The sequence below is a fragment of the Panicum hallii genome, chromosome 9 (genome assembly GCF_002211085.1).
Source record: "Panicum hallii strain FIL2 chromosome 9, PHallii_v3.1, whole genome shotgun sequence".
In the NCBI taxonomy this organism is placed as follows: Eukaryota; Viridiplantae; Streptophyta; class Magnoliopsida; order Poales; family Poaceae; genus Panicum; species Panicum hallii.
The window spans coordinates 56,509,637-56,713,447 of record NC_038050.1 but is presented as its reverse complement, the minus strand read 5'-3'; the positions used below and the strand labels follow the sequence as shown (position 1 = coordinate 56,713,447).

The 203,811-nt window shown below is 48.7% G+C and overlaps 30 protein-coding genes and 1 long non-coding RNA gene across 55 annotated transcripts; 13 read left to right on the top strand and 18 right to left on the bottom strand.

The window, feature by feature from the left end:
• Positions 1 to 1,163: 1,163 nt before the first annotated feature.
• LOC112876501 (cyclin-dependent protein kinase inhibitor SMR1-like) lies at positions 1,164 to 2,124 on the bottom strand. The gene has a single exon (XM_025940624.1). The coding sequence runs from the start codon at positions 1,904 to 1,906 to the stop codon at positions 1,505 to 1,507; it is 402 nt and encodes a 133-aa protein (XP_025796409.1). The 5' UTR covers positions 1,907 to 2,124; the 3' UTR covers positions 1,164 to 1,504.
• A 7,594-nt stretch (positions 2,125 to 9,718) lies between these two features.
• On the top strand, positions 9,719 to 21,345 carry LOC112876006 (carotene epsilon-monooxygenase, chloroplastic). The gene is made up of 10 exons (XM_025940028.1): positions 9,719 to 10,325; positions 11,364 to 11,660; positions 11,782 to 11,979; positions 12,708 to 12,809; positions 12,930 to 13,070; positions 13,142 to 13,249; positions 19,442 to 19,524; positions 19,657 to 19,819; positions 20,250 to 20,308; positions 20,529 to 21,345. The coding sequence occupies exons 1-10, from the start codon at positions 9,831 to 9,833 to the stop codon at positions 20,539 to 20,541; spliced, it is 1,659 nt and encodes a 552-aa protein (XP_025795813.1). The 5' UTR covers positions 9,719 to 9,830; the 3' UTR covers positions 20,542 to 21,345.
• Positions 17,117 to 19,181, top strand: LOC112876007 (uncharacterized mitochondrial protein AtMg00810-like). Its single transcript, XM_025940029.1, has one exon. It carries the CDS (start codon positions 17,761 to 17,763, stop codon positions 18,868 to 18,870), a length of 1,110 nt encoding a protein of 369 aa, XP_025795814.1. The 5' UTR covers positions 17,117 to 17,760; the 3' UTR covers positions 18,871 to 19,181.
• Positions 21,346 to 21,617: 272 nt separating the features above from the next.
• Positions 21,618 to 32,713, top strand: LOC112876548 (probable E3 ubiquitin-protein ligase ATL44). Of its 3 annotated transcripts, XM_025940677.1 has the most exons (3): positions 21,618 to 23,561; positions 24,581 to 24,736; positions 24,855 to 24,994. In XM_025940677.1, the coding sequence occupies exon 1, from the start codon at positions 22,853 to 22,855 to the stop codon at positions 23,507 to 23,509; it is 657 nt and encodes a 218-aa protein (XP_025796462.1). In that variant the 5' UTR covers positions 21,618 to 22,852; the 3' UTR covers positions 23,510 to 23,561; positions 24,581 to 24,736; positions 24,855 to 24,994. The 3 variants fall into 3 exon arrangements, with proteins under 3 accessions (XP_025796462.1, XP_025796464.1, XP_025796461.1); XM_025940679.1 differs by lacking the exons at positions 24,581 to 24,736; positions 24,855 to 24,994 and adding an exon at positions 32,647 to 32,713; XM_025940676.1 differs by lacking the exons at positions 24,581 to 24,736; positions 24,855 to 24,994 and adding an exon at positions 23,667 to 23,860.
• On the bottom strand, positions 24,751 to 38,591 carry LOC112876547 (myosin-3-like). 2 transcript variants are annotated; one of them, XM_025940674.1, is made up of 11 exons: positions 38,287 to 38,591; positions 37,110 to 37,307; positions 36,881 to 37,003; positions 36,003 to 36,040; positions 35,709 to 35,829; positions 35,570 to 35,628; positions 32,893 to 35,485; positions 32,564 to 32,706; positions 31,382 to 31,654; positions 31,188 to 31,284; positions 24,751 to 25,158 (listed from the first exon to the last, which is right to left on the bottom strand). In XM_025940674.1, exons 1-9 carry the CDS (start codon positions 38,368 to 38,370, stop codon positions 31,453 to 31,455), a joined length of 3,561 nt encoding a protein of 1,186 aa, XP_025796459.1. In that variant the 5' UTR covers positions 38,371 to 38,591; the 3' UTR covers positions 24,751 to 25,158; positions 31,188 to 31,284; positions 31,382 to 31,452. The 2 variants fall into 2 exon arrangements, with proteins under 2 accessions (XP_025796459.1, XP_025796460.1); XM_025940675.1 differs by lacking the exons at positions 37,110 to 37,307; positions 38,287 to 38,591 and having other exon boundaries at positions 35,975 to 36,040; positions 36,881 to 37,056.
• On the bottom strand, positions 25,633 to 26,730 carry LOC112873175 (uncharacterized mitochondrial protein AtMg00810-like). The gene has a single exon (XM_025936196.1). The coding sequence runs from the start codon at positions 26,728 to 26,730 to the stop codon at positions 25,633 to 25,635; it is 1,098 nt and encodes a 365-aa protein (XP_025791981.1).
• Positions 38,592 to 43,248: 4,657 nt separating the features above from the next.
• LOC112873174 (NDR1/HIN1-like protein 3) lies at positions 43,249 to 44,099 on the bottom strand. Its single transcript, XM_025936195.1, has one exon. The coding sequence runs from the start codon at positions 44,097 to 44,099 to the stop codon at positions 43,464 to 43,466; it is 636 nt and encodes a 211-aa protein (XP_025791980.1). The 3' UTR covers positions 43,249 to 43,463.
• A 5,061-nt stretch (positions 44,100 to 49,160) lies between these two features.
• Positions 49,161 to 51,568, top strand: LOC112875843 (silicon efflux transporter LSI3). The gene is made up of 3 exons (XM_025939838.1): positions 49,161 to 50,273; positions 50,405 to 50,594; positions 50,833 to 51,568. Exons 1-3 carry the CDS (start codon positions 49,269 to 49,271, stop codon positions 51,105 to 51,107), a joined length of 1,470 nt encoding a protein of 489 aa, XP_025795623.1. The 5' UTR covers positions 49,161 to 49,268; the 3' UTR covers positions 51,108 to 51,568.
• Positions 51,569 to 57,920: 6,352 nt separating this feature from the next.
• On the bottom strand, positions 57,921 to 61,079 carry LOC112875760 (short-chain dehydrogenase TIC 32, chloroplastic-like). Of its 3 annotated transcripts, none has more exons than XM_025939728.1 (8): positions 60,941 to 61,079; positions 59,655 to 59,932; positions 59,468 to 59,547; positions 58,960 to 59,113; positions 58,783 to 58,861; positions 58,611 to 58,695; positions 58,409 to 58,455; positions 57,921 to 58,317 (listed from the first exon to the last, which is right to left on the bottom strand). In XM_025939728.1, exons 2-8 carry the CDS (start codon positions 59,819 to 59,821, stop codon positions 58,156 to 58,158), a joined length of 774 nt encoding a protein of 257 aa, XP_025795513.1. In that variant the 5' UTR covers positions 59,822 to 59,932; positions 60,941 to 61,079; the 3' UTR covers positions 57,921 to 58,155. The 3 variants fall into 3 exon arrangements, with proteins under 3 accessions (XP_025795513.1, XP_025795512.1, XP_025795514.1); XM_025939727.1 differs by having other exon boundaries at positions 59,655 to 59,886; positions 60,941 to 61,077; XM_025939729.1 differs by lacking the exon at positions 58,611 to 58,695 and having other exon boundaries at positions 58,216 to 58,317; positions 59,655 to 59,886; positions 60,941 to 61,077.
• A 6,960-nt stretch (positions 61,080 to 68,039) lies between these two features.
• Positions 68,040 to 70,198, bottom strand: LOC112876125 (short-chain dehydrogenase TIC 32, chloroplastic-like). The gene is made up of 8 exons (XM_025940175.1): positions 70,036 to 70,198; positions 69,550 to 69,781; positions 69,346 to 69,425; positions 69,012 to 69,165; positions 68,831 to 68,909; positions 68,654 to 68,738; positions 68,457 to 68,503; positions 68,040 to 68,353 (listed from the first exon to the last, which is right to left on the bottom strand). Exons 1-8 carry the CDS (start codon positions 70,139 to 70,141, stop codon positions 68,195 to 68,197), a joined length of 942 nt encoding a protein of 313 aa, XP_025795960.1. The 5' UTR covers positions 70,142 to 70,198; the 3' UTR covers positions 68,040 to 68,194.
• Positions 70,199 to 70,604: 406 nt separating this feature from the next.
• Positions 70,605 to 71,675, bottom strand: LOC112875054. The gene has a single exon (XM_025938739.1). The coding sequence runs from the start codon at positions 71,559 to 71,561 to the stop codon at positions 70,722 to 70,724; it is 840 nt and encodes a 279-aa protein (XP_025794524.1). The 5' UTR covers positions 71,562 to 71,675; the 3' UTR covers positions 70,605 to 70,721.
• A 1,184-nt stretch (positions 71,676 to 72,859) lies between these two features.
• On the bottom strand, positions 72,860 to 80,238 carry LOC112875053 (tetratricopeptide repeat protein SKI3). Of its 3 annotated transcripts, none has more exons than XM_025938737.1 (22): positions 80,094 to 80,238; positions 79,927 to 80,007; positions 79,598 to 79,831; positions 79,361 to 79,483; positions 78,500 to 78,583; positions 78,330 to 78,380; positions 78,163 to 78,255; positions 77,882 to 78,022; positions 77,710 to 77,790; positions 77,363 to 77,610; positions 77,093 to 77,264; positions 76,901 to 77,022; positions 76,746 to 76,797; positions 76,570 to 76,635; positions 76,076 to 76,294; positions 75,876 to 75,927; positions 75,357 to 75,730; positions 75,161 to 75,255; positions 74,838 to 75,077; positions 74,111 to 74,757; positions 73,468 to 73,671; positions 72,860 to 73,352 (listed from the first exon to the last, which is right to left on the bottom strand). In XM_025938737.1, exons 1-22 carry the CDS (start codon positions 80,103 to 80,105, stop codon positions 73,165 to 73,167), a joined length of 3,579 nt encoding a protein of 1,192 aa, XP_025794522.1. In that variant the 5' UTR covers positions 80,106 to 80,238; the 3' UTR covers positions 72,860 to 73,164. The 3 variants fall into 3 exon arrangements, with proteins under 3 accessions (XP_025794522.1, XP_025794520.1, XP_025794523.1); XM_025938735.1 differs by having other exon boundaries at positions 76,746 to 76,803; positions 80,094 to 80,236; XM_025938738.1 differs by lacking the exons at positions 78,500 to 78,583; positions 79,361 to 79,483; positions 79,598 to 79,831; positions 79,927 to 80,007; positions 80,094 to 80,238 and having other exon boundaries at positions 76,746 to 76,803; positions 78,163 to 78,268; positions 78,330 to 78,358.
• A 1,766-nt stretch (positions 80,239 to 82,004) lies between these two features.
• Positions 82,005 to 86,216, bottom strand: LOC112875415 (protein trichome birefringence-like 12). 2 transcript variants are annotated; one of them, XM_025939260.1, is made up of 4 exons: positions 85,520 to 86,216; positions 84,124 to 84,257; positions 82,761 to 83,010; positions 82,005 to 82,671 (listed from the first exon to the last, which is right to left on the bottom strand). In XM_025939260.1, exons 1-4 carry the CDS (start codon positions 86,048 to 86,050, stop codon positions 82,384 to 82,386), a joined length of 1,203 nt encoding a protein of 400 aa, XP_025795045.1. In that variant the 5' UTR covers positions 86,051 to 86,216; the 3' UTR covers positions 82,005 to 82,383. The 2 variants fall into 2 exon arrangements, with proteins under 2 accessions (XP_025795045.1, XP_025795044.1); XM_025939259.1 differs by having other exon boundaries at positions 84,124 to 84,264; positions 85,524 to 86,203.
• Positions 86,217 to 86,590: 374 nt separating this feature from the next.
• Positions 86,591 to 89,311, bottom strand: LOC112875414 (pentatricopeptide repeat-containing protein At2g01860). Of its 4 annotated transcripts, none has more exons than XM_025939256.1 (2): positions 89,015 to 89,311; positions 86,591 to 88,417 (listed from the first exon to the last, which is right to left on the bottom strand). In XM_025939256.1, the coding sequence occupies exon 2, from the start codon at positions 88,334 to 88,336 to the stop codon at positions 86,885 to 86,887; it is 1,452 nt and encodes a 483-aa protein (XP_025795041.1). In that variant the 5' UTR covers positions 88,337 to 88,417; positions 89,015 to 89,311; the 3' UTR covers positions 86,591 to 86,884. The 4 variants fall into 4 exon arrangements, with proteins under 4 accessions (XP_025795041.1, XP_025795043.1, XP_025795040.1 ...); XM_025939258.1 differs by having other exon boundaries at positions 86,591 to 88,395; XM_025939255.1 differs by having other exon boundaries at positions 89,025 to 89,311.
• Positions 89,312 to 102,233: 12,922 nt separating this feature from the next.
• LOC112872595 (expansin-B9-like) lies at positions 102,234 to 103,269 on the top strand. The gene is made up of 3 exons (XM_025935651.1): positions 102,234 to 102,554; positions 102,626 to 102,810; positions 102,945 to 103,269. The coding sequence occupies exons 1-3, from the start codon at positions 102,234 to 102,236 to the stop codon at positions 103,267 to 103,269; spliced, it is 831 nt and encodes a 276-aa protein (XP_025791436.1).
• Positions 103,270 to 104,594: 1,325 nt separating this feature from the next.
• LOC112872596 (expansin-B9-like) lies at positions 104,595 to 105,646 on the top strand. The gene is made up of 3 exons (XM_025935652.1): positions 104,595 to 104,891; positions 105,010 to 105,194; positions 105,322 to 105,646. The coding sequence occupies exons 1-3, from the start codon at positions 104,595 to 104,597 to the stop codon at positions 105,644 to 105,646; spliced, it is 807 nt and encodes a 268-aa protein (XP_025791437.1).
• A 381-nt stretch (positions 105,647 to 106,027) lies between these two features.
• LOC112872588 (U-box domain-containing protein 33-like) lies at positions 106,028 to 111,329 on the bottom strand. 3 transcript variants are annotated; one of them, XM_025935638.1, is made up of 9 exons: positions 110,856 to 111,329; positions 110,013 to 110,134; positions 109,793 to 109,914; positions 109,582 to 109,686; positions 108,834 to 109,260; positions 108,618 to 108,758; positions 108,006 to 108,554; positions 107,166 to 107,930; positions 106,028 to 106,549 (listed from the first exon to the last, which is right to left on the bottom strand). In XM_025935638.1, exons 1-9 carry the CDS (start codon positions 111,220 to 111,222, stop codon positions 106,358 to 106,360), a joined length of 2,790 nt encoding a protein of 929 aa, XP_025791423.1. In that variant the 5' UTR covers positions 111,223 to 111,329; the 3' UTR covers positions 106,028 to 106,357. The 3 variants fall into 3 exon arrangements, with proteins under 3 accessions (XP_025791423.1, XP_025791424.1, XP_025791425.1); XM_025935639.1 differs by having other exon boundaries at positions 108,618 to 108,701; XM_025935640.1 differs by having other exon boundaries at positions 110,940 to 111,329.
• Positions 111,330 to 111,512: 183 nt separating this feature from the next.
• On the bottom strand, positions 111,513 to 114,841 carry LOC112872591 (U-box domain-containing protein 70-like). 3 transcript variants are annotated; one of them, XM_025935643.1, is made up of 6 exons: positions 114,690 to 114,841; positions 113,913 to 114,106; positions 113,645 to 113,785; positions 112,862 to 113,488; positions 112,007 to 112,771; positions 111,513 to 111,894 (listed from the first exon to the last, which is right to left on the bottom strand). In XM_025935643.1, exons 1-6 carry the CDS (start codon positions 114,703 to 114,705, stop codon positions 111,712 to 111,714), a joined length of 1,926 nt encoding a protein of 641 aa, XP_025791428.1. In that variant the 5' UTR covers positions 114,706 to 114,841; the 3' UTR covers positions 111,513 to 111,711. The 3 variants fall into 3 exon arrangements, with proteins under 3 accessions (XP_025791428.1, XP_025791429.1, XP_025791430.1); XM_025935644.1 differs by lacking the exon at positions 114,690 to 114,841 and adding an exon at positions 114,396 to 114,506; XM_025935645.1 differs by lacking the exons at positions 113,913 to 114,106; positions 114,690 to 114,841 and having other exon boundaries at positions 112,862 to 113,520; positions 113,645 to 113,777.
• Positions 114,842 to 116,001: 1,160 nt separating this feature from the next.
• Positions 116,002 to 119,415, bottom strand: LOC112872589 (translocase of chloroplast 120, chloroplastic). The gene is made up of 2 exons (XM_025935641.1): positions 119,170 to 119,415; positions 116,002 to 119,027 (listed from the first exon to the last, which is right to left on the bottom strand). Exon 2 carries the CDS (start codon positions 118,994 to 118,996, stop codon positions 116,207 to 116,209), a length of 2,790 nt encoding a protein of 929 aa, XP_025791426.1. The 5' UTR covers positions 118,997 to 119,027; positions 119,170 to 119,415; the 3' UTR covers positions 116,002 to 116,206.
• LOC112873173 (vegetative cell wall protein gp1-like) lies at positions 119,155 to 120,236 on the top strand. The gene is made up of 2 exons (XM_025936194.1): positions 119,155 to 119,278; positions 119,698 to 120,236. Exons 1-2 carry the CDS (start codon positions 119,155 to 119,157, stop codon positions 120,234 to 120,236), a joined length of 663 nt encoding a protein of 220 aa, XP_025791979.1.
• A 1,323-nt stretch (positions 120,237 to 121,559) lies between these two features.
• LOC112872593 (U-box domain-containing protein 33-like) lies at positions 121,560 to 125,607 on the bottom strand. Of its 2 annotated transcripts, none has more exons than XM_025935646.1 (9): positions 125,488 to 125,607; positions 124,112 to 124,311; positions 123,517 to 123,638; positions 123,224 to 123,345; positions 123,005 to 123,121; positions 122,830 to 122,920; positions 122,602 to 122,742; positions 122,083 to 122,490; positions 121,560 to 121,975 (listed from the first exon to the last, which is right to left on the bottom strand). In XM_025935646.1, the coding sequence occupies exons 2-9, from the start codon at positions 124,263 to 124,265 to the stop codon at positions 121,775 to 121,777; spliced, it is 1,356 nt and encodes a 451-aa protein (XP_025791431.1). In that variant the 5' UTR covers positions 124,266 to 124,311; positions 125,488 to 125,607; the 3' UTR covers positions 121,560 to 121,774. The 2 variants fall into 2 exon arrangements, with proteins under 2 accessions (XP_025791431.1, XP_025791432.1); XM_025935647.1 differs by having other exon boundaries at positions 123,005 to 123,109.
• On the bottom strand, positions 125,393 to 131,382 carry LOC112872590 (UDP-N-acetylmuramoyl-L-alanyl-D-glutamate--2,6-diaminopimelate ligase MurE homolog, chloroplastic). The gene is made up of 5 exons (XM_025935642.1): positions 129,523 to 131,382; positions 129,251 to 129,367; positions 128,979 to 129,154; positions 126,039 to 126,184; positions 125,393 to 125,786 (listed from the first exon to the last, which is right to left on the bottom strand). Exons 1-5 carry the CDS (start codon positions 131,339 to 131,341, stop codon positions 125,768 to 125,770), a joined length of 2,277 nt encoding a protein of 758 aa, XP_025791427.1. The 5' UTR covers positions 131,342 to 131,382; the 3' UTR covers positions 125,393 to 125,767.
• A 2,767-nt stretch (positions 131,383 to 134,149) lies between these two features.
• On the top strand, positions 134,150 to 138,708 carry LOC112872594 (branched-chain amino acid aminotransferase 2, chloroplastic-like). 2 transcript variants are annotated; one of them, XM_025935648.1, is made up of 10 exons: positions 134,150 to 134,420; positions 134,622 to 134,710; positions 134,845 to 135,019; positions 135,159 to 135,335; positions 135,428 to 135,559; positions 135,826 to 135,924; positions 136,396 to 136,512; positions 137,184 to 137,279; positions 137,833 to 137,945; positions 138,294 to 138,708. In XM_025935648.1, the coding sequence occupies exons 1-10, from the start codon at positions 134,313 to 134,315 to the stop codon at positions 138,409 to 138,411; spliced, it is 1,224 nt and encodes a 407-aa protein (XP_025791433.1). In that variant the 5' UTR covers positions 134,150 to 134,312; the 3' UTR covers positions 138,412 to 138,708. The 2 variants fall into 2 exon arrangements, with proteins under 2 accessions (XP_025791433.1, XP_025791435.1); XM_025935650.1 differs by having other exon boundaries at positions 134,260 to 134,420; positions 134,622 to 134,700.
• Positions 138,709 to 142,377: 3,669 nt separating this feature from the next.
• Positions 142,378 to 147,641, top strand: LOC112874675. 4 transcript variants are annotated; one of them, XM_025938143.1, is made up of 7 exons: positions 142,378 to 142,801; positions 143,313 to 143,578; positions 143,989 to 144,044; positions 144,408 to 145,971; positions 146,060 to 146,199; positions 146,272 to 146,518; positions 146,625 to 147,641. In XM_025938143.1, the coding sequence occupies exons 2-7, from the start codon at positions 143,422 to 143,424 to the stop codon at positions 147,173 to 147,175; spliced, it is 2,715 nt and encodes a 904-aa protein (XP_025793928.1). In that variant the 5' UTR covers positions 142,378 to 142,801; positions 143,313 to 143,421; the 3' UTR covers positions 147,176 to 147,641. The 4 variants fall into 4 exon arrangements, with proteins under 4 accessions (XP_025793928.1, XP_025793927.1, XP_025793929.1 ...); XM_025938142.1 differs by having other exon boundaries at positions 142,380 to 142,801; positions 143,318 to 143,578; XM_025938144.1 differs by having other exon boundaries at positions 142,385 to 142,801; positions 143,318 to 143,578; positions 146,072 to 146,199.
• Positions 147,642 to 150,806: 3,165 nt separating this feature from the next.
• LOC112875868 (rop guanine nucleotide exchange factor 3-like) lies at positions 150,807 to 154,033 on the bottom strand. Of its 2 annotated transcripts, XM_025939870.1 has the most exons (8): positions 153,865 to 154,032; positions 152,854 to 153,238; positions 152,639 to 152,755; positions 152,382 to 152,536; positions 152,181 to 152,255; positions 151,791 to 152,099; positions 151,357 to 151,695; positions 150,807 to 151,184 (listed from the first exon to the last, which is right to left on the bottom strand). In XM_025939870.1, the coding sequence occupies exons 2-8, from the start codon at positions 153,173 to 153,175 to the stop codon at positions 151,050 to 151,052; spliced, it is 1,452 nt and encodes a 483-aa protein (XP_025795655.1). In that variant the 5' UTR covers positions 153,176 to 153,238; positions 153,865 to 154,032; the 3' UTR covers positions 150,807 to 151,049. The 2 variants fall into 2 exon arrangements, with proteins under 2 accessions (XP_025795655.1, XP_025795654.1); XM_025939869.1 differs by having other exon boundaries at positions 151,791 to 152,255; positions 153,865 to 154,033.
• A 5,603-nt stretch (positions 154,034 to 159,636) lies between these two features.
• LOC112873172 lies at positions 159,637 to 160,809 on the top strand. The gene has a single exon (XM_025936193.1). It carries the CDS (start codon positions 159,637 to 159,639, stop codon positions 160,807 to 160,809), a length of 1,173 nt encoding a protein of 390 aa, XP_025791978.1.
• Positions 160,810 to 161,735: 926 nt separating this feature from the next.
• Positions 161,736 to 165,504, bottom strand: LOC112875595 (pectin acetylesterase 9-like). 3 transcript variants are annotated; one of them, XM_025939489.1, is made up of 13 exons: positions 165,173 to 165,497; positions 164,826 to 165,038; positions 163,966 to 164,045; positions 163,776 to 163,862; positions 163,558 to 163,682; positions 163,403 to 163,463; positions 163,264 to 163,320; positions 163,094 to 163,171; positions 162,893 to 162,998; positions 162,593 to 162,738; positions 162,380 to 162,490; positions 162,206 to 162,275; positions 161,736 to 161,973 (listed from the first exon to the last, which is right to left on the bottom strand). In XM_025939489.1, the coding sequence occupies exons 1-12, from the start codon at positions 165,324 to 165,326 to the stop codon at positions 162,258 to 162,260; spliced, it is 1,236 nt and encodes a 411-aa protein (XP_025795274.1). In that variant the 5' UTR covers positions 165,327 to 165,497; the 3' UTR covers positions 161,736 to 161,973; positions 162,206 to 162,257. The 3 variants fall into 3 exon arrangements, with proteins under 3 accessions (XP_025795274.1, XP_025795273.1, XP_025795275.1); XM_025939488.1 differs by lacking the exon at positions 162,206 to 162,275 and having other exon boundaries at positions 165,173 to 165,502; XM_025939490.1 differs by lacking the exon at positions 161,736 to 161,973 and having other exon boundaries at positions 162,235 to 162,275; positions 162,380 to 162,480; positions 165,173 to 165,504.
• A 10,166-nt stretch (positions 165,505 to 175,670) lies between these two features.
• Positions 175,671 to 176,448, bottom strand: LOC112878111 (probable calcium-binding protein CML31). Its single transcript, XM_025942514.1, has one exon. It carries the CDS (start codon positions 176,290 to 176,292, stop codon positions 175,834 to 175,836), a length of 459 nt encoding a protein of 152 aa, XP_025798299.1. The 5' UTR covers positions 176,293 to 176,448; the 3' UTR covers positions 175,671 to 175,833.
• Positions 176,449 to 179,459: 3,011 nt separating this feature from the next.
• Positions 179,460 to 183,277, top strand: LOC112873889. Its single transcript, XM_025936981.1, has 3 exons — positions 179,460 to 179,657; positions 180,418 to 182,250; positions 182,622 to 183,277. Exons 2-3 carry the CDS (start codon positions 180,427 to 180,429, stop codon positions 182,937 to 182,939), a joined length of 2,142 nt encoding a protein of 713 aa, XP_025792766.1. The 5' UTR covers positions 179,460 to 179,657; positions 180,418 to 180,426; the 3' UTR covers positions 182,940 to 183,277.
• A 4,346-nt stretch (positions 183,278 to 187,623) lies between these two features.
• Positions 187,624 to 190,299, top strand: LOC112876860 (proline dehydrogenase 2, mitochondrial-like). The gene is made up of 4 exons (XM_025941040.1): positions 187,624 to 188,454; positions 188,939 to 189,599; positions 189,703 to 189,943; positions 190,050 to 190,299. The coding sequence occupies exons 1-4, from the start codon at positions 187,930 to 187,932 to the stop codon at positions 190,096 to 190,098; spliced, it is 1,476 nt and encodes a 491-aa protein (XP_025796825.1). The 5' UTR covers positions 187,624 to 187,929; the 3' UTR covers positions 190,099 to 190,299.
• Positions 190,300 to 197,092: 6,793 nt separating this feature from the next.
• On the top strand, positions 197,093 to 202,255 carry LOC112873912. Of its 2 annotated transcripts, XR_003224850.1 has the most exons (8): positions 197,093 to 197,340; positions 197,437 to 197,513; positions 198,507 to 198,586; positions 198,915 to 198,978; positions 199,167 to 199,308; positions 199,721 to 199,776; positions 200,911 to 200,961; positions 201,162 to 202,255. It is a non-coding gene; the product is annotated as an uncharacterized LOC112873912 (long non-coding RNA). The 2 variants fall into 2 exon arrangements; XR_003224851.1 differs by lacking the exon at positions 199,721 to 199,776 and having other exon boundaries at positions 198,507 to 198,978.
• The last annotated feature ends 1,556 nt before the right edge of the window (positions 202,256 to 203,811 follow it).

Genomic DNA, 203,811 nt, shown 5'->3' with positions numbered 1-203,811 from the left:
TCCTTCCCCGTAGGCGTGGATTGAAGGGAACATAAACTAAATTTCCACTTCAATCTCTCTTAATACCGATGGATTAGGGAAATTATTATGCATCCAAACAAGTCCTGGGCGGGATGGGATTAGTTTCGTTGGCGCCGCTGCCCCGCTGCAGCCGGGAGTCGTCGTGGCAGCGGGACTCCCGGCCTCGGTGCCCCTTCCCCCTGGCGTCCCTCGTGCGCCCGCCGCCGCCTGCGACGATCCGACCCGGCCGTCGCAGGCCGCGGGACAGCCGCAACTGCTTTGCGATGCTCCTCAGACCTGAGCTAACCCCACACACCACACGCAGCAACAGTTCCCGGAATCATTCCACCACGCAGCCGCACCTGCGCGCACAGCTCGCACCTCCCCCTGCCGCAGGCTCGCAGGCAGCGGGCAAAGCTGCGGCGCCGGTCGTGGCGGGTTCCGCTGCCGCATGATGACCCCGGCTTGGATCGCTCCGCTTGTCCCCTCAGATTCCTCTCCTCTGCTGGCAGCTGAGGCAGGTCGGGTGAGCGGCAGGGGAGGCCGGCCGGGCGATTGGAAGGGAGGGGCCTCCATTTCGCGCAGCAGTTGGACGCGCCAGCGTGCTTCAGCTGCGCCATAGGTGAAAAGGAGAGGTCCTGGTCCATGTTTAGATGCAGGAACTAGGATCATATCGAACATTCGATATGAATTAAAGAAATTAAATATGAGCTAACTGTAAAATCAATTGTATAATGGAAACTAATTCACAAGATGAATCTATTAAGCCTGATTGATTCATCGTTAACACATATTAACTGCAGCACAACATTATCAAATCATGGACTAATTAGGTTTAATGGATTCGTCTCGCGAATTAGCTTTCATTTATATGATTGGTTTTATAATTAGCCTATATTTAATATTTATAATTTATGTTCAAATATTCGATATGACGGGATTAAAATTTAGCCCCCGAGCATTCCTCGGTTCGTAGCATGAAAACTTTAAGTTGTGCATGGCTGAGCACAAAGTAGCCTCCTACCTGCAGAATCTCCGGTGGTCTGCCTTCTACACAAGCAAGAGTAGGTCGAAAACAGAATGCCAGCTTAGCTTAGACATCTTGTCAGAGCAAAATAGGCAATGGAATGCTATTTTGCTAATGCGTGCAAGAGAGGAAACCATTGAGAACTGGGAAGGGAGATACTGTATGATTCTAGTGGTACAACTGAGCTTCACATTACACAGGCTACATGTGGAAGCGGATTCAGGCATGGAGCTGCCTGCCTATCACACTAAACCTTAGCTTGACGCCACAACAATACTATCATCATCACATACACTAAACCCAGTACAAGTATGTAGGACTAGCTATAGAGATGTAGTAGTACAAGTACAGCAGTAAAAACGCAGTACTCCTAACAAACCTACCATAGCCAAAACCACTTGGCCTTGCACCTAGCTACCGCTGCTACCCTCTACTACTGGTCTACTGCTGCCATCTAGTGGTACCTAGCTAATTGGGCTAGCTCCTCTTCTTCGGCTGCGGGCAGGCCACCCTCCGGCGCTTCTTCTGTGCGGGCGGCGGCGGCGGCGACGGGTGCGGGCGCCAGAAGAGCCGCTCCAGCTCCTCCAGCCGCAGGCTGAACACCTCCACCTCGAACAGCCGCTTCCGGCACGGCGCGGGGGCCGCGGGCGCGCGCGGCTTCCGCGGCGCCGGCGGGCACGTCCCGGGCGGCTTCACCTGGCTCTCCCCGCTCGTCGGCGTCCGGCACCGGTAGTCCTCCTCCTGCTGCTGCCACATGGCCGCGGCGGCGCTCTCTTCCGCTGCTCCCGCCCCGCCTCCCGCCCCGTGCAGGAGGAGCGGCGAGCTGCACGGCGAGAACGCCGGCGGCGCGGGCTTGTAGAACTCCGGCGACGCGGACATGGCGGCGGATATCGATTCCCCCGGGCTGCGCGCCTGCTTTCTCGAGAGGAAGAGGAGAGACTGGCGTGGCGCGCGGGGAGGGTGGGGGGGGGGGGGGGGGTGTTTGAAACGGAGGAAACGAGGAAAAAGGGCCGGCGGGAAGGGGGAGTCGAGTTGCTTGGGACACTTGCCTACTCCTTCCTTCCTGGTTGCTCTCTCTGCTCTTGCTTGGGGATATGTTCTGCTTTTGGAGAAAGGGCCCTTTGTATCGGCCCTTTTGTATTGGGCGGGTGTCCTTTTGTATCTAGCACGTTTGAATGTTTTGGTTATTACGTTTAGGTCCCTTGATGATAGCCCCCACCAAGAATCGTGCACACACGCACGGCCCGTGCCCCACCCGCTTCAATTATTATGTTCATTGCAGAAAAGACTTCAAGGTGAATCTAAACTTAGTAGGAGTGTAACACGACCGCACCATCAGCCTCTCTTCACATCTTAGATCAAGGACGAGATCAATACGCCTAAAGCGTGTGATCCTGATCATCATGTCTTTGTTACCTTGCTCATTCGAGATAATTCACTTAGTATACTTCAAAAAATAGACTAAAGTGTTGCTCCAAACAACTTTTCGCACGGTATAATTATTTTAGCTTATTGGTAGTAGTATTACCTCACTAGTTTCCACCCAAACACCAATGACCATGCTTATAGACCTAATAAAGTCGCAGCATTATTTAAAAAGTTCACCATGTCTTGAATTATTCCTATATCATAGCTCGGATTAGATTCAAAAAGAAAACAGAAACCTAGTTTTGTGGTTATAAGAAAATATGACACTGCTCCCTGAATAGACTTGAAGAGAACATGCTTAATCTTCCTTGCATCTTTAAGTAAAAGCTCAGTGAGTTTGACCACGAAGAAGTATATTCTATAGCCACACTTTCTTTTCTGTAAGTACGAAGGTCATTCTGCCGCTAGAAGTGCAGGTACCATGTATCCGTTGGGCGGCCATCCATTTGACCTAATGACGTCCTATACTACTAGGAGCAGTATTCAGCCACTGACTTTTGTGCAAATACAGGAACGTCAGGGACCTGTATGCAAGAAGTAGAGCGGCCACGCCAAAAATGGCCGGAGGTAGCCGACAGGCCGATCATAGGATACCGCATCGTTGGCCGCGTAAAATAATCGCCGCTCCGCGCCTGGGATTCCATGAGCCGCCGCGAATTTCCGGATAGGCGCAGCGACCCCGCCCCCTGTCCCTGTCACCCCACCCCCCCGGCTCGGCTGGCTAGCTCAGCCCTCCTGACGGGCGCGCGTGCCTCACGTACTTGGCTGCCGCCGCAGCCCCCAGCGGCGGCCCGGGGGGCGGGCGGGGCATCGGATGCCGCCGCCCGTGCGCGTTGATTTATTCGCCCGGCCACGTTCCGCCTGTCGCGGCCTCGCCGCTAGCCGGCCGCGCCGGGGCGTCGACGTGTCCCCCTGCCGTCGACGCGCGCCGCGGACGGCGCCCAAGAGAATCCGCCGCGCGCTCTGATCTTCTCTTTTTCTTTTTCTTTTTTCTTTTTCTTTCTGACGAGAAATTCGTGACAGGTACTCGTCGTTATGGACTAGTATGTCACTATGAAGAGTAGTAAAATTTTTGAATACTGACGCCGACCATGCAAGAAAGAGAGAGAGAGAGAGAGGGGGGGGTGTGCATTTGGTCAATCCGAAAGGTTGTCGTATATGACCTGAGCTCGAGCTAAGCATACCGAATCCAAGACCGAGCGGTTCAATTAGGCTTAAACTTACTCCAGCCGAATTTTACCAGCTTGAGTTTACTGATGAGATAGTAGTGGTACCTATAAAATATTAAACTATAATGCACGTACGACTTGGTAAAGTTTTAATGATCCACTTTCACATTGAGCGGGGTTTAGGCTTTTAGCTTTACACTGTACTGCCTCAAACCCTGCGCTCGATTCGGTATCAAGCTCGAGGCCGGTTGACGACCCTAGCTGCGCGTGCGGCTCGATGTCGCTCGTGCAGCCGTGCTCCAGCCACCTTGATGCTCCTGTCCGAGAACTGCTCTGATCCTAGCAACTTTACGCCCTACCACTAGCGTTATTATCATGTCGGGATCTGTAAACAGTAACTTCGTCCGAGCGTGGGGGGTAACTTCCAGGTCGGCAGTTTTAACCGCCACTACTGGTGTGGCCGCGCTGCACGTGGGGATGGAAAGGGTCAAGCAAAGCAGCGCCCGCATCGGATGCGGCTCCCGGCGCATGGGTTCCGGCGCCCGAATCCGCAGCGGCCGTCGCGCGGGCTGCTCAGTGCTCACTGGTCAGGTCGCCGCAGCCAGAAGAGCGACCGGTGGGCAGCGGCTTCAGCTCGGACTCCAACCTCGTGCCGCGTCTCCCTCGTCTCCAGGCCCGCGGAAGCGCGGGCCACGGCGCCACCACGCGCGGCCAGCCGGGCACCGCCGCGTCGCCAGGTCTCGCTCTCGATCGCCCATATGCGCGCGCGTTGCCCGCGCGGCGCGGCACCGGCAGTCTTTGAAAACGACGCGTCCGCAGCTCTGTTTTCTTCTCTGCCGCGAGCTCCAACCGGCGCGCCCATACTCGGCTGCGTCCCCGGCCCCGCCGCCGCCGCCGCCGCCGCGGCTGCGCGCCCGCGAGCTAGCAGCAGCCCGGCTAGCCTCGGATACCGCCGCCCGCTCGCTCACTTCCCCGGCCTGTCGTGGCCCCCGCAGCTAGCTAGCGGCCGCGCCGGATGGCGCCGTGACGACGTGTCCCGACCTCAGCGCGCCGCCGACGCCGACGGCGAGAGAATCACCCGCACCTTACCATATTTTTCTTTATTTATTTATTGTGACGTTCTCGTCGTTATGGGACTGTTTGGTGAGTCAGAGCTCAGAAAGTACTTTCCTTAAAAAAAGAGCTCAGAAGTACCACGTCCACGAGTAACTTTTTTGAATTACCAGCCTCTTGCTAAGCTTGTCGTATATGAGAGCTTGCTAAATGCAAGAAGGCCGCCAGGAAATTATTAAGCTCCAACTCGTTTGAGTTTCAAGCCAGCACCGAAACTTAGCCTAACAAGTTAGCATTGAGTATCACTGCATCAGGCTATTGACTTCACCAGAGCCGAGTTTTACGCAGCTCTCGAGTATATACTTTGGACGTCTCCAACACTTGATTTTCCTTTCCTCCAATGTAATCAGTGATTTGCTTCTCCAATGGTTTTCTTCAACTTCAGCAAGACTCCATGGTAGTTTTGTTCAAGTTTAGGTTTTGTGGACGAAAGGTGTTCTCCATGTAATTGGTTCGGTTTATAGAACTATTTAAATTTTAGTGTCCACACAACTAAAACCATCCGCGATGATACAATAAAAAACGGTTACTAGCTAAAGCTTACACGTACGACTCGAACAAGTTAAATCTACTTTCAAACTGACCGGGGTTTAGGCTTTATACGTAGCTTCATGGAGTACTGCTTCGTACCTCAAACGGTCAAACCCTACACTCACTGACTGTGACTGGAGCTCGGCCCGCTCCGGTATCAAGCTCGAGGCTGGTGGTTGATGACGCCCCTAGCTGCGCGTGCGGCTCGATGTCACTCGTGCTCGCTCCAGCCACCTTGAATCCTTGATGCTCCGATCCTGTCTGTGAGCTGCTTTCACCTCGTGAAATTCCTTGCCCTCTCAATGAGTGCTCCATCCTAGCACCCGGATCCTGCCAGTGCTAATGCTCCCTACTGCAACCAAAAGGATAATTATGCCGGGATCTGTAAACAGTAGAGGAGTAACTTTGCTCCAGCGTGTGTTGGGGGGGGGGGGGGGGGGGGTTAACTTGCAGTTAACCGTCACTAGCTAGGTAGGTGGTGGTGGCGCACTCCACCGTGCATGCATCCGGCCGGCCGGACCAAGAGTGCACGTGGGGATGGGACGCAGTCAGGAAAGCCGGCCGCAATGGATGCACGGCGGAGCTCCTGACGCGTGGGATTCGGCGCCCGAATCCGCAGCTGGCGTGCCATGGGCTGCGCGGGTCAGCTTCCATGCACACCACTGCCACTTGCACCTCAGAGTTCAGACTCTTTGCTGCGTCTCGTCTAGTCCCCTGTGGAATAGCCATGCGTCGTCGCGTCACCGGACTCGCACCATGCGTGCGTGACGCCTGCGCTCCACCGGCCGTCTCTGAGAACGACGCGTCTGCAGCTCTGTTTTCCCCTGCGTGGGCTCACGCCGCGCGTGCCCATACTCGGCTGCACCCCATGCCCGCCTGCCCGTCCGCCTGTGCCGCCGCTGTGGCCGCGCGAGCTAGCCTCGGATGCCGCCGCCCGGCGCGCTTCCTCACGTCCCCCTGTCGCGGCTTCGCAGCGCTATAGCTAGCGGCTGGGGCGGATGTTGACGTGACTACGTGGTGTGGCGTGTCCCAAGCTCGCGCGCTGCCGGTGTGACGACATCCACTTGCAATTTATTAATCTTTTCTACTAGAAAAAAAAATGTTGTGGCAGTCCTCGACTTCTTGTCGCTATGGGCACGTACTATTGTTGAGAATTTTTTCCATTTAAACCAAAGGAAGTAATATTTGGTCCCTTAATAAGGGTTTGTCATGAATCAATGCAATACGCCAAATCACAACCACAACACACACATGGCGGAGCTCGGTATGAGTTGTTGTTCCCGAGCTTATTGCAACGACGACGAATAGCTCTGACTTCATAGTTCATACAGCGGACATCATGCAACATCTCCAAATATCACTACATGTACAACTACCCCTTACTCCCCCTCCCCCAACCCTAGGAAGAACCTACTATGTGGAACCAAATCTCGTTGTACCCTAGAAGCAGCCCCTACTTTGCCATCGTAAGCCATCCAAGAGAGTTGGTGAGATACAACACAACAAAGTTTTAGGCCCAATGGTGCATGACCTCATTGAAGAACTCAGTCTTGCAACGTGCAACGGACGTCCCAAGCTAACAGACACATCCGTGAAAGTGGTGCGAGATTTCCTGGGAAATGCCTCGAAGGAACATACAACATTGAGCACCGTCTTAGCTAACCTAAGGGCCTTCTGCAGAGTTTCCTCGAGTTCTCAAGTTGAGGGGAAATGCCATAATGAAACTTCCGAAAAGGATGTACTACCTGAGAGCCTTGCTATCATCGGCTCCATCTTAAGCCATCTAAGGCTTTCACCTCGTTATGTCTCACCTCATGCCACTGTATAAAGAGGAATGACACTCCTCACAACATCGCCGGTCCTGCAAGCCAATATGGCCAACACATGTGGCTACCGTTGTATCTCCCACAAAGGCCACCAACATCGTGAGCCCCTAGCCTGAATTTACCACTTCATGAAGCCACTTGAGGTGATTCCCTAAGCCACGGCGGTAAGATGACCGACCAACCTCCACTGCTGTTGTAATATGGCTCTAGGTGTTGTTGATGCTAGAAAGCCACTGGAAATTAACATATGTAGCACAAGGGGCGGAGTCTAGTGGAGGCCATATTGGGCTCTGACCCCCTTGATTTAGCAGAGTTAATGAAGATTTAAGAGTATATATATAGCCATGAGCCAATGAAACTTCTTTTAACCTAGTTGTTCATTATCAGTGGACAATTTGCCCCCCAACACGACAGCTCTTGTTGTAACCATGAGCCATGCTGCAACCACCATATATACACACACGTGGGCTCATCGCCACCACAAACGTAAATACCATGCGCACACCACCTTCCCACTCCTGTGTCGTCTTGTCAATGCCACGGCTATGTGGGAGGGTAAGAGTGTAGCCCTGGAGGAACATGGCGATGTGGTGGCGTGATCTGCCTGGGTAGGCGATGCGGGAGCACGAGAAGATCTTTGTCGTATATAAGTGCTCACCCGCTACTTGCAAGTAGGACTAAGAAATTAAGGTCGAGCTCTGCTGAGCTTCAAACCCGGACCGAAACTTATGCAAGCCTACTGAACTGGTATTGAGCATTAGATATGAATGACTTCACTCGAGCCGACTTTTACCAAGCTTGTTTAACTTGAGGTCCAGCTCCAAAGTTACTCGACCTGTCCGCCTCTATTTTGGCGCACATTTCAGATATATGCAACTCCATATTATTAGTACTACCAGGCATGAAACTATTAAGTTTTGCCATTGGGTCCGCCGACCCCGACGAATTTTAAAAAAAATAGTGATAAATTACCGTATCTAGTTGTTAATAGTTTATTATGAACGCATGCCCTCCTCTATATAAGACCTTGGTGCTCTCGTGGTCTGGCTTCGCCCTAAGTACTACTATACTACTTAGAAAGGTACTGGTGTTTGTTCTGCCACAGTACAACAAAGCAAAGACCAGGCAGATAAGGTGCATGCGCAGCTTCCAATCTCAATGGTGCTCACTCATACAATAACAACACACGTCGTCAGGCTTAGCTTAACTCGAGCCAAGGAATATCTCGGACCTTAGCCCTCGGAATGGTCCGCCTGGAGCCTGCAGTACTCATGGAGCTCGAGGCTGTAGGCTGGTTGGGAACCCCAAGCTGCGCGTGCGGCTCGATGCTACCCATGCTCCCGAGCCGCAATGATTCTCCTGTCCGTGAGCTGCTCCCGTGAGAACCCTCGCCACGTCACTCCTGCGCAAGCAGCCTCTCCCCCAGGTCCTGCAACTGCCTTTCATCTTGTTGGGATCGGTAAAACAGTAGCTAGGGCAGGGCGTGCGTGCGTGCAGACGTGCAGTGTAGATGCCTCTCCTGGCTTTGATAGGCCGGCCGGCCGGTAATTTCAGCGGGTCGGCAGTAACTGTCACCCCGGTGGTGGTGGCGGTCAGTTCCTGCGCTGCGTGCGTGCTTCCGTGTCCCATTCAGAAGGTGCACGTGGGGGGACGGGAGGGATCGGCATAGGATGCGGCTCCCGCCGCGCGTGGGTTTCAGCGCCCCGACGGCTGGCTGCTGGCTGCCGCGCGCGGCGCATGGGTTTCGGCGCCCGAATCCGCAGCTGGCTGCCTGCCGCGCGGGTCAGCTTCCATTTACTACTACTACTACTACGTGCTGCCCCTTCGCCGCTGCCCAAAGCCCAGTCGCCCCATCATCCGAGTTCGGTTCAGACTTCAGCCTTGATTGGGGCTTGCTAGTTGCCACGCCTCTTTGTTTGGTCTCTCCGTGTGGAAGTGGAACTGTGGACCACGCCGGCGCCGACGGGACCAGCGCCATGCTCGCGCCCGGCGCTACCGACACGGCCGAACACTCCCTCCGTCCGTCCCAGAAATGAAAGCGACGCGTCTCCGGCCTTTTTCCTTTTCCCTCTCCCGTGGCAATGGCATGGCCGTTGCGTTAGAATGTCGGCCTTGCTCGGTTTGCGGCTGTTTACTCGTGGATCCTTTTGTTCAAACGCCGCCCAACCCTCGGCGGCTTTAGGCGAAAATGACGGGCAGGGCATCCTATGTGCTCTCTGCTCCCTAATTTTGGTGTGCAGAAAATTGCTGCCAGCGGCAGAGAAGTTGGCTTTGCGCTGTCCAGCATGACAATGACGTTTTTTTTTCGAGGATACACGACAAGACAACATGCTGGGCATCTAGCATATACGATTTTACACTTTTTATATGTCCCTGAATTTTTGCTGGCTGTGCCTATGTGCATTGGGCCGTATGGCACTGTGGGCTGCACCGCAATAGACATTACGGCCCGAGTGTGAGATGGTCGCTTAGGAAGCCCACGCTGTTACATTGAGCCCAGGCAACCCGCAAACGGATTCAAAAACTCACGCGCTCCGCGTGACCTGACAGTAGCTCCGGCCGCCCACTTCCTCGCGGGCCCCACCACATCCCCTTCCATTCCACGGCTGCTCCTGCTCCAGTGCTCCCCACACCCCAAAAGTCCCCCGGTACCCTCCTCCTCCCGCCTCTCCCCACCTCGGCAATCCCAATCCGGCGATTCCACACCCTAGCCGGAGGCATCGGCCGACACGCGCGATGCCCACCACCGCCTTCGCCCCCGCCTCCGCGTCGCCGCCTCCGTGGTCTACTCGTCCGCCTCCTCACCGCGCCCGCGCCCGCGTCCGTCTTCCCCCGCCGAGGAGTCGGAGCAGCAGCGATGGGGGCGGGGACGACAAGCCCACGACGGCCACCCCGTGGGCGAGTCCGGACTGGCTCACGTCGCTCTCGCGCGCGGTCGGCCGGGGCGGCGCCGACGACTCGGGGATCCCCGTCGCGTCCGCCAAGCTCGACGACGTGCAGGACCTCCTCGGCGGCGCGCTCTTCCTGCCGCTCTTCAAGTGGTTCCGAGAGGAAGGGCCCGTGTACCGCCTCGCCGCAGGGCCACGGGACTTCGTCATCGTCAGCGACCCCGCCATCGCCAAGCACGTGCTTCGCGGGTACGGGTCGCGCTACGAGAAGGGGCTCGTCGCTGAGGTCTCCGAGTTTCTCTTCGGGTCCGGGTTCGCCACCGCGGAGGGCGCGTTATGGACGGTAAGCGCTCTCAATCTCTCTCGCTCGCTCTATGCTTCACCTTGCAATATATAGTTGGAATTCCTTTAATTTTTAACTACTTCTTAGCGAATGGAATGGTCAATCTCAGTTGCAGGGCTCTGTAACAGGTCGGAATAATTGCATACTAGTATTGTATTCTTGGTCTTGGCTGTTTGTTCTTTTTTTTTTGTTTAGTTATGATGTTGGCCTTTAAGGCTTTCTGAAGGGACCAGACTCCACAGCACACGAGAATTTCAACATTGGGCTATGTTTGCAACCTTAATTTAGTGCCTGCTACGTCTGAGGCTCTGAGCCACCCTGACCAGGCCTAAACCTGGAAGGGATGATCCTCTACTGCCATCAAAAGGCAACAACCGAATCATCCTGGTTGTCAATCACCCTTTGGCCCCAAGGTCCTGGCTCATCAACCAGACTGATGGGCTTGTCTCCTTTGTGGCAAAGGATGCAGTGGTACAATCCTAAAGAACAAATCGTAGTGTCTGATAGATCACTACATGAATTTTGTGATTCTGGTATTTTTTGGATGTGCTATTTATATAAATATGTAGTGGATTTTTATTGGATGCAGTTTACTTGCATCCCTAAAACTGGTTTTGTTCTTGATTTTGGTTTCTTGTAGACAAAGAAGAGAGCTCCTAGTTTGGTGTCTTGCATTGTTTTTCTCTTTCATTATTTGGGCTATGAGATTTAAGCTGTTTGGATTAGCTTTTAAGTTTGCATGGTGTGGTGATGCAATGCCTCTGTCTTTTGAACTGTGTAGAACTGCATGGACTGATCTCATTGTTTTGACATGATTTGCCTGTAAACGTGTTTAGATGATGTTTTAATACATAGAAAGGGAGTATACTTCCTGTTGTATGGCTACCTCCAAATTAGTCAGTACATTAGTATGGTTGTATCTCTTCTCTTGCTGCAGCTATATCTTGCATATTTTTTGTACTATTGTATTTGGGAGCTAAGATCAATTGGACTGTAAATTAATCCTTCATCTTACTCCAAATATGGTATCTATTTTAGGTGAGACGCAGAGCTGTTGTGCCATCCCTGCACAAAAGATTTCTGTCCATTATGGTGGAAAAGGTATTTTGTAAATGTGCCGAAAGATTAATAGAGAAACTTGAGCCATATGCTTCGAGTGGGGAACCTGTCAATATGGAAGCAAGGTTTTCTCAGTTGACATTGGACGTGATTGGTTTGTCATTGTTCAACTACAATTTTGATTCCCTCACAACAGATAGTCCTGTCATTGATGCTGTTTATACTGCACTCAAAGAAGCAGAACTTCGTTCTACGGATCTTTTGCCATACTGGAAGGTCGGTTAATCTTTCACTTCATTCTTCTAATTTGCACCTCACTTATGTTTTCCTAGTTAACTGTAAGAAAGGAAAAATTGCCTGACTGATGATTCATATAATCCTTGTTTATTTGTCGCAGATTGACTTTCTGTGCAAAATAATTCCAAGACAGATAAAAGCAGAAAATGCAGTTAAGATCATAAGGAACACTGTTGAAGAGCTAATTGTGAAATGTAAAGAAATAGTTGAGGCTGAAAATGAACAGATTGAGGGCGAGGAATATGTAAATGAGGGGGATCCTAGCATTCTACGCTTCCTACTTGCCAGCCGAGATGAGGTGATTAACCTATTTCAATTTTTTAGAACATTTTGCTTCTTTTAACTTTGATGTCCACAATTTCTACATGTGTGAAGCTACTCACTCATCATGACAATAGTTTGACATGATACTGCTGTTGACGTTCCATAACTTTTGCCTAATGATGGCTTTAACTATCTATTTGTCCTTCTGCTGGTCCATAAAATTTTGAGCTACCTGGCTTTTAAAACCATGGATTTGATTGTCCAGCTCATAAATGTTGCTGTTCTTAGCTCTGTTGCCTTTGCATGAGGGGGCGATGATTTGTTGTTCATGCAATTTGTGACATGGTGTCATTCAGCTTAAAATATCTTTAGGAAACAAATGGATGTGTTTAGCATAGAACATAATACTGTATGCATTTAGGATTATGAGGTTTTACCTATTACTATTAGAAATGTAGTATATCATTCCTTTTGTACAAAGGTGATTGCTAGGAACATTCAATCCTTTCTTTTCCATTGATTTATGAAGAGTTATGATAAAGAGTGAAAGCTTCCATATAGAGTTATTTTGTTCTTGTGAGTTATGATCAAATCAAATGATTTGTTTTTATTTTTCTGAAATTCGACAATGCAAGTTCGATATATGCTTTTGTTGCCAAACTGCTCATGATCAATTACGCAGATATATAGTACTCTATTTCACCATTTTACATAACATGCATTCTGTTATATTGTAAGTTTGACTGCTTTAGGTTTGTCCAGGTTAGCAGTGTACAGTTACGTGATGATCTCTTATCAATGTTAGTTGCTGGTCATGAAACAACAGGCTCTGTACTGACATGGACAATCTATCTTCTCAGTAAGGTACTCCAGTAGTGCTATATTGCTTGCAGTAACCATCTATCCATCAACCAAAGTAACAAATAACGCATCACTTAAATTGTCACTTTAATATGTTGACTGCTCAGTGTTACACTACTGAAGGATCCGACTGCACTAAGGAGAGCTCAAGATGAGGTAGATTGTGTTCTGCAAGGTCGACTCCCCAGATATGAGGATGTAAAGGAGCTGAAGTATTTGATGCGCTGTATAAATGAGTCGATGCGGCTATATCCACACCCTCCTGTACATTTCTTGTGCTTAAGACAACCAACTTTGTAATTTGTTTTGGCGACTCAAGGACTAATTATTGGTAGGTGCTGATACGGCGTGCAATAGTTGATGACGTGCTTCCTGGAAACTATAAGGTTAAGGCTGGTCAAGATATTATGATATCTGTGTACAATATACACAGGTCCCCTGAGGTACTTCTCCATCTGAATATTGTATACGATTACAACTGCTTTGCATATGATTGCATACTGGAATATTGCATAACTGTGTATAGCTTGGTGAGTTACACGGAGGTGTTGGAGTGTATTGGGCCCATGGGCATTGTGGCCCATAGAGGCCCATGTATGTTACCTCTTCTATACCCTTTCTAGGGTTTTGAATACAGATACTTTTCTCTTCTACATAGTATCAGCTTAGCTAGTCTGCTCCTCCTCCCCTCCTGCCCGCCGCCGCCACCGCCGGCCACCATGGACGGCCGCCGGCCGCCGGCCCCTCCTCCTCCTCCTCCCCTCTCCTCCTTCCCTCCCCTCTCCTCTTCCTCTCCCTCCTCTGCTCCCGCTCGCGCCGCTGTGGGCGCCTGGGCCGCCGGCGCCGGGCCGCCGCCGCCCGGCTTCCCCGCCGCCGCGCTGGTCCTCGAGGGGGGGCCAGCAGCGGGCGTCGCCGCGGCTCCAGGAGCCGCTGGGGCCGCCGCCGGGCGCCGCTGCGGGCGCCGCCGTGGGCGCCGGAGCTCCTCTGCTCCAGGCCGCTGCTCCTCTGCTCCAGGCTGCTGGCGCCCTGGCCCTCCTGCAGCCCGACACCACTGCTGCCGCAGCTACTGCTGGCGCGGGCGCCGGGGCTGCGGGACCCCAGCCGCGCGCCGCCGTCGATCCGGCCGGTCCTGCGGGCCGCTGCGCAGCTGCTGCAGGCCGCGGGCGCCGATCCGGCCGCTGTGCGGCTGCTGCCAGCCGCGGGCGCCGATCCCGCCGCCGCCGCTGTGGCCCACCGTGCCGCTGTCGTTGCGGGCACGCAGCCCGTCGTCGATTCTGCGCCCGGTGCCGCATGGTTTGGCCTCGGGATGGCACCCGAGGATGCGCCGTTCTCCGCCAGCTTCCGAGGACAGCAGGCCAACGCCGTTCTCGCCGCGGCCCTCCTCACCGCCAAGTCGGAGGCTTCGCCCGCCCAGGAGCGGGTCCGTGTGGCTGCCCTCGCCTGGGAGCGCGAGCGCGCCACCGCCGACGCCCTCGCTCTCCGGGTCGTCGAGGCGGAGCGCTACCTCCACATCTCCTCCGGCCAGCCCGTCGACCCTGAGCACGGCACCTCCTCCTCCTTCCAGGCCCAGTCCGCTGGATCTGGAGCCCGGTACGACCCGACCGACCCCATGGTCGCCCAGCTTCACCTCCAGGCAGCCGGCGTCCAGAACATCACGGCCCTGGTCTCCGTCCTCCTCGACCCTGCGTCCTCCTCCTACAGCCGCTGGCGGGACCAGGTCCTCCTCACCCTCCGCCGCTACGCCCTCGACGACCACGTCCTCGTCGACTCACCGATCGAGGCGCGGGACGTGGCGTGGCTGCGTCTCGACAGTGTCGCCATGTCCTGGATCTTCGGGACCATCTCCCTAGATCTTCAGGACCTCGTCAGGACCCATGGCGGCACTGCGCGACAGGCTTGGGTGGCGCTCGAGGGGCAGTTCCTCGGCAACGCCGAGTACCGCGCCCTCCAGCTCGATGCCACCTTCCGCACCTTCGTCCAGGGGGACCTCTCCGTCGGTGAGTACTGCCGGCGGATGAAGAGCATGGCTGATGCTCTTCACGACCTCGGGGATCCGGTGTCCGATCGGGTCTTGGTGCTTAATGTCCTACGGGGCCTGAGCAGCACCTATGACCACCTGAAGTGTTGGATCACCCGCCAGAGGCCCTTTCCTACCTTCCTGCAGGTCCGGGACGACCTCGCCCTTGAGGAGATCACCAAGGGTCTCGCGCCCGGATCCTCCTCACCCAGCCCCGCCGCGCTTGTTGCTCCTCCACCGGCCTCCTCCGCTGCTCCTGCCACCTCCCTCCTTGGGGCTGCTCCCGCCGGGCAGACCGGAGGAGGGGGAGGCGTGGACGTCGCCGGCGACGAGGTGGTGGTGGTGGCACTGATGGCCCTGCTCCTGGGGATACCGGTGCCGGTGGGGGCCGTCGGAGCGCGTCGACCTCGGCTCCCGCTCCTGCCCCTGCCCCTGGAGGTACACCCTGGCCATCCTTCAGCAACCCATGGTCAGGGCGCATCTCGATGTGGCCGCTCCAGGGTCCGGCAGGGGGGCTTCGTCCTCAGCTCCAGCCAGCGGCCATGTTCACTGGTGCTGCTCCCTTCTTCGCGCCGTCCTGCACCCCGCCCGCTCAGCCTAGCCAGTAGCCGACCTGGCCTGGGGGCTGGGACCAGGCCGCTCTGGCGCAGTCCTTTAGCACCATGGGACTGACCCTGCCGGTCAGCACCGAGTGGATCGCCGACTCGGGTGCCTCGTTCCACACCACTCCTGATGCCGGTATCCTATCTTCGGTCCGACCCCCACACCCCTCTTGTCCTTCTTCTATCATGGTTGGTGATGGGTCTTGCCTTCCTGTCACCGCCGTGGGTTCTGCTCCTCGTCTTCCTAATGTTCTTGGTGCTCCTCGAATGGTTCACAACCTTCTTTCCATTCGCCAGTTTACTGCTGACAATTCCTGTTCTATCGAATTTGACTCCTCTGGTCTTACTGTGAAAGATTCGGCTTCCCGGCGTCCACTTCTCCGATGTGACAGCCCGGGGCCCCTTTACACCCTTCGGCTTCCTGCTTCCGCTGCCTCGCCTTCGGCTTCTTCGTCTGCTGCTTTTGCCGTGACACCTTCTTCCACCACCTAGCACCGCCGGCTTGGTCACCCCGGCCGCGACGTTTTGGCTCAGCTCAGCCGTAGTACCGATGCTCCTTGTACTAAGGCTTCTGCTGAGCACCTCTATCATGCGTGCCAGTTAGGTCGTCATGTTAGACTTCCGTTTTCGTCTTCTTCTTCGCATGCTGTGCATGCTTTTGATCTGATTCACTGTGACCTGTGGACATCTCCTGTACTCAGCATGTCTGGTTATAAATATTATCTGGTCATTGTTGATGATTTTTCTCATTACTCTTGGACTTTTCCTTTGCGCGCCAAGTCTAAGACCTTCCCCACCCTCCTCCACTTCTTTGCCTGGGTGTCCACTCAGTTCGGCCTCACAGTTAAGGCCGTCCAGTGTGACAACGGGCGGGAGTTTGATAACTCCACCTCCCGGTCCTTCTTCCTGTCTCGGGGTGTTCAGCTGTGTATGTCTTGTCCGTATATCTCTCCTCAGAACGGCAAGGCTGAGCGGATGATTCGCACGACGAACGACGTCGCGCGCACCCTTCTGATCCAGGCCTCTCTGCCCCCGTGCTTCTGGGCTGAGAGCCTCCACACCGCCACCTACCTGCTTAACCGTCTCCCGTCCACCGCTTCTCCTGCTCCCACTCCACACCACGCTCTCTTCGGTACCCCTCCTCGCTACGACCACCTTCGGGTCTTCGGGTGTGCGTGTTACCCTAACACCTCCGCCACTGCTTCTCACAAGCTGGCGCCCCGATCGACTCGTTGTGTGTTCCTCGGGTACTCCCCTGACCACAAGGGGTACCGATGCCTTGACCTCACCTCTCGCCGCATTCTGATCTCCCGACACGTCGTCTTTGACGAGTCGGATTTCCCCTACTCTACCTCCTCTACACCTTCTCCTGACCCCGAGCTGGAGACTCTGTTTCCGACTGACTCGGTGGTTCAGCCACCGTTACCTGTTTGTCCTTTTCCTGCAGGTTTCCCCGGCATGCCGGCACCGTCTCCGGTGATCCCTGCTGCGTCGAGCGCGGCCCCGGTGCCCGCGGTCGCGCAACGCGCGGTTCCCGGACCTTCGGTCGTGCCGCGCGCGGCCCCGGTGCCTTCACGTGCACCTGCACGGTACGCCCAGCCGGTGCAGGTGTACCGGCGTCGCTCGGCGCCGACCCCGACACCACCGCGGTACACTGAGCCGGTGCAGGTGTACCGGCGTCGTTCGGCGCCGACACTGGCGCCGCCTCCTGCTCCGGAGGCTCCTGCGACGCCGACGCCGGCGCCGTCGCCGCCGCCGCCTCCTCCGGTTCCCTCTCGTGCCGAGCCGGAGGTATACCACCCGCCAGCGGCCAGTCATCCATCGGGATCCTCGGCATATCCATCCCATGGTGACTCGGCGGATGGCCTCTCAGGCCGCGACTCTCTCCGCGGCAGAGGGAGAGCCGCGGGTCTCTCCGGTACCCTCCTCTATCCGCGACACCTTGGCGGATCCTCACTGGCGTCGCGCGATGGAAGAGGAGTACGCGGCTCTTCTTGCCAACCAGACGTGGGACCTTGTGCCGCGTCCGTCTGGTTGCAATGTGGTGACTGGCAAGTGGATCTGGACGCATAAGCGTCGGGCTGATGGCACACTGGAGCGCTACAAGGCTCGCTGGGTTCTCCAGGGGTTCACCCAGCGGCCTGGTGTGGACTATGATGAGACTTTCAGCCTAGTCGTGAAGCCTGCTACGGTGCGCACTGTCCTGTCGCTTGCGCTCTCGCGCTCTTAGCCTGTGCACCAACTGGACGTGAAGAATGCGTTTCTTCACGACACTCTGTTAGAGACTGTCTACTGCTCTCAGCCAGCGGGATTTGTGGATTCGAGTCGTCCGGATATGGTCTGCCGGCTCAACAAATCTCTCTATGGGCTGAAGCAGGCTCCTCGGGCTTGGTACTCTCGGTTCACCACGTTCTTGCTGACATTGGGATTCACCGAGGCCAAGTCTTACACGTCTCTCTTCGTCTACCGCCGAGGGGATGAGACCTCCTATCTGCTGCTCTACGTTGATGACATTGTGCTCACAGCCTCTAGTCAGCAGTTGCTTCAGAGTGTCATCTCCTCTCTGCAGCAGGAGTTTGCTATGAAGGATCTCGGTCAGCTCCACCACTTCTTGGGCATCACTGTTGAGCCTCGCCCGTCTGGTCTTCTCATGCACCAGCGGCAGTACGCACTCGATATCCTGGAGCGGGCTGGGATGACTGATTGCAAGCCTTGCTCCACTCCTGTCGACACTCAGGCGAAGCTGTCAGCCGATCTAGGTGATCCGGTGGCTGATCCTACTGCCTATCGGAGCCTGGCTGGTGCTTTGCAGTACCTCACCTTCACCTGGCCGGATCTCACCTACGCTGTCCAGCAGGTCTGTCTCCGTATGCATGATCCCCGGGAGTCACACCTTGCTGCGCTGAAGCGTCTCCTCCGCTACGTCCGTGGCACTGTGGACCTCGGCCTGGTACTTCACCGCTCGTCTTCTGCTGAGCTGGTGGTCTACACCGACGCTGACTGGGCTGGCTGCCCGGACACTCGTCGCTCCACTTCCGGCTACGCCGTCTTCCTGGGTGGCAACCTGGTCTCCTGGTCGTCCAAGCGGCAACCGGTTGTCTCTCGCTCCAGTGCCGAGGCGGAGTACCGGGCTGTCGCTAACGGCGGAGCGGAGGCGTCCTGGCTCCGACAGCTCTTGGCGGAGCTCCACAGCCTGCTCGCCAAGAGCACGCTCGTCTACGGCGACAACGTCAGCGCCGTGTATCTCTCCACCAACCCCGTCCAGCATCAGCGGACAAAGCACGTGGAGATCGACCTACACTTCGTGCGCGACAGAGTCGCAATCGGCGATGTTCGGGTCCTCCATGTCCCGACTACCTCCCAGTTTGCTGACATCTTCACCAAGGGGCTGCCCTCCTCGACCTTCTCGGAGTTTCGATCCAGCCTCAACGTAGCCGGTGGCTAGTTGTGGCTGCGGGGGGGTATTTGCCCTCTGTACTCTCTTCTTATCCAGTCTTGAACACCGCTGCGCCGGTTGTTCAGACTGCGGGGGGGTGTTGGAGTGTATTGGGCCCATGGGCATTGTGGCCCATAGAGGCCCATGTATGTTACCTCTTCTATACCCTTTCTAGGGTTTTGAATACAGATACTCTTCTCTTCTACAAGAGGATCTTTTTCCAATTTGTTGGAGGGTTACTCAGAAAATTACAAATTATCGCTCATTGCAGAAGTTCTGTGTCCTGCCTACATTGTTCTACCAGTTTCCACGATAGAATGGTAACATGGTTTCAGGAATATTACTTTTATTGCACTGAGTATTCTAGTTTACTGCCAAATAGGCCCTAAAATACTGAACTTCGAAATATTATTATATTACATTGTTATCATTTTTTGCTATAGTTTGAAGTATGCTTTGCTATGCGTATTGTCATATCTGGATCTCTGTTCATATATGTTGTTGTCATCCATTGTTACACTGCTTAAGCAAGCTTTTACAATCTTGGATTTTATAATAATTGTTTGCTTCTTCTACCAAGGTATGGGATAGAGCAGATGAGTTTGTTCCAGAGAGATTTGATCTAGAGGGACCCATTCCAAATGAGTCGAATACTGATTTCAGGTCCGAATACAACCTTGTAATATGTTGTTTTTATCCTGTTACTTCATATTTCCGTTTATCATCTGATTGGTTTTATGTCATCTGGCAAATCTGATTGAACTGCACCACGCCCCTGCTACGTCTCTTTCCCAGGTTTGTCCCATTCAGTGGAGGTCCTCGGAAATGTGTTGGAGATCAATTTGCTCTCCTAGAAGCAATAGTGGCACTTGCAATTGTGTTGCAGAAGATGGATATTCAGCTTGTGCCAGATCAAAAGATAAACATGACCACTGGAGCTACAATTCATACAACCAATGTAAGGAACATGCTATGTATATTTTTATCTCAATACCCTCACTTTGTTCATAACCTAGTTGATATCATTTGCAGTTAAATATAGAACTGTAGCAAAAACCATACTACTTAATGGCACATTAGAGATTAGACAGAAAGTGAAAGGGAGGTAGCCAAAGTTCCTGATGTTTTCTCTACACTACCATCAACACATGACAAAAACTAATTTTTTAATACTTCTTATGAATTGACTCAGTTATGAAAGCCCAAAAGCTTAGCGAGTTATACCCTAAAGTTTCAACCATCTTTCCCAAGAAAGTAAAAAGAACCAATGACATAAAGTTTGAATCAAGAAGCCCCTTGTTTCATTTTGGTTCTGTTCTAGTTTAAATTTCTTGTTCAAATCTGATAGCACGTCGGAGTGGTTTCTTAAGATGAGCTTATTGCTGCAGGGACTGTACATGAATGTAAGCATGCGTAAAGTTCAGCAAGAAGCTGAGTTAGCACTGAGGTAAATTCATATTGCTCTATTGTCTTCTTTTTACAGAACCGATACACTCCGCGTCACAAAGATTTTTTAGCATAAATTCACTGTTAATTTTTTGATGAGGTTCTAAGAGAGCAAATCGTTTGTTCCCTTCATCGTATTACTTACCCAGAATGCTGGATGCTTATGCTATATTTCTTCACTTAAATTTCAGCCGAAATTTTGATTGTTCTTTCTCTTTCAGTGAATCAAAATAGATGGAATCGACTTCAACACTCTCTTGGCTGACGGACTTAAACTTCTTGAAAGAAGGGATTCTTGCCTTTCCGATCCTTTCGGCTATTTGAACAGAAAACTTAGGGTGCAACAAAAAAAAACTTACTCTTAGCCGACCCATTTTCAAACAGTAAGGTCCCAAAGGCGCTTAAGGCCCGATGGAGGCCCACCGTATGCCCCCGGTATTGTCGCCAACTGTAGCCCATAGCTCACACACGACCCAAATAGGGGCTCCTATAAGAAGAGACTAATATCAATATTTTTACGTGACTATAACTTCAAACTCCATTATGTCCATTTAGCTCAACTATTGCAGCCCATCAATCATTCACCTATGCTAAAAAATTTAAAATCAATCATTCACCTCGTATGCGCGTCAATATTTTCTTAAACTTGATTCAATAATTTATTGAACTTATGCTAACATTTTGACTAGTCAAATTCAATACTTTACGTGAAATTAAAACCCAGGACCATCACACTTGGCCATCTTTGACCTTGGTTCTTCCCACTGGATACACATTTCATTAATTTGTTGAATTTGATTAAAAAATCTGCAAATCGCGACTCAACATTTCGAATAGACTAATTTAACATGTGTACGTGGTCTGATTCATCACTTAATGGTCACTATGATGCAGATTGCTTGGTTTTCTCCCGCACCTCATCAATCATTCATTTACTATAGCATGAATCTCAGATATGAAAGTGTTATGAAGGAAAAATAAACTTGCAAAAGTTGCATTGGATTTCTCTAACCCAAATACATATGTCGGTCTGTGTAACCTTCTTGGGCCATGCCTGTGGAAAGCGATTAATTAGGTGTTGTTTGGTTCGTTAGGATTAAATTTTAGTCCCATCACATCGGATGTTTAAATACCAATTATAAATAATTAAATATAGTCTAATTACAAAACCAATTGCATAAATGGAGGCTAATTCACGAATGAATCCATTAAATCTAATTAGTCCATGATATGACCATGTTGTGCTACAGTAAACATGTGCTAATGATGGATTAATTAGGCTTAATAGATTTATCTCATGAATTAGCACCAGCTTATGCAATTAGTTTTATAGTGAGCTCACGTTTAATTCATTTATTTGGCATTCAAACATCTGATGTGACTCGGACTAAAAATTAATCCTTAGATCTAAACACGCCCTTAGCCAGCGCTGCCAGAGCGCCAGCGCCACACTAGAAAAAGTTCCCTTTTTCCCTTATATTTTTCATGGTTCACGCAGCTGAGACGAGAGAATGAATCACCATGGGACAATTGCAATGACGAGGACAAGAGGCTCACGAACCTGTACCGCATCTGTGGTGCTGCAAACATGTTCTTTGTTGTGAAGGCCGTGGAAGGCTGCTGGGAGAGCATCTTAGCATCCAAAAACTGTTGTAGGAGTACCCAGCATGCGACGTTCCTATCTCCACTGGACGTATAGTATAACTAACGATATGGCGGCGATGGAGACATAGCAATTGGTCACGTAGACTTAATTCAGGCATCACCTTATAAACCTAGTGGAATCCGCTCGCCACGGCACCAAAACGGGCTGTGCGTGCGGCCGTGTAACGTCACTACTCGCTTGTCCCGGTCGTGAGACGGCGTGGTCGATAGACGTAGAAGCTGACAATTTCCTCGCGTGGGCCAGGCCGGGCCAAGACGCGCCGCTGTCTGACTCCGTTGCCCGTCCCCCCCACCGCGACAGCGACTGAATCCGAAGGTTACGTCGCCGGATAACCACGGCTGTGTCACGACTCCTTGTGGCGCGCTGCAAAGCCGTACACTAGATTAGTTGTGGGATTGTAAAAAACAAGCGGCACTGAGACTACCACTAGAGCCGGAGGTATACCACCGCAAGCATGATCAAGCAAAGCCCGAAGAAAGCCATCTTTTTTTAAGGGGGAAATAATTCTCCAGCCTTTTCTACATCCAAACTCGAGAAAGTCATGCTCATGCATCCGCTACCACATCCGTTTAATAACGCCTTTCTAGCATCGTTAACCACTTCGAAAGCGTGTCACTTGCGAGCCCAAAAGTACGTCGCCACTGGTTCAATATATTTGTTTCCTTTACATGCAATAAAAAAAACATCCAGTACAACGACTTGCCTTGGTTGCACACCAGCACAGCTACAGCATGAGCCAGCATTCAGCTGCACAAGCAAACATGCCACGCATGAACCGGGCAGAACTCTCCCTATCCCCCGACACCTGCCACGCCCACGAGCCCACAATACAGAGCAGCCCTGTCTGCCCGCCGCGACGCGCCTCGCGCACGCAGTGGCATGGCCGCGCCGCGCGGGAGCAGGCGCCTAGCCGCGGGCGACGGGCCCCGGGCCACGCCGGCGGTCGGCCCGGCGTCCGGCGGCCGGGCGCAGTTCAACCTCTCCTCGGGGGCCGCCACGGCCGTGGTGTTCGCCTCCATCGTGCTCTGCTTCATCCTGCTCTGCACCTACTGCCGCTGCGCCCGGCAGCGGGCCATCGCGGGTGCGCGCCGCCGCGTCATGCGCGACCTCGTCCCTGGCGCCGCGCTCTTCCTCCGCCCGGCCGCCGCCGCGCTGCCGCCCGTGGTGCCCTACGCGGGGGCCGCCCGGAAGGGCCTCCCCGAGGACTGCCCCATCTGCCTCGAGCCCTTCGGCGACGACGACGGCGTCCGGGTCGTCCCCGTGTGCGGCCACCTCTACCACGCGCCCTGCATCGACCGCTGGCTCGACATGCGCAACTCCTGCCCCGTCTGCCGCTGCGCCGTCGCCAGCCTCTACGACGCCGACCGCGCCAGGGACGCCGCCGCGGTGGCCGTTGGCCGCGACGGTGCCTACGGCGGCGACGACGACCAAGAGGCCGTCCTGGAGCGCGTCGTCGCGATGATCGAGGCCATAAGAGACGAACAGAGAGGAGAGGAGGCGGCGGCGCGCGCTGCCGGCGGAGACGGAGGGTCATGACATGATGATGACGCGTCTTCCATTGCGGCGCAGGTGCAGCTAACTTGGCCGGGTAAATTTGTTTGTAGTTTCGGTGTGGCAGCATATAGGGCTAGCTGATGTGATCACTCACCATTTTCTGACAGCAAAATTTTTCTTGAATTGTGTATAATCAAAGTTCTGGCATGGGATGAATGGTTCTTTTTTACTGGTTTCATTTCAAGAAATGGTGGTCACCACTTTAAATGCTCCGAAATTAGTGTTGCTGCGTACCTACTTTGGCAGTTCATTCCACCAAGGCAAGGTTCACAAGAGGCAATATTTAGATGCAAGCATCATCTGGAAACAAATATATGACCCTTTGGTATCTCACCACTCACCTTCTACTAATCGTGTAGTGGTTGATCATATTGTTGGGTTGGGAATATAGCCAACAACCGCTTTAGTTGGAGAAATCATAAGCCCAGCGAAGCTTTATTCCCAGGTGTATCGAATCATACAAATTTGCCTGCGTAATCTTAATATTCTGCCGTCGGACACCCGTCCGGAAATTGAGAAAGAGGCCTCCTCCTTGGTGGCAAAAGAGAGCTGGAGAATCATCGGCGACCCTCACCTGCCGGCCTTCCATGTTAGGTGGTGTCTTGTGCTGCATTTTTTTTGTTTGACAAAAAAAAGAGATTTATTTCAAAAAAAGAGAGACAGTTATAGGATGTGCCAATTTCACATTGGCAAAAAAAAAGCCAATTATTAGACGTGCCGATTTGTCACTTGCGCGGGTGCAAGCTGACAGACTGTGATAGGTGTGAGTGATAGAGTATCTTGTTTTTCTTATTATTTTCTTTTTATTTTTTCGTAAGCCTTGCAGACAAGCACAAGCGCTGAAGCATGCTAGGTTCAGTTTTCTGAATCTGTCTCGGTCGGGCAATAGTTTGCACCTTTCTATGAGCCATGAATTCACGATTATTGGTACTTGACATTGTCAACGTCTTTTAATCGATATAAGATTTTAGGGATTATATACGGATCGTTGAATGTAGCATTCATGTTCAATGCTTATACGAGTGTAATGACAAAAGGCCTGCATCCGTCCAGGCTGGGCATCAGACTGAATGCAACAGCACCCTTCCGTCTGCGGCTCAGTCTCGCACATAGGTGGTGATGGTTGAATCATCGAACAAGAAGCTACCACACCAAAGAGTTCTGCTCAGGTCATGCTGCAGCCCACAAAGGAACTTGAACTCTGGGCAGGTGAAGGGATTACATAAGCAAAGACAAATCATATGTATACGTCAACGAACAGTCCCAAACAAGTTCTTTGAAGAGTGAGATGAACTAGTATTTACCATCTAACTAATCCCTTTTCCAGGCACAGTTCACAGGACAGGAGGAACTACATCTACAACAGCTATGTTGCCTGGTGTCTAGAAGGCAGGGTGATCTCTGTGTGGTCAAATGAACTTGAGTTGTCACTAACCCGCATAGTCACATAGTACTGAAAGTTTAAAACATGACCGCTGTCGATGTGTATCAGGGCATCCCAGGTTCTGCGAATTGTTGTACGATTTGTGTCTCGGACTGGAGAGCCCGTGACCTTGGTGCACTTGCTCAGTTCTCCCGATGGCAGCCCCGAGGATCTGGACACCTCTGCCATTTTTTTGACAACATGCTTCCTGACAATTAGGCAAACAACTCGTTACATGTACAGTAGAAGGATTGATACTATACAGTTGAAACAGAAGAATTTGAAATGTTCCTTGAGCATAAACAGGTTTTCTTTTTTGCCAAAAAAAGAATTGAATTGTGCTGATAGCTGGTGTTCATCAAGTAAAGCAGAAGAATTAGCCTGGGTCTCCGAAATGGGGGTTCTGTGTTTTGGAAATAGAATCTCATTATCTCATGAACTTTGAAACCAATCAATAGAAAACCAATCAATAAAAAATGAAGAAGATTATTTTTCCATACCAAAACCCTAAACTGGGTAGAGAGGTTATATGTACATGGGCCTCTATGGGCCCTATACCCATGGGCTCAATATACTCCAACACCCCCCCGCAGTCTGAACAACAGGCGCAGCGGTGTTCAAGACTGGACAAGAAGAGAGTACAAAGGGCAAATACCCCCCCGCAGCCACAACTAGCCACCGGCTAAGTTGAGGCTGGACGAAACTCCGAGAAGGTCGAGGAGGGCAGCCCCTTGGTGAAGATGTCAGCAAATTGGGAGGTAGTCGGGACATGGAGGACCCGAACATCGCCGATTGCGACTCTGTCGCGCACGAAGTGTAGGTCGATCTCCACGTGCTTTGTCCGCTGATGCTGGACGGGGTTGGTGGAGAGATACACGGCGCTGACGTTGTCGCAGTAGACGAGCGTGCTCTTGGCGAGCGGGCTGTGGAGCTCTGCCAAGAGCTGTCGTAGCCAGGACGCCTCCGCTACGCCGTTAGCGACAGCCCGGTACTCCGCCTCGACACTGGAGCGAGAGACAACCGGCTGCCGCTTGGACGACCAGGAGACCAGGTTGCCGCCCAGGAAGACGGCGTAGCCGGAAGTGGAGCGACGAGTGTCCGGGCAGCCAGCCCAGTCAGCGTCGGTGTAGACCACCAGCTCAACAGAGGACGAGCGGTGAAGTACCAGGCCGAGGTCCACAGTGCCACGGACGCAGCGGAGGAGACGCTTCAGCGCAGCAAGGTGCGACTCCTGGGGATCATGCATATGGAGACAGACCTGCTGGACAGCGTAGGTGAGGTCCGGCCTGGTGAAGGTGAGGTACTGCAAAGCACCAGCCAGACTTCGGTAGGCAGTAGGATCAGCCACCGGATCATCTAGATCAGCGGATAGCTTCGCCTGAGTGTCGACAGGAGTGGAGCAGGGCTTGCAATCAGTCATCCCAGCCCGCTCCAGGATATCGAGTGCGTACTGCCACTGGTGCATGAGAATACCAGACGGGCGAGGCTCAACAGTGATGCCCAAGAAGTGGTGGAGCTGACCGAGATCCTTCATAGCAAACTCCTGCTGCAGAGAGGAGATGACACTCTGAAGCAACTGCTGACTAGGGGCTGTGAGCACAATGTCATCAACGTAGAGCAGCAGATAGGACGTCTCATCCCCACGGCGGTAGACGAAGAGAGACGTGTTAGACTTGGCCTCGGTGAACCCCAATGTCAGCAAGAACGTGGCGAACCGAGAGTACCAAGCCCGAGGAGCCTGCTTCAGCCCATAGAGAGACTTGTTGAGCCGGCAAACCATATCCGGACGTCTCGAATCCACAAATCCCGCTGGTTGAGAGCAGTAGACAGTCTCTAACAGAGTGCCGTGAAGAAACGCATTCTTCACGTCCAGTTGGTGCACAGGCCAAGAGCGCGAGAGCGCAAGCGAGAGGACTGTGCGCACCGTAGCAGGCTTCACGACTGGGCTGAAGGTCTCATCATAGTCCACACAGGCCGCTGAGTGAACCCCCGGAGAACCCAGCGAGCCTTGTAGCGCTCCAGTGTGCCATCAGCCCGACGCTTATGCGTCCAGATCCACTTGCGAGTCACCACATTGCAACCAGACGGACGCGGCACGAGGTCCCACGTCTGGTTGGCAAGAAGAGCCGCGTACTCCTCTTCCATCGCGCGACGCCAGTGAGGATCCGCCAAGGCGTCGCGGACAGAGGAGGGTACCAGAGAGACCCGCGGCTCTCCCTCGGCGGCGGAGAGAGTCGCGGCCTGAGACGCCATCCGCCGAGTCACCATGGGATGGATATGCCGAGGATCCCGATGGATGACAGGCGGGTGGTATACCTCCGGCTCGGCTCGAGAGGGAGCCGGAGGAGGCGGCGGCGGCGGCGGCGGCTCCGGCGGCGGCATCGGAGCCGCCGGAGCAGGAGGCGGCGCCAGTGTCGGCGCTGAACGACGCCGGTACACCTGCACCGGCTCAGCGTACCGCTGTGGTGCCGGGGTCGGCGCCGAGCGACGCCGGTACACCTGCAGCGGCTGGGCGTACCGCGCAGGTGCACGTGAAGGCATCGGGGCCGCGCGTGGCGCAGCGGGAGACACCGGGTCCGCGCGCGGCACGACCGGAGGTCCGGGGACCGGCGTGGTGTGACCGCGGGCACCGGGGCCGCGCTCGGCGCAGCAGGGATCACCGGAAACGGTGCCGGCGTGCCGGGGAAACCTAAAGGAAAAGGACAGACAGGTAACGGTGGCTGAACCACCGGGTCAGTCGGAAACAGAGTCTCCAGCTCGGGGTCGGGAGAAGGTGTAGAAGAGGTAGAGTAGGGGAAATCCGACTCGTCAAAGACGACGTGTCGGGAGATCAAAACGCGGCGAGAGGTGTGGTCAAGGCATCGGTACCCCTTGTGGTCAGGGGAGTACCCGAGGAACACACAACGAGTCGAGCGGGGCGCCAGCTTGTGAGAAGCGGTGGCGGAGGTGTTAGGGTAACACGCGCACCCGAAGACCCGAAGGTGGTCGTAGCGAGGAGGGGTACCGAAGAGAGCGTGGTGTGGAGTGGGAGCAGGAGAAGCAGTGGACGGGAGACGGTTGAGCAGGTAGGTGGCGGTGTGGAGGCTCTCAGCCCAGAAGCGCGGGGGTAGAGAGGCCTGGATCAGAAGGGTGCGCACGACGTCGTTCGTCGTGCGAATCATCCGCTCAGCCTTGCCGTTCTGAGGAGAGGTATCCGGACAAGACATACGCAGCTGAACAACCCGAGACAGGAAGAAGGACCGGGAGGTGGAGTTATCGAACTCCCGCCCGTTGTCACACTGGACGGCCTTAACTGTGAGGCCGAACTGAGTGGACACCTAGGCAAAGAAGTGGATGAGGGTGGGGAAGGTCTCAGACTTGGCGCGCAGAGGAAAAGTCCAAGAGTAATGAGAAAAATCATCAACAATGACCAGATAATATGTATAACCAGACATGCTGAGTACAGGAGATGTCCACAGGTCACAGTGAATCAGATCAAAAACATGCGCAGCATGCGAAGAAGAAGAAGAAAATGGAAGTCTAACATGACGACCTAACTGGCACGCATGACAGAGGTGCTCAGCAGGAGCCTTAGTACAAGGAGCATCGGTACTACGGCTGAGCTGAGCCAAAACGTCGCGGCCGGGGTGACCAAGCCGGCGGTGCCAGGTGGTGGAAGAAGGTGTCACGGCAAAAGCAGCAGACAAAGAAGCCGAAGGCGAGGCAGCGGAAGCAGGAAGCCGAAGGGTGTAAAGGGGCCCCGAGCTGTCACATCGGAGAAGTGGACACCGGGAAGCCGAATCCTTCACAGTAAGACCAGAGGAGTCAAATTCGATAGAACAGGAGTTGTCAGCAGTAAACTGGCGAATGGAAAGAAGGTTGTGAACCATTCGAGGAGCAACAAGAATATTAGGAAGACGAGGGGCAGAACCCACGGCGGTGACAGGAAGGCAAGACACATCACCAACTATGATAGAAGAAGGACAAGAGGGGTGTGGGGGTCGGACAGAAGAGAGGATACCGGCATCAGGAGTGGTGTGGAACGAGGCACCCGAGTCGGCGATCCACTCGGTGCTGGCCGGCGGTGTCAGTCCCATGGCGCTAAAGGACTGCGCCAGAGCGGCCTGGTTCCACCCCCAGGCCAGGTCAGCTGCTGGCTAGGCTGAGCGAGCGGGGTCCAGGACGGCGCGAAGAGTGGAGCAGCACCCGTGAACATGGCCGCCGGCTGGAGTTGAGGACGAAGCCCCCCTGCCGGACCCTGGAACGGCCACATCGAGATGCGCCCTGCCATGGGTTGCTGAAGGATGGCCAGGGCATACCTCCAGGGGCAGGGGCAGGAGCGGGAGTCGGGGTCGGCGCGCCCCGACGGCCCCCACCGGTACCAGTACCCCCAGGAGCAGGGCCACCAGTGCCACCACCACCACCCCGGCCCCGGCCACGCCCCCCCCCCCTCCCCCCGCCTCCGGTCTGCCCGGCGGGAGCAGCACCAAGGAGGGAGGTGGCAGGAGCAGCGGAGGAGGCCGGTGGAGTAGCAACGAGCGCGGCGGGGTTGGGCGAGGAGGATCCGGGCGCGAGACCCCTAGTGATCTCCTCAAGGGCGAGGTCGTCCCGGACCTGCAGGAAGGTGGGAAAGGGCCTCTGGCGGGCGATCCAGCACTTCAGGTGGTCGTAGGTGCTGCTCAGGCCCCGTAGGACATTGAGCACCAAGACCCGATCGGACACCGTATCCCCGAGGTCGTGAAGAGCATCAGCCATGCTCTTCATCCGCCGGCAGTACTCACCGACGGAGAGGTCCCCCTGGACGAAGGTGCGGAAAGTGGCGTCGAGCAGGAGGGCGTGGTACTCGGCGTTGCCGAGGAACTGCCCCTCGAGCGCCACCCAAGCCTGCTGCACAGCACCGCCGTGGGTCCTGACGAGGTCCTGAAGATCTAGGGAGATGGTCTCGAAGATCCAGGACATGGCGACGCTGTCGAGACGCAGCCACGCCACGTCCCGCGCCTCGATCGGCGAGTCGACGAGGACGTGGTCGTCGAGGGCGTAGCGGCGGAGGGTGAGGAGGACCTGGTCCCGCCAGCGGCTGTAGGAGGAGGACGCGGGGTCGAGGAGGACGAAGACCAGGGCCTAATGTTCTGGACGCCGGCTGCCTAGAGGTGGAGCTGGGCGACCATGGGGTCGGTCGGGTCGTACCGGGCTCCAGTTCCAGCGGGCGGGGCCTGGAAGGAGGAGGAGGTGCCGTGCTCAGGGTCGACGGGCTGCCGGAGGAGATGCGGAGGAAGCACTCCGCCTCGGCGACCCGGAGAGCGAGGGCGTCGGCCGTGGCGCGCTCGCGTTCCCAGGCGAGGGCAGCCACACGGACCCGCTCCTGGGCCGCTGAAGCCTCCGACTTGGCGGCGAGGAGGGCCGCGGCGAAAGCGGCGTCGGCCTGCTGTCCACGGAAGGCGGCGGCGGAGAGCGGCGCATCCTCGGGCACCATCCCGAGGCCAGACCGTGCGACACCGGGCGCAGCATCGACGACGCCCGGCTGCGTGCCCGCAGCGACAGCGGCGCGGTGGGCCACAGCGGCGGCGGTGGGATCGGCGCCTGCGGCCGGCAGCAGCTGCACTACGGCCTGCAGGGCGGCCGAATCGGCGCCCGCGGCCTGCAGCAGCTGCGCCGCGGCCCGCAGGACGGCCGGATCGACGGCGGCGCGCGGCTGGGGTCCCGCAGCCCCGGCGCCCGCGCCAGCAGCGGCGGCGGCAGCGGCGGCGTCGAGCTGCAGGGGGCCCAGGGCGGCAGGAGGCAGCTGCCGCGGCCCCTGCGGCGCCTGGAGCAGGGGGGCCGCGGCGCCCGCGGCGGCGTCCGGCGGCGGCCCCTACGGCGCCTGGAGCAGAGGTGCCACGGCGGCGCTCGCGGCCGGCGCCTCCTCGAGGACCAGCGCGGCGGCGGGAAAACCGGGCGGCGGCGGCCCGGCGGCGGCGGCCAGGCGCCCAGATCGGCGCGAGCGGGAGCAGAGGAGGGAGAGGAAGAGGAGAGGGGAGGGAAGGAGGAGAGGGGAGGAGGAAGAGGGGCCGGCGGCCGGCCATGGTGGCCGGCGGCGGCGGGCAGGAGAGAGAGGCCTAGGCTGATACCATGAAGAAGATTATTTTTCCATACCAAAACCCTAAACTGGGTAGAGAGGTTATATGTACATGGGCCTCTATGGGCCCTATACCCATGGGCTCAATATACTCCAACAAAAAAAATAATTGAAATGGTGACCGTTCCATCAGTATGCCTTACCAGGATATGTCTTTTTTCTTCCTTTTGCGAGCGGTGTGTTTTCTTCTTGATATGAATGACAGAGCTCCTATCCTTGGTCCCCAAAACAAAAGGCTTCCTTCAGTTCAACCAAGTAAGAAACAAGATGGTGTCATTTTCGTCAGGTAATCAAATGCAATCGGTATTCAAAGCATGAGAATACATGGAGCAGGTACCATCACTGTGCTGTGTTCTGTAGGCCTAACAACTATGGCACCCAGTAGGTTTTGAGCTCTGTCACTAATTGCTAGAACCACCGTCCCTTCTTTGCGTTTACGTTTTTAAGCTCCATCACTAATTCCTCCCGCTGAGCCTCTACTTCCGCATACTGCATGCTCACGTTGAGCAACCGATCCTGCATGTCTTTTAGTTCTGACTCCAATTGTGCTATTTTGTCATCATTTTTCTCTTCGCCATCCCTGCTCTCAGATTGCCCCTCTGGCATGGGACTGTACAGGGTAAAAAAGAATAATATGATCCACCGGAAGGTAGCTGCAATCAGTTCAGGAAAACATTTTTGCATATTTTGTTAAAAGGAGAAACATTTTTCATGATGCGAGCATTATGTTGAATTATTCAGGGACGGTAATACATGCTTAACAGGGAATTGTGGACAGTCAAGTGAAGCAATAGTCCACAGAATTATGTAAAAGAGACTTGGGGCGATTTTATACTGTTTTCTGCAAACCACACGGGGACTGTAAAATAGAAGAATTCGCATATCTAATTGGGTACATATTTCAAATGAGAGTTGGTCAAAGTGATTTCTTAGTGGTTAGGTTGTCTGTTTCTTGAAGTTTCTCTTTCATGTCTGAATTGTCTAAAATGGTCTCAGGCAAGCAGCCAAGGTATTTTTCTCTTAGCCAGACTATGTGCCATGTCCAACTCACCCTTGATGCAAATATACACCTCTCTCGTGTGTTCTAGTAAATAAAAGTATGGGTTCACATATTAAATATCTGTTTCTGAAGAATGGTTCTCTTACTTTTGGTAGTTGGTCAATCCAGTTTGGCAATACTGATTAATTGCTCTAGCAAAAACAATTATTTGGATTTCTAATAGTAATTGTTGATAGACTATAGTCCTATACCAATTTAAAGAACAACAACAAAAAACAAAATATTTCGTCCAGACTCTACAACAGTCTTTACTCTCTTGTTAGTAATTAGTAAGGCAATGAATATTTCAGGTTAATAATGCTTAACAGGATAACCCACATGCTTTTTTGTTCATAGAATGTATGAGCTAAACCAAGACTTCGATATGCATACATAGAAAATTAAATCTTAGGTGGTAGTGTATATTTCTAGTATGAAGTTGGTAAAGAGACTAGGTATGTATGTGTTGAATTGCATTACCTTTTCAGCTGTGCCCTATACATGCTATTTTCCGCCAGAGCCTCGGCAAGTCTACTTTCCAGTGATTTGATCTTTGTTTGCAGGTCTGGTTCCTCATTAACTGGAGAACAACCTCCGTTGTCAGTAGCTAGATCATTGTTCCCCTAAAAAAAGTAAGGAAATGGCCGAGAAAAAGTAGTCAAGTTTGTTTTCACTTTTCACATTTAAATCTAATTGAGCATAACACAAGTTCCATATGTTTCACAAGAGATGCACAAAAAAGCTCTCTATGGAACAAAGTACCTGAAAGCATAAGAACCACTGTTGAATAAGAAATCTAAAAGATTCACCTGTTTTGTGCTTCTCTCATGCTTTGCTTGCATGGATGTTTTACTTTGTTTTTCTTCATCAATATTGTTGGAAGTATCCTGCATGTGTGAGACTTTGTCTGTTAACACGGCCTTTTGTACCTTTAGTTCATCACATTCTTCAGACAACAACCGAAGTAGCTCTTCAAGTTTTCCCTTTTCAAACTTAGCCTCATCAAGGGTACTTTGCAGTTTCAAAAGTTCATCTTGCAGGCCTGCTATTTTCTGGACTTGATTTTTTAGTCCAGAATTTTCTTCCATTATTTGTTGTTTCTCAAAATTGCTAGTTTTAAACTTCAGTTCTAGTTCATTTGAAGTTGTTCTTAATTTTTCTTCATTAGATTTAGTAGCTTCCATCAACCTTCTCATATCCTCAGCATCTGTTTTCAGCGTTTCTTCATTCTGTTTCGATGCATTGAGTGAATCAACAAGGGATTTAATCTTGCTTTTAGACTCCTTACGTATATCTTCCAACTGACACTCGTAATGTCTCAATTGTTCACTGACATCATTAAGATTAGCCTCAAGTTTTGTCTTGTCTGCTCGAAGGATGGAGGCCTCACGAATAGTATCCAAAGTGGAACTTTCTCGCTCCTCATGTGTTGAAGACAACTGTGCAGTAAGGCTCAAGACCTCCCTCTCAAGATTCTCTACCTCGATTATTTTTTCTTTCTCGATCTTATTTAAAAGGAAATGAGCACGACTTATCCTTTCTTCCTGCTCCTTGTGCTCCTGAAATACATTCTCCAGTTCCAAGAGAAAAGATTGCTCTTTTGAAGATATATCTTTCTGAATTGAAGAAAGTTTTGCCTCTAGGAACTCCACAGTTTTGCAAAATTCTGTTGTCTTTCTTTTAGAGTGCTCCAGTTCCTGCTCTAGTTGTGTAGCAGAGCTATGCAATTCCAACTTTTGCTTCTTTAGATCATCCGTCAATGCTTGAAGAGAACTGCACTCCTCAACAAGATTATCAACTTTAGCCTGTAGTTTAGCATTTGATCTTCTTAGAGCCTCTGAATCCTCATGGACTTCTGAAAATCTTTTCTGAAACTCTAGTTGTTTTTGCTTTAGCTCCACCTTTTGAGCTTCCAACTCTGCTTGCTGCCATTCTACTTTATCCTTGAGATCTATTATAAGTGTTCTAGAATCATCCATTTGCACTATACATGATTCATACTCACTTGTCAGATTATTCAACTCAGCCTCCACTCCAGAAATGGACTCCAATAATTCAAACTTTTCATCTTCCAGCCTCGATATATGCAATTCTAGTTCTATTTTGCAGCTTTCAAGCTCATGTATCTTCCGTTCAAGAACATTATGTATGAAGGTTTCCATTTCTAGTTTAGAATGATGCAAGCCTTCGATCTCTTTTTCTTTGAGCTGAATTGTATCCTTTAGCAAATTCAACTCAGATTCAGTATCTCCAAGTTCTTCACTTCCTGATCGGTGACCGCTTGCAACATCGATTTCCCTTCCCTCTAGTTCCATAACACGTGAATTGCTAAGGTTATCTCTTAGTTCAGATAATTCAAGAGTTCTCTCTTTTATCTCCTCTTGGCTTTTTTGGAACTTCTCTTCTAGTTCTCGGTACTCCGATTGAAATTTCAGTATCCTCATATCAAGGTCAGCACATTTTCTTTCTAGGTATTTTACTCTAGATTTTGATGTCCCAGAAAGATCCTCTGCATTTAACATTTCCTGAATATCAGAAATGCAGGAATCCTGTCCTTCCACCCCAGTTACTTCTTTCAACTTGTGTATAAGATCCAGGTTTTCCTCTGTTAATTCAGAACAATCATTCTCAAGTTCTTCCATTTTTATCTTCAGAAATTCATTCTCTTTTTCCAGTTCAAGATATATAGCATCAGTACCAGCACCACTTACATTTTCTACATTGAGTACACGATCCAATTTCTCCTTCAATGCTACAATCTCATTTTCTTTAAGCGACAACTTCCTTGCCCACTCTGCATCTTCTTGAACTGATAATGCATGTACGGGAATCTCATGATCAACTGTATTGCTCATTTGAGAAATAGTGGAGATTTCTGCTCTCTGTGCTTCTACTGTTTCTTCCAGTTCTTGAAGAATAGAAACAAGCTCTATATTTGCATCTTGAGTCTTCTTCAGTTGTATTGTCAAGTTTTCATTTGATTCCCGCAGAAACTGTACTTCATCTTTTAGTTCATGCTCGAAGTCTATCACATCACCAGACTTGGTAGTTCCTGCAACAGTTTGTTGTGCTGTAGGCACTTCAAGAGACGATTTTAATTCTTCAATTTCCTTTCTTAATGACTCCTGTTCTGCTTGTGAAACAGAAAGTTCCAGGAGTAGCTCAGACTGTGTCACAGATTTTTCATCACATTCCTTCTGCAATGTCTCTAGGTCATTTTTCAATTGGCGAGAATGGGTCTCCCACATTTGTGCCTCAGCAAGGAGTTCCTCAATTGTTTCTTCAGCAGTGTCAAGGAGAGCTTTGGATGAACCAGATGCCCTTAATGATAAATGAGCAACACCACTTAAGGATGGCTCAGCTATACTCTCTTGCAGCATGTTTTGACTTGGAGTTCGAGAACTGAAAGATAAATCATTAGATTTACAAACCAGGTCACCACGATCCGCACGAATATTGTAGATAAAAGAACTAGCAGTATCTTGCCTCCCTATATATAATCCCCCGTCGGAATCATCCCTAGGAGATGATGAGAAGCTTGCATCCTGAAATACATCCCGCAGTCTGTATTGGGTTTGCGCATAGTAATAATAATAAAAAAAAGTTTTGAGCAGGGGAATCATACCCTAATTCTAACTTCATCTTGATGAACACCATCTAAAGGATTTCTTGATGAAAAATGCGCATTCCTGGGAACCATGATATCAGAATCGTCTGTTTTGCTGTCCATAACATCATTGGTTGGACTGTGGCCACCGAAATGAGTAGTTCATTCAATAATTTCATACCACCGCATAGTAGAGAAAGGAAAAAAAATCAATCAGCAGCCAAGAAAAAATTGTTACAGTTAACACTATCAAGTAAATGATCATCTAAGACCTAAGATATAACCTGAGAAACAATAGGAATAACCAAGTACCTTGACTTAGACTTTGTGCCAAGACACTGAATCTTAAGCTGCACATAAGAAACATTTACATCATCATAAGTGAATATATAGGAAAATAACTTCATTCCTTTCAGTTGAGAGTTTCTCAAACTTGACAACCCAAGCTAGCTCCCTTTAGAAAGCCACTTAGACCCAACGCGCCCCAAGGAGACAAAGGTTATGTCACACAAATGGTATAGACTGCCCAGATACTACTTGGATCAAAACCTATGATATTTTTGACGGGATAAATTTTTTTGATGGGAAAAACCTATAATATTTAGCACTTTTGTTCACTAGATGGAAAATTGCAAACTTTTTGCAAATTATAAGACACACAAACATCTCAGAATCCAAAAGATTTAGTATAGCATTTATTGCTTACATTCTGCAATCTTCACAAAGACAAATAAAAGGGGCAGAAAGTTGATTTATGAGCTCATTTGCAATACTTAAATGTCAAATAAAAAGGAATACAGACTATATCTGGTATGCATAAAGTGCACACTTTTTTTAACACTAGGTTGTATTGTATGCACAGAGTGACAAATTATAAGCTATAGATATATCATTCGTAGCACCAGCGGGGTTTAGGGTTTAGGCACTGGACTAACAAATTCACCCATCAATGAACATCAATAACCAACTAATTTTGATGCCAGGTCACGAGAACAGAAAGTAACATAATTTTGATGCAGGTGAGCAGGTCAAGAGAACAGCAGAGTACTTCAACTTATTAGAATAGCAGGTAACTCCATGTTTCAAGTTGCAGCCTAACTACACAGACTAAAAGAGTGGTGAAATGAGTGAATCATATGTGGGCTTTCTCGAATTCTCTAGGAAAAGAAAACATAGCTATCAAAACTAACCTGTAAAACTGTTCCAGAATTGCATTTCTTCAACGGCAATGAGATTGCAATTGAGTCTACTGAACTAAGATAGTTAGTCAAGTTCAGGAAAACTTCCCCGAGAATACCAGATTTTGTTGATCCCTGTAATGGGAGATGTTTTGCAAGTAACACAGCAGTATATTATATAGACAGAAACCCAATAGATAACTGATAGAGAAACACACATTTACTAGCAACAGCAATGTACCATGGAAACAGTAATCCTGCACTGACAATCCTCAAATTCTTTTGATGCTTCATCTTGAGAAAACCATATTGATTCCAGTATGGAGTCGGGCCATTGACATATTCCATTTCGAGCAGCAGCTTTACTGGACCTGGCAATTGTTTTGCCTGTGTCCACTGAGATTATAGAAATTAACAGCCTGTCAGATACTACTGGCACCTGTTCAGAAAAAAAACTAGTTAGAAACAACATCAACAATGGTACCTGTTGAGCACCAACAAAAATCACATCAGTAAACTCGAGTACTTTAGGACATCACCCAATAGTCCAACACTACCAATATAATGAACTGAGATACAATTTTGCAGGGAACATAAGAACCATGCCTACTTCTGAGAAAAATGTTGTTTCATTGTCAATGTCATGGAACAAATGAAATTGCACATGTACTGTATGCTGCGATGTATGCTATGATGCGTGCCACCATGCCTACTTACGAGAAAAATGAGTACAACCACTGAGCAAAAAATGACAGAGCCCCTTCTACAACCAAAGTTTGAGAGGACCTTCAAATTACTGCTAATTTTTTGTTAGCAGTTTAGAGCTTCTCTTTCAAACTACTCAAAACCTCATGATCATTACAATTAGGAATGGAATGGAAGCACATTCCTCTCCCCTAGAATCCAGAAGAGAGGTTAGCTATCTCGAGCTAGTGAAGAGTGAACATTTAAACAGCCTCCTGATTCATAATCTGTTGTTCTGAATTTCCACGACTAGAGTGTCCTCTCTTACTGAATTGAACCACGCTCAACAAATCCAAGGAAACTTTTTCCCGCTGCAGGAAGCGCATATTCATTTCCTACTGCCGAGCAATGCATATTAAGTTTACATTCAATGCATTAACAATCAATTTTCTGATCCATCCCACGGCACCAATCGCCACACACAATTTTTTTAGTAAATTTGTTCCAAAAAATTATTGAAAACATGAACCGCGGTTTGACCGATTATCAATGACGAGGTTTTCCTAACCGAGAATCAGAATCGCTGAAACTCGCGTTGCGATCCCTGGCCCCACTAATCCCCAATGTGGCCGCTCTAGCGACCGGAACCACCGTATGCACGACCTCACACGAATGGCTGAAAAAAAAAACGCAATGTGCAATGAGGGGGGGAAGCCACAAAATCTCCGCGTCACCTGGACGGCGCGGAGGTTGGAGAACCTGAACTCCACCCGCTCGCCGAGACGGTCCGGGGAGCGACGCCGGTTCGCCCTCGACATCCCGCCCTCGCCGCCTCCGCCGGTCGAACGCGCGTGCTCGCGCCCTGATGGCCGCCCTCAATCCGGGCCCTGGTCACTGGACCCTCCTCCGCGGCGCGGCGCTGCAGCTGCATGGATCATTGCGAAATGCGGGGAAGAGAGGGACCGGGGTGGGGAACCGAGGCGGGGGATCGTCGGACGCGGTGAAGAGGTCGCACTTTTTTTAGCAAACGGGCCGGGAGCTTACCGCGGGGCCGGGGCGCCCTTCCCTCTTTCCCTTCTCGGGAAAATCTCATCCTCGTTTGCGATTTTTGGCCAGTTTTTGTGACCGTACTGCTGTTAGTCCTCCATCTGTTTCACTAATTCACTTTCACATAGTTCTATAATTTCATTTTTTTTATCAAAGTAATTGTAATTCTCATATTCCAAAGCATCAGTAATGCCATACCCTTCATCAATATAGCCACAACACCTAGTTATAGTGATATACTTGACGGGGGAATACTTAGTCTTTTAAATAGTCCTTAATTCTTGTGCTGAAAGTTAAAAATACAACTATACGAAGTGAAGGGAGTACTACGTTTCAAACTTGCAAGTTGCAACAGAGCCTTTTGTTTTGTTTGCTCCCGTCAACTAAAATGCAAGGGCCTTGTTAAGATACTCCATTTACCTCTTAGGAGGTAAGAGCTGGTCTTCTTTCTTTTTTTGATTACGTTCCTCGCGTATGTATAAAACTGAATCAATTCTTTTTCGAAATGGATAAAACTGAACACTTAATTTTTGAAAACTAATTAATTGAAATAAATAAATAACCTGCTATTCAGTTTACCATGCATGAGGCCATGCAGATAAAATCTGCCGGTTTACCATGCATGCCGGCGATGCAGGTGGAATCTGGCGTGAGCGCGCCTCCCCTTCCTCCTCCAAAATTGTTCAATCTAAGCGATGACAGGTGACAATAGCTATTTGTCCAGAGTTATGACTGGTTGCAATTTTGAAATGCTCCTAGGCTCATGTCCAGAGTTAATTAAGGGCATGCTTAATTAGTAGCGCTCCGGCAGCTCTGCTGCGCGCGAGAATCGGCGGAGCGCTACCGGAAGGCAATTTCGTCGTCCGATTCCCATCTGAGTCGAGCGGGGGTGATGTGTTCGATTCCACAGGAAGTTAGGAGCGGAAAAAAAACATGCTTCCCCCGGCGGATTCTCTCTCTCTCGCTTCTGCATGGCTCATCCCCTCCCACCCGCTCACCTACCGGCGCACGTCCCTGTCAGCACCCCTGCTGACGATGCCACTACTGACCAGCCAGCGACGACGGCTGTTGATGAGCCGAGACGGGGAGAACGAACTTGTATGAACTCGAATTCCTTAATCTGACCTCGTCCTCTCCACTATCCTCTCGGCTCCCTTCCAATCTGCTACCCGTCTTCCCCAATTACCTTCCCAGATCGCTATACCTAACAGTCCCCGCCCGGCCGCTGGCCGCACGTCCCCGCTCGTGTGCCGGCGCTCGTCCCAAACTGCCCGCCCGCCGGCCGCACGTCCTCACCTGCCAACATGCGCTCTTCCCCAACCGCTCACCGAAGGTCAACTCACGAGATTCGCGAGTGCCAGAGCTTGGGCGGAGGATGATTCGCAACCATGGAGATTGATCGGTGAACTTGTCGCAGCTGCTGGAGATTTGGCGGAGGTTGATTCGCGGTTGTCGAGATTGATTCGCGGACGCTGCTCATGCTGCAAAGCTGCTGGAGATCGATTCGCGCATCAGAGATCAATCCGTGGCCGGTGGAGGTCGATTCACGTTGCCAAAGTTTGATTTGCGGCGCTGAAGCTTGATTCGCGGCCGCTGACGCTCCGCCATGGATGAGCGCTCGGCGCTGTCGTTGCCTGGAGGGTGGAGCCTCCGTGGAGCGCCATCAAACGGTTTTTTTGGAGCAAGAGTGGCCGGGAGCAGGAGCAGCCGAGAGCGACGAGCGGAGCCGAGCAGAGCATGTTTGGATCGGTGCCAAATGCACCCTAACTAATTTGTTGTTCGAATGGGATTGGCAAAAAAAAACCGCCTCGAAGATAACGTACTCAATAGGCCATTGCTACGTACACAAATGCGAGCAGCTAACATTGTATGTCACTCACTCATTTGTCATCTACTGTGCATAACTATAGATACTGTGGCGCCAAGAGCTTCGAAGTTTGGTAGAGCTCCAACCGATCCTGATTCTCTGTGGGAGCTGATTCTCTGATAGAAGTGATTCTGTGGCCGAAGGTGATTCTCTTTGATTCTCTAGCATAAACTTTTAAAATCAGGATGGAGAATCACTTCACAGAATCAGGAGAAGCTACTTTTTTCAGCTCCCAGCCTCTTAGTTCATTTCAGAGAATCACTCCACAGAATCAGCAGAGAATCACTTCTCTCTGAAAAACTGTTTGGCAGAGCTCTTGCTGGATTCAGCAGAGAATCAGCTCTGGGAGCTCTGCCAAACTGGCCCTTTGTTGGCTCCGCTATGGACCGGCTCCTTTTAGCACAGCTTCATCGATACCTTCACGAAGAACTTTGTTTGAAACTGTGCCAAATGGGTATTTTGCTAGTAGCATCATGTACGAAATAATTGGTGAAACTGTTTTCGGAATTCGCCAAATAATTTTAAGAACAGTTTCAGCTTCATCAGAGAAGCCGGTGAAAAGCTGTTTTAGGAGTTGTTTTCGGAGAAGCTAAACCTATACCTAGCAGGGTCATAATCGCTGGAGTTTGGAGCCTAGAATGATGACGCAGCAGCCTATCCGCTGAAGAATGCGTATCCGATCGAGCCCGATTAGCTAGCCGCTTTTGCTCGCCATTAGGCAGGCCGCTCTCGGTGGCATGTACCAGCTGGCAGCTGGTGGCTGGTGCGTGGTGCCTGGTGCGGCCTCGACGGCGTACGGCTGGAGCTGGAGCGACCGAGCGAATCCGTTCCGTGTTGACGTCGCATGCCGCTTTATATCTAACCGCAGGTGACACGCTAGCCATAGACGACGCTAGCCGGGCCGGTCAGGTGCAGTGCAGCTGCAAAAACCCCAGAAGCAGCCGCACCTGCAGCCACTCGTCGGCGGTTACGGATCATCCGGACTTGAAGCTCCGCATTACCGTATCGACGAAGCAGTACATAGGGGCACCGCGATCGCAATGCATCGCTCCAATAGGATAATCGGATCAGGGGGCGCGAGGACGCACGGGTGGTGCGCCGTCGGCGGCGTGCCGGGGCGGTGGGGCGTACCCGCGGCGGTGTTTGGCGGAACAGAACGAACGGAGCCAACCTGCAACATCGACAGGGAGCTGAGGTGGCGTGCTCGCCGTCGACGTCCATCGGTCTATCTGCTGCTGCTGCCTGTCCGCGGCGAGCATCACGTTGGCGATGTGACTTGCGCGTTTATCCACTTGGCCTCCGCCCTTTCCGGCTCCTGAGAATTCTGATGCAGGGCAAAGAGGCCCTGTTTCATTCGAGCGGGCCAGATACGGCCTACTCTCACATAGCCGTCCCATGTTGGCCCAATCTGAGTGAGTTAACGGGTGTCCTCCTGGAGAAGTATCCATCTATATGGTGCATCATCCTGCTGGCATCGGCATGGGACGAAGAAAAGAAAATAGAAGAGAAACGACGAAGGTTTTGGGGCTCTTAGCACTCGATTTTATAGAGATGGAAAAAAAATTGAGACGGATTGCTGCAGAACCCAGGCATCATATCTCTCGCTTCATCAAAGATGATTTCAGAGACTCGAGAGCGAGTCGCCACAAGTCCACAACATACGTGGATACGCCCACTCGGCATGGCACTACTGTGATCGCAGCAAAGGTACCATCGGTCGCCATCACCGTACCCCGATTCTAAAAAATCTCCGGGCTTTTCATCACCCGCTTTCTGAAAGTCCGGGTACTAGAATACGCTTACTAACTAGTTCATGTTCGCTGCATCATGATCCCATGAACATCCCGTACTGCATGTCTGCATTCCAGGACAAACTGTCGATCGATCGCCCTTTCATTTCATTTCAGGTTCCGTCCTGACGAAAATTTTCAATCCGGGGGCATGATGGAGGCCATGGAAAAACAAGAGAGAATTCGTTCACATGGCCACTGACTGATGACGGCAACCGTGTCGAGGAAAAGAAGATGAAGAAACACGCATGTACAGGACAGGGAGCTAATTACCCAAGAGGGAAACGTTAGTGCTGGCACACGCCCCGGCAACAAGGAGCTATAGCCGTCTGCTTCTTCTGTTAACTCGATCTCCCAGCAAGTGCTGCGTGCGCCGGAACGCATTAGCGTCAAGCGAGTCGATCGGATCGACCGAGGCGATCGATAGTGTCGCGGATCACGCACGCGATCGAGCTTCCTGGCCCGGTTGTCGCAGAGGCCAGATGCGTCGAGCACGTTTTCTGAGCACTGAGCATGCAGTAGAAGGCATCCGTTCAGGTATTCAGCAGCTATAGATCTGTCCTAGCTAGTACTAGTAGCAAGGCTACCGGGCATTCTGGATGAAGAGGCAACAGGTTTCTGCCACCACCGAGGAGCATGTAGCAAGTGGTGACTGCTCTCTTTTCTGGTAGCTCCGATCCCTGCTTTACCACAGAAAACTCCAAAGGGGCAGATTAAAGCAATAAAGCTAAAGGGAGCCTATTCTAGTATTTTTTTTTCACTTTAGGAATTATTAGGGCATGAAAGCCACACTTGACGAATGCAGCTGCAGGGCTGCAGGGGCAGGGACGGTGGCCAGACCAAAGTGACAAAAGGCACCAGGTTTTCATTCTAGTATATCAAGGAGTGCCAAGTTCAACAATTTCACATGAATAAACAAACAGAAAGTGTGAATTGTTTGGGATAAGGCATTGAACAAGAGGGTCTAGCAACTCTCCCAAATGGGGATGGCACTCACATCAAGCCATGATAATATATCAAACGTGGCAAAAAGCTCAGCAAGCACACCGATTTGGAAAACGAAAAGGGAAAGAAGGCAGCATTGGCACATCTCAGGAGTCAAAACATCTAATAAGCCTAACAAACCATTGATCCAACATCCAAGCAGCCAAGCTTTTTTACAGCACACCACGCTCAGCTAGTGATCCTGCAAAGCATGTCGCCTCCCTCACGAGATGGCGACGTCGCACGGCACGCTCTGGAACGACCGCGCCGCCGACGGCGACAGGCCGACGACCACGGGCGAGCAGAAGGCCTCCAGGCTGTAGTGCCTGGACCTGACGCCGGCGACCTTGAACTGGGCGCGCGCGCGCATCCGGACGTCGACGCCCACCTCGCCCGCCGCGAGGTCGTGCCGCAGCTCCCGCGCGGCCTGCTCCCCGACGGGCGCCGACCGCGCCACGGCGCGCACGTCCAGCCGCGTCTCGTTGCGCCGCGGCTGCCGGAACGCCGGCGCGTCCTGCAGCGCGAGCTGCGCGGACTCGCCGTAGAGCACGCGGAACTCCACCCATTCGTACAGGATGGACACGCGCCGGTTCGGGTTGCGCGCCGCGAAGGTGAGGTAGAACGTCGCGTTGACCGTGGCGCCGGGCGGCGGCGTGACGTTGAAGTGGCGCACGACGGCGCGGGTGACGGCGTAGTCGATGGGCTTCGGCCGGACCACCAGCCAGAAGATGAGCACGGCGAGCCCCGCGAGGAGGACGGTGACCACCAGCGACGCGACCAGGCAGCGGAGCACGGCCACCCGCCGGGCGTGCCCGCTGTGCGCAATGTCCCGCCGCGTCGTCGCAGCCGCCGCCGGCATTGTTGCGTTCGCTGCTGCCGCTAGCTAGCTTTACCTGGCGATGTGGCGGTTGCTGCTGCTGCGCGTGCATCGGTCACGTCTGCGGCGGCCTTGTATAGAGGAGAAATCATCCGAGGAGGCGTGTGTACAGTCCATGTGCAGGAGGCTTTCTTGGCGGGAAAAGAATCAAAGATGAAAAGAGATGGCCACAGGCCACAGCTAGATGGCATGGCTGAGGACCTAAGGTGGGTGCTTCGAAAGCCGTGCCCGTGCTCCGACGCGAGGCTTTTGCTTTCGGTTTGCCCTTTGACTCCCAACGGAAGGATTCGCATTCGAGTTCTCTCTGCGCACTGCAGGAATTTCGTTCAGCGATTACGTGACAGCCTGCTGACAGCCGTGCTGGGCTCTCCTCCTGTGCTAAGAAATCTACCGCTACTACCCGTCGTTTAAAGATGAAGTTTTGGATAAGAGAAAGAACTTGTTCTTCCATACTTCTATATCTGTTTTATTTGTCTGACATGTCATGTTTTAATGACTAGAGGTACTAGTAGAAATGCAGAAAATAATGCTCTTAGGCCCCACGCATGCTCATTATTGAATTCTAACATCACGGACGACAGGCAGTTCTGATCTGATCCAATCACAACAAAGTCTGAGAACAGTATCATTTTTTGGGCTTTTTTTTCCTTTAAGCTTTGAACACGAGCTCTTCTAAATGGAACACGTGCAATTCAGAGAAGAAACTATAGAAATGACAGAATTCGATTCGACAACCTTTTCAATTAGAAAGCCCCATTTCGCCACGACACCCACTAGGACATCTGATGGAAATTAAAGATCTCTGTTAGCAAATGAATTGAAAACCGTACACTCAGAGTTACTCCGTCGAGAGTTTCAGTGGGTATTAAACTTGGTACAGTAATTCATTTGGATAAATGTTAGAGAAAATCCTGGTTACATATGCCAAAAATGTACAGCCAAGCGCGATCAAGCATTCACGCGGGTAGTTGAAAATTTGCTGGCGGTTCTCCACGGGCACGTTTGGATCTGAGCTAATAATAAAAAACTGTCGGCTGTTTGGATCCCTCAGTTTGGATAGTTGGCTGTGGGTGTAGTGTACAACTATTTTGCTGAAAATAGCTTGCTGAGGCCGGTTTATGAGATTATAGAAAAAACTACTAGGTGGTTGACTGGACTATAAACTGTCCGATTTGGGTCAGCTAGTCGAGTTACCAGCCTTTTTACAATCTTTAGCTGATCCAAGTGGGGCCTCTTGTACGATGGATTCTGTCCAGCTACTACTAAAACAATTATTTGGAGCATGTCTGAAGGTTCTTCTAACATGAAAAAAAGAAGAAGAGCACTGGGCACACACAAAACTGCATGCATGCTTTCCACTTTCACAATGGCATGTACTGAAAATCCAAACCCTACCCTGGGAAATGTAGCGTCGTATACACCTAAAATAAGGTCCAACCATACAGGGTTCACCATTCATGCTTCATATTTTTCGTTGCCTAGCTAATGATACTAGCGTAGTACCTAGAGATGAGAGAAGCACAAGACGCAAACGAAAGAAGTGGCACGCGCACTTAGCCAACATATTGGCCGGATACTAGCCACATCACTCATAGCCTCAGATAGAGCTATTGCTAGCCTACTGGCAAGAGTAGCAGAAACTTCAGGTTCTCCCATCCCGAACGGGCCGGGGCAAAACAAAGCGTGGTAGAATTAGTCAGGTAATAACAACACGCACGCTGCACTGTAAAGCCCGTGCTAACCAAGTAGACTGTCAGTCGAGATAAAAAGTTTTTGCAACGACCCCAGCAGGGATTGGGCTTCAGTCCGTGTCAGCTGTTTCATTTGTTTCAAATCGATCACGATTCGATCAGTCAATCTGCGGCCTTGCAGGTAATTGGCTGCTAGAGCTCTCTCACCTAATCTCTGCACTACGAGAGCAATTAGGACTTACGTTGCTAAACGTTCTTGCTCGGTTAGTACTAATCTAATACGATTGATTGGATCTGTCTTTTGCTCCTAGAAGGACAAGTACGGTTGCCTGGGACAGTCAACTTACTAGTTTAAAACTTTATACTATTGAACATTGCATGCGTCAATAAAACTGAATGTTCCAACTTGAAAAAAAGGAAAACACCTTTGAGATTAAGTAACACGTTTATTATGTTTGAATATCAGATAAGATTTGGTTTATTTTAGTTTAATACATTAACTTTAAGGCTTGTTACTATATATGATTGGGAGGTACCGTGTGGTACCTTCCGGTACCTGTTAGTGCAGAACTTTTTTAGCCGCTGATCTGATTGTGAAAATTAAAAAATTAAATTAATGTCGGTATCAGTCCAACTGATCCCACAAATTTGTTATCTTCTTTAGGTACCTCTTATATATTTAACCATTAATTTTAGCGCGATCAACGACCCTTATTTATTCCAATCATAGCAAAATTTCTCTAACTTTAAATAATACTATAAGATTAGTAAAACTTTTCTAAATAAAATAAAAGAGATAAACATTTCCATACACTTATGCATTGCCGTTGTGATTAGGATGCAAAGTGCCTCGGGTGTCACTGGGCTGACCCAAAATTCATTTAGTTGACCAAATTAATCCCGGATTTCAAAGCAGTTGAAATTGAATCAAAATGAACTAGCTGACAGACTCACTGCATGCTACTCTCTTTGGCGTCGTCACTTGCACCCCTAGTACAAGCCATCAATGGAATAGGTCAAGCATGCATGGGACTAGATCTTGATCACCAAGATTTGACGGATACACCGGGCCAAGCACGATTACTCAGTTGATAGCAAAGTGGAGCATATAATTTGATGAAAAGATCGTTGACACCCATTACCGGCGACACCGCACGTCGAAGCAACACAAATAAAGTCACGCTAGTGTAGAGCCCATTTCTTTTCGCGAGTACACGTCGCTGTTCCGGCCGTCAGCAACGGCTGTCTTGCCTGTTTTCTCCTTGTAGATCGATGAGCCCGGGAAGAGACGCCCTGCATATTGCGGTGCTTGCTCAGTGGCGAGCAACGTGTCAGTGTGACCCTGCCCTGGATCAGATTGCATGTCGTTGAGATCCAGTGGCACATTGCTAGAACAGCAGGCCCTGTCGCTTTGCCTGATCAATTGTAACTGACCGTACCTTTTACACCCTCCCCTTACGTCCACAAATTTGCTGTTAATGTTGGCGGAACATGTGGTCAGAAATTTACCTTTTCCAGCATGCAGTACATCTAAACAAATTTCTGAACAACGGAAACGGAAGAGGATAGATAACCAGGAAGTGACTGGAGTTTTCTTTTGGCTGCTGTGTTTGCTGTCTAATGCCAGTGGTGCGAGACAACGCCTGCGGCTAATTTGGACATTACTTTAATCTTCTTCGCTTGGGATGTAATCATGCACTAATCTCCTTTCCATGTATGTGCTGACGGCTGGGCATTGGCCATTGCTCTGTTCCTGATGTGATGGCTGGGCATTTGGCCATTGCTCTGTACAATTCAAAAATCAAATTATATGATCTTTAGGCTATAGATAATAAACTGAGTACTCTAATAAAATTATACTTGAACTAACAACTCTATAAAAAGATATGACAGTTTAAATAAAGGTAACTGAATTTACGGAAGTATTTTTCATGATAAATTTAGAAGCGTATCAACATTTACCGTACATTGTCAACGAAACAATTCTTTATATGATAATAATAGCCGTCAAAGTACAAAAAGTTCAACATGCCAGAATCCTAAAGCCACATGTATTCTAAAGTAGCACTGTACCATGGTGCCGAGTTGTGCGCCAGTACTAGCCGGCGAGCTAGTGCTTGTAGCACCCAACTCTGTCCCTGAAATATATAGCGCTAGTGCCTCGGATGTTAAGGCACAAAGGAAAGAATGAGCAGCGTATAGGTGTACACTATGCTCCCTTTCCATTTTAGTTCCTACATATGTTTACATGAAAAGGGTGAATGGACATATGCTTCCTAAGTCGTCGTAACATGTTTGTGTCGGATTAGCACCCAAAGTTTAGTTAGTACTACAAGCAGCAGCAACACAAATGGCCAGTTTGCCCTCTCAAAGAAGGGGGACAATTGCTCAAATTAGTTACTGGTCCAAACATGAAAGTTGGGGAGGACATCGTCACCATTCACCACCTTTTATTCTAAATATATGAAGAAGTCGTGGAACTGGGCAGTGCCTCTGCACTCTTTTCTGTACTTGCCTTTTCTTGAGCCAATTGCCTTTTTCTTGTAAAATCAAAATATCTAGCGACTCCTTTTGTTTTCTCTCCAACAATCCACAGGGTGAAAGGCCACCGGGTCCCCTTTTAACTTAACATGAAATGGCCACCTTAGCCTGAACTCCGAAGTCTGAACGTTCAAAATGTTCAGACAATGAGCATGCACGTTCTTATTCTGACGGCCTTCAGCTCCGGGGCAATGGATAACTGCACCCCAAAGCATCGGGCACTACACATGCGTATCACAGAATCGTTGGCTGCTGTATAGCTTGGGCAACCAAAAGCACGCAATTGATATGAATCAGGCTTGAATCTTAATCATATCCTGAAGCCGACGATGCTGATGCTTACCTAAAGCAAGAGGGCACCACCACACCAAGTTGATCAGCACACTAATGACACTAGTGTTACTAAGGCCTGACCTGAAATTAGCACTAAGGTTCAGAGTATTTTATATTGACAGTGCGATGGCACACTAGCTGATCCACTGACACAGACCCGTTGTCCTACGTGTACGTATATGGTAGAAGATTGCAGGTCGAGCTAGTAGTAGTAACGTAGCACGCGCGATGTGAAGTTAGGCAGTTAGCTAGTAGCTTATGTAGCAAGTGCGTGCTTACATATATGCAGTTTAGATCATTTGGTCTCGTTGAATTTGACATGGCATTGTGCCGTGTAAACAGCTTGCTGTAGCTACCACCCTAGCTCCTCCAAGATATTTGACGTCAGCTGCCTGGAAAGCGTGCGGGTTGCTGCTCTCACTCTGCCACTACTTAAACCTCAGGTGAGCCACCCCTCTGCTTCGTCAGAGCAAAGAGCTCCAGTAGTGAGAGAGCAAGAAGAGGCACTAGCTAGCCAATTAGAAGGACTGCCTCAGGGTCAGGGGGAGAGTGGTCAGCGAGAGACCGAGATCGAGATCGAGCAGCCATGACTCAGCTGGCGCCTCTGCCCAAGGTGGTGCTGGGCTCGCTGGCGTTCGGGGTGTTCTGGATGCTGGCGGTGTTCCCGTCGGTGCCGTTCCTGCCGATCGGGCGCACGGCAGGGGCGCTGCTGGGCGCGGTGCTCATGATCGTGTTCCACGTGATCAGCCCCGACGACGCGTACGCCTCCATCGACCTCCCCATCCTGGGCCTGCTCTTCGCCACCATGGTGGTGGGCGGGTACCTCAAGGGCGCCGGCATGTTCAAGCACCTGGGCGCGCTGCTGGCGTGGCGGAGCCAGGGCGGCCGCGATCTGCTCTGCCGCGTCTGCGTCGTCACCGCGCTCGCCAGCGCGCTCTTCACCAACGACACCTGCTGCGTCGTGCTCACCGAGTTCGTGCTCGAGCTCGCCGCCGAGCGCAACCTCCCCGCCAAGCCCTTCCTGCTCGCGCTCGCCACGAGCGCCAACATCGGGTCCAGCGCCACCCCCATCGGCAACCCGCAGAACCTGGTCATCGCCTTCAACAGCAAGATCACCTTCCTCCAGTTCTTCTTCGGCATCCTGCCAGCCATGCTCGCCGGGATAGGCGTCAACACGGTCATGCTTCTCTGCATGTACTGGAAGGACCTCGAGGGCGCCAGCCCCGACGAGGTGGCCGCCGGGAAGGAGATGGAGGCCGCCGAGGAGGGGCGGTCGCCGGCCTCGGTGCTCTCGCTCAAGTGCGGCACCAGCCCCGCCTCCGCTAACGGCGCCGGCCTGCGCCATCGCCAGAACGGCAACGGCCACGACGCGGACTCGGTGATGTCGGAGAACATCTCGACCAAGCACCGGTGGTTCATGCAGTGCTCGGAGCAGCGGCGGAAGCTGTTCCTCAAGAGCTTCGCGTACGTGGTCACCGTCGGCATGCTCGTCGCCTACATGCTCGGGCTCAACATGTCGTGGACCGCCATCACCACCGCCATCGCGCTCGTCGTCGTCGACTTCCGCGACGCCGAGCCGTGCCTCGACAAGGTAACGCCGCCACGCAAAAGCTCGCGACTCGATCGCTCCTTTATCCCATCCTGCTAGCTACTAGCTAGGGGAATGGGAGAGCGACACGCGGTGGGCATGCACGTCTCATGTAGATTGTCTGATCTCTGCAGGTGTCCTACTCGCTGCTAGTCTTCTTCTCCGGGATGTTCGTGACGGTGAGCGGGTTCAACAAGACGGGTCTCCCGGGGGCCATCTGGAACTTCATGGCGCCCTATGCCAAGATCAACCACGTCAGCGGCGTCAGCGTGCTCTCCCTCATCATCCTGCTCCTCTCCAACCTCGCCTCCAACGTGCCAACTGGTAAATATATAATTCTGCACATACATGCGCACTGAACTAGTAGTACAAATTAATTAAGCTACAATTTTTTAGTTAATTACACACTGTCTGCAGATATTTATTTTTTGATCTACTATCCTTTTGTCTGATAAAGTGATAAGTGTGTCGAGACCAGCTCGTTAAGCACTAGTGTTAGTTCGTTGTTTCCTTTGACACGATTGATATGTAATAACCAATATGCTATATATATATTACTCAGTGCTGCTGATGGGGGACGAGGTGGCGGCGTCCGCGGCGACGATCTCGGCGGCGGCGGTGACGCGGTCGTGGCTGCTGCTGGCGTGGGTGAGCACGGTGGCGGGCAACCTGTCGCTGCTGGGGTCGGCGGCGAACCTGATCGTGTGCGAGCAGGCGCGCCGCGCGCAGCGCAACGCCCACGACCTCACCTTCTGGAGCCACGTCGTGTTCGGCGTCCCGTCCACGCTCGTCGTCACCGCCATCGGCATACCGCTCATCGGCAAGATCAGCATCTAGTAGTAATAGCAGCTTAATTGGTTAGCATCTATCGATCCGTGGAAGGAAAAGCTTCGAGACTTCGACAAACAAAAACGTCGTGCCATGGCGACCGGTCGACAAGCTGAGCAAAAACTAAAGGCAATCAAGCCGTGCACCCTCATGAGATATATGCATGCATCAAGTGTGCGATTATTAGTTATTGCATCTTTCTAATTTCAAGTCTCAATTATTATAGATTTGCTGTATAGTTTTATTGTCCCTGCTCTGAGACCACTGGCCAGACTAGTAGAGCAGTAACATAAGATGTTAAGAAAGATGCATCAATGTGCTAATAGGCAGCGCGTGCATGCAAGATCTCTAACCTAGTTTGCCGCTTTGTTGGTTCAGTTGAATCAAGCTACTAGATAGTGAGTATTAAAAACTAGCCTTATGGTTTTCAAGTCTTATAAAGTTGGCAACTGTATTCACTGTTTTTGCTTCGTCTCTTTCATAGTAAAACAAAAAAAAAAGCATGTGTCATTTCATTCGGAAAAGACGAATACAGAAGATTATTAATCATGTTTGATTGGTGCATAGTTTTCTAGTCCCAGTTACATATTACTAGTCCATCAACCTACCGCACGGTCTAGTAATTTTAAGAGACATAAGTATTAGAAACTTATAAAAATAACTTATTTTTGGATAAATTTTGAATTCTAAATAACATTTTTTTTAGGATGGAGGGAGTACGTGCTTAACATAAAAATCGGTATTCTCACCGCTTCTTCCATACATGTATACATACATGGTCTGTATGGTAATATAAATAATATACATGTAAACCTTAAGTTACTTTTTTATATTAACAATGGAAGAAATAGGTAACTTAGAATTGTACATTGTTGTATTTTAGGATAACTTTTTTATAATGATAAACATAGCCACATAGGTAATTTCGATGCAGATTTATAGGTTCCTTTAAATTATTTTCCGTACATGCTAGTATTTTGGGAGGCAAGAATATTAGAAATTCATAAAAAAATTCAAAACCCTAAGCTGATAATCAAAATTGCTTACCTTTCTCTCTCATTTGCTAAATATTATAACACAATACTCATGTAGATATATACTTCTCATCATCCCCTTGTGATAGATTTTAGTCTATACACTTTTTCATCCATCTTGGTATTTTTTTACTTCGCATCACACTTTCATATGTGTTTGATAAGTGTTTAATTGAACCTTTAGTTTGAGCTATATGTTTAGTATGGAAATTTCTTTCATACGTGTGTACATAATCTATATGATGACCCGCATATCATGCATGTACAACTTAAATTAGTATTTTCTATGTTAACAATGGCATAAATAGGTAAATTAGGATCACATATTGATGCACGTTTGAGATATTTTCTTTTATAATGATAGATGTAGGTCATTTCAATGCAGACTTAGTGGTTACTTTAGGTTAGTTTTAATAATTGCAGATTTAGATAACTTAAATGCAAATTTAGAGTGTTTTTCTAGATTATTTTTTATAATGATATAGGTGCATAATTTAAATGAAGAACAGAGGTTACTTTAGGTCATTTTCATAATGACAGCTATGGGTAATTTAGATATAAATTTAGAAAGTTAGTTTAGGGTATTTTGCTAGTGACATAGGTGGGTAATCTAGATGAAGATTAGGGGATGCTTTAGGCTATTTTCATAATGGTATAGGTGGATATTTTTTAGAAAATATAAAGAGTGTTGGTTGTGCTGCCAGTCAACTCGTGAACGTGAGAAAATCTTTTGAGAAGCTCGGAACTGTTCAGCTGCAGCAAAAGTTGAAGTGAGCAGGCCAATAATAGATCCAATGGCTATGGTGATTAGATTCTACCATATTGATGGTGAGATGTTTCTTATGTTGTGAGAATTTTTTGAATTTACCTATTTTTCTAGTGCATCTCGTGAGAATTAACGTGGAGGCATAAAAAAGATCCTAAGTTAGTAGTGGTAAGATAGAATAATATGGTTCTGTGTCTTAAATAATTGTTTAAACATGCAGAAAGCACATACGATTTTGTCAGACAATCTCTAACAGGCCAGGAACGATTCTATATGGCCATTGGATGATTTCATTAGGCCCTGGCCATCACGCGCTGGTCCAAAGGTCAGACCGCATTAAGAAGACAGATGTGTTTGCCTCCTTGTATTGGTAGGATCATAAAGAAGGGACCATGTTCAACCCAGGTTTTAATCCTAAAATTAAAGTTGGCGTATGTTTACTCTTTGCATTGCTTCATGCTAAGGAGATAAAAAAAATGCTTGTGTTCAGTGCCGGAGCGTGAAGCAAAATTTAGGGTGGGGGGTGGCAATTTTAAAGATTTGAGCCAGTATGTACAAGAGTGGCATAGAATTAAGGTCACGATTTACAAAATACAAATGATCCCACTGGTTGAGGCTATAGGTCAGGTCAGAAATTTTTGGAAGGCAAGGGGGGCCGGAGCCCAGTATGGCCCATACAGAGCTCCGTCAGTGCATGTATTATCCCATTTGGGGAAAAAATTCAGGTGTCGTCGTGTCTTTGGAACAAATGCATGTCGTCTATTTTGAAACAAAAAACACTAGTGAAGATTATTGAACTCACGGTGGTATAGTGTTTTCTATATTCTAATATCGTCTATCAAGATGTGCTCATTCACGAGCTAGTAATTTTTAAGACATCACAGTTGATAGAAATTTATATGTAAATGTCGGACAACAGCTAATCAAAATTGCTTACTTTTATGCTCTCTCTCATTTATTCACATTCTAACACAAATTCAAATAGATCTATTCTTATATTTATTTGGTTGTGGTATGCTTTAGTCTTTTGAGTCATTACTGTCGAAAATAATCCTAGCAAGATGCTGGCGGTAAAAAATTGGAAGGCTGATTTTGCAGCATGCATGCAAATAAATTTGGACATTCTAACCATGCATGTAGCCGGACAGTGACTACTACAAGGAACTATTTAGTTACGAAAACAGACCAAAGCTAGAGCTAGGAGAAAACTTCATTTCCCAAGTGGATAAGTTGTGTGAAGCATAAAGTAAAGGTCTAGAGGAACCTTTCTCTGAAATGAAATCAAAGATGCCACTTTTGGGTCCTACTCTGATGGAGCCTCTGGGCCTGATGGCTTGTCTTTCATGTTCTACCAAAAGTACTGGGAGGAGATGATTAAGAATGATCTAATTCTAATGTTTGAGTCCTTCCACAAGGGTGATCTAGGCATCCATAAAATTAATTTTGCTGATATCACCCTGATACAAAAAGAGAACGAGGCTTGCACAATGAAAAGTTCAGGCCTATTAGCCTGTTGAACTGCAGCTATAAGATTTTTACCAAAGTTCTTACAAATATGATAAATAGAGTGCTTGACAGACTTAATTGTAGTAATCAAACAACCTTCATTAGGGGGAGGTATATACGGGAGAGTATTGTCTCTGCCCATGAAATAATTCATAGTGTCTATCAAAAAGGTGATGCTGGGGTAGGGCTGAAGTTAGACTATGAAAAATCTTATGACAAGGTCAACTGGGACTTCCTTCTCGAGGTGCTTGAGAAGAGGGGTTTTGGTGCCAAGTGGCACTCTTGGATTAGGAAAATTGTGCACAATGGCTCTGTTGGGGTCACTGTGTATAACTCTGAGGGTGATCACTTTTGCACAGGAAAAGGGCTGAGGCAGGAGGATCCACTCTTCCCCATCCTTTTTAACATGGTGTTAGATGTCCTTACTAGGATGTTGCAGAAGGCAGGGAGCCAGAATCTCATTAGGGGCCTAGGGTGTAACATTGTTTCATAGAGTGTCATAAGTCTGCAATATGTAGATGACACTATCTTGCTGCTTGACAAGAACCTAGACAAGGCTAAAAATCTAAAAGGGGTCCTTTCCTGTTTTGAGCTGATGTCTGGAATTTAGGATTAACTGTAATAATAGTGCAATGGTAGCTATAAACCTAGAGGATCATGAGGTAGAAACCTTTGTGGATACTTTCCATTGCCCTGTGGGGGCTTTCCCCATTAACTACTTAGGAATCCCTTTACATCACCTGAAGCTAAGGAGGGAGGATATGCAACCTCTGATTGACAAAATTCTGAAAAGAATAGCTGGTTTGAGAGGCAAATTATTGTCCTATGCTGGTAGGTTAGTTTTGATTAAGACTTGTCTTGCTAGTGTGCCTATCTACTTAATGTCATTCTTTAAGTTTCCAAAATAGGCTTTGGACCTGATCAATACTCATATGGCTAACTGCTTATGGAATGACTATGAAGGCCATAGAAAAATTTATTTAGCTAATTGGAAACTAGTGAACATGCAGAAAAAGCATGCGTTTAGGTGTGCCTGACATGAGGGATCTCAATATGGTGTTGCTGGGTTCTTGGGTGAAAAGGTTTCTAAAAGATGAGGGGAAGTTGTGGAAGAATATTATAACTTAGAAATATGCAAGAAATGCGGTCAACATTTTTGTCTACCTCATTCCCACTTCTCTGTTTTGTTCTCTGGGCAGCCAAAGCCCTGAAATTTGGCTAGAGATGGGTAATAGGGGATGGGTCAAAAGTAAGACTGTGGGAAGATATTTGGTTTGGAACGACCCCCCTTGCAACTCAGTTGTGGTACCTTTTATGCATCTGTGTGATCAGACTGGTATGTCCGTGGCTAATGTTTGGGATGGTGTTGAAGTAAAGCTCACTTTTAGGAGGACTTTTAGTGAAGAAATGATGGAAAGGTGGAATGAACTAACTGAGATCATTAGCTCAGTAAGGTTCAATGAGGATAGCGATACCTTAGTATGGCAGTATGAGAGTAAGGGTGAGTACTCTACTCAATCTCTATATGCAGTCATAAATTTCAAAGGGGTGGTTCCTATCTATATCCCGGCTGTGTGGAAACTTAAAGTCCCTCCTAAAGTCCAAGTTTTCCTCTAGCTCCTATCTAATAACAAACTGATGACGATAGATAATTTGAGTCGTAGAGGTGTTGTCAAACCACTAGAATGTCAGTTCTATCTGGAACACGAGTCTATCCACCACCTTTTTTTATTGCATTGTGGCAAAATATATGTGGAAAATATACCATACTTTCTTAAAAATTGTGATTGATAATCATCTTGACATGGCTGGCAATTGGCCGTGTGATAAAAATTTTTCACTGACCAACAGTATCTCTGCTGGAATAGAATACTATGAGGCTTGTGGCTAACTCGCAATGATTGTGTTTTTAACCGTCTGGCATGGAAAGATATGAAAACTGTTATAAGGAAGATTTGGTTATGCATGGTGGACTGGAAACCTATGTATCGGAAGGAAATGACGCAAGGCATGGAAGCGTGGCATTCCTTCTTGGAGGAGGCCCTCAAGACTCCGCTAGCAATCGACTGCTAGCTAAGAAGCTAAAGAAAGGCGTCTGGACGGAGGGAGCAGCTTGGTCGACAACCTTCTCTGCCTAGTCGCGTCGTTTTCTGTTTCGTTTTTCTCAGTTTCAGTTCCTTAGGAGGCTGTTAGCTGTGTCTTTGACGCTGTAGGTGTCGTTTGGCTGTTGAGCCAGTCCCTGTACTGAACTAAAATACTGTAAACTGTTTTAATTCGTCTTAATTGAAGATGGGGCAGGGTGTTTTGCCTGTTCCTAAAAAAAATGAAGGGATGACAATTTATACATTTAATTGCTCCCTTTAATCTATCGGAGAAAGCCTAAACTAAGACTCTGGGTTAGAGGGAGAGTAGCTTTTTGCCCTCTCAAGAACAACCTTTTTACCATATGAGCATATGCAACATGGTAATTCGAGAGCTAAGAATGAAAAACTAGTATTTCCGCATGGGCACGGAGGATGGTTCCGGACGGTATAAGATCTCAACAGCCAACCCTTTTGTATATACTACCTCCATCCTAATTACAATTGTTTTGACTTTTCTAGATACATGTATTTTTCTATGCATCTAGTACACAATGTATAGATACATAGCAAAAATTATGTATCTAAAAAGCTAAAATAAATTATAATTTAGGACGGAGGGAGTATATATTTTACAAGTATCAAACCCTTTGATTATCCAAAACTGAATAAAGAGCTCGTAGTGCAAAGACCGGACTATCACGCTGGCCTCCTTACATTGAACGATCCTATGGAACAGATCATGTTCACTTAAGGTCCTAGTCTTAAATTAAAGTTGGCATCTGTGTTCATGGTCTTTGCTCTTTTCTTCTGGCTAAGGAGATTTTTTTTAAAAAAAAGTACGTGTGGTTTCTATCGAAGTTTTATTGGCATTAGTGCTTAGTGGAGTTTACACCAACGTGGTAAAGGGGAGATTACACCATCGTCTTAATCTTAAAAGATGCTAAAGAATTTGCATATGTGTGGACGTTTGGTATTGATGCATACTCAAAATCACGGTCACACGAACGGAACGTTGTAACAGCTCCAGCTCCTGAAGGCCACTTGCATAAAAGGGAGATCGCTGGTCTGTCCAGCTGTTCCTTTCTAACCAGCTAGCATTCCACTCGTTTCTCATGTCCTTCTAAGTACTTAATAAGGTAGATATATAATATATTACTACACATCAGCATTTTTATAGGTGGTCTCATAGATCATCTTATGCAATGCCACGTAAGATTTTTGCTAACATGAAGAGAGAGCGAAGAAGAGAATAGTGCAGTACAAGCCTGAAAGAGGGGGGGGGGGGGTATGAAATTACAGACAAAACCTCTATAGGACTTAAAATGGCAAATTTCTTTAATTGTCTTGTGTTCATCGTCTAACTGGATGTCATTACCTATTACACTATTATGTTGCCGTTGTGTTATTCTGTATGAACATAGGAAAATGATAATTTTTCACAAAAAGGCATGATGTTTAGCCACAATAACTGTTCATTCCAGTCCTTCAAATGTCCTGAATTATAAGATAGTATGGTGGTTTGCATTTCAAATTATTTTGAATCAAAATTTAGACATTTTGATTCATAGCAGTAAATACACCGATAACAAACATCATGAAGAGCTATATATGTAAGCATTAAGTACAACAATATGTGCCTCACTCGTTCAGGCAAGCACTTAGCTTGATCAAGCAGACACTGTCTGCAAGCTGAACTGCCATAGCTTCTTGGCCAACTCAGCATCTGAAGCTTGCACGCTCGGGCTGGATATGTTACAATCGGCGAAGTATTTTCCACTTATCCCCTTCACTTGAGGATGCATCGCCACATAGCATGTCGTTGCGGCACCCTTTACCAAAGATAAATAATGAGTTAGTTAGGGTTAATCCATGTTTGGGCAACAAGGGCGGCAGTAAAATATATAAGAGGTGAAGGCCTACCTGTTCAACACTTCTACACATGATTCTTCCAATGGAGTTCAAAAACGCTGTAAGAATATTGGGAACAGTCACAAATTAAACATCGTTACAACCGGAGCTCCATGCTACAAGCCAGAAACTATCTGAGATATTATTTGAATGTATTGGAAGCCCTTTGCAGTTTTCAAACAATAACATCGACCGTTAGGATTGAGAAAACTACCAGCGACAATAGTCCTGCCCCTAAAAAGGTTAGTCGCGATGACACCAGGATGAACGGCATTGGCTGAAATATTCACTCCTTCCTCCTGTTCCATGGAGACAACTCCTTATGTTATTAGCCAGCTCATGCATCCATGTAATAACTTCTATTCAGTGTCAAAGAGCTGAGGTACCTTGAAAATTCGTGACAATTCATTGGAGTGAAGAATATTGGCAAGCTTGGATTGGCCGTAAGCAATAAAGTCATTCAAACTGGGTCAAAACAGATAACAGACCTGTTAGTTGGTGTTACTTATGCAGCAACATTCCCAATTTGGGGAGAGAATTCACATCGATGTCGACTGGATTACCCGGAAGGATCACGAATTTTGTCGAAGCATATGCCTTCAGGATAAGTCATGGCATGCCCTGCTGACGTCACATTAACAATCCGTCCCTCGGTGCCGCTGTCCCTACATGTGCTCTTCATGTTCTCCAGTAGGAGGTTCGTTAGAAGAAAGTGACCTGCATTCAAGCCAAACGCTACAACAGTGTCAGGAATCATTCTCAGGGGCGGCAAAGAGTCTTAAATTTTAAATTTTAGTCTAAATAATCTAAGAGCCAGGCTTAAAAAGAGTTGGGTTCTAATCTTATATAATTTTGAGCTAAAAATATAAGAACCAAGTTGGATCATAAAGAGAGCACTAGGGCTATGATGTGTTACAAACTATATATATAGAGAGAGAGAGAGATCATAATTCAAAGGAGCAAGTATAAATATGAACAGTCAGCAAGGGACACCTTCTACAGGCAGGTAAACAACTAACAAGAGATGCTGCAGAAAGAATTTGGTTTGGATAATTTGCGCAGAGGACACACCAATGTGATTTGTTGCGAAATGCAGTTCCAGGCCGTCGCAGGAACACGAGCAGTTCCTTGTCAGCACTCCAGCGTTGTTGCTGCCGAAAAGAACAGTCAGGACACCAAAATTTCAGGCTGTCTTTTGACAGTTTTGCGGTATCTGGTAAAGTACTAACATGAAGTAGAAGGATTTGCTCGTTCTTACATGAGAATGTTCAGGGGCAGGTTCAGAGACTCGAACTCGGAGGCGAATCTCCTTACCGATGCCATGGAGCTGAGGTCCAGCTCCAGCACGTCAATTCTTGCGCCGGGGATGTTGGCCACGATGGACTCCTTGACTGCGAGCCCGGCAGCGACGTTGCGGACGGGCATGACGACGTGCACACCACGCAGCGTCAGGACGCGCGCCGTCTCTAGCCCGATTCCACTCGACGCACCTGCTCAGGCAGAAGGCTCAGCTCAAGTGCTCAGCACAAGTCATTGCTTTGCCGTAAGGGGAAAATTCAATTTAATTTACACCCTTAAATTATTACAAAAGTTCGACTTTTAACTTTTAACTATAAAATTGGATAATGAAGACCATCCAATTGCCAACACTGGACAAATTCGCCCCTTTGTGTGGTTTTAAAGGTGGTTTTTTATTTTGTGAAATTTAAAAATATTCAAGTTTAAACTAAAAAAATCCATAAGTAATTATTTTAATACAAAATATGAAACATATGCCAATATTATTTAAAAATATAATCTATCTATTGGCATTGTACTTGTCAGTTATTCGAATCCAATTTTTTTTTATGTTTCTAATTTTTTTTGCTTGTAGCTATGCCTATTATTTTTAAATAAATAAGATTTTGAATAGACCAACAACAGATAGATTATATTTTTAGAAAAAAATTGGTACTAGTTTCATATTTTTCTAATTTAAAATGAATTAGTTTTGATTTTTTAATCTATTTTTAAAAAATACAAACCACTTTTGAAACTACCCAAAGGACCAAGCTTTTCCGGTTTCGATAATTGGACGATCCTCGTCATCTGTTTTCGTAATTGGTAGTTGAAAGTTGGATTTTTATAATAGTTCGAGGGTGTAAAATAGACTATAAATGGCAATCTCAGGAGCCTTTTGACAAGCTCAAGTTGGTAAGAGAGACTCGGAATAGTGGTGGACCCAAGGATATATTGGAGCTTGGGCAAAACCAAGACAGCTCTCTCTCTCTCTCTTTTTGTGTCCATAGAAACAAGGGGCAGCAGATTTAAACAGCCATGTTCTGCTATCGTTGCGCTCGAGCCTGAGCGGGTGCCCAGGGTCGCCGGACCCTGGGTCGCCCCTGACTCGGAATCCTGAATTCCTCCGGCCAGCCCGGGTTGGCTGTCGTTCCAACTCCGGCCAGGCCAGAGGTGATTGTCATTGCAAACTCCGAACGCCATGGGATAGAATGGAATGACGGCGAGCATGTACAGGAGCAGGCCCTGGGAGGTAAGTATATGCACCTGTGATGACGGCGACCAGGCTCCGGCCGTCGACGCCGGCGGTGACCTCCTCGGCCGTGGAGGTGCCGGAGAAGCCCGAGGGACCCTTGCGGTAGAACCACCACATCAAGCAGCAGATTCGGACGACACTGTATTAATGTACTATGGGACTAGACGACTAGTAGCTACTGAATGCCAATATTTAAACACTACCCATAACAATTGGAGAAAGAGATAGAACCAGATGAGCAGGTCAGCAGGTGCAATTATTTGGTCAGCAGGCGCAATTACTATTAGTATTTCTAAGGGCAACTTGAGATGCATTTTTTGGCGGGCGATGACATGTGAGATGCGTGTGCGTTTGCCCTTCACAGTTCAGGATTGGTGCATCGCTATGTTGATTGATTGCCACCATTCTCCATTCAGAGCCCTGTCATAACCCTGTCGTAGTCCTATACTGCTAGGTCAATGTTTGTGACGGGCTTTTGTAATAACTCCAACCGCTATTACTAATAACTACAGATCAGGGATGGGAATGGCCTCACTATTTCCCGTTCTACAATCGGTTGCAAAATGCATCAATATGGATATTGTATCAGCATATGTTTCTAAAGTGGATACTAAAATGAATGTATCTGAATTCCTTTTTCAAAATTTCTTATATATGAATTCGTATTTGACATAAATATGGATACGGACAGCAGCAGTGGCGGACGCAGCCTAGAAAATTAGGGGGTTGTCCATTTCATCCTCCCTCTTTTTCTTCTTCCTCCTCTCTTTTCTTCTTCCTCTCCCTAATTCATGTCAAAAATTTGCTGGGGGGTTTAGAGGGGAATCCATGGTGTCGGAGGAATTCTCCAGCCGGGTGGCGGAAAGTACCCGCCTAATCCTAGTTAAGGATGGGTTTGGAGGGGACTTAGGAGCGCTCGATTGGTGGACCGATGAACGCAGGAAGGACACGAGGATTTAGAGTGGTTCGGGCCGCCGGAGCGTAATACCCTACGTCCACTTTTGTGCTGTATTGACTGTGAGAGCCGCTGGTTAAGAGCTTGTGTATCTGTTCTTGACCTTGGATGTTCCTTATGTTCTAACGAGTGCACTCTCCCTTTTATAGTCCAAGGGTAGTGCTTACACTGAGCGGGTCCCCGACATGTGGGTCCGGCTTACAGGAGCCTGTTCTACGAGAGTCATAGAGATCTTCAACTCCAGCTCCTCTCCGTAGTCCTCTCAATCGAGAAGTTGATGTGCGTATCTACAGCCAGGATACGGCCGTGTACAGCCTTGTCTTGTACAGTGTCCGGCGTCAGCGTTACCCAACAGTGAAGCCGTGCTGTGACTGTTGGGATGGGACCTTCGGTCAGAGGGCGAGACGGGGCTGTCCTGTGGTGCGCGCACTGTTACAGCGCACGCCTTGGCTCGCCTATTACAGGCCATCATCACGCGCGCAGCGCCGTGACGGGACTGCACACAGTCCGCGTACTGTGCACGGTGATACGACGCGCCGCCTTCAGAACGGGCGGGCTTACCGCGGTGTCAGCTTACCTGCCCCGTGTGTCAGTGCCAGGCCGCACCTTTTGACTTTGGCGCGCCCGACGCAGCTACTGCATTAAATGCTGGTAGGTGGAGAGGCGACCCGTAAGGGTCCTCAGGCCGCAGGTACACGGCGGGGCCAGCCCCGCTCCTCCCGCTGGGGAACCCGTGGCAGCGCCGGACCCCGGACCCCTTCCCAGGGAAAGGGGGGGCCCGGGGCTGCCGTGACCGGTTGGAGCGGGCTGGCCTGTGATGGTCCGGCCATCACACGTGGCGGTCCCGGACCTCCCACGGGAGGCCGGGTCCGCAGGGGCTACCCGTGAGCTCTCCCCCTCACCTGGGTGTGCAGAGGCCCCGGGCCTCATGGTGCTCGGGGGAGGGTCCGGAGGCCACGGCCCCAGTTGTCAGGCCCGGAGGCCGTATGCCACGTGGCCCAGAGGCGAGGGGGAGTATGGATTATGGGAATCCGAGGGTCTGGACACCCTAGCAGGAGGTACCCCTATCCGTATGTACCGACAGAGGCCCCCGGGCCCACCTCGGGAGAGGAATGAACCCGCAGGTGGGGCCAAATCCCAGCATCGCGCCGGGTGGACAGCTCGTTCCCGCCAGGTGAGGGCATGGATGTCCTTTTGCCCATAGCGGGATTCCCGTAGGGCCCGTCCTCCGCGCGCACCGTGCGCGTCAGACGGTTCAGATTCTTGTCTTGTTCGAGCCCGCCGCGCGGCTCGGGCGGTTCGGATTCTGCCCTTCCCGCGATCCTCCAGCCCCACGCCAATGACTGGTGGGCCCGAGCCCACTGGTCATAGAGTGTGAGGGAAGGGGAAGGCGGCGCTGGCGACCATTCGACTTCTCCTCGGTCGCCGCGGGACGCTAAGGGGGGAGCAGCCTTTTGCATAAAAGGTAAGCACCGAAGGGAACGGCTACCTTTTCGCTCTTGCCAACAACAGACGCCGTAGCGCCCCTTCGTCTCCGCATCCCTTCTCGCGATCGGCTTCCTTGCGCTCAGCCCCCTTTCCATTCGCAATCCTCCCCCAGTAATCTCCATGGCTTCACTTCCTTTTCCACGCCGCTTCCAGACCCAGGATCAGCTGGACGCGGTGCGGCGCCTTCTGGGGTGGACCGCGCCGGCGAACGCTCGGGAGGACCAGGGACTCTGGAGTGAATGCCTCGCCGGTCATCGCCCGGATCGCCGCCTCCAGCTCCACCCTGGTGAAGTCGCCGCCGGGCCCGCGCGCGATCCTGCAGCAGTCGTTTAGCCCCGTGTACACGTAGGCCATACGGGACCGCTGCTGCAGGGGGGCGATTCGCCGCTTCAGGAAGTCGCCCAGCACCATCATGGAAGTCAGGCCGCTCCTCGCCAGCTTCTTGATCCGGTACAGTACCGGGTCGAGTTCCGCTGGTATTGTCGGCCTGGCCTTCCAGGTGCTCCGGTCGCTCTGGGGGCCCTCCGTTGGCAGCTCCAGGCGGTCGTGAGGCTCGTCAGCCACGATGACCCAGCCTTCACGCCAATCCTCCCACTTGGAGCTGGAGAAGGCGGCGATGTAGGAGCCCGCCATCCCGTGCCGGAGCTGGAAGTAGTAAGCGCCGATCTCGCCACGCTTCTTCCCGGTCCCGACTAGGGAATAGAAATGCTTGAAGAGAGTGGTGCAGGGGCGCACCCCCACGAACATCTCCATGAAGTGGGCGAAGACCGCCGCGAGGAGGACGGAGTGGGGGGTGAGATGATGAAGTTGGAGGCCGAACTCCTCCAGGAGCAGGAGGAAGAAGGAGGAGATCGAAGGAACCACGGTAGAGGTCCGCCCTCATAAACCCGGCCCCTGACGTACATCGCACAACTCTTCTGTACCAATTCGTCAAGGAAAAATTTGGTCTCAAATGCGTCCTTGTAGTCTACGTAACCCTGTATTTTTTGGCTTCTTATTACGCTAACCCCTCGCGTGTTCTTCACGTCTGTGCCGCGCCTAAAGCCTCCTCTAAGTTGATACGCAACGTCTCTGCATCGGACCTCTGTTTCATAGGAGAAAAGGAACCGGACCCCTGTGAACTGGCTTCAGGGAGATGCGCTCGCCCTTTGCTGGGGTCCAGGGTTGTGTAGCCGCTTAGCCTGGTCCCGTACCCTAAGCCTACACGCCCTGCCCTCCTAGGGTGAGCGCCGTCGTACCTCGAACCATGTACCAAGGGACCGGGACCCCCTTCAATCCTCGAATATAGGTCCTAGTGCTCAGGCTTGCTACGCAACTTAGGCGGCCTTTGCTGGCCAGGCTGAGAACCCGTGGGGACGTCTACTAAGTGTCGATCCTAAGTCATGTGCAGGACCTCGGCTCTATGGCAGCTAGTCCCGACCTATCGCGACTACCTCCCAGGGGGCCACGGGACCTCGGAAGGGGTCCGGGGTCCGGCGCTGCCACGGGTTCCCCAGCGGGAGGAGCGGGGCTGGCCCCGCCGTGTACCTGCGGCCTGAGGACCCTTACGGGTCGCCTCTCCACCTACCAGCATTTAATGCAGTAGCTGCGTCTGGCGCGCCAAATGTCGGAGGAATTCTCCAGCCGGGTGGCGGAAAGCACCCGCCTAATCCTAGTTAAGGATGGGTTTGGAGGGGACTTAGGAGCGCTCGATTGGTGGACCGATGAACGCAGGAAGGACACGAGGATTTAGAGTGGTTCGGGCCGCCGGAGCGTAATACCCTACGTCCACTTTTGTGCTGTATTGACTGTGAGAGCCGCTGGTCAAGAGCTTGTGTATCTGTTCTTGACCTTGGATGTTCCTTATGTTCTAACGAGTGCACTCTCCCTTTTATAGTCCAAGGGTAGTGCTTACACTGAGCGGGTCCCCGACATGTGGGTCCGGCTTACAGGAGCCTGTTCTACGAGAGTCATAGAGATCTTCAACTCCAGCTCCTCTCCGTAGTCCTATCAATCGAGAAGTTGATGTGCGTATCTACAGCCAGGATACGGCCGTGTACAGCCTTGTCTTGTACAGTGTCCGGCGTCAGCGTTACCCAACAGTGAAGCCGTGCTGTGACTGTTGGGATGGGACCTTCGGTCAGAGGGCGAGACGGGGCTGTCCTGTGGTGCGCGCACTGTTACAGCGCACGCCTTGGCTCGCCTATTACAGGCCATCATCACGCGCGCAGCGCCGTGACGGGACTGCACACAGTCCGCGTACTGTGCACGGTGATACGACGCGCCGCCTTCAGAACGGGCGGGCTTACCGCGGTGTCAGCTTACCTGCCCCGTGTGTCAGTGCCAGGCCGCACCTTTTGACTTTGGCGCGCCCGACGCAGCTACTGCATTAAATGCTGGTAGGTGGAGAGGCGACCCGTAAGGGTCCTCAGGCCGCAGGTACACGGCGGGGCCAGCCCCGCTCCTCCCGCTGGGGAACCCGTGGCAGCGCCGGACCCCGGACCCCTTCCCAGGGAAAGGGGGGCCCGGGGCTGCCATGACCGGTTGGAGCGGGCTGGCCTGTGATGGTCCGGCCATCACACGTGGCGGTCCCGGACCTCCCAGGGGAGGCCGGGTCCGCAGGGGCTACCCGTGAGCTCTCCCCCTCACCTGGGTGTGCAGAGGCCCCGGGCCTCATGGTGCTCGGGGGAGGGTCCGGAGGCCACGGCCCCAGTTGTCAGGCCCGGAGGCCGTATGCCACGTGGCCCAGAGGCGAGGGGGAGTATGGATTATGGGAATCCGAGGGTCTGGACACCCTAGCAGGAGGTACCCCTATCCGTATGTACCGACACATGGGCATTAGGCCGGTAGGGGTGTTGGAGCCCCCTAGCCCCCCTATAGATCCACCCATGACGGACAGGTATTCAACATTATCCATATTCTTAAAAAATTCAAATTACTCCTCTCAAGTATGACCAAAATTCGAAGAACCTTTTGACTATTTTTTGGTTCAATTTAGTCCTAACAATATCATTTGGTTCGATTTACCTTCTATTATAATTTATCTTTTTTATTTCTCCACATACAAGTGAAATCTTAATTTAGGATTTTGTAGGGTTGTAGTGGGCATCAAAAAGTATGTAAAAAATATATTATAAATTTTTCATCACTATTTTCTTATAATTTTGGATTGTAAGGGTTAATTTATTTTTAAACATCATACCCCATCCAAATAATGATGAAATTCTTGAAATACTTTTTTAAAAAATAAGTTATGATGTCCGCTTTGGCCAAATGATATAGTTTAGGGTAAATTGAACCAACAAGTATTTAGAAGGTTATCCAGACTTTAGCCATACATTAGGGGAGTAATCTAAATGTTTTTTCTTTTTTTATAAAAAATAATGTAAATATTGGCCACAAGCACCTTGCCGAGCAAGACAGCCTAACTGGACACAAATTTTGTGACACCTTATGGCCCTATAATTAGAAGGCTGGCTCATGCATATTCAATCAGGCCTTCCATTTTGATAAACGCTATTGTGACAATTATTATTTAACTTAATTGAAATTATACCACATGGGAAAACTAATATGATAGAGATTTGATACTTGTAAATAGTACAAATTGAAATTATGCAACAAGAAGAATCAGAATACATAATAGGAATATTTAAAAAATTATAGAAGAACAACTATTTTTTATTGGAATAATAAATTAGTATCATTGAAACAATGCATAATATACCATGCACCGCTTAAGCAATGGTACGTGAACAATCAAGCAAAAACTAATACCACATGAACATTTCAAAAAAATGCATTAAATGATAGAAATCAAATTATATACGAAGAACAATTAATAAAATATATAATAGGAACAATTAAATTGTTCTATTGGAACAAAGCATAACATACATGGAACACTTAATCATGTGAACAATCAAGTTAAAAAAAATAACCACATGAACAATGCAAAATGTGTAAATAGTAGAGATTGAAATCAAGTAAGAAGAACAATTAAACTATATAATAGGACTAATTTCAAATCTTGGAAGAATAATTAAATCATCTTATGCGAATAATAAATTTTTAGTGCAAGAACAATCAATGATATGCATGGAATAATAAATGAATGGTATGTGAACTATATAATTATGTTATACCAACGATAGATTATATTAAAAATAAAAATGTGAGTAATTATTAAAAAGCGTTGCAAAAGACCTTAATCTTAAAAAATGAAAGTACACCATAAAAGATATAGTAGAAGGAAAAAATTAAATAACAACCAAGGACTAAAAACATTAAAGTGGTCAATAGAATAACGTGCATGCATGAAATAAATAAAAATAAAAAGTTTAGTCCTATCCACCGAAACAATCGTGCAATGCAAGCCTGAAAAACATAAGAAATTCTAGATAAACCCTTCGGGACGTAGAAGGAGAAATGTCTTTTCTTGTGCTCATCATCTCACTCGATGTTATTCCAATTACTATTACCTAATGATCTAAAAAAAACTACCTATTCTATTTATCGTTGTGTGATTGTACATGAACATAGCAAAATGCTAACTTTTCAGAAAAATCCATGATTGTACCAACAACAATAACTATAGATTTCATACCTTCAAAATGGCTTGAGACATATGTAAAAGAAATGTAATAAGTACTGGTGTCTAAATTTCAAATAAAAATGCAATAAGTGTATGATAGTATGGTGTTTAAATTTCAAATTTTGAATCAAGATTGAGAAAATTTAATTGATAGCAGTACATACACTGGAAACATACATCCGGAAGAGCTATGCTAACATTAAGTACAACAATTTGTGCATCACTATTATAGTTCAGACAAGCACTTGATCAAGACACTGTCTGCAAGCTGAATTGCCATAACTTCTTGGCCAACTCAGCATCTGAAGCCTGCGAGCTTGGGCTGCCTATATTGCAGTTGGCAAAGTATTTCCCACTTATGCCCTTGACTTGAGTATGCATTGCCACATAGCATGTCGTTGCGGCACCCTTTAACAAATTAAAACGAAGTTGGTTAGGATCAATGCATGTTCCACCAACGAGAGGTGAATGTAAACTCCGTGTAAATGTTTAACAAGAGGTGAAAGTATACCTGTTCTACACTTCTAGAGATGATTCTTCCAATGGTGTTCAAGAGAACTGCAAGAGTAGAGGGATCGGTTATAAATGCTAATAAAAATAGAGCTCCATGTAAATGCTTTTCAAGGGAGAAGCCAGAAACTATTTGACATATGAGCCCTTACCTTTTAAAATAACATATAAATTTGAATGTAAGATTTGAGAAAATACCAGAGACAATAGTCCTGTTCCTAAAAAGGTTCGTCCTGATGACACCAGGATGAACTGCATTAGCAGAAATATTCACTCCTTCCTCCTGGTCATGAAGAATATACAACTTCTTCAGTTACTGGAAAGTTCATAAATTCGCATACAGTGACCTTCTATTCAGTGACAAAAAGCTAATACCTTTAGGATTCGGGACAGTTTGTTAGAATGAAGAATGTTGGCAAGCTTTGATTGACCGTAAGCAATAAAGTCGTTCAAACTGCGCAAGGTTAAGATAGAACAAACTTGTTGGAATAATTTCTACAGGCAGTAACATGCCCAATTTTCCAAGAGAATTCTGATTGACCTCAGCATGGATTACCCTGAAGGATCATGAATTTTATTGAAACATATCCCTTCAGGATAGGTCATGAAATGGCCCGAAGATGTCAGATTGACGATCCTCCCCTCAACACCACTGTCCCTGCAGCTACTCTTCATGTTCTCCAGTAAGAGGTTTGTTAGAAGAAAATGGCCTGCCATCCAAGTCAGACGCTGCTGCATTCTCAGAATCAGTATGATCATAACTCATAAGAACAAGCCTAAACAGACATACATGAACATTCAGATATCCAAGCCACACTCTTTTGCAGTTAAACAAGATAAGCATTCGAACAATTCACGCAATTGGGGATGTAGTGCTATAGAAGACACACCAATGTGATTAGTGGCGAAATGCAATTCCAGGCCGTCGCAGGAAAGCTTGCAGTGCCTTGTCATCACTCCAGCGTTGTTGCTGCCGAAATGCACATCAAGTCAACCAAACAGATCCAAAGCAATGGCGAAACTTCAGGCAGGCTTTAGTTCAACTTCTTTGTGATCTCAGATAGTATGAAGTAGGAGGAATTGTTCGTTCGTACATGAGAATGTTGAGGGTCAGGTTCAGAGACTCGAACTCGGAGGCGAATCTCCTCACTGACGCTATGGAGCTGAGGTCCAGCTCCAGCACGTCCATCCTCGCGCCGGGGATCTTCGCTGCGATGGCCTCCTTGGCGGCGACGCCGGCGGAGACGTTGCGCACGGCCATGACGACGTGCACGCCGCGCATCGCTAGGACGCGCGCCGTCTCCAGCCCGATGCCGCTGGACGCACCTGCGCCGAACAATGGGCTCAAAATCAGCTCAGCTCATGAGTTCCCTCCGATGCGAACGGCCAACCAGTCCGAGGGGTCGCCGTTCTGACTGCCGGCATCCAAGGAGGCCTATGCTCCGCGCTTTGAAGGCAGCACCTCGACTCCGGAGTTTTGGTCAGACGGATCCGGCGACAGAGGTTGAGGTCGGAGGTGACGGGGAAGCTAGCCGAATGGAACAGCTTAAGATTAACTGAAGCAGAACGGAGGTACGTACCGGTGACGACGGCGACCAGGCCTCGGCCGTCGACGCCGGCGGTGACCTCCTCGGCCGTGGAGGCGCCGGAGAAGCCCGAGGGCCCTTTGCGGTAGAACCACCACATCAGGCAGCAGATTCGGACGGCACTGTATTACGGGACTAGCGGCTACTAAACGCCTATGTAATGTAAGCGCATCATAAACAATGCAGCAAGCGACAGAACCAGATGAGCAGGTCAGCACTCAGCAAGGGCGATTATTTTGGTCAGCAGCGCAATTTTTATTAGAATTTAGACACACACACACACACACACACACACACACAGAGAGAGAGAGAGAGAGAGAGAGAGAGAGCGCCACATGAACGAATGCATTGTTTGTGATTGCCACCATTCAGAAGTCAGAACCCTGCGACAAGCCCATAACCCGTGCTCCTTTTTGGACAAATTTCCACGAATCCTAATAATAAAGTTACAATTCATCGTGCGTATAAATTGGTACAGGCCCTCTATCGATGAATCGCTTCCCGAATATTTGGTAGTAGTAGAAGATGATCTGCAACTGCAAGCGTTGCTGGTAGCATCAAGCAAAAAAGAAAACAAAGAACCTTTTTTGGGGGAATGAAACAAAATAACTAGCGTCGATGATGATGAAGGCACACACACACACACAGAGGTGACATGCACATCTCCAGCTAATCCTGATCTACGAATCCTTCTTCCCTTCACCCTCCTGCAGCTGCTTCTGCTGTTGCTCCGCCGCGCTCGAGCGATGGTCACCATCGTCCTCATGGTCGGTGCCGAGGTAGTACCTCCGGAGCGCCTTGGGCAGGTAGAACGGCAGCAGGAAGGCGAACAGGTTGAACCCCCAGAACGCCAGGTTGGCGGCCGCGATCGCCCTGCCGGCCGCCACCCGCCGCGGCGCCACGGGCGGGCCACGCCCGAGCTCGTCGCGCTCCTGCATCTCCTCCCGCAGCCACTCGGACGCCGCGAACATCCTGCGCGCGCTGTACATCACGGGCACCGCGGCCCTGACGGGGAGCGAGAACGTGCCCGGCCACGCCGCAGCGATGCCCTCGGTGAAGACCTGCGCGGAGAGGAGGAACGCGTGCGGGGCCGCGGCGGCGACGCCGGCCGTGTCCCCGGCCCGGAGCCCGTCCAGGATGTAGAGCGCCGGGAGCGCGGCGCCGACGATGAACCCCACCGCGGTGTGCACGGCGAGGCGGAGCCGCCCGCCGAGGCCCGGGAAGACGGGCGCGGCCGGGTTGGGCTTGCCGGGGCGCTGCGGGAAGGCGACCCAGGCGAGGACGAGGAGGTAGGGGAGGAGGAGCACCGCGAAGGCGATCTCCGAGAGCGGGACCGTGGTGGAGAAGGCGAGCACGGCGGCCGCGCCCAGCGTGTTGAGCTGCTTGATGGAGAAGAGGTAGTAGTGGTGGTGCGGCCGCGCCGTCGGGGAGGTGGGCGTCGGGTGCAGCGGCGGCGGGGGCGCGCCCATGGACGGCAGCGTGATGCCGCCCCCCGCCGTCGGGCCGACGCCGCCTGACATGGCCTCTGGTGTGCGAGCGAGGCGGCCGGGAAGAGCGCGCGGCGATACTTTTCCTGCGTCGTGCAGTGGCGCGCGTGAGTTTGGCTTTGGCTGGATACTGGGAGCGGTGGCGAGCGAGCGTCGACGCTCGACGAGAGCGGCGAAGTTAAGACGACGCAGCCCGGCGCGGGAGCGGAGGACGTGTGGCGCGCTGCGGTGCCCCGGCAGGCGGTGGCGTGCCGCGTGGGCCGAAGCGGGATTTGGATAGGATTATTTTACTGGGCCTGGAGAACAGCGCAGCGAGGGTCGAGCTGCAGCGGCGTGACGTGGGCACGTCCTTTGGATTCGGTTACACTTGTTGACAGACTTGCGACCTGCTCAAGCTCAGCCCTGCACCGCCGGACCGACAGAAACAATGGACGGGGGCTACGTGTACTCTGCGTGTTTTGCTGTGGTTGGGCTTGGAACTTCAGCAGGTTCTCGCTTCTAGACAAAGTGCTTAAAGCTAAAGAAAAGTAGATGAGTGATCCGTATCCAATGGAAACAAGGAGCTCGTATAGGTTTCTGAGGTGGCTTGGGCTTTGAATCTCGGGCTGTTCCATTTGAGTATGTCTAAGAATTTAGTAATTAACTATCAAATTAAGGGCGCGTTTGATAAGTTGCGGTTTCCAAAAAAACAGCTCCCCCTCTGACTTTTCTGGTGGAGCTGAAGTTGTTTTTGGAAAACCTATGGCAAAATTGCTTCTTCAGTTGTTTAAATAGGTTAAATGTTCGTAATACCTTTATTCTTTCCTATTTTTTATTTCTCTTTCTATTTCTTTTCTTTCTTATTTTCTTTCCTTCTATTATCTCTCCTTGTCTCTTCTTCCCGCATGGGCCGCCCAATCGCGCCTCTTGCTTGCGCCGCCGCCCCCATTTTCCGCCTCTAGCTCGTACCGCCAACCCCGTCAACTTGCGCCCCCGCCTCAGGCCTCCACCTCGAGCCTCTACCTCGAGCACGCGCCGCCAACCACCACCTCCGCCTCAAGCTCGCGCCGGTGGCCGCCTCTGTGCATGCCTCCTGCTCGCACCACACGGAGGCCAAAAAGGTAAGTTAGGGGGGAGTTGCAGAGAGCAAGTTTTTTTAGCTCCTCCTCCACCATATAGCTCTAGAGAGCGAAATCGTGGGGCTTCTCCGCCGAAGCCGTTTGACTCCACCCTGTTTGGTAGGGCTCTAGCAGAAGCCGCGGAAGAAGCTTGAAGCTTGAAGCTGGAGCCCTCTTTGAGAGGCCCTAAATAATCTTCATAGTAGAGCCTTATTAACTGCATGTCTGCATGCATATCAAAAGATGTGAATAGACTATCTGTTATAGCTAGTTGTAGTTGTCCTGCCACAAACAAAATGCTATTGAGTTGAGTTGGCACTTTTTGAGATACCTTTGTGTTGGTGGTTAAAGACTTACAGCACTGAAAAAAAAAACAACGGTCCAATCCTACAAGCTCCAGGACTAGTATCCAAGCATCCCAGAGCAACATGCAAGTGCACATTGGTCGTCACCAATCCCAGCCAATCTATGGGCTACATCTTACAACAACACGCCGGCGGCTCGATCGTGCATGACAAAACACTTTCAGAGACAAAAGGTTACGCGTCCATAAGCTGCAGCAGAGCCTTCCAGTACCGGGAGCAGGACGGGTTCAGGTGAATCGCCCGAAGCAGCCAGCTCTCTGGGCTCTGCATCGTCTCCACCAGCTGGTTCTGCTGGGAAGCCGCCGCGGCCGACTGCCTCGCCAGCAGGTGCATTTGGAAGTACACCTCCGCAGGCCGCAGTTCTGCGGCAACCAAAAAAAAAGACCTTTAAGCAACTGGGATCACATGCCAGAAACCAAACAGATGACTGTAAAACGAGGAGTGTTCTTCTGTCTGAAGCTTGCTTCAGTTTCGTACCTGGGAGCCATGAGAACCATTCCAGGCGAAGGTTCTTCTCCCACTTGGTTTTGGAGCCAAGGCTGCCCTCGGCTTGTGCCAGTAGAAGTGACACCAGAGGTAACGAAGCATGTGATTTCTGCTGGGCCTTTCTGAGGCTGGGAGCTGCACGGGATATAAACTGAGGAGCTGCAAACCTCCGGGCAATTTCCATACAGGTCGCACCTATCACAGTGATGTTTCATTCAGTACATAATCAAAAACATGAAACAAAACTACCAAGCAATTACTCAGGCCATATTCTGGACTAGCATCGACCATACAGGGAAATATAAGAACAAATTAGAAAGATGAACTTCACGTCCCTACAGATTGGCTCCATTCGATTCCAGAATTAATTGCCAAGAAATGTAACAGCAAAGCACATTTTTTTCCTTATTCATTATCTGCATAACCTAACAGTTTGTACCAGTAAATGGGCAGTGCACAAATCGCCAGGTAAAGCACATAGTATCAACACGGTATAAGATTAGCAGAAAGTTTGTTGACTAGATAGAAAGCTAGACAACATAACCAAGTTCACAGCAACTGCATATAATAAACAAAAGAGGTATTGGAGAACAAGTTAGATTCAAATGAGCTATAAGAGAAGAAAGCAGCTTACCATTGAGGAATAAGATGCAGCTATCCGGATCTCCTTCAGCACATGCCTGAGCAAGAGCTTCTTCAGCGCTTGCAAAGTTTTCATCCCCTATAAAGCACTGAGCAGAGACTAGATTGAAAAGAGACGTCCATTTTGACAGGTCACTGCCATTCCTTTCAATGCACTCACAAAGATTTTTATATATTTCATCAGAAGAGGTCTCCAATGAACATGCAGATTCAAGGTGCTTCAGCATTACCCAACCCATCTCAGTATTCGCATGTTTTTTCAAGCAGTTCATGTACTCATTCCTGGAGTTCAAAAGATCCCCTTTCACAGCATAGGCCCGACAGAGTTGGAAGTGTGCAAAGAAAGTATCAACACACCTAGAGGCAGTCATTCTTAGAGCTTCTTTAGCTTGAGCAATGCAATTTTCATAGTCTAAAGATTGCAAACAGATCTCTGAAGATAAAAGAAGAAGCAAGAACACCTCATACTGCACAACTTTGTTCTCATGTGAATTGCTAGCGTTGGATAGCACTTGCATGATGAGCCTCTTCAAAATGATACACATATGTTTGGGGTACTTCTCTTCACGTGCTTTTTGGAAAATAGCAAGGACAAGCAGGTAACGTGCATCTTGGTTCCATGGTTCACGATGAACCCACCTTCAGAGGGGTTAAAATACACAGTTAGCTGACCTACCAAAGACATACCGTGTCATCAATGTAGCAAGGAGAAGATGTACCTTTGCAAGTGGTGTATTTCATCATGTCCACTTAAGTACTGGTGTTCACATGTTGGGAAAGAGAACTTTGGATAAGAGGTGCAGGTAGCATAGCAACAAACCATTGCAGATGCTTGAATTTGATGTGCAGATCTTAGGCCCATACTGGATGTGTGACCATGTGTCAGAGAAGTAACCCTTATTGCTTTATGAGAAGCCATCCAATCTCCACTCCACAGGAGCAGAGATCCAAGTTGGTTTCTGCAGCATGTAGCAAAGAGAGTAATATCAAGTTCAGTACCTTTTTGAACACCTGATAGGACCATTCCAAGAAAGAACATTACCTCACTAAACTGCAGTCAGGGTACATGTGCAGAACCTTTTTCAGGTAAGACAAGCTAGCATCAACCCTCAAAGGCTTGTCCATTTCCCCCTCAATCTGCAAGGACATTTTTTATTTATATTAGTATGCCATGCATATATCCAAAATAAACTATTTTTTCCATAGAAATATAGAATGACAGAATTTAGGATACGTACTGCCTTCCCAAGAGCAATATTCGAGTGGACTTCACTCATCACTTCATAAGATGTAAGCCTAGGAGGCATACTCAACTGAGGCAACTGCAAACGCTTGTTTGGATGCAAAGCATCCAATGCAGAAATAATAAATTTCAACTGCGAGCTGTAATTGAGTTGGCCAGGAAGCTTATGAATGACTGCAGCTGCTGAATCCTTCCCAGAAATTGCATATGTCAATGTGCAAATGAATCCCAAAGCCACACTTGCACTCTCTGGCTTCATGCCAGATAAATTTTCAGCCAAGTTTCTAGATACAGAAAGAGCTTCCTCACTTCGTCCAGTTTTCCACAATGCAAGAGCATATATCTGCAATCCATCCATGCTCAGCAGCCCTAGAAATTTTGGGACTACTTGTTAGTTTATACATTGTATACCATGAAACTATCTTATAAGGATATATTGTTCATGCTACAAGGCCAACTCAGAGAAATTAGGGATGGAATCCTTCCACTGCCGGAAGGAAAATAAAAGCAATACCTTGGGATCTCAACTCTTCACATTCCCGCACTGCATCAGTTGCAAGACCAGCCTGCAGTTAGTGCTATGGTTAGAGTGCATATGGACAACAAAAAGGCATACCCAATCAATCCGCATCCAGAAGTACCATGCAAAACACCATGGTTTTAGCTCCTTGGTAAGTTTAACTTCATCAGACAGTAACAGCATAGCACAGTTACCTTGTATAGTGACCGGGCAAGGTTCACTGAAACATCAGCAAAAACATATTTATTGTCTGACTTGGAATTGTTCATCATGCCTAAAGCAGATCTCGCTTGTTGGTAAAATCTGATTGCAGACTGAAAATCTGATCGCACTTCAGAAACCAAGCCATTTATATTGTGAGACTCTGGGTAATGAGGTGCTCGATGAACAGCCTGCCTTACAGCCATCAACACCTACATAATGGCACCAGGCGTAAAGAAATTGATATGTTAATCGCAGTGCGGTTCGATAAGTACCCAAATGCCACTAAGGTATCACATAACTCAGGGAATCAACATGTAGCTCTAGTGTCAAGAGGCTAAATAATGTAGAATTTACAAATGAAGATCAAGTGGGAACTGCCACCAGGATGAATCAATTGTTGCCAAAAACAGAATTTGTTTCAAGCATGACATGCTCAGTATTTAATTTGGAAGCTTCAAAGCACAAGATAAATTTGGATGCATACCTGAGGTGAAAGAAGATTACCAGTACGGGCAGCAATTGTTCCAAGGCCAATCTGGAACTCTGGCAGCTGGTGCAATAACATAAAAGAATGAAATCAAATATAGCTTTAAGTGAAGAAAAAATAGAAAATCATTTTGCTGAGAAGTGAAAACATTGATGATGGTAAACTTTACTTACAGGTAGGATCTGTGCAGCTCTCAAGCAGCTTTCAAAAGATTCATTTACTGTACTGCCCCTTTAAAATCACATCAAATAGAAAAATAAGCTTTGAGATAATAAAAATATGGAGAGCGCAGTATAAAATCTTTTCATAAATGAGGGGGGAAGGGTACCCAGATTGGTGATAATTTTCCGCCGACATTCCTGCCCACGGCAAGGCCAACGAAGGATCAATGCTTCGAGCTCGATCAAATGCTTCTTTAGCCAATTGTTTATCACCTGATTGCCTGTAAATCTGAATGTCAAACTATTAGTTACCCCCTGCTAGTAGCAAAATCAATCAGCTGTTGCTTTAACAGCAGTACCTTTCCAAGGTATGCCCAAGCTTCAGAAAGAGACATATCAAGATGAAGTGCCCTAATGAAAGAATGCTGCTTCAAAGCCAGATCACTTGACATGGAACCCAATGTAACCCAGAAATCCTTATTAACTGGTTCCAGTATCAAGGCACCAAGTGACATTTTCTCTGAAAGCTCCCTATTGCACATAAAAGAAAAATACAATAGTACCAGACAGCTCTTATGAGACCAGCTGTAAAGTAACATGGTATTAGCCTTAGCAACAAAGAAGTTTACCAAACATTGGGGTCGTGTCTGTTATTGTCATCCATGGAATATATTAGATCAAGACAAATAGCAGCATCATTGTGAACATTAGCTTCCCAGGGTGTAAGATGCAAAGCCCGTTGATATGAGAGTTTTGCACCATTTGCCGCTGACAGAATTGCATTTCTCCACTCCTGAACAGAATCTTTGAACATCTGTGTATCTACACCCCTCTTGATCTTCTCATCCACCCATGGAAAGCACCTCGCAAGTGCAAGCTGACACAGAGCAGGCAAGGTATACAGTAGAATAAATAATTCAGAATATGAGATGCCAAGCAAACTTAAACGATGAGTTAATGATGAAAAGTCAAGTACCTGAACATCTCCATGCAATTTCCAAACACATGAAAGATTTCCAGTCAATGAAGCACAAATTTTGGCAGCTTCAGATGCTTCCTGTAATATAATTAAAAAAAACTATATGATGAAACCATACAGCTGTGGTCTACTTAATACTATTTAAAAAACTAGTATCAAATCGAAATACCTTCAGCAGGCTAGCAGCCCAGCCAAAGGCCCCAGTAGTTACACAATTCCTTGACCATGCAAGCAATGCAGAAGCAAGTCCAAAATATGCTGAATGGTTATGTGGAGCCATTTCCAAAGCAGAACGAAACTGTTCAACTCCCTGGTGTTGTGTATTTTGCAAGAAATTAAAGGTTAGGATGCATAGATTTCGAATGGATACATTATTATAGCATTTGCTAATAAAATCATGTGTACCAGCTGAACAATAGCCATTTGAAAATGCAGACACAAACTTCCTACCTTTCTGAAATAGCCAAGCATTAGCTGGATGTTTCCACTTTCTATCAACGCAAAGACCCTGGAACTATCAAGTTCAATAGCTCGTCCATATGACTGCCGGCAAAAACTGAATTAAGCATATTCAGAAGGCTCAATACAGCACACTGCAACATTTATTAGCAGCAAACCTTTACTGCTGCAGTGAACATGCCCAAACGGTGGTATGCCAAACCAAGTGCCTGTTGCCATGATAGGGAATGTTTTAATTCGATAAGTGATAATTTGAAAACACGCCACACATCAATTGGAGCAAAGAAATTTTGACAAGAGGAAACTGACAGAGGAAAACAACACCCACCTCCCATAAATCTGCACATGTTGGGTAACCTCGTATTGCATGCTGAAGGCTTTGTATGGCATCTGACCATTTCCTCTGATGAACCTAACCTTTCACCAACTCATGTCAATACATCTTAAATGTAAATTTTCTGATGCCTTATCACAGATACAAATATATCCCACGTCTAAAAAAGCAATCAAAACAATAATATTACAAACAAAATATTAACACTAGTAGTATGATGGAAAAAATGTTTATCACATTTTAAAGAAAATCAAAGGTGGATATAACAAATTGAATATCCTAAGAGATATTACTGCCAGCCTAGACCTTTCAAATTTTCCAAGAACAGCATGATCAAACCTCAATAAAGATATACTAATGGCAATTGATCAACTGACTCCTTTTAGCCTGCACAATCTCGCTTTCCTCCCCCAGATAATCCGAAAGCATCGGCACATAATTTAGCGATTAATATCCACTAGCATTACAGTAAAGGTGTTGTGGGGTGGTCATATCACTGCCATAGTGGATAGGATATAAACACAGTGTCTCTGTATGAATTGCAGGAAACATCACTGAGAAATCGATGAAATTGCTACAGGTAAGTACTGAAGGGGCTGGATTTAGTTGAATTTCAACTGTTTTCATCAGTTTCTTCATAACCACCATCAATCTAACTGATTACTGCAAGACAGAGTTCACCGTATCTTTGGGCTTAGCTTGGACGGATTTGGAATGGCAGGATTCCAACTCAATCCAGAATGAAGCCATAACATTTGTAAACATACCAACTAGTTGGGACCTCTTTAATTATACATACTATTGGCATGCTTACTTCAATTGATAGTCATTCAAGAAAATTGTCATACAAGTTACCTGCAAGTAGCCAAGCCTTCGAAAGGCCCAGAATGCGCGAGGTGACTTGCCAGCTGCCTCCTTGCACACAGCAAGCTCCAAGCTCTCCTTCCCCTCGACATCTAGCAAGTCACAGAGAGCCTCCTGCACCATACCCCAGAAATAAAGGGGGGGAACACATGAGAACCCTATCACAAGCAAAGGATGAACACATTCAAGGCATACAACAATACGAGTATTAAGCATTCCCACACACACCCCAGCCTCGGCATCGTCAGCGTTGAGTGCCACCGCGCGCTGGTAGCACTTGGCCGCCCGCTGCGTGTCGCCGCCACGCGCGTAGTGATTGCCGAGGAAGCGGAAGGGGACGCCATCGTTGGGGTTCAGCTTGGCTGCGGCGAGGAAATGCTCCGCCGCCGCCGCGCGGAGCCGCCGCGCTTCGTCCCCATCGCCCTCCTGCTCCGCCTCCGCGCGGGCCCATAGGAAGACGCCCTGCACGCACGGACCCAACCAACGGGCGATTAGGCGCAACGGAGAAGAGCGTGCACAACCACGGCAAGATTTATACAATGGAGAACGAAGCGCACGAGGTTGTAGTGGTGGAGCGGGATGGAGGGGTCGGCGGCGAGGGTTTGCTCTAGTTGCCTGCGGAGGTTGGCCTCCGCCGCCTGCGAGGGGGTGAAGATAGGGTCAGTAAGAGGCGAGGTGAGGGCTGATGGAAGAGGGAGAGCGCGAGAGCGATAGAGTAGAGTACAGTTTCGGGCATGTCGCCGACGAGATGGCACTGCCGGAGACGGCGGGGGTGAACCGGAGCGTGGAGGAAGAGGGGAGTAGCGAAATTTTTGCAGCTTAGCCCTTGGGAGAAGAAGAAATTGTCTCAGCACCACACGGGCAATGGTTTGGTTACTGGGATCTGAGGGATACCAATAGAATACTAGTAAAATAGGATGGTATAAGCATAATCGTGATTCATATTTTTTAGGAGAAAATCGTGATTCTATTTGTAATTAAAAATATATGTTTTACTTATAAAGTAAACAAATTTTAAAGAATCAAGTTTATGAAGTTAGTTTTGGTAAATCAATTAAATGTATGAATTTGAGTCCACTCATTAATGTTAGTCTCGATTCAAGTTAATTTTTGAAAACCACCAAAAGAGCCAGATCCATTTTAGCTCCATTTGAGGGACTTTAACATCCAGACTAAGATCCTTATTTTTAAAAACCACTTACTTTAATGTTTATGGATCTCCTTTTTTCTAGAAGTGAGAGGTAGAAGATGGAAAGGAAAGAAGAAAAACAAATTACTTTAGTTTTGGTGTCCTGGATCAGGTAATAAAATTAATAGCCTCCAGGTACACAAGTGTGGAGAACTGGAGACGGGATTTTCCAGAAGCTGGAGAGCACTTGCTCCGTGATCATTGCTCATAGATGAACATGTAGCATGGCTATAGATGCAAGTCCCGGCTCGCTCCGTATAGTATCTTTCACAATCCTTCCTTCAAGCGTAGTTTCATCGATTTATCGGTCGATCCTCCACCCCCATTTCCAAATATCGTCGTTTCTCTGTTGCCATGTTCGATGGCGCCGCCACCTCCTCTTTACGGACAAGCGGAGGTCCTGCTCAACACCCACTGCACATTTACATTGATCAAAAACCTAATGCGCCCATCGCCTTCTCCTTCACGAGGGACTAGGAGCGCATCGAGACACCCTTCTTACCCGTGCAGACGCCACTTCCCTCCAACATGTAGGCGCGCTCCCTTGGTCTGAACTCCAGCGTTTTCTTAGAGATCCCATGCATCTTACGTACATGATGGAGTCTAATCCTCTTCCGCATCGCCATCCGCTGCCATCAACCTGATTGCATCCTCACAGAGGAATGCGGCTGCTTCCGATATTGCCTCCTATGATAACGATGCCGGCCTCCACCCGCTATAGTTATTTGAAGAAAGGTAAAACTATTTAGCAATTTTAACCGTCATACTTTTCACTTAGCTCTGCTATTATCTGTCTTAAGAGTCCAGCAGCTAAACCTCTCAACTGATGATTAAAACACTGCTTGCCAGGGCATACGAGAACAACTCTGGCCGCCGCCCCAGAGTGAAATTTGGAGAACCTGTGCACCGGCCACCCCCAGCATGGACGGCACAAATGTTGTACGAGGCTGGCATGTGTTCTGTCTGGCTCTTGACATGAAGACGACAAGGCTGCAAGGCGTCGCTGAGTAGTGTCTCCATGTATAATTGTGTCTGGCAGCTTCAGAGAAAAAAATTATACAAGTAGTCAAGCTGGGATTTTTTCGGGCGACCAGAAAATGGCTAATTTTCGATCAACAACGATTACCGATAGCAGGGATTTAAGCTGCCACATTGAAGTATGGATTATCCACAGAGCAAAGAAAAGTTATCTTCCACAAATCTCAGAATGGCTTGAGGCTCTGGCTTAACGGCTTTGTCGTTACTTTCCTTTTGCTCTTCTTTATGTTCTTTTTTCCTTTTGCATGTAAACTTTTCCAAAAACACCACGATTAAGTTCCTTCAATCGAAAAATGATTTCAGTCGCTTGGTTTGTTAAGACATCATCGGACCAGTGTAACACTCCTACCTTCCATAGAGACAGGGCAAGGTTCTGAAACATCAGCAAAAGTATATCTATTGACTGGCTTGAAGAAATGGAATAATATTCGAGACAAAAAAGTATCACAGCAGGCCATTATGGAAAACGTATTTGTCAGAGACTATAAAAGTTAGGTTGTGAATTGTACAACACAGAACATTCACTAGCCGTCCGGAGTCTCCAATAGTCGGATCCGGACCAGGTACTCCTGAGTGGTCGAAGTGACCTCCTACGAGGGGGAGGATGTGATCAGGAGATCGATCAGGACATGACACCCACGGGACATTTCCCCTCTTCGAGACATCGTAATGGGGGCCTTGGCATCATTCTCCATTCGGGTCTACTCCCCCCGTTCGAAATTACAAGGCGCAGTTCGTTCCGTTAGGCAAAAAAATGTCAACAAGGATTCTAACTTCAGCAAGGCAATCAACCTTTTCCCTGCAGAAAGTAATGCAAGATCTGTGCAGCCAAGATGTCGACCCATGTGTCCGGCACGCCAGGCAGGCACCAATGCATGCAGTCCTGTCCGTAGACAGCCACCGCGTCCTTCTTGCCAAGCCAGATAGCTGGATGGGCGTCAGCACGGAACTCGCTCATGTGAGTCAGGTTGAGCAACTGAATATCAGTGCCAACTAGGGCTTCCTGGATTGCTGAATTCACCATTCTCGCATCTTTGTTCACTCCCCCAAACCGGGGATCAAACCAAGAATCGAGCTGCACAAGATTTTGTATGAAAGAATAAACAAGTCACAATTTTGAAATGTGTAACCTGAATCAGAACAGTTTGACTGTCAGAATCGCACCTCATGCTCTTCAAGGAGTCTATCAGATACACAGCTGCCATTGTGATCCCACTCGCCTCCATAGAAGTGCCTAGGTGATTGTGTGCGCCACAGCTTCAGTGTTTTCCCGGGAACCTCCCTTTCAATGTAAGAGGCCATACTTTTCAGAACTACTTTCAGTCCATCGTGCATGCCAAGTGGAGGCTCAATCGGCTTTCCTCCTTTGTAGAAAACCAGGGGAGTCTCTTTTGAAAATTTATATGTATTCCACCTGATAGGAAGTAATGTGTAAAACATTACAACAGGAATAGCAATGATGAAGTTACGCCTAGACGACATAGACCTTCATGGTTGAAATCTGGGCAATGCACATCGAGATCAATGCACAGAATGTTGACTTCCATAGATGTCAGCAAGAGAGAAAATGCTCTGCGAACAAACTGACACTAAAACTGAAAGTTTCCTATAGGCATTCCAGAACAAACTTCAAAATGGGGTTGCATTGAAAAAGAAAAATGGAAAGAATGTAAGAATTGCATTCTTTGTTGGGTTCCTGAAAATGTGGATCGTGTCCTTTTCCAGTGTGCCATGGCCAGATTTATTTGGGCTAGCTTCAACGAAGCACTAGGTGGGACAGTGTCATCTAGCATGCAGGACTTCTATGAGCATTGGCTCACATTGGGGGTGACGTATTAGCATCTGAAACTTTTCTTATTCGCCCCATTAGTTTGGTCCCTCTGGACCACAAGGAAAAACGGCCATTGAAAAAGCTTTCTGCACTCACCGAATGAAGTGTTGTACAAAATCCTATCTTTTTTGCAGAAGTAGTGCCGTTCAGAACTGCTGAGCGGGGGAAAATCGAGGAAAAAAGCTGCCCAAGTGGGAAGATGTCCACAAGAGTTCCAGAAACTACAAAGAGAAAGTCTGCAAGAAGACATTATGTAGTTCAGCTAGCAAAGCTAGTGTCTGGTGTGGCTGTGTTAGGCCAGTAGTGCTTCGTGTGCTTGTGCGGGCTTTTGTTCAGCTTGATCGCTGCTTGATCTCTTTTGTAAGCTGGAAACCCCAACAAAGTCAGTTGTAAGAGAACTTATATGCTTTCTATAACCTTTCTCTAAAATAATAGTAATGATGAGATAGTATTGTTCTTGACCAAATTTATTCTTCATGAAAATTGACAATAGCAAGTGGAAATAACTGAAGGCTGTTCTTGTTAAAGAAAGAGCCTTTTATGACTAATATGACCTCATGTGAAGCTGAGGGCCAGTACCGTACTACCATGAGAACCATTTGAACAATCCCATTGCTCCGGCTAAATAAGAAATGGTATTTTCACTTTACTAGTACGCAAAAAGAAAAAGTTCAAGTTTGGGAATGACAAACTCACCAGTGTCCGGTGTTGAAAATTAGCACATCATAGAACTTTGTGACATTTACCCAATCATCAGCAGGGATGTCAATATCCACTCTGTAAGTTCCTTTTATTCCATCCTTCTGAAGTTCTTTGGACTTCTCCACAGGCTGCCACCTTTGTATCATTAGTTAACACCAAGTGAGTTTCATGATTTTATTATATTTAATTTACAAATTTACAATCCTCTTCTTCTCAAAAAGAAAAAAAAATCACAGGCACAAAAAATACAAATGTCCGGGTCACAGAGGTTTAACAAATACGAACTTTATGCAGCAGGTAAGTAATGTCCTTTGCCTCCTTTCATGTTACAGTACATATAATCCTAATTTAGTCATCCAACCATGAGATAGATAAAGATTATTTATGCAACAAAGTGCACTTCATGCCAATTTGCATGCGTTGCAATATCAAATGTACAGCACAGCAATAGCAAAGTTAATCACAATTCAGCAGACAAAACTACAGAGCTGACATCACTGTAGACACTAACCATGCAGCATAGAACAATAGTTGCAACATATATCATCCTAGTTGCTTCAAGGGAACAAAACCACCATAAGAGTTCAGTCCCTTACGCATCATGTATATACTGAAACCAAGAAAAGTCCTTCCAGACTAACCACAAATGCAACTCATCTGTATTTCTATTTATCACCATCAGAACTCTCTCTCTGGAGTACTACTAACTCCTAGCATCAGACTCTCGAGTAATGGCACTACATTGCAGTCTTGCCCTTTTACTTGTTCAATAATTGTTCCTGATTTCGCAGAACTCTCTTCAGTTGCATGTTTGTATCCTAAAAAAGCCAAGGTAACAGAAATATCTCGTCTAAAATATAACTGCTACTGCAATGTACTCCCTCCGCCCTGTAATATAAGGCATTCTAACAATTCTAGGACAGATTAAGGGAGAGAACAAAAGACGCATGTACCCTTCAAGAGCTCTTCGTTTGCCAGCCATAATTAAAGTTGTTCCTAAAATTAAGCAGGGGAGAAAGGAATAGAAAAGGTAAGTATGCGGCTAAGAGCCAAGAAAAATTAAATGATTTCCTTTAATATTTATCCAAAAGTTCTAGGATGCCTCATATTCGAGTACAAATTTTGAACCCTGCAATGCTAGGACGGAGGGAGTAGATAAATAATACCACTATTGCAAACGTAGATAAATAACCTCAAATTCTCAATGTGTTCTCTTACACACAAATTCGCAATCACACTCTCTGCATCCTAGGCAATGTATTAATGTAAGTATGCTATCACCTCTTATGTAGGTACCAATTCATGCAAATCTCATTAAAAAGATTGCTCTTCCACCTATGTTAAAAACTAAACAAACCAGCAACCCTTATCAGCAGCAGGGAGCACTCACTGACGTGTACTTGGCGAGCAGGACGGCGCGGTGGTAGGCGACGACGACGTCCTCCCTCGGAAAGTACCCTCCGCGCCACGCGCCTCGCCGCTTCCACTTGCGCGCGCCGTCGTCTGCCGAGCGGAGCGCGCAGAGCAGCGCGACAACGAGGTTCTCAGAAAGCGAGTCCCCCACGAGCCCGACCCGTCTGCCCCTGGCCGCGGCCAGGAACCCCACGGCGTTGATCCTCGGGACGACAGCGCCGCCGCAGCGGTTGGGTGCCCAGGAGAGCGCCGCGAGCTGGGGGCGGCCGTTGCGGAGGCAGTTCCAGGCGTTGCGGTGGAAGGGGCAGGATGGGGAGTAGAGCGGTGGCGGCGCGGGGGACGGAGTCGGCACCCACCGGCCGTCGGCCGCATCCGAGAGCGCGGCGCCGCAGGGGAGCGGCTGCGGCGTGGGCGGGCGTGGGCGTGGGGAAGACATGAAGAGGAGGAGGAGGAGGATGGTGAGGGTTATGGGGAGGAGGAGGACCAGAGGGAGGCGGAGGCGCGGCATTGTGCCCGCCTCCGGCCACAACGCGCAGACACCGCCCTCTTCCTCTTGGATCTAACAGTTTTCTTGCCGTTGTCCCCGTTTTTCTGCTGCGTTGCAACTGATGCTGTGTGCATAGATCACACCATGTGCGCCGAAAAAGACTCAGGACTCAAAGATGGACACAAATGCAGCTTTGAGCAATCTACTGGCATCAAACTACACGATTGCAACTTCAGAAGTTCAGTACTTGTATCGATTAAAAACTTACAAGAGAGTGACTGACCGATATTTGTTCATTGTAAGGTCAGCAGAATAACTTGCAAGCATGCATTAGCAGTTTCAGGATTTCAGCTTAAGCTCATTGTAGCCATCCATTCATCGTTGTCATGAAATCATAGATTACTGAAAGATATGGCCAAGGGAGACAGAATAGTGCACTTCTTTCCTTCTTACTGTGACAAATAGGCTAAAGAAGTATGGTTGCACATTTCCTTGATCAGACCATCATTTGTGCCAAAAAAAAATCTTGTCTGGATTATGCGATGAGCACAAATTTACCACTAAGTAATCTTGAAGCCACAAATTTACCACTAAGAGTCAAATATCTGTTCATGTACGTGCATCCACAGATTCAGATTTAACCCACTGCACTGCAGTGCAATCACCAATTATATTTTGTCAATGAACATTGACCAGTGAAAAATACACGAGGGACTAAACAACACAGGAACATAATTGCTCGACTCCTTTCTTGTACTACAAAGATTATAGATGAAGTGTGGGTATTGCACTGCAGTGTGGGTATTCTTGTTCCTATTCTACTCTCTCTGTGACATGTCAACAACACTCAGAGAGTCAACAAGAATGGGCATCTCCAGTTTCAGACAAGCGTGCGAGCAGCCTCCTGTCCAGTTTCAAACCGACTGACTCGGCCTCCCTGATCAGCTGCCGGCACTTGGCCAGCCTCCCCTCCGCTGCATAACCTTCAATCAGATCATTGTACATGTCGCCCGTCGGAACAAACCCTGCCTCCTTCATCCTTGATAAATACCGGAGGGCTCTCTCTGGGTCGCGCAACGCCACACACAGCTTGATAATGACCCGGTAGGCTGGCAGGTCAAGCAGACAACCGGCCTGCTCCATTTCCCACACCAGGGACAGCGCCTCGCGGTGCATTCCGTCGCGGCAGCGGCTGTGGATCACCGTTGTGTACATAACCAAGGTGGGACTCCCACCGGATTCCCTGAACCAGCTGAGCAGGCTCTCCACGGCTGCATACCGTCGAAGCTTTACGCAGACTTTCATGACAGCCGTGCAGTCCTGCGGGCGAAGCTCCAAGTCCGACCTCTCACCAAGCTCATCAACCAATGCCGAGGCAAGCCCATAGCCTTCAGGTGTCCGGGTGGCTTCCAGCATCAGCTTCACATAGATGCTGGGGTGCAGTGTCCTGTTATGGATTCTTGCAAGTTCCAGGAGTTTGCGCGCAAGGCCTACCTTCCCTGCCCTCATGAACCCACTCACCATGGCTTCAAGAACGGCACGGCTCGCCGTGGGGACGCATTGCTCCAATGCAGACTCCACTTTAAGCTGGCCAAAGCGAGCCAAAACTTCGATGGTAGAAGCAAGAACCCGGTCGTCAGGGAACAATGGAACAGCTTTCTGCCTCTGAGCCCAGCACAATGTTTGCAGTGCGCGCTCAGGGAGTCCCATGTGCCCCAGCTCCCGGATGGTAAGTGACAAGGAACCTTTACGGAGAAACCTCGCCCACCGGTTGAGCACCGTGGAGACACCATGCTCTGGAGGAAGCCCAGCAATCTCCCGAGCAATCCCAAGTAGGAATTCCGGGTTCTTGCGCACCTGATCACTGAAGGAAGCACGAGATGAGAGCGCGGCTCTTGCAGCAAGCCGGACATGCTGCTTGGGCGCGGGACCGACAGGCAGCCTCGTCTTGTGCGGTAGTGGCAATGGGAGAGCCCGCTGCCTTGCGGGGTTTGGTGGCTTCAGGGGCCTCTGACGCATTGGCCGGTCGAAGAGTGCAGAAATGGCATCGATTTCTTCTTTGCTCCATCCTAAACACTCTCCTTCTTCATCCCTGTCAGCAGCATTCTCGGCATATGTCTCGTCACTGTTCTCAGATGCTTCCAACTCCTTGGCAGAACCTCTATCCGAGAACTCTGATGAGCAAGAAACACGAGATGTTGAGTGCAAATGGCCGTGACTGTAGAGTCTACGGGCTCTGAGCTTCAACAATGAAGGTGCGGGGAGCAGTCCGTTCACCAGCGCAGGGGCAACCTTCACTTGGGGCATCGAGTCAGATGAATACCCAGTTATCTTGAGTAAAAAAACTGTGCCTTGGATACCCAATCCTGCGCGTCAAAGAAGAATAACCTAATCAAGAAATAGAGGAGCCATTAGATTACTATACACAGGTAAATTGGTTGGTGATCCTCCCTATCCCAAACCAGTAGCGATAAAAAAAGTGCACACAATTTTTTTTTCCATTGTGGGCTATGCCCGAATTTCATGACTCATAAAAGCAACGAAATTACAAAGTTCAGTCCCAGCAGTTTCAGGTTTTTCCACCCGCGCGCCCTCTGCGTCTGTATGTCAGCACTCAGGGCTGAACATGAAAGTTACACGGATACATACGCATATCAGTCTAGGGCTGATCGGATACGCGGATACGTCATCTTGTCAAAAAACCTCGATACGCCGATACGTTTCAGCAATTTTTTTCTGAATAAATAAATAACAATACATAATAAAATTCACGAAATGAGAAGTAGAATTCAACATAGGCAAATAGCAGGCAGCAGTGGAGCCTTGATGACACTAGCACAGCACTGCTCGATGCTGCCATTTACCCCTCAAGGAATCAAGAACAAGTCTCGGGATCAGATTGGGAAGGATGAAATCAAAGAGGAAAAGAAATGGGAAGAAAGAAATCAATTCAGAGGAACAATAGATCGAGAACGGGAAGCTCACGTGAGATTACCGAAGAGTGATGTGCTGGAGGTGGAGGTGGAGGTTCATCACGGGCGGGCCGACACCGGACGGCTGCCGGCGGCGCTCGTGCTGCTGCGTGCCGAGTGTCCACGCTCGTCCTCTCCGGCGGCTCGTCGCGGACAGTGGCGCTCCGCGTGGCGCTCGCTCGGCGACCGACGCCGGCACGCCCTCGCCCTCCCCGCACAACGGCTTCAAGTCACGCCTCGCCGGAGCTGCTCAAGCACCCACCGTCGATGGAACTGCGCCAACGTCTCTCAAGAGGTAGAGGATTAGGTTGGGAGGTAGAGATTCCAGCTCTCTTCTTCTGGGCCAGGCCATATGAGTTTGTGGGCTGCTTGAGAATACGGGCTATTAGAGCAGCCCATACTCCAGAATTTTCCCATGATCGACTCCTGGATCTTATGGGAAAAATTTTCCTTTGGCGCTTCCTAGTTTTCGCCAAAAAAAATTTAGAAGGCGCCAAAGGAAAAAATCTCATCGAGTTTGCGCTTGAGAAATGAAGTGTCACTATCTGTGTTACTTCTTATAAGAAATCATGAATAAATTATAGAACGAAATCTATATCTATATGCCATGTACACATAAAAAAATTATATTGCATTTACAACACGTCAACTCTAATGAATACCTTATCTTCAACTACTTGCTTATATTAGGCGTATCTGTTGGCACACTTAACTCCAAAAATGTGACCCTCAAAAAAGAACTCCAAAAATGGCCCGCTGCTATCCCTGTGCAAATAGGTCTTGCAGCTTGTTCTGCCAGAGGAATTCTTGGATGGCTGAACGCAGTGCGTGATTAGGCATACTATCACGGTTTGAAAGTGATTTGTTTGTCATAGGAGATGTGCCATGTCCACTATCTAGTCAACGTCTAAGAGCATCAGCTTCGTAGGTGAAGCCATCTGCTGCCACCACCTGAGGATCTCTCATGACAACCTGAAGACAGGTAATAGCCGAAAGTTAGCTATCTGACGGCAGGTAACAGCTTATAGTTTTTGAATGCATCACCTGAGAGATTGGGCAAAGGAAGTAGGATGGCGTGGTAACAGCTCTACTGCTTTCGCTGAACATGGATCGAAAAGATTGTGACAATGGTGCAGGAGCTTCCTTTATCATAGGTTTGATCACCCTCCACACATCGCGTTGAAGATCAGGGCGTTTCTGCCTGCTGAGCTCCGAGCACTGCATTCCAATTCTTGCAAGCTGCTCCGCTTGCCCCAGAGGCCACTCACCTGCCGAGTGATCCAACATAGAATGCAGGTCATCACCTGTTATGACCCTTGGCCGCCGGTGAATACCGCCAACGTGAGCACACACATGAGATGGATCTCAGGAGGATAACTTGGTCCAGAGGAAAGGTTTCTCGCTGCCGTGTTTCGTTTCTCAATTTCGTTCATGCCTTGTTCACCGTACAACCTTGGCTTATAAGCCACCTGCTCACAGGCCACTGGCCCACACGTCAGTTTAACCATTACATAGACTTGATTACGGAAAACTAATAATACGCTACTAGTCTGCGAATATGCCTATGCAGCATGCATAACATCTCCCTCGGCTCCAGACGTTGCTTGACCCCAAGCAATAGCATTTGGAAAATGGGTCTTCAAAACGTAGTAGTCCTCCCAGGTCGCTGAAGATGTAGGGAGCTCACTCCACTTGATCAGCACCTGAGGTATTTGCCGAATTCCCCTTCTTTACGAGACGCTGCTCCAACACTGCCTCTAGAAGATAGGCATCAGCAGAGAGATCCTGCACATTTGGAAGCTGAGCGAATACCAGTGTGTAATCGGGTGTGAACGGCTTAAGCTGTGAGATGTGAAACACAGGATGGATCTGACTGGAGGTTGGCAGATTCAACTTGTATGCCACAACGCCAATCTTCTCCAGCACACGAAAAGGACCATAATACTTATAGGCTAATTTGGGATACGGGCGGTTGTTGAAGCTTCAACAACACCTGGTCTCCCACCTGAAAGACCGTGTCAGTACGCTTCTTATCAGCAAACATCTTCATACGATTCTGAGTTGTCTTACGCTTCTTATCAACAAATATCTTCGTACCATTTTGAGCCGCAGATAACTGCACGTCGGTGTTTTACCGCCTACCCATCAAGGAATATACCTAAGGTGGTAAGTTTTAGCTAGGGTGACGCCGAGATCAGGAACTTGAAGGTGCTAGCAACACAAAGTTTAGACAGGTTCGGGCCGCGATGTGCGTAATACCCTACGTCATGTTTGGTGGTTTGTATTGCCTTGAGTGTTGATGTGTTTTGAGGGGGTCCCTACCCGCCCTTATGTATCCTAGTCCGGGAGGACAGGGTTACATGAATTCTAGTCCGACACTAGCCTAGGAATCGTACTCGAGTACAACTCGAGTAGCTTCCTTCTGTATCGGCTAGTCCTACTTCGCATGCGAGTAGAATACAACACAGATAAGATATAGGACATGTCATATCCCCTATTCCTGTATAAACTACGTTATGTACATAGTCCCGTAGTCCCAGGTCTGACAAGCCCCCGAGCTCTTCGTAGCTGAGTACTGCAGGCTCCTCGAGTACTTCGGAAGTAGTCTTCGGCTTCTTTTGAAGCTCCGTCCTGAAGTTCTTCTTCGAGCACTTCCTTGGCTGCATCGAAGCTATGAGGTGCTCATGCCCCGAATTACTTCTTTGGTATGGTGTGCGATGGAAAATCGCACTCCATATGGAGTAGCCCCCGAGCCTTAGGTTGAATCGAAGAATCAGACTGAGGGTCACATTAGTCTTGAATCTTCCTTGCTTACTCTTCGAATATATTCGAAAATTAAGTAGTCGATGCCACGTATCCCGCAGCCCCCCGAGCCTTGAATCCAAATCTTCTCAGATTTGGAAAAAAAAGATCCAATGGTCGTGGCATGCAATGAAAAAATATTTCCTTGGAAATAATTGGTGTGATGGTACAGATGATGGAAGTTAGATTTAGAATTCGAAAAATCCCTTTTTTCGGGACAATTAACCCTGAAAAAATGGTTAATCGAATAATTTATCTAAAAATCCACCAAATGACCCCTCATCTTCTGAATATTCCCTATGACGATTTTTCAACTTTGGAACAGTAAACCTGTATCCGGCCGCTGGTTATTTAATCCCGCGGTAAACTAGGGTAAAATCCGTGCTTCCAATCTTCAATCCGCCGAGAAATTTCCGAATCCCCAATCAGATCCGTGCTCCGCCTTCACCCCCTTTGACAAGCCCCAAGCTAGCCGAATCTCTCCACCCCTTCTCTGCAGCCCCCTAGCGCATGCGAGTGAGGAAGCTCGTGGCAAACAGATCTAGAATGGCGCCCAAGAGATCCAACGAGAAAGGTGGGAAGGGGAAGGAATCGCAACCGCCTTCTGGGGAGTGACTTACAGTAAGTGCTCCAATAACGACCTTATAAATCTTGTTTCTAAGGGTTTGCTTCAGGGAAAAAATCTCGTCAACTAGCGCCCATCTTTCTGCCAATCTCTTCCCATGGAGAATGTAGACGAAATCGTCTCATTCTACCACTTTTCTGAACGGGGTTTGGCTCTCCCCACCTGCTCTTTCTTCCGTGGTCTTCTTTATTTCTACGGGCTTGAGTTCCATCACCCCAACCCGAACTCGATCCGCCACATTGCCATCTTCATCCACTTTTGTGAAGCTTTCCTTAGAATTGAACCCCATTGGGATCTTTTCCGCTATCTCTTCCGTGTAAAACCGCAACCTACCTCCAAAAATCCATCCGTTGTAGGGGGCGCCGGCATCCAGTTTAGGCAACAGGCCGGTGACAGATATGTTTCCTACAAATTCCCTTCCAACATCCCCGGATGGAAAAACCATTGGTTCTGCATCAGAAACCATGCCCCCCAACTCCCTGAAAGGTCTGGTAAGCCCCTAGTTCTGCGGCCGGAGTGGAACACCGAGCTCGCCAAGGGGGACATGGACCAAGTCGATGAGCTGCTAGCTCTCATAGCAGCCCATAAGGAACTAGGGGTGACCGTTGCGTTCGTAATGTTGTCATTCTTCAAACGCCGAATCCAACCCATGCAGCAACACCATACGCTAGGCTTCGAGTACATGAGTGCTGAAGACCCATCTCGGATGTGCGCATAGGAGTTGACTGAAGATGCCACGCTCATCCGGGTCAAGCGGGCATTGCTGGATGTGAACACGGTGCCCTACGTCCCGGAGCTGGTCTCAGCACAAAATCCTCCAGAGCCGGTAAGGTTTCGACTACTTGAAAAAAATTTCTGTTGCTCTGAAACTTCTGCTGACTGAAAATCTTTTGCAGGGACACACGGCGTTGTACCGGAGTTATCCACCACAAGCCGACATCCCCCAACCATACCACCTTCTTCCCAGCGCCGCAGCTGAAGCAAAAAAGGCTCAATCGTCTGACGATCTGCCCAGCGGTGAGACAACTGAAAGCGAGATCCCCCCGGCAGAGAAGGCAACTGAAGGGAAGGCGAACAAGAACAACTCCCTCGGATCATCCGTGGAGTTGGTGGAAGCCTTGCCATCGGTCCCTCGGGGTCGTCGGGTGGTGCGCAAGTGTAAAGAAAACATAGTCGAACCCACCAGGTATAGGGCCGCCGTCTTGTAGAATTATCAAGTTTTGTGTTTGTTGGATGCTTACTTTGTCTGTGTTGTAGTCCTTCTTCTCCTCCTCCCGACCCCAAGCGCTGAAAGGTGGTCGGGAGCGCGTTTGCTGGGGATGATGTTCCAGCAGGTAGTTCTGCAGAAACTGCTGGAACGGACCCGTTGACTACTTCTGTAGGGGTCGTGACCATTACCGTGGTGGGTACCTCGCCGGGGCATCCCGCGCCCTCGGCTGGTGTGACCCCGCCACCGGCAATGAGTACCGTGGTTATAAAACCACGAGCACTGAGACTGAAGAAGTCCGGTATAAAGAAATCCTCTCTGTAAGTGCAGCTCCTTGTTCATAATATATCTTCTGCTTTTTTGACTTGTTTGATGATATATTTGATGCTGTTTTGTTAGGACTTCGTCTGCTTTGGCGTTGGACGAGCCAGAGCCCATCTCGGCTACTCCAGCCCCTGAGCCGCCAGCCCCCGGGGATGAGGACGCGACGCTGCCCGACCCACCACCTCCCAAGCCCCATCAACTCCAATCCAGCGCTAGCGGTGGTGAACAAGTCGAGGCCACCAATACCACTCCTGCGGATGGCACATATAAGTGTCTGACTCCCTGCGGCTAACTGCTTAGGTCGCAGGCTTCGTGTATTGAACGCTTGTTCGACTTGCAGGTGCCCCGCGACCATCAACTGAAGAGGCTGCGGGTACTTCTGGCCTGCGACTTCAATGGCCGTGGAGTAGCAACGTAGCCATTGCTAGGGAGCTTGCTTGCCATCGTACTTGGTGATGCCGATCGGCTTGAAGCCCTCAGGGTACTTGTAGCTGCTGAACCGTGCGGAGAAAGCTGGGAAACGGTCGCTGCAGTCAGTACCTTCAATCTCGACTTCCTCGCAAATCCTGCGCCTGGAGTCGATCACGGACCGGGCATCACGGCCTTCATTGATGTGCTGGCGCAGGTCTTCTGGAGAAGGCCGGTGATTGGCCTGTCGCGGGTTACCCCCTGGAGGTGGCTGCTGCCTCCCGCCAAGGGCCTGGCTCCCGCGAGCGTTGTCGTTGTTGTGGCTGGGCTGAGGTCGAGGACGACCCCTGGCCGTTCGGCTGTGAGGCTAGCTCCAGCTCTCGCCGACGCGCTCCTCCCTGACGGTAGACGCCGGGTTTTGCTGATCCAGCTGGATCCAGGCCCTCTGCGCGTAAAGAAGTGCTTGACGCACATTTGGATTGTTACTGCGCTCGAGTATGGCCATAACCCTGGCGATGTTGTCCACCGGAGTCTTGAAGCCCCGTTCGATTACGGCGGCGAATTCAGGGTCAAGCTCGCGATGCATAGATCGCCTGCGCTCTTCGATCCTCCTCCGTCGGATTGTGCGGGCTTTGTACCTGGCCCTCCGTGCCTCACGATTGGCGTCATTTTCATCGCTGGCGTTGGCTGTGACCTCATCTTCAGATACAACATCAAATTCGATGATGGGAAAATCGCCATTGTGCTCGCCTTCTTCCACCATCAGCACCTGGCGAGAGGCGAGCTCATCAAAGCTCGCGTCGACTAGTTCAGTCGACTCCTCCGCCGTGGTGGCTAACGGCCTGCCCTCCTGGAAAGGCAATGGCTCGAGGTGTGCCACAAGTCAATCCTCAGCTTCGAGTAGATCAGAAAGGCTCATGCCTTCCCAATGCACGAAGCGCCCCTCCGGAGTGGAGGTGATCATCAGACTGTTGGCACCGAAACAACCCGAGGCCCTCCGACGTGCCGTGGCTTTTGGCTTCTGGAGAAAAGAATCCAAGTCTATCGGTGTTTTTACCGTCGGCCTACCTAGGGATACCCTAAGGTAGGTGATTATTTGGTGAGGGATCGCCGGATCTAGAACTTGAAGGTGAACGCAAGGACACAGGACACAGATTTAGACAGGTTCGGGCCGCTAGAGTAGCGTAATACCCTACGTCCTGTTTGGGGTGTTGAATATTGCGCCCTGCGCTTGGGTGTTGAGCTGCCTGTAGGCGGCTCTCTGTTGGATCTCTTTCTCTTGGTAGCTCTAATTGCTCTTCTAGTTGCTCTACCTATCCAGGTACCCCTACCCTCCTTTATATATCCCAGGGGGCAGGATTCCTAGTAGGATTAGGAGTCCTAATTGGATTACAGGGTATGAGTCCTAATAGGATTACGGTGGAATACTAGTAGGAATTAGACTTCTTTTAGCTCTCAGGTAGCTTTCTTGCGGTACCCAGGGGATCTATCCCTGACAAGCCCCCGAGCTCTTCGTAGCTGAGTACTGCAGGCTCTTCGAGTACTTCTGAAGTAGTCTTCGACTTCTTTTGAAGCTCCGTCTTGAAATTCCTCTTCAAGTACTCTTTTAGCTGCATCGAAGTTATGAGGTGCTCATGCTCCGAATTCCTTCTTTTGTATGAGGTGCGACGAATAATCGCACTCCATATGGAGTAGCCTCCGAGCCTTAGGTTGAATCGAAGAATCAGGCTGAGGGTCAAATTAGTCTTGAGTCTTCTTTGCTTACTCTTCGAGTACTTTCGAAAAAATAAGTAGTCGATGCCACGTATCCCACAGCCCCCGAGCCTTGAATCCAAATCTAAACTTTGGAAAAAGGATCCAAGAATCGTGGCTTTGGTGTTACTCTTCGCCTTCTGCACAGTGAAACTCTTCGCCTCCCGCTGGTTTATTTAACCGCGTGGTGACTTAAGGTTTCTTCTGCACTCTCAGTCTTCATATGAGTCATCTTCGAGTAATTTTGCGGCGTCCAGCCCCCGAGCTTACGAGCCAAGAAAGCCGAAGGAGCCATGTCGAGTATTGTGCATCGTCCAGCCCCCGAGCCTGGGAACTGGCGGAACCGTGATGGCATGCCTTGCTGCTTGAAGGGTTGTTGCCGAAACTCGATCTGAAAAAAGACAATGCATACATTATGTAGCATAATGTAAAGATACCGAGTAGTACTCAGTAATAATGTGAAAAAGACACCAAAATTTATTCGGTGTAAAATTTGCTGTGTCGAGCTCTTTTTTTTCTTAGGCCATTTAAATCTCCCAAGCAGTCCACCCTTTAGGTTCACCCGGTCCCAGTTTAGACTTCGCCCATAGCATGTACGAGTCGCTTAGGTCTTATGGCCTTCGCTCATATCATGTACGAGTCGCTTAGGTCTCTTGCCTTCGCTCATATCATGTATGAGTCGCTTAGGTCTCCTGCCTTCGCTCATACAGGACGGGTCGCTTAGGTCATGACTGGGGACTCGAGGCTTCATGGATTAAGACATTTGCTACTCGAGTAGATTAGCGACCGTTAAGAGGAGACAACGAGCAGAAAGTGGTCGTCATGCGACAAAGAGGATGCGCCGTGCGCAAAAGTAGTCGACGAAGTGTAGCTCTGGAGGGTTTTATTGCCCATCGAGAGTAGTAGACGGACAAGTAGTCGATCATGGTGTAGCCCCCGAGGGTTTCATGCCCGTCGAGAGGTGTACCCCCAAAGGTAGCCGATCTTGTGAAGAACAAGTCGGAAAAGGTATAAGTGACTTAGCTTGATTCGTGGACGAATGTTGATGAAGCCGTGGAGCTCGTTGATGGAGCTGTGACAGTTTGTTGATGAAGCTCGACTAGCCAGAGTCGATTCCGACTAGTTTTCAAGTCAAAACGAGTAGTTGATGTAGTCGTTGCTGTGATGCTCGCCCTCGACTAGTTTCTAGGTGAGACGAGTAGTCGAAGTAGTCGTCGGCAGAGTCGAAGTAGTCAAACTCATCGCTGCTGCGCGCGGATATTGCGGCACAAGCCGAAGCTGAACCGGGTCATCGAGGTTGGCAGCCGCGGCGCATCAACGTTGTAGCGTGAGGCGAAGTCGAGCCGAGTAGTCGAAGTCGATGTTGCCGTTCGTCGAAGGATCCGATCTCGAACTCGATGAATCGATCCGCCAATGCATATGCACGAAGTAGCAATCCGCCACCTTGAGTAGATTGATGTTGATGAAGAAGTCCTTCAAATTCGCCCAATGATCATGACGATCGGCCCCACGGTGGGCGCCAGCTGTCGGTGTTTTTACCGTCAGCCTACCTAGGGATACCCTAAGGTAGGTGATTATTTGGTGAGGGATCGCCGGATCTAGAACTTGAAGGTGAACGCAAGGACACAAGACACAGATTTAGACAGGTTCGGGCCGCTAGAGTAGCGTAATACCCTACGTCCTGTTTGGGGTGTTGAATATTGCACCCTGCGCTTGGGTGTTGAGCTGCCTGTAGGCGGCTCTCTGTTGGATCTCTTCCTCTTGGTAGCTCTAATTGCTCTTCTAGTTGCTCTACCTATCCAGGTACCCCTACCCTCCTTTATATATCCCAGGGGACAGGATTCCTAGTAGGATTAGGAGTCCTAATTGGATTACAGGGTATGAGTCCTAATAGGATTACGGTGGAATCCTAATAGGAATCAGACTTCTTTTAGCTCTCGGGTAGCTTTCTTGCGGTACCCAGGGGATCTATCCCTGACAAAGTCCTCCTCCAATATGGAGAGGGACTTGGAGTTGTTGGCCTCCTGAAGATCAGTGGCCAAATCGCGTTGACCGAGTCGTGATCGGCTACGCGAGTCCTTAGATTGAAACGAGTCCAACCCGAGGAAGGTTGTCGCAGCACCGGATGAAGTCGTGTCGGAAGCAGACTCTACCTTGGTCTTTGCGGCAGATGCATGGTTTGACAGGTCGTCGAGATCATCAACGAACTTGTCAAGATCGCTGCTGGGACCCGCCGCGGAAGTTTTTGGCTTCATGTCGACGAGTAATCGATGGAAACTGCCTGCATCATCTGCGATGCAAACCCACGAGCCAAAAACAAATGTCGTGCCATGAGAGGGAACTGACCTGGTGAACTGGAATGATGCCATCGAGTTTGCCGGTGGATCTTCGATGCGCTCCCCTACCTGGCGCGCCAGCTGTCGGTGTTTTACCGACTGCCCACCGAGGGGTATACCCAAGGTGGTAAGTTTTAGGTGAGGAGACGCCGAGATCAGGAACTCGAAGGTGCAAGGAACATAAGATTTAGACAGGTTCGGGCCGCGAGGTGCGTAATACCCTACGTCCTGTATGGTGGTTTCTATTCCCTTGGGTGGTGTTGTTGTATTTTGAATGGGTCCCTACCCCCCTTATATATCCGGGAGGTTAGGGTTACAAGAATCCTAGTCCAATACTAGATAAGGAATCGTAACCGAATACAACTCGAGTAGATTCCTTCTATACCGACTAGTTTTATCTCCTATTCATACGGAATAAATAAGAGATAAATGAGGTAAATAAGAGACAAGAAGAGCTTTATCTCTTAAGCCTGTTTAAACTACGTTATGTACACAGCCCCATGGCCCCGGGTCTGACACCAGGACCTCGCCGCAGCCCGCCACGGCTTCGCCGTGCACAGTCACCACACGCGCCGCCGCAACATCGCGGCACGGTGCAAGGGGAGCCCTTGCAGGCATTTCCCCGAGCGCCTTTAGCGCACACTCGCGCCGCACACCCGGATATACGCCACATGCACGCACACCGACCCACACCTTACAAATCCGCACGGGATCTCCACGGCCGTACCTGATCCGAGCCTGTGGCTGACGTGCAGGCCGGGGTTGCCAGCAAAGAGGAAGAGGGAGAAAGAGAACAAACCGGGCCTAGGAGCCGGCCCGTCGAGCCACTAACCCAGCTAGCCTGCCAAGCCGAGCCAAGCTAGCCCATTACCGCGAGCCAGCTTGCCTAGACCTTGAGCCGAGCAGCCCTTGGAGCCAAGCTAGAGTGTTGGGCCGGCTGAGCCGACCCAAACACTTTCGGCCAAAATCTGAGCCGCTCTTTCTTTTTATTTTTTCTTTTCTAGGCCCCACCTGTCAGCCTCTGGGTGAGGCTGGGACCACCGACCTGTTGACCCATTTACCGTTGACCGGTCAACTCTAACGTAAGCATGACCCACTGCTGATGTCAGCAAAACCCGACCCCACCTGCTGACGTCACGCTAACATCAGTATGCCACATGGCATGCCCTAGTGCTGACATGTGGCGCTGGCTGTGTGCTTTTCTTTTTCAAATCTTTTTAATAATTTCAGAAATACATTTAAGCTTAGAAAATTTATAATAAATCAATCGGGCCTCCAAAAATTATGAAGCCAGTTTCATAATTCTTCTAAAAACATGAACAACCCATTAGAGTAGATTTTGGTATGATTTGGATCTTATTTGCGTACTTTTTATGTATTTTTGCACTTTGGCCTCGTATTTATTCGTAATTATGAATAGGACCCGTCGATGAGGAGCTGACCGACGTTGAGGACCACCAGGACTACCAAGGGAGCCAAGACTACTAAGAGAACCCAAGTTCACGCCCATCTAGATCTGAATACCTAATAGGCATTGCTTGCTAGATATGCTATTGCTTCATATCGATCTACTATGAGATGAACCTGCATAGCCTCTTTATTTACATGAACTCCTTGCTTTCCTATACACTTGATATATATGAGATGCCTTGCTACATTTTGCATGAGTATGTATGGGAAATGGATGGATAGTCTTGGCGTGAGTGGAGATACAATTTCCAGGAGTTGGTGAATAAGGCTTATAGCAGGGAGCGAGCGAACCTAACTCGATCTTTGGATCGAGAGCCCTATCTTGCCACATTCTACGGAGTGCCTGTGGCGGGCATAACTTTGTGGATACTTGGTGAGGAGTTGGGGACACCCGTAATGGGTGCAGCTGCGGACCATTGCGGTGGATACGCATGTGATGAAGCTGCTTGCTTCGGCATATGAGGACCGGTTGAGAGTAACTATGATTTGTGGGACTATGTTAAGCGTGCACACCACTTACCCATTATACGGGTGGGCCCGATCCAGGGCCAACAAGTGCAGTACCAAGCCGGTAGGTGGATCGAGTATCGGTGCAGGGGGAGGAGGTGCTGACCTCACATTCCCCGAGACACAAGGGAGACTTCACAATCCTAAGGCGACCTCTTGCGGGAGGATGCACCCAAGATCCGGGAAAGCCGGATGGTACGGAGGCTACTTAGTTTATGTATCAGTAGCCGGTGTCTCGTCATTCTACTGGGTCCCTCCTGGTTGGATTCGATTCGAGTGGGTCCAGGTGTACAATCCCTGGAGGGTGAAAACTATACGTATAGCCGCGTCCTCAGTCATGGACAACCCTACTCTTCTGTTGCTCTTATTCGTTAGTGTTACTCATGTGTTCTACCTCTCTCTATTGATGACTACCTGTCTAGGGCAGCTGAGGTGCAAGGAGTGGGAGTTCTCGCACCGACTTGGTGGTTATTGAAGGTGTGAGTTGGACTAGGAGTCCGGGATGCCGGAACGGCCCGAGTTCGGAGTTTGGATGATGATATATCTTGATGATACGCATGCATAGGAAACTCTAGCTTATCTTCTTGAATTTTGTTATATCTTTAGTATAGTCCACTTAAAATTTGCATACAGATGGCGACGTGGATCTATCCCATTCTTTAGGGATAGTTTGGTAGATGCAGGATCCGACCAGAAGTTCGACCCCAAGGATGAAAGATGATAGGAGTGAGACCCGTGCTACGCTTAAGTTTGCCTGTGGTGGAGATTTCATAAGATGAAGGATGGTCTGGAAGCCTAATTATCGTTTCCACTTTCTGCTCGATCATTTTAGCCCAAGGAGCTTGTATTAGGATTGTACTACAATTCTTTAAATTATGCAATTAATAAATCTATATATTGGCTTTTCACGCTCTGTGACTATAATATGTATCTGAAATAAGTTATGTATATGATAGCGTTTGATCTAAGAATTACCGTAAAGTTATATGGTCGGATTTTCATTTTGAAAATCCGAATGACTCATATAGGCTCGCAAGTGATGATAATGGCCCGATGTGGACACGGACTCCCCAGATTCACAGCGAGGCCAGAGCCCCGAACGCCCGGTGTCGCCGGGCGTGGAGACCGCTGACGGTGACGGTTGGCCATGGGAGTGGATGCGCGAGCGCTACGGCGAGACCAGACCACGGGGCCCCGTAGTCCTCGGCAGGAAGGCTCCACTGCAGCTGCCTGCGCGAGGGGAAGGCATTGCCGACGTGGCGCTCCGGTGAGCGGCGGCCGGCGGGTGCCGACTGCCGTGGGGCCCGGCCGCAGGCCGCAGCGCAACGGGCCAACGGTTTGCCACGAAAGAGAGACGTGTGGTTGGGTTATTGGGCCGGTTGTGTCGGGCTGAGTGAGCCGAAAGGCGGAGGATTCGGTTCGAGTCCATTTCCTGATTTTGCAGATTTGCAAGAGCAGAAAAGGAGTGAGTGGTGCGGCGACGGCGAATGGCGATCGACCCGGATAGTAATTGCTTGAAATTTCTTGAGGTAATCCGGAGCAAGAGATTATTGCCAATAAAGACGCAGGGTGGCCGGGGGTATTGCAAGCATCTGGCCGTCGTAGTGAAACCCCACAAGATGGAGATGGAAACCTCTAAACACAGACGCCGCAAATACTCCCCTCATTTAATCACCAGAGATCGCATGCCCAAAACACGCGCCCTATAAGTATCCAGGCCGTCCCCGCACCACAGCTACCACACACGCACACAGACACACACACACACACGCACACATTCATGTCACGCCGCTGTAGCAAGATGGGGTACCTGCCCAACGCCGTGGCCGTGGCCGTGGCCGTGGCCGCCGTCCTGGCGGCGGCGCTCGTCACCGGCGGGTCGTGCGACTCCTCATCAGCTCCCAATAAGGTGCCGCCGGGCCCCAACGTCACGACCGGCTACGACGGCAGGTGGCTCGCCGCTAAGGCCACCTGGTACGGCAAGCCCGTCGGCGCCGGCCCCGACGACAGCGGCGGCGCGTGCGGGATCAAGGACGTGGACCGGCCGCCCTACAGCGGCATGACGTCCTGCGGCAACGGCCCCATCTTCAAGGACGGCAAGGGCTGCGGCTCATGCTACGAGGTATACGTACGCGAGCAGAATTGCTTGACTAGCAGACGCGAGATCTTGACGAACTTGATGCGTGCATGCAGATCAGATGCAATGCGCCGGAGGAGTGCTCCAACAATCCGGTGACGGTGTTCATCACCGACATGAACTACGACCCCATCGCCCCCTACCACTTCGACCTCAGCGGCACCGCGTTCGGCGCCATGGCCACGGCGGGGCTCCAGGACAAGCTCCGCCACCGCGGCATCATCGACCTGGAGTTCAGGAGGTCCGACACCATTATATATCTCGCTCGATCAAATAAAAACTTCTTCACGATCTGCGTATGTACACGCCTGAATGCTGCGCATTCCGATCCTGCACTCATGCAACAAGAATGACGACATGGAGCATGCATTGCAGGGTGCAGTGCAAGTACGCGGCCGGGCAGAAGATCGTGTTCCACGTGGAGCACGGCTCGAACCCCAACTACCTGGCGGTGCTGGTGAAGTTCGTCGCGGGCGACAGCGACGTCGTGCAGATGGACCTCAAGGAGAAGGCGTCGCCGGAGTGGGAGCCGATGCGGCTCTCGTGGGGCACCATCTGGAGGATGGACACGCCCAGGGCGCTCAGGGGCCCCTTCTCCATCCGCCTCACCAGCGAGTCCGGCGAGAAGCTCGTCGCCACCGACGTGGTCCCGGAGAACTGGATCCCCAACACAGTCTACGAGTCCAACATCCAGTTCTAGATTTCTACACCACTGATCGAGCATGTGCTGTTAGTTAACCAGTTCTAGAAAATTGAAGGTTATCATTTATTTTTGCTATGATGGGAGCAAATTAAATGTGCGGGATAGCCGGTGTTCCGAAGAAAGCTCTGCGATCTCACATACTCCTCCTCTAGTGGTTTTATTTTTATGGGAGTTACGGAAAGAAATCTTCAATCGACGCGAGCTCCCAGTACCGCCCCTCCTAACAAACGGAAGGAAGAGGGCGATAGCGTGGATTTCGGTATTCTAAACTTTAAACGGCTATAGCTGCCGCTAAATCCGGCTATAGTTGCTAGAAAAGGTAGCCGGTATAGTATTTAGCTCGCTAAAACCGGCTATAGCCCGCTAAACGTCATAATAGCAGTCCTACCGCTAAAAGCTTTAGCCGGCAATTTAAAACCATGGATCTAATACATCGTTACCATGAATGTGCATATGCATTGTATTGCTGCAATTGCATTTGCACTGCATGACGCCTACCAGCTACCATTCAGCCATCAAGCATGCATTACTCAACAGTAACACCTAAAGCATGCGCACTATCATTATTCAGCAACAGGTATGCAACTCATGCAAATTATGACTAGTAGTTCTTCTTATTTGCTAGAGAATCATGAATACATTTTCTGCCTCTAGACAATTTCTCCATGTATTCACGTCTTCTTGCCATGCAAATTATTTTTTTCTGGCCAAAACAAATCCGCTCGGTTAGGTCATTTCTCATTAGAAAAAACCAAAAAGAGTTACACAAGCAATTAGCAACGAGCTAGCTAAAAAAGATTAAAGAAGAAACAAGAGAAAAGAAAAAAATATAAATACATGCGTACAAATTTACACCTATAACTCTTGGAAAGACTAATCCGACATATCTTAAATTTATGAAGTATTCATATGTGCCTCATTGTGAGTACACGTGCTGAATCAAGACTCGGAAACAGAAAAGGCAAAACCCCGAAGAAAAAAAAGCTCCAGTAATTACTGAGACCGAACAGCGTAGCCTGGCGCACGCACAGCTAGCCCAACGCCACACGAACGAACGCGTGAGCAAACTGTCGAGGCGCCGATGGAACAGCCCAAACCACGTACCGGCCTATGTCGTCAAACCCGCGCGGCGCTCGCAGGTCGTCCGTCCGACGCTAGCGGCCGCCCGACCTGCGCGCGCGGCGCAGCTGGCCCGCCCTGCGCGGCGCCGGCGCTGTGCTGCTCCACCCATCCTCTCCATAAGTAGCCCGCCCCCGCACGGCGTGGCCTGTCACAACCACACCCCCGACGCATTCGAATAACAGTTCGCCACAAAGATATATATGGGATCCCTCGCCAATAACATCGCGGCCGTGGCGGCCGTCCTGGCGGCGCTCGTCGCCGGCGGCTCGTGCGGGCCCCCGAAGTTCCCGCATGGCCCCAACATCACGGCCAACTACAACGGCCTGTGGCTTCCCGCCAGGGCCACCTGGTACGGCCAGCCCAACGGCGCCGGCCCCGCCGACAACGGCGGCGCGTGCGGGATCAAGGACGTCAACCTGCCGCCCTACAGCGGCATGACGGCCTGCGGCAACGTCCCCATCTTCAAGGACGGCAAGGGCTGCGGCTCATGCTACGAAGTACGTACGGACGACATTGCTTGCCGGAATAATCCTGCAGCACGATGCCGCCGTCGTCCATGAATCCGAAATAGTAGATGTTAAATATATAAATTTCTCGTGGCGTTGCTGCACGCAGATCAGATGCAAGGCGCCAGACGAGTGCTCTAACAACCCGGTGACGGTGTTCATCACCGACATGAACTACGAGCCCATCGCCCCCTACCATTTCGACCTCAGCGGCAAGGCCTTCGGCGCCCTGGCCAAGCCCGGCCTCAACGACAAGCTCCGCCACTGTGGCATCATCGACCTGGAGTTCAGGAGGTCATTATATTATTTATATTGCTCGATCGGCTATTCGGCTATCAGCATGCACTTCTCCATGATGCAAGATCTGTACTACGTGCAAGCAGAGATGACAATGCAATGCATGAACTGCTGATGCCTGCAGGGTGCGGTGCAAGTACGTTGGCGGGCAGAAGATCGTGTTCCACGTGGAGAAGGGGTCAAACCCCAACTACCTGGCGGTGCTGGTGAAGTTCGTCGCGGAGGACGGTGACATCGTGCAGATGGAGCTCAAGGAGAAGGAGACGCCGGAGTGGAAGCCGATGAAGCTCTCGTGGGGCGCCATCTGGAGGTTTGACACGCCCAAGGCGCTCAAGGGCCCCTTCTCCATCCGCCTCACCAGCGAGTCCGGCAAGAAGCTCGTCGCCACCGACGTCATCCCGGCGAACTGGATCCCCAACACAGTCTACAAGTCCAACATCCAGTTCTAGATTTTCTGACATCACTTGAACCGCGTGCTGCAGTAAGTGGTCGCTAACTTTTTTTGGCATGAGCAGTGGAGCATCATGCACGGTTAACCATGTTGAGGTTTCTGAGTTCTAATTTGTAAATCTGGGCTGATCACCTTTTGTTCGGGTTCATGAATCCGAAACGGTGGAAATGAGAAGATTCTGTATATCATCGATGGATAGTTGAAACGTGCTACTGATATAAGCATCAAACTGTTCCAACTTAACTTGTGAAATGTCAGAAGTGCAGTCCTTCCATATCCATATAACCAAAACATATGACATGGCATGGAACAAAGGCAAAATACTCCGTGAGCATAGTGCCAATTAGCTATAAATTAATTTGCCATGAAATAGTTCATCTCGAAGAAACACGTGCTATGATTAGAAATATTCGCTCTGCTGCATACTTGCAGTTCCTCCTGAGTTTGTAACAAAGCACAATAATCCTCAATGCTGATTGAACCTGGAACACTTTTGTTCCAAGCACAGCACTCATATGTACAAATGCAAAATTCATTGCAAGTTGCGACACGCTACATTCCAGAGAGAAGATTTCTGAACAAACAATAGAATATCGAATCATAATGCTAACGAAGTTCAAGTTAAATGGACCCAATCACGGTCTTTTTCTCTGCTTCAGCTTTGCAATGATGCGCTGATCTCCTGCAAGTTATCGAAAAAAAGAACCAATTAAGATGGTCGCTGCTTCTTGAAGTGCTCCTTTATGGCAGAATGAAGAGCATGATTTGGCATGAGATGATGGTGTGCCAGAGGTAATTTTGTCATTGGGGACGTGCTGTGTCCACTGTGGAGCCATCCCTTTATGACCTCAGCTTCGTAAGTGTATCCGTCTGCGGCAATATGTGGATTCCTCATGACCTCCTAAAATTTTGTTACACGAAGAAAATAAGAATCAGTTGTCAGTAAGTAAATGCTATTAAGACTGGTCGCGTCAGTAATTCAGTATATGAATTTGTTTTCTACTTCAGCAAGCACAACAATCCTCTACTTAACAAGCACACAATATTCTATAGCCTGGAAGTCCGCAGCACGAAGTTCAGCCCTATGATCAACAAAAGCTACTATTAATTTGGAAATATTTTTTTCTTTGCTAACTTCAGCAATATCTAAGCATTTTGAAATATGAAGATAGGTGATTATTTAATATAGTGCTATATTAACCAAAATCCAAACTAAAGGTTTTCTATTCTGGAAAAAAATCCTTCCACCATATCGTAATTTTGATGTAATGTGAGACTAAGAACACCAGAGGTCTATTGAATGTGCTAGCAAATCTAGTCCAACACTCAGCTCCAAGAAGATCTGACACAAAATAACTTTCAGACGGTTTGAGGATGGAGAATGGCATTCTCGGAAACTATGAGAGTTTTGGGCCAAGACAACCAAAGTAAATTAACTACGCAATACCTTGCGTTTCTGATTCTAGTGAAATGCAGAACTAACGTTACAAGCACATTAAATGGAAAATAAAACATACCTGAGAAATAGGACATAAGAAGCATGAAGGTGTGTGGCTCTCAACAGACCGATGTCCAAAGGACTGTGGTGTGGCTGATAGCGAAGCTGACTTCACCAGGGGCTCAATCACGCAACACACATCACTCATACGATAAGGTCGCCTTCTTCTGCTAAGCTCTGCACACTGAAGACCAAGAAGCATCAGCTTCTTGGCTTGCACAAATGGCCACTCCCCAGCAGACTGATCAACAAGGAGCTCCGACTCATCTTTCTCAAGTGCATCCTCCACTGCCCTTCCAATGCCTAAAGCTGGTTTCCCAGTTACCAGCTGAAGTATGACAATACCCAAAGAGTATATGTCAGACCGTGCTGTTAGCTCCCCGGTGGTAAGAAATTCAGGGTCCATGTAGGCAAAAGTGCCTCTTGGGTTCGTCGTTTGGTAGAGGCTTGTGGACATTGTGCTAGATTTAACTAGGAGGCAAGAGATGCCAAAATCACTAAGTTTGCTGACAAAATTGGCATCAAGGAGGATGTTTGCAGGCTTGAGATCACCATGGATTACTGGATGAGGCTCGGTAGAGTGAAGGAAGACGAGTGCAGAGCATATCTCACCAATGATCCTTGTACGGACTTGCCATGTTAGTGGAGGTGTGTTGTTTTCACAGGCTAGACGGTCTTCAAGGCTTCCATTGGGTAGGAACTCGTACACAAGACCTGAAGCTTCCGAGCAAGAACCCATAAGCATTACAAGGTTTGGATGCCTGACCCTACTAAGAACAACGACCTGCACAGTAAAATTACTTTAGTAAAATTAAACAGTAACATACATTGCATAATTCAATTTTTTGGCTTTTATTACCTCTTGCCGAAATTGCGACTGCCCTTGTAAGTTATGAGTGCGCAGCATCTTAATTGCCACTGTTGTGTTGCGCAGGGAACCTCTGTAGACACGCCCAAATCCACCTTCACCGACCTTCATTGTGTCACTGAAATTCTGTGTTGCCAGCTGCAGCTCTGACAAAGAGAATTCAGTGTTCCATGTCAAACTTGGGCACGATACTGTTTTTCCTATCTCTTTATGCAGCTCATCTACATCCTTAAGCGCATTATCCCTTTCATGCTTCAGTTTCTCGTACTCCAACTGCTGTGAATGAATAAGGGATTTACTCGCTGCCAACTTATCCTCAAGAGTCTTGACAATGCCACCATATTCATCGACTCGTTGCTCCAATGTTGCCTTCTGTTCACGCATCTTAACAAGCTTATCAATGATGTCATCTCTGTCCTGTTTAAGTGCATCTATTTCTTGCTTCATCGATTCTATGACACTGTTTGCCTTCGCTAGAGCTTCCTTGACGTCTTTCCTCTGCTTGGCCTCGTTTAAAGATGTATCCTCAAAATTGTCTGCCTGCAATCATAAGAACTTTGTGTCAAATTCTACATGGTTTTCGTGCTAATGTGGTGAAGGTACCTTTCGGCGAAACAAAATGGGTTCTTCCTCTGCCATTTGTCTCCTCACGGACTCATCAAATGCTTGCTTCTGATGCTTCTCAGCCTGAGTGAAGACTTCTTCAAGTTTATCAAATATGTCAATATTTGAATTCATGGTATCCTATGCACCAGCAACTGATCAGATTAAGTCTAAAGTAAATCCTCTACTGTTCAACTTGGGTCTGAAAAAGCAAACCTGTTCACGGTATAAAGCTGGATTTTGAAGATCACACCCCGCATGTACAGAGGGTAGGATTTCAGTTGCATCATGCCTAGGTGTTGAAAATGAGCTGGAGTCACTGAACCCCTCGTCAGTCACGGTAGAGGATGCTTGGTGCAAACTTGGAAAACTTCGTATTGGAACACTATCCCAGGAATTGGCAGATTTATCCTCTATGCTTCGCCTGCTAAAATTTGTCCGCACAGATAACCGAGAAGGTAGTCGCAATGATGTTCTAACAGATGCAGGCACAACCTTTTCTGACATCGACCTCTGTACATGGCCATCAACTGCATTGTTTACATATCCGTTTGGTTGTCCACCCCTCTCAAATGAAGTGGACATTGAACTTCTGGTAGCTGGGGGTGTTGCTGCATCGCAAGATGCAGGAACACGAGCGTCCCTGTATAAAGTTGAGTTTAGAGTAAATAATTAAATAATTAAGTGCTGGCAGGAAAAGAATGAACAACAACAAAATGGTAGCATCTAAAATGTGATGTGTAGACAGGAAATTAGAATAATCCAAAATCGATATGCAAATAGGAGGTCCAAGTTAGATTCGGTGAGGTGGCATGGTTTGCACACTGCTCATAGACAAATTCACCTTAGCTAACAATATAAGATGGAGAATATGATGCATTAATCAAAACTCTTACTCATAGACAAATTTAGCTTAGCTAACAATATAAAACGGAGAATATGATGCATTAATCAAAACTCTTACCTAGTGCATATCAGATGTTCCTTGCAAACAAACCAAATCTTGCATGAAGTATCAGCTTTCTGAAGGACAGCAAGTGCCGTCTTGGACTTGGGCATTTTCATTTTCCTGGAATTAAGAAGTAGGGCATCACTTAGTAAGATTTTTTATTCTACATTCTACAACACTGTAACCAGTGGATATGAGTGCTGAAGCGTGAACCTTCACCGCATACCTAGAGTAGTGTTTGTCAGAAGCTGCTCCCATGATGAGTTTGCTCACACCGTGCAGGGAAACAAGCTCCATGATCCCTTTAGCCACATCGTTATTTTCAATCACAAGTTTCTCACATTTGACCTGAAAAGGGCGTACTGCTTCAATAATTGCCCTGGCCTTGCTCATTTAATTCTGAAATGCTTCTCACAGTAGAAAGATTGAAATGTTATTGGTTGCACCTTCATTTTGGAGCACTGGTGAATGTATTCATCCAAGTGTTTCTCAACCTTTTCCCTCTCATACTGTCTGTAAGCACTGACCTGCTCTGGTCTCAGTTTACTTGCATGGAACTTGCTCCCCACTGATAAGTAATGAGATGATATTGTAGGCTTATAACTATACTACGCAAACGAAGTATCTAATTTGTAATATATCATCACATTCATACTGCATTTCACACCCAGGACTTAACAAATCAAAGCATAACTTCCATTACAAAATAACAAAGTATAACAATAGGGCATCCTAAACAACCAAAATTTATGCGAAAGGCTAGGTATCTTCAATTAATCCTAAGGTATCTTCAATTAACCAGAGGAAGATAAGATACTAGCACCCGAGCATTGGAATCAAATTCCGGCTGTTATTGTTGAACTAAGAATTAATCTCGCTCCATGACCGCCAAACATGTCAGAGTTCCGTTCTCCAGGTAAGAGGGAGCATTTCCAGATTCAATTTGTTGGAAATACTACTATTCCTAAGAATATGAAAGCGAGAATCTAGTTACCAACCAATTGGCCAAGCAGATAAGCGAATACAAATCCGGAAATCCCAACGGCGCGGCCTTTGAGTAACAAGAGTAACCGCGTTACTCGACCTCAGTACAAACCTATCGGATAGGTGGAACCCCCTGCACCGGCACATGGAAATCCAAATGTGCTCGCCGGCGTGAGCCACCGGCCCCCTGTTTTGCCCCCGCCGGCGACGGCGACGACGGGAGCGGCGCAGCATCTGGGGCTCCGGCAGGTAAATAAACCAGAATGCTAAACGAGCAATACAGGGAAATGCAAGGGTGAGGGTACCGCATTCTTCAGCTCGCGAGCCCGGTCCGACGGTGAGGGTACGGTGTCGCGCGAGCAGCGAGGAAGCGGAGCGAGAGCACGTACTCATCGGGATCATCTGCGCCGGCGCGTGGACGTGGGCCACAACCACGGCGGCGCCGTCCACGGCCGCCACGTGCCGGAGCGCCCACGCGAGGAGGGACCTGCCGCTCTTGTGCTGCTCCGGCACCGCCACGAACACCTTCTCCTCCCCCTCCCCCTCCCCCTCGTCCTCCTCCCCCCCGGCCGCCTGATCCTCGAATATCTCCGCCGTCGGCGCGCCGCCAGTGCTGGAGGAGAAAGAGCCGGCGCCGCCGTTCCGCGCGCTCGCCGCCTCCCACGCGTCCATGGGAAATGGCGCGCGCGCGCCGCGCAAGTCGAGGTGCAGGGGTTGGATTGGATTAGCCCGCGGGTTGATTACGATCGCCAGCGCGGAATAAATATCGCGGGATGCTGTTAGTTTGGGGGGGCATTAGGATCGTAACCAACTAACGAACTGAGCTTAGTTCGCTCGGGCGGGTGGACTGGTCGCGCTGCCACGTGGCACCCGCGGGACCCATGGAGTGACGCTGGCAGGTGGGGCCACCGTGGCATGTGGTGCCGAAAAGAGCCTAGTCAACTGGCGTGGGGAGGCATTGATTGTCAACTGTCGCAGGATCAGGCATGCAAATGGACAAAATCACAAACAGCTATGCACATGTTACATAATACAATCGTGGAGACTATGAATTTAAAAAAGGCAAAAAAGGTCTAGCTTTCTTGCACCCCCTTCAGGATCCAAGCAGATACGAATCAAGAATCATATAGATGGCAGGCATAAACGAGGGACCTGCATCCGTCACGCCCCACGCTGGAGATGTTCTTGGATGGCCGAGCGAAGTGCGGAATTTGGGATTGTTGCACGGTGTGGAAGTGCCAGATTTGTCATGGGTGACGTGTCATGGGCTCCAAGCCAGTCCTTTATCGCCTCCGCTTCATAGGTGAAACCATCGGCGGCGATATGCGGGTTCTTCATGATCTTCTGAGCTCATCAGCAGCACCACCAACGCGAATAGGTCAGCGCAACTTCATGGCTGCAAGCAACTAGCGTGGCATGACAACAAGAATTCAGCGTGAGGCAACATGATGCGTACCTGCAAAATGGGGCACAAGAAGTAATGTGGCACGCTGCCGCTTTCATCCTGAATGGATGAAGATGTTGACGGGCACGATGATAGGGCGGCACTCTTCATCATCGGCTCAACCACAGGCCACACGTCGGTGGCGAGATCCGCGCGGCGCCTCCTCTTCTCCACGGCGCATCTCATGCCGATGCGCGCAAGCTGCTGCGCCTGCACAAAGGGCCACTCACCGGCGGATCTGTCGATGATCGTGTGCAGTTCATCGTTGATCATTGCATCCTCCACTCTTTTCACTATCTCCCTTGGGTGTCTCCCGGTCAAGAGGCGGAGGACGATGATGCCGAACGAGTAGGTGTCTGATCCTGAGGTCAGCTCACCGTTGGCCATGTACTCTGGGTCAGAGTAGAACATCGTCCCGATCGGATGGTCAGTAAGGTGGACCATGGTGCTGGTGTCGGACGGGACAAGAAACCGAGCGATGCCGAAGTCTCCAAGCTTGCTCACTAGATCAGCATCAAGGAGGATGTTGGAAGGCTTAAGGTCACCGTGCACGACCGGCTTGGGCTTATGACTGTGGAGGAAGATCAGTGCAGAACAAATCTCCCCAATGATCCTTGTTCGGACTTGCCATGTCAGTGCAGGGGTGTTACCCTTGCAGGAAAGACGGTCTTCAAGGCTTCCATTTGGTAAATATTCGTACACAAGAGCAGATTCTTCATCGCAGGCTCCTAAGAGATTGACAAGATGTGGATGTCTCACTTTGGTCAGGATCAAAACCTGGAAACATGAGCGCAAATGCCGAATCACTTTGCATAACCACTTTATAAACATTAGTATCATGAGAATGCAACGTACTACTTTAATTACCTCACGCTGAAACTGCAGTAAGCCCTGGAGGTTCTCAGTATGGGCTAAAATCTTAACGGCCACGGCGGTGTCACCGATCGTGCCCTTGTAGACACGCCCATACCCACCTTCTCCAATCTTCATTGACTCGCTGAAATTTTCTGTTGCCAGCTTCAGCTCAGCCAAGGAAAACTGAGTGTGTTTTTCAAGATATCTGACCGCACCGTCCCTGTCGGGACGCAACCGGTCGTCAAGGGTGCATCTGTATGCTCCCAACTCATTTTCTAGAACATTAGTATCAAAATTGGTATCAGAGACACACTCCACCAGTGCCAACTTCGGCTCATTTTTTGCCTGAAGCTTTGCAAGGTATTCATCTCGGTGGATTTTACACTGAATAATTTCCTCTCTCAATATTTCCATCTCATGTTTATCCTTGTCATAAGCTTCCTTAGCCACTTCTGACGGTTGGAGCGACATCTGTTCACCTGCTTGGCAAAGTTTTTCAATGTATTCATCACGCTGGATCTTTAGCAATTCAATCTCCTTTTTCATTTTTTGTATCAAGTACTGATCTGTGGCACGAGCTTCCTCAATTTCTTTTGAACGGCGTATCTCTTTTAAGAGGTACTCCTGCAATTTCTTAGCCTGAAATGGTAGTTCCATTAACTAGATACCACGTATACCAAATGAAAGAAACATGTGCTTAGCAATAGAGAAATACTTCATTGCATTACGTGGTTTCCAACTCCATATGTGATTTGATACATATAATGAAAAGTAAACAATGATAAAGAAAATTACTTTCTTGCGGACAACCAGGAACTCCTTTTCGACTTGTTGGCGCTGGCAAGATTCTTCAAAGTTTTCCTTCTTCAATCTGACAATCTCATCAAAGGATTTTTGAAGTCTATCTTGCAAATCAGCATCGAAATCCATCTCTGCCTATGGATAAGTTGCAGATGTATAGTCAGATTTGCTCGGATTGATGGACGTCCACCAAAAGGATCAGTTCAGGCTACAGTTGTAACAAGAGTCAGGGAGTATGCATGTCAAAAACGTTTGTGCAAACCAGATCTGTGTGGAGTGCTGAACTCTGAACATGTTCTGTTCGGAGCATCTTCATATCATCTGAGAGAGATGACGCAAGTTGAGACATAGAGCCACTAGTCTCGGCACTGCTATCCCCATGCAAAGACAATAAGTCCGAGTAGTCCACTTCATCGGACGCGAATGATGATATGCTGAAAGATCTTGAGCTAGCACCTGGAGAAAGAAAAATCACATCAGTAGCAGTTACGAGCAAGGATTTCTCCTTATCCAATAATCCGAAAAATATTGTACATGGAAAGGTCTTAAAATGTACATATCAGACGATCTTAATCGATATCTAGTTCATCCACCCTAAGCTCTGCGGCATTGATATGGAGGATTGGTCTCTAATCCACGCCAATAATGAAAATCCAAAACGGAAGCAAGCAAAATCAGGAAGCAATTTTCAGCTGGTGAAAAGAGAGGCTGATTTCAGGAAGAACAGTTAGCAAGACCATCGCACCACACAATCTGGGCCAGCTGGCCTCAGCCCTCAAGCAACAAGCATCCAGCTCAACGCTGCTCAGCCATGCAGTGAGTGAGCCAGTACAAGAAGTTCAGAAGCAGCTGTCTTTCAATTTTCAAAGGAGCTGAAGAACCGAGAAGAGCTCTTATAAGAATTTGATGCCCCCCACTGGATACTTTTCGACAAAAGCGCACTAGATTCCGGGTAGCTTGGAAAAAGTAAGAATCTCTGAACAGGAGCATGGATGATGGATGATCAGGTGGATAAATGAAACCTTGCAGGAGTAGTTACCTTGGCGACGACTCATCCGCGGCGGCAAGTCCGAACGCGGAAGAAACGGAGATGGAAATTTCTGGCCCCTCGAAACGGGGAATCTGTCAGGCAGAGCTGTCCCTATTCTGCTCGTTGGCTCGTTTCTGCTCTCCTCCGCGCTGCGCCCTGCACAGCGCTGACCCCGTCTACGCGTTGTTTAGTTCCCCTCCAAATTTCAATTTTTTACGCTCTCTCTCCATCACATCAATTTTGGAACACATGCATGGAGTAGTAAATGTATGTAAAAAAATAACTAATTGCACAGTTTAATTGTACATCACGAGACAAATCTTTTTAGCCTAGTTAGTCCATGATTAGATAAAATTTATCAAATACAAACGAAAACACTGTAGTATCTCCGGTTGAGAAAATTTAGAATCTAAACACCGCTAGGAATCCAGCTACGCCCCGCCCTCCATGTCAGCGTCACACTCCCAGGCGGGCAATCTTGTCGAGCTGCGTAAAAGCTCCGAAATAGTCCATCAGACGCGACGGCATCAGCAGTTAATGGTTAGATTACATGACGTGCCGTGCAGAATGCGGTGGATGTAGACCATGTCTTTGGTGAGACTCATCTTCAATCTATCTAGAAGAATATATAAAAAAAGATATCTCTTCAAAAACGTGCGTGCTGTTAAAAACGTAGTTAAACTTCTCTACAAAATAGGTATTTTATTTTAGGCTAAATCAAACTCTCTAATTTTAATCAAATTTATAAGAAAAATTATACTAACATCTACAATATCAAAATTAGTTTTATTAAATTCATATCTTATTATTTTCATAGCGGCAGCACTATGCAACAACCTAGGTGTAGTGATTATTTTACACCCATTGTCAAATTACTGACCAAATTTATCCGAAGTTACCGAACCAAGTTAACTAGTACATTATATCAGTAATATAAAACAAACTTTGTTCAGTAATTAGTTAGGTGTAGCTACACCTCTAGCACATAGATTTTCGTAGTGCATATATTTGGTATTATATATTTAATATTTTTTCTATATTTGAAAGGTGAGTTAATTTTTATAAAAAAAAACATAAAGGCCTATATACAATGTACTAGGAGTAACAATTTGACTCGTTCGTTACTCGAGTTAAGTTAAGCGCTCCGATTAATAACGTCGCATCGCTGGAAATTTACTCTTACTAAAACTTTTAAAGACTCATCGAGGAAGAGATGCAAATGAATGCAGGTATCTGGCTAGTCAGAAACTAGAGCAGCAACCAGCGGCTAGGATTCAGATGTTAGGTAACAGTAATATGCTAATGAAAACAGGCAAAGTCGGAGAATGAATTGTGCAATCCGGCTTCATCAGAAAGAGCTCTGGGTTCCACTGGTGTGCTCTGCTCCAACTTCACCAAAACGGAGCCCATAAAAAAGCATAGATACAAAGTTGCCAACGAAAGAACAAAATAAATAGATAGTTCTAATTTATGCTAGAATTGACCTATGACGCTCTCACTGTCTTTTCAGGCCTATGTAAAAAAGACTAGGTAGATTCGGAGTAGTTTTGTAACAGCTTTCTGATGTTCTGGAATATAGGCACCAGTGCAACAAGCGCAAGCTCAAGATGCTTCGAGCTGTTCAGGCGAATGCCTACTTGGCCAGTCCCCTTGTTGCTTATATTCGCATGCCCAACCAAGTTGCTAGCTCTTCCAGCAGGGATCTGAGACTGGACGTTGCAGCCGATCGCCAGATCCCCATGCCAATCCACAACAGATAATGCTAGAGTGGAAAGCATTCGCCCAATCGGGTAATCTTTGTCCCTCAGTGTTGCTTCGAGGCGGCCTCCATAGGCCACATCACCCCTCCCACTCATGGCACCACCACTGATCAGGACCCTGAGCTGCTTGTTCACTATCAGCTTGTCTTCAATCTTCACACCGGTCGATACGGAATCCCCAAGGAGCGTAGCAGATATCCCAGCAGCTGTGCTGTTGCGCCTGAAGTTCTTAAATCTCGACTCACCACGAATTGTGTATGCCATATCCTTGCCAACAGACTGCAAATCAAGCCCAAGTGAAGTAGTTTTTCCCTCAGCATGCTTAACTGAACTTGCAACCTCCATTTGCATAGAGCAATCCTTCTTGTCCTTTGTTAGTTGCCCAGATATGGACAGAGGAACTTTCCCTTTGACAGCAAACAATCTTTCGACATTAAGTCCCTCATAACCAACATCATGGTCCCAACCCTGGGTTTCCAATACAGGTCTGACAAGCCATTCACTTGGTGTATCCAGAAAACGATAGCGATGACTAGGATAGTCTGAATCAAAAGATGAGGGCAGTGCCATATCAGGCATAGGAACTGCAACATTGGTTGGAGTATTAGAATCATCTTCAGGGTTGCTGTTGTTGAAATCATTTGCTCGAGTACTGGCTTCTGCTGCCATTTTCTTCATCAACTTACGCCGCATCCTTTCCTCTTTCAGCTGCTTTCTGTAGAACAACTTCTCTCTGTAATCTAGCTCCTCAAGATATGCCTTTCGCTGTGCATTATTCAGCTTGGAAAGCTGAGCTTTTGTGAGGCGCTTAAAAGGAGGCAAATCATCATAATCTGAACCATCATCTGAATCAGAATCATCTGTCAAATCATCCTCAAGATCATCATCATCACCAAACTGCTCCTCTGGTAACTTCAGTGGGGCCCTAGACTGAAGAAGGGAAGAGACGAGGAAAGGCAGTGGAGGAATCCTTGTACGAGAAAGTTTACCAATGGGACTATCCTGCAACTTGAGGAGTACATTAGCCTCTGCTAATACCTTCGAAGCAAAACAAAGCAGTAATAGCTGTGGCTTCCAGACTTGTCCATTTGGCAAAACCCTCTGTCCAGCCCTGTTTGTCCTGCATGCTGCGTGATTTTCCACCAGGGATACTGGATTCATAAGACGGATATCACCAGCAGCTTGCCTTATAGCTTGCTGCACTACATGAGACCTCTGGGTGACAAACATCTCATAGCTCAGAGGAATTCCATTAAGCCCATCTGGTGGTGCAGATGCAGCATGAGTTAACACAACAATGGCATTGAACCAGACTGATGCTCCAAACACTTTCGTAATGGTTTGCAGCAGAGGGACATCACCATTGTCCCTGCTCTGCATATCTAATCTGTCAAAATAAAGAACAATATCGGGAGGGTTTTTGCTAATAAGCCTCTTCACGGAGTTGAGAACCTTCTGGTTGTGGTGTTGTTCTAAAGATGAGCATGAAAGTCCAGGTGTATCAATCACTCTTACTCTGATTCCCTCAACTGTACCAACCACTTCTTGAGCCTTTCTAGTACTGGAATCGAAAGCATTTGTATCCAACCTGGTATCATCAAAAATTGAATTAATAGTAGCACTCTTACCGACCCCAGTTTTACCGAGAACCAAGATGGTGCATGAAAAATCAAGGGGCTCATTTCCAGCAGCTTCAAGACGCTCTGCCATCTCTCTTGCCCGGTCAAAGCTTAATGACCCATTAGCAGTAGTTCTTCTAAGTTGTTCTGCCAGCCCAAGGCGGTACAGAACCTGTGAAACAACCATATTATGAGGCGTTTGCCCAAACCTGTGAGCAAGACGTAAAAACTTAACCCGGATCATCTGAAGCTTCTCATGAATTTCATCATTCTCATCTCCATCATCCTCAGCAGACTCAGTAGACGGCTGGCTTCCCCTATCCAAAGAACTCGGTCCATTGGCACGGACCTGTTGAACATGACGAGCAGGAGGCTGCGACAGGGAAGATGATGATCCAAGGCCAGCAGGACGAGATGGCATAGAGGGACCATTGGAACGACCAGAAGCTGCGTGAGATTGTGCAGGCGGTGCAGAGGTAGCTGTATTCTCATCATCTGAGGATCTCAGATCCTCCAATTCCTCGATTATAATAGCAGGCTCTGACTCAGGCCTATCCTTTGTACGATCAGCCAAAACAGCTGCAGTCACATTGATCTCGGCACGAGGACTATCCTCACCCCACTTCTCCGCCGCATGCCGCCCGGAATCCAGTACCACTCTGGTGTTCGGCGTCACCACAGGCTGGTGATCGCCGGCCACCGGCGTCCCCGACTCCGCCGCATCGCCTCCCGCGCCGTGATTTTCTTCCCCGCCCTCATCCCCGTCAGCCTCCTCCGCCACCACCGCATCGTCCGCGTCCTCCACCGCCACATCAACACCGCCCTCCTCCTCCGCCGCCACTCGCTTCACGGCGGATTCACCCGCCTCGGCGACTCCGCCGTTCTCGCCCGCCCGATCCTCCGGGCGCCCCTCGCCGACGACGCCGCCGTTCTCCATGGAGCACACCCGACGGCGCGAGAATGAAACCCTAGTCCGACACCAAGAGAAAATGGAACGGATCAAACGACAGCAACAGGAGGGGGGAAAAAACAAGCGAACAGAGACTGGAACAATAAAAAAAAAGGCGACGATGCGGTGGACGGATCCGGGGGGAGATGGTGTCTACCAACCTGGGTGGAGGCGCTGGCGGTGATGGCGGCGGCGAGGTAGATGAGATCGCCTCGCGCGGCGCGGTCGCGGCCAGGAAAAGGAGGGAGAGGAGTATGGTCAGGTCAGGAGGTCAGGTCTCGAGGGCCTCTGCCTGCCTGCAAGGCTGCAACTAAGAGAGAGAGAGGAGGTCGCGAAGGCCGCGGACGCCTCCGCCGCTTTTGCTGGGCTAGGCTAAAACCCTGCAGATCTGCTGCGGGGCCGGTTTTACCGGTGGCAGCTAATTACGGGGCCGGCTTTTTCTAAAACGAAATTCGGGCCCGTTTACTAAGGCCCCGTTTGGAAGCACATGGATTTTCAGAATTCATAATCTATAATCTGCTTCAGCTTCCAAACGAAGCAGATTCTATAGTGGATTTTGATGCTAAAGATTTTGGATTCTCAGAATCCTGGAAGCTGGAGGAGGCCAGCTTCTCGCAGCTACAACCTACCCAAATTACCATTTTGCCCTCGTTCATTCTACCGAAATCAAAGAAATCTGCCACTTCCAGGTTCCTCCATCTCTCTCCCGTTCATCTATCTTCCAGACGTCGATCCAATTCCCGCCGCCATCTGCTCCCGCCCGCCTGCTCCCCGCACGCGGCCGTCCAGAAGGCCTGCGCGCCCGGTCGGCGCCGGCGCTCCTCGCCGCGGGAGATGTCGCTGCTCCCACCGCGGCCGGTCCGCAGGCTCGCGCAGCCCTCCGCTTCGTCCCCGCCGCAGCCGGTCGTCCTCGTCCCCGACCTCCATCCCGCTGCGCGCCTCCTCGCTACTGGCGGGCCGAGCGGCGGCCGCCCAGGCGCTGCCCTTCATCGCAGCTCCCCACTGTGAGGCCGGCCTACCTCTGCCCTACGGTTTTGGGCCAGCAGCGGCGGACCGTCCCCGTCAGGCACCGCCAGTTCCGCCCGGGTGGCCATCCCCGCGCAGGCGGCACCCATCCCTACCGAGGCGCCGCGTGTCCTCGGTCGTGGCCGCGCAGGCGCCGGCGCGTCTCCTCCTCCTGCATCCCCCGCCGCCGTCCCCGTCCCCAGCCGTGGCCGTGCTGGCCTAGGTGCCGCGCGCCTCCGCGCGACCGGTGGGCCGAGCGTGCGGCCGTGCCGGCACTGCCCGTCCCTGGCCGCAGCCACGCACGCCGAGTGCTTGTTGGAAGCGAGCCGGCCCGCGCAGACCGAGCTGCAGGCGCAGATGTTGTACGCACGAGCTCACCGTGGTGGTGGTGCGCTCGCTGAACACGGCCGTGGCGCTGGACGGCGTCGCGGACGTTGCCGCCGACTCGTGCAGCGGCGCGAGGCCGTTGAGCTACTCGGTATGCGAGCCATCCGTGGTGAGCTCTAACCGCCTTATGGGTCCGAGGACGGCGGCGAGGCTCAGAGGGTCAAGACTCAAGAGCAACCTCCTCAACAAGATGCTTCAGTAATTGTTAAGCATATTTTTATGACTGTTTGCAGATGAATGAGAAGTACAACAAGAGCTTGGATGAGATCTAGAGCACGGCGGCACTGATGCATTCGAGCTCCACCGCGTCAGCAACGGCCGGAAGTAGCATTGTAGTTGGCGGCCAAAAAAAATATCAAGGGCACGAATGGGATGTGTACACGAAACATGCATAAAATCAGCTACTAGAATCCAATGATCCAAACATCACAATCCAGATTTTCTCCAGAATCTAGATTTTGTAAATCCATTCATAATCCTGGATTCTCAAAATCCAAAATCTAATCCAAACGGGGCCTAAGGGAGAACAAAATCTGAATGAGATTGCTAAAATGATTTAGCTGCAGACGGGCTTGGAAGTTGGAACTATTTTTTTCGATTAGGGTTTGCCAATAAATGCAACATAACTAGCATTTCGAGGGCGACCGAAATGATTTTCGGCACTTTCTAATTGTCGTGCAAGACCTAAACCCAGACGATTGCTGCATTCCACAACACAGTCTGGTTATGCTGGCTGCTCCATTATTTGGTTGGCGATGAAGGATTAAAGGAATGGGAAGGGAAAGGAGAAAAAAGAGTGGCAACTGGCAAAAGCAAAAGGAAGATAAAACTGTAAGGAAACCAGGGAAAGGAAGGGAAAAGCTCATCGGTTTGTCCGTTTGTGCTACCGAATCGCGGGCCTGACACGTCGGAAGCTAATAATGGTCCCACGTGTAAGTGAAGACATCGATCTGGTATAGGGCCCATGCCATGCGAATTTGCCTCTCCACGTGCGGTCTCCATTCCGATGCCTTCCAGAATTGATCAAAAGAGGATTTGGGTGTGAGGTGTCGCCGACCTTGCACGCATCACGCAGGAATTAGCGTTTCCTAACCCAAGCCATAGCTATTTATAGCGGAAAGATTGTAATTCTACTTCTGAATAATATAAGCTCTCGTGATTTGCCTAAAAAAGATATTTATAGCGTCACATCTGTTCCTCCTCTTATTCGGTTATTCCCTTTCCATCTAATACTAACAGCTCACCTCGTACACACACACAAAATGTACTCCTAAGTACACAAGGCTGCAATAGGGCCGCGCCACGAAAACTGAATCTGCCATGTACCAAGCGCGGTTCACTGGATAGGAAACAGAAAACTGGAGCGCGACGGCATCACGAGAATCGGTGCCGCCGCCGCCTCATCGTGTAGTCTTGGATCACGGCGCCAAGCGCGAAATTCGGCGCGAGCTCGCGGTGCGCGAGCGGCTGCCCGGTCACGGGCGAGGCGTCGCTGCCGCCGTCAAGCCAGCCTCTGATGGCGTCGGCCTCGTACGTGAACCCGTCCGCCGCGACGTGAGGGTCCCTCATGAGCTCCTGCGAAGTCAATGGGGACGAGCTCAGAAACTCTCTTGCACAGTGCCACAGATTATTCCAGATTATCACAAGTGAGGTATCTTTATTGTGCTTATGAGGATGCAAACCTGAAGGATGGGGCAGAGGAAGTAGGAAGCAGGGATGCAGTCGTCGTCGTACGGTGACTGAATGACTGACGACGGCGAGAACGCGGTCGGCTTGCATTGGCTGAGCGGCGCCTGCAGTTCTCTGCCACCAGTGTCAAGATCAATCTGTATGGGGACATGCTCCTTCTGTGGCTCAGTCACTTGACCGGCTGTTGCGAGGACGGCATCCATGTCGACAATGCGCCGTTCAAAGGTCAATCCCTCTGAAATTGCCTCTTGGAGTTCGTCGGGGGGTGTGTTTTGCTCATCCATGGGCAGGTGGTTTGCTTGTCTTAACTGAGCGATTTCCAGGTTCGCTCTTGCGAGAGCCTCTTCAAGCTCTTGGCGCTTTCTCACTTCCTCCAAGTACAACTCCTGGTATTCATTTGCCTGGAAGGTTCAAAGTTCTGGTCAAAATTTAAAAAACGTATGCAACTAGAATATTTAACAAGAATAGTTTACTTCTCAAGAAAGAAAGTGGTATAGGGCAAGGTACTATACTTTCTGAATAGCTAAAACCACTTCCTCGTCTGCCCTTTGGCGCCTAGAAGATTCGTTTAGAGCTCTCTTCATCAAGTTCTCAGCTGCTATGCATGCCTCTTTGAGCTCATCATGTAACCCCAATTCTGACTGAACGTCGTCCTACACAACAGTAATAGAAAATAAAAATATAAGCTCACCATTATCTTCAGAATCAGGAGATGCCGTTGCATTCTCTCAGTCACGCACCTCTTTCTGGCAAGGTACTAGCTGCAGAGCTTGGTGATCAAAATCAGGGAGCAAAGATGTAACTGATGATGCTGTGTCCACCTCCTTACCCCTATCATAGAAAACTCGATCAGAATTTGGAACCCCGTTAACTCATTAGCTACCAGATATCCAAAAGTTACACCTCAGACTGTACCTGGTACATACTAGTTGTCCCTTGCAAATAAACCAAATCTTGCATGATGGATCAGCTCTCTGCATAATTTCTGTTGCCTTCGTAGACTTAGGTTTGTCCATTTTTCTGAAAACAGAGCTGACAGATAAAGTTTCCATACATGATGGATTTATAACCTCCTAAGTACCAGAAACAGAATTTTTAATTAAAAAAAACAGGATTCACTTATGCCAGATTTACCTTGAGTATTGTCTGTCTGTGGCAGCTGACATAACTAGCCTAGTGACTCTATGCAGGACAATGAGTTCAATCAGACCATGTACTACATCTTCCTTCTCAAAAACTAATTTCTCACATTTTACCTGAAATTTACAGAACATTAGGGACCTATCAGCCATCCTGTTCCATTTGAAACCTAATGCTAACTATGAAGCTTAACTGCAAGCCAAAACCACTTGGAGAAGGATAAATGTACAAGAATATGACACATTAACACAGTATATATGAAACTTGAGGAAGAACCAAAATAGCACCTTCATTCTCAAGCATTGATGAACATAGCCATCTAGCTGTTTGTTCACCTTTTCACGCTCAATCCTTCTGAACAATTTCACTTGCTCCGGGCTCAATTTACTAGAATGAAATTTGACTCCCACTGACATAAAAAGACAGAATTAATGAAATAATCTAACCACATCAAGCACATGCAGAATTAAAATCTCTGCAGCAGGTACAGGTACAATTTGTAATATTCTGGAAAAGAAATCATAGATTAATTTTACCCCTAAAGGCAAGGTATCGTTATTATTTCCAGCCTACAGGAAGAGTTTGGCTGATGGTTAGGCTGGCACTTTTTTACCATCACATGAAATAGCGGTCCAATATTTCACTAGTATATATCCTATTTAATCTGATACAATGCTACTACAATTTTGGATTGGACATGCTTCACCTTATTGGAATAGGAGAAGTGAGCAAACTGCAGGAAACGTTGGCCCACAACACATCATGATCAATTCATGGTGGCCGATGGCCTCGGTTCTCGTGGCCACAATAATGGAACAAGTATTTGCGAATTCCTTCAGCAACAGAACGAATTAAAAGCATATAAGATCAAGAAACACGTACTCACTGGAATCGTCTGCGGTGGAACATGCACATGTGTGATCACCAGAGTGGCTCCGCTGCCGCCGAAATGGCTGAGAACCCACGATAGCGTGGACTGCCCCGCCTTGAACTCTGCCGGCAGCGCGACGAACACCTTCTCCGTCGCTGCCGCCATCCTCTTCGCAGAGTTCGCCGTGAAGCCTCGGTTTAAAAGACCTTGTCTGGTGGCATAAGAAACACGCAGACGTTGGGCTTGTATAAGATACAAGAGACTTTGGACGCGGGACAGTGACACCATGCGAGGAGGAAGCCAATGGCACGCGACAGTGACATACAGATACAAGGTGGAAGTTCCCAGGCTACCTGCGGGTCTGGACCCAGTGTGATCACTTGTCACATCAGACAAAAAAAATTCTCGTTTCATAACCCTGTGCAGTTGACTGACTCGTCCAGTCATCTATACAATATTTTGCTGGTTCAAGTTTCAATTGATTGAGAGCAATGCACACGGCATGAAGCTAGGAAATTGGAAGCATCAACAAAGAAATTGAAAGGAAATACTGCTATAAGTACAAGATGATCGGATGGACATGTTGGAATATCTGGCGTTAAAATATTTAATTACATGATACTGTGCATGTAGAATGGCAGAATACCAGTATTGTATAGTCTTAAAAGTGGGAAGATTTGCTACATATTCCTGATAATAAAATCAGAGGCCCAGTGCACATAGACAAGTAGCAATCATGCAATAAACAAGCATTAACATATAGCTGAAAAATCAAAATGAAACATTTACCTATGAAAAAAGTTCAGCTGTTACTTTACTAGGATCAAAATAGTCCAGAACTCCAGATAGTATGTGGAGCTGATTTTTTGAGACGTAGCATGGACATTACTATAACCAGAATAAGCAACATTATGATAGAGTGCAATAGGACACAATGGTTGGTGCATAATGAAAATTCAGGCACTACAAACTATTCATGAGCTTATATTAAGCATGCAGCTGACCTAATAATGTAGCATAAAGTAGGCACAGACATTAGACCCCATTCACGAGCATTCATATGTTTTAAGACTTAAGAGCGCAGATGATTTCATCATGTAGTACAAAGAGTAGGCACTAAATGAAATCTATCAGGAATTCAGGAGCTGAAACTCTATCTGAGTAATTTGTTAGATTCAGTAAAGAGAGTGCTAGTTACTAGCTATGAATAATTTAGATGAATTGTTAGCTAAAAAGGAAACAATCTAGATGAATTGTCAACTAAAAAGACATTCTGTGAGGCTCAATATATATGGCATGATAACAGAAAAGATAACTTCCAAAAGATCTTATATTCACTGCCATGGGGCATGCTGTTTTTGAAATTGTAACGCCAGAAAGCCCTTACATTCTTTTTTGACACCAGGATGCTTCACCAATCCACTATCACAGCGACCACAATTTACTAGATGGGAAGTTCCATGGACCATCTGGCAGTACAACAGAATAATTGATAAGCTAGTTTTTTTGTTAGTTGTTAGCACTTTGGTTAGAAAACTCAGCACTTGCAGGAGTAATTTTCTTGCAAGGCTTGAATAGCCTATCCTTGAAAAGCTTGTCTCAGTAAAACTGGGAATCTGACGTTGCTCCTTGAGTAGATAAACTCGACTATCTTGACTACACAAAAATCAGTGGCTTTCGGGTAACCTGTGATAACAAAGAGAGCAAAATAATAGATTGGTGATTTTCATGTGAGTTGAAAATTTCATACAAATAGGTGAAGCTCTCATAGAATCTGCATGCGAAATCACAATTGCGAGGTAGTTATAAGGAATTAAGGTTTTAAAATTAACAGGTTATGATTAATACTTGAAAAAATGTTTGAAAGGGCTCAACCACCTGGCAATAAGTCCAAACTCACAAGAACGAGATGTAACTAGTGATTTAGAAGAAACATACCGCCAAGGGAACTCTGAGGTGTCAATTCCAGCTCGGTGCAATTGATCAACGTATTGTAATGCTTCTCGGCACTCTTCCCTGTCATCAAAAAACTCACTTTTATCGCCTTCAATCTGATAAGTGTCGTTCCCTTTGCCAGTGATAACCTGAAGGGAGAAGCATAGCTGTCAGGATCACGATGAACCAAAAAAGGGAACAAAGTGAACTCTACTGCATTATAACTGGCATGGTTTAAAGAAATAAGATTACTTTGTCATCACAACATTAATGTATCAATTACCACTTTTCTAGATAGCAACACAATAATAGTAACATAGTTTACTTGTCTTTCCACTACTTGTCGCACAGACAACAGAAAGTCTAACAGACAACAGAAGGCATATAGTGACTAATGAGACTATTAGGAAATACAGCCCCCCCCCCCCCCCCCCCCATTAGGGTTGAGGTGCTCTCCCAAATCCTCTCTACATGGTATCAGACCGGGATTACCTGATCCTGCTCATCCCTTCTGCAACCTTACTTTTTCAAATCGCCCGCGTGATCATCACGGGCGCCCACCTCTCCCCGGCGCCACCTGTGCACCAACCTCCCTCTCCAGCGCCGCCTCGGCTGCAGCGCGTCGGCCTTCCCCTCCTACGCCGCCTCGGCTGCACCTTCTCCTTCCCACCGGTGCCGCCCCTGCTGCGCCATGTCGAGCACCACCCCCATCCCCGCCAACGTAACCATGCCAGCCATGGGCCAAGGCACGGCCCCTACGGCTGGTGGCGGCGCCACTGCAGACACAGCCGCGCCGGTGATCGTCCACCCATACACCACCGTGTCAGCGAAGACCCACGTCCTAGTGACCTTGGTGATGAAGAATCCCGACTACACCAAGTGGGCTTCGTTCTTCAAATCGATGTGTGGCAATTTCTGCCTCAAGCCACACATCGATGGCACCTCCACGACGCCGCCGACCACCGATCCCCTCTGGCCCTCCTGGGATCAGGCGGATTGCTGCGTCCGTAGCTGGATCTTTGGCTTCATCGACGACGTCATCCTCGACCTCACCATGGATGGGCATGAGCAGACAACCCTCGAATTGTGGACGGCAATGGAGGGCTGTTCCACGCCAACAAGGAGCCGCGCGCCATCTTCCTGCATCACGAGTTCCACTCCATGATGCAGGGCGACTCCAGCATCACGAAGTACTACTAGAGGATGAAGACCGTCGCCCGTCACAAGGCCCGCTGGGTGGTTCGCGGGTTCTCTCAACGGCACGGCATCGACTACGACGAGATCTTCAGCCCCATCGTCAAGCCTGCCACGATCCGAGCCATCCTCAGCATCGCCGTCTCCTGCACCTGGTCGATCCACCAGTTGGAAGTGAAGAACGCGTTTCTTCATGGCCACCTTGATGAGACCGTCTACTGCCAGCGGCCACTAGGCTTCGTCGACCCTGCCTCGCCTGATCATGTTTGTTTGCTGCAGAAGTCCCTCTACGGCCTCATGCAGGCCCCTCGCACGTGGTACCAGCGCTTTGCCACATATCTTCAACGGCTCGGCTTCATCGAGGCGACATCGGACACCTCTCTCTTTGTATGCAAAGAGGGACCCAGCACCGCCTATCTACTCCTCTACGTCGAGATGACATCATCCTCGCCGCTTCGTCACCAGCTCTCCTTCGTCGCATCATGGAGTGCCTCCACTCCGAGTTTGCCATGACAGACCTCGGCGACCTCCACCACTTCCTCGGCATCTCCGTCATGCAGTCCCTAACGGCCTCTTTCTCTCACAGCGACAGTACGCCGTCGACCCCCTCCAGCGCGCAGGCATGGCCGAGTGTCACTCCACGTCGACTCCAGTGGACACTCGGGCCAAGCTCTCAGCCATGGATGGTGCCGCAGTTGCAGATCCCTCAGAGTACAGGAGCATCACCGGAGCACTTTAGTACCTCACGTTGAATCGACCGGACCTGGCTTAAGCCGTTCAGCAGGTGTGCCTTTTCATGCATGATCCTCGTGAGCCCCATCCCCCGCTGATCAAGCGCATCCTGCGCTACGTGAAAGGCAACCTAGCGTCTTGCCTCTACATCGGCACCGGTCCCGTCAAGTCACTGACAGCTTACTCTGTCGCGGATAGGGTTGGCTGCCTTGACTCCAGACACTCTACGTCCGGCTTCTGTGTCTTCCTCGGCGACAACTTGGTGTCTTGGTCATCCAAGCGCCAGACCACCATCTCTCGCTCTAGTGCTGAAGTGAAGTACCGTGTTGCCGCCCACGTTATCGTCAAGTGTTGTTGGCTATGCCAACTTCTCCCGGAGCTCCACGTCCCGATGGCTATTGCAACAGCGTCAGCGCGGTCTACATGACCGCCAACCCTATCCATCATTGTCGCACCATCAAGATCGACATCCACTTCGTCCGCGAGAAGGTCGCTCTGGGCCAAGTTCGTGTTCTACACGTTCTGTCCTCTCACCAGTTGTTCACTGACTTTAGGTCCAGTCTTTGCGTCCGGGATCCTCCCGCTGCGACTGCGGGAGGGTATTAGGAAATGTATAGCCAGGAATTTCCCCCTTGTACCTTGTATTCTCCTTCCATGTATACTAGTCATGGCTCACTCTCTCTCTCTCTCTCTCTCTCTCTGTCTCTCTCTCTCTCTCTCTCTCTATATATATATATATATATAATACACAGTCACCTCCCCCTCCCCCCCCCCCCCAATTAGGGTGTGAGGTGCTCTCCCAAATCCTCTCTACAGAGACTGGGACTATATTATTTAACTCCTGTATACTGAACATATTAGGGTTAATGTCAGCTTATGTAAGCATTTCTGTAAAAGATGTATGCATGGGGAACTAGGCCTACCAGTTTTAAAATTTCTTCACAACACAGTTATATGGACAGAGACTCAGCTACAGAGAAATCTTCCTGATAACAGGAAGCTTTGGAGAAAACATACCACCACATCGCCTTGTTCGCCCATTGCAACAGCAGCTCGTACTGCAACTCTTCTAATGTCATGTAGGAAGAGCCTATGTCCATTTGGAAGGGGTGGATAATAATCGTTAGCACCATATTTCAAGTATTCTTCCATGGTCCAGCCTACACCCACCAACATATCATCCAGGATATCCACTGTTCAGAATAGAACAAAAAAATTGTGTGAAATTCAGCACAGTATGGATTTATCTCACATATGATCTAAATTTTAGATATTAATTATGAATATACATGGATCTTCATTTGCAGGATTGTCTGATGTCAACATGACAACATCACTTTTCTCAGCTGCAATCTTTGTCATCACCGGCCTCTTCCCTCTTTCTTTCTCACCACAACATCCAACAACTAAATAGAACAGCATAGCAGGAGGTTAAGTTCATGTGCTATAACCAGAATAATAATGAGAATATAGCACCACGTACAACTAATCAACAATTCAAGACTAATACAACTCTGTGTAGGCAGGGTGCAATGTTAACAAACAGAAGAAATTATCATACCAGTGACAATCCGGCGTGGGCCCAGCTCCCTTACACCATCCAGAAGCCTTGACAAAGCTTCTGGTGTCCTCGCATGATCAACAATCACCCCGAATGCTTGCTCCTCATCAATTAGCTCACACCGGCCTGGGATACCATCCACCTCTTCTATGCCCCTGACTATGTCCTCCAGTGGCGCGCCCACTGCAATACCAACTGCCACAGTTGCAAGGATGTTGTAGATGTTGTCCCTTCCAAGCAGCCCCGAGGAGATCTCGAGGATCCCATGCGGTGTCTGTACCAAAACCTCTGTCTCAAACAGGGAAAGCTGGTATTTGAGGGTGTGCACATCAGCCTTCTTGTTCTCAAACGAATATGTCACCACAGGGACATCATGCGCCCCTTGTGCAGCGAAGAATGGGGCACTTGGATCATCGATGTTTACCACTTTACGATGGCGCTCAGGGTCCACCATTCTGGAGAACAGAGAACCCATGCTGCTCATATACTCCTCATATGTCATGCTACCCTCCCCATCAGTGTGCCTAACATTAGTCAGCACGGCAATGTCATAATCTATCTCACTGTCCACACCAGGTGGAGGCATCCCATCAGTGGCTGTCTCCAACACAACTGCCTCAGCGCCATTGTGTAACATAGTCGCCATCAGCTTCTGCACGGCAATGGGGTCACCAGATGATTCAGGTCGCGCATCAAGCTTGTTGCTGCCGAAAGCATAGGCCCCAAGAACTCCCACCATGCCAGTCCTCACCCCCATGGCCTCATACACTGCTTTGACGAGGTGAGTTGTGGTAGTGACTCCATCCGTGCCAGTGACACCTATCACCGCCATGTCCGTGGACGGCCGCCTGTAGAGGCAGGCTGGGAGCACCCGGAGCGCGGTCGCAATGTCGTCCACAATGACCAGCGCACGGCAGGCCAGGGTGCCCTCGATGTTGACGTCCTGATCGGCTACGACGGCAACGGCCCCTCGCTTGTCGGCCTCGGTGAGGCCCCCGAGCCCCTCCTCTCCCACGCACACAAAGAGGTCACCCGCGGCCACAAGGCTGGCGTCGCTCTGCACCCCCGCAAGCGCGACATCCTGGTCGCCCGTCACGGCCACCGGGACGAGCTTGCTCTCGTCGAGGAGCTCGGCAAGCGTCATGCGGAAGGCCGGCTGCCGCATCCTGGCCCCTTCGAGCCCGAGCTCCTCGGCCACATCAAAGCCTTCCTCATCCTCGTCGAGCGGCAAGCCATTGTCTCCATCCTCGTCCTCGCCCCCCTCCGCCTCCTCGTCCTCTTCGTCCGCCACGGACACAACACTGAGTCCCTGCAGCTTCCGAATCTCGTCGAGGTCGATCACCTCCTCGGAGGAGAGCTCGTCGGCGAGGCCCTCCTCGGGCTGCGACGGCGGCGGCGAAGCAGGGGACGGCTTGATGAGCCCACGCCGGGTGAAATCCTCCCTCTTCTCGGCAATGGCGCGGTCGATCTCGTCGAAGAACTCGTCGTCGGGATCGTAGCTCCCGCCGCCAGCGCCGCCGTCCGTGGAGGGAGACGAGAAGAGCGGGTGGTCGGGGGTGATCTCTGGCTGCCGGCTCCGGGCGCGCTCGACGCTGCGTGCAAGCTGGTCGTAGCGGTTGAGGCCGTGGGACGAATCCTCCGCGGCCTCTGGGGGCTCGTCATCCGCGGTGGGCGGACGAAACCGTCGCGTGGCCCCGGCGGCGAGGCGCGGAGGAAGGCGGCGCGGGGCCGGCGGGGCCGCCAGGGTCCTGGGAGGAGGCGGGCGGGACGCGGAGGGGAAGGGGAAGGGGAGGCGGAAGGCGAGGGGGGCCGTAGCCATGGGAGGCTGGCTGGGGGTTAGTGCTTGCTGTCGCTGTGTTGGTGGGGGTTTTGGATTGGGGAGGGGGGACTGGGAAGAAGAAAGAGGGGATGAGATAGAGTCGGGTGGTGGCCGTGCGGGGTTTGCGTTGCGTTTCCCGAGTTGCTGCTGCTGGGCTGAATTTTGAAATTTGTGACCCGGGCCTGGTTGTTGGTGGACCGTGGACCTGAGCTTTGGGCTGGGGCGCTGGGCTTCCTGTGTTTGCTGATTATGCTTTCACCCTTGTTTTATTTTTCTGTTTACGCTTTGTATTTTCTGAACGGTTTTTGTATGGCTAGATTCTGCAACGCCATCGGACACCGGTTCATGGAATCCTACATTCCAAAAACCATGTAGCATGAAATTCTTATAATTTAATGTGGAATAGTAGTAAAACCATGTTCGTGTTCAAGTAAAATGTGACGGGCTCAACTTTTCTCTTAATCTCGTTTAGAATTTTAGATGTATAAATTATCAAATATAGCATCTAAGTTAACAAAGAGCTTCTTCTCATTTAGAATTTTAGATGTATAGATTACCAAAGATAGCATCTAAGTTAACAAAACTCACTTGTGATGAACGAGCTTAAAAGGTTGAGGGTCTATTCAGTTTGAGAGTTTTGTGAAATTGTACAAGAATCATGAAAAAGCTAAACGATCTTAAGTGCACATTGCTCTTTCTATTTAATTTAGTCTAAATTATAAAGATATACTTCATAATGGATCTAATTATTCTTATTCTACACTAAAAATATTATTACTCTTCTCTATAAACTTAGTCAAACTTAAACCAATTTAACTTAGAACAAATTAAAATATCTTATATTTCAGGATGGGGAGTAGACAAAATAATTGTGCACAAAGTCAACTGTGTAAATAGCATTCAAGCTACTTTTAGTTATTGTCCAAAGCTCATGTTATATAACGTATCAAGCGCTTGGAAACGTCTCCTCTTCTAATAAGATTATAGAATCGTAAGATGTTACTATTATATTGTTATATATAAATGATCTTATCAACATTCACGAGTACAAGATCATAGATACAGTTCGATTGCACGGTGATCAATGTATATTATGGTAACTTTTAATTTTATAATATCTATATAAATATTTTTCTCTACAAATTTAGTTAAATTTAAACTACTTTAACTTAAAACCAACTAGCTTTAAAAAAACTTAAAACTAACTAAATATCTTATATTTCAGGACGGAGGAGTATATTTAATCTTCAAAACACAAAATCTAGGCTCAAACCGAGCAACCTCATTGGGCTGCGTCGCCGGCGAATACCAGCCACTAGATACTCCGATGCGTTAGATCGGACCGTCGGTCCATCCGTCCATGTTCTCCGCTCAAGCACTCTCGCAACATTCCGTGACCAGGCATGACCAGGCAGGCGAGCAACTCGTCTCGTCGTTCCCTGTCAGCCCTCCTCTTCCCAGTGGCGCATGAACGGTGGCCCACGCTGCGCTCGCAGCGGTTTCGTGATTTGTTATGCTTGCCCACGGCCGAGCTCTGGCCATCGCGGCGCTCTTGGATGGCTACCAGGAGATACTTCTGCTTCTCTTCGTATCTCGATATATCGCCATGTTGCGGGCGAATTTAGGTGTGGAGCAGCCGCGGCGGCAGCGTAGCGCTGACAGAGGCGCGAGGCCACTTGGGAACGTAACAATTGAGGCAAGGCGTGGGGCATCACCGTTCAAACAGTAGCTGCTCAGCAAGTGCTCGATCAGTCAAATGTCTGAGAGACGCATCTTTACTCTTGAGCTCTTGGAATTACTACCACGGACACTGCTGGTTTGGTGCCTCTCCTGTTTGCAGGCACTACAGTGTGCTGCTCTAGGAAGCATGGCGTAAGCAAAAGCAACTAGGCACTGGCCAATCCGCCAATCCTCTCTTTTGCTACGGGCTTGTGTCAAGAAGATGAATAGTTGTTGAGGCATGTTAACACTTGTGCATTCAAGTAAGTTTCCAAATTAGTAGAAAAATAATGGTAGATCTTAAAATCCCAAATCTTGTCATGTAGCTTTACTAAGTGCCACTCTCCAATCTGAAATCACCAACCTGAACGTATTTATTAAGCATGAGACTGCAGCTGCGTGAATAGGCTCATCAGCAAGAGCAACACACCGGCAACGAACTGCTCGTCCGTGAAGGCCACTGTGGAGGTTCCATTGGAGCTGATCAAGTGATCCGGACGTGGCCAAGGTCGTTGTCTCGCCTCGCACCTGCTCGTGGCCTCACTCCAGAACTCGACCGCTCCCGCCCCCTCGCCTCGCTGGAGCTCGCGGCCGCCATTGCCGCGTGTCCACGATATCCCGAGCATCCCCCCGCCCTCCTGCAGCGAGCGCCACCGGAGTGCAGGACAAAACCACATCCTGGTGGTGTCCTGGACACAGAAAACAAATTATCATTGGCCGGCATCAAAGATGGCCGCGTCCGCGTCCAGGGATTTCTAGTTGATACTATGTCCAAGCAATTTTTAAAACAGGACAAATCCGAGCGTGGCACATTTCACTGTACATGTGGCTGTCCCAACGCACGGCAGCCACAAGCACCAGAAAGCGCGAGCTCATGGGCCCGTTCGCCAGAAAACCATGTGGATAAAACTTTTCCGGCTGCCGGACGACTTGGCACCCCTCATTTGGTAACCATGGCGCGCACATCCCGGCCCTAAATATAGACACTGCTCTGTGGGCCCACGTTCCTGCGGGCCCCGTAGGTCGGTCAGAGTAGCCTGGATCAGGTCGGCGTGCAGATTACTGCCCGTGGTGTCAACCGATTTGGACTCGCAACTCGCAATTCCAGCACGATTTGGACGTCATCTCCTTCCTCCCATCTCCAGTCTCCCCACCCTCTTCCGCCGCCGTCCCAGCCGCCGCCGCCGCGGCGAAACCCTAGGCCCCGCTGAGCAAAGCCCACGCGGGTCGCACTGCGATAACTTCTCAGGAGATGGAGTACAGCGTCGCCTCTCACGGCGCCCTCCTCGCCGCCGCGCCGCTCGCGGGCCAGCGGCCCCGTCTACCCCTCTCGCCGCCGCCATCACCGCCGTCTATTCAGGTTGGTTTTGTACTCGTGCCTGCGTTGTGGTGTGTGCACTGAGATGCCCCCTTTATTTGTGGATTCGTCGAATCTGGCGATTGATCAGGAGTGGAAAGTGAGGAATTTTGGGAGAAGAGGAATATGAGGTGTCATTGAAGTGTTTTCACTCCTTTATGCACATGTGTTTAATAATCTAATATGTAGTGCTTCCTGGTGCAGATCCAGAATCGTCTTTATTCCATATCGTCACTCCCACTAAAGGCTAGGCCAGTGAGAAGATGCGGAGCTTCTCTAGCAAGTAACTACTCGTACGTGATCTTCCTGCCAACTGCATCTGTCGTCGTGGAGATTTGCTTGCATTGAATTATCCATGGGTGTTTTGTTGGTGTCTTGATTAAGTAAAGAATAACCTTCTGACAGCATGACTCTTACTGCTTAGCAGGCAAACATCTGAAATAGTTGATTTGGACTGGGAGAACCTTGGTTTTGGGCTTGTGCAAACTGACTACATGTATATTGCAAAATGCGGGCAGGATGGGAAATTTTCCGAGGGTGAATTGGTGCCATTTGGACCCATAGCACTGAACCCATCTTCTGGAGTCCTAAACTATGGACAGGTTAGTAAGGGTTATAGAACCATTTGCTTCATAAATTCTCTTGTAGATTCGATTAGTTGATGATTATGGAAAGATAACCTTTTGAAGGCATAAATTCTCTATGGTTGCAGTAAAATGATGTGGAGATTCTGATTTGTAGGGATTGTTTGAGGGCCTAAAGGCATATAGGAAACCTGATGGGTCCATCTTATTATTTCGCCCGAAGGAAAATGCTTTGAGGATGCAAACTGGTGCTGAGAGGATGTGCATGCCTGCACCTTCCGTCGAGCAGTTTGTTGATGCTGTAAAACAAACCGTTCTAGCAAATAAGAGATGGGTTAGTTCATTGCTAGAAAGTCTGGATAATTCCGTAGTGTTTTAAATCATTACTCATGTTTTGATTGGTTCATGAATATCTTATACTTTCAGGTGCCTCCTACTGGTAAAGGTTCTCTGTATCTTAGACCCCTACTTATGGGAAGTGGGGCTGTTCTTGGTCTTGCACCTGCTCCTGAGTATACATTCATTATATTTGTCTCCCCTGTTGGCAACTACTTTAAGGTTGGTAGAGTTTTCTTTAAAACACATGCTTCCACTATTTTCGTAAGATATTTGACATAAACAAATAATCATTAGATTAGGTAGTGACATAGTCTTACAAACTGCAAACTTGTGCTACATGCCCTGTGGCAACTGCGCTGTGATATAGAAGTTATGCGAAACTAGAATTATGGTTATTGTGGAATTGTTATTAGTTGATAACATATGGAATTATCAGGGGATCAAACTTAGGAGTGTTTGTTAAATACGTTCGCTGGTTTCTGCAGGAAGGTTTGGCACCGATAAATTTGATAGTTGAAGACAAGTTTCATCGTGCCACTCCTGGTGGAACTGGATCTGTGAAGACCATTGGAAATTATGCTTCGGTAATTCTGCTATACTACATTGTTGTGCAAGTTATGGAAGCTACAAGACTGCTATTTCTTGAGCTTTGCTCTCTGATACTTTCTTGCTTACCTCCAAATGTGACGATTTTGTGCTTAAAATATTCAAAGGAAAAGAACATGCCAAGGAGTTGATTGAATAGAATGTGTGATAAGAAGAATTATTGATCGCTGCCATGCTGTGGAATGGTAAAAGCTGAAGCTCAGATGGAATAATGTCAGGGAGTCATGGGGAGATTTCCTAAAAATGAAACAATGCAACCCAGATAATATACATTCCATGCATCTTGGCTACTGAAACATATCGCATTTCCTTCCACAATTTTTTATGAAACTGTAGCCAGTCTCATGGATAGTTGTTATCTATTATATTATTGTTAATTTAAATGATACATTAAATATCCTTATATTATACCAAGTGACTTTAAAGCATGTTTTCTTGTCATTGCATAGGTGTTGATGGCACAGAAAATTGCAAAGGAGAAAGGTTATTCTGATGTTCTCTACTTGGATGCGGTTCACAAAAAATATCTTGAAGAAGTTTCTTCATGTAATATTTTTGTTGTCAAGGTAAGATTGTGATATCTGCTGCACCTTTTATTTCGTATTGAAGCTTAATGAACAAAGTCTAGTAATGAGTTTCAAGTTCTGCAAGCTACTAGTCAGACAAGCTAATGTGTGTCAGCAACGTTAGATGGCTTGAATCTGAAGTGTTTCTGTCTTGAAAGTCATTCTTGTCAAGAAACATCTCTTTCATGAGAGTGTAGTTGATATTCACATCTATTGGTGTCTCAAGTGTGCTCTTGCAGTAATGTAGGATAAGAGATTTTTGCACCACGTCGTTTTTATCGAGACCTCAGTCTTTCTGACTGAACATGCTACCATGCATAAGCCTTTTGTCGCTAATCACCTTAATGAAAACCAGAAGAATGTCTGTCACACATTGATTGTGGATTGTTCTACAGTCAAGGACTACTTTGAACACAAAGATAAAGGTTTTCTCATGCAAGAATGGTATGGCTGTTCAATAGTATGTAGTGCCACCTGGTTGAGCTCTATTCTCTACCTAATACATTCGGCCAGACTTGGCTGCTTAGCACATTGCAGGATTATATTGTCACTGTTGTTGTGTGCTTTTGAATGTCCTGCTCAACTTGTGTTTGAAAAGCATATAAAAACTACTTCCTGCTTTTGATCGAGGATATCCAGTTCAGCAATTGATTATGCATGTCTTCTACCAGGGCAATGTTATTTCTACCCCAGCAATAAAAGGAACAATATTACCTGGCATCACAAGGAAAAGTATAATTGATGTTGCTGTGAGCAAGGGCTTCCAGGTAAATCACCTGTCAAACCTATGATTCCAACAATGAGATGGTTAAGTATCAGTGTGTTATGTTGAGGATAATCATTTGCCTGTTATTATAACTTCAGTGCCTTTGCTTTAATAACTTGGCACTAGCTTTGGACCTGAAGCAGTGAGCTTAAGTGTGCTAAGAGCATCTCCAGTAGATTACTCATCTCCCATATCCTATATATTTTCTCTCTCCATTGCCAATAGCACTTTTTGTATTTTTGGTAGTGAGTGCCACAGCAGATTACTCAATGGATAGGGTGCAGGGAGGAATCCCCCTACATTTGAGCAAGAGGGAGGTGTGTTTTGGCGACCGCCAAAAATTTTTTGGTATTGGCGATGGAATTGGTAATCTGCTGGAGCACCTCCCATTACCAAAAGAACAGTTTTTTGGTATTGAGGAGAGAGATGAGTAATCTGCTGGAGATGCTCTAACTAGGTGCCTGGGTCATATATGAACTGTCACTGACAAGTATTGATTATGTTCTCAAATGGTTGGTGCAATCTTAATTAATGTTTTCTCATTTATTCGGAAGGTTGAGGAGCGGCTTGTGTCAGTGGATGAATTGCTTGATGCTGATGAAGTGTTTTGCACGGGAACTGCTGTTGTAGTGTCTCCTGTTGGGAGTATAACGTATCAAGGGAAAAGGTGAAACATACATCTCTGCTTGAGAGCTGACTTTTTAACTGAAATATTTGTTTAGTTGCATCAAGTTTAAATTGTGCCTAACAAAAATTAGCTGACACCCATATCATGTATAGTTCCTTGAATACATGACCCAAACTATTTAATGTGCTCCTTATAAACCATATGATGGGCAAGCACCCCAGCAATAGTTGCTTTATGTTCTACTCCCAATCATTTTGTTTACGATCAGTTATTTATATCATATACTGGGAATATTGGTGGTAGGGATATTAGCCTCTCTGGACCTAGTTTCACTTTGCATTCTTCACCCCATTTTTGTTACTACATCCAATGAATTTCATCTTGCAGGGTGGAATATGGGCACCAAGGTGTTGGCGTCGTGTCTCAGCAGCTGTATACTTCACTGACGAGTCTCCAGATGGGTCAAACAGAGGACTGGATGGGCTGGACTATGCAACTGAACTAGCATCAGGCCATTAGCATATCGAATCTGCCTTCGTCGCATAGATGGGTTTGCAAGATATCCATCTAGATCAATGATATGGTCATAAGTAGCTCTGTACCCTTCAGTTTTGTAGCATCGATCGGAGTGTAGCTCCTGCTATATATTCCGTAGGTATTGGTGCATGGCGTCAGCTTAAACTATAATTGCGTGTACCCTTCAGTTCTGTTTTCGGACTAGCACTGCAGTGACATAAAAAGAATCATATACTGTGTAATCTACATTGGGATTCGAAAAGTCATGGCGTTCAACTTTTAGCAACCTGTATATACCGCTCCATTGAGAATTGGAAGCAGACCTCGTCCTCAACCGTGAAGTCGTGCCTGCTATGGTCTTGAGCGGATTTGGCCCGACCACGAAAAAGTTTTACCTCATTTCAGGCCAGACTAGGCATCGCAACAGCCTGGGAGCGGTTTTTTTACATGTACTGGAAAGAAGAGGAAGGATCTCTTCCGTCTGGTTCGACGTGCACGAATTGAATTTTAAAGTGACCATGGTATCAAGGTCATGTTACTCTAAAAAAAAAAGGGGTCATGTTTGGAGAGCTCCCAAGTTGATTATGACGGGAGCTCTGCCAAATTGTGTTTCGATAAGAACCGTTTGTAGGCTATGTGAAGTGTTTCTTATAAATGAACCAGGATGATAGGAGCTAGGAAAACTAGCTTATTCCTATTAACTTATCCCACAAATCAGTTCATCCATAGGGGTTTATCAGGAGGAATCTTTTTCAGCCATATTAATCACTTCTCTCTTCCTCGCAAAAAACTATATAATCGCTTCTCTCGAAAATCACTCGTCCTAGAGAGAAAAAAAAAAAGGTGTCAAACGGGCCCAAGTGACCTACGAACGTATTGGATTCGCTATGCAGAACTATCAGCCAGGCCCAAACTGAATCATGCGTCTCTTTCCAACAGGCGCGTGGCCCAGCTCCAGCACGAGAAAATCACCTCCTAGCTCCAGGTCCTGTATTCAAGACGCGTCTCCATTCTCAAACGAACAAACAAGTCCGCACACGTCGCATCAGAATTCAAAACCCAGAAGAATGGTGGAGCCGCGGCCGTGCACGGCCGCCTCCGATCCCGGGCACCGCGCGGCACCGGCTCCGCCCACCCACCCACCAAACCGGCCACCGCGCGCGCTAGCAAATGGAGGAATGCTTTTACTCCTCCATGGACTTCGCTCGCGCCGTCCATACGCGCCTGTCCGTGTTCTCGCGGGCGCGGGTAGGTTCGACGGCATGCCTAACAGCATCACCAAGCTACCAGCTCACGATAAACTAATACGTCTCGAGCCGTGTGCGCCTCACGCGTCTGTCTTTTTTTTTTAAAAAAAATAAAGTACGTTGGCGTGTCATAACGGTATAGCACTCTGGTAATGGTGTGATTGCTTCATCAGGAGTCGTCAACATGTAACATGTTGCAAGCACAAGGAAGGTGCTATGCTACCATGTCATTCTAATCCCCGCAGAACTCGCTTCGCTACTAGAGTACCAGTGGTATGTTTGATCTGGTAACTGGTAAGGTTGCCTTGGTTTGGGAACAGGGACGATCCCGATCCTACCCAACTCGGGTGACAAAGGCACAAAGCCGTCGCGTCCCACGGCCCCATTCAACGCGCACGCGAAGGATAGGAACCTGGCGACCGAGAGGAAAGGCAATAGTCAGCAGACACGGAAGGTACGGCGTCCAGCCATTTGACCTGTGGATGCAAACTACTCCATGTACGCCCGATGGGGGAAGCCACAGCACAGGGCATCATCACGTGATCACCCTTCCGGCCGGCACTCATCCGGCCCGCCGCGGGGCATACGATTTCCGTTTCATCTCGAGACAGAGGACAATAAAGACATTCAGAGCAAGTGCCGTAGCACAGCAGTAACACAATCATCCGCATAAACTGCACATGCCACAAGCCTTCCCACCATCTTAACTTTTTTTTTTGCGCGCCGCAAAGACCGTGAAAAAGGTTGGCAATTGCTGACACGCACGAGAAGACACACTTGACATCGCCTCGGAATAGCATCAGTGCTCGAAACCCGAAGCCTGGCATGTAGCCGATCGAGGTCGTATCCAAGGGGACAGGCACTGCACTGCTGCCACAGTACTGGCCGCGGCTGCGTGCTCCGTTTCTTCGGTGGCAAGAATTTATCGAGTGAAAGAGCGGCGAGTGGGCGTGGTCATGATTCAGGGCCCTATGCAGGACAGACATGAATACATATGATGGCGCCTGGCACGCACGGAGATAAATTTGCCTGCTCTGACAACCTCTTTACTCCGTTGTCACCCTGCCAGTCACCCCGTCGCCAGTTCAAAGCAATACCCAACGAGGCGGCGAGCAAAGAAACTTTTACCGTTCACAGTTGGATGCTTATGAAATTCAAGGGGTAAGTCTAGACGTGGGCGCTAATTCGCGTGTTCCCTTTGTAAACTAAAAACAGTGCTCCCTCCACAACCACAAGGATCGCAAGAACTAATGAAGCAGTAATGGCCAAAAGGTCTGATGCTAATTGCCACCAGCTGTCCTCTCAAGAGGCTTAAGCACGCCCAACCTAATTGGACAGCCAAGAAAAAAAAAGATGGAGGATAGGGTATCTCCAGGAGCGAGTTAAAGTAGCCTGTAGGTGCAGTACCAGCCAGCCCCCAATATCTAATCGAGAAAGTAAGCGCCAGCACTAAATTTCGAACACGGCGTCGCGCCGAGTACGCAATCGTGTGATGCCAGGGGGGAGAACTCGGGTGGCCGGTTTGTCTTTGGTCCCGAAAGCGCGACCCATGATTTGGCCGGTTTGTGTACGTGAGGGTGAGGCCAGCCACAGAGTCCAACCCCGAAGCCGTGGCGACGAAGATGAGGCCAAAAAGTTTCCTCGGCCTGACACGTCACGGCACATGAGCGTCCCCGAGCTCGCACCAGGCATCACCATCCCCGTCACGGTCCATCCCTTCCTTCCGTAGGACGCAAGCGACGCTGTGCATTAGCAAGATCGCAGCTGATCAGCGATGGTATTGCCAGAATGATGCTAGCTAAATCAAGCCGCTGACGTTCATAGGGTGGAGGAGAAGATCAAGTCGCTGACCTAACCCGTGGACTGCGGTGTCGTGGCACATCGCGTGCGGCCCCCTGGCAGGCGGGCCCGGCTCCTTTCTGAATCGGGCTCGAGTTGTAAAGTGGGAGAGAGGAGCAGGCAACTGCTAGGCCCACGCCCAGTAGATCCCATCGGAACCACTGGCCCCTGTCCGGTGCCGAATAATCAGCGCTGTTCTTTTTCCTGCGAAATGAGCTGTCTCGCCTGTCACTAAACACATATCTTAAGCCAGCGCGGGGAATTAGAAGTGTATCATTGTTTGGAGCCTTGAGCGGCCTGCTAATATAAAGCAGCGTATTTGATCTGTGTCAAGGGCATTTCGTTGGAAATCTTCTCATGATCGTACTCATTACTAGCTCGTGGATCCGACACCTCCCACGGAAGCGAACTCTCGACGATTGGAGGCCAGGCTGCGTGTCTCTTTCGGTCTTTCCTGGACGAACAACCAGTGGCTTTGTGATGGACAGGTAACAAACTTTCGATTGCCACTACTCGTTGTCGATACGCGACTCTCAATCTAGCGCATCGAGCCAAAAAAAAGTTGCGCTAAATCTCCATCTCGACACCTGACAGATGACACGGGCGGCTTCTCTGAGGCTCTTCCCGCCATGGCCATAAAAAATGAATTGATTCTGTGAACATAATATGATCTATATTATTATTATTATTACTATCCCTCCAGAAACCACCTCATTATGCCCGTCCTTTTTCCTGTGTGTCCCCATAGGATTAATTCCGGCATCGACGCCCAGGCTTAGCACGCAACCACGAACCCCGGTTAGGTGACCTGATTGCAGCCATCGCTTACCTCCTTTTTTTCTTGCAAGTGGAAAAAGGCTGGCGCACTTGCCGAAAGTCCATTAACCTACTGGTGCGACGGGATGGCATGTGGTGGGCTGCTGTAGTGGTGCCGTGGCCCGCCTGCCCTGCCCTGTTCCCCTGGTGCGCTCCGCTCATTCCTCCTCCCACAAAGCAAAGCGAAGGGGGAAGAGAAGGGGAGAAAAGGAGAAAGAAAAGAGTAGCAAAGCAAAAGCAAATGCGATACTGACCAGGACCTGGATTAGGCTACCTTACCGCGGAGGAAGAAAAGCCTCCGATTCCTTCCGTCCTCGCGGAAAGGATGGACAGCTCAGGGCTGCGGGCTCCGGCGCCTACTCACATGGCCGGGGAGATGCTGTGAGGGCTGAGTAGTTTTGGATGGGTGTTCGTCCTTGTGGCTTGACACATACCCAACGTTGAAGCTTGGCTCCATGATCTCTGAATCCCCGTCAGGTAGGCTTGTTGCTTGGAACTTGGAAGGTTTAGCTGCTGCTGGGTCTCTGTCTTGGTTTTGCACGTTTTTTTTTTGTTAGCTATGATTTGTATGAAACTTTTCTTTTTCATACTTGTCAATCTTGTGAGCGTAGGTGGCAGATCGATGTTGTAGCTGGGCAAGTGGTTTTAAATTTGTTGGGAATTTTTTTTTGGGAAAGATTGGGGGTGTCACCTAAGTAATGTTTTGATAGGGCTGCATCAAATTCTCTGCGTCTGTATTTGGAAGTTCCTTTTTGCCCTCGTTAACTGTTCAATTGATTAGCTGGATTGATTGCTTAGAAATTTATCAAGAGTAAAGACAACAGAAGTTTGGTACCTGGCATCGCAGGTTTCTCAGGCCAGCTGTTTGCATTGCATCCATCCCCCTTGCTCTGAATCTCTCATCCTGCAAAAGTTCAGCTCTTCCGTTTGAGTGTTTGGCATCTCCGGATAAATTTGTGCCCTGTCTGATGACTAATTTTCATTTAAGTGCAGTCTTCATCCGGTCCAACTGCTGGTGATCTCCCCCTCATGAACTGAGCAATCAGTAAAAGAAACAAAAGGGTCATTTCTGCTAGAGAGCGAACAGATCATCAGAAATGGGAAAACAAGGTCACCGGAGGTCTGCATCACAAGACGAGGACAATGTGGGCTGTGTGTGGGGTCTCATGCGCATGCTTTATTTCCGTCGTGACCCCAAGTTCTTGTTGGATTCCAAGCAATTGGGCGGGAGGCATGCATTCCGGGAGATCAATGGTAAGTTTTCTTCCCTAGTAGACTAGGGTTATTATAACAGCATAGGCATATCTATTTGAGCTCCACTTCAAGTCTGTAAAAAATGTTCAATAACTTCAGATGATATCATTCCATTAGATTCACTTCATCTTCCATGAAAATGCCACAATATGCTATTACTATGTTTTTGTTTGCTATTTGGATTGGGTTGTTTCAGCAGATTATATTGACACTTTATAAGTACAACCTGCACAGCTAGCAGCATGGATCGATTCATGAACTACTACAGTAATTGAGAGAATTCCTAAAGCTATATAAGACCAAACATTGCATCTGACTTATGATCTAGAATTAGCCAATGTACGGTATGTTTTTTGTCAACTTGGGTGTTGGCAGACAATTATCTGATGATGGGCCATGTATTTGTGCAGAGATAGGGCAATCGACAAAGAGGTCCAGGGATTTTGATGGGATAGAAGAAGATGGTGTAAGTTGCATGAACTAACATGTAGCTGCTCAAGGAGCAAATCCACCTAGTTATATCTTTAATCATTACCATAATCTATTATACACAGGGGTTTAAAATTTTAACAGTTTAGACTGCATTTTTGCAACAAAGCAAACACTGTAAGAAATATCTGTAATTCATCAACAGTGAGGCAGTGAACCACCAATGTTGATTTGGCTTGATATCTAGGCCAGTTCTTTGATTCAGTGTTATGCTTGAGGGGCTTCATTATCAAAACTAGCTCGATTAATTTTATTAAGTGACCACTATAGTTTCTAATGCGTCGCAGTATGTAGTTTTCTTCAATATAGCATCTGAGCATTTTTACTATTTCTTTCTCAGAACATAGAAGAATGCACTTTCCAGAAACCAACAGTCAAAAACCTTATGGAGGATGAATTGAGGAAAGTAGAACTACTGAAGAAAATTCCAAATGATGAAGTTCAGAGAAGATTAGCTGACCTGGAAAATGGTGTCTCTCTTGATGAGAAACCAGAGCATATAAATAGATTAACAGATAACTCATGTCACCAGACTGGTGTCTCTACGGCTTTAACTCCATCAGTGGATTCTGAGGTTTTGAATCATGCTGAAGAATATGATCTTGAGTCTGTCCTGGCAGATTTCCTAGGTGAAATCTATAGTTGCCACAATGAGTGCCCACACGGTGATTGCAAGGATAAGAATGAACTGTGTCCTTCACTGAAGTCCCTAATCCATAAAAAGGTCAATGACTTGAATAATCTTCCTCGCAGTATGGGTCGTGGGCAATCTCAAGAGAGCAATGATGGAAAACTATCTGAGCAGAATAATCTTTTTAACACCATGGCAGCTCAATCCAAACAGTTCAAGGATGCATTGGAGATACTGGGTTCAAACAAGGAACTTTTCCTGAAGCTGCTTCAGAAGCCAAATCCTCAAATAGTAGACAATATCCAAAAGCACCAAAACAATAAGGTGGCTTCTGGATTAGAGCCCAGTAACATTCCTGGACAGACCAATTTTGGAGGGAGAGTAGGCTCAAATCAGCATCTGTTGGCTACAAAAGAGCAGGCTAAAGAGAGAAAATATAAGTTCTTCTGGAGGAAGGGTAAATCAAATAGAAGCCAGATGCCTGAGGCAACTATCGGACCTCAGACAGTTAGCAAAATAGTTATTCTAAAGCCAAATCCAGAAAGACGGATTCATCAAAAAGCCATTAGTAGCGCAAGACCTTTACATCAACAACCGTCTACATCGCATGTTCCTGAATGCAGTGGAAGGGAGGCCTCAAAGTTTTCTATTAAGGAAGTCAAGAAAAGATTCAGAATTGTGACTGGTGAGAGTAGAAGAGAGAGAAATTTGGCACCTGCAGAGGACCTTGGAAGAGATCCACGTAGGCATAAAGACTCTGTTATTGCAATTAAGAAGGATTTTAGACATGTCCCAGAAGGGAGCTTGGCAGACACATCTGCATCAAGTTTTAAGAACAGCATCATACCTTTCAACAGCAGTAAGCAAAAGCAACAAAATAGCAGCATAACTGAAATAAATGTTCGTACAGTACCACAAGGTGAATCTATCTTCTATGAGCAGGCCAAGAAGCATTTATCAGAGATGCTAAAAGATAATGACCGATCTGTAAACTATCCAGCAGTTCAAGTTTCAAAATCCTTGGAAGGAATACTTTCTGTCCCTCATTGCAATGCGTCAACCCCTAGGAATAGCCCAAGGGAAAAGGGTTGCCTTGAACTCTCACCTGAAGAGACAGATGGTTGCCTTTCATGCAAGGTTGAAAGAGAAGAATGCACACAAGAGAGATGCCAATCACAGGACGACATGGGAAGCATTGCATGCTGTACTAGTGCGGCAGTTGATGATCAGGTGACAGTTCAGGAAGGATACTGCATGAATGAAGCAAACGAAGGTAATTCAACTGATGCTATGAATTGTGCACGTTCCTTTTCTTATAATTGAATGGTGCGTGTTTATTCTCCGCATACAAGTAACATCAGAATTTTGGACAGGACTTCAAGATGTTTCTGATGAGCTGGACAACATGTACATTGAAGGACTTGACAAATTGGACTGCAGTGAAAACATTTGCAATATGCAGTCTGTTCCAGAAGAACAAAGCATAGATGATATACATCAGGTAAGCTCAAATAAATGCATGTTGTCGGTTTTTTGTGATTATTATTTTACATATATCATGTTTCACCTAAAGGAAATATTAGAAGAAACAAAAGAAGAAAAAGAACATGCTGAAGTGACCCCAGACTCTCCTGAGAGCATGGTTGAAAAGTTGGAACAGCATGAGCCGGAAACACCAGAACCAAGAGCATCAACCAAATTAGTCTCAGATGGTTCTTCTGAGCAAAGCGAGGAAACACAAGAAAAGCCCAGTCCGGTATCTGTTCTTGAGTCATTCTTTGAGGATTTTGGCAGTCCTGACTGCATGAACAAGAAAGAATGTAAGTCCAAACAGTACAACTTAGTTGAACATTATTGATTATTCTATTGGCGGATACAAAATAAAATGATCTGCATATCTGTTTGTTTGTTTTTTGTGGCATACAGGTGAGTTGCATGAAGATCTCCAAAGGACCCTATGTTTCCCAGATGATGAATCAGATGTTAAGGTCCTCTGGGAGGACAAGAATGTCAGATTAGATTACATAAAGTTGGTGCTAGAGCTCTCAGAATTATGCGCAGAACAAAATTTAGAGGTATGGTACCTAGAGGATGAATTAATCAGCCCCTGCTTGTTTGAAGAACTACAGGATCAAGGTGATCAAACCGATGATCTGAAGCTTCTGTTTGACTGTATCTGTGAAGCTCTAACAGAGATCCAAGAGAGATATTTTAGACTCTCTTCTTGGTTATCTTTTTTAAGACATGACATACGGACACCTCCAATAGGAGAAAACCTCATCACAGAAGTTGATAAGTATGTCCATGGGTATATCCAATATAGTCTTCCCAGTACTCTAGACCAGATAATTAAGAAGGATTTGGAAGTTCAAGCATGGATGAACGTTAGGTCAAAGACTGAAGAGATCATTATGGAAATATGGGAGTTCGTATTGGATGAGTTGATAGATGAGGCTGTTTTTGATTTGTGGATTTGAAGTTCTGACTAGATCGCTTGTCGATGATGCCTTATCGTGAGTACAGTGAGTAGGTAGATACTGAAGTTTTCGTGCTGACAATAACCCATTCTACGTGGCAGAATAACATGGGCTGCTTCTAGTCTTATGTGTGTAACTGCAGCAGAAATCAAGAGATGCATGAAAGCAAAAGTTTCAGTTCTGCAAATCTCGGGGTTGTGCAGTTTGTGTGGATAGAGTTAGGCAAGGCCTGTCAGATTGCCACAGAACTCAGTCATGCCTCTGAAAAGCGAAGTGTATGGCAGTCTGAAGTGCATTGCAATTTTCCTCTTGTCCATTGAGAGTTTGTGTGCATATGTGTGAGGCTAACACTTTCTGCGGGATCAGATCACGCAAATTGTATATGTTTGTTTTGTGTGTAAATGTGCAAAAGTAATCATACATGATTAATCAAATAACACATTTTCTGTATGGTTAGAGCACTGTTTATCATTCCTCGTTGATGGATAAGCTGTATTTATAACCATTCACATTTGAAGTAAATGAACTTCTTCTACTTAAAGTATGCAGGGAAACAGGATCAGCTTTTCTAGGGGTATCAGGATATCCGCACTCCCAATTGTAAGATAGCTGAAAAGGAAATTAAGCAAATAAGCGCACAGACTGAATCAAATCAAGTGCAGATGAAACATCAGAAGCATCCCTAATAACTACTAGGCAAACACTTGGATCTAACAGTTTCAAAGGGTGCCACTGCCACCACCAAAAGTCCATAACAGTATAACACCGTATCCTTGTGTCAGCAGACACCACAACTTCGCAAAAAGCGTCGAGACGCTGGGACAAGCTCGTAGGCACAGTGCGCAGAATCCAGTTCGCACCGTCCTGAGATCGCCATGCGCAGATAGCGAGTCGCTGCGCGATCCCACATCCCCTCTAAATTCTCCCCGCACCATGCCACGCTACTCGGTTAAACCCTAATTTACTACGCGATCGCCCAGATTGCGTTTAAACCGCCGAAGAAAAATATAACGACGCATCATCCGCACCAAAAGGATGCGTGGTTCCCCGAAAGATTTGAGCCCGGTGACCCCAAATTGGAATTTTAAGCAAAGGAAATTGGCCACTACGAACCGAAAATCTCCGCGAAATCTCCTCATAGACTAATCCGAGGCCACCAGGTCGAAATGCCGAGCGGATTTGAAGTTTCCAACAAAGTGATCGGATGCTGCGATCTTCGGAAGAGCAAACGCATCGGAGACGTGGGGGGATGGGGATGGATCAATTCACCTCTCAGCCTGCGGTCGGCGCGAATAGGCGACGAGCACGAGTTCCTCCCCGCTCAGTTTCGCCGCCGAGGTTCAGGGGCGCGCTATATCGAAACGGAGCCAAACAGTGGCAGACCGTCAGAGGAGTGTGGCGTCGAGAATTTTTACAAGGATGGATCCAGCCCGTATGGCCCAACTATGAATAAGATGAGATTTGTAAAAGGGGCCGTTTTCTTGATCTAGCCCGTCCGTCCATGCCAGCACATGTTTTTTTTTTGTTACGGAAAATTGAAAAACATGTCACTTGAATTTCAAGATTCCACCCTATAAAAGTTGCTTTGAAAACTAATTGAAAGTTCAGCACCATTTTCTTCAGTCTTTCTTATTTCTGACCAAGCCTGTTCAACGGACACTGTGAGCCTCCTTTTTTGTGCCTTTTCTCAGGACAGCCCATGGATGGGCTATGGGCCGTGGAGTACTTGCATTGTTAGGTATCGTGCTGAATAAGACCAAACTGAACTGATTGGCATTCAATTTCAAGAAGAGTACATGATTTTGTAGGTATGGTTATGTTGTTATATACATTTGTATGCTTGCATTTTCTTTTTCTAGAAAGGAGACAGGTCTTCAACACATGCAATGCAACTATAAAATGAGGCATTGAAGCATGTATATATTGAATCACGACAACATCAAGCAGAATGCATCGCCATGTGAAATGCAATGCTGCAAAAGTGGATTGTTGAACGTATCCAAAACATGCAGGAGTTGTTAACGGGACAAGATTCCATCCGCTGGCGCCTGGCAGCCAGGAACCCTGCACCAGTGCTTCTGAAGGATCAGCATTTGAAACCATGGCAAATTGACAGGACCATGAGTAGGATCACCACGATGACGACGGCGAGGGTGACGGTCAGCCAGATCTTCTTGTTCCGGTACCATCTCCTGGGCGCGCCTAGCTGCCTGGAACCACGACCCTGCAAGAACGAACCAAACAGTTTCCATCATCCCTGTATTTTCAGACTTGCCTGGCATTAATTGAAAACAAAGGTAATTCTCTGACACAGGTATGCCACTGAATAAAAACCAAGCTGAACTGATTATGAGACATGGAATTAGATGTCTCATCTCTTCATATGGATATTCTTTCGGTTTTGACAGACGGTATACTGATCACTGGAACAAACTCAAGCTAAACAGAACACTGCCGGACAGAGACTGAAGTGAGATTTCTAGCAAGGTATCAAAGGACCAAGGTGATCTGCAGTAACTCAACAAGATGCACAAATTGACCAAGGTCGTTCAGGGGATACTGTCACCTGCTCAATGTTGTCCATACTGGACTTTTCACCTTGGGCAGCCTACTATCTCCTTGAATAGCGTTGATCATATATAGTAAGGCCAGCGGAATCTGCCGGCTGGCACGGCTTGATCGTATCCTGCATCCACATATAAGAAGTCGTAGAAACCTGCTGGCCGGGTGGATCAATCGAAACCCTGCAAATGACTACATGTTTCCTTTTGTGGTGCAGTTAAGTTACCAGCCCAGACATTACAAACACACGAGACATGAGTACAAATAGGCGGAACCTTAGGAATCATCGAAACTTTTTCTATTTTAAGTTGTTAACTCGGTGTGTATGTGCAAGCAGATGCAATTTTGTGGCTACGGGACTGACTAAATTTTATTAAAACTATGGGTGTGACTACGGGACTCGCATTTCATAAGTTATTTTTAAGTCAAAATATAGCCAACATATTATTTTGTAGATTTAATTAAAAACACGATGTTTAGACGGATTTGTAATATGACAGACGGTTTAGCGAATATTGTCATTTAATCTAAACCAGAACGCTTTTGAAGCATCCAACCAATAGGTGACAAGCCACCTCTCTTTGGCTGTCCATGAGGGGCACGCAAACTGTGGTCGAGCGATTCGGCAGCCCAGGGCCCAGATATGCCCTCTCCCCCCCATACATCGCTGCCAAAGTTTTCTAGGCCAATATACAAATTTTGGCTTTCGTCCCAACTAGAGGCCGAAATAGCTGGGCAATGGCAAATTTTGGCTTACCTTATTGGGTCTAAAACCAAATATGTCACACTGTCACCTAAAATAAAATGGCTGCCTATAGATCCCTAATCTGAAAAGGAAAAAAAAAAGGATCCTAGTATCCCATAGTCATGATGTGGTTTTCTTTGACGATTTGTCATGTAGGAAGGAAAATAACGACCAACTTACATGTGTAGTACTCTTCTGCATTTAATATTCAGCAAGATAACACGTGTAGTTTTCTGCTTATCCCCATGAATATCATCGACTAGTCTTGAAATTCAGTTCACCGTAATTTCAAAATGAAAAACTCTGATATGCACACGAGTTCAGTTTTACCAGACTGCCTGCTACCAAACTCTTAGTCTCATACAAGGGCTTAAAACAAAACATACTCCGTACACACATTCACTGTTGGTCAGACATACTCTGCAATCTGCATTCTTGCAAGCTAGACCTTACATTTTCTCTAGGTCAGCAAAACCACCCTAATACATCTACTGTTACATTCTTTTGCAACTTCACCAACAGTCATCTAAAACCTTTGCTGGGAAGCTTCAGTATAGGCTGAAGAGCTCAGGACTTCAGGTTATCACTTAGTTTCCTAGTCGACTTGTCGGCGAAAAGAACATCATCGATCCACGAAACAATGTTGAAAGCCAAGCTCTCCAACACCCTTGAGTAGCTCTCCAGGATTGCTTGCCCAACATCCTGCAAAAGAATCGGTCCATTTCATCCGATCAGGTCCGGAGCATAATTTCAGTGTAAGCAAGCATGTGCATTGTCTGCTGTATGAGCAGATGAATAAACAGAGGATGAGAATGCCAATACAATCCTGTGTGCTTGCCAATGTGATTATGGCCGCTTGGTTTCTATAGTTTACCTTATTGAACTGGATCTTGCTCGTGTCCAGAGTGGTCTGCGACAAGCCGGGAAATCGGTGCTTCAGGCAGAGCAGGAGGCTCTCGGCCCTGCTCGCCAGCGAAACGTTCTTGTCGTCGTCGTCGGCCGCGAGCTCCTTGACCTTGCTCCATGGTAACTTGCCGTGGCTCCCGCTAGCCTTGCGCCGCCACACGTACATGGCAGCCTCCACCCGGTCGGCCATCGCCAGCGCGTCGTGCTCCGACGAGATGTCGAGCGTGTCGAGCAGGAAGTCCGGCGAGAACTTGTCGGCGCCCAGCATGACGCGGTACACCGAGTCCCCCACGCTTGCCCTCCCACTCTGCGAACCATGATCAGCCAAAAGATTTCAGCAAGAGTGAGAGAGTGGAAGATTTGTGTACTGTTCCACTGACCACTGGGATGCCTTGTTTGTACCTTTGGGAGCACGGCCATGAAGGACTCGGGCACCTCCATATCGCTGAGGACGCCGCTGTTGATGGCGACGGCGGCCTTGTGGATTTGGTTGGCGCAGTCGCGCTTCTTCTGCAGGTCCTTGCACGCCTTCTCGGTGAGTCCGGTGTCCGGGACGCAGGGCACCGGCAGCCACCACTTGTCCTCGTTCCGGTGGACCGACTTCCTGAATGACGATGACATCGTCGACGACGACGAGGTGACCGAGCCGAACGACCTCGTCCCGGCGTCAGCGTACCAGAACTCCGCCTTCTGGAAGCTGTCCAGTATGTCCTGCACCATCGCGCATGCTTGAACCACTTCTGATTGAGAACAAGCAAAATCAATGGAGTAGCAATTGGGATCTGATCTTACAATGAGCATGGCATCGAGCTTCTCGAGCGCGGGCAGGTTGATGTAAATGTCCGATCTCGGTCTGGTCGCCATGACCTGCACGAACCACGAATCGATCGAATTTGATCAGGCATGTCGCGATGAAAACAGAGACTCCAAGTTTCCTGGAACTGAATCTTGCAGGAAGAAATCCATGGATAAACATGAAACGCAATGCAGCACCTCAACTTTGGTCCCATCGGGCAGGGTCTGCGTGGTGGGGTAGAACTCGACGATGTAGTCGCAGACGGAGAGGAGGCAGTCCATCTCTCTCCTCCACATCGCCTTCTTCCCCGCCGGCAGCGGCTCCAACTTGTGGCAGCTCCCGAACACCGTCGCTGCGACAACCAACGAACGACATGTTAGTACTGACAGATGAAGATGCCAGAACACGAATTGTTCCGAACTTTTGGCTCCGTTGCCGCGCGACGCGTGCATACCGTAGAGGTTGGTGATGGCGTTGGAGATGGCCACGGCGGTGCAGACGCCCTTGCCGCCGCCGGACATGTCCTCGCCGAGCAGAAGCTTCGAGAACCTCTCCTTCACCAGCTCCATCTCTGCGCATCCGAGGCCGAGTTCGCGTTAACCAAAGACGCGGCACGGTGACCGATCGATCTGTGTCAAGAATCGGCGTGACCGCCGTGGTCGTACGTACCGTCGTCGGTGGAGCGGCGGTCGAGCACGTCGGCGCGGGGCTTCATGCTGAGCCGGCTGAGCGACGCCGCGGCGGAGGCCGGGGACCGGTCGATCAGCTTGGCCATGGCGGCGGCCGACTCGAACGGCCCGCTGTGGTCAACGCTGCTGCACTGCTCCGAGAAGGACGTGGACACGTCGGAGACGGTGCGGCTGAGGTTGCCCGCCGTGTCGACGAGGCTCCGCGTCGACGGCGACGAGCAGCACCCGCCGCGCTCCCCAGCGGGCCCCGCCTCCGAGCTCTCGTCGGACACCGAGACCGACGGGCTGCTGTCCCTTTCCATGGCTTGCCTCCTCGCCTCGCACCTTCGCCTTCGCCGTCACGCCCCTTCCAGTTCGGTTCAGCACTGCACAGGACAAAGGCAACACGAGACGGCTTTATAAAGGCCTCGCGCAACTGCTGCAACGGGTACGACAAATCCATCGAAACGGGAGACGCCGGCGCACAAAACCAGAGATAATTCGCAGGTTTAAATTTGAAACCGCCCTGTCGCCTTCCAGCAGACGTATTTTTCAAAGCTTTCGTGCCTGAAGGGTCGAAGACAACGCTGAGGAATTTGGCGAAATGCCCCTGTTGTTTAGACCTGAGCTCTGCTGCTTTTGAGACGATCGCGATTTGAGCGGCGACTTCAGACTAAATCATGGCTATATCATGGCATGCAGATAAAGATGCAGAGCCATTGGAAAAAAGGATAAGACGGGGGAAAACAAAAGGAGGCATAAAGATTCAGATGCCTCTGCTTTTGAACCTTCTTTAGACGCAGGGCCAGTTTTCTTTTGGAATTCTGCAATGGCGCGCATGTCATCCTTTCTGACTTTCTCATCATCTCCCAGATGAAGGGTTGCGAAAACATGGAAAGAAACAAGCACGCCTTTCGTACTGCGAATGCCCGGCTGCTGCGAAGATGGAAACGAAACGAAAGGAAGGGGCCGGGGGATAAAGATGGCAAGCAAAAGACTGGCCCTTTCTCACCTTTCCTGATGCCGATTTGATTCCTACGCCAGTGGCGACCTTCTCCTTGGCATGCATCGGAGGCTCGCCAGATCTCTTCAGGGGTTGGTTCTGTCTCTCTGCTCCTGCGTCGATCTCCTCTGTTCTCTGAGAGAGACGTCCTGTCAGTCTCAGGGAGATGCAGCTTTGTCCTTGAGAAAAAGAAGATGATGATGATGAGGCGATGAGTGGGAGGTAAACGGATGTGCTGCTTCGAATCCGGTTTGGTTTTGTTGTGTTATCCTGGGCATGGATGGTGGTCGTGCCATAGGAGACGTTGGTGGTTTTATTTTTATTTTACTCGTAGCCGGCGTGGAATGGAAGTGTATGTTTAGAAAACTTGCGGCAAGATTGGGTTGCTTCAGGAACATGCGTGGGGGAGCCAGAGCATACGGTGTAGTATGTTATTGGGAGTCAACCCTGGATGGAGGACCCATTGATCTTTGATCCGAACAGTTGATTTGTTTGGAAAAATTAGTAGTATCCTTGCCTAATGGGCCCATGGCCCGCCTGTCAGCCGCATATTATTTGATGCAATTTTCCATTGCCCACATTTCCTATAGTGCTTTTCCACAACCTAGCACTAGTGCAATAGTTTGGTAAAAACTGAGAGATTTGGTAACCAAAAAGAAAAGGAAATGAGAGTTTGTTAAAGAAATCGGAGATCGCAATGATTGGGGGACAGGTTCGGTGGGCTGACGAGCAATCATGCACGGCCCGATGAGCTGTGCTGAAGAGAGGATTAGTTACGAAATGACATGACGGTGCGACGCAACGCCAGCGCGAACGAACCGTGCGAGAGGGGCAGGGTCCTGTCCCAGTCCCAGCACAGACGGGCTAACCACCGCAGCCTGCGCGGCAGGTCACCGGATGGCCTGCAATGCAAGTTGCGACCTGCGCTGGATCACGCGGCGCGGCGCGGCGCGCGGGTTTATGAGACGCGCGTGCGTGCGTTGCAAGCAGCTTTGCGTGCAGGGTGTCCAAGGCTAGTTCCTCCGCTGGAGCTGTGAACCCGTGGTCCGTGCGGTGCAGCCTCGCCGAACGCATGGGCAATTGAATTCCAACCAAATCAGAGGATAAAACGAGCGGTGTTTCTAATCCAAACTCAAACCGAGTTCGGTCGCATCGTACGATGGGTTTGGTTGGGTGGCTGGTTTTTTGTTGTTTTTTTTTTGGCAGAAAACAGAAACTAGGCGGGAAGGGTAGGGGTGGCTGGTGACTGCTTTTGAGGCTGCGGAGGCCGGAAGGCAGCGCGCGCGCGCACGGGCGGCAGGTGTGGGAGGAAGCGCCCGGATCCCCCGCACGTACGCGTCGGGATCCCGGCGGCGTGGCCGCGCGTCTGCTCCCGTTCCCCTGCCGAGAATGCTCAAGCGCAGCGCAGCATCAGCCGCACCAACGTCCGGGACTGCCGAGTGCCGACCAGGGCGGCGCCGCGCCAATGGCTAGGGACAAGCCGTGAGCCCCGGCGGCAGGACATGAGCTCCACAAAACCGCCACCTCCGGCGCTCCCAGAGGGGAGCACGCTCGGATAGAAGAATCGGAACGCTGCTGCTCAAGCTCAGCTGCGTGCGAAGAGGGGGTTTGGACTTTGGACGCCGAGACCGTTGACCGGGCATCGCATCGCATCGCATTAACTAGCCGCGGGCCGGTGGCGGCGTGTGGAGTCGTGGGCGCTGCGTGGCCGGCACGATGCCTACCGCGCGCTCGGGTTTTCTTTTGGGGAGCTCGATTTTGTGCAGGGCACGTATCCGCCATTAATGCGCATCGAAGGGGATGTCTTGGCAAGGAATCGGACGAGCTCACATGTGCGTTCATCTCTCCTTTTTTTCTTCTTCTTATTCTCTCTCAAGGGGAACGTGTGCGGTGCTTATGTTTTCACGAGCGTGCTAGAAGCTGTATAATTTCGTCGAAGAAAACAAAATAGGATATGCGGTACCTTAAATCCTTTTTGTAGTCATTGTCATATTTAGTTTTAAGACAAGCTACAACTTTTGGGTTTGTTTAAATCCCTCGGCACGGGATCTTTGTTGTGGGTGTGCAAAGTCTATTAGCTGAAAATAGTTGGATGACGGTACTATAGACAATCATGCGTTGGGCTACACTAGAGCCCTCTTTGGATCCTAGTTAGCTAGCTAAATTTAGCCGTTAAGGATCTAAACAGGTTAGCTAATGGAGTAGCTAAGGATTCTCCAAGTAATTGAAACTATGTAATTCTATTAGCTGGTTAAACCCAGCTAATTCCAGCAAAAAATGTAAAAAGAACTTATTATCCTCGGTCCTTCTATCAAATTTTCAAATTTTCCTAGCTGGATTAGTGGCGCCAAAAATAGGAAGAGCAGTATGGTCCATCCATGTTAACAATTAACAATTAGCTGATAGATCCGAACACATCAAACTAATGACTAACAAACTAATATTTAGCTACCTAATATAAACCATTATCAATTAGCTAGCTAATCATTAGCTGGGAAGGATCCAAACAGGGCCTAGGTGTTGGAAACGTCTTTGCTTTATTCGTCGAGTGTGCTCTCAAAATGTATCATGTGCTAATTAGGAAAAAAACTATCATGTTAAAATTTTATTGATAAACTTTTCACACACTAAGCACGCACATCAATGGATATCTTGTTAAGGAATAGAATCAGAAAATACGTGATGTTTTGTTTCTTTGAGAAACATGTGTGTGGTGCTTCACGGAAGTAACGAATATCTTCCACGAGCTTGTTAGAACTTCCCTATGTCTGTTCTAGTTTTCCAGATAGTATTGAAATGTTTGTTGCATGCTCAGCATTGGAATGTGGAGGTTGGTTTCAGTATAATAATACGTAGCTTCATTTCGTCTACAGCAGATTAGCAGCTCGCTCGTTTTTTCCTCTATGGATTTTAAAAGAGTTTGACATTTTTTTCTCGAAAGTTAAAACAGTTGACATTGTGCATGTCCATTGTCGTTTTTTCAGCAGTCGGCTCTTCTGCATGTGTTCACGCTTCCAGTGGACCTCTATTTCGCTCTTCTCTAGATAGCTGCGCAAACGAATAATCCCCCCTTTTGAGGGAGAGTTGAGACATACTACTCCTTTTTGGTGTTTGATCGAATTACTTTAACTATCTCTTTGTTTGATTAGATCCTTCTTGGGCTTTTGGGATTGGGTGCCAAGTGTTTTAGTTTCCCTTTGTTTCTTTCTTTTTCTTTCTTCTAGAGAGTTCTTTTTTAAAGATGTTTGAGAGAGAATTCGAGTGACAAGATGATGCAGCTAGAAGATGGTGCAACCCGTAGGCCTTATGCACTCAGATGGGCTGTTGCACTAAATTGGGCCGAGATGTTGCTGAAGTTGTTAACTGGCTCCGGGCTTGATCTTTGTTTAATGGGCTATATTTCGTACTTTACTTCGTACTATATGGGCCCTGAAGGACGTTTAGCCCACACGAGGATCCGTTGTTAATCTCTGGGCTTAACTATGCCGTCAGATTCTGGTTAGGGTTTAGCATGGCCTAAACCTTGAGTACCCCATCTATTTTGAAATATTATCTGATGGACAAGGTAAATACCATAGAGAACAAATTCTAGAGCCACTGATCATGAAGTACTTTTTATATTATTATCAGTAAAAGATTTATATTTTTCTTCGTCGTGTGCACATACACATGTCTTACCTTATGAGTCTGGACCGGGTAAAGAGATCCTTATTAGCTACTCGGAGAATCACTACGACACGTGTGGAGCTGGTATACAGCCATTGGGGTCGCTGACCTCGACAACTTGGCGTTAAGTTCAAGGCTCACTCTATTTTGCTCTCTTTACATGATCCAATGCCACCTTCGTGAACTACACCGCCTCCCGTATGGTGAAGCTTGATGTCGATCCCTGCTGCTTCGTGTTACACTTACGGCTCCTTTGGTTGAGGATAATTGGTGCAAGAGAATAGAAGTTCGGGTATGAAACTAATTTTTTTTTGTTTATTTCGTGGGAGGGGGAGTTTACGTTGGATAGGGAAAGGGAGGTTAGAGGTCCAATTCCCACCAATCTCTTTCTATGGAGAGGGTGGTAATCGGGAGGAAATTCTGCTTTACGATGAAAATAAATGATCTTAACCGTTCATCATGACTTGTGATATGATTTTCCACATCAAAACACACGTGCCAAATGGAGGATATGAATTCCCTCACCAACTCGCTCCATTAATTCCCTCCACGAACCAAATGAGATTGGGACTAAAAATTAAATTTCCAAGTGAATTCCCTCCATCAACTCCCACCGCTAATTCCTATGCATCTTTCTATTCAGTTGCCAACACACCCTTAAGTATTTCACTATTTCACCATTGCGGAGCATTCGGTTTCAAGGATGATAAGCAGCATCGTCCAATCAACATGGAGCGAGAGTCCTCCTTGGCATACATAAGCTTCTACTTCTTCCCTCGGGGCTTCAAAACTAACACGCCAAGTTGCTTGATGTTGCTCACAATGCACGTACACTCATCTCTATAAATATACGTACACAAACCCTATCCCTGTTCGAGACGGGAACATTATCTACCACTGGAAGCGCGACACCACTAAATTCTAGAAAATTCATTCCTACGAAAGTCATCCCAACACCTGAGGTGCAACCCTGTCGCTAATGATTGGCCATATAACCACTCGGATGCCTGCGTCCCTGGTTTCCTCCGATTAGGCACCAACAATATTAATTTCTAGCCAACCACATTTTGGTGGCTTGCAAGATTGCAGATATATCTTGGTATGACAGAGTTACCACAAGCATATCAACGTCAGGAAGACATCGCCATTTCCTACCACGGCATGCTGACATTGTACTTTGATCCTTAGTGGCTACGAGGTACCATCACCTCTGCTAACCAAAGCATTGTTTTAGTTTCAACAATCAATGCATAAAAACAATACATAAAAACATACTCATTCATAATAATGTTGGCACTACATTCATCAGAGAAGTGTTTTTGTAATGTGTAATTCTTTTCATTTTCAATAATCATTTTTTATAAATACTCTTTTTAAAAGTTTTTTTAAGAACTCAGCAGTCAAAATTTCACCTTATCAACCGTGGCAATGTTCAAAACGATGTATACTTGTGTTCTTTTCTTTCTAAAATACAGTAATTTATTTTGTATTCGGATGGAGTATTTTAAAATAAAACTAATTAGTAATTATTTTTAAGTTTAATTCTTTGGTGTGAAGGTGTAACAGTTGAAATTTTCATCTGCTAATTAATGCAAGAGAATACTGGCAGCAGATTTCAAGAATTTCCCAAATGTGCAGAAAAAGGTTGGCCAGCGGAAACTGACGTGTCCACAGCTTGGCTCGATCAATGCCAGATGTACCGCCACCTGGTTGCGTGTATGGTATGATTTGGATCAAGGTTTCAGCCACGAATTACATCAGAATTGAACAGTCACAACTTGTCCCCAATTGCAATGCAATCCACGAAATTTACACGAATTCCGCAGAATTTCCACGAAAATCCAGCTGGATATCCGCGTTTTAAATATGGAGGCCAGCATGCATTAATCTCCAGCGTATCTGCAACCTAGGCGTGCATATCTACAGATCGATAGCAAGTTAATGCTGGCAGAGGCAGAGCCGACGCCGTGATGCAGGTGCCCCATCATCTGCCGCCGCCGGCACCGCCGCGCGAATAAAAGGGGGCACGCACCGCGGCGCTCGAAGAGACCGGCGCGGAGACGAATCGCGCCGCATCGTGTTCCCATGCGGACCCCGCCGTCGCGCCGTGCGGCAATGGCGGCGGCGGCGCCGCCCTACCCCGGGAGCGCTAGGGCTCGCCCCCGCCGCCTTCCCGGCGACCACATCATCGCCGCGTTGGCGCCCCACCTCCGCTTCGCCGACCACCTCGCCCACCGCATCGTCTGCCGCTCCTGGCGCCGCGGGTGCCGCCTCATCGGCCGGGCGCCCCCGCCCTTCCCGTGGCTCATGCTCCCGCCGACCGCCGCGAGCGGGGCCGCCCCGGACCCCGGCACCCCGCAGCGCCGGGTCTTCTACGACATCCCCGGCGGGAGGTCCTACGCGTACCCGGTCCCCGCGTCCTACCGCTACGTCGCGAGCCGCGGCGGGTGGCTCGTCCTGGTCGCCTCGGACCCGCCGCGCCGGCTCGTGGTGCTCAACCCCATCACCGCCATGCGGCTGGTAGTCTCGTGGCCGTTCGGGGAGGACCCCACCGAGGGATTCCACGCCGTCCTCACGGCCTCGCTCGCCGACCCGATGTGCTTCCTCGCGGTCGCCACGGACAGGCTCGTCAAGTATTGCCGCCCCACTCTCGGCGGCGGGGACTGGGCCACGCTGCGCGCCCCGGGGTTCCGCTACGACACGGCCTGCAGCGACCTCGTGTCCGTCGGCACCATGGTGTACCTCATGGACGAGCGGAGGAAGCTCTGGCGCGCCGACCTCGCCGCCGCCGAGCCCAAGGTGGAGCGCAGGGACACGGCGTTCGTGCTTCCGCCGGGGGAGAGGTGGCGCCACTACCTAGTCGAGTCGCTCGGCCACGTCCTCCTCGTGGTCTCGGACGATCACCACAAGCGCATCGGGCTCTATAGGCTCAACTGGGACGCGAGGCTGTGGGTGCGCATGCCCGCGAGTGGCCTTGGCGACGGCGTGCTGCTGTTGGGCCGCGGGTGCTCCGCGGCCGTGCCAGCGTCGGCCGCCGCGGGCCGCTTGCCTGGCTCGGTTCTGGTGGTGCGCCAGCCGTGGAGGTCGACCTTCGTGCACATGGGCTTAAACTTTTCTGGTGATGGTGGAGGTGAGCAACCTTGGTTCTGGACGGAATCGCGGCTCGGAGCTGGGCTGGACGATGATCAGTTGGTGATGAGGAAGACGGTGCCTCAGCGGCCGGGCAAGTTCACCACCGGTGACTCGTTCTGGTTCTTCCCAGCCATTGATCAGAGTGATTGTCCATAGGCGGCAAGATGGGTGTCTTCAAGACGTTCGTTGATGTCAAGAAGCAGCACAAGCACACTCCATGTCAGGTTAAGCTAGGAGTAGGATGACTGAGATTAGCTTGATCTTGTTACACAGTTGTTTGTTCAGTACTGGCCTACATAGCTAGTTGAAACATGTGCATCCTGGTTTTGCAAAACTGATTCAAAAACGTATCAACTAGACTTGTATCTGCAACAGATGCCTTCGTTTGTTTAGTCTAATTTGCATGTGATTAGTTTCAACCAAAAGCAAATCAGTTTCAATTTAATATTTCCTGTTGTGGAATGATATTTTCTGCTCTGATGCATTTAAGATGGCAAAAAATATTGCTAACACCAGTGCAACTTGTGAGATTAAAGAGCAGTGGGGAGATGATGCATCCACAATGGAATCAACACAAGTGAAGTTCCAAGAACCATTTAATCAATCTCCTTGTTTGCAACATAGCCACAACCGAGAAAGCAAGCATTGTTTCATCTAAACAAATCTACGACTTTACTTGTAACATAGGCACATTTCATTTCGTTAGGAGAGAAAGCTTTAATGTTTTGTTTATGTACAATTACAATGTTATAATCATAGAAGTATTTTTAAATGAGAATATGACAACTTCACTTTTGTGTTAAAAAGTTTCAGATGGAGAGAGCATTTTCTGGGCTTTCTTTCTTTCAAGGTGAAAGATTTGTTGGCCGACCTGAAGTTTACATTGAAAAGATTTGTGATTAAAGAGATAGGGTGAGAAGATTTGTTGACCACATCATGTCAACATCGATACTGTAATATTACCAGCATAACCAAGTACTCTATGCATCTAATCAACGAGTCATCAATATACAGCAACACCTAAAACTCTCAGTTCACATGTCGTATGGGCTAGCACACCACGTCATTGCCACGCAAATGGATTAATTTAGCAACTCGGGCTGCCATCTTAAAGCCCAAAATTGCATCTGGTGGAGAAATCAGAGTCACACGTCACATTACAGCTCGTGTATCAGTGACTTGTAAACTGATATGGCAAATTTCATCCTTGTGTCAAATGATTTGTAATGCAATGAGCAATATATACATGTAAATAATCATTTTTCGACAAATTCTAATACTGCAGAATTGGTGGCCACTTTGAGCATCTGAGATTCCATCCTGCACCGAGAAGACGACTTTTAGTGCAAGACAGAGATATTTGTCTTGATTAGGCTGTGACTTGGTTCTTTGATATTTCATCTTGTTCATGCATATCAAGATAGGCAGATAATGGATGCTCGTTAATGCGTAAAAGGTGATCAGTAGAATATGAACTAGTTCTTTTTTTTTCAACAATTGACTGATACTGGATGCAATATAATATGTCGGTTCTGCAGTGAACTGCACTTACATTGTAACATTTTTATTATGATCAGAAGTGAGCATAATCATCTGCCAAACTCCTAATACATCCTCAACTCCTATAATCAATGAGGCATTATGTATCAGTTCCTTTTTTTTCCTCAAGTGCTATTAAACTGGTGTTGTTTTGTGCAAAACACAACTTTTCCCGTCAGAAACCAACCTGATCAGATGGTATAATGTTGTGACAAGTTGAATCGCAAGGATAGGCACAGTCAATCTCCTTGGCAGCACCTCTTTCAAAGTACCAATCACCTACCACCTCTGCAATTTTCTGAAACTCTATCATGTTAACCAAAGCTCCATCTATGGCTAATAAGAAATTATACTTTCAGTTTCATGCATACAGCAGCTTGGTCTTGTGAATTACAATTACCTTATCGTGTATCATTGGGGAATCTGGTGCAAACCATGTGTCTTGCAGCTCACTCTGGCAATGTGCAAAGCAAGAGTTTACGAACATCCCTGCCTCTGGTTCGCCTTCAATCTGTTTCAGAGATGTCAACATTGCACTTCTCAGGCCTGCAAACAAATTGAAAATCTGAATATTGGCTTGAAGCTGATAACATCAATCCTGAACCTCACACATGTTTGTTCAATTAATTTGAATCTGGAAACTCCGAGGAAAACAATTTAGACTGAATTTCCTGAAGGCAAAAACTTGATTGATGGAAACCTTGGAGGGTTGCAATCTGGGATGTGCTGCATGCACCGGGATCCATCTTACAGCGGCTCCATTGCCCCCCAGGATCAGATGAAGGGGGCACGAAAATGTGATGGAACTATCCAAGGAAGTCCATACCAGCATTGTTACTAGTCAATGCTGAAAAATAGTACCAGTTTGTTTGGAGGAAAAAAAGTTCAAGTCTTTTTTTACCTGATACACGTCATAAGCTGAATTCAAGATGAAATATGGGGTTCTGATGTCTGGAAGTGCATATTGTGGAAAAAAACACTGCATAGATAGTTAACAAGGATTAGACAAACCGAGACCTGTTCAAATTTCAGTTATTCTGAAGAAAAACTAACAATCTCAAGAACATATACCATGTATGGACAGTCTGTTGAATTCTGGCAGTCTTTGTTCAAATTCTTCTGAACTCCCTACAGAACAGCTCATGCTACGACACATTTATTGAATATTCTCAAATACAATTTGACAAGAGACGGGGAAAAGGTCACAAACCTGCAACGAAACTAAGCTGCTAAAGAACTTCCTCATATTGTTGTTGCCAGAAATGTCAGTCCTGGAAAAAAATGGAAATCAGAGTTCTTTTACACATTTGCTCCAATAAACATGTAGCTACAATGAACTTTTGTTTGCTAGGCCTCCAATGTTACAGATCAAGGAAAAATCCCGCATCACTCAAGCATTTCACCGTGGTAGCTCCTCCAAGACGCTCCTTGAGGCTGTCGCAGTGGAAGAATGTCGCCAGGCCTCCTGCTGAACAACCTGAGAGCAGTACCTGAAGAATGCAAATGCATGACTTGAAAGCATAAAAGAAGTGAACTCCAAATTTATATCTACCGAAAACAATTGATATTTGTGGAGAAAATACATTTTTGGCTTTCGCTAGTCCCTTTTGAAGTAGATCGGTGATAATAGCATCCCATATCCTCTGACCTCTGAAGTAGAGGACTGAGGACTGAAAAATGGCAAACACCAAACAGTGAGTAAAATGCTGCGGAATTTAGGAAATCCATGTGCACGATTACACATGGTAACTTATGTCAGCTTGAGAAGCATACCCCATTTTTATATTCTGAATCACCCGAGAAGGATCCACCATCGCAATAACGTAGCTTCACACGATTCCAGTTGTAAAAATCTGCATAACATTTTAGCTAACATGATGTTAACATGCATGCCTAATTCTGTCAAATATGATGAAAAGCTTTGATAATTCACATTTCTTCAAATACAAGAATTGCAAGGTCAGCTGGAAAGTAGAGAAGGAAAGTTTGTAGTCTGTGTGGAACCGTGGCAACAAAAAATTGCTCTACAAACAGATGAGGACTTGAGCTGTGACGAAACAGCTAATCAACTGTAGAGTACACAGGAAACCCCCTGGAAGAAACTTTATCTGTAGGAATGACCACTGGAAGATTCATGATCATAAATGAGAGAATATAAATCCTCCAAAACAATATTTAACAGGAATTTCACATTTTATAAATGAATCTAAATTTGCATTCAGTTCTCATGAACGAGACGAAATTAGCGGTGGGCCTGAAACAGATGTACGTGGGCCAGAAGCAGAAGCACTGTGCTTCATTCCCACCCCACGCAAAATGATTTTTGTAGGACCATGAGCTTGAATTCGCGAGGGAAATGCACGGACCTAGATTAAAGCAAAACTGTTCGTGCTACCTACCCGATTTTGAATCCATGATTGCTATCGCGCTGTCACCTTTTTCAAAAGCAAGCTGTACAAGCAAGAAGGGGAGCATGCGTTGCTTGCCGCCGACGATTGGCGTGTAAGAGATCTCGAATGGATGGCAAGGGAGTTCAAGATCACGTCCAAATATGAATGCATGGGGCACCGGGACTCGGCAATCTGAAGTTTTAAAGTAGGATTCAGGGGGGGGTGAGAAGATCGGTGTCGTACCTGGATTCATGGACGGGCGGTTGCTGAGGATGCCGGAGAAGACCTCGACCTTGGTCATGAGGCGGGTGGATCCCCGGCGCGTCCCGGCCCTCTCGGTGCACGACCGCACGTCGTTGCACCAGCCGCCGCCCTCGAACTGGAGCAGCCAGCTGCGCGCGCCGGCGCCGGAGCCGCGGTGCAGGTGGTACGCCGGCGGGCTCCCGTCGAGGCACACTGCGAGCGATAGTAGAAAAGGAAGGAAGCGCGTCGGATCACGTCGCGGGCTGCCGGGCTGACACACGCACGCACACCCATCGCCACGGGAACGAAAGAACGGGAGAAATTGAACGGAAGCGGCGTGGACTTGCCTGCCCCCGTGGACGCGGCGTCCGCGACGATCGTCATGCCCACCGTCAGCCTCTCCTGGACCATATCCGCCGCCTCGGCCGCGAAGCCGACGGCGACCACGGCCGCAACGAAGACGGCAGCAGCCGGACATGCCCCGCGCCGCCGAGGCGCCATGGCGCGGCGCAGTGCGAGACGAACCGAGAGGGCAGGAACGGACACGAGAGGAGCGGCCGGCAGGAAGGAGAAGCCGAGAAGGAGAAGGAACTCGCCAGCTGCCGGCCCGCGCACTTGTAACGGATGGGACGGCTCGAGACGAAGGCCTGCGCCGCGTTCGCGAGCGTGCGTGTTTGCGTGCAGCCGCAAAGCGTGTACGGCTGCACAGCGATGTGGTGGGCGACACGCCACGAGCGCACGCCACCGGCAATCAGCAGCGGAGGATCGCGACGGCGCCGTTCTTCAGTGCAGGCGCGCGCGTCGGGGATCTGATTTGTTCCTCCTCGGCTTGGCTGCGGCGGGATGGTTGGTTTCGTTGGGCCTGGCCTGGATCAATGAGCATGGGTAGGTCACGCTTTTGCTCCCACGCGTTTAATTACTTCTGTAAAAACGGATTTTAATTCAGTCCAGCTGTAGATGGCAGATCAAGGGCGTAATCTGCATGCAAGATGTACTACTCCTACCGATACAGACATGCGTCAAAAGGCATGCAATTAATCGGTTTGTAACTTTAGTTTATCCTCTTGCTGCAAACGTTGTTTCGGTTAGATCCGATCCGATTGGTGGTGGCGGTAGATTAATTACTACCAGTTTGGTGGTTCTTTTTTACCATAAGATAGATGTTCAGTAATCACTCCATCGTATCGGACTGCTAGCCGATGGTTTTTATCAAGAAACTAGCAGATAACTTATTTTCAAAATCGGATTTACAGCCGACGTACGTTGTAATCATCGAGGCTAGATTTAATATTCTATATTAATATTGGCCGATTGGTTCATATCATTATTTATCTGTCAGGACCAACACCAGATATATAGCCGATCATTTAAAATCCTATTGACACAGGCTAATATTGCTACATCGGCCTATCGGCCGATTAGCTCTTTCTATCTATCTTGTCAGTTGCACGATCAAACAGATTGGCACACCACGAATCTCAAGATTCAGGACGTGCACTGGAGCTAAGCAGATCTCCCAAACTAGAGTGTTGCGCGCGAGGATTATCATCGGCCGTGCAATTTTTTAGCGGCAACACAAATTGGTACGCCCGGTGGGACTGATTAAATTGAATATTATTTTGGCCTAGCTAGTTATATTCAAGCCGGCATGTCTGAGAAATAAGTCACGATGGAGAGTTTGACGAAGGAATAAAACCAACCGGTGGAGCAAAGTATTGCTAATTTTTAGAAAATCTATCTAGATTCCTTCGTCATGACACAACAAGGGCGAATCAGAAGATGTCGATGCCCATTATTCAACCCGGGAGGCAACCAAGTGAACAAAGTAGCAGCAACATCGGCACGAGGAATTACAACAGAATCAGTTCGGGGGTAATTATTTCAGCATTTATATGTAGAGCTATATCAAAAGTTCATGCCAGAAGGGCATCAAGATGACAGAAAACAGCAGCAGAAGAAAAATGCTTAGGCTGATATAATTGCAAAGTTAGTAGAGGAGCAGTTTGGACTTAAACCCAAGAGACAAACTTGTGTATATCGGCAATCATATCCTAAGTGGCTTGATAAGGTTCCATCACCATAGCGATACAATATTCCAGACTTTTCCAAATTTTCAAGGCAAGATGATATATCTACGATTGAACACATCAGCCGATTCTTAGAGCAATGTGGGGAGGCATTGGCCGAACAAGCTCTGAAAGTTAGATTATTTTTATTATCTTTAACTCAATTGGCTTTCACATGGTTTTTAAAACTACCACCAAATTTTGTTAGAGGATGGGCCGATCTTGAGAAAGCAATTTCACCAATATTTCTTTACTGAAATTGATGAGATGAAGCTTTCAGATTTAATATCGGTTGAGCAACAAGAAGGTGAATCGGCTCTAGAATATATTCAAAGATTTCGTAGTATCCGCCGCTGATGTTATAGTTTAAGATTATTTGATGAGCAATTAGCAGATCTTGCATTCCAAAGGCTATCGATATCTATCAAAGAAAGATTTTTCTCTGAAGAGTTTGACAGCCTAGCTCATCTGATGAAGACAGTATTGGTTCATGAAAGTCGATGGCAAGATATAGAGAAAAGAACAAATTTGGAGTTATCAAAACCAAAAAGAAGATAATTTTGAAGCATGAGTTCTCATACTTCAAAATTGGAGGCATGTGTTGACACCAAAATTTGCTAAGATTCTTAGAGAGTTCAGTTAAGGAAAGAAAGCAATAAGCCGATGGAAGTTTATCCAAAAGAGACCAATTTAAAAAGAATCGTGAGGACCACGGTATGGCAGTTTAGATTTATCGAGTCATTTATTTTTCCTTTTATCTTTAGAAGAGTTTGTGTCGTGTCCAACAAGAACTTGTATTCACCTATAGGTATCAATATGTACACTCGAGGTCATCGTAATTTATTTCTCGATCAATATACAACTTTCGACGCATTGCCACCCTCTTTTTCGAGGTTTTTATCACCGGCGGAACTTGGCACATGATGCGGGGCTGCATTGCTTCAATTTTCGGTGAAGGGGTAAGTTCTAACTTCCGCCAGCCCAAGTAATTATACCGGGTACACTGGTGTTGTTCAAGCTGCATCGAATTGATCTCTTGGATTGGTCTAGTTCGGTTGGTACAATCGCCTATGGCTGTATCGTTCGACCTCTTGCTAGATCTAATAGAATCATGATTATGTTGATCTTGTTCAGACCTATCGGCTTATATCTTTTGAATCTGTTGCTTAGCTGCCAATAGAAGATTGATTTCTTTATTGAAAGCATCATATTAGTTCTCATTAGCCGATAGTCTCTTATCTTGGTCTTATTTGAGCGTTTACTGCACGTGTATCTTGTCGCAGCTAGATTCATCGGTTTGTAGCCTTTAGCTTATCGCACTACTGCCAATGCTGTCTCGGTTATGTCCGATGGTGCGGTAGATTAATTGCTATCAGTTTGGTGGTTCTTTTTTCGATAAGATAGATGTTCAGTAATCGCTTCATCATTATCGGACTGCTAGCTGATGGCTTTTACCAGGGAACTAGCCGATAAATTATTTTTACATCGAATTCACAACCGATATATGTATCAATATCAGCCGATTAGTTTATATCATTATTTATCTGTCAAGACCTACATCATATATATAGTTGATCATTTAAAATCATATCGATATCGGCTGATATCGCTACGTCAGCCTATCGGCTGATTGGCTCTTTCTATCTATCTTGTCAGTTGCACGATCAAATTGACTGGTACGCCGCGAATCTCAAGATTCAGATCTTCACTGGAGCTAAGTAGATCTCCCAATGGATTGCGCGCGAGGATCATCGGCCGAGCGATTTTTTGACACGAACAAAAACAAATACAACCCTATCCCTATGAGCGCACGTGAAAAACTGAGCCGCCGGAAGTCTAGATTGATGAAGTTATCCTAAAACATCTGGTTGTAGATAGCAAAACATTTACCATTAAAAATAGTCCCGTAACGAATCTATTTAAGTTTTTACATATTCGTTCTAGGTAATTGATTGAATTTATGACTATTTTCTCCAAAAACAAATATTTTGCTTAAGAAAAAAGTTTCTAACTTCATATGAAAAATATCAAGCTTAAAAAGTATTTCAAATTCTTCATAATTGTTTGTCCTCCGATGAGAGAAAATTATTTTTATACGGACCGTAAGTTAATCTGCTGAAATCTCTTTCTCTCTCTCAAACTAAATAGCGTATTGATATCACAATGCATAATTATCTGGAACACAGTTGTTATATTAGAGCATCTTCAGCATTTTCTAATAAACATCTTCTAATAATATAATATTAGAATATTTCAATACCATTTTCATAGATTATTGTGGGAGATATTTTTAAATTTTCTAATAATCTCATCCCAATACAACTAAGAGCATCTACAATAATCCCCTGATAAATATGTTCCAATAAGATGGTATTAGAATGTCCCAAGATTATTTGGGGGAGATCTTATCGCAATACACTAACATATTGGGAAAGGAGGAATTCTCCTTTTATTTAAGGGGAGTTGGGTGAAATATTGGAATAAAATAATTATTGGGGAAAGAAAGAGTTATTGGTGAACTGCTAGAGTATATTTTTTCTAATATTGATAATTTATTAGGAAAAATAAACTGCTGAAGATGCTCTAGCATATTAAAAATTCAATAATTGTTAAGGAAGGGGAGATAGAATTGCTTTTCCCCGAACATTGACAGTTTATTAGGAGAAGATGCCCTTTGCTTCCTAAGGCCTGCAACCAATTCCGAACAGAAACCCAGCGTTGTTGGGCTGTCAGCCTGTCACCGTTTCCAAGGCGGACATGGGCTTTTCTCTCCTCCGTCGGCCCACCATGAGCACGATGACCAAACATTTCATGACTCAGGCGAGGCTGCCTAGTGGCGAGCAAGTTTCACAATTCTTCAGCTCCTTTATCCCAAATTCAATTGTTAGAGCTGCCAAAGTCAAGCTATTTCAAATGAACTATATATATATATATTCTATTGTGGATCGAATGATATTAGTTTGACATCATAGATGTTGATGCTCTTTTGGCCTAGAGACGTACTTGGGCCGTAACACGGTAACATTGTCTCATCCTTTCAGCATTTTTTTTTGAAAAGTCCGCTTTCCAAGTATGAACTATTACGATCATCCGATATTCAAACCCAAAACTACAAAAATTAGATATCCTGCACCAGTGGACTATTGAAACCGTACAAAAATAATCCCGGGAGCCGAAATCACCCCGGTTTTGGTCCACGTTACCGGTCTGACATGCCGCCACTTGCCCAGTCATCCTGCCATGGCTTCCGACCTGCCACTCCACTTGCTGCTCGTGCTCGTCCTTGCCATCCCACTCGTCATCTTCACCACCAGAAGGCCTGTGGCTCGTGGCCATGGTGCCGCCAGCCGCTTCGGCGGGTCCGTGAACGCTGCCGGTCATCGGCCACCTGCACCACTTCGCCGGCACAGTCCCGCACCTCGCGACCTCGTGCGGCGCCATGGCCCGCTCATGTCGCTCCGCTTCGGTGAACTCCGTGCCGTGGTGGCGTCTTCCCCGACCGCGGCGCGCGAGATCCTGAAGGCCCACGATTTCGCGTTCGCGTCGAGACCGCTGAGCCCCATGATGGCGCGGGGCTACCAGAGCGTCGACGGCATCATCTTCGTGCCCTTCGGCGAGGGGTGGCGCCAGCTTCGCAGGATCTGTGTGCTGGAGCTTCCCAGCGCTCGCCACGTCCAGTCCTTCCGCGCCGTCCGCGAGGATGAGTTCGCGCCTCTCCTCCGCGCTGTCACGGAGGCTGCCGCTGCGTCCGAGGCGGTGAACCAGCTGAGGGAGGGGGTATCGGGGTACGTAGCAGACTCCACGGTGCGCGCCATCATCGAAAGTTCAAGGACCACGACGCGTACCTGAGGCTGCTGCAGGAAGGGCTTAAGATCATGCTGCAGGAAGGGCTTAAGATCATGCTGACGGGCACGGCGCTGGAGGACGTGTTGTTGTGCATCCTTGCGCTCCTCGCGCCGTCCACCCCCGCCGCGTCCTCCTTGGCGCTCCCGCTCGCCCTCTCGCTCCTCCCGGCCCCGCCCTCCCCGCCACCACCCGTAGGCTCCTCCGCTCATCTGGCGGCGTTGCAGAGCGTGCCCGGCCCTGACCTCCACGGCGTCTCAGCCACTCCACCCTCCAGGCACTGCTTCGCTCTCTTCACCGGCCTCTCCATGGCTGGCGCGAGGGTAGGGGGTCGGGGGCAGGGCCTAGCACACGCACGGGCGCTGTGGACAAGGAGGCCTCGCCTCCTCCGTCGGATTCGTGGCCGCCGACGCTGTTGGGGCTGGGCTCTTTGCCTCCTCCGACGTGGGGACGGGGAGCTCGAAGGTCCACCAAGAGCACGGCTGGGCGCGGAGGCGGGGGATGCTATGCGCCTTGCGTGGGACCATGGCGTCAAGGCAGAAGATGACGATGGGCAAAGGCAGCGACGCCGCTGCAAGGAGGTCCGCGGCCGACGCCGAGGCCGGGGGCGCCGACGCATGCAGGCGCGCGGTGGCCATGGCTGTGGCCGTGACGGCGGCCGCGTCCGACGCCGAGTGCCGACTCCGCATCCCCCAACCCCACCCGCCCGCGACGTCGCTTCCCGCGTTCGAGTGGGTTCCCGCGCGCGCCGACCCTGTCAGAGCTCTTCCCCTCGCTCGTGCTGACTGGAGGTGATGCGGTCTAAAACCGGGGTAGTTTTGGTTCAGGGTAATTTGTATGGTTTCAATTGTTCGCTGGCGCGTGATGTCTGGTTTTGCCGTTTCGGATTGAAAATTGAACGATTGTGATAGTTCAGCGTTGAAAAATAGATTTTTCTTTTTTTTTCACCCCACCGAGCAATTCATCGTCAGTGGTCTCGAGCCCGTTCGGCCGTTCCTGGAGACTGGAGTTTCAGACAAGACTACGGCACAGTAGAATGAAATCAATGAACGTGATGTACGGGCAACTGCCAGGCCGAGTTGGGCAGGGATGGGGCCATGGGGTCGTCGTACCTTCTCATTTTTTGTTATAGACTAGGTATATACTCGTGCTTTGTTACGGGTAAATAAAATTTATCTATAAGCATCGATCTTTATCATATAAAATATTTTTAACTACATGTAGCAATGGAGGAATGCACTATACATTAAATATACATTAAACAATACATTAAACAGAAGTACAAATCATCGTCAATAAAAAAATTACTATTGGGCAATTCGGTTGCCTAGCATCCGATTTTTCAACCAGTGAATTTAAGTGATGGACACAAGATTTTCTGACACCTGAGGCATGATCCTCGGTAGTAGCATGCTTGTAGTTTTCAATCTTCTGCCCCAACCCTTGGGAACCTAAATGCGTGTAGCTCTTCTCCATGGTATCTGAACATATGGTAGTTCGGGAGACGACTTGATTTATTACTTCTCATTCAAGTGTCTAGTTGCCATAAAACATAGTAAACAGTATCTGAAGGCTATCACAAATTAATTTGTCCACTGATTAGTTCTTTAAAGTAAGTTTGTTATTTTTCAAGCATGAGAATAGCCAAAAGAAAGAGAGCTGCTTGCTAGTACTTATCAGGGGAAAAGGAATAATTGCCACCACCTCACCCTCCTGATCCAAAGCCATTGTAAGAGAAAAATGCATTTGCTGTAAAAAGAACAGCTCAAGAAATTAGAAGTAGATGAAAGAGCAGAGATTTGATAATAGCAGAGTACAGATGGAAAGTTTTAATAGGAACCGTACGTCTGTTCTAACTTTGACACGTACTACCATTGGACAACTGCTATGACGTTCTCAGCACTGTCAAGCTATGGACAGGATAAACAAATTAAAAGCATGGCACGTCCCAAGCCTATCCGAAAAAAGTCAGAACAATAATCCCCCAATCCTATATACTATTTTTATATCAGATAAGTAACATAGTCTCTACTTACATCACTTTTATCCTTCATCTAACCATTCACACCAGCAAGCTCATAAAATGCCTACCAGGCCACCATCAATCTGCCATTTGCCTTGCAGCATTCTTTCCCATGACATTCGCAAACTTCCAATCGATCAGGAGGATGGAGAGCATCATCTCAACATGGCTTATTCCATAAAGCCGAGGAATTGGTACATGGAGATTAGGTTAATACTATTTATACAAGCAGACTCAATATGAGAAATTAAATGTTAAGCACAAAATGAGCATTTTAATAAGCCTTCCTGCTGTCAACTTAGTATTTCACAACTGGGAGGCTCGAGCAATTGTTGAAGCAAGGACTCATCCTGCTTTCTGCCCATGGCTAAAACTATTTATATAGGAAGAAACAAAACTTTACGGTACTTGATTTTTTTTGGAAGTGCCCAATGGAAGAAATCAGTTCTACATAATACTTATCTTATTCAAAATCAACATATAAGAAAATAGGCAGGGCTTATTTAATTGGACATACCTTGAACACCAGGTAGGGCTCGTTTAACTTGACATAAAATTTCTCTGAGAAATTTATCTGAAAAGAAAACACAATAACAATGAATTGTCTGCTAAGTGAAAGCCAAAACACAATACCAAATTGAACCTGAAAATAGTACAAATAATTGCCAATAGTTACTCTATACAAGAATCGCATTATGCAACAGCGAGAATTCAGAGTTCAGACAGAACAAATAAGCTTTGAATATGCAATTATCACCGGTAGATGTTCGCAATGCAACTTGAGTGTCAATTCATTTATGCGGACAATCTTACAAGAAACTAATAGAGTGTAGCCTTGTAGTTACACCTGGTTTGCACGGATCTTCCACTAACAAGAAAAATCAAACTGTTATGCTCTAATAGATTGATGGAACTTCAGAGTAATGATCCACTTAAAGAAAACTTCATAACAATTTTCTACCTGGCATAATGATTAGTCAAAGATGACCAAAGATGGAAAACTCGGCTTGTGGTATTTTTAACACTCCACATTTTGTAACAGTTGTTTGATTTTTTTTCAATGTAAAAATAACTCGAGAAAGCATTAATATGTGTAAATGTTGGTTGGCAGTTATATAGAGATGAAAGGACCTAAGTAAGAGCTTAAACATGTTTATAGCTATGTAAAATCAAACCTGTTCCTGCCTCCTATATTCTGGTGCCTGCAGCAATTGCTGTGGCTGCCAGCTGCCCCACCCATCGTCTACATTTTCTGCAGAAATTGAACCCATCGCAAGTTACATTCTACAATCACAGTCACCCATTGACAAATATTAGAATTCCAAGTTGACCACTCAAACAGTCCAATATAAGCCACAGCACACAGATCATACAATCTTTGCCTCTCATCTAGCTAAGTCAGAGCTACTTTAGCGTGACAAAACACAATTATTAATCTGCAGAACTATATATCCACTGCTCATCAGTCAACAAATAACTAACCAATCTCACTCACCTCTTTGGTCTCAGATTTCATGAAGAATGACACCCTGAGTATCTGGTATGGTTGGGGGCACTGGTGCAAATCATCACTCCCAGCAGCCATGGCCCAGCCTGCGCAAATGTACATGAAAAGAAATGAGCAAAATTTTCCTATGACTTGTAAGTTCATTTGATTACTTCAGTGCCCAAAAAATCTATTTCAAAATCATAATCCAACTGGGCAAACACAAACAAATAATCATTAATTGAAATCTAGCAAGCTAATTTGATGGTCTGCATCTTGATAGAAACAAGAAAGTTATAGGAAAGCAAATCGGTCATGGTGCAGGCTTGAATCCGAAAGAGCAGACCTGAATATGAAAGATGCTATTGCCGCGGCAATGCGAGGCGAGCGAACCAGAGAGGGCAACCACATTGCCTCGGCCTGCAGGTGTCCTCCAGGCTCCAGCAAGAAGTTGTCGATGAGATTGAATACCAGGGCCTCGGCACGCAGCAGCGAGTGGGTAATCCATGGCCTGACCCTTCCCCTTTGTGTACTCATCGGCAACGGAGTCCTTACCCATCTCGGTGGCGGCGAAGTACTGGTCCGTCTCCTCCCTCTGGTTCCTCATCGCTTTCCTCCTCTTCTCCCCCTGCAGCTTGGCGGGCAGCACCCCAAGCGGAAAGAAAGGCGACACGGCACGGGGAACAGCGAGTGCTCTGCAGGTGGTGCCTCAAAAGCCGCCGAGAGTGAGCGGGCATGGCAGCCAAGGCGGCGCGAGCGGGCTTGCGGCGTGCATAGGGCGTTTTTCTTTTCTCGAGCAACCTCGAAGCTTCAGGGGCGAGTGAACCGTGGAGCAGGGAGGCGCCCGACTGCGAGCGGGGGCAGAGAAGGGGCGACAACGGCGGCGTGGGGGGGGGGGGGGGTGGTGCGATGACGTACGGAGGTAGAGAGGGGTGAGCAAGCACGACCACGACGTCGAGGTCCGACTAAGAGGACAAGCAGCACGCGCCCTGCCCCAGAGGCCGTTGAAGCCGAGTCCCAGAGCGGCGCACGAGAAGGAGGGGCCGCGCGCACGTGGATGGGGCGGGTCGGCGGTGACCGCGGCGAGCAGATGGAGCAGGCCGGCAGCAACCGCGGAGGGGCGGGCCGGCATGCGGGAGGAGGTTGGCGGGGATGGCTGCTGCATGGCGGTGCGGCGGCCTTCTCGGATGCAGCGAGGATGGAGGCGGTGGATGGGGGCAGACTCGCCTGTGGATCCGCCGCCCCTGGCCACCTCGTGCGGTGGAGGTCCTCCTCCCCGTGCGGTGGGGGCTCGCCCGCCCGTGGTTCTGCCGGCAGAGCCACAGTTTTATTAGTAGTAGAGATAGAATACCCCCTCTCTTTTGTTTTGTACGAAATGGTAAAGGAGCAGAGCAGCCAAGGCAATTTGGCCAGCTAGTCATAACAAATGAACAATTGAATAAACTATATTCTTACGATTAAAAAAATGTATGAACAATCCACCGCAGCTAGGAACTGTACAGAACCCATCGAAAAAAAACTGTACAGAGCCGGCAAAGAAACCACAATCACAATCTGTCCATGGATCCCCTCGTGAGCAGAGCATCTTGTTCAGGCGTTCATCATCATGATCTCGAACTCGTCGAAGCTGAGCACCCCGTCGCCGTCGAGGTCGAACCTACGGATCATGGCGCGGCAGTCGTCCACCTCCCGGCGCGCGCCGAGCCTGCTGAGCATCCGCCTCAGGCTGGCGGGCGTGATGCGCCCCTCGCCCTCCACCGCGTACATGCCGAACGCCGCCTCGAGCCCCCTGCGCCGCTGCTGCTCCTCCTCCTTCACGTCCGCCGCCTCCGCGCGCACCAGCCGCGCGAACTCGCCCTCGTCCAGCAGCCCGTCGCCGTCCGCGTCCACCGAGGCCACCAGCGCCTCGGCGTCCTCGGCCGTCACGTCCTCGCCCAGCGCCGCCCGCATGCACAGGCGCAGCTCGGCCGCGGAGATCCTGCCGTCGGCGTCCTTGTCGAACGCCGCGAACAGCGAGCCGAGCTCGCCCGGCGACGACGCGACAACCATGTCCTCGATCTGCTTCGCTTGCAGAGATGCCTCGGCGGGTTGGCTAGTGGCAGTAGAAGCTTCTCAAATCTCAGTTGCTGTGTGTCTTTCTCGATTGCTGCCAAACATGGTGGCCATGTCCGCGTGGTTTTATACTAGCAGACGCCTGCCGATGTACCTGTACGGCTGTACGCGGGAGTAGAGATTGATCCGACGCTCATTTGGAAGCTTCTCACACAGGGAGGGCGGGAAGTCGTCGCTGCCATGCCGTGTGCAGCTTGGACCGACCAAGGGGAGGCGATCGACTTCAATACTAGTGGACTGAAAAAAAATAGGTCCCAAGAAACTTGAATGGTTGGGAACTTGGAAATTCCGTGGCGTAGCGTATGAGACGATTTTTCAGCGTGGGGGGGCCGGTGGTTTGGGGAAAACAGAGGAAGAAACCGAGGATCTTCCGAGTGGGACGTCGCTGGCGTGTTCTCGGCCGGTCCGACTTGGCCAAAGGTTGGTCGGCTCAGGTGGCTATTATCCATTCGCAGGTTCAGCGCTCCGCGTCCTTCCTCGTGTGGCCGTCGTCTGTCCTACTGTTCCGTAAGCCTCCCTTTCATCATGGTCTCCATATGGAGATCTTTGATTAACAGTTTATTACGCGTTTGACAGAAATGGGAATTCGCAGGCACGCCGGAGTTTGAAAATTTGAGTACTACTACTTAAATTGTAATTTACAGCCAACTTTTCGTCACTGGCGCCTCACTTGTCAAAACTCTGCAATCTGGTTTGCTAGTGGCACTAGTTTTGTCTACTAGTTTCATTAGTTGGCCCTCATGGTTTCGGTGCCGTCGGAATTTCACTTCTGGGGCACTCAAAACAAATTCAGAACTTTCAGCCCTGAATTTCAGAGATGTTTCGTAGGTTTGATCTGAACACGGCAGTCGGCAGTTCACTTTGAATTTTCTAAAGACAAGATCGGATAAGGCCTTGAGGGCAAGCGAGGGTATGGAGATGGAGCAAGTGGAAAAGTTGATTAATCTAATGGAACATGCGAGTTCCCTGCTCAACGAACCACATCAATCTGGGCCATCTGCACGACAGCACGAGCCCGGCAGCTCTCCGCAGCGGGCCGCAGCGAGACGTGCAAGAACCAGCCCAGCCCATAAAAAATAGTATGCTCTTGTCAACCCATGGATCATTAGATCCGATCCTCTGCAAAAGCGAGCGGACGCGAGCTTGGGCCTCGAGGCGGGCGACCGCAGGCCCAGTGTTTTTTTTTTGGTCAGCGTGTGTTTAATCTGAATCCGGCGCGCGTGGCACTCCTGTAGGGACAAGGGAGCAAAGATTAGATTTGTTGGGCATAATTGCTGTGCTCCTAGTCCTAGTGGAGTACACTGTGGAAGGCATGCGAGACATAAGACTTGTCGGCGATTTACGCTCAGAACGTTGTTCACCGCGAGGGAAGTTGGAGGACCCCAAATTGAAGCGTACTCTGCTGCTGCTGCTGCAAACGGCGACGTATACTAGCTTTGATCGAGAAGGTGAACAACGAGCACCTCGCTTTTGGTCAATGAAGCATTGGAAGGTGAACAAACGAGCATCCAATCAATTAGAAGTGCTACCCAATTAGCACCAGTACGGCAAGCTTTAGTAAAGATGAGATGAGGCGAGATGAGACAAGGGCAGAAGGCATCTCAGGACTCCCAGCAACGTGTGCTGACTGGAGGAGCGAGCGAGGCGGAGACAATGGGCAAGCCGAGCTTGTGATCCGCGGATCGGGCTAGGAATCTCGGCGGCAAAGCGACGGTGGCCGCCTCCACGCGTCCGTGACGCTTTGTTTTGCTACTCGGGTTGTGCTCATGTAAGGGAAAAGTGCATGCACATCACGCACTGCAGATGCAGGTCGATGATGCTTTCAGAAGGAAGCACAGGTGCACAACGTGCCTCGCTTTTGTTTGAATCGTTCGGTTGGACCGAGCGGTTCGATTCCTAAGCTTCTGTTCGTGGCGTGCGAGAATAAATGGAGACTAATTCACGAGATGAATTTATTAAACCTAATTAATTTTAACAATGTTATGCTACAATAAACATATGTTAATGATAAATTAATTAAGCTTAATAAATTTATCTCATAAATTAATCTTCATTTATGCGGTTAGTTTTACGGTTAGTGTCGTAGACATCCTCTTCGGTTGCCATCCGGAGATGCACCTCACCCATCGATGTAGTCCTGAACAGTGAGCACAGGACGGCGAACAAACGGGTCAGAGAGGCAGATGGGGGTGGCAGGATAAGCAGGCAGCCGGAAGGAAAAACAAAAGAAAAATACACAGTAGGATTACCAAGTGGAGCCCCACGGTGCCCAAAGCGGCCTGTCCCCACTCAGCCGGTCACGTGCCTCCCCATGTGTCAATGGCCTTCGGCAAGATCAGCCTCAGACCGCACCAAGCACCATTGGTTGGTCGTCGGATTCCCTCCATCGCAGAGCCCCAGAACAGGCAAATACGGAGTCGTATCTCTATGATTCCACCCTAGGCCCTAGCCGGAGAAACACACATCATCGAGCGTTCCAGGTAGCGAGAGCAAACGTCTCGTGTCCTGCGCTGCGATCTCTCTGAAGTCCGAACCTGAACTTCTGAAGCCTGATGAAGCGAGCGATGCCCCGATGCAGCGCCGCGGCTCGAGAACGAGCGCCTGAACTACCCGATCGCCACGCGCTTTGCTCCCCGTACGCTACGCCTTCAACTCTTGGAGGGCACGGTACAGTCGCTTGCGCACGCGCAGCAGGCCAGTACGCGGGAGGCCAAGGGCATGCACGTAACCTAGCGTACACGGCGCCGCGTGTACGAGCACCGGATCAGGGTGCAGGAACGGAGCACGCCGTGCTTGCTCCCGGACTCTGACTCGCAAGCCTCATGAACAGAACAGACCGTCAGGTCTCAGCCTCCGAGGATAGCTCCATGGGTAATCACTGCGCCGCACTAATTAATCCCTAGGCGGCCTTAATTAGCCGCGGCTGGAGGGGGAGACACCTCGAGCTCGAGATACGCAAAAGCGCTGTTCCAAAGCGCCTAAACTATGCCGGGCACTGCACACTGCTTCCAGGAATATTCCACTCCAGTCCCTTTAGCTTGTGCTATTTCTCGCTTGAACCTCGCGGACGCGGAAGGAGATTTCAGAGCTCGGACCACCAGACTCGTAGTACTAGCTTATTTCATTTCTTCGGCAGACTTCAGCCGCCAAGGGGAGGGGGAGGGGAGCAGCAGGTCAGCGAGCACACCCCCGCCCCACCTCAATGCGTTTTGGTTTCGCGCTCGCGCGGGAGACGGGGAGCGAGAGGCGCGAGGGATCCACCTCCTCTTCGGCTCTGCTGCGTTGATCTGGTTCTCAGCGAGGTAATGGGATTTCTCGACTCGTTTCTGGGACTGGTCCTGAGTTGCTTCCATTTCGAACTCCTGTTGTTTGCTACTTCGCCGTGATGATTTTGAGGTCACTCTGGGTCGGGATTCGGGCGCTGGGGATTGGCCAAGCTTGGGTTTCGAGGATGGCGGGGCACATTTCCTCGGTGAAAATCCATGCGCCTCTTCGAGAAATGCGGGGGGCATATTGATGGGGATATTGGGATTTGATGCGAGAGTGAGAGTATCTGGACTTTCTGGAGGAGGGCTTGCCTGTTCGGATGGTCGGGTTCAATGGGATGCGGAAATGTTCAGATGTATGTGGGATTGAAGAGTGCAGTTTTGGTGGACGTTGAATCTAGTTTAAGGGTGGGAAAGCTTATATATCGTGTATATGGGGAATATAAGGTTGTTTCGTAACCAGTTAGCGAGGGAAAATGTTGGATGACTGATGCATAACACATTCCCCCATTTTCTGTTCTGGTGAGACATTTCACTTGTAAACTATAGTTGTATGTGTCATCTAGTAGCTTACCTGCACAAACAGATTGCAACTATCTTGAAGTTTGACCTTTCCCTTTGAGGTTCCAGAGCAGCATCCTACTAATCATGGCTATTTTGTGACCGGCTTATTGGCCAAAGAAAGGCTCTGTGATTCTGTATATTCTATTTGCAATGCTTTGCGCTACAGCTTCCTAAGAAAAGAAGTGTAGATTTCGGACCAGAATAGCTAACTATTTTGTGATTTGGTTTGCAGGTTTGCTCTATGGGGAATCGTTCTTGGCTAAGTGCAACCAAGGAAAGCATGCAATCAATCAGTGAAGAGACAGAGAGTACCAGCAGAGATGCAGAACCAAGCAGAGTTCACCAATTGAAATGCAGAGATGAAAAATTTAGAGAACCGTGCCTCGACCGGATTCCTAATTTCCATTGCAAAAGTTTGCCTTCAAGATATCGAGATGCAAACCCGGAAGATAGCATCATGCACAAGCGAGGCTCTATGTATCAGAGTTCCAGTGAGGTTAGCAGACTCAGGGATATCCAAGGGAGGAGGAAAATAAATTATTCGAGCAATAAAGACACATTTTTGTCCTTTGAGGTTGTCAATTCGTCCTCTCAGCCTAGCACAAGTGGTGCTTGCTTCTTTCCGCAGAGGAGCTATTCATGCAATACAAGGTCTTCTACGGGAACAAGTCATACAATGCATCAAGCTTCCAGGGAGTTTATGAAGCTTTCCCTCCATGAAATTCCTGAGGATGATTTAACGCTTGAGAGGCCACGCAGGGACTGCAATTTGTTGAAAAATGATGCAATAGACAGTTTCCTGGAGATATCACTTGAAGAAGATACCATGAAAGGTTCATGCGCAAATGCAGCCCCCCATTTGCTAGAAAGCAGTTGTATCAAAGTTGCAAGATCAAATTGTCAACAGTCAGTTGATGTTTGTCCTGATGAAAGAGATGTAAGTAATCTGCCCAAGTCCTTATCGATGAAGGTGGGTGTTTTTGATGCTACATGTCCATCAGAATGTGTTGGCAACAAAAAGGCTCGATCTAGCCCGTTCAAAAAATTTCTTGATCCTATCATGAAGTCAAAGTCTCAACGAAATCCTTCTCTGATGGAAACAGAAGATGCAAAATCTAGTAGTACATCATTTGGAGGAAAAAGTAGAGTATTACGCAAATCTTTGTTAAGTGATATCTCAAGGACCGAGCAAAGCCTAGCACCTGATTGCCAGACAAGTGGGGAAGCCCAGCAATTGACCGTTACTTCATCACCAACTCATCTTCATGCTGTTATTAAATTGGATCCAAATAATGGTGCTTTTGGTTTTGAGTTTTGTACCAAGGGCCCAGAAGAATCAATTTATGCTAACACATGGAAAGTTGGGAATGAACTGAATTGGATTTATACTTTCCATAGCAGTGGCAAGCGAGCAAGCACTGTAGGAAGGGCCTCCAAGGATAGGCGTGGGTGTCTACCACCAATTGTAGGCCAGATGCATGTGTCTTCCTATTTGTACTCGAATATTGAAGAGGATGGTACTTTGAATAACTCAGCCACCACTGAATTTGTTTTGTATGACATTGCTCATGCAAGACGGAGTTCTGCTGTTGAGAGAATTCAATGCACAGATGCCATTCGACCATCATTCCGCAATGTTTTCAATAGTTCAGTCTCTGGGCATACCCGAGACAGAAATGATCTGATGCAGCGACAAAATACTACAAGGAATGACTCAGATCTATCGACATCTTGTCTTTGGTCCCAAGAAGATCTTCATCCTCATTTGGAGGTTGCAGCTGTCGTAATCCAGGTGCCATTCCATAAAACAAAGTCCAAAGAATTGAAAGCTGGATCGTCACCCGGTACCATCAAAGCAGCCACAGCAGGTGGCGCACATGGGTTACCAAGGGATGATGAGGCCAGCCCATCTCCATTACTTGACCGTCTGAAGTCTGGTGGAGCCTGTGATTGTGGCGGATGGGACATGTCTTGCCCAATTGTTGTTCTTGACAATGCATATGATAGTTACTGGGCTGATTCTGTGAGGAATGAAAGCAAAGTTCCTATGGAGCTATTTGCTCAGGTACACCTGATTATTTTTTCTTTTATCAGATAAATAGTTATTACTGCTTTATAGTTTGTGCAGTGCAGGGGTAACTAAATATAATGAAACAAAGTAAGACTTTGCATGTCCAAATAGTCACCTTTTTACAAATGGCTGCCTTTGATCAGCTAACATATCAAGTGCTAACTTAGATTTATAATGAAAGGAAGCTTTATTGAAATAAAGTTCTAGCCTCTGCATTGGAAGTTTTTTCTTGTTTGATCCTCCCTTGAAAAGCTTTGCAGCAAGGTTACCAACTTTATTTGTATACGCAATATTTACTATTACATTCTGAAGCTATATTCAACTAAATGAAATCTTTAATTTATATGTTGCAAATGTTGGAACAGGGTAACAAAGAAGTTCTCCCTGCCCTTTCGATGAAGGCAGATGGGAATGGGCATTTCTCGGTGGATTTTCATGCACAACTATCGGCGTTGCAGGCATTTTCTATCTGCATCTCTTTGCTTCACTGTTCTGAAGCTTCTTCAGACATTGGTATTGAAAAGTTCAAGAGCAAGCTATACTCCAGTTCGCTGAAGATGCTCCTGAAGGAGGAAGTGAGGCAGTTAATCGATTCAGTCACGACCAAGGAGAAGAATAATAATGAAAAAACACCTCCGGCTATCGTCATCGACCCTCCCTTTTCTCCCATGGGAAGAGTATAGCATGTGAATAAGCAGCTGAATAACTCTTAGGAGTAAAAAGATAAGAAAATCAGAACCTTCCCGTTAGTTTTTACCATGTTATTTTTGAGATAAAAAGGAGAATTACCATGTTCATAAGGATGGAGGATGCTTGTAGTTCATAGTTGTAGTCTTAGCTTTTAGCAACCAAGGGAGCGCGGATTATTGCTGTAATCCACCAGAGAATACACAATGTATGAGCCAGTTCTGAAAGAACAAGAGCATAATGAAACCAGATTGTAGCCATTTTTCCTGTGTAAAAACATTCTGGGAATCTCTGATCTGTTGTGGTTGCAAATGCATTTTTTTTCTTGTTCTAATTCAGCTTTGTGGAACTAAGATCTTTATTATGATTTCAATCTTCATGCAACTGATGATTGCTTCAGAAGTTCTAAAGTAAAGGTGTATTTGAACTGGCAAAAATGTACCATGATGAAAATTATTCCTTTGCGCACCATTTCCATTTCAATACCTGCATTGGTTGGCAGACTGGTGTATCTGCTAGCTGTGGTTGCCCTTGTAGGTTTGACATTATGTGGTACTTTACTATCTTCATAGAAGCTAAACAGGAGCACCAGTAAACATAGTACAACCATTTCCTGGTTCTTGTATGTTCATTTTTGCTTCTTTGACTTGCATCATCCTATAGATACTTAGTGGTCTTATTTCTCAATTCAAATTCTGGGTGCAAGCCTGATACTGCCTCCTAAGCAGTTTGGAGCTGGGTCCCTGATGGAGGATTTCAAACTTGTTTAAAGGTTCCAGTCCGAAGATGTTTCTTTTGCAGAGGCATCGAGGTAGGCTTGTTCGGTTTCAGAGTTGCAACTTTGCATCTGCCCGCACCTTTCTTGCTAGCTGTGCAATGCAAGGACATGGACCAGAGGCTGGATTTGTGTTTTTGGTGAGGTCGGATCTGCAAAACGAGCTGCTCTCTCCTGCTCGCTTTTGGCGTTAGTGTGACTTAGCATCTGGTGATTCCAGGAGATGGGCAAGCATTTAGGGATGGATGGATGGATCATGGATGGGTTGCCATTAGCTGACAAGGACAGGTTGGACCATCTGCAGTCTTGACCCAGGCTTCGCCTAATTGACCACAGGCCAGCCAGATCCCGGGCAGGCCACGCTCCCGAGCGGCCGAGCCCCCCCGAGCGGCCGAGGCGCCGAGCCCTGCCTCTGCGTTCCTGCAAGCCTGCAGCAACTCCATTTAATCTGCTGCTCACTTTCGTCCACACATAGATGAGGTACTGCTAGCCCTGTGCCAATATCTCACTCTCATGTGGTAGCTATCACCTGTGACTTGTGACTGTAATTGGTTGCCCAGTGAAACCAGAACGAATGAATGAATGAATGATTGAATGTTTGTACATGGCTGGCAACATCATTACATCACCAATGACAGCACTCTGGGAAATTAAAAGGAGAAATCAGTGATAGCATTCTCTCTCTCTGTTTTTTTTGGTTCGGCAAGAAGGCCCAGTGATAATCCGCCACACAATTGGGCCGTCCCTTGCTTCGGCCTGCTTGCTTTGTACTAAACGCTGTTTCAGCGAGGGCCAAGTCAGATAAAAACATAAAAGGCCGGGCCTAACATCCATTCAGCCGTCGGCCGCGTCTTTGGGCCTCGCGACAAACCCCGCTGTCGCTTTCCGCCTCGTGCGCTCGCGTCCGCGGCCACGCCACAGGTCGACGTGACGGCTGACGCGCGAATTTTGGCCGGGCCCTGCTTGCTCCCCCCATCGTCCTCGGCTGAAAGCGGCGTCCGAAGCCTCTGCCGGTGCCGTCCATCCTCCAAATTTCTCACCGGGCGTTGGTTGCCGTCGAATAATCCTCGCCGGGGACGGCGGGCGAGACGCCCGGTCCAGCACGCCACCCCCGCCGCGCCCAAGACGCTCGAGTTGACCGCAACCCCCCGCCGCCGCGCGCCCGACGGGGAAGGAAACCTAACCGCGCGGCGCGCGGTGCCGTTGCGCCCGGCCTGGCCGGCCGCAGCTAGCTTACCCCCGCGGCGTCGCTGTCGCAGGTCGCAGTAGGGGACAGGATAGGATTTGCTGCTCGATGGCTCACATGCCCGAATGCGCTGGGCAGATAAGCTTCTTTATTCGCATTATTAAGCTTCTTTATTCGCATTATTCGCCCCCTAGCGCCGCGGGGTTTAGCGCAGACGTTTCACGACGATCGCGTCAGAGCCACGGAGGCACGGAGTTAATCAATTACCTAATCGATCGATCCTACAACCACTTGGTCATAAGATTAGCTCGGAATTGAAGCCTGAGGCTCAATCGATCGGTTAGCACTAATGGCCGATGCGTAAGTCGGTGGCAGGCTGGCAGCGAGCGACGGCGATCGCGACGTCAGATGATGGAGAAGCTGCTACAGCTCGCCGGCCTTGCCCGCAGTCTCCTAATCTCGCTTTCGCGCCCACCACCACATTCATTCAGGGCCTGCGTGATCCTCGTTTTCGTGTCGATGGAGTTGTTTACTGTGTAGCGGTGCGCCGATCGGGGCCCGGCGAGGTCGCCGTCGGCGAGCACTCACGCGATCGATCATGCGGGCCCCTCTTTTCTGATGCGACGGCCGCGCGGCTCCGCGCCGTCATTTGGGGGCGGTGGGCCAGGCGTGGCTGTCAGGTGGGGCGCGCGCGCGTACGGCGCGGACGGCTCAGATCGGGCGCGGGGTAATGGGGGGCGGGTGGTGGGCCAGGCGCCCTGGTGCCTTTTGGAGCCCGGCTGGCTGGTCAGAGCGAGCGGTCCATGCGCCGGCGATCCAGCTGCCGTCGGCGCGTGCGCGCGCGGGGTCCCGGCGGGGCGGGCCCGCTGCACGGCCAGTCGGCGGCAGCCGCGCTGGGCGGAGGCATGTGCAGGTGGTCTCCCGCTCGCGTTGCAAGCTGCCACTGTTCTGGAGCGGTCGTCGGCTGGTCGGCCGTCCTGGGCCGTGCGTGCGCCCGTGCCCACGCGCACACTACAGAACCGGTGCGGCGAGTGCACCCCGGCGATAAGTTTGTACTGGTACGCGATGAATCCGAAGAACCAATTAACTGAAATGGTGCGCGTTGCCGCGGGTATATAAGAGCCAAGCTGCACCTGCACATCTCAAAGAAGTGCGCCGTCGTCCAGTCCCACGAAAATTGGGCACGGGTTGTGACAGCGAGGTTAAGAATTGAGAGTCGCCTGGTGTGGGGGAAGTTGTACCGGAGATTGGGATGTGTTGAGAACACGATCCATTTTTATTATCTTTTTCTCTCTGGGTGAGGGCCATGCTCTTGGGTGGATTGGTTCACGTGATGCATTGTTCCAAATTAGCTGTGGAAATTTTCTAGAAATCGACGTGATCCATTTTTTTTTAGTCATGTTTTTTGTGTGTGTTTGTTGCTCTCTTGCTCCATCTGGGCCAAGTCAATCCACGCATATCATATCTATTCCATTTTGAAATACTGATCCTCTCCCACGGTCTCTCCGACCAGCCTTTGTAAATGGCTAGTGATCCCTTCCATGTAAATTGGTTGGGAAGCCGTCACCCTTGGTTAGGTCTTATCTGCATATAGAGTGATGTTACTATTGGTATCCTTTTACTAACCACTCCACACCAACCGTTTAATTTGTAGCCACCTCAGGATTCCCACATTGAATTTCGGATGATCCGGAGCAAAGAAAGGGAGGCAGTAGAAAGAGACCCACGAGACTTTGACACCGCCTGAAAATTTGCATGGTACCACCATCTCGAGCAGCAGCAGCCGTCAGATCAAGGAAAACCGACGGTTCTAATTTCTAAACCAGCCCGTGCCTGCTTCACCGGGAAAGGAATCCGAGATATTCCTAGAATATACGCCCAGTCAAAACCTGACTTTTCTGAACGTTGCTGCCTTCGCGCGGCTTAGTCAGACCACGTTGCCCGACTGATCATCACGCGGCGGGATCCGTCGGCGAGACTCGTTGATGATGAAGCGTAGAATTATTTTTGATACCGATCCCGGCCGACCTAGTAGTGTGGTGCACTCGTACCAGCCCTGCCCTTGCCGCCGGCGGCAGAGCCGCGTCAGCCCGCAACTGACCCCGCGTCGTCACGCCGTATCAAGCAGAGCCGTCGGCTGCTGCCTCTGGCTGTCAGTATCGCGGCCCACCCTGCTGCGCGGGTCGCTGGATCCAGGCTGCCCCGGGCGTACGGACCGTCAGATGATTATGCTATCTTGATGAGGTGGTCACGTTCCACGGGAGAGATCCTCTCGTGCCCAATGGCGACCGATCGCCTCACATGATCCGTGTCGCGGCAACGTTGTTTTTCTTTTTGATAAGCGTTGCAACGTTGGTGGCGGGCGGAGGAGAGGGAGGTAAGAGGCGTGGCGTGCGAGGACTGAAACGGAAAAGGGTTACTGGTTAGGGCAGCAGCCGCGATCCCTCCACGCAGGATCCGAGTCAGATGTCAAAATTCCCACGGCAAACCCGCCGCCCGACGGATCCAGGCGCCCCTGCGATCTCGCGGCCCGCCCATGCCGCCATGCGCCCCGCTAGCTGTCCCGCGCCGTCCCGTGGCGCTGCCGGCCTCGCGCGCTGACTCACCCCGCCCCGTTTCCGGCTTCCGTTCCACCTGACCCCCAGCTCATCCCCGATTCCGTCCCGGCCACCCTCCGCGAGCTTCCACCTCACGTCGTGATCCTTCCTTGTATAAAAGCAGGCGAGCCGAGCCCCGCCCACGCGCTCCCCCAATCTTGGATTCACCTAAACCTGATACCATTCCTCGGGGACCTTGACGAAAACAGCCGCCTTTTTCTCTTGTGTTTATATAAGCCGCTGCCGCGCCGGGGTGGATTCCCACATTGCATCGCGTCCTCCTCCACATCCTGCCTGCCTGCCTCGGTAGCTTGCACACACAAGCGCGTCGTTCCTTCTTCTTTCTCTGTCGCCGGGAAAGCGCCGCCGCGCTCCCTCGCTTGCGTTCCGTTCCCTCGGGGGCTCGATCCGGCAAGGCCCGACCTTCCATGGCCATCGCCTCCCGCGTCTCGAAGCGTGCGCTGTCCACCTTCGCCGCCGCCAAGCTCCCGGAGGCGGTCGCGGCCGCCGGCGAGGCGGTCGCCGCCGCGGAGCCGCTGCCGCCGGCCACGCCGGCGCCGTGCGAGAGGACCGGCAGCAGGGTGCTGGGGTTTGAGGACACCGGGCGGCTGTTCGCCGGGGAGCCGACGTCGGCGCTCGTGCGCACGCTCGCCGCGCTGCAGGCGCTCTCCGTGGGGCCGCTGGTCGACGCCGCCACCGCGGCGCTGCGGTCGCCGGCGGTGGCCGGCAGCGCGCTGGGCCGGGCCGCGGCCAGGGCCACGGCGTACCGCCACTTCTGCGCGGGAGAGACCGCGGACGAGGCCGCGGCCGTCGTGCGCCGGCTGTGGCGCGGCGGCATGGGCGGGATCCTCGACTACGGGATCGAGGACGCCGAGGACGGCCACGCCTGCGACCGCAACGCCGCCGGGTTCATCGCCGCCGTCGACGTCGCCGCCTCGCTGCCGCCGGGCTCGGTGAGTCGCCGTCGCCGCCGCCGTCGCCCGCTTACTCTTCCGTTCCACCCTTTAATTTTTCTCCGCGGCTTGCGTGGCGGTGGGACGGGAGGACGCCACGTCGGACGGAATCTTCGGTGCCGTCTGCCGCCTGCGCGAGTGGACCCCCGGATTCCGTGGGAATCTTCTGGTAGTAGATTCCCTAGTGAATCGCCCGCTTGTCTAGCTGCCTGGTCGGTCACTGCTCATGGGCCCTGAAAACCAGCACCTGATTTTAGCATGTCACTCTATGCCCCGTCCGTCTCCACCGCTCGTTCCCAGCCCAAACCCTCACATCAAAACCCTACACGACACGATCGGGATCTTTATTTAGACATTCCTAATCACTGCGTTAACAGCGCGTTAAACCTCACGGATTTGTGGTTAGCCTCAAAGAATTACTCCTACTTGCTATGTAATCAGGCTTAATTAAGAGCCGTCTTTAATTTGTTGCTGACGTACGCAGGCGAGCGTGTGCATCAAGATCACGGCGCTGTGCCCGATCGCGCTGCTGGAGAAGACGAGCGACCTGCTGCGGTGGCAGAAGCAGCACCCGTCGTTCAACCTGCCGTGGAAGGCGCACTCGTTCCCCATCCTGTCCGACTCCAGCCCGCTCTACCTGACCGCGTCGGAGCCGCCGGCGCTGTCGGCGGAGGAGGAGCGCGAGCTGGAGCTCGCGCACGAGCGTCTGCTGGCGGTGTGCGCGCGGTGCGCGGAGCACGGCATCCCGCTGCTGGTGGACGCCGAGTACGCCACGGTGCAGCCGGCCATCGACTACTTCACGCTCGTCGGCGCGCTGGCGTTCAACGGTGAGGCCTGCGCGGCCGACGGCGAGCGCCCCATCGTGCATGGCACCATCCAGGCGTACCTCCGCGACGCGCGGGACCGGCTGGAGGCCATGGTGGCCGCCGCGGAGCGCGAGCGCGTGCGCCTGGGGCTCAAGGTCGTGCGCGGCGCGTACCTGACCCGCGAGACTCGGCTCGCGGCCTCCCTTGGCGTGCCGTCGCCGATCCACGGCAGCATTCAGGACACCCACGACTGCTACAACGGCTGCGCCGCCTTCCTCCTCGACCGCGTCCGCCGCGGCTCCGCCTCCGTCATGCTCGCCACCCACAACATCGAGTCAGGTAAAAGATCCAAGCTCTGTTTTGCTTTTGCGAAGAGTGGCACAGCAGACTCGCCGTGGAGCCCCGGTCCAACTGACGAAACCTTTTCCGGCGTGTCCCGTAGGCCAACTCGCGGCGGCGCAGGCGCTGGAGCTGGGGATCCCCAAGGGAGACCGCAACCTGCAGTTCGCGCAGCTGATGGGCATGGCGGACGGGCTGTCGCTGAGCCTCCGCAACGCCGGGTTCCAGGTCAGCAAGTACCTGCCGTACGGGCCGGTGGAGCAGATCATCCCCTACCTGATCAGGCGCGCCGAGGAGAACAGAGGCCTCCTCTCCGCATCCTCCTTCGACAGGAAGCTGCTCCGGTACGGCATCGTTCTGCCGCAAGATGAACATGTTATTCCGAGAGCGCCATTGATGCGACGTGATGATCTGATTCTTTTTTTTTTTTGACTTCATGATCTGGTGCAGGACGGAGCTGGCGAGGAGGGTCAAGGCCGTGGTGGTGGGGCGTGAGTGAGGCGAGCTTGCGGAGCCTGTGAGGCTGTGAAGCTGGTTGCTGGGACAAGGGCGAGTTGAAGGCTAGAAGCTGTAAATACACCCTTCGGTCTTCAGACATTGATGTATCCTGGACTTTGTTGAATAATCGAATGAATAGAGAATAATGTTCTTCTAGGATTATTCGAGGGATTAATTGATTATCTTTATCTTGCCATCTTTACGACTGGAGTGCATGATGCGATTTGCCATTTCGTGCTCACCGTTAATCAATCGATACACGCTTTGTTGTGTACATCTATATAGTATGGGCCCCTCATCCCTCCGTCTTGGTAATTGGCACTCAAGGTGTCAGATCAGACGGTTCAGATGGTCCCATATGTCAGAGACCATGTAACTGACACTCTGAAGGAGGGACACATAATCAAATAGCTCGTCCTTCTTGGCTCCGAGAAGGATTTGTGTGCTCTGCCTCGTCGGATGCTCCCGTGCAGCCGTCGGAATGCAATATGCACTAGTATAGAATCGTCTAGTACTTCCGGTTTAAAATTTACTCTGAATATAGATCTCGAATTCGAATCCTTTGCCTCATGTATACCTTCTTTACCACCTTACCTACACATCACATGTGACCTGAGATGTCTTCCTTTAGGACTACCCCGCAAAGAACACTTTAATCCGAGTTGGAACCACCAACCGGAACTAAAACTCTCCGCCGCACCCTAACTGTTGGATCTGAGACTAATTATAGTCTCAGATCCAAAACTGGTCGGGATAAATAAGAAGAATGAAAGATCGTTTTTGCAGTGGTCATGGACTGTGCAGGTGCAACGAAAACCTCCACGTATAGACTGCGCTCAATTCATCGTAAAATCAGAGCGTGAAGTGTAAATCCAGTAGAAATTATGGTCAATTTGTACCGGTCATGTTGCATCCGACGGCTCCGATTGCTTGTTGGGTGCACGGGAGCATCAAAGATGGGCTGGGAGCACGTGAACCTTTCTAGCTCGGCTCCTGCATTTACTAATGTATACGCATATATGGCTACAGGCTACCATCTTGGCGATTGATACGGAGAGAGTGACAAATAATCAGATGGCTGAATTTGTACGTCCTCCTCGGCTCCTCCTCACCATATTAGTTATGGAATTCGTCTTAGGGTATCTAATCACAAGTCAAATTTTCCGTTGAAAATGTCAGGCGATTATGACCGGAGGTAGTATTAAGCCTGGCATTATATGATAATTCTTAGCAACTATTAATGCTCAATTGTATGAAAACATTATAAAATTTTAATGCTACCTCGATTTGGGGTAGAGCAAGATAGTTTTAGGGCTACATTATCTCATTGGGCAGTGGTGGATCATGGATGAGACATGAGTGCATGGAACACGAGATGTTAAGAAGGCCGCAACGCGCTTGTTCGAATGGTTTTTTATAGATCCTTTCGCATACACGAGTTTCCTTTCACAGATTTTGATAGATCCTTTTGCTGCATGGGGTCGTGACTCGTGACCAACACGATGACATGTGAAAAAGAAGGTTGTGCCAGTACATGATATATGTACGTCCTCTCTGTCAACGTTGGTTCTTTTACAACATGGCCGAGATGGCATTTCGTTTCAGAAAAAAAAAACATGCTCGATGGTGTAGGCTTCATCTCTTCCTCTTCGTTGTGTCGCCACCACAGACTACTCTATTATCTTTCACCAATGTCCACTGGCAGACGGGAATGTAGGTATCCAAAACTAATCGTTGTTGTAATAGGTCACCGAGGGACAGAAGTTTTTAGAAATGGCTGGACGTGACTGCTTTTTTATCTGCTAAGTCCGGAACGCTATCTGCTAATTACACCAATCTTTCCTTTTTCGACTTTGCCATCATGGGTTCCTCACGTGCTCCGATCGGTAACCACAATTTGTTGTGCACATCAGTTTCAGTTTAATATTGTCCATGTCACCAAGTATACTAGGGACTAGGGAGATACATGTGAACTCTTGATAGACATACTACTCCGGCTATAAGATCATGCTATTTTGTACTTCATCACTTCGCATTCGCTATGAATTAAACTAAAGTTAAGAGTGCTCGTCCTGTATCTAACAAAGTCCGAGGTACGAATCAAGTTCATCCAAATCCTGAATCCATGCATCTCAATAAGTACTAGTAAAAAAGAGGCTTTAACCTGGGTTGGCAATCCATTTTAGTCCCGGTTGCAGCAACCAAGACTAAATGATATATATAGCTAAAAATACTTTACGGTCTACGGGCTCATACCCAAAACTTTTACACAACACATATGACTCTAGATGGAATATTTTTCTTTTAAACTAACCCATAACGGACCCTTTACCAACTGAGACTAAAGATATATAGGACATTTAGTCCGGTTGGTGTTAATAATCGGGGATCAAAAGTTCTCTGACGTTCATAAACTTTAGATCCGAGACTAATGAGAGCATAAGTCCCGGATCTAAACTCTATCGAGACAAATGCGAAAGATGGATATGTGTTTCTGTACTAGTTAAGATTCAATGAGTTAGAACAGGACTGTCTCCTGAAGCAACGGATATAGGTCGATGGAACGATGTCATGATACGAAGGCATCTAGCATCACAACGGGGTTTGCAAGCTAAACTTGCGTTCCAATCCCTGATCGAAGAACAAAGCAAAGTTCGCTAGATCTGAGCTGCCCAATGCAATTCAGAGTTTATCCTGAAAGAACTGTCGCTGCCACAGCTCATCCTGTTGCGTCGTTGTCTAGACAGCAGGTAGGTCCAGCTTACCGTACGTGCCTTTTTGAACGAAACGTATCGAATTCCATTTTTAGGTAAGAATATAGGAGCCAATCCATTCAGAAATGTAGGATGGAGGAGCATCTGGCATTACAGAGCCAAACTCGCCTTCCAACTTCTTAACGAGCAAGCAAAGTTCGCAAGATCACGAGCCTCCAGATCTCCCAGTTCTGAATTCCTCCACCTCGTGGCGAGAAAGAGCAGCAATAAGAAAACAAAACTTGACCTTCTCTTCTGATCTCACGAAAGGATCGTCAAATCATCTGCCTTCTTGAGTTCTCGTGGCGAGAAAGAGCAGCAATACTTAAGTTATATCGAAACACGCATGTATTTAACAAATTTAATCTTTTGATTAACGATCTTGACATCCTGCAGGCGCGGGCAACCAGATGCAAGCCACGCGGATCCTTTATGCGCCGTGATGCGACGCTTGCCTCGCTGCGTGCCATCTCCTCCAGGATTTCTCTCGTCTGGCTAGTTCACGTCGCACCCGTCCCGAACCCTCTTCCCTGGCTCACCAAGAACGCCGTGGAGCTAGCACGGAGCACGCCGCACCAGGTGGCCGCTCCGCCCGAGCGTGCGGTGCAGCATCCACGTTCAGATGTTCTCCTGTTGAAAAACCGTAGTTTTCTTTTCTGAGGAAATAGCATGCTCATATACAAGCATACACATTTGCTACAATAAACGCAACCCGGTGAAAAATTCCACTCTACGGAACCTAACTAATGCGCAAAAGCTCTTTTGAAGGAAAGAAGGCAGAGAATCTTTGTTTCCACTCAGGTGAAAGTTTAACCTTTGTCCACCCAAAGTTGCTCATGGCCCATTAAGATAATAGAATCAATCTATTATTTACCTTTTGACCATGTACTTTTTAAATAACTATTTGTGCGCTATAACGTGGGAACATCTTTTTTCTCCCTACATGGAAATGTTTTTGTTGTATACGAACAACAAAGGGATCAGTTTGGAATTTAGAAGGAAAAGAAGGAAAAAGTGATTTTCATGTCTGTTCGCATTTCGGAATGTTTGAATCAACAATACTCTTTTTTTTCTTAAATTACTCTAGAAATCAGTAACACTATTCTCTTAGTTGTATTCTTCCTGCTGTTGTATATGATTTGCCCTTCGACACTGAGACGTCTGTGATGATTTCATAAATTATATGGATGGATGTGCATGCATGGAAAATAAGAAAGTGTGGGTGGAAACTACATTATAGCAGCCCCGCGAAAGGGAAGATGAATCCTAAGGTAATAAAACTCAAACATGGTGTCCCTTATAAGAGTAAAATAATTTCCATGTCAAGCACGGTAAAACTCAAGCATGCCTAGCAAGGTTATGGGCATAAAAACTCACGTCCTTGGTTTCATGGCGAAATGAGCGCATTTGAGAACTACTTGCTTTGAACTTAATTTCCTCGAGTAGAGGAAGGTAGTCAGGTCCAATGCCTGAATGCCTCGTCACGCATGAGCCTCCATGGCTGGATCAGACATTGGCCGGAAAACAACAGAAGAGGACCAAGAAAAGTCCATATTTTTTAGAAAAAGTCTACATAATCTTCCCAACTATTTATGGTGAACTATTTCATCCTCCAACTATAAAATCGGATATTCTACCATCTGAACTTTCCAAAACTGATCAAATAACCCCCCAAATAGTTTTGGACGGTGGTTTTACTACAGTAGCGCGGTTTTATCTTTTTCTTTTTTATTTATTTCCGCTGAATATTTAAAAAATCATAGTAAATTATAGAAAAATCATAAAATGGAAAATCCAATTTGGTTGGACTCCACATGAGTTCATCTACACAGTGAACATATAATATGGTATTCTTTAGTAAAAATTTTTTATTGTACCTTTAGATTTATGCTTTTCTATGATTAATTGGAATAATTAATAACTACAGCTTCTATGGTACAATTATGGTGAAATTTTTACGGTGGTAAAATTTCATTCTCATTGAAAGGGGAGGGGCGGCGGCAGCGGGTTGGGCGCGGCGCGGCACGGTGGCGGGGGCCAGGTGGTGGCAACGCAACCAATGGACCAGAGTCCAGGCGGAGGTGTAGCAGCCGGTGGTGGTGGTGGTGGTGAGTTGGAGGAGGCTGGATCCAGTGGCAGGAGCTGTCATTGATGATGAAGGTAGGCGGCACGGGGGCGAGCTCCTCCTAGACCAGGAGTGAGCCTTGTGCAACGCAGCTGCTCGCACTCGCATATGCGGGTTTGAATAGCCCCTTTTTGTTGGGGGCTTCTATATACCTTCCGGAAGGTGGATAAGCCATATAAATCTATAAAGCCCACTAAGGTTAAGGTCTAGTAACAATAGAAACAGTGTATGGGATCCAAACTAGAGATCTGAATTCAACAATTTAAAAAATTGAATTCAACATTTTATGAAAAATCGATCAACATTTAAAAATAGTAGATTCAACATTTTTACCAACTATTTCAACATCTTAAGAGTAGATTCAACATTTATCAAAATCTAGATTAACATTTTTTCCAAAATCGACTACCATATCTTCTTCTCCGGCGGCAGTGCAGGGGCCACGGTGAGTAGGGTCGGCGGCGGCGCGCAGGGCCGGCAAGATGGTGGTGGAGCGCGTCCGCGTAGGAACAGCGACGCGCAGGCCGGTAGGGCGGTGGCGCGGCCGGCTACGGGCTACGGGAGGGGGGGTGCGAATGGGGGAGGGCAGAAGGTAGAGAGAGGAGTTGTGTTAGAGTTTGGGTGGAGAAGATTCAACGGACGTAGATCTTCGCATGAATCTCGAATATTGTAATGTGAGGAAGAAAAAACACAAGATGTATAGGATTCCCGATTTTGCTGGCTCGATCAAGTTGCTGACTTTACTTTCTGTATAGGCCGCCTAGGCCGTTAATGCTATGGGCTGGCCAGACCAAATGAGGTCAGAGACCAAGAGAGCCCACATGACTGAACTAGGATGGGCTGAGGTCCAGTTGATTGAGCTCACGCCGCTGAGAAAACTATGTAGGCCTTCGCACAGTTCGCCACAGGCCACCTCTCTCTTTTTTGCACCGCCCAACGCTGCTGGGCTGCGCGCGTCGGCGTCCACCGAGGCACCGAGTAAGTCCCCGGCGCCGGCGACTCCTCCCTATCCTCTTCCAGTGCTCGCGCCTCAGGCTCCACAGCACCGCCGCGATGCTCCTCCTTCCAGTGCTAGCGCCATCGGTTTTGTCAGTAGCGACCTAGCTTGCCCTTGCAACGCCGTGCCGCGGACGCCCGTGATGCGCTCGACGAAATGCCTTATCGGGGCATGGGCGAGTGCTGATGGGTCCTTACTCCTTCGTCCCCGTGGTCCTGCATCGTTTAGGCCCCGCACCAGCGGCGCTGATCCGATCGAGCCCATCCGCAACGGCCGCGGCCTCGTCATTGTTGCCACCTGCGCCTGCCGGTCGAAGCACTCTTCGGCGCCGTGCGCAGGGAGAGGAATATACGTGGATAAACGGTCCCGAGAGCACCTAGTACGACGAGTCTACCGAGATTTTGCGGAAGCTCCATCTCGAGGCCATGGTCCATGACGCGCGCCGATTGAGGTGAGGGGCTAATTAACTGATTCTGATGATGAGCCGAGGGGACAGGACGATTGAGGTTGTGGGAGTCAGTAGTAGATAGAATGTGATGGATATAGATGATCACCTGGGCAGTGTGGTACTGAGCATGAGAAAAAAGGTGGGTGCCAGACTGCCAAGGCCCGGAGAAGAGGAAAACATGATACCTGTCTTGAGGGATAAAGGTTGTTTCTCAGTGTTTCAAAGGCAAGTTTTTGTACTGAATTCCATGTCAATTTACACGATCTATTATTCTAGATTCTGTTTATTTGTTAGAGATTATGGCTCTTCAGATTAGAGTTGAACCACTGATGAGAGGATGACACAATTTCCATTTTATAATTATTGATATGACCACCTTTCTGCTTCCTATGACATTTTTCTATATATAAATATAACCTCTTGATGTGTACCTGGGAATTATTTTAATGATATTTGAATTCAGCATTTTCTTGTAATCTTGTAAGGACTCCATACCTTATATGACCTTTAGTTATTGCTACTCAAAATATTAGCTCATTGCAGTAGATGGCTTTGTACAGTATGTAACCAATGCTGCCATATACCAGTGTTCTTTTGAGGTATATTGCCTATATTTTTTTTCAATATAGTTTTTCTTAATCTATTATTTTCTCTGTGCTCCGCATTGCAGGCAACAATGTATTGGACAAGTCTGATCTCCAATGTACGTCAAGGGTTCTCAAGTATAGACTACTGAAGAGAATGCAATATGCCTATTTTGTTTTAGGACATATATTCGTTATGTTATTTTGAAATCTATTCTAATGAATAAGTTTGGCCATCTTTGTGCTGGCAGAAAAGATTGCAGAAAAGCTTTTTAATTCCATAGCAGCTAGACTTCATGGGAGATTTGGGATCCTCCACAACAACATCCTTAACTGGTCAGATTTGTTTCTGAAAAAAAAATTCTGCCAGAAGTTCCATATCTCAGCACAACACTTAGGTTGACAACACTTCACCTTTGATGATCAATTTAGGTGTCAGTCTTCGCGCATGCTGCCAGCTACCATGGAGTGAGGCAAACCATATATCACTGTTTTTGCTGTAGTAAATGGTGTGAGCAAATCTGCACATCTTGCAAAATGTTATTCTCCTTTCAAGTTACTTCTGATAAAACTGTTTACTATGCATGATCTTGAAATCGCATAACTTGCATACTGGCATATTGGGACTGGCTTATCCTCAGCAATGCTGGCAGCTTGCAACACCTTCTGCATGCTTATACTAGCAGGGTTCAAGTAGTATCTTAACCCTTGTATTGAATCATTCAATAATAATAAATTAATAATAATATATTTTTGTACTTTTGGTGGTCTAGAGCTTCATGCGGTTCTTAACCTTTTATTTGATTTCAGTGATAAGGCATCCCTCATTCCCTGTACATCAACTAGAATGGAAAGACAACTTCGCCAAATCTTTTACATAATCATATAGTTTGCTTCCAAAATTTGTACTGGCTATAGTGATCTTTCATTATGACCCCCCCCCCCCCCCACAACGTCTAAAGAGGACTGACATAAACTTGACTTGCTCCAAGGCCCATCTAGTGTTTGAGTGTTGTCATGTGACATTGGGCTTAAAATGAACGATTGCCATTTGGTAGAGACAAGCATACAGAATCACAGCCCAGTTGCTGAATCTTGCTCATTTTCACATAATATAGTATACAGTCTGTTGGTTTTTGTTTGCTTGACATGTTCATCTGGGGACTCAAATTGAAAACCTTAGTACAGATTCATGGTGTTCATATTTTCGTTAGATAGGAAATTTTTTGTTAATCCATAAGTTATTATTCTGCGGTTTTATGACTAGGCTGCAACTCTTGAACATCCGATGCATCTTCCTCTGGTAATTGATTTGCAGGCACGCAGCTTCCATTTTATCACGCTGCATAATTGGTTTGTCATCTCTTTTTGCTTCTTTAGGCTGCTATTATGAGTCAAACATTATGTCCATAACTATATTTTTTCATCACCTGTTTTTCACCTTCTATGGGTTGGGAAGCTCATGACTATTCCTGAAGAAAGTAAATACACGCATTCTGCAGCTAACCATGGATGACCATTATTGGGTCTTGATGTAACCTCTTTCGGCACAACTTTTTCGTCAACCTGATAAACATTCCAGGTACGTTATATCATCCTTTAGCCATCGTGGAAAGTCTGTGTCAAAGGTTCTTTATAAATTAAATTTTCTGTGAAGAGCCTTCTTGAAGATAAAAGAGCATCTCCTTTCATCTTCTCTTTCGTTGATCAGATGCCTTACGGCAGACATGTGTTTGGCATTGACGCATTAGCCAATTTCTAGGGACATATTCCTGCTTTCCAGAAATTTAATACTGAAACATTATCATAACGTCAATTCTTATTGTCAATTTAGTGGTAGGCAAGAGTCAAAAAGAATTTAGTATTAGAAACAAAATTTGTATGTTTGATGAAGACATGATATTCTGTAGAAAAGCATATTTCATGAGCTTCGTCGATTTACAAGTCCATTGGCCCAGGAAAGCTTTGAGAAGGGTGAGGATCATCTTTAATTTCCTTCTACAATGATATTTTGTCACGTTGCTTCCTAGTTCTTTCTTGCACATGTGAAGATAGTTTCATTCCCTGAAATTGACTAGCAACTATATTCTTGTTTCATGGCATGAATTTAGTAACATTAGCCGAAGGTTCTGCCTGTCTTCTCATTACAATTGTTTTTTCAGGTATACTGAAGCTCAGCTGGCACTTGTATGCTTGTGCAGAGGCACATAGCTACAGTTTGTCGGCTGAGGGAAAAGAGAGCTAGCGTCTTCATTACAATTGGATTCGAATATTGTAATGCAGCTATCAAATGGACTGGCCAAGGTAACTGAGTGATTCTTTTAGGCATCTCTTGCTAACTAGTGCATGTAATCTTACACTTGTGTTGTTTCTGCTACACAAACAATTCTGTCTGTTGGATTGGCGATGTTATTGCCAACTTGACCCAGGATATTTGGGCATCTATTTGGCATATATTTGCCTGTGCGTCTTGACTCAAATAGCTTCTGAAAATAACTTGTGCAGATGCAAATCTTCAGCACAAACTTAGAATCTGCAGTTGACCTACTAAGATCATCTACTGGACCATGTATGCATTATTTATGCTCCACCGTTGCCATAACGTCATATGAATGACATGTCGCTTGAAAGCACAATTCCATCTCCATCAAAGAACTGATTCCTGGTGTCTTGTATGATACATTGAATACTCACAGTGACTTGATTTTTCATTTAGAGTGCAGGAGATTGGCTAAACACAAAAGAACACTTGTCTGTCCTCCTATTTTCCAGGTACACTACTCTTATGTTAAGGCCTGTAGAACTGAACTTTGAAGTTCCTCGCAAAGGCACCTACTTGTCCTTTGCAGAGTTTTGCGTACTTAGTTATAACCACCGATTATTCTTGTGACAGACTCTTAGTCAAAGGCTTGTTCAACCTCACTGTTACCATAATATAACTGTAGTAAATCTCATTGTTGAACCTCAAACGTCCTGAAAAAGCTGGTTGCTTTATGGACCTTAATTGCATGTTACCACAACCTTATAGACAATAGTTGGGCATTGAAGAGATTGCTGAAGGGAAAAATAAACATAGATGCATGCATCATTCTGTTCATTCTTTGCACCTCCTTTTGCTTGATCAAAAGTAGATCCAAAAACTATAATTCTTCACCCTAACCACCTTTACTGCCTTTTCCTCCTCCGCAAGCTCAACTGGTAGGCGTCGCACGTACGGATAATGCTAGGCTATTACTAGCCGTAGTGAGGGCTTAACAGCCCTACGCCATCTTTTCCTCACCAGAAACACTATCTTATACAGAGAAAAGGAGAGCACAAAGGCTGGACGATGCATGGTGTGGTGTGGTGTGACCCCATGCATCAACCTTGTAGTTGGCACCGAATCCCACTCTCCGAGGCAGCTTCACCATGACACCATCCATCCATCCATCCATCCATCTCTTTTCCTTTTGGTTTTGGCTCTTAAAAGTTGCGTATCTTTAGCTCTTTCCAAGGGAGGGTACTTCCATCCAGCCTCCCCCAACAATGTTCTACCACCACTACTCAGTCTGTCACTCACTGGCCACCACCGCGTGCATTGCGTTCCCTGTTTGGTCTGGCCTCCAGGATGGATGATATCTGGACCCGTATGAACGAGATCTGGACACCGGCCTTCAGGTCCGGTGGCTTCTGATTCCCGGGCTCTGAACCTTCAAATCATGCTTACCATTAACAATGCTCCCCCTCCCTTTTGCGATCGATTCGATTTCGTGGCGCCTTTTACAGGGCTCCAGTGTGAACCCGAGCCGCGACTAAACGCTCAGGATGTTGGAGGGGGAATAAAGCGTGCGCTTGTCTCGGCCGCTTTGCGATTGCGAGCCCCTGATGCGCATAACCTGATGTTTTTAGAGCAATTTTGTATTGCAGGCAATTTGGATGGCTGGGGAATGATTCACTCCTCGTCCCCAATTCCTAATGGTACGTACGTACATGCATCTGTGGTACTGCAGGTGCCTCTGAGGAAGATGCACGGTTTCTGAAATTTGGATCCTGTCCTTACTAGTTACATTAGTAGTCGCTCACTTTCAAGCTTTGAATGAACTTAGCTGTGGTGCAGTGGTGCCCATTTCTCTGAAGTTCAACAGCTAACAGCTTATCTTCTTGTAACTGCCTTGCAGGCTACCTGCCGGTGCGCTCTTTTGTCCTGGGCCACGCTGATCAGCTGATGGGTGAGTGGTGAGAGACTCAAGAGGATGGAGTGCCCGAGCCAGACGAACAGCCGGCTGGTCCCTGGCGTGGCGTGGCGTGGCGCGCTTTGCTGTCCCGGACGGAATGGCAGTTTGGCCTTGCACTGGCGCCGGGGGCATGGCCGGGACGGGCGGTTTTGTTGGAGCTTGGACGCACGCTGCCGGCCTCACCGTCCCGTGTGTCACGGGTACTTGTGCAGCACCCGCCTGGCCCCGGACACCGTGATGATGTTAACCTGACCTCGCCGCTGGCTCTCCATTCTCCAGTCTGTCAACTTGCCCGAGTCCATTCTGAAGCCAGTCCCAGGTAAAAAGCGACACATCCATACCGCCAGTGCCCAGTGGGGCTGGGCTAGGGCTAGGGCTAGCTTCTGCTCATTGCTCATGATGTGCCTGCCCCGACCCTGATAACATCACAAGTCCAGTCCCAGTCGAGTCCAGTCAACCGTCAAGTCCTCCAGCTCATCGTGCCCGTCACCAACGGGCCTCCCCTGTCGCTGGCTTTGCTGCTGGTAGAGCCCCGGCTGGCGGGCGAGACGGGGGAGATGACGAACGGGTGCGGCCAAAACTGGGAGCCCGGCCCCGAGCGTGCTCTCTCGTTGCCGGATACAAACGCAGGCTTCGGTTACGTGCAACGTGCGCGGTGCATGTGAGGGGCTCATTGGCCCGACGCGATGATGCTCACACAAGACAAATCCGGCGAGGGCGAGGCCAGGAAGGAGGCAGGGAGCACGCCATGGGAGGTGGGTGAGGTGATGCAAGCCACATGCGGCCTTGCACGGCTGTTGCTGGGCAACTCGACACATTGAGGAGACCACACATGGGGGCCGAGCCTGGCGTGCGTGCGTGCCCTGGAGAGCAGATAGCATTGGGGGTTCAAGGGTGGCTTGGTTTGGTTGTGCTTTTGTTTGGAATGCAGAAGTTTTTGTGAACTCCGTGCTCGGTACGAAGTTTCTGCGTGTCTTCGTGCGGTCAGGCTTGCCTATAAACATGCTGAACAAATAATACACTTCGCGAATAAAATGGCAGAGAAAGAATTTGTTTAAGTTCGTTTACATTTCAATCCTTGTTTTATAAAAGAGACACAGGAAAATCGAGCCAGATCCAGCCATAGCAAGCGCCAAAGACTCGAGAGCACATGCACCGGCTACACCACACGCCTACACGGCGCAGGGCGGTGGCCGGGATGAATAATAAACTACGAGCCCCGGCGAGATCCGGGCCGTCCACCTGCCGGCGCGCGGCGGAACAGCGCGCTGCGGGGGCGGGGCCCGCGCGCCATCTGGTGGCGCCTCACCGCCCGACACGGATTGGATCATCGGATCGACAAGTCCTCACTGACCGATGCTGGCAGCGTCGCGTCGGCGGGGCCCGCGGCGGCCTGCGCGCGCGGTGTGGTCAACAGGTTCACTGCATGGAAGCAGGGCAGGCAGCAGGCAAACAGAGCCGAGCTGCAGCAGCTGTGAACTGCGAAGGACAGACAGCACAGGGATAAATTATGCAGCTAAACTTCGCCATGGCCCCACATGCTCCGGTTCCATGCTCTCCTGGTGAGGCCCGGCTGTGTGATCTCGTGATCTCCTCCTCCTCCTACCTGGCACATCCATCGTGTGGCCCTTCTGCATCCCAAAGGCCTGATTGGAAGGGTTCTACATGAAAAGCTTTGATTAAACTGAGAAATGTGAGCTCGTAGCACATGAAGAACCGGAAGAGCTTTGCTCAGGTAGAATCCTACGTCCTAACCACTTGGAAGCACAAATCCTTTCGGCTTAACATCCTGTTGAACCAACATCTTGCTGGTGGTGCGTATCACTCGCTCGCTCCTCGCATCATGGTGTGATTCCCAGCAGCGCCATTATCTCCGCTCAATATTCCCGGAGTAGAGAGGCCGGGGGAGCCATGTTTTTATTCCCCCATCGCTAATGCTGCGGGAGGCGACGTGGCCGGACTGGGTACTCCGATTAGCTCCTCACCGCACGAGATGCCTTGGCCGCCATTCCGGCAAAGCGCGGGCGCTTTACACGATGATTGCCCCCGTCTTTGCATCCCCGTCCCCTGTCTCCAGCAGCGCCAGGAGAACAATCAGAGAGATGACGAGGGAGAACAAGCAGGGGATTCGGTTCATGCTGCTGCTGCAGCAAGCGAATTCCTATCATGGCGATAGGACAATGCGTTGCAGGAGGATGCAGTGGGGGGTGTGTGCAGTGGCGACCCCCGCCAGCGGCATATGTCCTTTGAATGATCAACAGTATCAGTATACTATGGGTTGGTTATCTGCGCACCAGAATTGTTCCCGCAGGGTTCCTTTTGTTCTTGGCGGGAATAGATAAGGAACTTGCCCGGTTTAGCACCTTCAGTTAAGCTGTAATGCGTCCATTTTTGAGCATGACAGCCCGTGGAACAGTGCGCACACCAAGTTGCGCAATGGTTGGATGTAGGAATGCGACCCGAGCCTGAGAGAGACACAGACCATGCCTAACTGTCGTTTTTTACCAGGCAGGCAAAAGTAACCATGCCGTACCATTGTTACCATGGAACCCTCTAACTTTTGCTTGTACTGTGCTGATGACCCTAGCTCGCT

Excerpts from the sequence above, each read along its gene's own strand:
- LOC112876501 (XM_025940624.1), bottom strand. The coding sequence starts at position 1,906 with ATGTCCGCGTCGCCGGAGTTCTACAAGCCCGCGCCGCCGGCGTTCTCG.
- LOC112876006 (XM_025940028.1), top strand. The coding sequence starts at position 9,831 with ATGCCCACCACCGCCTTCGCCCCCGCCTCCGCGTCGCCGCCTCCGTGG. Across the intron at positions 10,326-11,363 it reads CGGAGGGCGCGTTATGGACG|GTGAGACGCAGAGCTGTTGT; the intron begins GTAAGCGCTCTC and ends TATCTATTTTAG. Across the intron at positions 13,071-13,141 it reads GGCTATATCCACACCCTCCT|GTGCTGATACGGCGTGCAAT; the intron begins GTACATTTCTTG and ends AATTATTGGTAG.
- LOC112876007 (XM_025940029.1), top strand. The coding sequence starts at position 17,761 with ATGGTCTGCCGGCTCAACAAATCTCTCTATGGGCTGAAGCAGGCTCCT.
- LOC112876548 (XM_025940679.1), top strand. The coding sequence starts at position 22,853 with ATGGCCGCGCCGCGCGGGAGCAGGCGCCTAGCCGCGGGCGACGGGCCC.
- LOC112873175 (XM_025936196.1), bottom strand. The coding sequence starts at position 26,730 with ATGGTTTGCCGGCTCAACAAGTCTCTCTATGGGCTGAAGCAGGCTCCT.
- LOC112876547 (XM_025940674.1), bottom strand. The coding sequence starts at position 38,370 with ATGTCGAGGGCGAACCGGCGTCGCTCCCCGGACCGTCTCGGCGAGCGG. Across the intron at positions 36,041-36,880 it reads ATTCTGGAACAGTTTTACAG|CTTAAGATTCAGTGTCTTGG; the intron begins GTTAGTTTTGAT and ends TCTTATGTGCAG. Across the intron at positions 32,707-32,892 it reads ATGAGAGAAGCACAAAACAG|GGGAACAATGATCTAGCTAC; the intron begins GTGAATCTTTTA and ends TACTTTTTTTAG.
- LOC112873174 (XM_025936195.1), bottom strand. The coding sequence starts at position 44,099 with ATGCCGGCGGCGGCTGCGACGACGCGGCGGGACATTGCGCACAGCGGG.
- LOC112875843 (XM_025939838.1), top strand. The coding sequence starts at position 49,269 with ATGACTCAGCTGGCGCCTCTGCCCAAGGTGGTGCTGGGCTCGCTGGCG. Across the intron at positions 50,274-50,404 it reads CCGAGCCGTGCCTCGACAAG|GTGTCCTACTCGCTGCTAGT; the intron begins GTAACGCCGCCA and ends TGATCTCTGCAG. Across the intron at positions 50,595-50,832 it reads CGCCTCCAACGTGCCAACTG|TGCTGCTGATGGGGGACGAG; the intron begins GTAAATATATAA and ends TATATTACTCAG.
- LOC112875760 (XM_025939727.1), bottom strand. The coding sequence starts at position 61,046 with ATGTGGTGGTTCTACCGCAAGGGTCCCTCGGGCTTCTCCGGCACCTCC. Across the intron at positions 59,548-59,654 it reads CTGCCCCTGAACATTCTCAT|CAACAACGCTGGAGTGCTGA; the intron begins GTAAGAACGAGC and ends TCTTTTCGGCAG. Across the intron at positions 59,114-59,467 it reads TTTCGCAACAAATCACATTG|GTCACTTTCTTCTAACGAAC; the intron begins GTGTGTCCTCTG and ends GCTTGAATGCAG.
- LOC112876125 (XM_025940175.1), bottom strand. The coding sequence starts at position 70,141 with ATGTGGTGGTTCTACCGCAAAGGGCCCTCGGGCTTCTCCGGCGCCTCC. Across the intron at positions 69,166-69,345 it reads TTTCGCCACTAATCACATTG|GCCATTTTCTTCTAACAAAC; the intron begins GTGTGTCTTCTA and ends CTTGGATGGCAG. Across the intron at positions 68,910-69,011 it reads AAAATTCATGATCCTTCAGG|TTTGAACGACTTTATTGCTT; the intron begins GTAATCCATGCT and ends AACCTTGCGCAG.
- LOC112875054 (XM_025938739.1), bottom strand. The coding sequence starts at position 71,561 with ATGTCAGGCGGCGTCGGCCCGACGGCGGGGGGCGGCATCACGCTGCCG.
- LOC112875053 (XM_025938735.1), bottom strand. Across the intron at positions 78,256-78,329 it reads TGTTCACTGCAGCAGTAAAG|TCATATGGACGAGCTATTGA; the intron begins GTTTGCTGCTAA and ends TTTTGCCGGCAG. Across the intron at positions 75,078-75,160 it reads CCTGACTGCAGTTTAGTGAG|AAACCAACTTGGATCTCTGC; the intron begins GTAATGTTCTTT and ends TACATGCTGCAG.
- LOC112875415 (XM_025939259.1), bottom strand. The coding sequence starts at position 86,050 with ATGCCGCGCCTCCGCCTCCCTCTGGTCCTCCTCCTCCCCATAACCCTC. Across the intron at positions 84,265-85,523 it reads GTCCTGCTCGCCAAGTACAC|GTGGCAGCCTGTGGAGAAGT; the intron begins GTCAGTGAGTGC and ends AATGATACAAAG. Across the intron at positions 83,011-84,123 it reads ATTTTCAACACCGGACACTG|GTGGAATACATATAAATTTT; the intron begins GTGAGTTTGTCA and ends ACTTCCTATCAG.
- LOC112875414 (XM_025939256.1), bottom strand. The coding sequence starts at position 88,336 with ATGCCCCAAGTGAAGGTTGCCCCTGCGCTGGTGAACGGACTGCTCCCC.
- LOC112872595 (XM_025935651.1), top strand. The coding sequence starts at position 102,234 with ATGGGGTACCTGCCCAACGCCGTGGCCGTGGCCGTGGCCGTGGCCGCC. Across the intron at positions 102,555-102,625 it reads GCTGCGGCTCATGCTACGAG|ATCAGATGCAATGCGCCGGA; the intron begins GTATACGTACGC and ends GCGTGCATGCAG. Across the intron at positions 102,811-102,944 it reads ATCGACCTGGAGTTCAGGAG|GGTGCAGTGCAAGTACGCGG; the intron begins GTCCGACACCAT and ends CATGCATTGCAG.
- LOC112872596 (XM_025935652.1), top strand. The coding sequence starts at position 104,595 with ATGGGATCCCTCGCCAATAACATCGCGGCCGTGGCGGCCGTCCTGGCG. Across the intron at positions 104,892-105,009 it reads GCTGCGGCTCATGCTACGAA|ATCAGATGCAAGGCGCCAGA; the intron begins GTACGTACGGAC and ends TGCTGCACGCAG. Across the intron at positions 105,195-105,321 it reads ATCGACCTGGAGTTCAGGAG|GGTGCGGTGCAAGTACGTTG; the intron begins GTCATTATATTA and ends TGATGCCTGCAG.
- LOC112872588 (XM_025935638.1), bottom strand. The coding sequence starts at position 111,222 with ATGGACGCGTGGGAGGCGGCGAGCGCGCGGAACGGCGGCGCCGGCTCT. Across the intron at positions 109,687-109,792 it reads TCTGACAAACACTACTCTAG|GAAAATGAAAATGCCCAAGT; the intron begins GTATGCGGTGAA and ends TCTTAATTCCAG. Across the intron at positions 108,759-108,833 it reads CAGCTTTATACCGTGAACAG|GATACCATGAATTCAAATAT; the intron begins GTTTGCTTTTTC and ends GCTGGTGCATAG.
- LOC112872591 (XM_025935643.1), bottom strand. Across the intron at positions 113,786-113,912 it reads CAGCACTCCACACAGATCTG|GCAGAGATGGATTTCGATGC; the intron begins GTTTGCACAAAC and ends ACTTATCCATAG. Across the intron at positions 111,895-112,006 it reads TCTTGTGCCCCATTTTGCAG|AAGATCATGAAGAACCCGCA; the intron begins GTACGCATCATG and ends TGATGAGCTCAG.
- LOC112872589 (XM_025935641.1), bottom strand. The coding sequence starts at position 118,996 with ATGGAGAACGGCGGCGTCGTCGGCGAGGGGCGCCCGGAGGATCGGGCG.
- LOC112873173 (XM_025936194.1), top strand. The coding sequence starts at position 119,155 with ATGGTGTCTACCAACCTGGGTGGAGGCGCTGGCGGTGATGGCGGCGGC. Across the intron at positions 119,279-119,697 it reads GAGTATGGTCAGGTCAGGAG|GTTCCTCCATCTCTCTCCCG; the intron begins GTCAGGTCTCGA and ends TGCCACTTCCAG.
- LOC112872593 (XM_025935646.1), bottom strand. The coding sequence starts at position 124,265 with ATGGCGGCAGCGACGGAGAAGGTGTTCGTCGCGCTGCCGGCAGAGTTC. Across the intron at positions 123,346-123,516 it reads ATCAATGCTTGAGAATGAAG|GTAAAATGTGAGAAATTAGT; the intron begins GTGCTATTTTGG and ends TGTAAATTTCAG. Across the intron at positions 121,976-122,082 it reads TCCTCTGCCCCATCCTTCAG|GAGCTCATGAGGGACCCTCA; the intron begins GTTTGCATCCTC and ends TTGACTTCGCAG.
- LOC112872590 (XM_025935642.1), bottom strand. The coding sequence starts at position 131,341 with ATGGCTACGGCCCCCCTCGCCTTCCGCCTCCCCTTCCCCTTCCCCTCC. Across the intron at positions 129,368-129,522 it reads CCCACGCCGGATTGTCACTG|TTGTTGGATGTTGTGGTGAG; the intron begins GTATGATAATTT and ends TGTTCTATTTAG. Across the intron at positions 126,185-128,978 it reads GCGAACAAGGCGATGTGGTG|GTTATCACTGGCAAAGGGAA; the intron begins GTATGTTTTCTC and ends TTCTCCCTTCAG.
- LOC112872594 (XM_025935648.1), top strand. The coding sequence starts at position 134,313 with ATGGAGTACAGCGTCGCCTCTCACGGCGCCCTCCTCGCCGCCGCGCCG. Across the intron at positions 136,513-137,183 it reads GTAATATTTTTGTTGTCAAG|GGCAATGTTATTTCTACCCC; the intron begins GTAAGATTGTGA and ends GTCTTCTACCAG. Across the intron at positions 137,280-137,832 it reads CTGTGAGCAAGGGCTTCCAG|GTTGAGGAGCGGCTTGTGTC; the intron begins GTAAATCACCTG and ends TTTATTCGGAAG.
- LOC112874675 (XM_025938143.1), top strand. The coding sequence starts at position 143,422 with ATGGGAAAACAAGGTCACCGGAGGTCTGCATCACAAGACGAGGACAAT. Across the intron at positions 143,579-143,988 it reads TGCATTCCGGGAGATCAATG|AGATAGGGCAATCGACAAAG; the intron begins GTAAGTTTTCTT and ends GTATTTGTGCAG. Across the intron at positions 146,200-146,271 it reads GCATAGATGATATACATCAG|GAAATATTAGAAGAAACAAA; the intron begins GTAAGCTCAAAT and ends TTTCACCTAAAG.
- LOC112875868 (XM_025939869.1), bottom strand. The coding sequence starts at position 153,175 with ATGGAAAGGGACAGCAGCCCGTCGGTCTCGGTGTCCGACGAGAGCTCG. Across the intron at positions 152,537-152,638 it reads CGCCATCACCAACCTCTACG|CGACGGTGTTCGGGAGCTGC; the intron begins GTATGCACGCGT and ends TGGTTGTCGCAG. Across the intron at positions 151,185-151,356 it reads GCAAGATCCAGTTCAATAAG|GATGTTGGGCAAGCAATCCT; the intron begins GTAAACTATAGA and ends ATTCTTTTGCAG.
- LOC112873172 (XM_025936193.1), top strand. The coding sequence starts at position 159,637 with ATGGCGGCGGCGGCGCCGCCCTACCCCGGGAGCGCTAGGGCTCGCCCC.
- LOC112875595 (XM_025939488.1), bottom strand. The coding sequence starts at position 165,326 with ATGGCGCCTCGGCGGCGCGGGGCATGTCCGGCTGCTGCCGTCTTCGTT. Across the intron at positions 163,172-163,263 it reads CAACAGACTGTCCATACATG|TGTTTTTTTCCACAATATGC; the intron begins GTATATGTTCTT and ends CTATCTATGCAG. Across the intron at positions 162,999-163,093 it reads CAGCTTATGACGTGTATCAG|TTCCATCACATTTTCGTGCC; the intron begins GTAAAAAAAGAC and ends TTCCTTGGATAG.
- LOC112878111 (XM_025942514.1), bottom strand. The coding sequence starts at position 176,292 with ATGGTTGTCGCGTCGTCGCCGGGCGAGCTCGGCTCGCTGTTCGCGGCG.
- LOC112873889 (XM_025936981.1), top strand. The coding sequence starts at position 180,427 with ATGGGGAATCGTTCTTGGCTAAGTGCAACCAAGGAAAGCATGCAATCA. Across the intron at positions 182,251-182,621 it reads CTATGGAGCTATTTGCTCAG|GGTAACAAAGAAGTTCTCCC; the intron begins GTACACCTGATT and ends ATGTTGGAACAG.
- LOC112876860 (XM_025941040.1), top strand. The coding sequence starts at position 187,930 with ATGGCCATCGCCTCCCGCGTCTCGAAGCGTGCGCTGTCCACCTTCGCC. Across the intron at positions 188,455-188,938 it reads CCTCGCTGCCGCCGGGCTCG|GCGAGCGTGTGCATCAAGAT; the intron begins GTGAGTCGCCGT and ends TGACGTACGCAG. Across the intron at positions 189,944-190,049 it reads TTCGACAGGAAGCTGCTCCG|GACGGAGCTGGCGAGGAGGG; the intron begins GTACGGCATCGT and ends GATCTGGTGCAG.